Here is a 288358-nt window from a genome sequence, read left to right on the forward strand (position 1 = left end):
ACCGGAGCAAAGTTTGGTGCAAGAGGGGACAGAGTTTTCCGGAGGGGCTGCGGGAATCCAGGTGGACAGCGAGGACGGTTTGCTTTACTTCGGAGCTAGAGAGGCCTGCCTTCCGGAGCCCCAGCTCGCCTGCCACTCGCTCGGCCAGGCCACGGTTGGCCTGCTCCCCCCCAACTCCTTCCTGACCGCCCCCCCCCACCCCCCCCCCCCCCCACCGCCAACCCCGCCTCGTCACTCCCGCAAGGATCATGAATTCGCCGGGTAGCTTTTTCTCTTTGCTCCACCTTAGGGCACCCAGGTTTCCGCCCGGGGGGAACCTTCCTTCCCCGGAGCCTGCCAGTGCCCGGAGCGCAAACTTGGCCCCAACGCTTTGTCCCTCTCCCCGGTGCCCGCGCGCAGTCGCGCGCGTAGGGGCGTAGGGGTCCCCACTGAGCGCTTGACCTCGCCCGGCCGCGCGCCTGCCAGGGCGGCTCCAAGTCCGCGGAGAGAGAGAGCCCGTTTTATCAGCCTCTTTTAAAGGACTTGAAATGAGTTGCTCAGGGGCCATTCCGCGCGGGGGCTGGCTGCCCGCTGGCGTCTCCCGTCCTTGGCTGGGGGGTGCGAACGCGAATTAACTACGGGAAAGCTCGGTGTCAGGTCAGCCCGGCTCCTCACCCTCGGGCCTCTGACTCTGGCCCGAGTCTGGCCTTTAAGACTCACTTCTCTCTCTCATACACACAAACGCACATACTCATCCACCCCCTTATGAAATCTGACTCCTGTTTATCAGGGTCCTGCTCGCCCTTTGCACTTTTACATTTCACTTAATTATTTCAGACTTGATCGTGGGGAGGAACGGAGGCGAAAAAAGAACCAATACCCCAGCCCGCACCAGCTCCCCTCGAAGGGTTAAGTTTTAAACCGCGGTTTCTAGGACGGGTCCGGAAACCCAGAGTTGGGGGTAGGGAGGACGGGAGTAGGGGCTGCTTCTCCCCCTGGGGGGGGGGGGAGTTGCAGATGCTAATAACTGTTCGGTTTCCTCCATCGATTCTTCTAAAGCTTTGCAAAAAAAAAAAAAAAAGAAAGAAAGAAAGAAAAGAAAAAGGAAGGAAAAAAAAAAAAAAAAAGAAAGAAGGAACCAGTAACTCTGTTTCTAAGATTTTAAAGCGATAGGCCAGATGGAGAAGCCGAGATTTATTTGAGGGAAAGCGAGAGGGCGCGGAGCCGACCCAGCGTTTGGAAGACCAGCCTACCTGCCTGGATGTTGGACTGTTGATTCCTCCAATTAATGAAATGCACTTGGTGTTAATCATATGTATCTTATTTTATGGGAGGGGGAGACGCTAGGAGGGTGCATAAAAAAAATCTGAAAAGCCTGGAAACGGTCGGAGAGTGAAAACTATTGTTGGACCGAGTTGGTTCTTACCTCAACAGCGCCACCTTTCGGCAAAGGTCAGTTGAAATTGATCCGTGTCCAGTTTTGTTGATGAAATGAAAAGAAGCTGGTTTCCCTAGGTGGGAGGAGGAAAGAGGGGCGGAAAGTTAGTTTGGCTGCAAGTGGGAGAACCCGACTTTGTCAGGAAAGGGGCTTAAGGCAGTGCTGGCAGGTGCGGGAAACTTTTTTTTTTCCCCACCGTCCCCTTTGACTGTGGAGAAAGAGGCCAGGGGACCCGGGAGACTTATGCAAGAGGATCCCGTGTAACAAACAGGGCCCCAAACCCTTTTTAAAAAGTGCCAGGATGCATTTTCAACAGGCTTTATGGCAATATCAATAGAATTAAAGTTACTTGTAATTCAGTGATAAATGAGATGTCTCTAGTAAGTAAGATTAAGTGCAGTGCTATAAAGTTGTTTATCTGAAAAGTAATTCTCAGAAAACCTGACTTCTGACACTTAGTCATATATTAAGCCAGCTTCTTGAACATTGCACTTCAGAATGCTCTCACCCACCCGACTGCATACTTTACTATTGATAATGAGACCTTAGGTGTCACTCATTGGCTTCATACACCAGATTAGACTTGTGTTCATTTCCCTCATGCTGGCAGCCTTGGGTTTCAGCAAACCCGGGAATCCCTAAGGAGAGACTCGCCAAAAGGCTTGTAGGCAAGTCGTTACCCTAAAAGGCCAGCACTGTTGGTATTTTCCAGAAAAGCACTTTTCCTTTTCATCATTACTGCAGAGAAGATGTTTATAAGAGTAGCTTGGGTTTTATGGGAGTACTTTGTTGGGATGGAATGAGGTATGTCCATAACCAGTTTGGGGAAGAAAGAGTGAAGATTATGTCAATATTTATGCAGCCTCACAGAATCTCTTTGCTTTCCTCTTTCAAACAGTATTTCCCCTAGTAATGAAGTTAAGGGATTACAGCTTATGTATTCAGAGGGAAAATTTACTGCTTAAATTACAGAAACATATTATGTCATTAGCATTGTCTATAGCAATACTTTTCTAAGTCTTTTTAAAGTTATTAGCCACAAATGCCTGAAGTTTATATTTTAATGTAAAATATGAATTTCAGTATACTTAGGAAGAATTAATTCATTTTTTTATTAGAATTTTTGCTTTAACCCTTTTGCATCAGATTTTTGGTAAAAGCTGTGGGATATGATCCCTGCCCCTCATGAAAGTATTTTTGGTCAGGAACACTGAAACTGCTACATTTATAAATAAACAACATTTATAAACAAAGTTCACTAATGACGAAGATCATGAGATATAGATTCATGGCCGTGCACCTAATTGTTGCAATTATGTATCATTTCTAGAAATTAAATGCCCATGTTTGGGCAGCTAAATGTATTATTATCTGCACATTTTATTTTTGTACACTGCTATCAAGCCAGGGTATTTTTCTTTCTCTCATTGCAGAGTCTTTTATAGTCTCCCATTTTCTCTTGGGGGGAAAAAAAAAGATACAAATTATTTTTTAGAAGTGGAGCAGTGGTGCTCCCAGGCTTTTAACTTAATTCTCATTTTTGTCCTTTTTCCTTTATTATTTGGTGATTCACAGGGGTGTCTAAACATTTACAGTCCTCTGTTAGCAGCGTTTCTCTTGTAACAATTGAGCTCTCTCATTTTAATTAGTACTATTCAGGTTTTTGAATCTCTACAATTACAGCAGGCCACATTTCTTTAGATTTCTTTGCTAACATTGTTTGTTTCACTTCTCTCCTAGCCAATATAATCCAAATACAATATGAACTGTCTTTTCTTACTGCTTAATACCCCCATGCTATATATACTCTGGTAATCTCTGTAGAACAATACAGAGTAATTTAGAAACCACGAGTTTGTCATTATTGACCAATTCAAACCAGTAGCATTCAACTTTCTGAAAGCAGTGAATCTTTATAGAGGAATTTGGCGGGAGGGAGGAGGGCATGGGTCAAATCACATAGGCGATTGTGAAACCCTAACATCAAAAACAGTGTTGGTTTCATGTCTGTACATACATAACAACTTTATGCAAAAAAAAAAAAAAAAAATCAAACCCTGTTTACATCCAAATTATAATGATTCAAAATGAAAAATAATACAGTCTTCCTGATTGTGAGTTAGCACCGTTCAGGTGTATCATGTTAGAATGAGACATATATAATCTAAAAAGAACACGATGCATTAAGGGTAGTGTCTGAACTCTCTGTTTATCCAGGAGCTGATTTTACCGTGCAGAACTCACCAGTGTCCACTGAATTTCACTCTGAAACCAACTAAATCGATTTGAGGAAAGAGTTGTTCAGAGGAACTGAATGATAAGGCATGGAGTGTTCTGAGCTGGAGTGTTAGAGAAATCCTTTTAACAGTCTTTAGTGAGCAGGGCAAGTAAATCACAAATCACTGTTAGCAGATTCATGGAAGAAAATTAATCGAATCAGACGAGATAATCTGATAAGGGTAAAATTGCTGAGGAAACAGTCTTGCCTCATATTGGAGAATGTAAGACAACAGTCTGATTACTAGGAGTCGTTATGAATAGGTGAATTATGTGCTAAATAATCATCAGAGTAAATCAGCATTTATTAATTCTTTTCTCTTTAAGCAATTCACAGTTGTAAGTTAAAGCCGCTCTCTCTTTGAAGACACATCTTTTATAATTTTTATTAGAGGTAATTTATTATTTGCATTACCTGTATTTACTTCATAATTGAACATTTTGCATTCAAATTTATGTAATGCATTATGCTTGAGAATATATTTCTGCCTGATTAGCATAAATAGTCACTTACCTCATGAATTACTAACAAAGTTTATCTTAAAATATAGGTTTTTTTATTAAGTGGAACACAAACATATGTATAATAAATTCTGATTTTCCAGTGCAGTTAGAGAATGGCTCACATTTGGTTTCAGGGAAGCCAGGCTTTAAGGGGAGGGGAGTAATCATGAGGAGAGAGCAAAAAATAGACAAATCAGATTTGGAGGTTTCTCTGGGGGGGTACCATGTTGATGGGGGGTTGTGCCTGGTGGGGGGCAGAGGGGAAAGGGCAGAAGAAGGGTCTGGGGTCTTCATACACTGTTCAGATTGCTTACTGGAAAGTGGATTCTGAAAACAAAACCCCTGCAACTCGTCATCTGTGCCTTTGTGAAAGACCATGGTTGCAAGTGTATCTCATTGCCAGCGTTTGGGGTTTGTTTATGTTGTTTGTTTTGTTTATTTGTATCAGGCTCCCAAAGGGCTCTACCTTAGAACACAGTACACATCATTTAGGCAGGTTCTTGTTTGTTTTGCACCAGAGATGTGGGAGAGCCAGATGTTCTCTCTAGTGAGAATTCCTAGGACGGCCTCCCCAGATTTACTCCAGCTCCTGTCCTTTCCTCACCCAACCAAGACACCCAGTGAGGCCTGGTGGACGGGAGGGGATTACTAAACAGCTCTGTGCATACACCAGCATCTGATCGGGATTAATCAACAGCTCTGTACATACACCAGCATTTGAGCGAAAGGACTTCTTTGGCGTTTAGGCACCAGAGAGAGATTCAAAATTAGAGGCCTCTTTCCTATTCTCGCCATTCCAAATCAACAGATTCCCATGCTTGTCTCTTTATCTCTTTTCTTTTTTCCTTCTTTCCTTTTTTTCCAGAACATAGATACCTCCCTTAGCTTTTTTTTCCCCTTTATCTAGGAACCACTTGCAATTCAACATTCCATCGTTATACCCTTTTTGATCCTATTCACAGAGCTACACCACGGAGGGAATTTGTCCCGAAAGCATTCAGCCCTTCGAAGATTTATCATGCTGAAGTCAGAACTGATTTTTTACAAAAAGCAGGAATATAGAAACGGACATGATACTGGGACAGTGTTGGTTCAGGCTATGTCTTCCGTGCAGGAGACGTCAGGGGACAGACTCCGTAGAGTTTCGGTCACTTTCCTTCCTCCCCCTGGGTCTGGGGTGATTCTTAGGTCCCGGTCCAGTGGCATTTAGCAGCCATGTGCCCTGGGAGCTGGAACCTTGAGTCCTAGAAAACACAAAACCAGGCTTAAATGCGTCCATGTTGACCGGAGGACTCTGCTGAGGCAGAGGGTTTCTGAATCTCTGTTTGTGAGTTTGTTTGGCTGGACGGGAGAGGAGAGATCCCTCGTGGCCGGTGTAATATCTCTGTTGTTGGTTACATCGAGGCTTTTGCTGAGCTTTCGCACATGTTGTTCTGTGCACTGAAAACACCAAACCTGCCCAGGAACACCCTCACGGCCTCATCCGTTGTGAAGGTGTTCCTGGGCCGAACAGGCGTTCTCTGTTCTGGAGAACAGAGAATTGGGCGGGACAACCCCTCCCACCCCTAATAAAAATGAAAGTCACATTTATAGATCCTTTTGCCAGTATTCTTATTTAGTTGTTTTATAAACTATTATCCATGTTATTGGTTAAATAGAAACGTTTGAACCAGACCGAAAGGAGAGGACATCAAACAAAGGAACCACTATTCCTCATCTCCACCCTGGCCCCCTAATTATGGTCTCAGGCGTTACCATCTGTGATAATTGGGGTCCGGGTGTATACTCTCTGCAGAGTGGAACTGTAGCAGGCACACCGTTCTTCACCCTAACAATCTCAGAAAGCAGCTTGGGGCACACCCCCGTTCTTTGGGGAGAATCTCAGACAAGGGAGCATGTAGAAGTCTGACCTTAACACTCTCCCTCCAATGTACAATCAATGGGACTCTGCTTTGCGGCACCGGCCTGCAAATGGTCAGCACGCAGGGCTTTTTTCGGCACAGCAGCCCATGAGACCATCAGGGGCCCAGGAGGACATCTGCATTTCTTCTAAAGTCAGAGTTAAAGAAATGAAAATCATCAAGCATGGATTACATCTGTCATTGTACCAACACAGCTATACAATGTAATCAAGTTTCCTTACGGAAGGAGTCCGTGGCAACCGAAGTGAGTAGCACCCACACAAGTCTGCGTGAGGCCCTGATAGCATGTACTTGATTACCTCCAGTGACCGGGTGCTCACTGCTCCCTGTTTCACCTTCCACCCAGTCCGTCTGTCTTCCCACAGTCCTGAGACTTGTCAGGAAAAGCTTTTTGTCTGTCGAGTATAGAGTCATACCCCTTTCTTCTGTACATGAGTCTAGATTTTATACACTTGAAAGGATGTAATGAGCCCTTACACCCCTCGGGGTGTCCCAGGAGTAGAAGACAGCCACTCTGACACTTTTTCCCTGCCATTCATTCCTTTTCACTTCTGGACATGGCCTTTAGCACTTTCACAAATGCCTGAATTTCAAGTGCCCCTGCCTCACGGCTGCCGCCCTGCTCTTAGGGTTCAGATTCCAGAGCTGAACCCAGATCCCCAGGTGTGAGCATCTTACCACATCAGGCACCGCCCTCCACCTCCGGGAGCCGCAGTCTGTCTGCTCTCGTGCACCGAGTAACTTCCCGGGTCTCCCCAGCAGACACAGGACGCCGGTGACTCGCCAAGGCTGGCCCCAGGCCCCTTCTCATTGTGCTCCCCGTCCTCTGTTTTGCGGGCTTGTGTTTTTGAACCTGAGCATGGAAACATAAAATGATTTCCAGTAGGATCCACCTGTCTCCTGTCGAGCCGGGTCCCTGCCTGTCTAAATCTCTCTTTGGATCTAGAATGTGCCATCAACTAGGTTTAGTCTGCTTTCCACCTCTGTGGCAGCTGCCAATGAAACGAGCGTGCTTTTTCTGTGACTTCACCTCTCGGAAACAGGACCCTCCCCTGCAAAATGGGTGCTGGTCAGGGTCAGAGATTGTGCCTGTGAAGTGTCTGCTACCGCGGGAGGACACAGGGCAGCTCCCTAAGTGGCTGGAGCCCTTCCGCGCTTCCAGCTCTCCCTGAGTTGTTGATGACAGTATCACAGGGGACCAAGCCTCGACAGTCCCACTCAGCCCCTCATCATTACACAAAATGACTCACTGGGTTATTCGAGTCCCCTAGTGGACATTCTAAATCAAATGGGCCTAAAACATCACCAAATCAGCAGGGAAATGCAAGTCAAAACTGTGAGGTATTACCCCCCACACCTGTTAGGATAGCTATATCAAAAAGACAAAAGATAACAAGAGCTGGCAAGGATGTGGCAAAAAAGGGAACCCTTGTGCACTGTTGGCAGGAAGTCAATTGGTGCAGCCACTGTGGAAAACAGTATGGAGGTGGCTCAGAAAATTAAAAACAGAACTACCATATGGTCCAGCAACTCCCCTTATGGGTATGTATCCAAGGGAAATGAAGTCAGTATCTCCAAGAGCTATCTGGAGTCCCATGTTTATCACAGCATTACTTATAATAGCCAGGATATGGAAACAGCCTAAGCAACCATCCGTAGGTGAAGGGATAAAGAGAATCTGATGCATGATGTACAAGGGAATATTATGCAGCCTTAAAAAAGAAAGCGATCCTGCCATTTGTGACCATGTGGATGAACCTGGAGGACGCTGTACTAAGTGAAATAAGCCAGACACAGAAAGACAAATACCACATGATCGCATTTATATGTGGAATCTGAAAAGGTCACACTTACAGAATCGAGATTAGAACGGTGGTGATGGGGGAGTCAAGGGTGGAGGAAAATGGGGAGAAGCTGAGCCAAGGGTAGAAAGTGTCGTTACGCAGGATGTGTTCATTTTACAGCATACTGGACATGTCTGATGAATCGCACCTATTGAGCAGCACGCTGGAGGGCGGCTTTACAGCATGTTGGCTGTAGTGACCAGTACTGCGTTGCACACTGTGTGCTGTAATTTGCCAAGAGAGTAGATCTTAAGTGCTCTTAACACACACACACACACACACACACACACACACACACACACACACACACGGAAGACAGCAACTGTGATATAATGGATGTATTAAGTAGCAGGGTTGTGGTGGTTATTTCACAATGTATGTGCATACCAAAACATGACATCGTATACCTGAAACATGCACAATTTATATTTGTCAATTTTGACCCAATAAAGTGGAAACAATGGAACTGGCCTATTTGGTAATTGGGGATGTCGTACACCTACCCTTCTAATCAATTCTAAAAGAACTTTATTTTTATTGTCTAGACACAGCTCTCTGTCGAGGATGGCAGGTAACTGAGATAACTGTTTAAAGTTTCACCTGCTCTGACCTCTGTAAACCTCTGCCCTGTCAAAGTACACAGTAGTTGTCCAAAGCTGGGACCTCAGAGACTGATAAAAAATAGATGTAACCTAGAAAACCTAAGCAGAAGAGCTCTGTGTGTGTATAAAAGACTCTTTGCGGTCTGTTCCTTCCCCCTGGCTGCTTCTCTCGTTTCCACCACCACCTTCCCTGCCATTTCCCAATGCCAGTTTTGAGGCCGCGAAGCTCTGAGGCACTTTCTTGAAGAGTTCAGAGTTTCCAGGGTCCACCTTTGAGCTGCCACTGGGTCCCCCTGGTCTCTATCGAAAGGAGCTCAACATGCAGACTTTTGCAGACTCTGCCCTTTGTGGCTCCCTTTGCTTCTCCTTGCAGAGAAAGCTGAGCGTGAAGGCAGGAGGGAGCTGGTGAGCATTTATGACCGGCTGTCCAGGGTCTGTGTCCTGCTTCAGAGCCTGGGGCCAGCTGTCACAGCGGACCAGGCCGGGGTCATCATCGGGGCCTGGAAGAAGGATGGGGACTCTTGGGTGAGCGTCGCCGTGGGCTCCAGGCTCCACAAAGAGCTGCTGATCTGGGCTGATCATGTAGGTGCTGGCAGGTCGGGGAAGCACGGGTCGGCGTGGAGACAGGGTGCTGATTCACCCTCTGACCTCAGCAAAGCTTTGCTGTCTTCGCCAGCCCATTTCTCTAGCTGAAAATGGTCTGGACTGCATGAAGAGGTTAAAAAAAAACAAACAAAAAAAAACCTGCATTGCACAGAGGTAACATTCTCAGCCCTTTGATGCTGAATACAGGGTAGGTAAGCTCAGACCAGACAACATATAGACAGGGCTGATGTGCTGGGGTGTTGCAAAGCACTGGTGGGTCGTGATGACAAAGTCAGAATATCTTTGGGGTCAAAATGACAGAGCCAGTGCAGTGGGGGCAGAATGCGGGGGCCAAAGCCTCCCACGTCTCCAGGCCAGAGCACGCTGGGGTTGAAGGTCAATGCTATTCACAGCCTTTGCGGGGCAGAGAAGCGAGGGTGAACCGCAGATTTTTGGGGGGCTGAGCCAGGGGGTGCTGCCGTTTGGTGCCAGGCCACCACGAGGCCTGAATCCTGCTCCGTCCCAGGTGTGAGGCCTGGGCAAGTCAGTGGACCCAGTCTCTGGGCCAGAGTCTCCTCCCGGGTCAAAGGTGGGAGGGTTTTCGTCACCAAAGTGAGCATGTGTACCCAGGGCCTGCACACGTCAGCCGGCTGCTACTAAATGTTCAAAAGAACGGACCTGTTAGTACGAGCCGAGGGCTGTGCCGACGTCCTGCGTGCGCCGTTTCCATCCACAGCGCCTCATGCACACGAGGCTCTCGGGAAGTGTCCCCCCTTCTGTCTTCTCTGCTTCCGCCTTCAGGTTGTAGTCACCTTGGGACCTGGCAGAGTTCCTCTCTTTCCCTTTCTCCTGAATCTCAAAAGTCAGCACGCTTTTGCCCACCGGAGCGCCTCCTTCCCCGCGTGCCCTCCGTCCTGTCTCCTGGCTCATCCTGATTCCTTTCCAGGTCTGGGGTGGGCTCGCTGTCCCACCCCTGTGCCCACTGCCTCTGAGTCCTCCTGGTGCCACCTCAGTTCCTCACCTGCCCTGGCAGCACAGTGAAGCCGGGAGCACACCTCTCACCTCTCTATTGTCTCTACCTGTTGCAACGCTCGGCACACAGTAGGTGTTCAAAAAATGTTTATCAAACGAAAGTGGCATCCTAGGTGGTGCTAGTGGTGAAGAAGCCACCTGCCAATGCCGGAGACACAAGAGATGGGGCTTCGGACCCTGGGTCGGGAAGATCCCCTGGAGGAGGGCATGGCAACCCACTCCAGTATTCTTGCCTGGAGAATGCCATGGACAGAGGAGCCTGGTGGGCTACAGTCCATGGGGTTGCACAGAGTCAGACATGACTGAGCACGATCATATATAAATATATATATACACACGGGCACTCTGGCTCCTTGCGTCATTTTCTGAAGTGCTAAGGCACACAGAATGTCCTGCCAAGTGTCCCAGAAAACGTGCCTGTGAGGGGGTGGCTGGCTGCTGTGTTGCAAGGAGGCAGCTCCTACACTCCCCTCTCACGCATCTCACGGGCCCCTCCTCAGTTACCAGAAAGCTTATCTCATGCACTGATGCGCCCGTGTCCTCCTGAGCCAGACCGGGCTGGAGACACGCGGGCCCCGGAAGCGAGGCGGATGCCGGCAGAGCCTGCCGGGACGGGACTCTGGACGAGCACTGAAACGCCCGGGTGCACTGAGGTGTGTCGTCTGGATTCCAGTGCTGGCCGCCGCCATGGGCCTCCTTCCAGCCTTGAGTCACGGCTGCCTCCCCCGGGGCCTCAAGGCACACGGACACTCTTTTGTAATCTTCAAGTGTAAGAAAGCCAGCCTGTCCCGGTTTCCACATGCCCACACGCCGCACTCCTTCCCCCAGCACGGCTCCTGTGCGAGACTGTGCCAAGCTCCGGGGATGGGGGCTGACGTCGGACAGGCATTTAATAAAGCTTAGGCGTCAGTGCAATCGCTGCTGCTCCCAGAAGCCCTCCCTACTCTGCCTTTTACTCACCCTATTTATACACGCACGGGTGTATCCTGACCTCTCATTCAAGGCCTCTGGGGCTTTGGGAGCACACGGTGTGGTGGCTGCTGCTACTTCTTCCCTGTGTCATCTCTGAGTCCTTGACGTGCTCTCTGAGTCTTGGTCTTTGGCGTTCGATGGGGCCTCAACTGCTGGCCCTGTCTGAGTTCTAGTGGAGAAAGTTTGACTGGAACTGACATAAGCAAAAAGCAAACTTATGGGCCCATGGGCCCAAACGGTGCAGGGACAGGGCTGGCTGCAGGCTGGGGCAGGAGCCCCACAATGCCCCTGAGTCCTGCTTCCTCCCACCTGTCCTTCCTGGATTCCCGGCCAGGTCTCCAGGGGGCTCCAGCTCCCATAGGTCCCATGGGGGTCGGTCTGAAGTCCCAGTTGGGCAAATCAAAGCCATGGCTGGGGTCAAATCATTTGACTAGTTATCCACTCACCCTGCTCCAATCTTTATAGCTGCTGCTGCTGCTAAGTTGCTTCAGTCGTGTCCGACTCTGTGCAACCCCATAGACGGCAGCCCACCAGGCTCCCCTGTCCCTGGGATTCTCCAGGCAAGAACACTGGAGTGGGTTGCCATTTCCTTCTCCAATGCATGAAAGTGAAAAGTGAAAGTGATGTCACTCAGTCGTGTCCGACTCTTAGCGACCTCATGGACTGCAGCCTACCAGGCTCCTCCATCCATGGGATTCTCCAGGCAAAAGCACTGGAGTGGGGTGCCATTGCCCTCTCCATCTTTATAGCAAAGAGATGAAATATGTTGATTGACCCTTCTCTGGCGGCTCACACAGTAAAGAACCTGCCTCCAATGTGGGAGATCTGGCTTCGATCCCTGGGTCGGGAAGATCCCCTGGAGGAGAGAACGGCAACCCACTCCAGTATTCTTGCCTGGAGAATCCCATGGACCGAGGAGAGGAGCGTGCTACATGCAGAGAGTTGAACACAACTGAGCAACTAACACTTTCACGTTAGGCTCAGAAAGAGGTGGGCAGGGACACGGGGAATTGCTGAGTGTGAGGGAGGTGCCGTGCTCCATGGCATGGGGCCCGCCACCAAAGGACAACGCGACTGACCGCCAGAATGTGGGAGTTACTCACCCAGGGCTTGCCCTTGGCTTTAACGCCCTGGCTTTTCACAGTAGCCCACGGAGACACATGCTGCTCTTTCTGTTTAGCTCAGAAGGAAGCTAAGGCGTGGAAACATTACGGAGAGTCTCCAAGGTCTCTCAGCTGGTGAGTGGTTCAAGGCGTGGCGGCAAAGTTCACGCTCCGACTGTCTTATTACCTAGTGTGAGGGGGAGACACACAAGAAACAGAGTGGCAAGTAATACATCCTATAATATACTCTGTAACGTAACATGGCATAGCATAATTTAATACAGCATTATATCATACCTCATTGTATATAAAATCACATCATGCATCATGTCATGGAAGGCATTGGGAAGTGGTCCTTTTTTTTTTTTGCCATTGCCTCGTGGCTTGTGAGATCTTAATTCCCCTGACCAGGGATCAAACCTGGGCCCTTGGCAATGAAAGCTTGGAGCCCTAATCACTGGACCACCAGGGATTTCCCAAGGAAGTCGTCCATCCTGAGAACACCTGCCCCCAGCATGGAGCATCAGGGGTCCTGGGTAAGTGCTGACCAGCTGACAGAGTGAGTCACTCTGTGTGAACCGTGACCATCCTTTAGTTGAAGAACCCTGTTTCTGCCATGGCAACAGCATTATTATTATTACATTCATATGTTCGCTTCTGTCATCCGAGATATACAAAGAATCAAAAGAAGAAATTTTGAGGAAAGATCAAATGAACTGAAATTTCTACAGCCCTCTGGCTTCCACTGCTGGTGGGTGTTTATAGATGTCAGGCTGACCCTGTGTCCCTAAGACTGTCTTACTGGACCCTTCCAGTGGATAAGACCCCAGGAGATCTGTTTACTGGCAGGTAGAAAAGGAGTTAAGGGTCAACAGTAAATGATACCGAGCTTTTGTGTTCAACACTTAATCTTTCTCTCTTCTTTAAAAAAAAAAAAATCCTCTCTCACTTTTTAAATTTCTGTTGCTATCCCTGAATTGGGTGTTTGCTAAGCTACCCACTCTAATATTTTTGCCTGGAGAATTCCATGGAGAGGAGCCTGGTAGGATATAGTCCATGGGGCTGCAAACAGTTGGACATGACTGAGCAGCTAACACACACACGTACACGCACGCACACACACACACACACACACGATATGCTGTGGTCTGTTCGTGGGTTGTTTTGGAGTGCTCAGGTGCACAGGCTGAGCTGAAGAGTGAAGATTTTGTTTTAAGGATGAAGTATATCCCTTTTCCTGGCCTTCTCAGAGCATAGGCTTTTCAGGCAAATAGCTTAGCTTGGGCTTCCTCACTTCACCCCTGCCTCTCATCTGGTAGCCTAGTAAACAGTATGTGAGGCATTTCATCCAAGCATCAGAGCAATTATGAAAATACTCCTGAGATTAAGCTCACATCTGCAGCCTAAACTGCAAACATCTCACCTCCCTCCACCGTCCCGGTGTCATCTGATCTCAGTTCCCTCAAGGTGACTAAGAGTCTAGTCATTAATATAACACCCACCCGCTTTATTGGGGCTTACCGTCAGAAAGGTCTGTTTCCAGAAACTGCCTGCTCTGAGGGCAGCTGCAGGGCTGGCCCTGCTTGGCCATTGCACAAGTCCGTGCATTGTCTTTGTACCAGAATCACTTTCCCAACCTGAGTGCCAACGGCAGATTGCGGTCCTTGTTCTACGTGGCGGGGAGGAAAGGCTTGGTTTTAAGTTACATGATGGGGGAATTAGACTTCGAGAAGCTAGCACTCGATCGTCCACACTCCCACCTTTCCAACAATGCTGGGACCATGGGGTAGAAACGTGATGACGGTGAGCCTGACAATGGTGCCACACTACTGCTATCATGAAACACAGAGGAGAGAGAAATGAGCCCCACGGAGAAGCATTCATTCACACCCGGAATATGGGCAATTCCGTAGGACGAGTGCTCCAGTTTCTTCAACAGCCAAATGACCTGTGAGAGGTGGGGAGAAAGGGAGGCTGTTACAGACATTCTTTTAGGGCTAAAAGAGGTGGCTCAAACCCAGAGAGGCAGCAATGACAGGTGGGGGAGTCGGCCAGGGGTCAGGGGTCAGGGGTCACTGTCTACACTGACTGCCTTTCCCAGGTCCTGCATTTACCTGTGCTGAGGTCCCCTTCCGTGGGAGACCTTCTTTGGCTGCTTCTCCCTAATCCAAGTGAGATGGTGTATTTCCACTCAGTGCTCCGATACTGGCATGAGGTCTGTAACTGTGTGTGGAAATTATCCATATCTGTTTGACTTTTTAAAAAATTCAAGGCAACCGCAGATCCACATGCAACTGGAAGAAATCAAATGCAATGTTATTACACGCATAGGTTTATGGGTTTCAGGATGCAGACCATTTTTGTCACCAGGATCCTGTCCCTCCTCGAGTCTTTTGTAATTGCCCTGTGACTCTCTGTTTTCCCTCGTGATTCTGACAGCATCTTGACCCAGGGGGTCTTATGTTTCACCTCTGTTTCCTGGTTCAAGCAAACTCCTCCAACCAGCACCTGACTTCCAGTGCTCCTGCGGGAAAGCTTGTGGAATAGACTCAAATTGGACCACAGTGAGAGAGTAGCAAAGGCAGCATACTTTTCAGAAAGGCTTTGGCCAAGAGGGACAGAACTGTCTCCAGGTACACAGAGCTAGTGACACAGTCTGTGGGCTCTTTTCCTCTAGAGGACGGCGGCGATCTCAGTGGCAACCCCGGCAATCGCCTTGCCTTAAACTATCGTCTTCTCGGTTGATTCAAACAGAAACCTGCACTAAGGGAAGGACAGATCTCTCTGCAAAATGAACACGTGCACACCTGACTTGTTTTTTAGTTCTAATCCTGTCTCTTTTGTGTCATCTTTCCACGAATATGGGGGCTCTGAGGTTAATGCGCTTGAAAATGAGGGACTTGTGGTGATTCTGGCCACGGGGACACCTCCCCTGCTGGGGACAGCTGAGCCAGGAATGGGGAGGTCGTCAGCAAGAGTGCTGGGGTTTTTCTTTAGACTTCCTTGTGAGCCTTGGAAGAAGGCCTGCTTTCCTTCACTGGCCTCCAGCCCACTCTAGGTTTTCATCCTACCAATGGCAGGATTTTCAGAAACCATCTTGAGGAGCGGGGACCCTGAAATTACCCCCAAGGACTTGCTCATATGCCTCAGTGTGGCATGAAGACACAGATGACGCATCTGAGTCCCTGGGTCTTGATGAAGGAAGGAATACCCCAGTATGTAAGGGGACCCTGAGTTTCCCCAAGTCTTGAAAGGGAGTGACCAGTTGACCCTGACTGAAATCATTAAGTGTCAGATCTTTACTCACTGAAAGCTTGTCCCGTGTCAGGCTTTGTGTTACCTGGGTAGTGTGCTCAGTTGCTCAGTCACGTCCGACCCTTTGGGACCCCATGGACTGTGGCCCGCTACGTTTCATTCCATCTGCCTGTTCATTCATCCATCTGTCTGTCCATCCTCCCATTTTTATGCACAAGCTGCAACTCTCTTTCAGTAGCTCCAGGGGACACACGAAAGGCCACTGAAGCAGTAGCTTTTTGAGCTTCTTTGCAGTATCTTCCAGGCACAAGCACACCGTTGCCTCTTAGATACAATAAGAACGTAAGCCCCTCTGAATATACGTAAAACAGCTTATTGGTGACCAAAAGAACTCCTGTTACTTTCCTCCTGTTCTAAGAAAACACCCTGAAGAATCCGACAGAAAAGTAACGCTCTTACTTGGATACGCGCCTCGCAGCTGCCAGCCCTGAGTGTACTTTGTGTTTTGGTTTTCCAGAATTGCAAATCTCACCGAGTATTATTTATTCATTTTCCCCCTCACTGGTATCTATTCACCTCTCTGGGGGAATCTACTTCCTGTGGAGTTCCCTGTGATTACCCCACTCCACTTGAGGAAGAAGAGAATTTCTCCCAAACAGCCTCACCCAGCCTTCCTGAAGCTCCGTCATGATGGGGCACGCCTCACAGACAGAAGTGTACCTCGACTGGCTCATTGTCACTGATGTCCCGCCGTTCCGTGAGAACCGACGGTTTGGGATGGAATGGGATGTTTTCCTGAAGGTTTATAGCTGTGTCTTCTGAGCCCAGTTTAGGGTTCTCTGGCACCACCGGATGAACGCACCCATCGTTCTGCACCTTGCGGATCTTTTCCAGCCATTAGAACTGAAATCCAACTCTCTGGTCACCTAATTTCTCCAAATACAGTGACACAGTCTCATTGCAAGCACCCTTATTGCCAAATCCTTGTCTATAGAGGTCTGGCACCAATTCTGATGTTATGCAACAGGAATTGGGAAGAGAATACACACACTAAACCAATGGAAGGAGAAAAGACACAGGGGAAAAAATAATAAAGCCGGGGCTTGACACTGTGCTCACGTTGTCGTGCGGGCACAGAGAATGGAGACATTCGGTGGGAGTGAGAAAGAACGGCAGGGCCGGGTCAGCCCTGGGCTGTTCTGAAGTTAAAGCCACGGACCCTTATAGAACTTACAGGGTTGGGGGGTCACTACAGAGGACATCCTCGGGGCGGGGCTTTTCCATTGTTCTAAGGGAGTAGGTACTGACACTTTGTCTTAACTCATCTTTCTGCATGAGATGTTCAGGGATCGTTCCTCTCTGTAAAATGTCAGAGCTATATCAGAGGATCACAGGCCTGCATCTTAGAAGTCTATAACCCTGTATGTGGAGCCCATCAAAGCTGCTTCTGTTTCAGAGCAGGTGGGAGGACCCCCACACGGCGCTTGACGCGTGGCTGCTGAAAATTGGTTCCCTTCTTATTTCCAACTTGGGAGGCACTGGGAGGAGTCAGTGTATCTGCTGGAGGTACCACTCCCATTGTAGAAACACTTTATTTCAATCGGTCATCCACCAACCTGGGACCTATCATGACAGCTAAGAACCCTCTGGCCCAGAGCTTTCAGTTTCCCATTCACAGAGCAAGCCCTGCCTGAGCCACAGCGGGGCGGTGGGGCTGGGAGAAGACCATGACCTTCCTGAGCCCTGGTCTATACTCTTTGCAAGAGATGAATGACCCCCTCCTCTTCCTTGTCCCCACTGAGATGGTGACTTAGCTGAGACGGGAGCTCCCCTCTTCCCCGGGAGGCTCCCTTCCAGGTGAGATCTGTGATGAGTCTGACGCTCGTGTTTAGTGTTATTACTGATCATCGGCTTTCTGAGCGAATTCATAGAAATGTGTGACTCGGCTTGTTTTCGCTTCTGAGAACGGAAGGTTGAGTGCCTGTTCCTTGGAGGAAGTTCTGTGGCTGAGAGAGAAAGAAAATCATGTACCAGAGAGACCTCCTCCCCAGCTGCTGTTTGGTTGCACGGCGCTAATGAGCCAGGTTCCAGTTGGCCTGGAGTCTGGGAGTTAACAGGAAAAGTCACTCTGTGGAGGTGAGATGGTCCACGGGTTTCCCTGGTCAGCCTCCTGGGGACTTCTGCACCACGTGGGCTCAGCCTGCTGGTAACAAGGTGATGGTTACCAGCCTGTTGGTTTTCTCAGAGGCGATTGCTGGGCAGCTCCATCTGGGCGCCTGAGCTGGTAACCAGGAAGTTGGGGGGCAGACCACAGCCCCGCTTCTGCCCCTGCCTGTGCCCAGGAGGAAGAAACAGGTCACGGCCCCACTGTCGGTCAACCACAGTGGGCCACCTGCCAGGGTGGGGTGGGCGATGGGGCCTGGGAACAGAGGGCATGCGTGAGGCCACAGCCTGGGCACTGCAGCCTCCCCGGGCGCCGGGTCACCCAGCGGGGCACGGGGCAGCCTCTCGGGGCCGTGCTAGCATCCTGCTCAGACCAGCGTGAGGTGCGCAGCCTCCCACATGGGCAGCTGGCATGACTGTGGGCGAGGGCAGGCACGCAGGGCACCAGGAAGAGGTGGAGGCTGGGGAAACAACAGCCGCCTCCTCTCTGCCTCCCCTGATGGGAAGTCAGGGCGGGGCGGAGGAGGAGGGGGGATCTGGTTGAGGGCAGGGAGCCACCAAACCACTTGGCCTTTGAAAGATGGGACTTGAGGGCTAACCGAAGCCTTGAGAAATCCCAGGAGAGCACCCAGGTCCCTGGGCTCCAGTGCAGACTTCAGATGAGGTTTGAATGGAAGAAAAGAAAATAATGATCCAAGGCCCTTATTTCCCTTCCCCATACCCCCAGCACATGGTTTATAGGGGCCCCCATTAAAGGCCTGCCTGGTGGCTCAGTAGGAAAGAATCCATCGACCATGCAGGAGACTCGGGTTTGATCCCTGGGTCTGGAAGATCCCCTGGAGGAGAGCATGGCAACCCACTCCAGTATTCTTGCCTCAAGAACCCCATGGACAGAGGAACCTGGTGGGCTATGGTCCATGGGGTTGCAAGGAGTCAGACATGACTGAGCGACTAAACAGCAGCAATAACGATAAAGGCCAGCAGCATCTTAATCACGCACTCACCCGGGTCACTCACGTGCAGCACGAACCCACCCAAGCATCAACGGACGCTTCTCGAATCACCCTCTGAATACATCTGTTATGGTTCATCACTGACTATTTATCTCCATACACCCGTCAGCTCTTGGAGGGCAGGGAGGAGGGAATCTCATCTTTATCCCCTTTAGCTCCAAAGGAACATGGCTTATCACATGAATGAAAAGTCGGTCACTCTGGAAATGAGCAATCGCTGTGGATGTTAAGCCAGTCTTACTGGGGTGCTCTCTGGGGCCAGAGGGCATCTCCTTGTCTCAGGGTCCAATGAGGAAAGCCATGTTCTGCACCAGTCTCGAACAGCCCTGGAAGGACAAAAGTGCATTCATTATCTGTCAGCATAATTCAAACCAGATTAAAACGCACCCTTCCTCCCCAAATGACATAACTTGATGCCTAATGTTAATGAATTATGTGTTCCTGGGTGTTGTTTTTTTTTTATTCTATCTTCATTTCTCATCAGCACAAAAGAATGTTCTTTCTCTTTCTGACTTTACCAGAAATGACACTTAACTTGAGCACGAAAAGCTAAGATAAGTTTCTAAGTAAAGGAAGAACCATCATTTTCTCGCTGTACGTTGACGGCGAACTGGGGAAAGCCATCTGCAATCAGAATGTACCACATCCTTCCCATGAAAAACCCGCGGCATTTGTGATGCTCTGTTGTCCCGAGCCTGTTCCCCCAGCATCCCTGGGGTCAAAGGTCAAGTTCTTCCAGCAACCAAGAATGAAGAGGTCACCAAGAAGACGGTTTCCTGATTCATCTAAAAACAGCAAAGGCCCTTCCTCAAAGTGTCCCCCCACCCCAGCTCACACTCCAGTAAGAAGAAAGAGGGAGATGTGGGGGAGAACCGTCAGGAAGGTCCTGGCTATGAACACATGTGAGGAAGAGGCCAGAGCAGCAGCATCAAGTGGGAGACCAGGCGACAGCCTCTGTTGCTGGCTTTCCTGCCCCACACATGTCATCAGGAGCCAAAGTCTGTGGATCCCACCCTGGGTCCACCCCCACCCATCATTGTGCACTGACCACATTAAAAAAAAAAAAAAGCAGCTCTATTGAGATAAAATTCAGATACCATACATTTAAAGTGTAGTGCACAATTCAGGTTTTTTTTTTTCTTTAAATATATATGCACAAAGTTGCACAACCCTTCATCCCTATCTAATTCCAGAGCATTTTCATCACCTCCCCCTAAACCAGTCATCCATCACTTTCCAATTCTCCTTCTTCCCAGTGATCACCAATCCACTTTCTGCCTCTATAGATTTGCCAGTTCTGGACATTTCATATAAACAGAGTCATACAAAAGGGAGTTCTCTGCATCTGACTTCTTTTACTCAGCTTAATGCTTTCAAATTTCATCTGAGTTGTAGCACGCGTGTGTGTCCTTCATTCCTTTTCATGGCCAAGTAATAGTCCATCGGACACCATGCTCTGCTGAGCCATCCACTAGTTGATGAGCGTCTGGGTTGTTTCCACCCTTGGTCATTGTGAATAAAATTGCTGTGAACAGCTGCTGTGTACCAGGTGTTGGGTGGACACATGTTTTCATTTCTCTCTGGTCAGTACCTGGGAGTGGGATTACCGGGTCACACGAGGACATAATGTCTGAGGAACGGCCCCACTGTTCTCTGTCCTCTGCATCTTCTTTTTCTGGGACCACACTGTGGCCTCACGAGTGGTCTCTTTGGTCCCAGTGTCGTCCCCTCCCTCTGGTCAGGTCTCCTGACCCCAGCAGTCGGGAGCAGAGTCTCTCGCCCGACAGACACCTTTAGAGCCTGTACAGGAATCCAGAGGGATGGAGTCCTGTCCATCAGCTGACATTGAAGCATCAGCTGGGGCGTGGCTCTCACTGCTGCAGCAGCTCATTACACTCGGGAAGAAGCAGAGCTTTGGTCCCGAAGGTTCAGAGGTGTCTTCCCTGGTCTTCCTCCCCGCCCCCATTGATTATTCTCCAGTCACTGTGGCCTTCCTTGGTCACCAGCTCTTTCCTGCCTTGAGCCTCTGCAGACACCATTTATTTATTTTTTAAAATTTATTTTTAGTTAGGGGATAATTGCTTTAAAATATTGTGCTGGCTTCTGCCATACCACGTGAATCAGCTGTAAGTATACATACATCCCCTCCTCTTTGAACCTCCCTCCCAGTGACCCCATCCCTGCCCTCTAGGTTGTCACAGAGTGCTGAGATGAGCTCCCTGTGCATAGAGCAACTTCCCACAGCTATTTTACATATGGTAATATGCTACTCTCTCAATTCGTCCCACCCTCCCCTTCCCCCCGCTATGTCCAAAAATCTGTTCTGTGTCTGCGTCTCTATTCCTGCCCTGCAAATATGTTCATCAGTACCTTTTCTAGATTCTGTATTTATGTGTTAATAGATGATACTTGTTTTTCTCTTTTTGACTTACTTCACTCTCACACCATTTATTTTGCTTTCTCTGCTTAGATTAGAACATGCCATTCTTCACAAAGCCAGCCAGACGAATGAGTAAATAAATTGAATTCAGTATATTTAATATATTAACTTGCTCAAGGCCACACAGCTGGTTGATGGCAGACTCCCCACCGGATTCTTGTATCAAAGGCTTTCTCTTGTTTGTTTGTTTTAAACCTCTCCTCCTTCTAGGTGATCACCTAATATATCAACCTGTATTACAGACCTTTCTATTAACCTCTGGATCAAGCCTTCTTGACCTCCGCACTGTGGATATTTGGGGTTGGATAATTCTTGGTGGAGGAGTTTCTGGATTCCTAGCTTCCATGCGCTAGATGCCAGTGGCAACCCCTGCCCCCCAAACCTCCCAGCTGTAACAACCCAAAATACCTCTGGCCATTGCCGAAGCGCTGCAGGGTACAAAGCCGTCCAGTAGAGAACCACTGCCCTATAGTTGTTGTCTTCTTCAGTGAATGTTGGAGCTGAGACTAGTCAAGGGCCTTTCCAACCCCTACTTACCAGATAGAATTCTACCCAATTCCCCTCCTTTTTTAAAAAAACAATTACATACTTATTTGGGGATTTTTAACTGCAGCATGTGAACTCTTAGCTGCGGCATATGGGATCTAGCTCCCTGATCAGGGATCAGACTCGGGCCTCCTGCATCGGGAGCGTGGAATCTCAGCCACCGGACCACTAGGGGAGTCCCAATCCCCTTTAATAAGGCAAGAAATGAGCCCTTCTATGAATTTTAGAAGAAATGTGAACAAGGCTGAAAATCGAGAGAGTCTGCAATTGAGCCACAGTAAATGAGAATCTGATATGCCAGATTCCTCATTCTTCCAGAATTTTGGTCCATTAACACCAGCTTGGTGGGCTCCTAACCCTCCTGGATCAGGCAGGCAAGGTGATCTTGGCCCTTGAGCCATTTCCTCACTGTACTTTTCTGGGCAGTCTGGATCATCCTTTTCAGAGATCAGAACTTCAGAGTCACAGGAAGGGACTGAAGAGATGAACAGAAGGAGACGCCGTGACAAAGGGGTCCATTTCAAGAGCTCATGTTCATGTTCAACAGCCTGTGCCTCCCTGCATCCTCAGTCTGAGGACTGAGTCTGAGAAGCTGAAATGAACACGACTGCTCCAAGCTGGTGACTTTGCAAACCAGGATGCTCCCCGCTCCTGCACTGCTATTCAAACTTGGATGGAACTAGGGGCTCCATTAGTAACCACCGGGAAAATAGGAGTCTTCTTAGCTGGCGATGACCAAATAACAAGAGTCATCTTTTTCCCCCTGGTAGAATCAATAAATTTGCATGATGCATATTAAATGTTTAATTAAAAACCCAATGCAAAAGCATTTTCAGGAAGTTATAAAAGGCCTTTGGAGGAGGTCGGAAGCCAGGGGTTCTTGGAAGGTTATCAAGCGTGCCGCTTCCCATCAGACACCAGGTTTCATCTTTGTTTTGTTTCTCTCTGGAAACAAAGAGAGATGTTGTTTTGCTGAGGACTGCTAACACGACAAAGGGCTGAGACTTCAAGGGTCGAACCACCAAACTCCCTCCAGCCAGAGTCCATCTCCTTGCCTCGCCTGCAGGGGGAAAGGACTTGGGCACTGAGAGCGCAGAGCTCGTGTTGGAGAAACATCAAGATCCCAAGAGCAATTTGAAGCTGAAGGGGAAAGTGCTTAGAGCCAGAATTCTGCTCCTTTGGCTGTAATTGCCAGCAAGATTTCCTGGGGCCTCGGAGCCGAGCAGAGAAGCCGGGCTCAGATGACGCACCCCAGGTACTCTGACACTGCAGGATGAAGCCTTATTTAGTAGCTGTATTAATTGAATCCTCACTTCGCATGGATGGATGGAATTCATATCAGGATGGCCCCTCACTGCTGGAGATGTCCTTTGCTGCTTGTCTCTGCCCTCCAAAATAGGAACTCACTTCATCGCTGATTTTTTTCACCATTTACTCATTCACTCCTGCATTTGTTCACGTGCTCACTTCTTCCATTAAAGCCAATTTGGAACCTTCTGTATGTGTCCTAAAGTCAACCCTGATCTCCTAAACACTAGGCACTGTTCTAAGCGATTTACATGCACCATCATCTCTAACCTCCAGGAGTCTTTTGAAAGCAGAGGGTTTTCTCCAGCCGGAAGCAGGAGGTGAAGTTGGAAAGATGCAGTGCCCAAGAAGGATTTGACCTGCTGTCATTGACCTGAAGATATCAGTGGGGCAGGGGAGGGGCGTGTGAGAAGGAAGGTGGGTGCTCCCCAGCCGCATCGTGGTTCCTCCCTGACAGTCAGGCCTCATTCCCACCGCTACAGAGAAATTCATTCTGCCAACAAGCTGAGCGAGCTTGAAAGCAGATTCTTCCCCAGGGCCTCCAGTGAAGCACTTGGCACCCTGACTCTGGGCTTGGACGAGCCCCTGCACGGCTGAGCCCACTCGGACTCCAGACCAGCGGAACCGTGGGGTCACTGCTGGGCGCCGTCTCCAGCTGAGAAGCCTGCCGTCTTCACTGTGCAGCATTCATGGTTACCGTGGCTGATGGACTCGTTTCAGTCTCACAATGGGCCGCCAAGCTGAATATCGTTGTCTCTTGCTTATAGGTGAAGACACTGGTGTTCAGAGGACTTAAGCCCACACAGATTGTGGTCAGGGCGGGAGGGAGAGATTCAAACCGCATGGTCTGCCGACTACATTTCCGAGGTTTCTCAACCCGTCCATTCAACGGGCCTCACAGAGGTCCATGGTGGGTGGACGAGTGGCCATCCTCTCTGTGTGACCCTCTGGCATTGGCAGTGAGAGATCCCAGGGGTTGGAAGGATGCAGGATGGATGTCCCATATAGCCCCTGGGTGTGAGCAGAAGCAGCCTGGTGGGCTGGAGCCGGATGGCACAGAGGTGGGGGCCTCAGGGAAGAGGGGAGCAGGTGGCAACAGAGGTTCCAGCAAAGGAGAGAAAATGGAGACTGCAGTGAGGCCGGGGTGCAGCAGCCTCTCCCATGGTCAAGAGCATGCACTCCAAAGGCCCAGAGTGGCAGCAGGCTCTGTGACGGGGCACACCCCAGTCCTGGGGAGGGGAACCAGCCCCCCACGCCGACCTCTGACGGCTGTCATTCAAGGCTGTCGCGGTTCCTGCCGGCCACATTCAAGGCTGTCGCGGTCCCTGCCGGCCACAGCCGCTTGGCTGGCTTCCACACTGCTCTATCCTGGGGGTCAGAGGTCACACATCAAAGTGCTTTGTCCTGGCCCGCGTGCTCCGTGGCTCACCTGATGCTTACCTTCCGGGAGCGGGCCAGCTGTGTTCTGGAGAAAGATGAAGCCGAAGCACAAGGAGCAGGGTTCTAAGGCTTGACCTCTTGAGCATCTTTAGAAATCATAGTCATCCTTTCCTTTCCTGATTATGACAGTGTTTTCTGCTCCTTACAGAAACGTTGGAAAGTACAAAAAAGGAGAAAGAATAAAGGGAAAAGAACCACTTATAAGCAGTGATTGCTAATAGGGTTTTCCTCCAAATTATTTTTTTGAGTAATGAACATACAAAATGTATACACAAGTAAGCAGGGGTAAGATGAAAGGGTAGGATTGGCCTGGGCACTGAGTACACTTTGAGAGTATATCTCAATCGGCCACCTAACACTTAATCATGTGATCATGAAAGAATTTATTTCCTTTATCGAGGGTCTTTAAAATACTTTCTAATTTTTTCTGTAATATACACAGAGCTTTGATTTCCACCCTTGTCCATAATTTCTGAATATCTGATCATCTCCATAAGAGAGAGAGAGAGAAAACGGGTTACCAGGCTGTGATGGTTAATTTCGTGTGTCAGCTTGAGTGACCCTAGCTTACCCAGAGGAAACATTATTTCGGGGGGTGTGAGAATGTTTCTGGAGGAGCTTATTAGCATTTGAATGTGTGGACCCAGTAAAGTAGATGCCCTTCCCAGTGTGGGTGGGCATGGGGGGGATCTGTTGAGGGGCTGAGTAGAACAAAAGGCAGAGGAAGGTGGAATTCACCGCCCCGCACACCCAACCTGCTCCTCTTCTGAGCTGGTTTATCTCTCCTCACCTCTCCCTTCGGACTGGGATCTACACAGTCGGTTCCTGGGGTGCTCAGACTGAATGATGCCTCTCGTTTTCCCGGGTCTCCAGCTTGCAGATTTTTGGAGAGACAGATAGGTATCCAATAAGATATACATACCTACTCTATGGGGTCTCTTTCTCTGAAGAACCCTGACTAATATCTAGGCTAACAGGTATACATATTTTGAGGTGTTGATATGACAAAGTATTTTCTACAAAACGTGTATCTGTCTTCCCATGCAGAAATGTAATGTGTCGCTAACATAATGTGTGTCATCATTTTTAAATATCAACATCCATTTGAATGACAGCATTTCCTGGTTCAAGAGGGAGGGGGCATATGTATACCTATGGCTGATTCATGTTGATGTTTGACTGAAAATAAAATTCTGCAAAGCAATTATCCTTTAATTAAAAAATAAAGTAATTAAAAAATAATAAATGCACGCCAAAAGCCTGCCCTGAATCATTTCCTTTGATGACTCCTCCACATACTTGCTGCACACCAATCTACACCAACCCTGTAGCCCAACCAGGAACAGCCCTCAAGTGTCTCCAAATTTAAAAAAATAAATAAACAAAAGGATTAACTGGGCAACTCTCTCTTTATGTATCTACATTGTTTACAAAGATATCCATGTTCACCTAATTACAGAGGACATAATTCAAATGAAGATCAAACGCCAAATAAACATTACTTCAAAATACAGGGCATTTTTTGAGAGCTATGCTTAAATCTCTGTCCGTACACTTTTCCAGTTAACTTTTTGTCCATAAGCTCCTACTCCTGGTTCACAGCTCAAGAACAGCAGGATCACTTAGCTGAATCTCTTTGGCGAACAGAAGGAGAGAACGAAGTTGACTGATTGTATACCTTGCATGCAATACTCTGCACCAGGCTCCACTGTGGATGTGCTTTTTTTTTTTCCTTAGGTCAAATGAGGTACTCTTTTCTACATTTCTGCACACAGGGAAATCAAGGTCAAAGTTCAGATGTTTGCCAAGGCCAGAGACCAGGATTGCCCTGAGGAGAGAAAAGACCTGAACAGAAGCCTGTCTGCTCCCAGGCACTCTGTCCCTTGGCCAACTACCCTAGAGACAGGTCCTGAAGCGGGTCACCGCCCACAGAAGCATCCGCAGCACTCAGGTAAGGTCCTCCCTCCCCTCCGGTTCAGAGCCCCCTCCCCTCCTGCCTTTTCAGGTCGGCTCCCAGATGGACCTCCTGAACCCAGGCACCCACGGCGGCCTTGGCTGTTGGTGAGGGGGCATGGGGGATGTCTCCAAACAGAGACGTCTACCCAGAGGACCTGAGCCCTGGAATAAGCCGGGGGAACAGGGCATCTCTCGGGTGCTGCTCCTCCTTTCCTGCTCCACTCTTTGCGTCCCCAGAGGGGACTGACTGCGTGAGCCCTGCCGTGCAAAAACTCTCCGGGGAGCGACACCTGCCCCAGAGGTCTCGCCTCCCTTCCAGCTGGGCCTACGCACGACCACGAGTGAGTCACAAGTGAAAGATGGAAGCGTCTCCCCCGGCTGCGGGCCCTGGGTCCCCAAACCACATCTCTGTTTTCATATATGTGTTGGGATGATTCAGCGGAAACTTCTGGTCAAACGGATCACCATAGCAACTTTCAGTAGACATCCAGCATGCAAATGAGACGGTGGAAAAGGCCGCTTTCTCCAAAGCCCCAGACCGTCCTCCTCGGAACCTGCCGGGGATTGAATTCTAGACCCTTTGAAGGTTTCACTCAGAGTCTGTGTCAAGGCTGGTCGGCACCTGGCTAGGTCTGCTGATGTCTTCAGATGCTGAGGTGAGAAAAACAAAGTCCCCGCGGTGGTTTCCACGCTCTGAACTGTTCGTCTCACAGGGAAGACGTCTATGGGGGAGCTAGGGGTTCACATTTTCTCTGTGTCATTTATAAGCTTCAGGATCCAGGCCAAACTATGCAAACTCTTTGAGCGTCAGGATTTTCATCTGTAAAATGGGGCTACAGATACTTTATGATGTGTCTGAAATGAGGACTGGAAAACGTTTGCATGTATTAGTCCCTCAATAAGTGGTAGTTACTGTACCGCCCTCTCTGGACCTTATGAAGCTTATTTTCTTTCTTCAGGGCCCATCTTTAATCCAATGCCAGTTACATGAAAACTGTGGTGTTGATCCCTAGGGATGTAAATGTCACGTGGCATCTGCTCTCAAGGGGCTCAAGAGCTGCTAAGAAGAGAGTGAAAGGGGGTCACGGGCATTTGGCAGGGTGGTGGGTCAAACAGGCTTGAATTAATCCTGAACGAACCCTCTCACTTAGAAAACTGCCCTATGCAGATTTCAACGTGAAAAGCCAATGAGGTGTTGGAGAAAGAGAAGTAATTTTATTTTATCAACACATTTTTGACTGTACCAGATAGGGCTATCTTTGGCTACAAGAAACAGAATAATTAATTAATGGGGATTTAGTCTTCTCCTCCGTCCATGGGATTTTCCAGGCAAGAGTACTGGAAAATCCCACGGACGGAGGAGCCTGGTGGGCTGCAGTCCATGGGGTCGCTAAGAGTCAGGCACAACTGAGCGATTTCACTTTCACTTTTCACTTTCCTGCACTGGAGAAGGAAATGGCAACCCACTCCAGTGTTCTTGCCTGGAGAATCCCAGGGATGGGGGAGCCTGGTGGGCTGCCGTCTATGGGGTCACACAGAGTCGGACATGACTGAAGCGACTTAGCAGCAGCAGCAGCAGCAAGCTTCCCTGATGGCCCATCAGTAAAGAATTTGCCTGCCAATGCAGGAGACTCAAGTTTGATCCCTGGGTCAGGAAGATCCCCTGGAGAAGGAAACAGCAACCCACTCCAGTATTCTGGGAGATCCCGTGGACAGGGGAGCCTGGGGGGCTACAGTCCATGGGATCACAAAAGAGTTGGTCACGACTGAGCTGCTAAACAACAATAAAGAAAGGTTAATGTTCTGTCTCACACACACACACACACACACACACACACACACACACACACAAATGCACAAACAATTCTGGAGGTAGTTGATTGATCTCAGTAGTTCAGTGGCTTACAAGTAGTTCTCTCTCTCTCTCTCACACACACACACACACACAAATGCACAAACAATTCTGGAGGTAGCTGATTGATCTCAGTAGTTCAGTGGCTTACAAGTATCAAGGTCAACACCTCACTGTCTCTGCAATTCTCATCTTTCCCTCCTTGCTATCGCCTCCTCTTCCCAAGGTTTGCTGCTGAAGTTCCAGCCATCATGTTTGCATTCCAAGATGGTAAAAACAAAAGGGAAATTGACGGTACCATTGGAATGTTTATTTTACTTTTGAGAAATGAGTCACAAAGCCATTCCTAGCCCTAAGAATACTGAATGAGCAAAGTGACTTTTTTTTTTTTTTTTTGCATAATCAGCTTCTATAGCGGAAACAGATATAATTGAAGGAGCGGAGCCAGTCAACCTATACTACCTGATGTATTCCCTTCAGAGTCATTTATGTTAGGACTATCCATTTAAATATGATTTGTACAGAATTTGTGATATAATTCTAGAATTAGGCAAAGTAATGGCCTCTACTTTTAAGAGTTTAGACATGGGTAGGTACTCTTTGCCTTCCTCTAGGAAGTCCCAGAAGACTGTCTTGCCTTCCTTCAAAAATCACAAGCTGAATAGTCGCTGTGGAGCAGGCATCATTTCCCAAGCTCTTGGGTGCACGTATGGCACGAGGGCAGACCCTGCAGAGGGGCAGCAAACTACACAAAAGCCACCTTCCTGACCCAAGACCTCCCCGCCTAGTTGGGAGGCTGCCGCTACACCAGCCAGATGGGCGCACGTCCACTGGGTTACTGCATGACGACTTTCAAGGTGCTTTCATACAGCCTCCTCAGCCTTAGAGAGCCTGATGAGAGCTAACACTGGGTAGCCGCCTCATCACTTAACCTGATGAAATGTTGCGTCATCCCCCTTGACTGGGGACCCCAGGAGGAAGCATGTTGTAACCCACAGGGTCTGCACTCTGCCCCTTCACGTAGCTCAGCTCTCATTCGGGGGTCCAGAGTTTGTGGGGTGGCTGGGGAAGGCAGTGAGGTCCTGGTGAGGTATGGCAAAGGAGGCCCTGCTCCGGGGGTGGGGGACCTCCGGGCACCTGGGAGAAGCACAGCCATGTGACTCACATCTGACCCACAACTCTGTGTCTCTTGGGTCCTGGCAAGAAGGAGTGGACCTGGGGAACCAAGAGGAGTTTTGAGAAAGGGAATGCTGACAAGGCACAGGAACACAGGGTACAGAGGAGCCTGAAGGCCAAGTGTAGCTTCCTGGGGCTTCCACCCCCAGGGAGCCAGGACCACTTCCTGCTGCCGGGAAATGCAAGGGAAGGGCATGTGATTCCAAGACTCAGAGAAGAAGGGGGAGGAGAGGGAGAAACAGATGGGGACAGACAAGGAGATACAGGCAGAGATGAGAAGGGAGGAGTGGGGGGAAGGGAGAAGGCTGATTGACAGGGCAGCCTGACTCTGACTCTAGCCCTAACCTTCAGTCAAGAACACAAGTGATCCCGAGGGGAGGGAGACAGGCGCACACACACACCCCACCCCCCACCCAGTGTTACTCAGAGGCCTGACCCACATGGAACCCAGCGGGCTTGGGGAGCTCGCCCACATGCTCATCTCTGCCTCCTGGAGCCTAGACGCAAGAAGAGAGAAGCAGAGCATGGACCTGGCGGGGATAGAGCAGGGGTGGGAGAGGAGGTGGAGCTCAACAGGGACACAAAACTGAATCGGGAAAGAAGCTGCTGACACCCCTCCCCTGGCCCCTTGTGTGCCCACAGTGATCTCCACCAGCGAATGTTCCAGAAGCTTCTGCGGACCCCTTGAGGATGGGGCTCCTGTGTAGAATACGGCCCCTTGGCTGCGGTGAGCTCTGCCTTCATACTCGGCGCCTGACTGCCCACCCATCCTCACCATCCGGCCCAGGCATTGAATGTCCTGACGGAAGATGAGAAATAGTCTCAGTCGTGCCTCCTCTTAAACCCCTCCCCGCAGAGTTACCCTCTGCAGATGAACACGCAGAGCCAGTTTTCTCACTGTGCCTTTTTCATTAATAAAGTATATGATCCAGGGACTTGCCTGGTGGCCCAGTGCCTAAGACTCTGCGCTCCCAACGCAGGGGGCCCCGGGTTCGGTTCCTGCTCGGGGAGCCAGATCCCGCGTGCCGAGACTAAGAGGTCACACACCGCAACTAAAGATTCCAAGTGCCACAACCACAGCCCTGCGCAGCCAAATAAATCCAAATAAATAAATATTAGAAAAGACAATGCATGGAAAAGTAACTTACATGATCTAAACCATAGGAATATACGTCTCCTTAAAGGGATTCGGGTGGAACGAACAGTGTGTCAGAGGGAGATGTTTATATGTGTTTCTTTAAATCACTCCATGTCTCAATAATAGTGCATGGAGGAGTGGCATGGTCGGCAGGCGGTCAGTGATATTTAAAACAAAGGGTGAGTGGCAAAAGACAGGGAAAAGCGTGCAAACACATCAATTATAAGTGAATATGTTACGTGCATATTCATTTAACGATGTGTTTGCACTGGGGGCCAATTGATTCAGTCTCAATAGAGGCTACACCCAGTAGCCACATCTGCAGGTTAATGTGTTTGTTTCAAGATAACAGAATGAAAGTGATTCTGGAAGATTCTGGGCCATTCTCCCAAGCTGCTCCTACCCCGAAGACGAGGTGCAGCTTCCTGGCACTTGGGAAAAGAGCTTCTGGGAGTGGCCAGGTGTGTTCTGGTGCCTGAACTGGAGGCCCGGCCTCTTGGAGGATCACCAACAATCCCAACATCAAGTTTCAGGTTTGGCAAGAGGCACATAAAAATGTTCCCAAGGTGCAGAGTTCAAGAAAAAACCGCCTCAGCCACACAGGCGTCAAGGGAGATGGGCTCTGCCTCTCTCAGAAGGGTGGGACGCGGGCTGGGATTCTTTGGGAGCGGGTGTTGCCTCTGGCATGAGATGTGGGCCACCAGATAGCATCTCCCGGGATATTAACATGGCAGCAGAGAGCTCATGGGGTGTTCACTGGGGCCCGACGGAAAGATGGAAACAGATCAAATAATTTTGACGGAGCAGGTTTCAATCCTCCACCCCTCCCTCCTTGTTAGCACCATTCTGAGAGAAACAGAGAGACAGACAGAGACAGACAGAAAAAGACAAAGGCAGAGATGGAGAGAGTGGGAGACAGACAGAGAGAGAGGGGGATGGAGAGAGACCCCAGCGTGCGAGAACAGTCGTTTGTAGGCTGGGACACGCCGGCGGGTGGAGAGGACCTCGGAAGCGAGCACGTTTGCTCATCCCGTGGACGTGTCTTGAGCATCTTCATCTCAGCACCGAGCCCTGTCCTCCCAGAGATTTCCAGGCTGTGGACAGACAGACAAGCAAGTCTGAGCTTAGGACAGGAATAACACGTGTCCTGTGACATGTAAGCTGGAACGCCCCAGGCCCGGCGCCAAGCCGAATCTCAGTCAGGGCACGGGCCCTGGGTGTCAGCAAAGCAGGTCGCCCACCCACCCCCCGACCCCAGCGTTATTTTGCATTGACGGCAAATCAGTTGTTATCATGGGAACAGCTGAACTTTGCTCATTCACTTCCAGTCTGACAGTGCTGCCATTCCTAATTATTTGCAGGGGTCATCTTTCATCTCCTAGTTCTCAGAGTCTCTAAAAGGTTGCATGTGGTCATGTATGGAAACACAGATCCCCCAAACCTGGGGGTTTGGGGGGATATTTCGAAGAGAGGGTGATGCCTGAAAGGAGCTACTTATGCTTTACAACAAAACAGAGACTGAGTGGAAGAAATAGCACACCGAGCAGCCTGGAGGCTGGCATCCTGGCTTCATCCTCCCAGGGTTTCCAAGCCATCTCTTCCCATCCTCCATCCAAGTTTTTGTTGGGATGGGAGGGGACAGCTGGTGGTGGCCCAGAGGGTGTCAACGTTAGACAGCCCTGGACTGCACACGGCACAGAGTCTGGCCTTGACCGAGGGCTCCAGAAATGTTAGGCCTGTCGCTGCCCCTGCAGTTCATTTATTATTAGAGACACTTGTCTCTTGGAGACGCAGACTGTTGATATTCCTGCTGCACAGTCTAGGAGGAGGCCACGTGGGGCAGCCAGGATTCACAGAGCCACACCCATTCATGTACCCGGCAGTCACCAAACACCTGCTTTGTGGAAGGTGCGGAGCCCCAGAGGAGAGGCTGCAGTGGGCCTCATCTGACCTTGAGCCTCCTGCCTGCAGAGTTACCCCCGAGGCAGAACAGGCTGGGGTTACTTCTGACATGGACGGGAAAGCCCTCGGAGAACGAACGTGCACAGGGGCATGGTATTGGAGACCCAGAGCTCACGCAGAGAATGACCCTCGAAGCCATTCAGCTCCCCCAAAACAGAAGCTCCTTCTGCGAAACTCTCCCAAATGAATCTCACGCTGAAGCCAGAGCATCACTTTTTTGCTCTTTGCAAACATCTCCATCAGGAGCCTTCATGCTGTTGCCAATGGTATGTTAGGAAATAGTGAGCTGCCAGAATAGAAAAGAGCCAGGCACTGAGTGTCTACTAGGTGCCAAGTCCTGGCATTTCAGAGGCATGACCTGCTCTTGTCTTCTTAATTCTGGGTAGTTGGTGGAATTACCTCCCCAAATTATGGATGCAAAAATGGATGCCAACAGAGGTTAATTTTCTTCCTGGACATCCCAGAGCAGATGAGGGCTTTGTGAGAACTTCGCTCTGCGTGGCTTTATCCAGACGTTTCCTTCTCCTCCTGCTTACTGCAAAATTGGGCCAGGACAGTTACCCTGGACTTCAGCCAAAGGACCGCTACAAAACCACAGAAGGGAATGGCACCCAAGCTGTCTGCACACACTGACTCCTTTCCGTGGCCTTTCAGCGGAACCTGTGCTGTCCTGGGGAGAATCCCAAGCAGACTCGTGGCCAGAGAGGTCTCAACCTTGGCCCTTGCAGGTCTGGAGTTTGCAGAAAGAACAGGCTGCTTGGGATGAGGGAAGGTGATTACAACAGCGAGGTGGAGGAGGCCAGAAAGCAGCGGAGCCAAGGAAATGTTTGCTAGGGCAAAAGGTGTCTGAGGACTCCTTAGAAGGTTCCAGTGGTCTCAGAGCCGTGGGATACATGCCCGTTACATCATTACCCTATTTCTGGACACCACAGACCCAGCTCGATAGCCTGAGAAGGAAACCAGCCTGTGTTCAGAGTAAATAGTTAACACTTCTGGGCTGGAAGAGATGATTATTCAAAAGTTGGTCCCCACATACAAATGCAAATGACATCCAAAGACACATGAATGCTAATTTCTCCAACGAAGTCTGTAGACAAATGCTAGTCATTAGAAACATTTCCGCGCATTTATATTAGGCCGTCCTCTAAAAGACTTTTCAGACAAATATGTCATCAAGATATTCAAAACCATGTAATCTTATCCAAAGTTTCATCTATCAACAGTACAGTTTTCATCTCTTGCAGCTGTGTGTCAGAACGCTGGGGGAGATTACTCAGCTGATACGGCCGAGCCGGGAGGGGCCAAAGAGAAGTCTTGGGGGTCCGCAGAGCGCCCCGACAGGAAGAGCTGGGTTTTCAGAGTGCGTTAGGTCTCTTGGTGACAGGCAAGATCCAAGGCAGATGAGGAATGACCTCTAACAGGTCAGAGAGGAAGCACTCAGGGGTGTCTCTCTCCACCTTCCTGCCTTCTTCACACACGAGCATTACCGAGATGACAGATTAACTTAGAAGCAGAGTGACTGGGAGCTCAAGATCCTGTCTGCACCACCTTCTTCTGCAAGAGAAAACCTCAGGCCTGAACACTGTTCCCGGGGAGGCACGCGTGAGGGCAGAGGCTTAGGGTAAAGCAACAGGATGGCTCGGCGTTGAGCCGTTTCTCTGAGCCTGTGGGCATGTGTGCACTCCTACCATCGCTCCTCTCCTTCCTCTCTCATCCCCACTTCCCTGCCCTCTTCTTTTTGGGAAGGGTATTTGGTAAAAAGAGTGCCCACAGGGAGGCTTCATGCCATCCCTAGGCCTGCAAAAGTTGCTGTCAGTTGATTGTTTGCTGGGGGACCATTTGTGGTTGGGTGACTGTATTTAGTGTGTGGCTGCTGGTGGTTTTTGGCAGTGATGGAAGGACATTTCTTTGTAATTACACATGTATTAAATGAATCCATTAAATAACTTATTTATCTGTTAATCCACTTATTCATCAGCAGGAATATCCATCCATCCATCCATCCATTTGCTACTCATCGATAACAAAGTCTGAAGAACCCCCCATAGGGTACTACCATTAATCCCAGTTCTGTGGTCAGGGAAACAAGGAGGAGAGAAGTTACAAAATCAGACCAAGATCCCCAAGCTAATAGAGGAAATGCTGAGACAGATTCATGTACTGCCTGGTTCATTCCATTCAGTCCACGGCCAACCATTCTTGACTGCCTGCCTTGTCCCAGATACCAAGTCCAGGTACAACAGGAAGGTAAAGATGTTTCTAATTGGCCCCTGCCCTCAAGGAGCTCACATTCTTAGATGAACACCAGACGCTATGAGCCTGGCATGAGCCGTGTGCCCTGAAATAGTAAGCGGTAAGCTGGTGCAAAAATCCATCAGCTGCAGTGCCAGGGGACACTGCTGGGGGGTGACTGAGGTCATGGGTCTCAACCATCCAGCTTCCATGGGGGTCCTGTCTGAAGGATACCTTGGCGCTGTAAATCCCATGCTAACAGCTGCTGCTTTGAAGGAGGCTCAGGAAAGGACAGGCAGGGGAAGGCCCAGCTGCTCTGTGGATGGCTTGTGATGGCTGCACTGGTCCTCCAGACAACACTTCGTACAGCTGGGGGGTAATCTGCGATGGGTGCTGCCTGCTAACTGAGGGCATGGAGGTTCCTATAAAGAATCACTAAACTGTGCAGAGTATTCTCAGGGGGAGAAACAGTGTGAGCAAGGACACCCAGGCATGAATGGCGAGGGGCTGGTAGAGCAGGGTGGCTACACTGCTGAAGAACAGGTGCCACACCATGGGATGACTCTGGAGGAACCAGGGAGACATCTGAACAGTCAGCACAAGAGCTCATGGTGGGGGATCCCCTGGAGGCCCAGGGGTTAAGACTTTGCCTTCCAGTGCAGGGAGTCGGGGTTTGGGCCCTGGATGGGAGCTGAGATCTCACATGACTCACGGCCAAAAAAACCACCAAACATTAAAAAAAAAAAACAGAAGCAATACAGCAGCAAGTTAACTTTGAAAATGATTCACATTAAAAAAAAAAAATGAACTCATGGAGACTGGTCTCATATGCCAGCTAAAGAGTCTGGACCTTAGGGGAGTCACAAAGTGGACAAGGACGATACATATCCAGGTTTGCGGTTCAGGAAAGAATACTTGGCAGTGAGCTGGCAGGTCTGGAGGCAGGAGCACTGGTTAGTTGGTTCTTGCAGTTGTTTAAAAGGAGACCTATCTTAGACTCAAGGAGTGGGACGTGAGAGCTCACAGCCAACTCTTAAAGTATCTGAAAAGTAGAATGGAAAAGACATATGATCAGTTAGCGTATTCAATGAAGGAGAGAGAAGAGCTAAGCTCAGCTCTCAGGCTTCAAACTTGAAATCTGTGTAAACAGTTATTTTTCAGCCTCACTAGGGACCATGAGAGAAGAAGCCAGCTTTGGGAAGTCTGAGAGGCCAATGGGATACCCCAGTGGAGACAAGGTATCTCAGTGGCAGTTGAAAATCTGGACTTGGAGCTCAGAAGATAAAGTACTGGTTGGCAATGGAAACTGAAAGGCACATAGACAGGATGGGAAACAGGTAGCATATGTGCCACCAACAGCCACTTCTGCACCCAGAGCAGGCATCACCAATCGAGCAGTATTTTTCCCCATTGAGCCTGGCTGCTCGAAGCACTGTGATTCAGGCAGACATGAGCAACAGATTGAAGCTGGGATGGAAATTGAAACATTCTTGATGACTGTCACAGACATGATGACTGAAGCCACGGAGAGGGTGGGAGTGCCCTCGGGTAGAAAGTGAACAGCTAGTGAGACACACTGGTATTAAGCAGTGCTGACTGTGATGGATGATTCAAGTCCCCTTGTCACCACTTACTGGTGGGTGAATGTTGAAGATCTGCCTTAACTCCCTGGGTCATAATTATTGATCCGTACAACATGGTTAACAACAGCACCTCATTGCATTCTGGGTAACATTACCGTCACATAAAGTATTTAGAACAAACAGATACATACATGACGCTCAAACAATTATTAGTGATTATAAGTGTTATTTGGGGGTAATAGGAAGAACAGAGGAACCTATAGAAATCAAGAGGAGTTCCCCAGAGCCTACGCAGCCCAGCAGACATCTTACCACCTCGAGTCACAGGAGATCCGCTGACGTTTGGGAAGAATTCTAAACTTCGCTCATTTCTCAGATTTGCCCTCTGTATTCTGTAAGCACCCTGGTTCCTCCTTCAACTCAAATACACTTTGGGGTTGGAATTGCTGCATCAATAATACTGCCTCCAAATTTTTAACAGTTCCTCTATGTAGATTTTGGAAAAAGAGGTGGATGCTTTGATTTAGCCTAGTGGCCACCAGGTCTAAACTTCCTCTGAATGGACAGACGTTCAGTCACAGCCCAGGAGGAGAGGAAGCAGAGTCCCATTCTCTCCCAGCAAGAGGTCCCTTTCTAGTTTAGGTTGCCACGTGTGTGTTACCTGAGAGAGGCCTTGCGGCCTGTCTAGCAGAGCACGTTAAAAATAAGTACATACATAAAATTTATTTGCCTGCTTTGCTCTGTCCCAATCACTGTCCTCAATCGGAAAGGCAGTTGCGGCCTTTTGGGTATAGTATAGCATATAAAGTGTTTAGCAGAGTGCCCTCAAGTTTATGTAGCAAGCATCATATTCACCTGGGTAAATAAAAGATTACGTTTTCTGAACTGCCTCTCTGCCTGCCCCTGCCAGCCTCTCCTAGTTTTTGCCAAGAGACTAGAACTGCTTTCTATGGGCTTCAGAACCACAGAGTTGGTGTGGGTGTGTCATTTATGCAGTTACTTTGGTGGGGGGCAGAGGAGGTGGTTTTCTCACGTTCTTTTTCTCTATAAATGTGGCGGTAAAGGGTAGTACCCCGATGCAAAGGGTCACACGGTTTCTCGGCGGAACACAGAACTTGCGGCACCCTCCGACCGTGAGAGAGCGATGCTCGCCGAGGCGCTCAGAGGCCAGCTGGTTTCTGGTATGATCTGCAAGCCCGCGACCCGCTGTTGGGCTCGGGATGGCTGATGTTCTCAGAACATGGAGTCAGGGACGTGTTTTGGTCTCTGCTTCTGATTCCCTGCTGGCGCGTTGCGGTGGGGATGTGTGTCTGTCTGTGGGAGGGGGTCTGTATCTGCTTCTGACCTTGAGCATGCATGCGTATGTTTTGGTTCCGAAGGGGAGAGAGCAAAAGCCAGGAGATGAAGGGGGAGAAGTAAGAGAGGGTCAGGGTAAGAGGACCAGAAGTTGCAGTGGTCTCACAGGCGGAAGATGATCCGGATGATTCATCCTGCCATTTGCCCTCTGGCGTCTGTGTCTGGCGTGGTTTGAGGTTCTGGCATCTTATTGTCACTGGCCGGACAGAGAGCCTGGTCTCACAGATGTTACTGCTTAATGGGGGGACACTGATAATAAACCAGTGATGAAATCAGGTAATTTCGGAGAAACTGCCTGATCCAATTGCTGATGGAAATACTGCTGTCCTACTCAGTAGGGCAGACTGTCTCGCCTCTCTCATCTCTGAAGATTCCTCCCCGAGGTCATCTCTGGAACACCTCTGTTTCTCTCTGGGCAGACAGACAGGCTTCTACTTTGACTCAGATCACTCCATCTCGCTTTCAGGTTGTTTCCGTAAATTCCAAGTCAGTGGTTGTCAGCATGGGATGACCTCCCCTGCCCCCCACTCCGCCCCCAGCGCTGGGTACAGCCGGCAATGTCTGGAGCATTTCAGGCTGTGAAATGTCGGGGATGCTACTAGAATCTACAGACGGCCAAGGAAGCTGTTAAGCACCGTACAAAGCACGGAGCAGCCCCTAAAACAAAGCGCCATCAAGTCCCAAAGGCCAGTAGTGCTCTGACTCTGATTTACAAGTTTATTCTCCATCCCCTCCGCAGTGACAAGGTATATTTTGTTCTTTACCCTATCCGAATACTGACATCTTGTAGGTGTTCATGAGTACTTGCTGGCTGGCAGTGCCCATGCACAATAGGTGGTATCAAGGGGTTGCTACGTGAATATCTGATACACTCTATCGCTTAGCAGACACCTGACTTTGAGAAGCCACCTGACTTTTCTAAATGTCAATAGTTCCCCTGACAAAGAATGATCTGACCTAAAAGCCAACAGGGTTAAGGCTGAGAAACACTGACTCTCATGAAGCTGGGGTCTGAGCTGACACCCACAGGGCCGGGGCTTGTGAGCCTGTGCTTAGGCAGGCATGGTGGTGGGATCTGCCTCGAAGCCTGGCACGGCCTCTTGGGGAGGAGACCTCCCCACAACCCCTTGGCTCTTCCCCAGTAAATTTGCCCCCAGCCTAGACAGTGAGCTGGAAACCAGCAGAGCCTTCGCTGGGGGCTGCCAGGATGGGCTTTCTGCAGAATGGCTCGTGAGAATCCAGGGGCTGGGGCCAACATCCTTACCATCCTTACCATGTTGGGCCTCATCCTGGGGAGATGTGTCCCCAGAAAACCTTAGCCGCCCAGCCACTCCCTGCTCAAGAGCATTTGTTAAACAACAGATCTCCTAACCACGCACAGAAGCAGCCTGAAATGTACTCTGCCTGTCAGTTCTGCCCTGAAACCACTTTGCAATAAAGGGAATCCACTTGTGACCCCCCAGCAGAACTGCACGAGGCTCGAACCTGAATGGGCCGATTCCAGTGCTGTCTGAGGCAAGGGTCTGGGGGAAGGAAAAGAGAAATAAAATATCTGGAAAATCGGAGACATTGTTTTAAGACAACGGTTTTTTTAGGGTGTCTGATTTACTATTCAACTGTGCACAGCTGCTGTTCGGAAAACGGGACGCGCGCCAAGACGAGGGCTGGTGGGGAGGGTCGAGTGGGAGCCGGGACAAAGGGATCGATCCGCAGCGGTGTTTGCACACTTCATGTGTTGACTCGACTTCAAAAAAAAACACGCCCGAGCCGCTGACCCCTCCTGAGAAGCTGATGGCTGGCGTTCCTCGAGTTGCCATCTATCTGCTGAACGGTGGCTTCCCACCTACGTAGCTCTTGCCTTCTTTGTCTTCATTAAAGAGACCGAGGAGATCGTCCCTGCCCTCACAGTGCACATTTTTTAAATCAGCGCTTCAGCATCTGTTGCCTCCTTTTTCTTCTGTCTTCATGCTGGCATCGAGAGGCCAAAAGGTTGGTGCGAAAGACTTTTTTTTAATTCAGGTAAAACTGCTATAACCTAAACATAACCACTTTTCAGTGTACAAGCCTGTGGCATTCTGAGCACTCACGACGCTGTGCGGCCATCACCTCTTTCTAGACCCAGAACATTTTCAACCCCCCAAAGAAACCCCGTATCCTCATTTCACTCTCTCCCAAGGCCCCTGGAAACCACAGGCACATTTTCTGACATTATGGATTCACTCATTCTAAATATTTCCTATAAATGGAATCACACAAGATGTGACCTTCTGTGTCTGGCCACGCTGCTGCCCGCGCCCACACTCTTCCTTTTCAGGGCTGAATACTATTCCATTTTACGCATATACCACATGTCACACTTTGTCTGTCCATCCATCCGTCCATGGACATTGGGCTCCTTCCACCTTTTGGCTGGAGTAAATGGTGCTCCAGCAATAGTCACATGTAAGTCTTCATTAGACCTGTTTTCCATTCTTTGTGGGTAATACATCTAGAAATAGAATTTCTGGTCCATATAATGTTTAACTTTTCGAGGAATTGGAAAGATTTTTTAAGGCCCTCATTTCCCAACCATCCTTGGTATCTGATCAGCTAGTAAGTCCTCCACCCAGGAGGAGTCCAGGGCTAAGCCTAACGCACCGCCTGAGACGAACTGGCTCTGCCCGGGAAGGAGAAGGCTGAAGAGGCAGAGGCCCCGGGGGCGCCCCTCTTTTCTAGGTCACCACAATAGTTAACTACCCACTCGACATGACACTGGGTGCTCAGTCCCATGAGAACCCCATGGAGGAGGCATGACCTTATCAGTCTTCTAAAATGAAGAAACAGGGATTCAGAGAGATGAAACCAGTCACCCAAGGATACACAGCCAAGACATAAAGAGCCTTCTTAGGTCTAAAGGCATAAACAAAGCCTAAAGGCCTATTTAGACCATTTCACCAGGCTCAAAAGGCTGCCTAAAGCAAGGCCCTTCCGGAAGAACTGCCCTCAGTTCAAGTGGAAACCCCTTCCCTTTTGTGGGGAGTCTGATCCAAACACTGAACCCAGGCAAAGGGAGGTTTCCTTCAGCCCAGGTGACAAAGGAAATTAGGGACTGGCTTTTTCTGAACGACCATTCGGTGACCTCTGTTACAGGCAATGAACTCTTCTCCAACAGCCACACATTCCTTGCCCCAATCCAGTTTCCTGTCTAGAGTTCTACCCTAAGGGGGAAACAGCTACTTTTATCTTGCCTTCTCATGGGCTATTCATTTTAGAGAGGAATAAAAAGGAGCAGAAAGCACCATGTCTTTCTAAGTACTCACCTTTCCTAGCATGGGCTAAGTTCTTATGATCCACTAACATGAGTCTTCCAATGGCTCTGTGAGTTTGGTGGGGGTGTTGCTTTTCTTGGGATGAGAAGTTGGCATTCAGAAAGGTTGAGACACCTGCACAGAATCTCCAGGCAACAGGTGGAGGAGACAAGATTAAAAGTGAGACTCTTCAGAATCTAAATTCCACGGAAGGCAGGCACTCTGCGAGGTCCACTCCTGATCAATCACCTCCTATCACTGGGTGTCCCAGGCCACTGGGCTGAGGGCTTTCACACACAGCCTCGTTGAAACCGCACAAACTTCTAGTTTAAGGCTTGCCCACGCTCTCACAGCCAATGTCAGCCAAAGACACTTTCATGGGGCTACTTGATGCCAAAGCCCGGTAGAGTCTCCCTTACTGTTCCATGTCCTTGGCCAACACGGCGCTGAGCTCATCCCAGGATCAGGGTCCAGGAGGGACAGCCGCCAAGGACTCCTGCTCGGCTGCAGCATAAACTTCTGACAGCCCCTTCGCACTCTGACTCCAGTCAACCGTTTGCTGTGGAGCGAGTGGCTGGTCCCCACGTCAGAATGGAGCTCTCAGAGAGAGATGGTTTTTGGAACTGCTTGTGGTTAGTGATTTTCCTACGATGAATTAGAAGGGAAACTGTTTTGAAGCGGGGTTTGCCTTGGCAGGAGCAGAGGTGTCTTGTCTCTGGGTTAGGACATGTGGGCCAGCAGGTGTGAAGACGGACGTGCATGTCCTTGCTCAGGCACATGTGTGCAGCCGAGTGGGCACAAGTCACATGGACGTGATCGTCTTATTTGCGAGGGTGGCGGGTCTGTCAGCGTGAACTGCTCTGAGTGCGTAAGTGTACTTCTAGTACACATGTAGCGGGTGGGCTATCAGGAGAAGATGGAGTGGAAGACTCCAGATGGAGGGTCCCCGCTAGGACTGATTCCTGAGGACCTCGGGCTAGAAGAGTCATCTCAGGTTCTCTGCGGGGTAGGGGGGGTGAGGTGAGTCTCCGTGCATCCACAGGGATCTTCTGGCTGGAGGAAGACAACCCTCTCCCGGTTGGCAACCTGGCTCCCCGGGAAGGGTTTCCATCTGGCCTCAGTCACTCCCTGCCTTGTTTGTCTCTTGTGACCTCCAGCCCCTCGTTGTGTGGAGTTCTAGTCTTCCCCCATAGCCCCAGAGTGAAGATCTCCAAGTTCAGGCTGGTAGGGCTTCCCCTCTGGCAGGCAGAGTCCCTGCCTCCACTTCTGGATTCTGACTCAGAAGGTTTGGGTTGGGGTTCAAAAATCTGCCCGTTAACCAGCTCCCAAGTTGGTTCTGATGAGATGTCACGGATGGTGCTGGGGGACTCTATGGCTTGGAGAACACTCAGGGGTTGACCGTTCGACACGTCTAGCTCCAAGAAGATGTTTCCACCAGGCTCTGTGATTTCACTGGGGGAGCATGCTGCCTTGAACCCACAGCATCCTGTCCCGAGACTGATCTGCATTCAACTCGGAATTCAGATTCTGCTTCTGTTTTCCCCTGAGCAACTCCAGACACAGTCTCAAATGATCATTTTGTGAACTCGCACCATTCGATGAGGAGATAAGCAAATGGTCTACCTGCATGCTTCTTCTCTGAAACCAGTTACACAACAAAGAACAAGAAATCATGTGCTTCAGACCAGACTCGGCAAACCCCTCTTTCCTGGAGTCCACAGAGTCTCCTGAATCTAAATACATTTTCAAAGTTAAAGTTCCATCTTGCTAAATGCACAGAGTAGTCTTTCGGAGTGAGGATTTATAATAACAGTGATGGTCTTCTTCCCCACTGGAAGTGACTTTCTCAACTTTCCACATAGAACTGTAATGTCAATTGGAAGGCTCTTCTTCTTCTTTTTTTTTTTTTACTTTTTATCCTTTTAACCTCTCTAAATAGATGAAGGTAGGCTGGCTTGCAAAAACTATTTGGCAATCCATTTCTTCATCCTCATCAACCAAATTCTGATTTCATATGACATTGGAATGCAGCCTACAGACCCTAAAAAAGGTGTGTGTAGGAGGGGGAGGGGAGACTTATTTGACAGTGTTACAAGGAGACAAGCTGGAAGCAAACATTTGACACTCCAGCCCTGGAATGCTGTAAAAATTTAATTAGGTGGATCCATTAGTCATGCCCACATGGAGGTTTCATACGGGACTTACAAAAATGCAGGCTACTGAAGGGAACGTTCAGCCCTTCCTGTAAGTTCCATTTCCCTCATTATTGGGAAATGTGGTCTTGGTGGGACCACCGAACCAGGTTTTATATTTACAAAATATGCTTAGGACAAGATTAACAGTGTGGACTGAGGGGGTTTTCAAACCCAGGTAAGGAATCACTTTTTAGAAAAGAGTTTGGGGCTGAGAAACAATGCTGGAGCCCACTGCCTCTCATGATCCCCTGACATGGATTTTTATGTTTAAAGGTACTTGGAATGATGTGACGTGGTTGACTTTGATGGGACAAGTGTGCATCTATTTTTAAGTTGAAAATACATAGGCAATCTTTCTAGTTCTAAAGGAATAGTTCGTGGCTGAATTCAGAAATCAAACTTTGGGGTTTTAAGTCCTGGGCTACTGACACCTGGATTTGCAAGCAGATGTTTTCAGTTTACAAACGGTATTATTTTGAACTTAAGTCTCTGCTTGGTCACTGTGGTTGAAAACAGTAGATGAAGAAGATACTTTATGCAGTTAATCATATGGTGATATTTTAAAAGACGCTGAAACGTAACTGAATAACGTAACGTTATTCAGTCTGAATCACATGAGATTGCCCACATGACCATGGGCGCTGTTTTTTCAGAACCATGTGATTGAGTCTAAGAGGGTCTAAAGACTCAACTGAAAAGGAAAGGGTTTGGTGTAGTATAATATTATGGTTCTGGGGCCACGGTCCCCTAGAGATTGACTGTGGATTGACTTGTCTTTCTTCATCTGTACACATCCACTTCTTTACTCACGTTATTATGTCAGTCAGTCAGTCAGTCAGTTCAGTTGCTCAGTCGTGTCCGACTCTTTGTGATCCCATGAACCGCAGCACACCAGGCCTCCCTATTATGTCAACAAACATGTATATCTATATATTCTGGATTGAGACATAAAGTTTAATAAGACACAGTCCTTGCCCTAGAGGAGGCCACTGTCTAATGGGAAAGACTGACTTATAAACAAGTAACTACAGTACAGTAATAATAATTCCATTACTCTTCACTGAGTGCCTAAGACCAAAACATTTACATACATTAGTTCATGCATCTTTAAAAGTAACTCAGCAAGACAAGATTTTCACTAAAAAAAAAATAGACAAAGAAACTGAGACCCAGACAAATCTAAGAGCTTTCTAGACACACGGTTGAGATTTGAATCTGGGACAGTCTAAGTCCCTTAAGCCATATTGCCTCAAGAGCCTCTGGTCAGTGTGATGAATGACTCAGGTCAAGGGTTAGAATGAAACAGTGCGCGGAGAACTCTTTAGAGAATTTCGGGGACACACAAATCAGGAAGGACAAGTTTTGGTATTGGGGAGGGGAGGTTCTTACCACATTGTTACTAATATTTTCTGGCCATTGCTACTTTTAAATAAACCTTAGTTTGAAAAAAGAAACTACTCTGTCTCTAAAAGCCCTTTGGTCTGATAACATTTTTATAGTCTTCTGTTTTTTCCTAAACTTGCACATATAAAGATTTCAGGCATCAGCCATGGACCTACCTAATTGCTGGCTGGATTTGGGGACCACTTAGGTATATGTGAGCAGACAAAGTACATGACTTTAGGGAGACTGAACGCCAGCGACGGGAAGTCAGTGGGTACATGAGGTGAGTAAGTGGCACCAAGAAAGAATGCCTGTGAGTGAAGGATGCAGGCATTCAGATGAAATGCACAACCTGTTTGTGTTTTGGACGTTCAGGGATCTGAACAAGATAGACTTTGAGTCTTTCAAGATTTTTTACATCTTTGACCCCAGAGATCAATCACCATCTTGGCTGAAGAGTCCCTGGGAGGGGGAAAGAGAACAGACTATATAACCTCGTTGACGCAGTTTTCACGCTTCTCAATTTCCTGGGAATGTGTGTTTAGGTTTATTCTGTAATCTTCCTCACTCTGATCTCAGTCTGTCACTTAAATTCAGCCGCACGTGGCAAGACTTCTCAAAAAATATTTACTTATGTACTTGGCTGAGTCGGGTCTTAGTTGGGGCATTCGAGATGAACTTCTTTGCAGCACATGGGCTGAGTTGCCCCCTGGATTGCGGGATGTTAGTTTCCCTGCCAGGGATCCCCCCCACCCCACGTGTCCTGCATTGGAAGGCATAGACTCGTAAGCCCTGGACCAGCTGGCAAGTTCTAGGGCAAGACTTCTTAAAGCAGACAGGTCAAAAGGAAAGCCAGATTCCCACTGTGACCCAAACACAGAATTCATGTCTTAAATTGAGCTCCTCATCTATGAAATTCTAAGCAGTGTCTAATAGTAAAGAGACAGTGGACCTTTTCCAAAGACAGTTTTCACCATCCAGGACAAAGTGATCCCCTGGCCTCTATGGTGAACGCCCACCTCAGGGGGATATCGGGTATTTGTGCTTGTCAAACCCTTCCCCTTCCTCTGGGGATCCCATCCCCCAAGCATGTTCTTATGGTTCACACAGGGCTGGTTCCCTTGGGTCCTGCTTCTGGAGATGGCAGCCTTGACCAGATCCACAATGCTGGTATTCTGGAACAAGTGACCCACCACCAGTCCAAGTGCAGAAGCCTCAGATCTAGGACCTTTTAGAGCTATTTGAAAAGAGAAGCTGATTCTACACGAGGCACTTCCCAGCTGGCTCAGTAGGTAAAGAATCCGCCTGCAATGCAGGAGTCTCGGATTCGATCCCTGGGTCGGGGAGATCCCCTGGAGGAAGGAATGGCAACCCGCTCCAGTATTCTTTCGGGGAAAATTCCACAGACAGAGGAGCCTGGCAGGCTACAGTCCACAGGACTGCAATGAGCCCAACAAGACTGAGGGACTGCACACACACACACACACACACACACACACACACACACACCGCCTACAGGGAATGCTCGCTGTAAGGATGACTGAAGTCTGGAGTTTCTGAGGCCATAGTTCTACCTTGGGGGACCCAGGCAAAGAATGAAGGCAGCACAGAAACAAGTTCCCAGGGACACGACTGATACATCTGGATCCCGCCACGCCAGAAGCCAGTGTCACCACTGGCCTTCGCAAAACAGGAGCTAAGCCATGATTCTGGCATGCTCTTAAGTTGGGTTGAATTGAGTCTCCTGTCACTTATGAGCAAGACTCCTGATGCCGTCTCTATTTAGGGTGCCCCAGCAGCAGCAGCAGGCTGCTTCCAGATAACTGAAAACACGTTAGGAAATACTCAAAAAAATATATAAAAACTTAAAATAACGAGTTCATTAGAATGTAAACTAGGAATGTATTAGTGGGATATGAATGTCATTAAAGCCAAAGAGACGGTAATAGAGCAGAGCAGCTGATTAGAATTAGGAGTCATTGACGCCACAGTGATAGACACGATTCACTAGAGCTTGACTGTCCAGGACGGGAGCCCTGAGCCACACACGCCAGCAGCGCGCCTGAGATCGGCTGTTCCGGGGGAAACACGCTGTTCAAGTGCACAGTAAAGATTCTAGACTCAGAAGCCTCAACGCAAACCAAAGTACACAAAGTCTCTCATTAACTGCTTTTATACTGATGACATGTCAAAGCTGAAAATATCTGGGAAACAGGAGGTTAAAAAGTACTATTAAAATTAATCTCACCTGTTTCTTCTTTACTTTTCACTTGTTATATTCTGGCTGCTGGGCGATTTAAAAGGACATCTATGGCTTACATTCTACTGCTAAGGGACCTTGTTGCGTGACAGCTGTAAGTGCTGCAAGGTCCTGCTTCATGGTGAACGGAAAACCCCAGTCCCTGAGCCTCTCACCCTGGTTTTCCTTATCTTTAATGTGCTTGATCCTGGGGGATTAAAAAAAAAAGAATCAAAACCATTATTTGCAGTCCAGCCCCTCAGCTATTTGAAGCAGCTCCAAGATTTTTCCCACAGCTTCTCTCTTCTGGACCGAACGAACGCCCACATCCTTCAACCACTTTTCATATAACCTAACTTCTGCACTTTCCTATGGAACCTTCTAGTTCCCCTTAAAATAAGGTGTTCAGGGTTCTTCCTGGCTCACCTGCTGTCATCCAAGCGCGGACACTCTCTTCTCCTTGTAGGAGACACCAGCTTTCTATTAATCTGGGCCCAGTGTCATTTACATCTTTGGAAACGGAGGCATCTACTCAATGATTCTCAAAGGCTAATCCTCAGGCCAGCAGCGTCAGCACTGCTTGAGAAACTACCCTGAAATGAGAACTCTCTGGCTTCACCCAAGACCTCCTGAGTCACAGACTCTGGGGCTGGGACCCAACAAGTGGTGCTTTAGGGGGCCTTACCGAGATTCTCAGGTGCAAATGAGTGTGAGAAGGGCTCCTCCCCAAGGCCTTCTCACGCCCCTGTCTTTCAGCCAGGTTTCCCCGAATGGTCGGAGGGCTCACCCATCATGCAGCAGTGCACCTTGGACTTCTCGTGACCCTGATTGTGGTGCCTTCTGCAACACAGAAGCTGTCACTTCTCACTGCCTTGTGTCAACTGCACACATAACACTTCTGCTTTCCTCTTAATCCAGAGCTCTGATCTGAACGTTGACTGACACAGACTCCAAATCAGGACCACACTTCCCTGCATGCCTTGGGTCTTGCTGTTGCCTGGACCTCTGAGATGCTCTCAAAGCCCATCTCCCTCGCTCTGCGACTGCTTTTCCTGGCTACTCCACCAGGGCCTGCACCTCCACTGACATGTCATCTCTACCCAGAAAACCAGGTTTAGGGCTCGTCGCCTGAACCCCCGTGCTGACAGCTGTCAGTGTTTGATTGATGATTCCCTTCCTCTGTGAAACACTGGTGCCTGAGTGGGGTGGTTCTGCTCCAGGAGAACATTTGGCGATGTCTAGACACGTCTCTGGGGGGCTTCCCAAGTGGTGCTAGTGGTAAGAACCTGCCTGCCAATGCAGGAGATAAAAGAGACGTGGGTTTGATCCCTGGGTTGGGAAGATCCCCTGGAGGAGGGCATAGCAACCCACTCCCGAACCCCACGGACAGAGAAGCCTGGCAGGCTACAGTCCACAGGGTCCCAGAGGGTTGGATATGACTGATCAACGTGGCACAGCACAGCAGAGCATGCCATCTAGTAGGTCAAAGTCAAGGATGCTGTTAAACATTTCAGAGGCACAGGGCAGACTCCCCCAACAAAGAATGATTTGGCTCCAAATGTCAACAGCACTGAGGTTGACAAACCTGCCCCACTTTGCAAATTCATGTCCCTGGTCACTGGTTTTGTTCCTAGCCCTAACAGAAAGCATAGCCTAAAGGAGATGCTGAGTACATGTTCGTTGAAAGAATAAGGGACATCTCCCTTACTAGGAGGAAACAGAAAAACCAATCAAGATCACCTGTAGGTTTATAACTTCCTGTTTTAGGAAAGAACTTGCCTGGGGAATAATATGGTGGAGGACACGGAAACTGTGTTTAATGAATAAACTAGCTTTATAATTAGCATACCCATGGCTAATTAATACACGAGCTTCTAAGATAGCTACAAAGTACTAAGAATTTTGGGGTTTCTAAGGTGGCCAAGCACCCTTTTACATCTTATTGCCCCACTTATTTGGTGAGTAACATGATGTTTATTAGGGGCTTCCTTGGTGGCTCAGATGGTAAAGTGTCTGCCTGCAATGCCAGAGACCCGGGTTCGATCCCTGGGTTGGGAAGATCCCCTGGAGAAGGAAATGGCAACCCACTCCAGTATTCTTGCCTGGGAAATCCCATGGATGGAGGAACCTGGTGAGCTACAGTCCATGGATAGGGTTGTAAACAGTCAGAGACGACTGAGTGACTTCACTTTCACTTTTCATGATGTTTATTAACTGAGTGAACTCAGGCAACTGAATCTCTCCGGGCATCAGTTTCCTCAAAGCGGGTATACAGATGTTCCCCAAAGCAGGTGTCCAGATGCCGGCACTTGGAGCTCTGTGATGGATGGTGGGGGTGAAGTCAGACGGTGTCTGTAAGGGACTCGGTGCAGTGCACCGCTTGGCCTAGAGTAATTACCCTGCCTCGGGAGTTACTATTTCCTCTTTCAGTTCTTATAGCTATCATGCAGGGCCAGTAGTAAGTCTTCGTGTAATAGATGACGGCTTCGGCTGAATCTCCATCAGGCCAGCTGGCTGAAATTATATCCATTTTTCGTCCATGAAGAGATCTTACTAGTGACCGTGACGGATCCAAAGAGATTTCTCTCATCAACAAAGAAGCCTTTCTGGAAAGCTCCTAAAATACTGAAAAGGGTGTTTTTCAAACAGTCCGGCATGAGGACCCACACTGGCGCACAAAAGCGCAGACGTCCTTCTCAGAGGTTTCCCGTGGAGGGGCTCCTGGAGGAGCACGGGCGCCCGCTTGAAGCGATGGTGTCTGAGCTCTTGCAGGAAGCCAGCACACGCGGACAGGGGAGTCCCACCCTGGGGCAAGGCCCGGGGGCTCAGTGGGGTGCCCTCCCAGGGCGGTATTTCCACCCACGCTCGCCTGGTCGAGCCCACGTGGGCCGCGGGCCTGGTCTGCGGGAAGAAGGGCCCTGGCTGAGCGTCTCCCAGAGCGCGGTCAGGCCTGGGAGCCAGTGAGTCATTCGGCCTTGGCACAGAGTCCCCGGGGCTCCTGGGGGAACAAACAGACTTTGTTGAAAGGAAGCCCTCCGGTGTCGGAGTGGCTCCCAGTCTCCTCTTGCAGGAGGCTGGTAACCGCCCCGGGCCCTCTCCTCCTCTTGGCCTGGAGAAACTATAGTGACCCGGGGGCGGGGTGGCTGTCTGGAGTTCAGGCCTTTCTTGTCAGCCTGGAACAAAGACCCTGACCCCGGCTGGACTGGAAATTTCCTGGGGCCTCATCAGGGGTGCCGGCTTCTGACTCAAATTTTAGCCGACTCGCCGCTGCCTGGGGAAACAAGGGTCAGACTGGACGCCCAGATTCCAGTCATCTCACTTTCTCCACCTGGGGGGTTGTCAGGCTTCTCCCTAATATCAGAAGCTCTCTCACTTTGGGGGCTCACTTTGGTGGCGTTTGTTCTTCTTTGTTGGAGGAATTTCTCTTATGAACACACAGCTTCACGACGCAGTGCTACCAGGAGTGTTATCTTTTCTTGGCGGCTGTTGTGAGAATTTCTTATGGGCAGACACCCGCTCTCAGGAGAGAAGAATATTCGAAAAGGTGGGCTAGGAGATGGTAGGAACTGATTTTTCTGGGCCTGAATGTGAGCAGGCAGATGAAGACAGGGAGGGACTTGTGTGTTACTCCAGAGAGAGCTGGAAGAGGAAGTGAGTGTGGGACTAAAGCTGGTGGGGCCACCGGCCATCTGCTGCCATGATGCCCCCACTTCCTGTGACCACTGCCCTCAGAAGGCTTCTGATGAGGGGATTTATTGGGGAAATCCCTTTTAAACGTGGGCCTCTTGTTCAAGCTGATGAGGGAGGTATTGGAAGCCACGTGCGGGTGCTTGTGAGCTCAGGTGTGCTTGCTTAGTTGCTCAATCATGTCCAACTCTTTGGGACCCCGTGGACTGTAGACTGCCAGGCTCCTCTGTCCATGGGATTTTCCAGGAAAGAGTACTGGAGTGGGTTGCTGTTCCCTCCTCCAGGGGATCTTCCCAACCCAGGGATCGAACCCAGATCTCCTGCTTTGCAGGGAGATTCTTTACTGTGTGAGCCACCAGGGAAGCCAGGAGAAATATAAAGACATGGTTGTTGGGGGAATTCACAGCAAAGGTGAGGGCAACCCTGGATTCTCAGCTATCTGTTGGTTCGGGTTTAGGACTGATTCACGCTAACTTCCTAGATGCGAGGGCTGTGGATAACATCTGAGTTCCATCCCTGAGGTCCCTCTGCGAGCCTGTACGGATGTGGCCACTGCTTTGGGCTTGGGCACTGTGTGCTGATGCTCACTCTGATTGAGGGTACTGGGTGGTCCCCAAGGAGGAGGCCTTGCACTCAGTGCGAGGCATGATCTGGTTCATCAGCTCTCGGAGTGGGGCAAGTGAACTGGGATGGGGGTGGCAGGCCCGGGTGAGTCTTCCACTTGTTAACCCACACAGAGGACGCAGCCCCGTGTTGGCTGCCACCAGGAAACTACAACTTGTCAGAACTTCAGGCGAAGGCACAAGGTTCCAGCTCACTGGGACCCAATTTGCGGAGCAGCACGGGAGTTGGGGGGAGCTGTGTTTGGCCCCGGAGAGACCTGGCAGATGCTGAGCAGGACTCCTCTCTGCAGAGCTCAAGAGCTGGCTGGCTCATCACCCAAACAGGGCCCCGGGGAGTGCAGCTGATGAGGGCGCCCACGGTGCTGGGAGGTGCTGCGCTCTGCCCCCCACCCCCCGGGGGCCTGGCCCCCTGCCAGCTCCGTGTGGAGGGGAGGGCCGGGTGGGGAGTCACACGTGGGGAACTCTTGCAAAAGACCCAGCAGTGCTTTTGGAAGACGTCCCGCTGTCACAAGCTGCAGAGGCTTCAGGGGGCTGGGGTGGCAGCAAGATGGGATCTGGGGTTCGCCCCAGTGTTTTTTTTTCTGCCGCACCCTCACTCCCGGCAGTGGGGGAGAGAGGTGCGTGTAAACCGTGTAATCCGAAACAGGTCTCGGAGCTGCTCTGCCTGCCGGGGCTGGGAGGGTATTCAGAGCCTCCCTCAGGCCAAGCAAGGGCTGCCTGCCTTGGAACCCAGACACATTCCAGAAAGAAATGAAGGGTCTGCGTGTGCACAGTCAAAATGTGTCTGTGTGTTTAAACAGTGCGTGTCTACGTTCAGTATGTGTGTGTATTTGTTTTGAGCGCGTGCTTGTGTGCTCAGTCACTTCAGTCGTGTCTGATTCTTTGCAACCCCATGGAGTGTAGCCCACCAGGCTCCTCTGTCCATGGAATTCTCCAGGCAAGAATACTGGAATGGGTTGCCATTTCCTTCTCCAGGGGATCTTCCCAACCCAAGGACCGAACCTGCATTTCCTGCGGGTCCTGAATTGGCAGGCAGATTCCTCACCACTGAGCCACCTGGGAAGCCTGTTTTGAGCACAGACCTATTTAATAAGTGTGTGGGAGGCCGTGCAAGGCCAGCGTCCTAGGTGAACACACAGTTAGGGAGTGTGCCTTCTTCATGTGCCCGTGTGTGTGGCCAGTGTGTGCATGTGGCCATGCAGGCTGCCACGTGTGTCCTCTGAGTGCATGTGCATTGGGCCGCATGACCTGTGGTGCATTTTGGGGGCCCGTGTCCTGTATGTGCATGGACTGAGAGTGTGCTGGTCCACAAGCCGTGGGCCCCGAATGCATCCACCCTCCCAGTATGTGTGTCGTTTGTGCATCCAGTGAGTGTGTGAAGCGGGTGTGCCTGCATCCTTTGTGTGACCACTGTGTGCGTTTCTAATATGCGTGTCCCCGTGGGTGAGTGGGTGAGAGAGAAAGCACGGGATTGTAGCGGTGAGTGTATGAGTGCCAATCCCAGCCTAGCCACGGCTAGCTCAAGACGTCAGAACGTAGCACGGCACGCAGGGCCTGCCGGCTCACAAGTCCCCCAACCCCACCCCTGTGTCAGCCCCCTCGCCAGCCTGGTACCCCCCTCCCCTCCCCCACCACTCATCACCCGCAGCTCCCTGCACAGGCCAGGAGCTCCGGCCTCTGACCTTGGCCCATGCTGGTCCCTCTCCTGGAACGCCTCTCCCCGCTCCCACCTTTCTGACGTCTCCCCATTGGATCAGATTCCGCCCAAATGTTCACATATCTGTGAAACCTCCTGGAGGTGGCCCTTAGAACCGACCATTTCCTACTCTGTCTCCTGGGAGCGGTGAGAGTCTAGTCAAGGCTATGGTTTTTCCAGTAATCATGTATAGATGTGAGAGTTGGACTATAAAGAAAGCTGAGTGCTGAAGAATTGATGCTTTTGAGCTGTGGTGTTGGAGAAGACTCTTAAGAGTCCCTTGGACTGCAAGAAGGTCCAACCAGTCCATCCTAAAGGAGATCAGTCCTGAATATTCATTGAAAGGACTGATGCTGAAGCTAAAACTCCAATACTCTGGCCACCTGATGTAAGAATTGACTCACTGGAAAAGACCCTGATGCTGGGAAAGATTGAAGGCGGGAGGAGGAGGGGACAACAGAAGATGAGATGGTTGGATGGCATCACTGACTCAATGGGCATGAGTCTGAGTGAATTCTGGGAGCTGGTGATGGACAGGGAGGCCTGGCGTGCTGCAGTTCATGGGGTCGCAAAGAGTCAGACTCGACTGAGCGACTGAACTGCACTGAACTGAACTCTGTATCCCAAACAGGAGTGCAAACACATCCCCCTACCTCTCCTCTAACATTTGAAGTGCTTACTCGCCTCCATGACTGTTTTCCGAGATGGTGACGGCTAGGGCGATGAAGACAGCATTGGCCTCAGCTCTTTCAGCATTTTTACGGCCCAGGCCATTGACTAAACATGGTCTCATCCTCACAGCAGCCCGGTTAGAATGGGGTCTGTATCCTCACTTTAGAGATGGAGGTCTCCAGAGACTCTTAAGTATCAAAGCAAGAAATGAACCCTGGATCTGACTTCAGGGCCCAGGCATTACGTCGTTACGCCATTCCTGGGGTGGGACTCACTCTTCTGATTGATTTTTTTCCAAGAATCATTTGAGTGCTTCCAATACACCAAGTGCTCTAAGCACTCAGAAATACTGCCCCAAATTGTCCTCACAGAGCTTGGATTCTAGTTCTGGTCCAGTGTGTATGCGTGTACATGGGTGTTTGAGTGTGTTTGAGCTATGAGCAGGAAAGTTCCAGAATCCAAGATGTCACACAAGGATGCTACCTGTGAGGTGAGTTGCATAAGCACCAAGCGGAGGGGGTGAGACACAGACCATCAGAACAAGAACAATAGTAGGCAGACAATGGCCCCCAAAGAAGTCCTGCTCCCCAGAATCTGTGCTTGTTAGATTACACAGCAAAGGCCAATTAAAGTTGCGTGTGGAATTAAGGTTGCTAATTAGCTGATGTTAAGATAGGGAGAGTACCCTGGATTATAAGGGTGGGTCCCCCGTAATCACCTGTGTTCTTAAAAGTGCAAGGGAAGGCAAAAGAGGGATGAGGTGAGGTGATGGAAGAAGGACTCGGCACACCACTCCTGGCTGGCACGTGGGGAGCTTCGAGCAGCTGGAAAAGCCAAGACCCAGCTTCTCTCCTAGCGCTTCCAGGAGGAACGCAGCCCTGCCAACACCTTGTCAGTAGCCTAGCAAGACTCTTGACGCAAATTCTGGCCTCCAGAGCTGTTACAGACAAGATGTGAGCTGCTTTGAGCCCCTACGTTCAGGGCGAACTGTTAGGGCAGTCACAGGAAATGGACAGTGGAGCCAAGTTCTCAGGTGGGGAGAAACTGGTTCTTGTGCTTAAATGGGATCTGCATGGCAGCTTAAGGGGCTAAAGGCATGATAAAGGGTAGAGGAGGTTGGCCAAGAGGCACCAATGTGCCAGTTCCAACTGGATACCCTCAAGGTGATGGTCACCACCCAGTGTCTGGCTGATGGTGACAATGGTCAGCGACAGGAGCATTTCACCAAGCCATGCACCCTGTTTAAGGGACGTGCATGGGCTATTACTCCTGCTGCTAACCAGAGTAAAAGGGAGACCTACCGGGGACCAATGCTGCCACCTCCCATGCAACGTGAACTTGACCCCAAACCAAGGCTTCCAGAAGGGCTGTAGGCAGGACTCTGGTGATGGTGAAGCTCAGATCCTGTCCCAAGAGAAGCTCATCCTGACTCCAGATAGACCCACTCTACTTGGACAGCGTCCTCGCTGTCCAAGAGCCATGGCTACTCGGCGTCGGCTGCATCAATAGCGATAAAATGAATAATTACACGTTTCCCATTTATGCTCATTGTTGGGGCCAAGAGGAAGATCCGCAAATAGGGCTGCTACTGAGGAAGCGTGCGAGGGAAAAGTGGACCCAAGCGCAGTGACGACTCGGGGTGGGCTCCGTGACTGCAATTAGCGCCCTGCGTAAACAGCACTCAAGGGCTCTATCCGGGAGCTTGTGGTCCTCCATCTGAAATAGACAACTATTTTACGCAGGGAGGCATGCGCCACACTATTTCCAAGTCAATTTAATAGTCTAGTCTGCAAACAATCCTCTCCCTCCGTGTCCCAGGCGCTCCCCTTCTCTCCCCTTCTTGGCTCTGAGCCGGGTCCCCTCTCCGCAGCTGTGCTCACTTGAATGGTAAATCAAGCACCCTAAAAACCTGGCGGGTGGAAGGCTTTTCAGCACCGCCCGGGCCCTGTTTATCCCAGGGTGGCAGAGTTCGGCTCGTTTCTTCTTTCTCCTGTAGAGACGCCCGGAGTATTATTTGTCCTTTCCTCTGAAGGGCTGATGCTGAAGCTGAAGCTCCAAGACTTTGGCCACCTGATACAAAGAGTCGACTCATTGGAAAAAGACCCTGATGCTGGGAAAGACTGAGGGCAGGAGGAAGAGGGGGTGGCAGAGGATGAGATAGTTGGAAGGCATCACCGACTCAGTGGACCCAAGTTTGAACAAATTCTGGGAGACAGCACAGGACAGGGAGGCCTGGCATACTGCAGTCCATGCAGGTCACCAAGAGTCGGATACAAGTTAGTGACCGAACAACCACCGCCACTTTCTTGTTTTGCATATACAAGGGGTTAAGAGAGTCTTGTACTCTGCAGAGTGAAGGTGTTTTTGCCAGGAGTTAAGAGGCTCCAGGATATCCCTACTCAGACCTTCCTGATTTTTCTCACCCTTGCAAGGGGTCTGCCAGGTATGTTTCTCTCTCTCTCTCGCCAGAGTCCTGGCGGACTCTACCATTTTGTCATCTGACTGGACTCTGGGTAAAGCCATTCTGCTCAGGGCTGAAGAAATTCCAATTACTAGGCTTTAGAAACTGAAATACTTTATACTTTTTTAAGCAACCTATTCTTGCCCCCCTCCTGCTCCCCGTTTTGGCTCTTGGGAAGGAAATGGCCAAAAATGGTCCTGAAGACACGTTAACTAGATTTTAAAAAAAGAACGTTGACTGTAGGAATATGGCAAGGACATGGTTTCCCTGTTCTGTCCCCCACTTCTCTCTGTACTTTGGGGTTATCCACATTTTCTTTATAAAGATTATGAAACTTTGAAAACAAAATCCTGAATTTTGACTGATTGTTAGCAACCCAAAGGATTTTCCTGTAGTGTCATGCCACATAGAGGCTGGTAAAGATGGTACTTGTGACAATTAAACATGTCCCGGAACAGTGTCGAATGTCTCTAGCGTGGGGGATAGGCAGCACATTGTTCTCTTCAACAAGTGCGTTTTTACAGCAATTCTACGTGTTTGAGGTTTCAGCTCAGAGACGCAAAATGTCTTGTCTGAGACCAAGCATGCCTCCAGGGTCTGGGTTCCGCCTCAGGTCTCAGGCCCCTTCCACAGCTCTGCGGCCACCCCACAGATTGTTTCAGAAAATTCCAGGCGGCCTGAGCGGGGACGGGCCATTCTGGGTTGTGTGTGCTGGGCACTGCAGAGGAGAGCCTCTTTCTCAGAGGGTTTCTGGATCTGGCTGCAAAAAAAGAACAACACAGTCTCTGGTTTGAAGAAACACGCAGCTTTCAAAAAAAAAAAAAAAAGTCAGGACACATCTGATTCATCAGGATGACTCATACCTGGGCTCACTTCGCCTCCACTCGGGGCCTGTCCCGGCTTGTGAAGGGCTATGGGACTGCGAGAGAGAAAACTCCCCTCTCCAAGGCCGGGGACGGATCCGCCCGTTTGGGTGCAGGGAAGGCTCGGCGTGGCCATCGAGATAACTTTATTAGGAATGTGGAATCAGGTTGCAGAAAATCCAGGCGTGCGGCCTTTGGAAGGTCCTTAGAAGTTTCCAAACCGGTCCTGGCCAGCTCCCTGAGCCATCCGAGAATAGCTCAGGAACCTGGGAGCAGTGGCCAGCCCCCCGTGGGAGCAGAGGAAGGCATTCAATAGTTGCTGAGCAGGGCCAGGGCTGGAGGGGAGACGTGTCTTCAGGAGGGAACACCTCAAGCTGCCTCTACAGACAATCCCGTCACCACCTTGGTTGCACCAGGCCTCTGGGAAGCCCCAGCACGGCCCTCTAGTATCTGTTGATAGATGACTTTGTAATCGCACTCACGTGGTTTTCCTGAGGACAAGAGGGGGCGGTCTTCTTGCTTCGAGGGGCTCATGTTTCTCAGTGCATAGTGAATCCCCCACCCGGCTCGCTGAGGGATGGGGTTGGCAGAGGAGCGGGTGAATTTCCACCAGCCCCATTAGGGGTCTTTGTGCCCCTTGAGCAGACAGTTGCCCAAATTTCACCCATTAGAGAAAAGAATGGGCTAATTAAGCCTGCCAGCCTAATTCTGCGCTTTCTAATTTTGCCCTTTAAATGCATCATAATTATCAGATGCAAAATACATTTTCAAATGCAGAGCCACTGACGGGTGTATTTTTAAATGTGCAGGGCTAAGACGGGAGTGTGCACAGAGGCAGGCTATATTTTTAACTTGCATGGGGCAGGAGAAGGCCACTGCCTCGCTGGTTCCTGCCGCTGTATTTGGAATGGAAACAGCACTTACTCATGTATCACTGTAATGGGGGCTACTGTATTCCTGTTCCTGGTGATGCTGCTGGCTGACATGCCCCCCGGGACATACTGGGACAAGGGAGAGATGTGGTCACACCCCTGGCACTCCTGGCTTCACACTCATGACGGGGGTACAAGCCTCCTTGGAGTCAGGGCTGGTCTTAGAGTCAGGGTTGGTAGACCCAAATGGGACCTCGCGATGCAGTCCCCTCCTTATCGTGTGGAAGGTTTTCAATAGATTTTCTATGTTATTGACAAGAGCAGGTATCCATGGCTTTTGGTTATGGGAGCTTTGGGGTGGAACTGTTTTTCTTTCCTCCAACTGATCCTCAAAAGCATGATTCTATTCAGAGAGAATGTTGAAAACATTCCGTTATAAATAATTACATACCATATTACATTTAAAAGGTAACTGTATTCTGTTCAGCGGACGCAATCCATCTAACCTGCACACCATAAATCAGTACAGCATGGTGTATTTCAGGGGGTCCAGTGGAAAAACATAACCACAACAGCACATTAGCTTGGAGTTGCTCCATCTTCTTGTATCGGCATCCCCATTTGTGAAGAGCTTCCTCTAAAGATGGGGAAACTGAGGCCCAGGAGGGGAAGGCATGGCATGTGGGGGAGACACATGGTAGAGACAACTGCTTGGGGATCTCCTCCCGCCCCCGTCAGGACAGGGAACACTGCAGGCCCTCCAGGGGGCCTGCTGACCCTTGACGCTGATGGTTCGTTTCTGGGGGGTCTCAGCATCTCACTGGAGAGCCATGGCTGTGAGAACAGCAACTTCCCTGCAGGGTTCTGCAAACAGGGTTCTGGAAGCTACTGGGTCCTGTCTGGCTGTCCTTTCTAATTTAGGCACGAGGAAACAGAGGACATGAATGTCCATGGAAGGGTCATTCATAATCGCCTAAAGGTGGACGCAACCCATACGCCTATATAATGTCCACAAGAAGGAATATTATTCAGCCATGAAGAAAAGAATGAAGTCCTGATGCAAGCTATGATGTGGATGAGTCGTGAAAACATCATGTTAAATGAAGGACGTCACATTTGCAACGACTGCATTTATATCCTGTAAAATGTCCAGAATCAGCAAATTCATGGTGCGGTGGTTTAGTCGCTAAGTCTTTTCTGACTCTTGGGGCCCCGTGGACTATAGGCCACCAGGCTCCTCTGTCCACGGGATTTCCCAGGTAAGAATCCTGCTGTGGGTTACCATTTCCTTCTCCAGGGCAAATTCGCAGAGAGAGAGAAAACAGAGAGAGAGAAAAAAATTCTGGGACTGGGGTGGGGGGAAGGGGAAGTGACTGCTTCCAGGTACGGAACTTCTTCTGAGGGATGATGAAGACTTCCTAAACCAGTCAGTGGTGACAGTTGTACAGCCTTGAGAATATACTAGAAGCCACTGCGTGGCACATTTTAAAAGATTTGCTCATTTTATGAATTGTATCTCTATAAAGAGTATTGGGTCACATTATAAAATTAAAATAAAAGACTGATTATCTCTGTATTTTCCCTCAGAAACAGAAACCGAGTCTGTTTCGATTTAGCGGTTTAGCAGTTTCCGAGGTCCTTTCTGAGCACTGTCCGTGGGCCCGCCGCTGCGATGTCCACTTGAGCTGAGAGCACCCAAGAGCGGAGACGATGGTCTGTTCCGAGAAAGGCAGGGGCCTCGCTGGGATCACTGACACCAGTGCGAGAAAATCAATCGGAGCAGAATGTGTTAACCCCTGGAGCAGATGGCCTGGGTTCAAATCCTGCTTGTGTCTCTTGGAGCTGTGTGATGCCAGGCAGGTTACTTAACCCCTCTGTGCTTGAAAGACCTCAACTGCAAAACGGAGATACTAACAGCACCTACTTTGAGGAATCTTTATGGAGATTAAACAATGAACTATTATTTGCAAATAACTGGAAAGGGGCCTTGCACTTTACTTTTTATTAAAGAAAATAATTTTGAAATTGTTTTAGGTTTCTTTTGCCTATACAATCACTAACCACAAACTTAGCAACATTAAAACAACACAAACTTATTATCCTCCAGATCTAGAGGCCAGAAGTTCAAAATGGGTCTCAGTGGGGCAGGGGTGGGGGGCTAAAATCAAGGTGCTGGCCGGGCTGTGTGGGTTCCAAGGGCACCTGGGGAGAACCCAGTCCTCCTTTATCCGGTTGCTAGAGGCTGCTGCACTTCATGGCTTGCTCCTCTGCCTCCTCTGTCCCGTCTTCTTTGTCCCTCCCCTGGAAGGACCCTGGTGGTTATGACAGCCCCACCTGCATAATCCCTGATAATCTCCCTGCGCAGACCCTTAACATTACCACATCGGCAAAGTCTCTTTTGCTATGTAGGATACCATGCTCCCAAGGACTTGGTATAGAATGTGCCCACCTTTGGGGGGCCTCTGTTCTCACTACCACAGGAATATACTAATTTATGGCATAGACGGTTAGAGCTATGGGCAGTGGGTTGGGGGTTAGGAAACACCGGACACACGGAGATTTCTATTAATTCAGATACACCAGTGGGTCAGGGTCCACCTGGGGCGGAAACCTCAGTCGCTCCCGTCTTCCGCACATGCCTGGTGGGGGCCGGGGAGGCACTGCCCCTCCTGCAGGCCTCCTCTCACCCAGGGTCCTGGCGCTCTGTTCCCCTCACCTGGACACCCTTCCCGCAGGCTTCCGCCGCCCGTGGACGCAAAGGTCACCTTCTCCTCGGGGCTTCCCCTGCCCATCCTCTGCACCTGCCCTCTGCCCCCGTGTCTCCCACTCACCCCTCCGATTTCTCTCCACCTTCCTGTCTAGTGCTCCACGTTTATTCAGTTTACTGTTTCTTCCTCCAGGATGTGGAGGGATTTTGTGGGTGTTGTTCGCAGCACCTAACACACTGCAAAGAGTCAGACCTGACTCAGCGACTGCTCAGCAACAGTCACACTGTAGATGAGGGTCCTCTGCTTCCCGCGCTAGACTGCGAGCTCCTGGAGGGCAGCACCAGGGCTGAGTCCTGTCTCGAGAGCACTCCGCATAGTGGGGCAATTCCCACCCCTCACTCCATCAGCATGCTAGCACCCAGGGCTTCCCACATTCCCAGGTCGAGCAGCTCCCTGGGGTGGGGGTCCCCTCCAGGAGACAGTCTATCCCATGACCCACTTGGATGACAAAGAACCTGGCCCAGCCCTTGCCTCCCCAGGGAGCTCCGCCATCCAGGAAATTCACTGTGTTGACAAATTACTAAATGTGTTTTAAGCTGGATGAAAGACATTAGTAGGTCATACTCGAACATGACATTAAGGTATCTGCAACACAGAGGCATCCAGTTCACACAAAGGGCAGAGACGCCCAGCATCCGGAAAGTGCGCCGTCTCCCCCGTTTACCTAGCCAGCGTCGCAATTTCCCATCTAACGTATTCTGTTCAACACAATCACTCAGCATACGCTTGGAGACAACCAACGAATCCCTGCGTGCGTGCCTGCATGTCGTGTCCGACTCTTTGCAATCCCATGGACTGTAGCCCACCAGGCTCCTCTGTCTATGGGATTCTCCAGGCAAGAATACTGGAGTAGGTTGCCATGCCCTCCTGCAGGGGATCTTCATGACCCAGGGATCGAACCCACATCTCTTACATCTTCTGCATTTTCAGGCGGGTTCTTTACCACCAGAGCCACCTGGGAAGCCCCTAAAGCATCCATGTGAGAACTAACCTAACCAGGGTGACCAGCTTCTCTGTGCCTCTCCCATGGATGCCTTCACACCAGGCGACGGGTGGGGCGGCAGTGAGTTCACCCATCTTCCCTCCCGAAAGCCATCTAAAGAGTGCATTTCAAAGGCTGCCCTAACCTAGGGCATTTTTCTCAGGAGACAGCTTCAAGAGCCCCTGGAAGCAAGCCAGAGAGGAAGAGCCCCGGTGAGGTTCTTTTCATCTTAAATTTATGCAAAAAAATTCATGTCCTCCTAACATTAGAGATTATCTCGGTTTCCTTTCTGCAGCTGATTGAGAGATTGGAAGCGAGCGGAGAAGTCGTGACCCCACCTGCACTCTGCCTCTGAGCCCATTTGTTCCTCTCAAACCTTGGCACCATGACCCCACCATCCCAACCAATGAACCAGCCTGAAGGTCGCCATCTATTCTGTTCCTCACAGGGTCCTGAGAACATCTTCCCACCCTCTTCCCAGACTCCTGATCGTCTCTGCACGAAAATTAACGTCCATTCATCGACAGACATTCTTGGAGCTAAAAGGCAGAGACCGCTCTCCTTCACCCTCTGGAGAATGAGGTACAGAGCTAATCACCTGGGTCCTTCTGCAGACAGTGAGGATATTAACACTTGCGAGGTCTGGGTGAACACCGAGTCTGACTTTTCCAACTGAGGCCAGAGCGAGGAAAGGATTTGCCTACGATGTGCTGGCTGGTTGCTAAAAAGGTGATGTATCTGGAGGGCAGCAGACACACAAGGGTTGGCTCCCTCCACCCAGCTGGGGTTTGTACAGAAACGAGTGGAGCCGGCGTTCTCAGGCACTTCGTCAATGTTATCTCTATCTCTGCGAAAGAGTCTAAGCTGAGTGGTTTCTTGCTTTTCTTTCTTTTTTTTTTTTTAAGTAGTCACTGACCTAGTTAAAGAATCTGATGAAATCTAAAACTCTTCTCTTCATAAAAATACATATGTGCCCCAAAATGACATTCAATTTTAAGGACTCCTTAAGGAGCCCTGGGCTCCAGGCTAAAAAACCCCTGCTTTAAATATTATTCTTTTCCCCACATATTAGAACTTGAGCAAGCTGAGGCTCAGACAAGTTCCGTACCACGTCCAAGCGCATCACAGCAAAGCGACTCAAAACCTTCAATAGCAGACTGAGTGAGTCCCGAAGCTCCAGCTGGTTCCTCCCTCCAGGATACGTGGAGATGAGAAGCCGCAGATTTCAGAAAGCAAACGTTCACTCATTCTTTACCCAATCGGTATGTCCATTTGTTTGTTTTTAAAGCATCTACGGAGTACCTGGTATTGAAATAAGAGATGGCCCCTAAAAGGCTGCAGAGAAGTTTTGCAAGGCTGTTAGCTAGCTCTCCTGTCTCCAAGAGAGAGAACCTTTAGCTGGTGACTCACGGCCACCTTCCATGATTGCCATGTCTGGTAACAGTGGATGGACAGAGGTCCTTGGAGAAGATGCCCTGCTGAGGACGCCCGGGCTGAACAAGGAGCAGTTGAGGAGCAACGTCAGCCAGCTGCCAGAGGCCTTCCGTCTAAGTTGATATGCAGTGTAGCCAGATTCTGCAGCGAGCATCCTGTCCTGGTGTGTTTAAGACTCAGGATTCAGGTTTCGTCTCAGGGTTGTGCTGTGGTTTAGTAAGGCCCCTTCTCTGTCTTCTTCAGGAGGGATGGGTCTGGAGACCACGTACCCTCGTGGACCCTCTCCGCTGTCCTCCCGGGAATCCAAGTGATGCCTGGTTACAGTAAAGGGCAGAGAGCCAGCGGTGGACGTGGAGGGCACCAGCAGGGTCCTGAGTCTGGCGAGTGAGGAGGACCTCCAGCCCGGTGTGCGGGGGCCACACAGGGTAACCGGGGGGCTCACTCCTCACTCCCTCTTCTCCTTGACTCAATGACCTCTGTCTGTAGACGTGTGGATTTCTCCTGAATCTGACCCAAGGATATTTTTCCTGATTCCTGGTTGTTAGTTTCCTCTGCCTGTCCTCAGAACTGTTGAATCTCTTTTAGAGATGCTCCAACCAACTAAGAAGGACAGAGAAACCAGAGTTCCTATATTCAGAGACAATGCAACTCTGGTTTTTCCTATTAATAGCTAGCCTCGCTCCACACTGGCCTTCATGGAGACAGGGCCTCGGAAATCATCCACCTAGGTGAAGGACTGTCAGAAAGGCTGTGAAGGGGCCCAGGGCAGATGGGTAAGCTAGGCTGACCGGAGTTCAGGGCCCAATTAACTGATCATTTAAACCCAGGAGAGTGCAGGGCAGACGTGATTGTCAACATTCCCAGGAAATAGCTCCAACTCTCCTGCCAGGAAGAGTCTTGTGTTCTTGTCCTGCTTCTGCTACGAAGTCTCAGTGACTGTGAGCACATCACTCTCCTTTGGGGCTTTCCATCTACACGAGGGGTGGGACCACATGACTTCCCCAGGCTGCTTTCTGCTCCCCAACTCGAGGCTTTCCTTTGTCTAAGACTTGACAAACAATGCATCCCAAATGATTTTCTGCAGCTGAATTATAAGTTCACACACAGCAACATGCTCTTCAGCGCACTGGTGGCTGTGCTGTGAAGAAAACACGTGCTTGTGTGACCTCGCTACCTCTAACCAGGACGCACAATGTTCCCATCACCACAGAAAGGCCCCTTGCGCCACTTTCCAGTCGATTCTTCACCTCAGAAGCAGCCTCCGGTCTGATTCCCACCACCGTAGCATGGTTCTGCATATTCTAGAATTTCAAGCAAGAAGAACCGTATGTACAGTTTGGGCTTTTGCGTCTGACTTCTTTGGCTCAGTGTATTATTTCCCTGACTCATCCGTGCTTCTGTGTATTTTGCAGTTTATCTTTCTCTCTCTCTTTTTTTTTTTTTGCTGAATAATATTCAATTTCAAATATATCAGTTCGTTTATCCATTTTTCCTATCAGTGGACGTCCCATCATTTTCCAGTCGGCGGCTCTCATGAGTAAAGTCGCTATGAATCTTCTCAGACAAGGTTCTTCGTAGATTCATGCCTTCATTTCTCTTCATTAAATGTCTAGGTGTAGACTTTCTGGGTCATTAGGTAGATGTGTGTTTAGCTTCTTTGAGAAGCTGTTAAACAGTTTTCTGCAGTTTTATTCTGCCTCCAACGACGTGCGGGAGTTCAGGGTGCTTCATGCCCACTCCGCCACTTGACGCTGTCATTCTCTTTCTCCTCGGCCACTCTAGGGAGTACACCGTGGTTCACGGAGATTCTGACGTACTTCTTCATTTCTTATGCTTCCATTTACCCAAAGCAGATGATTATCGAGACCAACTGAAGGAATCAAAGATACTTTAAATGCTTGTTAAATAGCTACATTCTTTTGCAGATGGCTGGTAGGCTGGATCACGCCTCATTTAATGAATCTATTCATTCCAGATCGTTTCATCCCATTTCTTTTCATAAATATGTACCAACTGCCAAATACGCGTAAGCCTCTGGTGCTAGATTCCTATCAGTATGGTGATGAAAAGACCTGGCTTGCAACCTCAAGGGCCTTACAGGGGAGGCAGAACCCAGTCCCCAAACTGTTACATTGTCGCCGTGATGTAACCTGGGGGATTACAAAAGAAGAGCCAAGTGTTCCCAGGATCCTGGATAGCAAACAGTCATTCCCACCACATCCACTGAGAAAGGAGACAGATGTGTTTTTGACAATCTGTATGTAAGGCAGTATCAGATGCAGTAGGAGAGGAAGGCGTGGGGAGGTAAAAACCTTATTCTGCCTGTTTCCCAAATTGGCAGGAGGTGGCCTCTTGGAGACATGGGCACACAGACTCCTTAGTGGAGCCCTGGGGGTCTAAGGACTGCACCAACAAGTGGCCAGCTGGGCAGCCTAAGATGGGCCGTTGGGTCACAGGAGTTGAGTGCAAGGCATGAAGAAAGAGGAGGCTGGGCTTTTTCTCAAGTCTTGACCTAGAAAGCACACTTGGGAGTCTAGGGGATTGATTGATGCCTGGCTCTTCTCTGAGAAAATGCCTCCATCTCCCAGTTTGAGCTCCATCTCCTCTGCGACATCAGTGTTCTCCTAAGTCCTAGGAGAGCGTGGTTCTGGAAACACAGTGAGGGGCCCATCCTGGCTGGGGAGGTGCTGGAGAAGCATCTCTTCCAGTTCTGGCTGCAGTTACCCCAGTGGAAAGACCCCATAGGGTGGGCCTGTCAGAGGCCCCTGTATTTGCCCTCTGGTTTCATGCTGACTGAGCCATCTCCCATTCCTTGTTACAACATCTGACATTTATGGTGTACCTTCTGAATGCAGTATACTAGGAAAACTGCTGGGGATGCAGAGATGAAAGTTGTGACTCCATAAGTTTAAAGTCTGGTCATGGAAAGAGGAGGAAGAACTCAAAGAACGAGCAGTATGAACTGCTGCTGGGTTAGGGCCTGAGCGGGAGGGTGCTCTGGTTAGGAGTTCAGGCCCCCTGTTTTGGAGCTGACCCCCAAGCCAGTTCTCGTTCCAGAGGGTGAGTGGAAAGAGCCCCCTGGACTGAAAAAGTGGAGGGTCCTCAGAGCCTACAAAGAGCAGGGGCTTGAACCATAAATTCCAAAATCCCAAGGAAATCCTGTGCTAAAGAAGTGTTCTCTCCATTCAGGGTAAGCAGGAGTCATCTCTAGTGGTTAGTGTGTCATGGGTTGGGGAGGGTAAGAGAGCCCAAAGGAAACTTCTACACATTGTTATGAATGACAAGGCAGAATCTCAATACCCCAGGTTAAAGGTAACTGATTAAATAAGAGCTTTGTCACAGCTACAGAAGTACAGGAAAAGGCACAGTGTATGCAGGGTTCTGCACCATCCACGGTGCCAGGCACCACTGGGGCTCTTGGAACGTATTCCAAGAGATAGCGGGGAGGCGGGGGATTGCTCTAAATAGTCCAACTCTTGGTACTATCATTATTTTAAACAGCAGAACTCCCTCTTCAGATTTACTACTGGGCATTTTCACTCCTGTGTTTAGCCTTGATTTTCTTGATGACATTTCTTCATCTTGATACCATGGGGCTATGGGAGACAGGCTGATTCACACACAATACTCTCTCTTCTTCATCATCAAATAAAAAGCTGCAAGCCTCCCTGAGATCCTATCCATATCTATCACCATGAATGAGTGTGGCTGATGGCAGGAATTTTGAGGGTGTGCTTGGGGACCAGTGGAAGGCAATCAGAGCAAAAGGCTCACACACTCTGAAAGTGCAAAATATATCTTATGACGGTTTCCCAGATGGCACAGTGGTAAAGAACCCACCTGCCAATGCACGAGACTCCAGTTGGGTCCCTAGGTCAGCAAGATACCCTGGAGTAGGAAATGGCAACCCACTCCAGTATTTTTTCCTGAAAAACCGCATGGAGAGGAGCCTGGTGCGCTAAAGTCCATGGGGTCATGACACAATTGAGCGCGCACACACACACACAGGTATTGTGACCACAAGCTTGCTCTTCTGAATGTGTTAGATGGAAGCTGAAAGCCTGGCTTTGGTTTCCTGCCTACAGCAGCTACCAAACAGGGGCTATGAGCTCATCATCTAGTCTTGCAGCCTCAGTAAGAAACCTCATTCCTCAATTCAGTGAAATCCAAGAAATCATGTCTAAGAATCTAGGGAAGGTCTCATTCTCTTTGCACTTATTACTGCATCCAGAGCAAACACAACAATGCCTGTTCACACTCAAAGGGTCGACTTGTGTGGGGTCCTTGGAAACCCAGAAGTTAACATTGGCAGTTTCTATCAAGGCTGACTCCACTAGAACTGTCAGGAGGGGTTGAAAGATTTACCCAACTTAAATCCTTTCCATGACCTTCTGGTCTACCATTGTTCTCTGACCTACCACGGACCAAAATAAGCATTCTGTTTGTCAAATTCACGGCTAGCCATTGTGCAAGAGTCCTGCTGTACTCAGGAAAGATCTTCAGGAACGATTATGGCAAATCCCCTGTTACTGTTGGTTGTCTCTTGTTTTTGCTCAGAACCTTGCTCAACTCTCAGTCCTGTCTGTCTTTCCTTTTAAGTCTTCTCAGTGTCCTTTTTGAAATAAGGTGAGTGATTCTGGATTTACAAAATGATATATGGGATTGGTATCATTTTTTAACAGAGAGAGAATAATTACGGGATTCGCCTTGTTCCAGAGACTGCAAGATACAAGAGTAGAGGGATCTCACGCTGTCATCATGATGACCTGCCAAATGTTATGTCCACAAGGAAACTGAGATTCAGAGAAGTCACTTCACTTGTCCCAGGCTGCACAAACAGCAAACAGTGGAGATGAAATTTAAAACTTTTCAGAGCTTAACCCCAATCTACTCATTGAATCACTTTTTTTTTTTTTTTAATAAACACCTGTGGGGTTTTGTTTGCTGGCCACAGCTCTGAGTGAGTTTTTCCATGGTGGCAGAAAGTCAGGGACAGTCATAGCACTAATCCAGCAGGAAGGAGAAAGAGCTCCGTGCCTCTTTAGGGGTTGAGAAGACAGATTGATGGGCCAGAAATTAGAAAATACCTGCTCATCAGAGAGGAGACTTTATGACAGAGTTGTAGTAAAATCAGCCTGCAGAGATTTCCTTCTGGTGGGAAAAGTTAATGTTCTTTATCTTAAAAATATAAAATCAATTCCATTACATTACATCACTGAAGGTAGAATTTCTTTTTAGGTGTACCCAGAGATGGTCGTCTGCATCTCTGAAAAGTGAAAAATTCTGCTAAAATCACCAAGCCCTGGCATTCTGGAAGATACTGAGCTTTCCAAATACTCCTATTCACAACATATCTTCTACTGGAAACATGAAGGGTCTCCCTTGAATCCTAGAGTTTGCTCTAGCCAAATCTGAGTCCCTGCAACCCAGCAGAGACTGCTCCCAGTCGTATCCTCTTTAGCCAACAAGAATTGCTGAGAGATTTGTTAATTTCCAGAATCTGGAGTAGCTACATATTAATTGCATTTAATTACCCAAGACTAGAGACGATCAAATATCTTGTAGGTACTTTGAGTTACGTTTAAGTACCTAAATAATGCAAATTTCCCTTCTGGAAAGCTTAACGAGTCCACGGTCCTATCTAATGGGGGCTATTCCTTTGCTGCTGTGAAAAGAAGTTTTCCTATCGGCACTGGAGTGTCAGGTAACCAAATAATCCTTCTTGCCCCAGCAGACAGCTTTTGGCCCTAAGCAATCTGTGAATAATTAAGCAATGAGTCCAGCTGCAAGTTCTAAAGTATTCAACATTTAATACAGGTTAAGTAACATTTCTTCCTCCCATTGGAGAAGGGTGGACCAGACAAACTCATTGTCTAGACCTGGTGCCTCTTTTCTCAAACTCATCTGATGCTTCATATCAATCATATAGTGATTACCTTGCTCACATACCAATGCTTAAGAACTGCTCCCCACTCCCAAATGTAAGTTGGTGCAGCCACTATGGAAAACAGTGTGAAGTTTCCTCAGAAAACTAAAAATGTAACGTCATATGAGCCAACAATCCCATTCCTAGGCATATATATCTGGACGAAACTACAATTCAAAAAGACACACGCACCCCAGTGTTCACTGCAGCACTGTTCACAACAGCAAGACGTGGAAGCAACCTGAGTGTCCACTGAGAGAGGAATGGATAAAGAGGATGTGGGACAGACATACGACGGAACACTACTCAGCCATAAAAAGAACAAAATGATGCCATCTGCAGCCACACGGACACAACTAGAGACCATCACTCTAAGTGAAGGAAGTTAGAGAAAGACAAGTCCCATGCGACATCACTTACTTGTGGAATATAAACTGTGGCAGAAATGAACCTGTTTATGAAGCAGACTCACAAACATAGACAACACATGTGTGGTTGCTAAGGGGGAGGCATGGGGGGCGGGGTGGAGTGGGAGTTTGGGGTTAGCAAAAGCAAACTATTATTCGCAGAGTGGATAAACAAGGTCCTACTGTGTAGCACAGGGAACTAGTGTAATATCCTGGGACAAACCATAATGAAAAATATTTAAAAGAATATGTATATGCTTTATAGGTTTGGTTCTTTAAGCAATTATGTATAAGAGATGAGCTCAAAAATACCCTCCTCAAGTAAGAACTGCCTCTCCCTTGACCAACGAAGGCCACAGGCTCAGGAAAACTTTATGATGGCAAAATCCCCCCATCTGCTGAGACAACAGAGGAGCTGAACAAGTTTGGTTAGAGGGTTTGATCCTGGTTTACTGGAAGACTCCAGGTTCTGTCCTCATTTGCCCAGCATTTGCTGGGGGCCTTGGGTGGCTCCTGGCATAGCCCTAAGGCTCATGCAGTTCCCCTGTAACATAAGAGGACTGGGCCATCTGACGTCTAAGACGCTTGCAGACCTCAGGGTCTATGTATTTGCGACAAAGTACAAAAAAACCTGAAACTGTTCTTAATCATAATGGGAACAGAGCAAACGAGAACCAGCACAAGAGATTGAAGAGGTGGTGAAGAGCCAGCCCTGGTGGTGAAGAGCCAGAGTTCAAGTTCTGCCTCTACTACTTACAGCTTATATAACCACAAGGTACTCCCCTTCTCTTAACTTCCCGTTCTTTTTTTGTAAAAAAATATTCAGTAATACTCCATGACTTGTAGGATGGAGGTCAGCATTAACTCTCATAAATCTGAAGCATTTGGTAGAGTTCTGAGATCATTAGAATGAGCTCTCGATTGCAGACTCCAAATAAAAATGAAAAAAGCATCTGGCACACACCTGTATCTCAGGTGTCTGCTGCCGTGGGCTGTTTTCTTTGGTCTGTCCATCCTCTTCTTGACGGGCTCCTTAACTTTTTCTCCTGTAAGCCTCTCAGATCTCCATCTTCTGTCTGAAAAGCAATGCCAGTATATTTGTTAATTGTTCAAAGTACGGCTATCGAAGATTTTTCTGTAGTCTACAGAACTCAGAGCAGGTCTTTCACTGGACATCAGTGGAGGCATTTGTCTATGCTGTATATGTGCTGACCTCAAACTGGTCTCCCCACAGCTTTTACATATACTCCCCAGGCTATTCTACACACTGTACCCAACTATTGCATCCGTCTAAAGTGCAACTCTCTTTAATAGCTTCCCTGATTTTATTTATTGATAAATCAGAGATTCTTAACACAGTCCTGCTTGTTCCAAACCTTGTCAATTTCACTAGACTCACTCTGTGTCTCTACTTTTCCCAAGGATAAACTTTCTCTTGGAACCTTGAAAACATCATGCTCTTCTGTGTATCAGGACCATTGACACAATACTTCAGTCACCTGAAACTTCAGCTCACTCCATGTAAACTCTTGCACTTCACTGGTAGCCCAGCTCGAAATCTTCTTCCTCCAGGAAGTCCTCCTTATCTTACTTAATTGAAATATAATTGGTTTACAATGTTGTGTTAATTTCAGGTGTACAGCACATTCAGTTATATATATATATATGTATATGTGTGTGTTTCTGTGTGTATATATATGAATGTGTGTGTGCTCCATCACTTCAGTCATGTCCTACTCTCTGCGACCCTATGGACTGTAGCCCTTCAGGGTCTTCTGTCAATGGGATTCTCCAGGCAAGAATACTGGAGTGGGTTGCTTCTCGACCCAGGGATTGAATTCATGCCTCCTGTGTCTCCTGCATTGCACTCAGATTCTTTACCACTGAGCCACCAGGAAGCCCTATTAGATATGGATATATACAGATATATAGATAGATAGATAGATATACAGAGGATGAGATGGTTGGATGACATCACCAACTCAATGGACATGAGTTTGAGCAAGCTCCGGGAATTGGTGATGGACAGGGAGGCCTGGCGTGCTGCAGTCCACGGGGTCATAAAGAGTCGAACACAACTGAGCAACTGAACTGAACTGATACATACACACACACACACACACACACACACATACACACATTCTTCTTCAGATTATTTTCCCTTATAGCTTATTATAAGATATTGAGTACAGTTCCCTGTGCTATACAATAGGCTCTGTTGGTTATCAACTTCACATATCAGTTCAGTTCAGTTGCTACAAAACAGCGACCATCAGTGATGGTCGAACTACAGGATGGTGGAGTAGAAGGACGTGTGCTCATCTTCTGCGAGAACTCCAAAATTACAACTCTCTGCTGAACAACCATCAACAGGAGAATGTTTGCTCCCACCAAAAAAAGATACTCCATATCTAAGGGCAAAGGAGAAGCCCCAGCAAGATGGTGGGAGGGGTGAAATCGCGTTTAGAATCACACCCCACACCTGCCAGAGACACTTGTAGGGATCATACAAAACCTTGTGTGTGCCAGGAGACCCTACAGAGACTGAGCCAGACCTGCCTTTGAGTGTTTGAGTGTCTCCTGTGAACATATGGGTCAGCAGTGGCCTGCTGCAGGGACAGGGGTTCTGGGTGCAGCAGACCTGGGTATGGCATAAGCCCTCTTTGAGGAGGTCGTCATTAACCCCACCATAGAGCCTCCAGAACTTCCCCAGGACTGGGAAACAGACTCCTGGAGGACACCAACAAAACCTCGTGCACCAGGACCCGGGAGAAAGGAGCAGTGGCCCCACAAGAGACTGTCCCAGACTTGCCCGTGAATGTCCAGGAGTCTCTGGCAGAGGTGGGGGTCAGCGGTGGCCTGCTGCAGGGTCAGGGGCGCTGAGTGCGCAGTGCGTCATGGAACCTTCTGAAGGAGGTCGCCATTATCTTCATTACCTCCACCATAGTTTGGTCTCAGGTCAAAGAGCAGGGAGGGAACACAGCCCTGCCCATCAACGGAAAATTGGATTAAAGATTTACTGAGCATGGCCCCGCCCATCAGAACAAGACCCAGGTTCCCCCTCAGTCAGTCTCTCCAATCAGGAACTTTACATATAGTTGTGTGTATATGTTAATTCAAACTCCTAATTTATTCTCCATCTATCCAAGACAAGATGAAGACTTCATAAATGTGCTCATAAGAGGCCTGCACTGTTTAACTCCCTTTTTTAAGAAAGCAGTCATGCACTTCCCCAGCGGTCCAGTGGTAAAGAATCCATCTGTCAGTGCAGGGTACATGGGTTCAATACCTGGTCTGCGAAGATTCCATCTGCCACGAGGCAACTAAGCCCGTGTGTCACAACTACTGAGTCCGTGCTCTCAAACAAGAGAGTCACGGCAATAAGCCCAGCACCACAATGAGAGAAAGCCCACATACAGCAGAGAAGCCCTAGTGCAGCCAAAAATAAATTAATGTTTTAAAAAAGCAATCATTACAAGTGAAATGTATGGTGCAATCTGTAACCTGATGTCTCTCCTTTCCTCCTCCCCATGTAAGTTTCAGGTTCAGACTGGGCATTTCCACAGCTGCATTCACACTGCCCAATCCAGTGCCAGCACACAGTAGGTATTCAGTAACGTTTTGAACAGATGACCAACTATTAGAATGAAGATACACACATACCAAAAGGAGGCCCTGCAGACTGTAGTGCAAGATGCGGAGTTGGCTGCCCATAAATTATTCACAGGGTTAGACATTTGACAGGAACAAAACGATCCTGAGATCCTGAGAGGCTCCAGGATGTACAGTTGTTGAAATGTCACCTTTAAGACGTGGGTATTGATTTACAGTTTGCATTCTTAAGTACAGAGGATTCTGTACAAGCAGGGGGAAAAAAATCCAATTTCTGCATCTCAGTGAAGGAGACGGCTAAGTCACGTTCGGTATCATCTGTCAGAAGGTTGTGGGGTGTGTGTGTGTGTGTGTGCCCATTTAAGAGTTTTACACTGACTGGCTTTCTTGGAGGTAATACGAAAAAAGCTTTAGACGTATTTTTTTTCAGCAGAGATTAGTTTTTCCTGCTTCAATACTTCAACTGAATGGACGCACACAGCAGTGTGCTTGTATTTAGCTTCTTCTGCTCAGCATAATGTTTTGAGAGTTCATCCAGGTTGCAATGTGTTAGTAGTCCTTACCTCTGGAGTATGGCTGTATCACAGTTTATCTGTTTCATGCTGATGAACATCTGGGCTCTCTGCACGGTTATTTACTGATGACGTGTGTGTAAATATTCTCTTGCTGTGTATATATGCTTTCATTTCTTTGGGTTAACATCTAAGAGGGATATTTCTGGGTCGTGGGGTGGGTGTAGGCTTACTTTCATGATATTGCTGGACTGATTTTCAAGGTGATTTGTACCATTTTGCACTCCCACTGGGTCCACATCAACATCTGGCATGGCCAATCTCTTTTATTTTACCATTCTAGTGGGTGTGTAACATTATATCATGGTTTTAATTTGTATTTTCTTGATGACTAATCTTGAACATTTCTTCATGTGCTTCATTTGATATTTTTCTTTGTTACATTCTTATTAGAGTTTTAGATTTTAAATGGTGTCATTTATCTTTTAAATACTGAGTTTCAGCAGTTGTATATATGTGTATATAACTTGAATATGAATCCTAAGGCAGGTGTATGTATTAAAACTATTTTCTCCAAGTCTGAGTCTTGCTTATTTACTTTTTAAAGGAAGTTATCTTTTGAAGCTAATTGCTTAATTAAGTTGAAGTCCATTTTTACCATTGTTTCTCTTATGATTAGTACTTCCTGTGTTCTACGAAACCTTTGCTCACTTAAATGTTGTGAAGATATTCTCCTAGTTTCTTTACAGAAACTTTATAGTTTTAGCTTTTATGTTTAGGCCAGTGAAGCTTTCGCCAATTGATTTTTGTCTATGGTGTAAGATATGAGTCAGAGTTCTTTTTTCTTTTTTTTTTCTTCATCAGATCAGATCAGATCAGTCACTCAGTCGTGTCCGACTCTTTGTGACCCCATGAATTGCAGCACGCCAGGCCTCCCTGTCCATGACCAACTCCTGGAGTTCACTCAGACTCATGTCCATCGAGTCAGTGACGCCATCCAGCCATCTCATCCTCTGTCGTCCCCTTCTCCTCTTGCCCCCAATCCCTCCCAGCATCAGAGTCTTTTCCAATGAGTCAACTCTTCGCATGAGGTGGCCAAAGTACTGGAGTTTCAGCTTTAGCATCATTCCTTTCAAAGAAATCCCAGGGCTGATCTCCTTCAGAATGGACTGGTTGGATCTCCTTGCAGTCCAAGGCACTCTCAAGAGTCTTCTCCAACACCACAGTTCAAAAGCATCAATTCTTTGGTGCTTAGCTTTCTTTATGGTCCAACTCTCACATCCATACATAGCCACAGGAAAAACCACAGCCTTGACTAGACGAACCTTTGTTGGCAAAGTAATGTCTCTGCTTTTCAATATGCTATCTAGGTTGGTCATAACTTTCCTTCGAAGGAGTAAGTGTCTTTTATTTTCATGGCTGCAGTCACCATCTGCAGTGATTTTGGAGCCCAGAAAAATAAAGTCTGACACTATTTCCACTGTTTTCCCATCTATTTCCCATGAAGTGGTGGGACCGGATGCCATGATCTTCGTTTTCTGAATGTTGAGCTTTAAGCCAACTTTTTCACTCTCCACTTTCACTTTCATCAAGAGGCTTTTGATTTCCTCTTCACTTTCTGCCATAAGGGTGGTGTCATCTGCATATTGAGGTTATTGATATTTCTCCCGGCAATCTTGATTCCAGCTTGTGTTTCTTCCAGTCCAGCGTTTCTCATGATGTACTCTGCATATAAGTTAAATAAACAGGGTGACAATATACAGCCTTGACGAACTCCTTTTCCTATTTGGAAGCAGTCTGTTGTTCCATGTCCAGTTCTAACTGTTGCTTCCTGACCTGCATACAAATTTCTCAAGAGGCAGGTCAGGTTTTCTGGTATTCCCATCTCTTTCAGAATTTTCCACAGTTTATTGTGATCCACACAGTCAAAGACTTTGGCATAGTCAATAAAGCAGAAATAGATGTTTTTCTGGAACTCTCTTGCTTTTTCCATGATCCAGCAATTCCATGTTGGCAATTTGATCTCTGGTTCCTCTGCCTTTTCTAAAACCAGCTTGAACATTAGGAAGTTCACGGTTCACATATTGCTGAAGCCTGACTTGGAGAATTTTGAGCATTACTTTACTAGCGTGTGAGATGAGTGCAACTGTGTGGTAGTTTGAGCACTCTTTGGCATTGCCTTTCTTTCTTTCTTTTTTTTTTCTTCATACAGACAAACTTTTTCACCACTGAAATGCATTGCTGAAAACTTGTTGAAAATTGACCATTCCTAATTATTTTACATTTGACTATTTTGTTTAGATTATTTACACCCATTGTATGTGTATGGTAAAAATATCACATAATGATGTGCTACTGTGTATCTCTTTTCAACTTTGTGTTCACTGATGTCAAACCGGTAGCTTGAAATCAGCCACGTTGGGAGTATTTCCACCATGAAAAGAGGCAAACACTACTAATCATGGCTCAATTTACTGTGATTTTGTTTCTCCAGACATATGAAAATGCTGGAAACAATGTTAATAATACAGATTAACCTTCGAATCATGTCTCAAACTGTGACTGTGAATGGTACAAAAATTTGACTGACATTCTTCCCATATTCGAAAGCTACTATTTGAGTCAGCAAGATAGTCACACGTATCATTAAAGAATCAGTAAACTTCTAGCAAACATCCTTCACCTTCATCTTTTCATTAACATACATGAAAATACCAAGCCACATTCTCACCGTGGGAACTCCCCTCACTTTCTTGTTTCAGCAGGAGGTACGCCACGGATAGCCGGGCAAGAATACCAAGAGAAAGGTTTATACACTGCGGGCTGCTGTGTGGACTTGATTATCAAGATGATGTTCAAGGCGCTGGTCAGTTTGGAGAAATATGAGGAAAAAAAAAACTTCCTGGGGGAGGGGGGCCTCTGCTGGCTTTGAAGGAGGAGGCCAGCGGCCAGTGTCCCAGGAGCACAGCCCGCTGAAGGCCCCTCGAGAAGAAGCACACAGCTGCGGAGGCGGTCCTGGAAAGGTCCTCCCTCCAGAGGGAACAGGGCTTGGCAGGGCAAGGCTAACGGCAGGGAGCGAAGCAGAGAGAGCTGGACTGAAGTAATTCTGCGAATTCCAAACTGTGGAGTTTGTACCTGTATCAGAAGGCTGCAGGGAGCCCGCGAAGAGCAAGGGACTCACATGGCTAGAGCTGCATTTTCTGGCAGTCAACCTGGTGGTGTGGGTACGACTGACTGGAGAAGAAAGACTCGAGTTAGGAGAAGCCAGAAGATAATTAGGGTACGGGCAGAAACAGGTGACAGAGGCCCAGACTGAGCCAGCGGCCATCAGAACAGAAAGGAGATGAGTAACGGAAGAAATATCTCCTGGGTAGAAGGAACCGCACTTGGAAGAATAATTCTACTTTAAATGTTTTTATTTTTTAAATTTTATTTAATCAATAATTTTTATTTTTTGTGGCACTTTGAGGGACTTGGGAGGTGTCAGTGAATCGGAAACGTGTAAAATAAGGAGACTGAGGGATAGTGCTATGGAATCTATACATAAATCCTAATTTTTCTTCATCTGCAGGATTTGGGGTGATTGAGAGTGTTTTTCACTCCAGTGATTACTTATATATTTTAGTTAATATATATCTTAACACTTATTTACCACTTCCTTTCTAGGGCGTTGCTATTTAATAAAAGGAATAATATAAAGGCTGTTTTTTTTTTTTTTTTAAAGCAGAAATATTCAAAGAAGGCTCTCTGTTTGCCTTTGAGTACATCTGGCGAGGTGGCTCTAGGCCATGAAGACTTGAGCAAGCCTGGGGTCCTGTCCTGTCACTGAGCTTTCAGGTTTTGTCTTGTTTACTTGGAATACAGGGCAAGTATTATAGAGACCACTTCATCCTCAGGAGCCGTTGGAAACCAGGCAAGCACAGTTCTCAAAAACAGAGGAGATTATTTTAAACATGATCTCTTTTTAGAAAGTATGTATATTAGGATACTCTAGAAGTCTTAGAAGTTTGCTTAGGGGAAAAACCCTAGGGCTCCCCTGATGGCTCAGTGGGTAAAGAATCTGCCTGCAATGCAGGGAGACACAGGAGAAGTGGGTTCGATTCCTGGGTCAGAAGATCTGCTGGAGGAGGGCATGGCAACCTACTCCAATATTCTTGCCTGGAGAATCTCATGGACAAAGGAGCCTGGCGGGCTACAGTCCAAAGGGTTGCAAAGAGTTGGACATGACTGAAAGACTATACATGTTCACAGGCAATAGAAATTACCCCCTGGGGTTGGTGTGATAGTCAAGTGAGAGGACAGGGGTAAAGCATTTAAGAACAGTATCTGCTCTATGAGAGTGAGTAGTAGCTCAGTGATGATGATCATGATGATTCCTGTTTACAATAGCCCCTTAATGCATGATAAAATTTTAATTAGCACCAGTCATACAATAAATGCTCAATAAATTATAACCTTTCTAAGTACATAAGGTGAAAATCTTTCTGCTTCAGCCTTCAGAGATAATCATAATAAACATCACAGTCAATATGTATACATGTATATGTGGATATATAAGCTTATGCTAACAAAGAGGAATGAGACCACACTACACATATTGTTCTGTGACTTCGCTGCTTCACTTAAATTTTAAAAACTGTTTACCATACAAATATGCCCGACTGATTTCTGACAAAGTTGCAGAAGCAGTTCAATGGATGTAAAGACAAGTGGGGGCGGAGCTTTTGTTGAAAAGATAAAAGCCTTTCAACAAACGGGGCTGGAGCCACGGCACATCCAGGGGCAAAGAAAAGAATTCTGACCTCAACTTCAGAACTTATACAAAAATTAACTTCCAGTGGATCAGGGTTGCAGGTGGAAAACTTATAAGTGTAGAACTTTAAAGAAAATAATATGAGAAAATTAGGGTCTAGGTGCATCAAGGAGAGCCAAAGAGATTTGATACCAAAAGTTTGGTCCACAAAACGAACAACTGATACATTGGATCCCAGCAAAATTAAGACCTTTTTGTTTGTGAGAGATCCCACTTAACGGATTAAAAGGAAAGCTATGGCTTGAGAGAAGAGAGTCTGTCACATATCCAACAGAAGATTAGTTTCTAGAATATATAGAACCTTCAAAACTCAATAGTAAAAAAAAAAGCATTCAAATTTAAAAAAATAGATGGAAGTCGTGAATACTGATTTTTCCAGTAGTCATATAAAGAGAGATGTGAGAGTTGGACCATAAGGAAGGCTGAGCACTGAAGAATTGGTGCTTTCAAATGGTGATGCTGGAGAAAACCCTTAAGAGTCCCTTCGACATCAAGGAGATCAAACCAGTCAATTCTAGAGGAAATCAACCCTGAGTATTCAATGGAAGGACTGATGCTAAAGCTGAAGCTCGAATACTTTGGTCACCTGATGCTAAGAGCCAACTCACTGGAGACCCTGATGCTGGGAAAGATTGAGGGCAAGAGGAGAAGGGGACGACAGAGGATGAGATGACACCACTGAATCAATGGACATGAGTTTGAGCAAACTCCAGGAAATGGTGAAAGACAGGGAAACCTGGTATGCTGCAGTCCATGGGGTCACAGAGAGTCAGACACGACTGAACAACAGCGACATGCTGGACATGCCACTGAGGAGGAGATACAGACGGCAGATAAACACGTGAAAAGACGTGCAGCTTTACTAGTCATTGAGTATGCTGAGTCAGTGCAATTTAAAACCACAATGCGATATTGCCACACACCTACCAGAATGGCCAAAGTAACAAATAGTAACACCACCAAATGCTAGTGAGGGTGGAGAGAAATGGAACGCTCAGACACCATCAGCAGGGATGGGAAATGATATAACCACTCAAGATTGGTTTGCCCCCTTCTACACAACTAAATATGCAATTGTCATATGACCCAGTCATTACATTCCTGGATATTTATCCAGAAAAATGAAAATGGATGTTCACACGAAAACCCGCACATGAATATTCAGAGCAACTTTATTCATCATAGCTCCAACCTAGAAGCAACCTAATTCACCTTCAGACAAACCAGATCATCCACACCATGGAATGTTACTCAGCGGTAAAGAATGAAGAATTGATTCATCCACCAGCCTGGATGAATCCAGGTAATTACGCTGAGTGAAAGCTAAGTGAACAAAGCCAGCGCCAAGAGGTCATATACTGTATGATTCCATTTGTACAGCATTCTTTTTCTCTCTCTTTATAAAATTTATTTTTAATTGATAGACAATTGATTTACAATATTGGTTTGATTTCTGCCATACATCAACATGAATTAGGTATACATATGCCCCCTCTCCAGAGCCTCCCTCCCATCTCCCACCCCTTCCCACCCCTCTAGGTTGTCACAGAGCCCCGGGTTGAGTTTCCTGAGTCATACAGCAAATTTCCATTGGCTATCTATTTTACATATGGTGGTATGCATGTTATTCTCTCTATTTGTCTCGCCCTCTCCATCCTCCCCATCTCCTTTGTCCATTAGTCTTATACAGCATTCTTGAAGAGAGGAACATACAGAATCAGAGGGTGGGTGAGTTGCTGCCAAGGGCCAGGCATGAGACAGAGAGGGGAGATTGTGAAAGGGCAGGTCAGGGGGACCTTGTGGTCGTGGCGTTGTTCTGAATCTTGACTGTGGTGTTGGATACAGGACTCCCCTCATGCAACAGGACTGCATAGAACCCATGAGTAAAACTGGGGATGTTTGAGAATCAGCGGACTATAGCAACATCAGTATCCTGGTTGTGAGATTACACTGTAATTTTGCAAGGTGCTATCAATGAGGGAAACAGGGTAACATCTAATGGGCTCTCACTGCATTCCTTCCTGCAACTACCTGATAAGTTACAGTTTTCTCAAAATAAAATGTTTAATTGGGAAAAAAGGGAATATCATAAGCAGTTAGCCAAACAAAACAAAAACGAATGGTTTCGCTAAGGGTCTGACCATTTTGACTGTGTGCCCTTTCTTTTTCTTTTAGGCACTCATTAGTCAATCATGGGAGAAGGCAATGGCACCCCACTCCAGTACTCTTGCCTGGAAAATCCCATGGACAGAGGAGCCTGGTGGGCTGCAGTCTATGGGGTCACTAGGAGTCGGAGACGACTGAGTGACTTCACTTTCACTTTTCACTTTCACGCATTGGAGAAGGAAATGGCAACCCACTCCAGTGTTCTTGCCTGGAGAATCCCAGGGACAGGAGCCTGGTGGGCTGCCATCTCTGGGGTCGCACAGAGTTGGACACGACTGAAGTGACTTAGCAGCAGCAGCAGTCAATCATGAATTGGCCAGACTCTACCTATTATTATAAATGATTCCAACAAGTCCTGTGGGGACATTGCAGCCTGAACGCTGTGGATGGGAATGGTCTTTGAAGAAACTGGGTTAAAGATCTGGAACCAGAGTTGTGCTCTTAACAAGTCCATTGAGTGGGGACCTCATTGCACGTCCCCTGGGAAGGGTAATGAAACATGAAGATGAAGGTGACCAGTACCTTCCTCAGGAAGGCCCCTCTGGGTCATGGACGTCCTTCACCAGGAGAGTCAAGACTGGAGCAGCCCCCCTCTCATTGGGAAATTCAAGCCCATTATCTCTTACTGGGGAGGCAGTAATGACCGTCACGGAAGGAGACCTCAATTTAAGCAAACAGCTGTTTTTCCTTGACAACAGAAGGGTAAACAGGGCTCAAGTTGGTTCTTAGCGAAGTGATCCATGGAAAGATCATTTAAACAGAGTCTCTCATTGAGCACAGCGAGGAAATCATGCAACCTCCCTCCCTAGCCCTGCCCCGGTGATGCCCTGTCAAAGAAACCTGCCTCTCTGGGGGCCTCGCAAAGTCACGGGACTCCATCCTTGGCCGCCCTGGTTTCCAGGCCTGTGGACCAGCCGCCGATCCTGGACCTGGGCTCTCCCTTAGGAGAGCGATTTGGAGCCCCAGAGCCTGTGTGGTTTGTCTGGAGGGAGTCTCTTCGTCCTACCCTTCCCCGATTATCTAGCACTTAACAGGTGACCCTGCAGTCAATGGCACCGTGAAGGGTCTAAGTATTAACATTCTTCAATGTGCTCCTGGCCCTTGCAGGGGAGAGGACTTGTCTACAGCACTGGAGGGCTGTGCAAAGCCTCAGCGCTGTTGACAGTCAGCTGTGATTTTCCATCAGCTGCATCTCATTATCCCTTCAGGGCTCCCTCTGCCTATCCACGGGAAACAATGTGTAATCACTTGCAACTGATTGCAAATCACTCTGCCCGGCTTGTGTGAGCAAGCCTCGGCCCCGCCACGTGGTCCAGACTGCCACGCGGGTCCCTGCACCCTGGGGCCCCTCACTGCCCCCAGAGTGGGGCTCCGGGGCACCTGGAGCACAATGGCCCCTCTTTCTCCCCGGGATGGAGGTGGGGAGGAAGGGGGCTGGATAGATCAGGACACTGGCTAATCACGAACCCCAAGAAATGACAGACTCAGGTTCAGAATGGTTATTTTGTGGATCAGTTTTCAGAGATAGAAAGGCAGCCATGCCTGTTCCCTTCATGGAGAATTAGACAGATTTGAGGATTCTAGAATGAATAACTGGGTGGAAGTATGGGCCACAGTTTCAAAATAGAGGCAGTAGATCATATTTACCATAGAACTCAGACATCTAAGGTGCTCAGATCCAATTCAAGTCCTGATTCTGACAGTTACTACCTGTGTGACATTGGACAAGTCACCTAATCCCTTTCAGTCTCAGTTTCTCATCTGTAAAATGGGAATAATAGCAATACCAAGCTCAGGGTATATACAGGGAAGGTACACAGGGAAGAAGTGTCTGCTTGTAATCTGTTCACCGTGACCATGATCTATATCTTTGCATATTGAGATTTTCTTCTATGATTTAAGATGACATTTTCTATTTTTTATCATAGAATTATGTATACTTTTGTTAGATTTTTCCCCGAAGTATTTATTATTTAGTTGCCATTGTAAATCATACCAATTTAATAATGCATTTGGTAATTATGTTCAATAAGAATTGTACAATTGATTTGTGTGTACTGGACTTGAGTCTAGCAACTTTGGTGAACTCTCTTATTAGTTTCCATACTTTATGTCTGAAATGCTTTTAAACATGAGTGAGTTGAGGGGTGAGGGAGGGAAGGATTGGGAGTTTGGGTTTAGCGGATGCTAACTATTATATTTATATATAGGATGGATAAACGGAAAGGTCCTACTGTGTAGCATAGGGAGCTATTGATATATTCAATATCCTGTGATAAACCATAATGGAAAATAATAATATGAAAAAGTATAACCGAATCACTTTACTGTACAGCAGAAATCAACATTGTAAACCAACTATATTTTAGTAAAACTTATATATATATATTATGAAAGTGGGGTTGGGGAAAGCCAAAATGTCAAACTACTTACATCTAGATGGAAGGACTACCGGTGAGCTCTTTTCTACTTTTCTACTTCTGTATACCCTTCAATACTTAAAATTTTTGTACAATAGGTATCTCCTCCTTAACAACTGAAAATTATTAAATTACAGCAGTACTGATAACAGTCCCCTTTTGACGAACACCTATACTCAGCAACCATATGCTAAGTGCTTCATATACATAAGTTAATTTCATCTTGACAACAACCTAGCATAGAAGGAATTTCTTGTCACATTCCAAACAAGAAAACTGAGGCATAGATCACCCTGTGGAAATCATTACGTACCTACTAAATACTTGAGCTGGGTTTTATGGGACTCTTATTTTCCTAGACGAACTCAGAAGGACATTTTCTTGTGGAAGATTTCGCTTCACTGATCTCAAGCTACAGAGGGTTACATGGGTTAGTTTGTCATTGACATGGCTGTTTGCCCTTCTTGCTAGGCAGAGCCTCAAGGAATTGAGAGAAACAAGCTTTAGAAAGACCCCTGGGGGGATGGGCTCCAGCTCTGGGTGGGGGATGGGGTCTGCAGAGGATGAAGCCAGGCCTGGAAGCCAGCTACCTGGATTCTGATCTTAAAAATGAAAAGCTGTGTAGGCTGAGTGACGCCTTGGGAAGGTCAGACTGCTCTAATTTCCTCAAGGAGCGATGGCTCCTTATTCAGGAGACCAAGAGCCAGGCCCAACGATTTCAATATGAGAAGAAGGAAGCTTATTCCTTGAGGGTGAAGATTTGACCTTTGTCTTTGGTCTTCCCTAAAGGTCAATAATCACAAAGACGACTCGAAAGGTTTAAAGTGATCTAAACCCACCAGTGTGTTACAGAACAGGGGATGGAGACATGGGGTGATTGGAAGTCATTTATGGCCTTTGTAAATCTTTTTCTAGTGGATTAATGATCACTGGAATGTTAAAATACAACTTTTGGTAATTGCATCCAAGTCACGAGCAAGGCCCTCTAACTAGATAAAGCCCTAAGAGTCACCTCTTGAAGAACCTTTTACAACTGCCACCACCACGCTCAAGACCCCACAGTTGCAGCATATGCACCTCTGTCTCTCTCTGCCGGCTTTGTCCTCACCCAGCCCTCTCTGCCCCCCAGCACCCTTCTCTCCTTCCTGCGACTGTGTTATGATTTTGCAGCGAGGACCTCAGCACTTGTGCTTCGATTACAAAAAAAATTACATAACTGTATTGGAGTAAAGATGAATATAATCCTGACAGGATCCAGTATTATATATTTGTATTTATTTTTTTCTTCGATTTTAAAAGAAAGTATAATTAAAATTAATTAAAGGAAATTAAAATTAATTTAATAAAAATTAATGTTTAGAAATATTAAGTGAATGGACTGTGAGTCCTGACATAAGCTGTCCTGGGCCTGATGGCAAAGTCCGCCTTGCTCTTCCCTCCCTCTCTCCATCCATCCTTCGTCCCTTTCTCACTTCCTCCCTTCCTTCCTTATTTCTCTGTCTCTCTCTTTCTATTTTCTCTCCTTTCCTGCCTAGCCTTGGCATACTAAGGAAAATAAGTTTTCAGCTTCTCCTGTATCTTGCTTGCAATCATTTCTGTTTTATGAGGAAACAAAACGTTTCCTTCATTTTCCCTTAAAAAAAAAAACAAAACTGAAATCTAACTGTGAATCTAAATTTTTCCTGGAATCAGACAGGCTCTCCTACCCTTTCATAAGCATTTTACATTGTTGAGGTTTTTCTTCTTTGCAGCTCTACCGAGACACTACAAAAATTTATGATGAGCCTGGAAACATCCTTGAGCAATTATTCCTAACACCGGGTGCATCCAGCTTTCTTTGAGTTGAGGTATTCAGAGCCTCTGCTGGCAGCGTGGATGACATGGGGATACGAGAAATGAGGGCTGCGTGCCCTGTCTTGTCAGGAACACAAGGAACCCTGAGACGCCAGCTACTTCAGGGAGCCCATGAAGGCACCACGGTCTCCCTCTTGCTTCTCCGAGAAGCAGCTAGAATTTTGCAGCTGTTTTCCATTGCTCTTCGAAGAGCGTACATGCGTTCAGAAACAGCCCTTAGGAGTCAAGGGGGGTTCTTCTTCTTTGCTTTTCTTAAACATAACTTTCCCAGTATAGCACTGGACTCAACAGGAGGAAGTCAAAGTTACAAACTCGGCCCAAGGAATGGGGGGAGGCCTGGGGTCTGCTGAATTGCAGGACTGGATCTTTTGAGACTGGTGGGGCGCAGGGGTGGGGCGAGGAGGGTCACAGCTTGGCTGTTCTTGGCCTGGGGTTGGTGATTTATAATCTCAGAAAGTGCTCCAGGTTGGATGGAACAGACCATTTAATACTGTGTCTACACGAGGCCTGCCCCCAGGATGCCTCCTTCCACCGTCACGACGTAGGGACGATGGGCTCCCCGTGGTGGGGCTGCTTCTGAAGCGTGTACAGCCCACATGACCATGGACACAGGTTCCTACAGAACAGGAGCTAGAAATGAACCATGGTCAGAGATGTAAGAGCTTCCGTTATTCACATAACCCAGTGTCACCCTCCATTTCATACAGTTTCACCTCACGAGGGGGACTACGGAAGGAAATCCACACAGTCGTTGGTATAAGTTCCAGTGGATGTGGCCATTGAGTGAATAATCTGCGGAAAATGTGCACCACGTTTCTTGACTCAGTCTCCTGCCTTTGGCCCTTGTAGTAACAGAGACTCTTTATAAAGCCATGACAAGGAGCCAGCCAGTGTGACAAGTCAGGTCTGTGCAGATACTGCCCTGTAGAGACCTGTCAACGGCACTCAGGAGGAGGTATCATTGTCTCCTGTTCACTGCAAAAAAGTGAGTCTTAGAAGAGAAATGCGGGAGGGGGACATCCAGCCATTTTCCAATCTTAAGTCTTTGAGATTACTTGATTTCTAAATGGAACACTTAAGGATGAAAAAACAAAACACATTTCCACTTCCTGGAGGTACCTCAGTAATCATCCTCTCTTTCCCTACATGAGGATCTTCCTTCATAGCACTGCTAAAATGAACGTGTTTCCCCTTCACTAACAGCAAAGTGCCCTGGACTTGGACTTGGGATTTCAGGAGTGGGAAAATTTCTCCTCGCTACCTGCCGGCAGCTGGAAGAAGAGCAAAGGCAGAGGGCAACACTTCTTCCCAGGACAGAGCAAGGCTGCCTGGTTTTGTCCGTTCCAGGGACAAAAAAAAAAAAAAAAAAAAAAACCCTGGAAGGCCCGTCCACCCTGGAAGGTTGGTAACAGTATTATCCACTTAATGAATGGCGATTTGGGGCTTAAAAGGGCTGAGCAACTTCCCCAGGTTCACAGTGGTCAGGAGAAAGGGGGCGGGGTTTGCCAAGAGCCAACTCTGTCCATGTCTGGTCTCTGCGCTTTCCTGTCTGCTTCCTTGTCTGCTACCAGGGACTTGGCGAGGCTCCCCTTCTTCATCCGTGACACAGGGATTGACATCTTCCTTGTGCCCCTGTTGTGCTGTCGTGTGTTTTAAATACAGTATTATACACAATTACACCCGATGCATCACTTGACACACGGCTGGAAAGCAGTACGTGCCAACGGCTATGAAGTCAGAATGTCACATCCAAGGTGCCTGAAGATCTTTTATCTCCAGCACTGCTTCCTGCATCAAATGGGGACTTAAAGAAAACCTGACTACATTTTGATTGGCTGCTTTAAAAAGAGACACGGCCATGATGCACCTTGGCCAAGTGGAGCCAAATCTTGCTGTGTGCGACTCCGATTCAAGTTTAACTGTGTTGGTCCAAAGGAAATGCTGCTTTCTACTGTTGTTCAGTCGCTCAGTCATGTCTGACTCTTTGTGACCCCATGGATGCAGCACGCCAGGCTTCCCTGTCCTTCTCTATCTCCCAGAGTTTGCTCAAACTCATGCCCATTGAGTCAATGATGCCATCCAACCATCTCATCCGCTGTCCTCCCCTTCTCCTCCTGCCTTCAATCTTTCCCAGCATCAGGGTCTTTTCCAATGAGCTGGCTCTTTGCATCAGGTGGCCAAAGTACTGGAGCCTCAGCTTTAGCATCAATCCTTCCAATGAACATTCAGGGTCGATTTCCTTTAGGATTGGCTAGTTTGATCTCACTGCTGTCCAAGGAACTCTCCAGAGTCTTCTCTGTGGAATACAGAACCACAGTTCTATATTCCATGGATCTGATTTCCTTAAACTGACACTTAGGATGACATCGCCATTATGAAAACAGCAATGAGCTATTCCTGGCCTCTCTTCACTGAACACTTTTGATCTGTGCTCACATGGACTTATCTCTCTGTTCCCTACCTCTGGGCAACCTCTAACCCCTGTCCCACTCAGCAATAACTGGGGAGGTTTTAGGGAAAACAAACAAACCAGCAAGATGGTTGCCTGGCCCTAAGTCGAGAACTTTGGAATCGTATTGGTTTAAATAATTCTCGAAAACAACACATTTTTGAGTTCTCTAGGTAATGTACAGCCAAGAATAAGAAACACCATTTGGCCAAACTGAACATTTTCAGCTGTGCAACACTGCCCTTCCTCCTCAGGGCCCTTGCACATGCTGTTCCCTCCTCCTAGAACTCTGTTCCAACCAGGCTTCACTTGACTGGGTCACATTCATCCATCGGGTCTCAGTGGGAAACACCTTCCCCGGCTGTGGTGACAGACCCTAGGGAGGACCCTCCCGATTCCCACTGTCATCAATCCCTTTTTTTTTGAGTGTAGGCAGAACTGGTGGCTTGTCCCTGGCCAACAGAATACATGTCAAAAGTGAAGGGCTTCTGAAGATATAATACGGTCCCAAGTCCGATGACTTTGAAGAACTTACAGCAAGTCCCCTACATACCAATGAGTTCTGTTCCAGGAGTGCGCTTGTAAGTCCAATTAAAAAAAATTTATCTGGCTGCACTGGGTCTTGGTTGTGGCACACAGGCTCTTCAACTTTCAGTGTGGCGTTGCAGGATCTTCAGTTGCGGCATTTGGGATCTAGCTCCCAAACCAAACCAGGTCCCCTGCATGGGGAGCATTAGGTCTTGGCTACTGGAGCATGAGGGAAGTCCCAGTCCAATACATTAAGTCCAACAAAGTCAGCCTTGGTACACAACTGGCGATATACTGCTGCTTTTACACTTGCTTCTGGACATCCTGGGCTTGAAATAAAGATACTGTGCTCTGTACAGGACTGTACAGTAAAGTACACAAAAGCACAGGCACTTGTAGAGGAACAGGCATGTGACAACACATGCCAGACGCATGATCTAAATTACTCATCGGACATTCGAACACATGTTTGCATCTTCGAAAGTTTGCAACTTGAAGGTTCCTATGTAGGGGACTTACTGTATCTGGCTCTCCAGGGCTTGGCTCAATCAGGTAAAAGCCTTTAAGAGAGGGGTGGGGCCACAGGCAGCTCCACTAATTTTTAAGTCTCCTGCCCTAATAGCCACAAGCTAACAAGGGCCAGCGTGGCCTGTATGGCTCCTTTGCTAGCCCTTGGCTGGAGCTGAGCAGGCATCCTGCAGAGGCCTCATGGCCTGGCTCAGGGCCTCAGGAAAGAAGCCTGCCTGCCCGGCCTTGGCCCCTGCCTTCCCAGAGATAGAACTCCACCAGAGTTTCTCAAAGTGTAGTCCGGACCGCCTGCATCCCATGACCCAGGAGACTCTATTAACCTCTAGGCTCCTCCCCCCATGGACCAACTGTTTCAAATCGGTTAGAGTGACATCAGACCAGCCCAGGGCTCAACAAACGTCCTCTCTAAAGGGCCGGATGGTAAACCCTCTAGGCTCCGTGGGCCCCGTGGTTTCTGATGCAGTGGTTGTCTGGCATGTGAGCAGGTGTGGCCAGGTGTGGCCCTGGGCAGTACTTTGCTGACCTCTGGTCCGGACCTTTCAGTCAACCCAAAGAACCTTGTGTAAGTCAATCTCCTTTATTCTCATTTGATGACTGGAGACTCTGGATGAGAGGCTGGGTGACAGGCTGGGAGGTCGGGGTGGGCGGCCAGCTTTGCCCTCATCACACCGCAGGATCGCCAAGTCCCTTCATCATGCGAGGTGGCCTCCCTGTTTTTTACCAGTGGTCCCCTGGCCCCCACCAGCCTCCCTGGCCTGCCTCTTCCCTTTCCCCTGCTGCCTGGCCTAGCCTCCGTGCGGGGAGGAGAGGGCGGAGCGGGCTGGCCTGGCCCAGGCCTCACTTCCCAGCAGCTTTTCTAGCGGCTCTGGGCTTCTCGGCACAGGCTGGCACTCCGAGGGCCAAGAGTGAGTCAGAGGGTGGGTGCCGGGACTTGCTCCGCGCACACCCTCTCTGCGGGTGATGCCCTCCACGGAGCAGGCGGGAGGCCCTGGCAGCACAGGAGGGAGGGGAACCCCCCCACCCCACCCCGAGGTCCCACCCTTGAGCCACCTTGATGGCCGTCAATGGGCAGTTCTGAGCCTCTTCTCCAGCCTCACCTGCCCATCCTGCTCCCGGACAAACATCCAGCAGCCCGGACAAACGCCCCCTGGGACTTCAGGGTCTCTGTTCTCTTTCCCACGCCTTCCCTCTGCCTGGAAATATGTGGGCCTCCTTGTCCATTGGACAGACTCCTGATTATTCCTGGTGTGCCACTCACTGCCCCCGAGAAGCCCTCCCAGATCCTGAGGAGGCTTGCTTCAGTCCTCCTGGGTGCCCAGCCACCCTTGCATACACCTTCTCTTGACTGCCGCTCAGCACGCCCGGCAACGAAGGCTTCCAGGAGGGGGACTGTCTGTTAGGAATCTCTATACCCTTGGCCACGGGGCAAGTCTTTGTCTATACTGGGAGCTTAATCAGTGCGTGTCCAATACGTTTCAGAAAGGTCCATTCCTTTCTGTGCTCGGAAGAGAGTGAAACAGGGCTTTCTATGCCAGGCAGCAAACTGATGGAGACCTTTATCCCCAGGGGGTGAAATAAACAACACCGTGGACTGACTGGGGAAACCGAGGCACGTGACCCCTGAGGAGCTCCCGATGGACTGTGGCTTTTTACAACCAATTTTGCTTTGGGTTCATTTCTATGCCTCCCTTCCCCACTCCTGGTCTCTTTGTGGTGGGCACTGTCCACATTTGGATCTGAAGTCTTCCTGTCATTGCATTTCTTGGTCTTTAGAATTAGGGTCCTGGAGCTTGAGAAAACCTCAGAATCTCTGAGGCAGCTTGGTTAATGCTCAGATTTCACCGAGACGGTGGGGATGGGTGGGATGGGCGGGGCTTGGGTGGGCTCCAGGAGATGGCGTTTCTCACAAGCTCCTGAGGGGAGCTGTGGGTGGTCCTTGGCCTGGGCTAGGGCACCGTGCTCCACGCTGCCCATCTTGGCTAACTGACCTCTTCCAAGACCTTCAGCTGCTGCCTTGGTACAAATCTCTCCCAGCTATATATATATACACACACACATACACACACACACACACACACACACACACACACACACACACTTATTTAACAAGGATATTCTGAGTGCTGACTCTGTGCCAGGTATTGCTCCAGGCCCTGAAAATGAGATGGAGACCCTAAGAATGGTCCTTCCCTCATGAGGGACACATTCAACCTTTCGCCCCAGTCTTCCAAGACAAGAACGTCTAGAATGTCACTCCTCACCCCTCCTCTTCCTGGCACCCCCCCACCCCACCCCCACCGACCTTCCCGCCTCCACCCTGGTGCCAGCATTCTCAGCTCAGTCGCCCAACTCCTGTGTGTCCTGTGCTCTGTCTACTCCGTCTTCGCAGGCATCGAGTCTTGATTCTTCATCCACATTTGTCTCTTCCCGTGTCTCTCGTCACCACAGATAAGATGCTCAGAGGTTCATGCTAGAAATTGCAGAAGACTCTTACTCTGCCACTTTGCTGGTGATCTCAGTGCATTTTAATTCACTGAGATTGATCTTCTAGAGCAGTGTCTCTCAAACTAGAACGTGCATCAGAATGACCTGGGAATCCTGGGAAAATGAGACTCCAGTTCAGCAGTTGTGGGGAACGGCCTGAGACTCTGCCATCTGAGCCACTCCCAGGTGACGCTGTGTGCTGGGCTGTGGCTGCCACTTGGAGAAGCAGGGTCCTAGAGCAGCGTGCTTTCTCTTTGGCACTATCCACTTAAGAATTCTACACTGTCACCCACTAGGTTAAAGCCCTACACTTAGACAGACATTCAGGCCCTGAATCTTTCGGTAGTCTTTGTATTCGTGCTTCATCTCCCACGGCATAAATTACTTCCTCCCTCCCGACCCAGTCCCCATCCTTGTTTATGTGCCTTTCGCACCAAGAATGCCACCATCTCTCTCTTCCTTCTTATAATCCTTACTTATCCAACGCTTACTCCTTGGAAGGAAAGTTATGACCAACCTAGACAGCATATTAAAAAGCAGAGACATTACTTTGTCAACAAAGGTCCATCTAGTCAAGGCTATTGTTTTCCCAGTAGTCATGTATGGATGTGAGAGTTGGACTATAAAGAAAGCTGAGTGCCAAAGAATTGATGCTTTTGAACTGTGGTGTTGGAGAAGACTCTTGAGAGTCCCTTGGACTGTGAGAAGATCAAACCAGTCCATCCTAAAGGAGATCAATCCTGGGTGTTCATTGGAAGGACTGATGTTGAAGCTGAACTCCAATACTTTGGCCACCTGATGCGAAGAGCTGACTCACTTGAAAAGACCCTGATGCTGGGAAAGATTGAGGGCAGGAGGAAAAGGGGAGGATAGAGGATGAGATGGTTGGATGGCATCACCGACTCAATGGACATGGGTTTGGGTGGACCCTGGGAGTTGGTGATGGACAGGGAGGCCTGGCGTGCTGCAGTTCATGCGACCTGCGTGCTGGGTCACAAAGAGTAGGACAAGACTCAGAGACTGAACTGACTGATCCTTCAGGTTAAACTCAAGTTCTGTGTCCTCTGCTTTTCTGCTTCACAGGCCCCAGGCCAGTCTCTGATGTCCCAAGATAAATGCTTTTGACTTTTTGCCTTTGTCTTTATCTCGTGCTTTGTCCTGCGGTGACTTTACAGTTCCTTCCACTAAAAGAGGGGCATGAATTTCCCTGCCCTTGACTTTCTGTTCAGCCATGCATCTTACTTTGCCAATAAAATGACAGGACAACCAGTTTCAAGCCCAGGCCTTACAATATCCCATGCTTTCCTCTCTGCTCTTGTGTGTTTCTGCCATGACCATGAAAGAAAGCTCATGACCGGATGTGCCTACAAATCTCCCAGGAGGAGGAGGACAGACAAGCGGTGCAATCAAGCTGACACTACAGGTGACCCCAGAAGTGTGAGTGAGCCCAGGCATGGTCAGCAGGGCCCCTCCTGCCACTCAGCCTTAATCGGCCCATTCTAGCCAACCCACACTTCCTGTGAGTCAAACGAATGCTTATTTTTGCAACAAAAATTGAGATTTTTGTGGTTATTTATTATGCAATATAGCTAACCAGAGGCAGGTATGTTTTTAAACTGCTATTTTTAAAAAATTGAAGTATAGCTGATTTACAATATAGTGTTAGTTTCAGGTATATAGCACAGTGATTCAGTTTTACATTTATATATAAATAAATACAGGCCTTCCCTGGTGGTCCAGTGGTTGAGAATCTGCCTGCCAATGCAGGGGACACTGGTTCAATCGTGGATCTGGGAAGATCCCGCATGTCACGGGGCAGCAAAGCCCGTGCACCACGACTCCTGAGCTTGCGCTCTAGCGCTGTGCTCTGCAGCTACTGAGCCCAAGTACTGCAGGTACTGAAGCCCACGGGGCCTAGAGCCTGTGCTCTGCAACCAGAGAACCCGCAGTGACGAGAAGCCCACACACCGCAACTAAGTGGAGCCTCCACTCGCCACAGCTAGAGAGAAGCCCGAGCAGCAGCAAAGACCCAGCACAGACAAAACTAAACAGATAAATATCAAACTGGGTATATATACATATTATATATATATGTAAAATATGTATATTGCTTTCCTGCTGGCTCAGATGGTAAAGAATCCGCCTGCAATGTGGGAGACCCAGGTTCAATCCCTGGGTCGGGAAGATCCCCTGGAGGAGGGAACGGCAACCCACTCCAGTATTGTTGCCTGGAGAATCCCACAGACAGAGAAGCCTGGTGGCTATAGTCTGCGGGCTCACAAAGAGTTGGATAAGACTGAGCGACTAATACTTTCACTTTAAATACGTGTATCATACACAGCAAAGAAGCAAAGAAGAGAAATGCTATATATATATATATAGGTTATATATATAGGCTCCCCCCACCCTGGACTTAGCCTGCAAAGCGGGAGGCACAGGAGATGCAGGTTCAGCCCCTGGGTTGGGCAGATCCCCTGGAGGAGGGCATGGCAACCCACATCACTATGTTTGCCTGGAGAATCCCATAGAAAGAGGAGCCTGGAGGGCCTATGGTCCACAGGTTTGCAAAGAGTCAGACACGACTGAAGAGACTTAGCACACGTGTGTGTATATATATATACACATATGTATATTCCTTTCCAGATTCTTCTCTTGCAGGTTATAACGAAACAGTTACCTGTGCTACACAGTCCTCACCGGTAATCTATCTTATATATAGTCGTGTGTGCATGTTGATCCCAATCTCCTACTTTACCCCTCCTCCCCCACTCCCTTTTCCCTTTGGTAACCATAGGCTTGTTTTCTATGTCTGCGTCAAATTACTAATTTTTGAGCAACACTTGTGGGCACCGTTCTAAGGAGTTCACCTACTGTGAGCTCACACACTCCTCTCCTCGTGACAATGCTGTGAGGTGGATACTGACCTTATTCCAATATGACAGAGGAAGAAATCGAGTTGCAGGGTCATTAAGTGAGCTGAGCTGTTTGGGTAGGTGGTTCTCAAACAAATGCTCACTCTGAGGCTTGTCTTCCCAATGACTATCCTGCCCTCTGAGGGATGTTTCTATGTTTGGATCCACAAGAAAATATTTGGATTTGGTTAGGAAAGAGGGGGCTTGGATATTTTCACAGCAGGCAGGAAGAATCACAACATCTTTAAAGACCGCTCCATTTCCACCTTAACCGCCTCAACTGACAATTTTTAGGACCTCCATCCCAAGAAGTCAGTTGTGGTCATGCTGATATCTTTAAAATATTGCTCAAACCAGGGGGATGGGTTTGCTGTTACTGCCTGTCTGCTTCTGAGGACTTGAACCCACACTTGGCTGGGGAGAATCCAAAGGTCCAGGAACTTTGTTTGTGTTCCCTCCCCAGCAGGGCAGCCAGCCAGAACCCGCGTGTTCGTTACCCATTTGTACCTCTGGGTTTGCAATGGCAGTGGAAACCAGGGGGAAGTAACAATGATAGGAATGCTAAGCTGTGCTGGGCTCTTCAGCCAGAGTGAGCTTTCAGGATGCACAGAGGATGGTACAATGCCCGTCAAGTCAAAGCACAAATCCTTCACATGACCCACAGGTGACCCCGATCTCTGTCTTGTTCTCTGTGCTTCTAGCGTCACCACACTTGCCATGGGCTTCCCTGGTGGCTCAGCTGCTAAGGAATCCACCTGCAATGCAGGAGACCTGGGTTTGATCCCTGGGTTGGGAAGATCCCCTGGAGAAGGGAAAGGCTACCCACTCCAGTATGCTGGCCTGGAGAATTCCATGAAATGTACAGTCCATGGGGTCACGAAGAGTCGGACACGACTGAACCACTTTTACTTCACAGTTGCCTTGACTCTCTGAATGTATCACACCTTCTTCACTTCTGAGTCTTTATGCTGTCTCCCTGGTGTTCAAACTGTTTCTTTTCCCTTTGATGGTTAATCTCTATTTATCCTCCAGGTATAGACAAGAGTCTGTTACTCACTGAAGCCCTTCCTAACCTCTGGGCAAGTTCAAGTCCTTCCACAGTGCCCGAGTTCAGCATCGACCCTAGACAGTGAACTTGGGCCCACTACTGTGCCCATACTAGTTAAAATTCTGAACTACTTTTGTAGTTGTTTATGCTTCACTATGGCTCTGAGCCCCCAGTGCCACGCTCTGGCCAACTTGGCCATCTCTGGACCACTGCCCCTGCCCACTCTCTACTTCTACATAATTGAGCAACTCAAGGTTTCTTGCCTGGCGCTGCAGAGGACTTCCAGAGCTGGAATGGGTTTCCAGCAGCTCTGATTAGAATCAGCCAATTCTGATCAGTCTGTCCATCCCATGCTCATACTTTCCCTTATGATTATTTGTCTAATAATTCTGTAGTTTGACAGTGAGTATTTCTCTTCTTTGCTATAGTTGAATTTCATAAAAGCAGGGACAAGTTTTGGAGTGTAGAGAGACTGGCGCCTGGGAGATCCCAAATCCGTACGTGTTAGCTTTTCTTGCCGTTAATCCTCACACCAGCCTGTGGCTGTAAGAGTGATTCTGTGTGTATTAGTCACAAGTCGTGTCCGACTCTTTGCGACCCCATGGACTGTAGCCTGCCAGGCTCCTCTGTCCAGGGAATTCTGCAGGCAAGAATACTGGAGTGGGTTGCCACTTCCTTTTCCAAGAGATCTTCCTGACCCAGGGATCGAGCCTGGGTTTCCTGCATTGTGGGCAGATTCTTTACCACCTGAGCCACCAGGGAAGCTCTAAGAGAGCTCGTGACCCCCGTTCCACTAGCAAAGCTCCGAAAGAAAAATCCGAAGTGCATGCTGACAAGAAGGGAGATGGAGAAAACCCCAGACGCTGAGGCAGGGGGCTGTGTCACCCGAACTAGACGCTGAGGCAGGGGCTGTGTCACCTGAACTCTACCATCTCGGGACAGCCTGGGAGCTGCCAGCTGTCTTGATGGCTCCTCTTTGAAGACGCTGCCGTGAAACGGCTGAGGAAGGGCCGCTGTGGCTGGGTCCCACCAGCCTGCCCCTGTCAACGTAGCAGAAGTTGCTAATGCAGCAGTGTGTGAGGTTCCCCGGCCGGGTCAGGAGCTGAGACTCTCTGGAACCAGCCACGTTATGCTGGGACACAGCTGAGGCTCAGGTCCACACCCATTCTGGTCTCTAGCCAGGTGGTTAGCAGCCCCCAGCGTGCTCCCCAGTGACCCCTGCCTCTTGATAGCTCATGTCCTTGTGCCATTCACTCCCATGAGCGTGGGCTGGACCTACCGGCCGACTCCTAACTAACAGGTTCAGGAGCGGGGATGGATAGATACTACTTTCGAGGTGAGGTTGTGGGACTTCTTTGGTGGTTCAGTGGTTAAGAATCCACCTGCCAATACAGGGGACATGGGTCCAATCCCTGACCACGTGTTGGAGCGCAACTAAGCCCACACACCACAACTCCTGAACCCGGGCCCCAGAGCCTATGTTCCGCAACAAGAGAAGCCACCTCAATGAGGTCTGTGGCCCGCAGCTAGAGAGAGTAGCCCCCTTTCGCTGCAACTAGAGAAAGCCTGTGCACAGCAGTGAAGACCCAGCACAGCATAAATAAATAGTGCATTTTGTAAAAAGACGAGGCTGTGAAGATGATGCGCTTCTGCCTGGCTCACTCTCTCTTACTCTCTGCCTCTCCAGGGGAAGTCGGCTGCCGCTTTCTGCACTGCCCTAGGAACATGCCCACGTGCCAAGAAGTCGGAGTGCCCCCTAGCCAACAGCCAGCAAGGAACTGAGGCCCCAAGTGCAGCAGCCTGCAAGGGCTGAGCGGTGTCAAAGCCATGCAGTTGAACTTGGAAGAGCTCCCTTCATTGGAACTTTCAGACCAAACTACAGGAACATCTGCACTGAGGCCTCAGGAGGCGCTTTAGAGCAAAGGCGCCCAGCGAAGCCACACTTGAGCTCCTAACCCACAGCAACTGCGAGATAACAGGTGTTGACTGTTGTCAACCACCAGATTTGAGGGGGGGAAATTTGTTACCCAGCAATAGAAGATTAATACAGTTAGGTAAGGTGGTATTCCAATCTTTTTTTTTTTTTTTAAACTGCAGGATAAAATTAACCCCTTTGCACAAACACTCAAATCTCTATGCTACAGACTAAGTTTGGACTTGCTTGGGTGTGTGCTCAGCCACTTCAGTCATGTCTGACTCCTTGAGACGCTATGAACTGTAGCCCACCAGGTTCTTCTGTCCATGGGATTCTCCAGGCAAGAAAACTGGAGTGAATTGCCACGCCCTCCTCCAGGGCATCTTCCCCACCCAGGGATCAAACCCGTGTCTCTTACGTCTCCTGCATTGGCAGCTGAATCCTTCACCACTAGCGCCAACTGGGATTTAGCTATTCCCCAATCTACACATAAATATTCAGATTCGCTCCACAGTGAATGGAGTCCAATCACGGGCTGGACTGTGGACTGCGGATTCCTGGAAACGAAGGCATGGTCTCACTCATCTTTGCGCCGCAGGACCTAGCACAAGGCTATTCCACAACAGCAATTCGATAGCTGCGTGCTAAGTTAAATTATCTCATCACTGGTCAGCCACTATGACCCACATCTTACTGGGAGAGGCGACTGGAGTTTAAATCAATCCCAGAAGGTTACTTAAGTGGAGTTGGTCCTTCACTCAAATCTAAGGCTGCCACCCCAGAACTTCGAGAGCGGGTAAACCAGCCCACTACAATCTTGAATGGTCTTGCTTCCCCTCCTCCCTAAAATACCAGCTCAAAAGAAGCAGGTGGCTTAAAAAGTGCTTTTATTAAAGGACTTTATTATTTTTTTTAATCTTTGCCATCCTTTCCTTTCCCCCTTAAGTACAGTGAAAGGGCCTTTACCATATTTTAAATACATTCCTGGGATAAAGTTCCTCAATGATAACATGTTGGAAGTAAGTAACAATTAGGTTATTTTAGTCTCACTAGAAATGTTCATGGAGCAATTGGTGTTGCTCTCTGAGTTAATAAAAAACATTTGCAGCAAAAGCATGAGACTGCAGATAAAGCCACTGGCAAGAAATGGTCTGTTTAAATACCAGAAAACAGCCCCATATCCAAACAGGTGTGCGATAAAACAGTATAAATAAACTGCTCTGTATGCAGTTTAGCCCAAGCAAAATTGTATAAGAAACTTTCCTTCTATTCTGAAAAAAAAGAAAAAAAAATATATGTACGTGTGTGTGTGTGTGTGTGTGTGTGTGTGTATACACACATATATCCAAACCAGACCTCTCCTAGCCTCCTCAGACTATACAGCTGGAAAAACAGTTCTTATACAGAGAGCCAAAAGTAAAAGTTGTTTAAAAAAGTTTTTTTTTTTAATGGCCAGATAAACAAAATCTTGCTAGGGCATGATTATACTTTTGCAAACGTGGCCTTGAGCTAGAATCTTGTGAAAGACTCGCCTCTTTTCAACCTTTAAGAAATACGTCTGCCTCTTTGAATTAGCGACGGTCACTTCATGTGGTGCTGTGATATTTTTGAAGAATGTTTTTGTTGGTGCAGCTTTCTCAACCACGTTGGTGCCTGACTCGGGGCGCTGGGAATCGACAGGCCTGAGAAACCTGTTTGGTTTCCATTAAGGCCTGCTAAGTGCACAGGAAACATGGTTTAGAGCCGAAAGAGGTTACAAAAACTGCCCTTCATTTCATGCCGTTTCCTCCTGGCCAGGAACAAAGGTGGAGCAAGGAATTCGTCCATGCCAGAGCGACTGGAAGTATGTGGGTTACATATTCCCCATGGGGCTGTCTGTGGTGTTTGGGATCCTTTATTCTTTGCCAACCTGTGTCTCCGTGGGGTAGAGGGTGGGGGCAGCTCAAACACTGCAGTCCTGGAGGCCCCAGTGCTTGGCGGGTCTCCGTGTGAGGAGGAAAAGCAGGGGCTCCTCTGCTTACAGGAGTGCAAAATCCCGCCCGGCCCCCAGCCAGCACCCTACTTTAACCATTGTCTCTGCCCGCCTCAAGAAGGTTTTTTCCCCCCGGGGAACACATTTCTCCCCTCAAAACACACGTCCCTCCATCCTCCTCTCTGCCTCTTGGAAAAGCTTCTCCTAGGCATCGTGTGCAGAGGCCAAGGGAGTCGGGGAGGAAACGGTTGTACGGCAATCACGTGGTGTGGCCCTCAAGACTGTGAATTCTGAACTCAGGCCTGCTTCAAATTCTAACCTGTTTTTTTTCTCTAGCCAGGTGATCTTTTTGAGCCTCAATGTCCTCACCTGTAAAACGGGGATAACAGCAGCCTTGCCGAGCCGCCCTCTTGAAGGGCAGAGTGCAGATGTTGGCGGGCCCCTCACGTGCTTTCTTTGTGTGTCTGGGGAACCACACAGGCCGTAGTATTTTCTCATGCTATCTTCCAGACAGACAGAGCTTCCGCCCTGGCTCTCCTAATTCTAGTAACCCTTCCAGGAGGGTCCCAGCCTGGAAATAACCACTTCAGAGCCAGAAATCACTGGTTCATATTTCAGACCCTCTGAACAGACCTCTGACTTGGGCCAGACTGAGTGGTTCTGGACCCAGGTCTGGCTGTGTTCGAGAATGAGACAGAAAGCCAGCATTTCTTTCTGGAACAGAAGATTCTCTAAGAAATGATCAGGGAACAGCTAATCAGGGTAAGTCTTCCTTTCTGCTGCCGCTGAGGGGCTGGTGCAGGGGTGGTGGCCCCCGGGCACACGGGGCCTGCGGTACCTTTCGTGGCGTTTTGTGATGGTCCTCGCTCCTGCTCTTGTGTTTTCGCTTCCCCCCTTGCCCCCCGTGGCAAGTATTATAAATAGGCCTCCTTCTTATCTGATCCTCCTCTAAATGTTTTTCATTTGAAAACCACAGTTAATTTCAGATAATTGTCCGAGATAATCTCAATTTGTGTGTAATATAGGCCTGAGTTCTAAGAAAAACATGACATTTCTGGAGGACCTGGGTTTGGTCCCTCCAACCGAATTCCCACCCTTTATCGGAGACAGGCTGTGCCGCGGGCCTGCGGGCTCCCTTTTCCAGAAGCGGAGAAACGGTCTTCGCCCACAGGGCTCCTCTCGAACTCAAGGGCTTCCTGGGTATGACTGTTTTAAAACTGGAGAAAGGGGCTCAGGGCGGCGAGGCATGAGACCCCAACCCTGCCGCTGGGATCAAGTCTGCGTGTCCTCCACCCTCTGACTCTCGCCTGCCCAGCCCCCCAGATAACTGCAGTTGTAAATGTTGTGCAAAGGCTGCTGTGCAGCTCTGGTAAATAACAGGCTGCTTTTCAGGGCCTGGGCCACCCTTGTCCTGGCCCGAGTTAAGAGGTAAAGAACATTCCAGTTGTGGGTTTGGATGGAAAAAAATATTTTTGAAGTTTTTTCCTGCTAACAAGGTAGGCAGAAGACTCAAATTCCAGTAAACGAAGGTTAAAGACGGGCTGGTTTGCAGAGTACAGTCATCTCCCTCCCTCCTTCATTTTTCCATAAAGTGCCATAAAAAACCATTACACTAACAAACATTTGGGGAAGGGAACAGGCTCCCAGCCAAGAAGCCGCAAACTTCAACGGGGTGGGGGGGAGCTTGGGGGGGTGCGGCGGGGAATCTGAGCCCTGAGGCATGGTTTCCTGAGCAGTCAGGATTCTAGAAGAGATCAGGCATTAACAACACTGCCCAGACCAGCTCTGTGGCCACCCGGACTCCCTCCCGGGGCACGCAGGTCAAGGGAGAGCCACCTCCTCCAGCCCAGTCCTGCTCTTCAACCTGACCTAAGAAGTGCGGGGCGAGCGCTCCTCTGCGACCCAGCCTCCACACCTGAGAAGCAGACACGTCTCTCTGTTTAAAGGACGGAAAGCAGACCCGATGCGATGCAATTCATAATCAAAACCCCAGCTGCGTTTACTTTTTTCAGGACTTAACTGTTGTGAAACATAGAACTATTATGCAAAAATGGATACAGGAGAGCAGAGCTCCCTGGAAAGCTAGGTCAACCATGGAAAAGAAGAAATGGGAAAGGGCTACAGCCCACAAAATACTGACATACTACAAAACCATAATAATAAAATCAGTGTGGTACTGGCTCAAGAACAGAGACCCACGAACAGCGCCTATTATAAATGAGGACTTGAAATATGATTAACACAGTTTATAAATCATCAGCAATGATTATTTAGTAGACGGGATGGAGGAACTGGCCATATGGGGAAAAATAAAATCTGTATCCCTCTATTATACAAAGGTAGAATCCAGATGAATAAGGGATTAAATGAGAGGCAAAGTGATAAGGTTAACAAAGAAAATTGAGAAGAATATTTTTATGACTTAGCGGTTGAGAAAAATTTCTAAACAAGACCTAAACCCTCAAAGTCTAAGGGGGAAAAAAAAAAAAGGATGATTTTGATCATTTAAAAACTGAGGATTTCTTTTTAATAAAGGATAGCAAAGATGATGCTAAAAAAATACAAATATACAAATGACAGCACAATATTCACAATGCCCCGAACGGACTAAGAACCAGCATAGGATGCGTGAAGGAGACTTGTCAGTTAACAGGAAAGGCACCATAACATGCAATACAAATGGGCAAAGGATGTGACGAGCAACTCGCAGAGGCAGAAAGAAATCCCAGTGGCTAGAGCAAGGAGAGGCGTTCCATTCACGAGTCTTCAGAGAAACCAACTCAAACCTAACGAGATCTATCTTTCATCAGATAAGCAAGGAAGAGAAAGCTGGATAATTCCAAGGGTCGCCCAGTGTAATGCCAAGCGAGATGGGGAACTTGGTGAGGCCATCCTAAAGAGAGTTTCCTGAGACTGAGAATCTGTGAGCATTAGCTAGCATCTACAGTTCAACTTTGGGAGTATCTCGAAGAACCCTCACTTGGGTTCATCAGAGAGAACAAAGGGGATGTCCTGGGTACCTGTGGTTCCTGGGCAAGGGAGGCAACTGAGGGATCCACAGTTGAGGAAAGAGGGGTGTATAAGACAGCGGGGTGCATTATGGAGTACTGTATCACCAGCAGTTAGCAAAAATTTGGTGGACTGCCTATTGGCACTAGGTGAAGTCCTTAAAAATGTGGCATTGAGTGAAAAACAAGGAGAGCACAGTCAGGGTTGCTGGGGCTCAGATGGCAATAGAGCACCCCATGCGGCTACTGGCCCAAAGGAAGTATCTGATTCTGTCAACAGGTCGATGGGAAATCAGGAGGCTTAGCCCAGCCCTAACGGGAGAGTAGGGGGTGGTATCTGGAACTATTCCGAATGGAGTCTGTGGACTGTCAGCCACTCAGTTTTCCTTCCCTTGTCCTTTCTCTCCCACTTGGTAGCTGAACTGGGGATTCTGCCCGGAGGAAAACCCTGAACATGAAGCGTTACTAGACTGGCAGGCAGTCTGCCTGTCCTAACGTGAGTGGGGAGACTCCTGGGTCGCCCTAAGCCAGGCGCTAGGTTTGCCAAAGTGATTCTGGCGTGTTCAGTTCTGCGGGTCGCCACTCGTCATCGGCCTCCCTTGCCCTCGCGCGTGCAGTCCGTGTTCCACCATCACAGAGGGACCTGCTGAGCTTCACGGAGCACGTGGAGCCGATTTCAGACGGGCTATGGGGGAACCAACCATGACTGGATGGAATGAGGGCTTATTTCCCCTTCTTCCTCTGACCAGGCATATACTGAATATTTTTAAGCGTGGACCTATGAACGTGCACTATTGATCTGCCAGGGCATGGCAGCTCTAGAAGTGGAGGAGGGCCGTGGACGAGCTCGCCTAACACTCTTGTTCTGGGGAGCCTGGGAGGATAGATTCCATTCTGCAAGCAGGAGGCCGGGGAGTTCGCTCATGGTGCAGGAGACAGCAGGTCATTTACACTGTGTTTGCGATCAGGGGTCACAGAGAGGGGCCAGGAGTTGAATTCCAAGAATGGCACAGAATCCAGCTCTCTGCGAAGGAAATTCAGGGTTTGGACAACTCCCAAAGAGCAATAATTCAACCGGACTAACCCGATGAACTGTTTTTAAATGAGTTTGGAGAAATATAGTCAAACATTGAACAGCTTCCTAGAACTGAAGCGCCTGGGCAAAGGTAACCTTTTATTAGACCTTAGCGGTATGGCCAGGGAACTGGTCAGAGTGTAGGGCTCGGCCACCCCAGGAGGACGGAGAGGAAGACTCCGTCTTATCCTGCCCATTGGGAAGCTGTGGCGTGCAAGGCATATTTTCCACTTCCTGATAATTCCTTCTTAGAAGCTAAAGTATCAGGCAAACAAAGTCAACTCTGTGTATTGAATGCCTCCTCTATGCCTGGGGATCTGGTGGGGTTTCCCCTATCTTATCTCATGTAATCTGCTTGCAAGCCTTCAAGGAAGAAATGATCTTTCTCCATTTTTTCCAGAAGAGTCAGGGAGTCTCTGGGAGGTTAGAGAGATCCTCAAGGTCAGATGGTGTTTACAAAGAAGGTGCAGATTCAAACCCAAATGGCTGATTCCACCCTGGAACTTACCCAGACCTGTATTTTTAAGGGATATCAGGCAGCCTACAGGGCCTGGTGATAACAGGGATGAAGGGATAAACGGTCGCCTCCCCATCCATCTTCAAGCAGGGGTGCTGGAGGAGAAGCTGTGCACTGAAAGGAAGCCGGGCAGAGTGATGATCATAGTCATGACAGTGACCTTCCATGAAGTTCCCATGTGCCAGACACAGAAAATGGTCTGCAGGGGCCACAGTCCTAGGAGCTGGTTAGATGACTATCTCGGTTTTTCCCTTTGGCAAAACTGAGTTTCCAACTTCAACTAAGCATCCAAACTCACATATATAGTACTTCATGGCAGAGATCCTAAATATGTCTGACTTTCAGACCAGCGCTTTAAAAAAAGACAAAACACTACCCGAAGCTGCTTTCCTAGGAAACGGGAGTGAGGGCGGCGGCGGCGGCAGCCGTGGTGGTGCTGTTCTGGCAACTGCAGCAGGATGGTGGTGGGGACGGAGGTGGTAAAGCGCTGGTGGTGGTGCTGCAGCTGAGGTGGTGTTTGTGGCGATAACAGAGCTGGTGATGATTGTAGAGGTGGTGGTAGTTGTGGTGACAACAGCAGTGGCAGTTACGGGGACCCTGCTGGTGGTGATGGAGACAGTGGTCATAGAGGTGGAGATGGTGGTGGAGGTGATGGGGGCGATGGTGGTGGTGGTGGTGGAGGTGATGGTGGTGATGGGGGTGGAGATGGTGGTGGAGGTGATGGTGGTGATGGGGGTGGAGATGGTGGTGGAGGTGATGGGGGTGATGGGGGTGGAGATGGTGGTGGAGGTGATGGGGGCGATGGTGGTGGTGGAGGTGGAGGTGATGGTGGTGATGGGGGCGATGGTGGTGGTGGAGGTGATGGGGGCGATGGTGGTGGAGGTGATGGTGGTGATGGGGGTGATGGTGGTGGTGGAGGTGATGGTGGTGATGGGGGTGATGGTGGAGGTGATACTGGTAGTGGTGATGGTGGTGGTGGTGGTGATGGAGGCGATGGTGGTGGTGGTGGTGATGGGGGCGATGGTGATGGTGGAGGTGATGGTGGTGATGGGGGCGATGGTGGTGGTGGAGGTGATGGTGGTGATGGGGGCGATGGTGGTGGTGGAGGTGATGGTGGTGATGGGGGTGATGGTGATGGTGGAGGTGATGCTGGTAGTGGTGATGGTGGTGGTGGTGGTGATGGGGGCGATGGTGGTGGTGATGGGGGTGATGGAGGTGGTGGGGGCGATGGTGGTGGTGGAGGTGATGCTGGTAGTGGTGATGGTACAGGTGATGGGGGTGATGTGATGATGATGATGGAGGGGGTGGTCACCTTGCCGGTGATGATGATGGTGAAGGGGGACTGGTCCTGATGGCGGCACAGGCTGTGGTGGTGGTGGTCACAGTATTAGTGAGCACGGCGGCTCTAGGTGGTGGTAGATGCGAGGGTGCTGGTGGTTGCTGTCCATACACCCTCCTCTGGAAGCGCTTCTGAGGTCTCCTCTGCAGAGGCTCTGAGAGTGAGAGGCTTCGATTTTCTGTATGTCTGCAAGTGTTACTTAGCTTTTTCTCCACAGGCTGCCCCTGAATTCCTCTGCTTCTATTCGCTTCCATGCTGTGGACAAGGCTGTAGACGTCCAGGACCAGTCAGGGAGAGATGGACCCCGTGACCGCTTCCCTGAAAGTGGCCTTTGACTGCTCTGGAACACATGAGCCCCTGCCTCGCCCCTGGCACCTGAACTAGGTGACTACTTGCCAGGGCCCAACCCAGTCCAAAGGGATTTGGGATTCAGTGTCCCAAAGAGGCACTGATTAGCTGGCAAGCAGGCAGCGATTAGCAGGCCGGGTCACCTGCAGTTCAGTGCCCATTGTTCCCTGCAAAGTCCTGGGATGTTTGCCATGAGGTCGCAGAGTGCGAACATCTGAGGATCCCGGGGCCTGCGGCTCTGCTGTGCTGAGCGGTGATGAGGAAAAAAAAAGACCCTGTTCCGCTGAGCCCACCCCCCAGGAGGCAGTGCCAAGAAGCCCCTCTGTGTATTCACCCATGAAGCCAGCTTGAGAGCCCAGCACTGATGGGGAGAAGAGGCCCCGAGGATACACTGAAGAACCAGAAGCAATGAGCGAACTCTTCTTCACACCTGATGTGGAGAATGCGAGCAGTGAAGCTGGGCAGAACTGGGCCTGGACTGGGATTCTGCTGCGGCCTTGATATGTGACCTTGGACAAGATACTTAACCTCTGAGTGCTGCTTTACCTCGGTTTTTAAGAAGGTCAATAATAACGCTTGTTGATTATGATTGTTTGGGGTTTAAGTGAAAAGAAACAGTGAAGCAGTTACTGTCGCCTCTAGGACAGAGAAAGCATCCAGAAGTGCTATCACCATTACCATACTGTGTAGCAGAAATGTCATCATTTGAAACGCTGTAATCATCCCTTCTTCACAGACCACCATAGGATGGGAGGGATGACTCTTGTAAAGCATTCAACACGGCTGGGCACATAAGGAGGAGCCCCCGACGCGAGACAGAACTAACAACGAGAACTATTGTTACTATTTGCTCAAAGATGGTTGCAAAAGAGTATTTTTGCAGCATGTTTCACCACACTGCAGCATATAATCACGAACACTTAGACGGAGCCTACTTTTGAATTAGAAGGGGATTAATGAAATGATTCACGGTACATTCACCCCATCAAGTCCCATTCGGCCAGGTAATCCCCACACCCTCAGATGACTGGAGGTCTTGCTAAAACGCACATTCTCGTTTACTGGATCTGGGGTGAGGCCCACGAGCCAGCATTTCTAATGAATTCTCAAGTGATTCCAGAACTAGGGTTCGTGGACCATACACACTTTCATAAGAAAGAGATGTATGTGTTTATGTATTTCTATAGCAGTAGAGAAAAAATTCCTAGACTCCATTAAAGAAGAGTCATTTCCAAATGAGGGTGTAGGAGTGCTTTTCTTTCCCCCTTCCCTAAAATGTTCTATTTCCCGCCCCGCCCCCCCCAAATTCAATAATGAACATGTAAAGGAAACGTTAAAAAACACCACACATTTTATCGCAATAGGATAGAAAGCCCCTCCCTTCCCCTAAACCCTGTCTCGCAGCTGGCTCTCCCAGCACACACGCCTTCCTGGTCAGAGGCCTGAGGCCGGACCTTGTCCTACAGCAACACGGTGCCAGGACCACAAGGACATCGCGTCAGTGTCCGTGGGCCCTGTCGGCGTCGGCTCTCCCAGGAACAGGGGACCCAGCTCAGAGCCGGCAGCTGGCCAGGGCTCGGGGCCCAGAGGTGTGCACGCGGCCTGGTGAGAGACGGGCAGCTGTGAGCCCCGAGGATTCTGAAGGTGGTTCAGGGTGCACGTGGAGAGGACTTTCAGCAAACGAGGCAGGGCGGTCTCCAGAGAAGCAAAGAGCTTGAGAAAGTCCACCCCGCTGGCTAGGGTGAGGGAGGCACCCTGGGGACCACCCCCCTCTTCCTTACGAGTCCCCTCAAGACAACAGGGTACATGAGCCCCATGTCTCAGCCTCACCAGACTGTTCTTGTCGCTGAGAGGCTGGTCTGCATGGGCAGAGATGGAGGCACACAGGCAAGTGAAGTGAAATTCACTCAGTTGTGTCCGATTCTTTGCGCCTCCATGGATACAGTCCACGGAATTCTCTAGGGCAGAATACTGGAATGGGTAGCCTTTGCCTTCTCCAGGGGATCTTCCCAACCCAGGGATCAAACTGGGTCAAACTCTGACCTGTCATTTAACAGCTAGATCGCCTTAGACCTGCGCTGAGGCCCCGCATCTCCCGTGAGGAATGGGGTGAGCACTGCTCTGCCCTGGTCTCCTCCGGTCAGGCACCCAGCAGGCCTGCAGACGATGACGCCGATAATGACCACGGGTTTGGTTACTGTCCTCCTCACCTCAAAGCTCCCCTTGTACTTGCCTAGAAGAACCACCAGCCCCCAACCACTGGGAAGTCCCTCGTCCTGGCCCCCACCAGCCCTGCAGTTGGAGGAGCAGATGCGCGCTCGAACTGGGTACCACAAGACGGAGGGACTTGTCACTGAGATGTGGGACCATGTGGGGCCCCAGGGTTGGTCACAGAGGCGGGAACAGGAGCTGAGAAGGGGCCTTACCCCCCAGCTTGAAGGGTAAGGGGAGGGGCAGTACAAGGACCCCGAGAAGGTAGCTGTGTGGAGAGGGGCTGTGTGCCTGATAGGGGCTCCGGTCTTTATTAAGGGAGAAGCCACCTCACCAAGAAAGTGGTGGCCAGCGAATAAAGAGCCGCTCCCTCTCTCACTGCCTGCGGACAGGCTGCTTGTGCTTTTACCAAGACTGGGGTGTCCCCCTGGCTTCCCCTTGGTACCTCCTGGTCGTGTTGGTGGCTTTCTGTGCGCACTGGTGCAGGTGCGAGAGATGGAGGCGACCGTTCCAAAGAGGATTGTTGTTGCTGCTGTTCAGTCGTTTAGGTGTGTCTGACTCTTTGCAACCCCACAGACTGCAGCACACCAGGCTCCTCTGTCTTTCACTATCTCCCAGAGTTTGCTCAAACTCATGTCCATTGAGTCGGTGATGCCATCCAACCATCTCGTCCTCTGTCGTCCCCTTCTCTTCCCGCCTTCAGTCTTTCCCAGACTCAGGGTCTTTCTAATGAGTCAGCTCTTTGCATCCGGTGGCCAAAGTCCTGGAGTTTCAGCTCCAGTCCTACTAATGTATGTGCTGTGGAAGTCACTTCAGTCATGTCCAACCCTGTGTGATCCCACGGACTGTAGCCCACCAGGCTCCTCTGTCCAGGGGATTCTCCAGGCAAGAATACTGGAGTGGGCTGCCATGCCCTCCTTAGGGGATCTTCCTGACCCAGGGATCGAACATGGGTGTCCTGCACTGCAGGTTGATTCTTTACCACTGAGCCACCAGGGAAGCCTTACTAATGAGTATTCAGGGTTGATTTCCTTTAGGATTGACTGGTTTGACCTCCCTGCTGACTAAGGGACTCTCAAGAGTCTTCTCCAGGACCATATTTCAAAAACATCAATTCTTTAGTGCTCAGCCTTTTTTATGGTCCAACTCTCACATTCATACACGACTACTGAAAAAAACCATAGCTTTGAGTCATTTATAGACTCCATCAAATTAGTACTCTAAAGTGCCAACTTGCTTGTAATCACTGACATCAAAATGTGGTCACAACTGTTCATGCCAAAGGGCCAGCCAGGTAATCCAGAACAGGCTCTTATCCATTTTATTTCATGGCTCATGTTTAGAATGAAAACACAGAGTTTGAGAATGCTAGCAGGGAAGGTGGTTTCCCTGGCCCCCAGCTGGGACGTGGCACCTGGCAGGGGCACCTTCAGTCTCAACCTTCAGTCTTGGGGGAGATGGGTATGGCCCCTTCCATTTTATGTGCGAGGATCTGGAGGCTCAGGGGGCTCAGCCACTCACCCAGCTCTACCCACCTCGCAGGTGGCAGGGTGAGGCAGACCTCGGGCTGTGTGTGTATCTCTACATTCAGTCCTGTGGTTAGACTGGGCTAATCTCAGAGCACCGCCGAGTGGTCAACGCTATGATACATATTAGAGATGAGGGATTGTGGGGGTGGTGCTGGAGAAATACAAAGGGAAAGGGGAACAAAACGTGCTTGGCCAGAGACGGCGGTGTAGACACAGGCCACTGGGCTCAAGGACGCGTGGTGGTTGGTTTGGGGCCAGAGAGGAACTGGGAAGCCACGGATGAGGCACCGTCCCTGGGGCTCCAGGTGGGGCCACTCCAGGAGCCTCCACAGCTGGCAGAAAGGTAACCAATCCACGAAGGACTGAGGGGCATGAAGAGAAAGTTCTAGATTGCTGCTCGTTGTCTGACCCTCACTCCTAGTTCTAGGCATGTGCTATTTCCTGCTTTGACTCTGAAGCTGGAGGTCCCTCCCCAGACCCTTTTGTGTCTTCAAAGAATCATGGGAAGAGTCACCCTCAGCTCGTATCCACAAAGCTGGGGCCCTCTCTGCCTCCAGGGCTGGAAAGAGTGTCGTTTGCCAGTGTCAACAGTGAACGTCGTCTTCACTGTGGAAAAGCCAAAGGAAGCTGCTGCCTGTCCCTTCAAGACTAAGTGTTGAGAATTCAGGAGGCTAAGAGATGGAGGCAAGATGGGATAAACGGGCAGATGAGATAAACACTTCGATCCAACACTCAATACAACTTTTGCAGGGCTTGCATTTCCTGAAAATACAAATTAAATTTGCTGATAAAGAAAAAAAAAATCCCCTTCCTGTGGCAAAGTTACTTTTCTATTATTTTGGGGAGGACAAAGTGAGTCATGTGAAATTTCAGGAATATCACACACATGCACACCCACAGCAGGTAAAGCCATAACAAAAGTCCTTTTTGCTTTCCATGTATCTCGAGGACAATGAAGCCATTCAATCAGTGCCCAGAAGGATAATTATCTTTTTGGACACATGACCTCACAGTCCCATTCTATTAAGCACACGAAATCTGAAAATGAGTGGTATTAGTGATTCTATTGAAATGGATACAAATGAAACAAAATAAAGCCAGCTTTAGCTGTGTAATCCCCGAAGGAATAAGTGCTAAGAAGATGGTGGCTTAGGACACTCAGGAAGAAAGTGTACAGGGAAATGACCTGGTGCGTGCTTGCAGGGTTTTACTCACTAGACGCCTGACCTTCTCGGCTTTGGGTCACATGGGCTTTGGTGCAGGTGACTGAGGGTGGGGGTCGACTTGGGTGAGGGTAACAACTGTGATGATCGACGATTCCACGTAAATGACTGGATCCCCAACTGCCCCTCAGTTATTGCTGCTTCTTTTTTTTTAATTAGGATGCTAAAATAGCCATGACTTGGGGCTACTGGAGCCAGTCCACAGAAGGGTTAGTTACAGAAGCTTGTGGCAGTTTCGCCTTCATTCTCGGGGCACTTTCGTCCAGGTTTGTGGGCCCTCCCTTCTCTCCAGACGTGCGTGCAAGCCGCAGCAAGCTGGGGTGTGCTGGACGGTGTGTGACTGCGCTGCTCTCACAAGCTGATCTGCTGAAAGAGACCCGCTGGTGATGGGGAGACTGCGGGCAGCTAGCGTGCCCTCGGTATAAGGCCCACTTCCTGCTTTCTGGAATGCTTTCCTTACAGAGAAGGGGCTGAGCTACCTGCTCTTAATAGGGATCTTAATTTCTGTGTCCTGAACCCCACCAAGTGTGGTCCCAAATTTATTCTTATTACTCCTCCTGGAAGGCCTAGGAGTGGGTGTTCAGGCCCATGGAAGCCTTGGGGAGGGGGATGAAGGTCTCAGGTGGGAATGCTGACCCACTGTCTCCATGGCCCGCCCTTTCACCCCTCTTCTGTCCCCCGCTCCAGCCCCCAGGGAGACCCACAGGAAAAATGCTTCAGAGCAGGAAAAGCAGGAAACCTGGCTGATGGATTAATCAATCAACCAACAAGTACTTATTGAAAGGACCTAATTTTTACTCAACAAATGCTGACAGGAGGGGATGGTGCAGGGACAGTTAATGGAGGACTCTTCAAAGTCAAATAGAGGACTTGCGACGGATAAGCAACTCACCATGGATTCATTCAACAGGCGGTGACTGAACACCCATGCGTGAACTGTGCTGCATTCTGGGAAACGGGGGTAAGGAAGACAGCTTAGACCCACATCCCATGGAGTTTATAGTCTATCAGGGCCGTGGGTCATGCTTTTTTTTTAAAGCATTTAAAATAAAGGTAGTCTGTATTATAATTGGAAAATAGCCCACTTAGGCAGCTTATAGTAGCTACAGAAATGAGGACATTTCTCAGCTGGTAAAGAATCTGTCTGCAATGCAGGAGACGCAGGTTCGATCCCTGGGTTGGGAAGATCCCCTGGAGAAGGAAATGGCAACCCACTCCAGTATTCTTTCTTGGAGAATCCCATGGACAGAGGAGCCTCAGCGGGGAGTTGGGGAGCTACAGTCCAAGGGTTCAGAAAGAGTTGACAGGACTGAGTGGCTAGCGCACACAAAGCTGCTTTAGGTTTTGGAGCCCTGAAAGGATGGAACCAAGCGGCTTTTGGGAATCCGATGATGGTGGTGGCAGACAAGATGGACTGAGGATGAGGACGATGTACTGGGTTGAGTGGCGTGCCCCCCACGTCCATATCTACCTCGAACCTCACGATGTGCTGTGATTGCACCACTATAGCGTCTTTGTAGGTGTAATTAGTTAAAATAAGGTCATATGTTTTAGGGCAGGCCCTACATCCAGTGGCAGGGGTCCTGAGAAGCAGGTCTTGTGAAGACATAGATTTCCAGAAAAAAAAAGGCAAGTGAGCATGGAGGCAGAGACTGGAGTCACGCAGCTAAAAGTCAGGGAACACCAAGGATTACTGGCCGTCACCAGGAGCCAGGAGGGAAGTACGGGACAGATTCCTTCCAGAGCTTTTAGAGGGAGCAGGGCCCTGCTGACAGGCTGACTTCAGACTTCAACTGCCGGAATGATGAGAGAATAAACTCCTGCCCACAGGGAACTCCAAGAGCTCATCGGCTTCAGGATAAGAGGATTGAAACCAAGGGGATACAGGGCAAGACGGAAGGAGGCTGAAAGGGATGCGAACAACGCTGAGGAGAAAAACATGGGCTGTCCCTGTCGAGGGCGGTCAGGGTTTCTTCACTGAGAAGATGACAGCTTCAGTTCAGTTCAGTTGCTCAGTCGTGTCCAACTCTTTGCGACCCCATGAATCGCAGCACACCAGGCCTCCCTGTCCATCACCAACTCCCGGAGTTCACTGAGACTCACATCCGTCGAGTCAGTGATGCCATCCAGCCATCTCATCCTCTGTCGTCCCCTTCTCCTCCTGCCCCCAATCCCTCCCAGCATCAGAGTCTTTTCCAATGAGTCAACTCTTCACATGAGGTGGCCAAAGTACTGGAGTTTCAGCTTTAGCATCATTCCTTCCAAAGAAATCCCAGGGCTGATCTCCTTTAGAATGGACTGGTTGGATCTCCTTGCTGTCCAAGGGACTCTCAAGAGTCTTCTCCAATACCACAGTTCAAAAGCATTAAAAGGAATACATTTGAATCAGTTCTAATGAGGTGGATGGAACTGGAGCCTATTATACAGAGTGAAGTAAGCCAGAAAGAAAAACACCAATACAGTATACTAACACATATATATGGAATTTAGAAAGATGGTAACAATAACCCTGTATACGAGACCGCAAAAGAGACACTGATGTATAGAACAGCCTTTTGGACTCTGTGGGAGAGGGAGAGGGTGGGATGATTTGGGAGAATGGCATTGAAACACGTATAATATCATATATGAAATGAGTCATCAGTCCAGGTTTGATGCACGATACTGGATGCTTGGGGCTGGTGCACTGGGACGACTCAGAGGGATGGTATGGGGAGGGAGGAGGGAGGAGGGTTCAGGATGGGGAACACATGTATACCTGTGGTGGATTCATTTCGATATTTGGCAAAACCAATACAATATTGTAAAGTTTAAAAATAAAATAAAATTTAAAAACAAAAGCATCAATTCTTTAGCGCTCAGCTTTCTTCACAGTCCAACTCTCATATCCATACATGACTACTGGAAAAACCATAGCCTTGACTAGATGGACCTTTGTTGGCAAAGTAATGTCTCTGCTTTTGAATATGCTATCTAGGTTGGTCATAACTTTCCTTCCAAGGAGTAAGCGTCTTTTAAAATTTCATGGCTGCAATCACCATCTGCAGTGATTTTGGAGCCCAGAAAAATAAAGTCTGACACTGTTTCCCCATTTATTTCCCATGAAGTGATGGGACCAGATGCCACGATCATAGTTTGCTAAATGTTGAGCTTTAAGCCAACTTTTTCACTCTCTACTTTCACTTTCATCAAGAGGCTTTTGAGTTCCTCTTCACTTTCTGCCATAAGGGTGGTGTTATCTGCATATCTGAGGTTATTGATATTTCTCCCAGCAATCTTGAGTCCAGCTTGTGCTTCTTCCAGCCCAGCGTTTCTCATGATGTACTCTGCATATAAGTTAAATAAGCAGGGTGACAGTATACAGCCTTGACGTACTCCTTTTCCTATTTGGAACCAGTCTGTTGTTCCATGTCCAGTTCTAACTGTTGCTTCCTGACCTGCATACAGGTTTCTCAAGAGACAGGTCAGGTGGTCTGGTATTCCCATCTCTTTCAGAATTTTCCACAGTTTATTGTGATCCACACAGCCAAAGACTTTGGCATAGTCAATAAAGCAGATGTTTTTCTGGAACTCTCTTGCTTTTTCCATGATCCAGCAGATGTTGGCAATTTGATCTCTGGTTCCTCTGCCTTTTCTAAAACCAGCTTGAACATCTGGAAGTTCACGGTTCACGTATTGCTGAAGCCTGGCTTGGAGAATTTTGAGCATTACTTTACTAGTGTGTGAGATGAGTGCAATTGTGCGGTAATTTGAGCATTCTTTGGCATTGCCTTTCTTTGGGATTGGAATGAAAACTGACCTTTTCCAGTCCTGTGGCCACTGCTAAGTCTTCCAAATTTGCTGCCATATTGAGTGCAGCACTTTCACAGCACCATCTTTCAGGATTTGAAATAGTTCAACTGGAACTATCCACTAGATTTGTTTGTAGTGATGCTTTCTAAGGCCCACTTGACTTCACATTCCAGGATGTCTGGCTCTAGGTGAGTGATCATGATTATCTTGGTCATGAAGCTCTTTTTTGTACAGTTCTTCTGTGTATTCTTGCCACCTTTTCTTAATATCTTCTGCTTCTGTTAGGTCCATACCATTTCTGTCCTTTATCGAGCCCATCTTTGCATGAAATGTTCCCTTGGTATCTCTAATTTTCTTGAAGAGATCTCTAGTCTTTCCCATTCTGTTGTTTTTCTCTATTTCTTTGCATTGATCGCTGAGGAAGGCTTTCTTATCTCTTCTTGCTATTCTCTGGAACTCTGCATTCAGATGCTTATATCTTTCCTTTTCTCCTTTAACAGGGGTTAAAAGAACAGATGAGGGTGGGCCAGCCAGTGAGGGGAGAGGAGGGGGGAGAGGACCAGAACCGCAGAAGTGGAGAGAGATCCGAGCTCCAGAGAAGCAAGATGGAGCTCCTAGGCGTTAAGAGGAGAAAGAGTGATAGGGGAGGAATTAATTCTTTAACTAAAGGTTTAAGTCACTTGGTAGAAAAAAGAAAAAATACTGAAGCAGGTTTCAATACAGAGTGTTGGAGGAAAAGACAGAGGTTGAAGGCAGAGAAGAAGGGACTTTGAAGATACCAGGGACTTGCATTCCCTTAGGTGGGAAGGATGAGAGACGAATCAACCAACATTTACTGAGCACCTTGGACATGGCAGACACTGTAGCCATTTTCAAATACACTTTCTCTGCATCTGAAATCCAGACTCCTATGAAATGTTAGCTTCAGAAAGAAGAAAGAGGTTTTCCTCTAATGATGGGAGGCGGAAGGGCAGACAGATGACTCTTTAAGGAAGCGGGGTGAACAGGGTCTCCCCTCAATCATCAAATATCCACTGGGAATTTCCTTTCTGCTTGACACTCTGCCAAGGGTGTCAGATCCGTTACTTAATGGGAGCCTCACAGCAACTCTAGAATGTTCTATCGTGGTCCTCTTCTTGGAGATAAGGAAACTGAAGCTCTGTGAAACCTTTGCCAAATTATTTCTACATGCAGGCAGTTACTAGTGAAACCAGGATTCAAAATCCGAGTGTGCCTGGACAAACAACTATTTATTTCTCTGCCATAGCGCCTTCATCTGCGCAATTACCTGCAGGGCTATGGTGAAGTTGAGTCATGGGGGTGATCCACAGGGAACGTTCCTGTTCTCACTCTCACTTGCCTTCTTTAGAATGAGGCCATCGGGTCCTCACTAGACCCTCAATCCTCTGCAAGACTTTCCATCACTTTCTGGAGTCACAGACTTCCTGAAGATCCCTCTCCTCCCCAAACCACCCCCCACCCCACCGCCGCCACACACACACACACACACACACACACACACAGAGGTGCCACAAGCATTAGAAACTGAAATCCACCTGCTACCTCGGCCGCAGATGTCTGCTCCTTGCCCCCAGAAAAGAAGCCATGTTTAGGATGCACACTAAATACAGAACACGACCAAAAAGCAAAGGGGTGTCTCCAAAAGGGATAATGCAAACTGAGACAATAGCTTCACAGATCAATAGGAAACCTTTAAAGGCCACTGATGAGCTAGACTGCAGGGACGCTCCTGTTCTGTAAAAGGAAAATAAAATGGATCAATAAGAGACGAAAACTGATATGAAATGGCTGAGATGGACTCCTGCTCCCAGGCATTCTTCACCAACCTGGTTCTTCGGTCAGACTGTTCTTTGCATTCCTCCCCACTGTGATGAGACCCTAAGGCCCTGGCGTCACAGCAATTGAAATTGAAATCCCCTTGAAAGAGGGCAGCAGAAAAGCCACAGTTCGGGCCCGTCCCACCACTCTGGGCACAGGTTCCCACAATGCAGGGAATCTGCCTGAATGCACCAACCTGGGGATAGGAGGAAAACGTGTATGCCTAGACTCAACCCTTCACCCGCACCCTCCAGTCCCCATTTGTGCGGTGTTTCAGCAGCAAGGTACATTCTAAAGGGCTCCCTGGTGCCTTTAAAGGATTCGTCTACTGACTACGTGATCTTGGGCAAAATTTTGTAACCTCTCTTAGCCTCAACTTCCTTTCCTCTAACCTTGTGAGCGTTGCTGTGATGGAACAGGACAAATGATCGTTGTCACCTTCTTCGTCACCACCACTGGTCCAAGGATTAAGTGGGTGGATGTGGCTGAATGCTGCATGTGCCTCTGTCGGGGGAGGGTTGAGAGTCAGATGGACCATTAGCTGGGCGGTCTTGAGCAAGTTGTGAATCTTCTCTGACTTTCATGTAATCCATCGTGGACCCAGGTCAAGAAAAATCTCTGCTGGCTGCTGTGAGGACTGGAGGAGGCAGGTAAAGTGCTCAGCACATGCTGGGCATATACCAAGTGGTCAGTAAGGGTCCTTTCTCTTTGCCCCCTGACTCCATCCATGACTGGTCCCCAGCAGAGAGCCTTAAGCTGAAATCCTAGTGAGTCCAGGTTGGTAATCTGGAGTCCAGCTCAAAAAAAAGACAGGAGGGTTCATCCTGGGGAGAGAGAGAGGTGGAAGCCTTCATGGTCTAGACTGAAGGAGGTCCTGGCAGACTCGGTGCCCTTGGGGAGAAAGCATCCCACCTCCACGCCGCCGATCCTCACATCTCCGGAGCCTACAGCTTCACTCCAAGCTGCTCGGGCGCCTGCACAGATCAAAGGGACATGGAACGTCTCTGCTGGGCCCCTGGCCATCCTTCTCCAGATCTCTGCCCTGGAGCGCTTGGGGCTTTCCTGTTTCCCCACCGGGTGCCCACCACCTCACTTTGCTTCTAGGCCTCTGGGCTCCACTGGTGGTCCAGGACAGGCAGGCGTCCAGGGGGATCAAGACGGCCACTCTCCTGCCGTAGGTGCAGGTTCATTCAACGCTGCTGCCTGAGCCCCTGCTGCATAAAGGGCGCTGTGTCGGGCAGCAAGCACCACGAGATGAACCAAGCAGAGTCCTCACCCCTCAGGCCACCCTGTGCTGGTCCGTAACCACAGACATCTTGAGCTCTGCCCCACACCGAGACCATTTTGCCTTGAAGAGAAATCAGAGAATGTACGATTCTCTCCCATGTTTTTTGAGCAACTCCTTTAACACCGCCTCCTGCGCAACTGACAAGCCTAGAAAGTCACCCTGAGGCCCCCATGCCCTCCCCCTCCTCCCACGCCGCTGGATCCAGTGTCCCCTCCCCCACGCTGCCCTCCTGGCTTCTGCCTCTGCTATGTCCTCTCTCCTGTTACACTTGGGTGCTTCCTCCCCATTTTGTCTCTGCTGCTTGTTGGCTGACTGCTCCCAGTGGAGGGTGGGGACCTGCTCTTTCTCTGTCTCTCTTGCTCTGACTCTGAATAAGTGAATATGTAAGCGTCCTGGTGTCCAACTCTTATGCGCCCCCCCAGAAGGCATTCTAACTTGCCAGACAGACTATTGTCCTGGCTGTGTGTGGCCTACAGTGTGTCTGGGTGAGGCCTACGCAGCTTGTCCCCCCCACCTCCCGGCAAAAAAAAAAGGCGTGACCGGGAAGCCAACCCTTTCCTTTCTGCTATCTCACTGCTCCTTGGAAGAAAAGCCATGACAAACCTAGACAGAGTAAGCAGAGACATCACTTTGCCAGCAAAGGTCCCTCTAGTCAAAGCTATGGTTTTTCCAGTAGTCATGTGTGGATGTGAGAGTTGGACCATAAAGAAGGCTGAGCGCTGAAGAATTGTTGCTTTTGAACTGTGGTGTTGGAGAGACTCTTGGGAGTCCCTTGGACTGCAAGGAGATGAAATAGTGAAACCTGAAGGAAATCAACCCTGAGTATTCACTGGAAGGACTGATGCTGAAGCTGAGGCTCCAATACTTTAGCTATCTGATGTGAAAAACCAACTCACTGGAAAAGCCCCTGATGCTGAGAAAGATTAAGGGGAGGAGGTGAAGGGGGCGACAGAAGATGAGATGGTGGGATGGCATCACCGACTCAATGGACATGAGTTTGAGCAAGCTCCAGGAGATAGTGAAGGACAAGGAGGCCTGGTGTGCTGTAGTCCACGGGGCTGCAAAGAGTCGGACACGACTGAAGTGACTTAGCAGCAGAACAATACAATCTCACTAATAAGGAGTTCTTCCACTATAAGATTTCTTCTGCCATTCTGTTGTTCTTAGCACACACATCACCTGGTTCCTCTGAGTTCTCCTGTATCATTTTGAATTCCATTTTAGCAACGAACTCTATCCTACAAGACCTTCCTTATTGAACATAAAGAAAACCTCTGCAGGTCACTTTCTTTCTTCTCTCTTCCACCTTCCTTGGGAGGAGAGGGACTGACTTTTTTGGTACCTCCACATTTCTCGATGTCATAAAATAAGTGCTCGGGTACACCTCACCCAGGAGTGATTAGCTTCTTTCCAACAGGGAGAAAACTGAGGCTCAGAGAGCGGAAGCCGCGTGTTGTAGCTCACACCACATGACGTGACAGGTCTCTACGACTCCTCGCTATCTGTCATTTGAAATACACACACATGGGTGACACATGTGAACACGTTTGGACCCCTGTTGGTTGGGGCCGTGTGACATTCATTATAGAAAACGTTTATCTGATTATATCTCATTCCTGAGTCCTGCTGCGGGGCTTGGTGCAGGCTTTGGAATGACTGTCTTCTAAGTGATTCTGTGTTCAAAGTTGTGCAGTGCAAAGGATAGAAGTTTGTGCAAATCGGGGGGCAGGGAGAAGAGCGGAATTTCTGAGTTCAAATCCCAGCCCCTTCTGTCCCCATGACCTCAGGCGACGGGTTGAGGTCATCCCCGGAGGGTTGTTATGGGTCTTTCCCCTTTGGATTGCCTCCTCCTGGGGCTCAGGGTGGAGGTCACACGGTCACACGTGGTGATACGGACTCTTGTCTGGCACATGTGCACCCATGAGCTCTTTCTCTGCAGGGGAGCTGGACCTACAACTCGTTAGCTGTGAGACTCTTGGATAAATCTCTTGACATGGCCAAGCTTCATTTTTTCTGGTTAATAAAACAGAGGTAATACTCCCAGTGGTGAAACTTTGCTAGGAGCCTCTGATGAGCTGTTTTCTTGCTAAATGCATGCCCGTTTTTCTTTCCCTTTGCTAGAGACAGCTCACAGGGCTATGTATCAATCCTGGGGGTGGATGGAAGAAACAAGGAGGAGGAAATGAAGAGACACAGACGGGCTGGGGCTGGCTGAGGCTCAGCTTCACGGGGACGATCAGAGACCCTCCTCTCCTCTGTTCCCACCAAGGAGGTCTGGCCTGAACACTCCACTGGAGTCCGTCCCACCCCTTCCCCAGGTGGTCCCCCAAACTTCTTGGGGAGCGGCCCTGCCGACGTGGCTCCCCCAAGGGTGATGGTGGTGACATGCAAGATGATTCATGCCTGCATTGGGCTCTTTCTGAGTCACTGCAGAGCCCAGTGGTGACTGGAAAAAAACACCCCTGATCAATACCACATTTCCAGTTTTCATTAGAGTTTTTAATAGCTCAATGCTCTTTTGGAAGGCAGAATCGGGCATGTGTAAACTTTTTGGAGACAGATATGTTTCAAGGTCACCCTTTGAGCTTGGACTCGAGGACACCCTGGGTCCTCTGGGAGGTTTCTCTCCTTCCAGAAGCTGCGTGTAGTTGCCTCGACATGGGACGGATCCCCCCGTCCTGCCTCGAGGTGGGTCTCCCTGTTCGCCTACGCAGCCAGGCTTTCCCTGACATCTTGAGCTTGGCGCCTGGGTCATTCCCCAAATTCTACTCTTCTCCCCCTCATCACCACTTAGTTCCAACAACAGTGTCACTCAAATATTGACTTTTTATTTATTGTTACGTCTAAAGCCCAAGCCAACTCCTTGGAGAGACCAACTGCCGTGATCGCCAGACCTCTGGGCACCCAGAGTGAGCTGTTCAAGGTGTTAGTTGCTCAGCCATGTCTGACTCTCTGCAGCCCCATGGACTGTAGCCTGCCAGGCTCTTCTGTCCAGGGAATTCTCCGGCAAGCATCTTGGCTTCTGGGTCTGCCCCCCACACCCGGGGCCTCCCTGACAGGCTCATCTAAGGCACTGCTATTCCAATTGCCATCATGGCTAGTTATTTCCCCTTATCTCTTCCCATAAGTTGAGCTGATGAACGACTTATCTGGGTGTTTTAGTATCTTTTCCATGTGACTGAAAGCTCCCTGGGCACTGGGGGACTTGGTCAGCGCTTGTACTCCACACTGTGCCTGGCATCCCACAGGCCCAGGGTAAATGAGTGTTGAGGGAATGAATGAGTGTTGAGCGACACACGGCGGGTCGCTAGGGAGGCTGGGAGGTCTCTGCCGTGTTCCCGTGGGGATTAGGCTGGGTGTGTGCACCCACGTGTGTGTGGGCACGTGAATGGAGGAAGAACCTTCTGGGGCTTGGACTGCTCCCTGCTAGAACCCTTCGGCGGCTCCCGCTGGCCCTGGATGGAGCCCCGATCCGGCTGAGCTTGTGAGGCTCCCAGTGAACTGCCAGCCCCTCCCCCTGCAACCTCCCTCCCACACGGGCTCCGGGCATACCCACTGGCTCGGCCCTTTCTGCTCTGAGTTCCATTTCCCACCTGGGCCCCTGCCATCTATCTCCAGGGAGCCTTTTTGGAACCTGGGTTCCATCTCTGGGTCTGTGATGTGCTTCCTGCACTGCTGCCTAGCACCGGGGCCTCCAAAGCTGGGAAATGCAGAGCCTTCTTTTGGGCAACTGTGCAGTGGATTAGCACATTAATCTTTTAATTCCAACCTTCGTATGCCTGATGACGTGTATAAAATATTAGCATACCGGTGCCCACTGGTTAATGTTAAAGGATGAAATATAAATGTGTACAGGAAGTATGATCAAGAAGTTTATAATAAGGGTGCATAGTCAAAAAAGGTCGGGGACCATGATAACATAACACTCTTCACACATTCCTGTATTTGCTGCTTTTCGAATTATTCATTCATTTGGCTGTGCTGGGTCGTAGTTGCGGCACATGGGATCTTCTCTGAAGCAGGCAAACTTTTATTTGTAGTATGTGGGGTCTAGTTCCCCGGTCAGGGATCAAACCTGGGTCCCCTGCCCTGGGAGTGCAGTCTTAGCCACTGGGCCACCAGGGAAGTCCCTGTATTGGCTGCTTCTTGTCTGTTTCTTCCAAGACCACTTTTAAAGGAACTCATGAGGAACCACACAGAGTAGTGTTTCCCAAAGGTGGTACAGGAGCTGGTTTTACATAGTACATCAAAGAAAGGCGCTGAAAAACACTGACACCTCTTGAGTGCTCATTGCCCTTTTCAATCCTCTTCCATTCTTACTCATTCACATAGGAGAAAGTCTCAGCCAGGGGGTCAGGATGTTTCTAACACCTTTGGGTTAACACTTGCTGGCTACCCTCTTCAGAGAAGGTGATGGCACCCCACTCCAGTACTCTTGCCTGGAAAATCCCATGGACGGAGGAGCCTGGTAGGCTGCAGTCCATGGGGTCGCGAAGAGTCGGACACGACTGAGCAACTTCCCTTTCACTTTTCACTTTCATGCACTGGAGGAGGAAATGGCAACCCACTCCAGTGTTCTTGCCTGGAGAATCCCAGGGACAGGGGAGCCTGGTGGGCTGCCATCTATGGGGTCACACAGAGTTGGACACAACTGAAGCGACTTAGCAGCAGCAGCAGCAGCTGCCCCTTTTAACAGAGTGATCAGGCTGCAGGTTCAAGACCTTGGAGAGGGCCTCGTATGCAGCCAGACACCAACAGTGGGGCTTTATTTTCATTTATCCCTTCTATTTGGGACAAGCCATGTTGGTTTTTCTCTGCTAAGCTTGCAAAATTTATTAAAACAGATTTATCTAAAGAGTAAATAAATTTGTAAAATACTGACTAAGTTGTAATATATGTATAATTGAATATGGCAACTCATTTACATTTGGGAAACACTAGGGTAGGATAATGAATGTCATCTTTGAAATGTGAAGGCGCTGTTAAGATTTCTAGCTCCGGCAATGGCTGAACATGTGGTCACTGTCGAGTTATTGTCTGAAACTGACTGTAAAATGAGGGCCAAAATATTTAGCTCTCAGTGGCTTTTTGAAGTGTTCTTAAAGACATTCCCCAATGCATACACCTGATTGGTTTGTGCAATGAATGGAAGGAGAGAGAGAAGGAAATAAATTTGAATCAATGAAGCCGTGAACCTGGCTCTTCCATGAAAGCTCCGCCCCTCTTCTCTGTGTCAGGCTGGCAGGGTTTCCTTCTCTCTCTCCCTAGGGTCGCATTCAAGACCCAGCTGACATTTACCCAGGAGACTTGGACAAACTCAAGAACCCTCCCAGCCCCTCACCTTTCTCCTTTGAGGTGATGACTGTGAGAGGAGCAGGGAACGTGAGTGAAACCTGGACTTGTTTGTGGCTGCGTTGGAATCCTGTTAGGACTTTGGAGAACATAAGAGTCTCTAAATATAATTCCTGCCTGGGCAGTGGGTGAGCTCCCCATGCAAAGACGTGCCTGAGACCAAAGCAGGTGACCACTGTCGGAAACAGGTCCCGTCTTATCTTCTCTCTAAGAAACAACATGTTCACCATCCTGAAAACAGAGACACTTTGAAGGCATCACGAACCAGGTCTAGAAAGAGCATTTCTGGAATCCACAGGTATTCTCTACAGATCTGACATTAAAGGTCAACATTCAGCCATCCCCTCATGCAACACTCACAAACACAGCTCCTCCATTTACACTGCAAAACGAGAGCTATGTTTTTTAAGAAGTCAAATCACCTACACTTTCTTTTTAGACAACAAACAAATGAACCTTCCCTCTCCATGTCTTCTCCCATTTTTCAGTAGTTTGGCCCAATCTTCTTGACATGATATTTGGGTCAGGAAACGGTAGATGTGGCAGCTCCCAGACTCCTTAAGGTGCAGTCTCACTCCGTCAACACAAGGCAAGACAGCTGCATTCGAGGGAAGAGGCCTCTTCCTCTCGGCAGAAGCAGTGGCACATGTGCACAGGCAGGGGAGGAACTGTTGGGTCCATGTCTGTGTGGACAGTCTCACGCAAGCACACACACGTGCACACACTCCAAGTCACGAGTTGCAGCACTCACTTCTGCTAACACAAGGCTCGAGATGAGCATCAGCTTCTGCTGCGGGACCTCCCTGTGGAGCCTCCACTGGATCCCCAAGAAGGATGCCCTCAGGTCCCTCCGCTGTGCTTTCAGCTTCTTTCCCACCAGAGGGAAATGTGAGAGAAAAGGGCAAGAGGTCAAACAGCAAACAAGCTTCTGTCTGTGGGACCACTCCGGCAGGGAGCTGAAGGGTGTTCCAGATGCTGCACTGTCCTGCGATGACCTGCACTCCGTCCACCCTTTCCTGCCACTCAGCCTTTGCCCAGACCACCCCTCACGCAAGACTGCCCTGCCTTGGACACAATACCATGCCTTTTCTCTCCTCTAATTAGGGGATCAAGGTCCACTCACTTGTTGACCCTCGACATGATTCTCCTGATGAGAACAAGTCAAAGGGTCTTCTTTATTTTGAGACATGCTAGAGCACGGACTGGAGTTGCCTAGATGGGAGGGCAGACCATGAAGGCAGAGGAGACAGACCACGCGAAGTCAGATGTAGAAAAGAGACTGGCTTCATGGCTATCTGGCAGGATTTCTTTTCTAGCTTCACCTGAGTGAGACTTCTGTGGGCTTATGGGGTGAGAGGAGACAAGGAGCCTTATAAGGAAAAAGGATGTAAACACACATCCTCTGTCTGTGGAGGAGAGACGGTGAGAAGGCATTTGAGAATAAGGTAACAGATAGAGGAAATGTTTACATTCGGAGATTTGTGTTTGGTTGAAGTTGCTTTCGGCAAAGAGGGTAAGGCCTACAGTGACTGTAACAGATTTCAGTGCCCTCAGGGATGATTTTCCCTTATTACCATCCCAAGCCTGCTGCATCTGTCAGAATGTAGCCAACCCTCTTTCACTAAACGGAGAGGATTTTCTGTTTAAGTCAATACTTATGTAACTTCATTCATCAAATGAAAACAGAGCCATCATTTTAAAAACACTGCACCCTGAAGAGAATAGTACCTCTATGCTTGCAGAAACCAGTATGAACTCCCCACAACTAGAAGCAGTTATCACGAAGTGAAAAACTTCTCTTCAAAAACAAACTCTGATCAATGAAACCAAAAGTTGTTTCTTTGAAAAGATCAACAAAATTTACATACCTTTAGCTAGACTAATCAAGAAAGAGAGAAGCCTCAAATTACTCAAAATCAGAAACAAAAGCACTACCAACTTTTCAGAAATAAACGGGCTTGTAAGAGAATACTATGAACAGTCATATGCCAATAAATTAGATAACCTAGATGAAATGAACAAATTCCTGGAAACGCACAAACTACCAAGACTCAAGCAGAAAAAGAAAGATTCAGAGTCAGTAATTAAACAAAATAAACTTCCAGCACAGAAAACCCAGGACCACATGGCTTTATTAGTGAAGTCTTCCAAATATTAAAAGAATTAACACCAATCTTTCTCAAACTTTTTCAAAAAGAAAAACAGGGAACACTTTCTAATGCCAAACAAAATCACAAGGGAAAAAAAAAAACAAACTATAGCCAAATTCAGACTTAAACTGAAGAAAGTAGGAAAAACCACTAGACCATTCAGGTATGACCTAAATCAAATCCCTTATGATTATACAGTGGAAGTGAGAAATAGATTTAAGGGCCTAGATCTGATAGATAGAGTGCCTGATGAACTACGGAATGAGGTTTGTGACATTGTACAGGAGACAGGGATCAAGACCATTCCCAGAGAAAAGAAATGCAAAAGAGTAAAATGGCTGTCAGGGGAGGGCTTACAAATAGCTGTGAAAAGAAGAGAAGTGAAAAGCAAAGGAGAAAAGGAAAGATATAAACATCTGAATGCAGAGTTCCAAAGAATAGTAAGAAGAGATAAGAAAGCCTTCTTCAGCGATCAATGCAAAGAAATAGAGGAAAACAACAGAATGGAAAAGACTAGGGATCTCTTCAAGAAAATCAGAGATACCAAAGGAACATTTCATTCAAAGATGAGCTCAATAAAGGACAGAAATGGTATGGACCTAACAGAAGCAGAAGATACTAAGAAGAGATGGCAAGAATACACAGAAGAACTGTACAAAAAAGAGCTTCATGACCCAGATATTCACGATGGTGTGATCACTCACCTAGAGCCAGACATCCTGGAATGTGAAGTCAAGTGGGCCTTAGAAAGCATCACTACGAACAAAGCTAGTGGAGATGATAGAATTCCAGTTGAGCTATTCCAAATCCTGAAAGATGATGCTGTGAAAGTGCTGCACTCAATATGCCAGCAAATTTGGAAGACTTAGCAGTGGCCACAGGACTGGAAAAGGTCAGTTTTCATTCCAATCCCAAAGAAAGGCAATGCCAAAGAATGATCAAACTACCGCACAACTGCACTCATCTTACACACTAGTAAAGTAATGCTCAAAATTCTCAAAGCCAGGCTTCAGCAATATGTGAACCGTGAACTCCCTGATGTTCAAACTGGTTTTAGAAAAGGAAGAAGAACCAGAGATCAAATTACCAACATCCGCTGGATCATCGATAAAGCAAGAGAGTTCCAGAAAAACATCTATTTCTGCTTTATTGACTATGCCAAAGTCTTTGACTGTGTGGATCACAATAAACTGTGGAAAATTCTGAAAGAGATGGGAATACCAGAACACCTGATCTGCCTCTTGAGAAATTTGTATGCAGGTCAGGAAGCAACAGTTAGAACTGGACATGGAACAACAGACTGCTTCCAAATAGGAAAAGGAGTTCGTCAAGGCTGTATATTGTCACCCTGTTTATTTAACTTATATGCAGACTACATTATGAGAAACGCTGGACTGGAAGAAACACAAAGCTGGAATCAAGATTGCCGGGAGAAGTTATCAATAACCTCAGATATGCGGATGACACCACCCTTATGGCAGAAAGTGAAGAGGAACTCAAAAGCCTCTTGATGAAAGTGAAAGTGGAGAGTGAAAAAGTGGGCTTAAAGCTCAACATTCAGAAAACGAAGATCATGGCATCCGGTCCCACCACTTCATGGGAAATAGATGGGGAAACAGTGGAAACAGTGTCAGACTTTATTTTTCTGGGCTCCAAAATCACTACAGATGGTGACTGCAGCCATGAAATTAAAAGACGCTTACTCCTTGGAAGGAAAGTTATGACCAATCTAGGTAGCATATTGAAAAGCAGAGACATTACTTTGCCAACAAAGGTCCATCTAGTCAAGGCTATGGTTTTTCCTGTGGTCATGTATGGATGTGAGAGTTGGACTGTGAAGAAGGTTGAGCGCCGAAGAATTGATGCTTTTGAACTGTGGTGTTGGAGAAGACTCTTGAGAGTGCCTTGGACTGCAAGGAGATCCAACCAGTCCATTCTGAAGGAGATCAGCCCTGGGATTTCTTTGGAAGGAATGATGCTAAAGCTGAAACTGCATTACTTTGGCCACCTCATGTGAAGAGTTGACTCACTAGAAAAGACTCTAATGCTGGGAGGGATTGGGGGCAGGAGGAGAAGGGGACGACAGAGGATGAGATGGCTGGATGGCATCACTGACTCGATGGACGTGAGTCTCAGTGAACTTCGGGAGTTGGTGATGGACAGGGAGGCCTGGCGTGCTGCGATTCATGGGGTCGCAAAGAGTCGGACACGACTGAGCGACTGATCTGATCTGATCTGATCTGATAGTATCTCTTATGAATATAGATGCAAAAATTCTCAACAAAATACTAGTAAACTGAACCTAGCAATATAATTAAAGGATTATACATCGATACCAAGTGGTAGTCATCCAAGGGAGGCAAGGTTGGTCAGAATAAATCAAGGTAATATACCATATTAACAGAATAAAGGGGAGAAAGCCACATGATCATATTAATAAATGCAGAAAGAGAATCTGACAAAACCCATCATCTTCCATGATAAAAACATACAACAAACTAGGGACAGAAATTAACTTCCTCAACCTGATAAGGAGAATATATGAAGAACTTACAGCTAACAAACTCACTCAGTCGTGAAAGACTGGACACTTTCTTTCTTTCTAAGATTAGGAACAAGACAGAAACGTCTATGCTCACCACTTCTATCCAACAATGTACTGGAATACTTAGGAACAGATTTAACCAAGAAAGTGTAAGATGTGCACCCTGAAAACTCTGAAACTTTGCTGAGAGAAATCAAGGAAAACCTAAGTAAACGAAAAATGATACCTATGGTTATCCATGACCATAGATAAAAAGCCTTAATGTTGTTAAAATGGTAATAGCTCCCCAATGAATCCATACAACTCTATCAAAATCATAACTGTCTTTTTTTATTTTTACTTTTCAAAGAAATGGACAACCTGATGCTAAATTTCATAAGGAAATGCAAGGTATGTGAATAGTCAAAATCTTGAAAAACAAAGAAGACATACTCCTGATATCAAAACTTATTGAAAAACAATAAAAATCAAACTGTGTGATACTGGCATCAAGACAGACATACAGATCGATGGAACAGAACTCAGAGTACAAAAATAAACCTATACATCTATGGTCAATTGATTTTCAACAAGGTTACCAAGACCATTGGATGTGAAAGAACAGTCTTCTGCACTAACAGTGCAGTGGCAACTGGATATCCCAGTGCAGAAGAATTAAGTCAGGTCCCCTACCTTATACCATATGTGTATTTCAGTCGCTCAGTTGTGTCCAACTCTGAGACCCTATGGACTGCAGCTCACCAGGATCCTCTGTCCATGGGATTTGCCAGGCAAGAATACTAGAGTGGGTAGCCATTTCCTCCTCCAGGGGATCTTCCCAACCCAGGGATCGGATCGAATCCTCGTCACCTACATTGACAGATGGCTTCTTTACCACTGAGCCACCTGGGAAGCCCTCACTTTATACCATATTCAGCAAGTTAACTCAAAGTAGATCAAAAATCTAAATGTAAGAGCTAAAACTATAAGAGGAAAAAAAAAAGGAATAAATCCCTATGACTTGGATTAGGCTGTGGTTTCTTAAATGTGACACTAAGAGCACAAGCAACAAAAGAAAAAAATAAAAACTAGATAAGCTGTATTTCAACAAAATTTAAAAATCTGTGCTTCAAACGATGCACCTTTGAAACACCACCAAGAAAATGAAAAATGTAAGTCTTATGTACTGAAGGTGTGTGTCCTGAAATTCATATGTTGAAACTCCACCCACTAAATACTGAGGCACTTGGAGGGGGGCCTTTGAGAAGTAATCAGGGTTAGATGCGGCCACTAGGGTGGATCCATCACAAATGGGATTTGTGCCCTCTGCGGGTCTGAAAGGGCAGGGAGGATGCAATGAGAAGGTGGCCGTCTGTGATCGTGAAGCGTGTTCTCACCAGAACCCAACAGGCCAGAACCCTGATCTCACAGCTTCCAGCCAGAGCTACACAATACAAATCTCTGTTGTTTGTAAACCACCCAGTTAGCGGTGCTTTATTACAGCAGCCTGAACCAACTAAGACAATGACCCAGAGAATCACAGTAAGTGTTTGAAAATCATACATCTGACAAAAGTCTAGAATTCAGAATCTATGAAGTAATCTCACAAAGCAATAAAATGACAGATCACCCAATTAGAATATATGCAAAAAGCCGGAGCAGACGTTCATCTAAGGAAAATAAACCAACGGCCGACAAACACGTGAGAAGATGTTCATCATCGCTATTCATTAGGAATTTGTAAATCAAAATCATAATCTGATGATTTCACTTCACACCTACCAGGATGGCCATAATTTAAAAATGAGAAATACAAGTGTTGGTGTAGGCATGGAGATATTGGAAGCCTCGTTCATTGCTGATGGGAATATAATATGGTGTAAACACTGTGAGAAACATTTTGGCAGTTCCTTAAAAGCTGAAACACAGAATTACCCTATGACTCAGAATTTCACTCCTAGGTATATACTGAAAACAGACAGAAGCATATATCCACAGAAAAGCTTGCAGAAAAATGTCCAGAGCAGCATGACTCACACCACCCAACAGGTAGAAACAATCCACATGTCCATCAGCTAAAGAACTGACAGAATAAATATGGAATATACAAACGCTGGAGCATCATTCAGTCATATAAGGGAACAGAACGCTGACACGTGCTCCAACACAGACAAATCCTGAAAGCGTAGTGCAAAGCGAACGAAGTCAAATGCAATTGGCCATATAGCGTATGAGTCGATTTATAGCAGTAAATGCACAGAATGGGCAAATCCATGGAGACATGAGGTACTGCAGTGGTTGCCAGTGGATGGGGGCATGGGGAAAATTGGGATGGAAGTGATTTCTTTTTGGGGTGATGGAAATATTTTAGAATGACTGCAGAACACTACAAATATACCATAAACCACTGGATCATATATTTCAAAAGGCCTAAAATGTATTCTTCTATAAAATTATTTCGAAAACAATAGCAAACTTTGATCTGGGAAGATGAACTGTCAACACGACCCCTCTGCCGTTTTGCTCTGGGTTATTCCTTTTCCTTTCGTCAGCTGCTCCCTATGCCACTTCCCATCACCTGCGTCCCACCAGCCTCTGTTGCTCCCACACTGGCCTCTCCTTTTCCCAGCACACCAGGTGAATCCCACCCTACAGGTCCTTCTGCACTGGCGACTGGGGGCTCCTGCCAAGAACCTCCTGCTCCTGGTCTGGGCATCAGTGGTTTCTTTTCCTTTTGTGGTCACAGTTCAAATGTCCCCCTTAGGAGAGACCTTCCTTGAAAACTAAAATCGATCCCATTGCACCAGGAGGTGCTGGAAGGTTTGAGTTTGCCCCTCTGGGTCCCATCCACCCCTCCCCTTCTTCTGTGCTAAAGAAGGCTGATCTTTACGGGCAACAGTGGGCTCCTGGGACCTCAGGCTACAGGCTGGATCTGGCCACTGGATGTGCTCACAGGCAGTCGAGGGCAGGAGGGGTGTGGGTCATAGTATTGATGCCCCATGCCATCCCTGCTGGGGGTCTCCGGTTCACCCTGAACCTGCCCACACCTACATAAATAGTCCTTTACAGAATTCTCCTTAATTATTCAATTTGTGCTGTCTGTCTTCTGGTATATGTGTGTTGATGTATGTGTGTGTTCTATTATATATGCTCGACAATAATTTTAAATATCTACATTTTTATCACGCTCTCCCTCTAGGAGAGTAAACCTCAAGAGGGGAGACAGCCTGCCTGCCTTTTTCGCAACCATAGCCTGGGTGCCTGAAACTGTGCTGAGCAGAAAATACGTGCCTATGAATATATTTGAATACTTAATATATTGTTGTTACTGTCACTCAGTCACTCAGTCGTGTCCGACTCTTTGTGACCCCATCGACTGCAGCGCGCCAGGCTCCCCTGTCCTTCCCTGTCTCCTGAACTTTGCTCAAACTCATGTCAATGATGCCATCCAACCATCTCACTTTCTGTCACCCCCTTCTCATCATTTGCAATTATTTTATCAAGGGAAACCTACATATTGCTAATGGATCAGGTCCCCTACATTTCTTCAACTGACTTAAGCTCCCAGGCAGCAAGGTTTCTGAGTTCATGCTCATTTTCCTTAACCCCTTTGGCTCTAGAGAGCTGCAACACAGGGTTACAAATGAGTTACTCTCTGGAATGGATTTAGCTGTAAACCCCTTCTGTTACAGGTTAATAAAATCTAGGAAATTACCTCTGAACAGCCAGAAATACATTGTGGGCAAATGAGGAGACAGCTGAGAAATAAGGATTTGAGTTTTCAACGTTTATGTTTGCTTTCACTCCTAATAAATATTTAAGTTAGATTGAATTTAACTTAACTTGATGACTATTTAAGTTTAATAGTCATCTGTTTATAGCAGTACTTTCTGCAAATTTTTAGTTAAGAATCTTTGGCTCTTAACCAAAAGGCATTAAAAAAAAAACCACCTTTCTCCTACCATAAATTTGTAATTCCACATTCACTTATGTAATTGTTGTATGAAATCAATTTCAGTTGTATTTCTTTTGCAGAAGCACAGATGGGAAAGGACTCATTTGCATTTGGAATTTACTTGGTACAGTTGACAGCCAAAATGAGAAATTGTGATAGTCAGAATAACGACCTCCCTTCCCCCCACAAAAAAACGGTCCAGTCCTAATGCCGAGAACATGTGACTCTATTACTTGGCATGGGAAATGGGAATGAAGGTTGCCGATGGAATTAAGACTGCTAATCAGCCGACCCTAAAATAGGTGATCTCGGACGACCTGGATGGGCTCAGTGTAAACGCAAAGGTCCTTCAAGGTGGAAGAGGGAGGTGGAATCAGGGGGTTGTGAGGTGAGGAGGAATCCGCCCACCATTGCTGGCTCTGAAGACGGAGGAAGGGCCACAAGCCAAAGGGCACAGTGACCTCTAGAAGCTAAAAAAGGCAAGGAAATTAGTTTTCTAATTCTCTCCTAGAGCTGCCAAAGGAACACAACTATGCTGATTTTAGCCTAGGGAGATCCATGTCAAACTTCTGAAGTCCAGAAGAGTAAGATAACTAATTCGTGTTGTTTCAAGCCAAGCTGGTGACAGTGTGTTACTGCAACAAGAGAAAGTCAGTGTAGACATAACCGTATTCTCCGTTTTAGAGGGGCAGCCTGTGCCCCTCCTCTAAACTAGGTATTATTATTTTTTGTGGGACATTTCGATCGTGCAAACATGAGTACAGAGTCATTTGGGTAGACTTTTGGCTTTTTTTTTTTTTTTTTACAAGTCTATAATACATTCCAAATATTCCCATCAAAATGGGAGGTGCCCCTAAGTTAAGTTGGGTTAATCTTCCAATTCCCAGCTCTTTTGCAAGAAGCAAAGGAGAAAACAAAAATCTCCAAGCACCCCAAAGCGTACAGCAACAATGCAGACTGTGTGGCCTTTGCTCTTCCCGCCCAGCACAGTGGTGAGCTGCAAGAAAAGGGGTTAATACGCACGAGGAAGGTAAGACCTGAGTTGTGAGGGAAGAGCAGCTCCCTAGAGCAGTGCGTTATTTGCAAAGTACATTTTCCTGCTTCCACGGTGTGCAGGGAACCTGGGCTTCCTGACATGTTGCAGCTAGCTCAGACGCTCCGACAGAGCCAAATGACTCAGTCCCTGGACCACTACCAATGTTTTCGGGATTGAATCCTGCACTTATTTTCTGAGGAACAATGTTGAACTGGTCTCTGTGGCACTGTGTCAACTGACATCACCCTTTAATTGCAGATATGTCACGGCAGACTACCACCAATACCGAGTGAAGGATCCCAGGACGAGTTAAACGGTGCAGTGGAAGCTGTGGTGCGTTTCCCATATTCTTGGCCTGGCAGAAGGTCCAGGCCGTGAAGATGTGCGCTATTCAAGCCTGCTCACTCTGACCTCGAAAATGCTCAAACAGGTTGAACCACATTTATCTACCAAGTACAAAGCAAGGCGGTGTGACAGTCTCTCTGAAGGGCACCTTACTCTGCTCTCATCTATTTTAAGTAACTCCCACGAATCAAATAGTGCTTGAAACACACACAAGCTAGGTTCACACCAAAAGCATTTTTATGTCCCCCTGTGGACGACTAATGTATATGCCATGAATTATGGGACTCAGGATAAGCTACTGCTTAGGGATTGTGAAAGTGAATATCTACGTGGAGGGTGAAATCTTGAGCCCAGTGGCCTTTGAATGTAACATCCTGTGAAGGAGACCGTGCCCATACTTGTTTTCAATACCGGAAGATCAGGAGTGGACACAAAGAGAACTGACCTTTGTATGAGTCCTTTACACACTGTCCATCCAGATGTGACCTCACACATAGTCATCAGCTGGTTTTTAATAAGACACTTGACATAAAGAACAAGAGCTGCCTTTATGAACTTGCAAAGGCCAAAGTCAGTCATCTCTTTCATACCTGTGAGAACTGAGGTTGAGGACTCCCTGGATGAATGGTCCTCGTGAAGTTCTTACAAGGCTCTTTAGTTCCAGGGGAACGAAGCTGATGGACCTGCAGCAGCTTTGATGAAGGTCTGGAGAAGAAAGCAAATGGAAAAATTCACAACGCTATGTGGGCCTTTGCATTTTCCTGGAGAGAGAATATAGTCCTCTGGTGATGGGCACAGGTCTCCCCTTTTTATGCGTGCACGTGTAGAAGACTATGGGGCAGTGGGCATGCATGCTAGGTCACTGCAGTAGAGTCCTCCTCTTCGTTACCCTATGCACTGTAGCCGGCCAGGCTCTTCCAGCCATGGAATTCTCCAGGCAAGAATACTGGAGTCAGTAGCCATGCCCTACTCCAGGGTATCTTTCCAACCCAGGGATCAAACCCAGGTCTCCTGAGTCTCCTGCATTGGCAGGTGGGTTCTTTACCACTAGTGCCAACCTGAAGTGGGTACTCTCCTCAGAGATGAGACACTGATTAAGTACCAAGGATATCACATGCCAGGGAATTCGCCAACCTATGTCCTCAACAGATAAATCAGAGTCCCCTTTTATTATAACAACACTGTGTTCTAAGCAAAGTACTAGACACTTTCCATGTATTATTTCATGACCACTTCTCTGCCATGTTCTCTTTCTAAAGTGTCCACCCAAAGCCCCAGGAATTTGGCCAACACTGCGTTGGATGGCCTGATAGTGTCTATGTCTGCAGGGCTACTATATTAAGGCTAATGTGTATACTGTTTAAGTTAAGGTTGGGTTTGAAAAAGAACCTGGATCATCTGATGCTTGTGTTCGATACTCTGCCACTTGAGATGACTTCAGATTCTTAGGCTAAAATAAGATATCAAGGCTGGCAGAATGATGTCTGCACAGTTCAAATAAATTGATGAAAAGAAACATAAACATAATCCTCCCCAATTCTGCTGTGTTTAGTTTATAAAATCTTACTATCTGCCTTAAGCTTAGGCATTTCCTAGAAGAGTTTTCAAAGTGTGCTCCTTATGGAGCTTACCAGGTCAAGGTCTTTGGCAGGGTGGTGAGGCTTCACAAGTCTAAACTGCTGACAACCCCCAGGGGAACACCCATTCACAGGACAGCTTTAAAACCACTGTTCGGGAGACTACAGTTAATCTCAAGCTCTGATATCTAGGGTCCCTCCCTCTCCCCCTTCTGCCCTCCCTCCCCTCTTTGTTTCTCCGTCTGTCTCTCATTCTGTCCCATGATTTTCAATTCTTTAATGCTTTAGTCTCTTCTTTTCTCCCATATTTTTCTGTCGAAGTTCACTTTTGTCTGAGTGCCAGTGAGAATTGAGAGGACAATTAAATGAAATGTAGGTAGGTGGACAGGTAGATTTAATTACGTGAAGAATAAAATATATTCTTCAGACTTTTTTTTCCATGAAGAGCAAGCTATTTCTTTAGAAAACTTCCTTGGCAAGCTGGAGGGAGAGAAGCCAAGGCCCTCAGGGGCCTCAATTTGAACAGCAAGGCTCTGCAGGGGGCAGAGAGAGGAATGTGTTTATTGCTCCTGAGCAGAGGAGAGGAGATAAGGGAGGATGAGGGGCAGGAGTAAGGGAGCCAGTACGACTGGGGGTGGGGGTCGGGGGCGGTGCTCACAAACGAGTCTGTCCTCTCCCAGCACTTGCACCAAATGTAAATAAATGTTGGTGGAGTCTGAGTCAACATGGTGCTGAATCAACAATGAAGGCTGAATTCTACATTTCGGTGGATGCCTGAGAGAACCAATCTAGGGAGCCGCAGAGAAGCACGAGGCATTGCAGCCCAGATACTCAGACACTTCTGTAAATCTAAGGGAGGGCCTGAGATTGGCAGGCACAAGTCAGGACCTGAGGGTCTGAATCAAGTTTAAAGATCTCTTAAGAAGAGAGTTAACTGGGAGTTATCAGAAGATGGGGACACTTCTGAGAGTTAGAGGGAGCATCTGAAAGATGCAAAGACAGAAGCCATATTCCAGGAAACAACCAAAGAGGCCTCGGGTATCTTGAGTTCACGGGAAAGCGAGTAAATGCCATGGAGCTTGCTCAGAAGGTCCCCCTAAACTATGCTAAGGCAGCTGGGGGACAGAGAAGAAGGGGAAAGAGACGCGACTGCATCTGGAGGAAAAGCTCCAGAAACGTGAGCCTTCACATCTGTGAGAAGATCAATACTGGCGGCCTTAGGTAACAGACGAAGATAGATTCAGTTTTATAGTAGATTCAGATGAATAACCAACACTGGGTTCACAGGAATTTTTTAAAAACGAATAAAGGAAAGAAGCCAGGAAAAAGGATGCGAGGGAGGGAGGAAGCGAAGGAGGAAAGAAGGAAGGAGCGAGGAGTTGGTTTGGAGCCGCCTGTTTTCTGCTGCCTTCCTCAATGACTGAGGGTAGAATTCAAAACGCTGGGACTGAGCCGTGTGTGAGGTCCCCTGGAAGGAGGAACTCCCCTCCCTGCAGACAGAGGTTGAGGCCAGGCAAGGCCAGGCTGTCCTGGGCAGCCCTGGGCCTTTGGCTGTAAGTAAGGTCACGCAGGAGCCTGGTGGGCTGCAATACATGGGGACGCTAGGAGTCGGACACAACTGAGCGACTTCACTTTCACTTTCCCCTTTCATGCACTGGAGAAAGAAATGGCAACCCACTCCAGTGTTCTTGCCTGGAGAATCCCAGGGACAGGGAAGCCTGGTGGGCTGTCATCTCTGGGGTCGCACAGAGTCGGACATGACTGAAGCGACTTAGCAGCAGCAGCAGGGTCATGCAGTTACAACTGATCTTGTTTCATTTTCTTTACAGCAAAAACCAGAGTCGAAACTTCCACAGAACAAAGTGAAAGCGAGCAACAGCCACAATGGTAACAACGTTCTCCCATTGTGGAGAGGAGACTCTGAATGGAGGTGGGGGACAGCACCGTGAATTTGACCCCACAGGCCAGCCTTGTGTGTAGCACTACACAGTCTGCCTGAGGAGAGTGAGCTGAGGTCTGGAGACGCACAAGGGAAAGGAGCTGAAGCCAAGGCGGACGCTGCAGGCTTGGGTATCGCCCTCTGCTGATACACTGAAGAAGAGAGAGGCCAGGCCGGGGCGACACCCGCTCATGTCCCCCCAGCTTAGAGATCTCCTCCAGATTTCTGTTAGTGAAGCTAAGGCAACAGACAACCTCACAATGATGATGACACTATCCAACAACGCTACCATAGCAGTGACTGCCTTCTTTAAAAGCCCCAAAGCCCCAAAAGACAAGTTGGTCTTCATATCTCGAACGATTGCAAAATGCCTCTCCCCCTCCCCTCTGTCATCTTTCTGAGATGACTGTTCCCTCTGAATGAGTCATTCCAATAGGAATGCTAATGCCTTTGACATGTGTCAACATCACCCTGAAGAAAAGCTGTTGGATGGTTTTACTGGCACATGCAGCGCGGGGCACCGATGACGTGCGCTTGCCTCAGCCTGACACTCACACGGCATATTCAAAGCCGATCGCTTGTGGGATCCTGACACTGGTCCAGTGAAGTAGTTCTGCTCACCATGCTCGCCAATTACGTTCCTGCCACCCTTTCTTTTAGCGAAAGGAGGGCCTTTCCTTTCTTGAATCAGAAATTTGTACAGAGACTGTCCTCCACGCAGATACCAGCGGTATGAAAATAAAGCATTTGGAATAACATGCCAAACTGGGAGTACAGGGCGAGACACAATACTGGATGTGAAGATGCAGGGGTTTGCACTCAGATAATCGTGGCTTTCTGATTTTTCAGTTTGCTCTTATGTAACAAGTGCAAAAACGACATAGTGTGGCCTCAGTCAATGTGGGCACTGCTCATATATTAACTTGCTACGAGACCCACTCCCTAGGGACGTTGTCCTCTGGGAACTGGCTTCTGGTTGCCCCAGTCATGGGAGGCACTGGCTGGAGTCTGGTGGCTGGGAGGTGAAGCCCTGCCAGAGGGATTCTTGCCCGCTCTGTGCTGTGCTCGACGTCTCAAGCAAGGCTTGTCCCTCCTTCACCATTCCCGCCCCACCCAAGGAGCCTCCACCACCCAATTTGCCGTCGTACAGCCGGGCTTTTGAGTCTGGATGAGATCTCGTCCTGCCTTTCTTCCTGCAGCCCCAGGGGTGGCAGGAGACCCCAGCTGTCACCCATGCCTGCTTACCTTATGTTGACACCTTCAGACCCTGTAAATCTATGTCCCATAGTAAATTTTTGCTATTGGGCCCCCGGCTCTTGTTTCTGACAGGCTGGAGTGTGACTGGTCCAGAACATTCCACAGGGCCACATGAATGCAGGGTCGGAATGTCAGCGTGCTGTTATCTGATTTGCGTCTTTTCAGTTCGTTTCCTGTTGGCCCGAAGAATGTTCTCAAAATTACGTGGACTCTCAGATGGTGTTCCATTCAAACTTTCAGGGCATGCAGGTTTTATTAACATTGTTGGCATATGATTATCCCTAGGAATGAAAAAATGCCTAAGACCCTGAGGGATTTATAGTCTGGGGTGGGGGGAGTAGTTGAGGAGACATTTTCAGACGATTCTGAACTCGGGTGGGGAGACACTTCTCCAAACCAGAAAGGGCGGCACGTCTTGGTAAAGTAACCACTCCTCTCCCGGGTGGCCCTGGGCGCTCCGTCTGCTGGGGTACTGTGTGTCTTTCACAAGACGGGCTCTGCTTCACTCCCAGTTGACATGGGAGCTTAGCAGGATGCTTGGATTAGGTGTTCCCTTGTTCTGAGACTTGTTACATTCGAGAGAGAATTCAGTCCCAGCCTGGAGGACTTTGCTCCAGGGAAGGTGAGGCCCAGCTTTTCTGGAACTGCGAGACAAGCTGTACCAAGGGAGAAACGGCTCCCAGGTCTCAGTGTGATCGTGCCGTGAGCTCCAACACGTACCCATGGACGGCAGCTTTTGGAGGTGCGGTGAGGTCAAAGCACACCAAGCTCCACGGTCAGCACCTGGGTCTCCCGGGTGCCAACAGAAGCATATCCACAAGGCCACCTAAACACTTGGCCAAGAAAGTTAGCGATGGGCGTACCTCACAAAACATTTAAGTTTGGGCTCATTTCAATTAAGCCTCTCAGAGCCTCAGGTGCCCGTCCAAAGCTTACCTGAGCCTGAACTCTTGGAACCAAGCAAGTTTGCCGAGACCTGCACAAACACGCTTTCCCATGAGAAGTCTGGCAGGAGGAATCCCCTCATCTCCACCCCAGTCTAAAAAGGTCCCAGCTGAGAACTACAAAAAGTACCTCCCAAACATTTCTAAACTCTGAAAAGTCTGGATTTCAGTTTAACCAGCAATGCCCAATATCTGCTCTTTATTGAGGGGTGGGGTGGGGTGGGGTGGGGACGGTGAGAGCTCAAAAAGTATCTTTCTGTCCCAGATGAATATGTCATATAACGTGGAGGCAGAATGTCTCCATGAGGCAGATAACCAGTGAAGGGCACGGTGCAAAATGTGGTTCTTTCTTTCCTATTCTGAGTTGAAAACCGTGGGTTGCATTCAGTTAGATTGGGGGGTGAGTTCAGGCCAGAGTGGGTTGGCTTCCTCTTACTTCCTACCGTCATTAAAAGCCTTTATCTAATATATTTAATGACAGTGATAGTAACAATATAATAACTGACATTAATGGAACTCAGATCAACCCTGTGCTGAGCACTTTATAAGTGATTATCTTATTTTATCCTCATAGCTACTCTATGGGCTGGGTGCTGACTACCTACACTGTAACAGACAAGAGAAACAGGCCATGTGAGGCCACATTACTTGTCTGAATTCACCACTGTTAAGAGGCAGGAACTGAATTTGGGTCTCTCCAGTTATAGAGTATGAACTCCTAAACATTTTGCTGGTTGGCTCTCCCCTCAGATGCTTTATCGCAACCAAGAACAAAGCTATCATCTAAATAAATGAAGCTGGTTCCGCTCATAAGAAAATGGGCATGAAAAAGCTTTGAGAGCAGCGAAGCCTCACAGAAAGGTTAAGAATTAATTACTATAGAGAAAGAAATTCTACGGTGTGGGAGGAATGGCAGAAAAGGGAGAGTGGGGAAGATATTGATCATGAAATGAAAAGAACTGTATCTTGGAAACATATCAATGTAACGATTATGAATATGTAAAATTTAAGCATTCAAGGACTGGAAGGGAGAAATAAGGAGAAGTGAGGGGGGTATTAATTTGTGGGGAGGTGTGAAAATGGGCACAGATCTTTTCTTTCTCTGATTCAGATTTCCATTAGGTCATCTGTGCAAATTAAAAAAGATCCTCGGAATCCTCATCAAGAACCAGGCATTCAGGACTGTTGTGTGGTTAACCACAGCCCTGCACACACAGGCTTGGCATGTCAGGGCTATGTGACTGAACAGCACTTGGAGGGAGTACGTATTCTACATGGCAAATGTCTGTATTCTTTCGCTGAGCCACGCTCTGAGATGTCATCCTTATGACAAGGAAAACCCTGGAAGAGGAGACAGAACACAAACTTCGTGTCTTGACTTTAAAAAGGCTACAGGCTCTTCTGCGTGTTCTTAGAAACATGAGTTGCATGGGATCTCACATTTGAAAGTGCGTGAGAATCACCTGGCGATCCTTTAAGACCGGAGACTCTCAAAGATTCATACCTAGACGTTTGTGACACAGAAGTCCAGTGGGGACAGGGAATCTGTATTGTTAACCCCTGCCCTAGTTTAACAAACCCTTCAGGAGACCTGGGTTGTTGACCCCTGGGTCAGGAAGATCCTCTGGAAATGGCAATGGCAACCACTTCATTATTCTTGTCTGGGAAACTCCATGGACAGTGGAGCCTGGAGAGCTACAGTCTAAGGGGTTACAAAGAGTCAGATATGACTGAGCACGCACTCACACGCACACAGGTGGTTGGGATGTCAGTGGCCTGCAGACCACGACGGGACAGAGGAAGTCACAGCTCAAGTGAGAGGAAAATTAGGCCCTAATTTTCGTAAGTGTGGAAACTGATGTTTGTTGTGTGTTGTTATAACTGAGCTCATTCTTAGAAAACCAGATTTTTTGCATTGGTGGATGATGTGACTTTGGGGGAAGCCATATATGCTTAGCACTATGTGATCTCAAATCATATACACAGAATACCTTTGTAGAGCAGGATTATTTTGCAGATAAGAGAACTACAGATTAGGAAGGTTTAAGTATTTTGAGTGAGGTCATACAGCTAAAAAGTGTGGGGTCAGGATTCTAAAGCAGTATGTACACTGAGGCCTTTCTAGTCTGCCATGAGCCTTCTAAACCTCTATTCAGGTGAAATGCACGATGCACCCACGACTGAAACAACAGTTATCTGGGAGAAAACGTGGACAGTATAAACAGAACGATCACATTCACAGAGCCCATGCACACTGGCCTTCTCGGGGAATGTCAGCCCTGAGGGCTGGTCCCATGGTTCAAGCCGTCTACTCTAGGGTCACTGCAGGCACCTTCCTACTGGTACGTTGTCTCTGACTACTCTTCCCCATCTGGGACTCAACCAGTGGCTGCTACTGACCAACTGCCACGACAGAGCAGAAGCTTAATACCTCCTGTACCCTGGCTTGATTTTATCACAGTCATGAAAATGGGGGCAGGGAGGAGCATACCCTCTGCAATGAAAACTTCCCTTCTGTATATTTTAATAACATTTCATTTTTTATGATTATCAAAAGAGCATATCAATTTTTTCAGTGGATATTTATGGAATTCTAAGGCTGTGTGCCCGGGAGGGAAGGGGGTTTAGATTTCTGAACAAGGCAAAGCTCTGCCCTTGGGAAGCTTGTATTCAAGAGGATGGAGCACCTGTGACATGTAGGAAAGAAACAACTGAGTACATAAGATGTTGGAAAACGTCAGCGTGGAGAAGAACAAAGCAGAGGAAGAAAGGTAAGGAAGGGAGAGTGGTCTGCATGTTAGTTACACGTATTCATACATATTAATGTGTAGGTGAGGAGGGCATGGTAACCCACTCCAGTATCCTTGCCTGGAGAATCGTGGATGGAGGAGCATGGCGGGCAACAGTTTATAGGGTCGCAAAGAGTTGGACATGACTGAGTGACGTAGCACACACGACGTATAGATACTTTTGAAAACTTTGAACACTCTGAAAAGAATATAAAACACCACCCAGAATCCTACTACACAGAGACAACCACTGCTGACAGTTTGGCCCATTTTCTTTCAGACCTCTTTTCTCTACTGAATTGTGATGACATTCTGCCTGCTTTCTTAGTGTAATCTGCACTTTTTTAACCTAACAGGCCACAGTCATTCTCCCACGTCATTACCATGATTTCACCGTTAAAGGTTTGCTGAGTGCCACTGGAGGAAGGCACTAGAATTGACTTAGCTATTTCCTCCATTGTTGGTCATTTAGATGATTTCGTGTTCTTCCCAGTACAAATAACATGCTGACGGTCTTTCTTACCTCTAAGCCGTAGTGTGGATATCTGAGTGTTTTTCCAGAATACATTTATGTATTTTTGAGTCTGTTTTCTGAGATTCTTGATGGGTGTTGCCAAACTGCCCCCCAGAAACAGGGTGTAGCAAAGCTTTCCTAAACTCTCTCAAGAGTTCTGTTTCGGGCACGCACTTAATTTACCACCCACCCCGCCTTGAGGGTCCAGGCCTTCCAGGTCTCAGGAGACAATATGCATGTGCCACTCCCTGGCGTGGCCCCTGAAAGGACCCTTGCCATCTGCTTGGTGAAGGAGAATGCCTCTGACCACATGGGCCAGGACCTGAAGAGGTGACTTTCCTCCCTTCCCCCAACCTTTGCTTGAGTGAGTCTTAATCTATTCTGGGTCTCTTGGGGCCCCCATCCAGGAGGCTGTAATCACAGCACTAACCTGTGTTCACATTTCCCATTATCGAGCAGAAATCCCCCTGTGCATCAACATAGCCTGGCTGCTTCCTAATGGCCCCAGCTCCCAACTTCTAATGGCCCCATCCTCATTTCTCCCAAGAGCCAGCTCTTTTTCTTAATGTTTTAAGATTCCTGGTCCAGACGAAATTTCCCCCATGATGTCCATCTGGCCAAATTGAAGGTGATGCCAGCAGTGAGACAGAGAGACGCGTATGTCTGTGTCAATAGGACAGAGGAACATCCAGGGCTATCCATCTTCCGTCTCCTCCGGTGACGCCCCCTCGCCCCGCCTTGTCTGAGACGTGGGGCTGAGCGACGATGTCCCTGATTGCCAGTGCCGTGCTGCAGGGAAGGGGCGGACGCTGGGACTCTGCTCAGCCTCCCCTCCAGCCCTGACAGCACAAGAAGACGCTGCTTTTCTGTTTGTGGGTCAAACTCCTCCAGAGTGCGGGTCTTCCCCTTTGCAATTTACTGCATCAGAACTGCAGTCTTCAGAGGAGATGTTACCAAGGGCAACAGGGACTCTCTGGACGTTGGTCCTTGCCGGGGTCTGAGCTAGCTGGGCTTCAAAAAGGAGGCCCTTACCCACTCTTGACCTCACTGCTTCCTCAAAACGGATAGAATGCCATGCTGATGTAGAGAGTCATGCTCAGAAGTGATTACCAAGCATGCTGCTAGCACAAACATAATGATTGTTTTAAAAAAGGAAAATACTATAAGCACTGGACTCTGCCAGCATCTCCATTTTTTTTTTTTTTTTTTTCTATTCCTATGAAGCCACCTGGGGATCAAGTTTTGCAATTCCCCCCTTCTTGATCAAGGTGAGAGATTATTCCCATGTGCTTTCCACGACCAATTACCAAGTACACGGTTTCAGGCTAGGCACCCACTTCCGGGAAGACAGAGGCAGGGGAGTAAAGGAAAAATAAAAGTTCTTGCGCGGCAAATTCAAGAACTTATCTCTGAACTTGGATTTAACTGTTAAAAGTGTTAGTCGCTCAGTCGTGTCTGACTCATGTGTGGATCCCCAGACTCCTCTGTCCATGGGATTTCCCAGACAAGAATACTGGAGCGGGTAGCCATTCCCTTCCCCAGGGGATCTTTCCGACCAGGGGATTGAACCCTGGTCTCCCACACTGTAGGCAGATTTTTTGCCATCTGAGCCACCAGGGGAATCCATGTTAACTGTTAACCAGTAATTAAATAATGCAAACAAAGAAGAGTCTTCTTACCAAATCCTTAAAGGATTCCTGGGGAGCAGACTGGAGCCTCTTTGAGCGACAAACAGCCACAGGAGCCTCTCTCTCTCTGTGCTTCTAGCATTCTGCCTCACTCAGGTTTCAGGCAAAAGTCGCTCACTGGCCCAACAACTAGGATGGTGCGTCTCATGGTTCCAGGGATTCTGTTGGTGCCAGAGTCTCAGCAGCGAGCAAACTAGAGAAAGCTCCCTGCTTCATGGAGCTTCCACTCTAGAGGACTGAAGGCAGGTCAGCCACCAGGAAAGAGCGAAACAAGAGAGGAGCTTCAGGGCAGCGCTCTGCTTGCAGGAAATTCACAAAGAAGGCGACTCAGTGCCAGCGGAGGTAGCAGCTGATGGGCAGCCATGTCTCTCCTCCATCCGCTGTTCCATTCGCAGGAGCCAGAGAGAATTTCTTGAAGGGAAATCGGATCTTCAGCATAATAACCCTGGGAATCTGACATTTCACTCCCAGTCCTTTACAGTGTCTTCTTCTGTCTACTAGACCGTACACGTCCTGAAAGCAGGCATCAGGCTGCACCGTTAACTTCCTCCTTGCGGTGTAGCCCACAGCAGGGGCTCAGCAAATGTTTGCTGAACGGATGGAAAGATGGATGGATGAACTAAGAAAGGCTCTATTTGAGGAGGCCACTGTCACTGACGCTTAGGAGAAGCTCCAGCTACTTCATATTCATCAGGGAAGCACCCAACTGGAGAGGTAACAAACAAAGGAAGCTGGCTCCATGACCTTGCACCACCAACCCAGGCACAGAGCCTGGAAAGGTGACCCCAGAGCCTTCCTTCCGTGCTATTAGGTCTAGAAGGGTTCCCACAGGGAGATCACCAAGAAGTATGATTGACTCAATTCTTTAACATCATAATTCCAATTCCTAGAAGGTAAGAGAGGTCTTACAGAATGATGGGAATGTAGCCCCTCCAAGGCTCTTAGACACTTAGATTAGGATCTCTATGACGGTACTCTGGGTTCTGCCTTTATCATCTCCAAGTAAGGCGCTGGTAGTACACGTGATTCTTTCTACTCACCAACTCGGTTCAAACCTTCACTGAGGATCTTTGCTAAGAAGGTCAGCCTTTCTGCTTGGGCCAATCGGAGGTCTTGAGGCAGAGGCACTTTTTGAATCAAAGTTAACCTGGCTTTATCTAAAAGGCTGTGAATCCCTTATTAGAGGAGAGACTGAGGTCCAGGCTGGACATGTCAGTGGTGTTACACAGGTTTCTCCCAGAAAGTAGAGCATACCTCCGAAAACATTTTTAAGTAGAAACACTAGATTGAAGAAGCAATTACCTGTCCTCCTAAGAGCAAAAGTCCTCTTCAGATCTCTTCCAGTTAGTGAAAACAGGTATCAGTGCAGGTCATCCTAAACTGAACTTGCAAAATGCATAGGAGTATCTTATCTGTAGATCAAACACTGGATAAGAATTGAAAAGAAGAAAGAAAGTTGCTCTCAAATGCTGTCCACATCTGACCTTTTGTAAGCCTACGACATAAAACCCTCACTCTCTGAGTTCTCAAAGGGGACTTTCTCCTCTTCTGCATCCATGTCACACACTGGGAGTCAGGACCCAAGGGTTTTCTAGGCCTTTTTTAACTCATCTGCAAAGAGAGGTTGAACAGTTCGATCTCCTAGTGTGGTTGTAAGGGTCCCCAGGGGGTCACACTTAGGAAACACCAGGTTCCCACTCAGCATTTCATAAATCGTGGAGGCATCTGAAGGTGAGTACTTTCAGTTCCGGGGCGCTGGAATTTTAATATTTCTTAATAACACTAACTACACCGGGCCAAGGCAGAGACTGGTAGGACTCCAGTGCTCCTCCTGGTTCCTGGTTAGGGAAGCGGTGAACAACATGTTGATTTTATCACTTTGGTGACCTGTACACCCACCTAGCAAGACCAGGCCTCAGCGTGTAGTCTCAATTTCTCGATTTAGGAGAAAGACCCATATTCTGGGAGAAGCTTATTTTTACGAGTCTCATAAAAAAGTAATTTCCCACCCATGGAGAGTGGACTGGACTGTAAGAGGCCCTGCTAAATGATATAGGGATATCAGACACCACAGAGGACATGTGTCTGTGCTGGTTCTTCTTTCTACCCACCCTCACCCTAGCCTCCACGCTATGTCCATCTATGAAACCTCAGCTCAAACATCACCTCCTCTGTGAAGGCTGCCTTGATTGCTCTAAATGACTAAGTTCTTTTCAACTCTGTGGTCATGTCATGTATGTATGTCTCCCTTGTAACATGATAACAGTGTAACTTCGGGTTTGTGATGGGGTTTGGGTAACACTGTTTTTCTCACTTGACTGCAAACATGGGGGTGGGAGTCCCCAGTGCCCACCACAGGGGCAGAGCACCCTCTAAGGAAATGCTGGTGGAAGGAGAAAAGATCCGCGTGGCTCTTGGCTACAAAGAGCACTGAAAGCGGGCGAGACATAGCACCATGTGGGTCGGTGTCTCACTGCCCTGCAAGGCTTGGGAGGAAGCAGAGGTTGCAACCGGAGGGATTCAGGTTAGCATTCCAGAAGGAAGCAAGCCGCTCGGCAAACATTCTCTCAAATCCTGGGCTGCGGAAAGAGTTACAGTGGGCCACCAGGGCCGAATCAGCCTCTACAAACACAACAATCTGCTCAGCCCCAACCCTGATTTTTATTTTTCCATAGGTTTTACAGAAAAGTTTTCGAAGATAAACTTTACGGTGAAAGATTATGAGCAGGGTTTTGGCGAGGCTTCTTAAGCCAGGGGTATTTAAGGAAGGAGACAGTCCTATCTTTCTGGGACCCAGGGAGTCTCTGGGGCTGGGTGGTGCTGGACCAGCTCTCGGGGGCTGGGTAACACTGGGTAAAGTTCAAACACACCTCCTTTAAGCCATCAGAAGAGAAACACCCCTTGTTGGCTTCTGCTGTGTTAGGGGAAGAGGGGGGCACGGCCGGCGAAGGGAAGAGGGAAGGCTAGTTGGGGCCTTTCTGCTCAGCCTCTTAGGCAACAGCAGACTGAGTACAGACACGCTTCCCCGAGGTGCCAGGCTCAGAACAAGGGCTAGGGTGGTAGGCAGTCTTCTGCCAGGTAGAAATCAGCCTTGCCAGCAGACACTCCTCCACCAGTCAATCCTGCTCCCGGCTGAGGGCCCACTTTCCAGGCAGTTTGCACACACACAAAAACACAGGGCTGAGTGCATTTCTCACCAACATTTTTCTCCTGCATTCTCAATCCTTAAGTTTTGCTGTTGTTTTAAATTCCTAATTCATACGCCATGGCGCCCTTGTCCAGTAGAGAACCTCCTAGCGAGCGGGCCTGGAGAGGAGGGGAAGTCTCCCCGCCAGCCAGGGGTCTGCCAGGGTGTTACTGCGTGACCTTGGCCAGGCACACGGCCTCTCTGCACTCTGTCCTCACCTTTAGTCGGGTTAATTTTGCCTGCTGTGTTGACCACACCAGTGGTGAAGCCGTAAGAAGGAGAACTGGAAGGAAGCCCCTTGAAAACAAAGAGAAAGGAAACTTGGTAAGACAAACACATTTTGTTACCTATGCTGAACTGGAAGGTTCTTCCTAACCCTGGGAACTAGTGACTCCCAGCACGCAGGTGGGTTGATGCAAGCGCAGTCACGTGTCAGAGGAATGCCTTCACAGGCTTGCTCTACCTGGCAGGGGTGGGGCATGCCTAGACTGGGGACCCAGGATCCCCTATACATCAGGGGCTAGCTTAGGGCTGTGCAACAGCTGGAGCCAAGGACACTCTGAGCTTCAAGTCCTGCTTCTGTCTGGCCGCTGGGAGCCAAGGGCTCCGCTGCTGAGTGCCTCAGTTTACCCATCTACACCAAGTTTTAAATCATGGCAACTGCTTAGCAGCAAAAGCACAGAGTCTGCTACAGTGTCTAAGTACGGCAAATGACAGCTATCATTATTTTACTACTGATGTTATTATTAACCCGAAGTATCCGAAGTACCCAGTGCCGTCTACACCTCAATTCTCTTTCCCTATTATCCAGGCAATTTCCCTCCTGAAAAATTTCTAAACTGAGGACCAGCTTTGTGGCAAGGAAACTGTTCAGCAATGCCAAAGTGCTCCTGAACCAGTGTTTGTATGGGGTGCGGGTTGGGGTGGGGAGGACCTTCGGGGTGGGGTGGGGTGGGGTGGGGGGCATTTACCTTTTGGAAGGGACCCAGAGGCCAGTTAGAGATTGGTGGGGGCGGGGGGAGGGGAGGAGGAGGGAGGGCAAGAGAAGCTGCCTGTGCCCTCGCGCAAGTTCGCCGAGTTGATAAAGTTATTAAAACATAAAACTCGCACTGGCTCCGGGAGGGATAAATAAATAAATAAATGCAATAAAACAGCCCGCGCACCCCGCGCCGTTGCCCCGGGCGGTGCAAAGGCAGGAGGGCGAGGGAGCTCGGAGAAGAGGAACGAGTCGGACAGGTGAACCAACCTCCCGGGGCGCGGTGCAAGGAGGCGGCAGCCCCACCCGGGCTCCCCCCCAACTCAGCGCCGGGCCCGTCTCTTGTGGGGGGGGGGGGCGGGGTGGGGGTGGAAAGGCCGGAGGGGTAAAAAGCCAACCCGGGGGAGGGCGGAGCCAGCACGGGCCTCGTGCACCATTGGTCCATCCGCGTAGCAACAGCCGCGTGCCGACCAATGGGAGCCGCGGGCCGCGCTCCAGGAACCTGGTGAGCAGACAGAACCCCGTCCCAGGCAGAAAAACAAACCCAGGGGTTCCTCAGACTTCAGCGCGAACTTTTCCTTCTTTCTCTCCCTCCCTTCCCCCTTTCCCCTTGCAACTCGTCTTCACCTTTAGTCGACGCTTGCCTGAGTACCCCAAACTCGACGCCTTTTCGAAGGTCATCCCTTCCCACTCCCTAGGGAGAAAACCTCATTCGTGGTAAAAAGTGAAGGACCTTGGAAACGGTTGGTCGGGCTTTCAAATCCCACTGGGTCCCCATCACCAGCGGCCCTTGGCAAACTTGAGTTACAATAGCATCGCTTTTAATAGTGTGGTTGTTGTTTGAACAGATCTGCAAGGTCTGTGCCCAAAGGAAGGGCGCTTTGAACATCTTTTGTGTGCCAGGCTTTGTTCTCGCGGTTTTATGTCTTGCTGCTTTTAATGCTCCTTGTAACTCTGGGAAATGAATCGCCCTGTCTCCGTGTGAGAGGTGGGATGTTGAAGTTCAAAATGAACAACGGAAGTGTCCAAGCAGGCACCCTTGGTATGTGGTCTAGCAGGACTCAAACCCAGGCAAAGATCACTCCAGTTCTTTGACATCACACACCTCCAGGAGCATGCATCCGTGTAAGATACCCTAAAGAAAAACGGTACAGGGTGTGGGGAGCTGACCTCGGAGTCCCTGTCTGCTACCAAACCAGGGTGTGACCTGCACAATCGCATGAGGTCTTGGCAATGAGAAGGTCTCATCTCACATTCGGTTTCAGGCTCTGCTGTTGCTATTTCGAAATTCTTAAAGATTTAAAGATCGGCCCGTGTGTTTTCATTTTGTGCTGGGCCTGCAAATTAGGTAACCAGCTATGCCTCCAGGGATAAGAAGCTTCTAGGACAGTTCTGTGAGGACAGCTTATTTCAGCGTCCCAGAGGAAACACACTGGGGGAATTTAGACCTTAAGTAAAGGAGAAGACTTGTAAGTGTCTCCCTCTCTCTCTCTCTCTCTCACACACACACACACACGCACGTGCGCGCACACACACACACATGCTTCTGCACACACCCTGCAGATTAGTCTGTTTTATTACACTGTAACTGTAATTTGAGTCCCCAGTCTATTAAATGGGAGTGTATATATTTATGGCTGTGTTTATGTGTGTGTGCGTGCGCCTGCGTGTGCTTGCTGGGAGAGGGAATAGGGGATTGGGGAATTTACGACACACAGACATAGCCCTGATTATTGACTCTACTCCTTCCCTTTGGAGACATTACAAGGGATTTGAACCAGGTCCTGCTTTTATGAAATACATACTTGGGAGGTTTTGGAGAGGCGGCAAATGCTGGTCTGTGTGAGACAGAGGATGGGGTGGCGCCAGGTTCTCTGGGAGAGACAAGCCTTGAATACACCATCCGCGAGGCCTGGCAGAAAACCCACACAGTCCTGCATCTGGATTTACACCCAAATCCAAGTCCTCTTTCCTGGTGAAAAGAGAGGCCTGGTCTTTATTCTCCCAATTGTGCTGACTTTACTCTCCAAGTTAGGAGATTATGTATGAATCACCAATGGTGTGAAAGTCTGGAATAAACGAGAAGAAAGTATGCATGTGTCCCTGACACTGATTTTGGCAACCAGGATGTAAATTGTGTGCAGTCAGGGTTGTAAGGGCCTCTGAGATGGCTGATAATTTTGGAGACTTGTGTTTGTTTTGTGGTGAAGGAAACTGAGGCCCAGGGAACTAAGTCCAGTCCTGCAGGCTAAAGAGCTGGGCGGTAGAGGTCTAAGTGGGTTAGAGTCCACTTCTCCTGACTTCCATTCCAGGCTTCTTTCTTGCTTTCATTTCTGTGTGAGCAGAAAAATGCCATAAAGCATTACATAATCAGTTCGTGTGGGGAAAGGTTAATTTGATGAACAGCAATATGGGGTCAAAGGGGAGGGTAACTAACATTTATTAGTGCCTGGAACTTGCCCCTGCTTTGCCTACATGGTCTCATTTAACTGAATCTTCAGGACAACATTGAGAGAACATAGGTAATATTATTTTTATGTAACCAATGGGAAAAATGAGTCCCAGACTCATGGTATAACTTGCCGAGGGTTCTACACCTTGTAAATGGATTAGCCTAGATATGAACTCAGTTCTTGTTAATCCCTGAATAGCAGAACGAAATTATTTAGGTCATATGGCTCCATGGCAGTTCGTGTTAATGACAATATAAACTAGAGAAATGAGTCGATACCTGCCAAACTGAATCTGTCTGTTGTGGTCAACATAAACTAACTTTGGGTTATTAGTTACTCTTAATTCAGCTTTGTCTCTATTTTTTGTGGGCTTTCTGGTGATGCTGTGCCCCCATTCACGTTGAAACTACAGATCTACTAAAAATCTCAGTCCAACCAAAATATGTCTAATGATTTTCTTGGTGGGTTTTTCAGGGGGAAAAAAAAGAGCAAATGGATTCACTAATTAAATCATTTGATTCTAGGTGAAACTGGCAAATACAGGCAGCTCTTGTGATGACAAAGACTTCCCCAAGGCTTCTTCTCACCAGTTAATGGAGACTCAGTGGATGCAAAGCTTACAACTATGAAAACAATACCTGTCTGACCTGGTAAACAGATCAATAGAACTGTAGGGCCCCCACAAGATATAGCTGATTCCCAACCCCCGAATCTGTGAAGGTGACTTTATTTGGAAGAGAGTCTTTGAAGATATAAATGAGGACCTCAAGATGAGATGTTCCTGGATTTAAGGTAGGCCCTAACCCCAATGATAGGTGTCCTTATAAAAGGAGAGGATACATAGAATAAAGATGGCAATGTGGAGATGGTCACAGTCTAAGTGTCAATCAGCAGAGGGACGGATAAAGAAGATGTCACACACACACACACACACACACGCGCGCGCGCGCCCGCGCGCTCAGAGGAATACTATTGAGCCATGAAAAAGACACCATGCCATTCACAGCAAATGGATAAACTTAGAGATTATCATGGAGAAGGCGATGGCACCCCACTCCAGTGTTCTTGCCTGGAAAATCCCATGGACAGAGGAGCCTGGTGGGCTGCAGTCCATGGGGTTGCAAGGTGTCGGACATGACTGAGTGACTTCACTTTCACTTTTCACTTTCCTGCATTGGAGAAGGAAATGGCAACCCACTCCAGTGTTCTTGCCTGGAGAATCCCAGGGACGGGGGAGCCTGGTGGGCTGCCTTCTCTGGGGTCGCACAGAGTCAGACACGACTGAAGCGACTCAGCAGCAGCAGCAGCAGAGATTATCATGCTAAGCGAACTAAGTCAGAGGAAAGAAAAATATCATATGATATCACTTATATGTAGAATCTAAGAAAAAAATGATACAAATGAACTTATTTACAAAATAGAAACAAACGTATGGTTACCAGAGGGGAAAGGAAGAGAAGGATAAATTGGGAATTCGTGATTAACAGATATGCACTACTATATATAAAACAGATGAACAACAGGGACCTACTGTATAGCACAAGGAACTACGTTCAATATTATGTAATAACCTATAACGGAAAACAATCAGAGAATATGATTCAAACTAAATCACATTTATATGTGAATTAAACTAAATCATTTTGTTGTATACCTGAAACACTGTAAATCAGCTATACTTCAATTGAAAAAAAAGAGATGGAAGCAGAAATTGGAGTGATGCATCTCCAAACCAAGGAACATCAGGGACTTCGGGCAGCCACCAGAGGCTAGGAGAGAGGCATGGAACCTGAATCCTCCAAAAGCAGCCTGTCCACACCTCAGTTTCAGACTGCTGGTCCCCAGAACTGTGCAAGAGTCAATATCTGTTATTTTAGGCTGACTAGTTTGTAGCATCTGTTATCAAAGATGTAAGAAAGTCATACAAGTAGTAAATTATTTTACCATATTTTAAAAAGGAAAGAAACAGAGCATGAAAACAGCATTAAAAGAATTCCAAACTGAAACTGTCTGCCTAGAAACATATTGGAAGAAATGATTAAAAATGAGATTAGTGTGTCTGCATATCGATAAATAGTTCATGAGGTTTAATCAATCAATACTTATGTATAAAATTCAGAAAGACTGTCTAGATTGGATTAGCTGTTCAGTGATGAACTGAACATTGAAGCGACTTGTTGATCTGGCCTGTGTCCCGTATGTGTCTAAGAAGAAAGGGAGTATTTCCGGAAGTTTAGCATCTTTGCGTAAACAGAGCTTTCCACTTCTGCCTTGGGGATAGAAAGCTGAACACAGTATTACTCCCACCTTAACAATAAGAAAAATCCAGATGAACTAGCTTTTCTTGAACCTGTGAGAGAGTTGAAGTTAGAAGGTCACCAAGTAGCCCAATTTCCAAGTAAAGAAAGGCCTCTCCAAGGGATGGGAGAATTGGGATAGCAGTACAGTTTTCCACATGGCAGGCCAAGGGAAGAATCAACACCAGGAGGTACCTTAACATTTTAAATAAATTGCCAGAGATAGAGCCTAGGCCAGTAGGAGGATAGGAGACCTCTAGGACCCACAGACACACTGGGAGCTGTCACTCACTTGTAGCATTTCCAATTTGGTGTACCAGATGCTCACAAGTAAGGCTGGGAACTAACAGTAGACTAGAGTGAGCCTCCTTGGGTGATGCAGCCCTAGTGGGGAGGACCCACTGCCACTGTGGGGGGTGGGGGGCAGGATGCCTTTCCTCCTGCTGATCAAAATCCTTAAGCTACCTGAGAGGCCCAGCAAACCCTGCGGCATCCAGGGCACAGGTAAAGACTCATTAAGGCCTGCTGCTGCTGCTGCTGCTGAGTCGCTTCAGTCGTGTCCAACTCTGTGCAACCCCATAGACGGCAGCCCACCAGGCTCCCCCGTCCCTGGGATTCTCCAGGCAAGAACACTGGAGTGGGTTGCCATTTCCTTCTCCAATGCGTGAAAGCGAAAAGTGAAAGCAAAGCCGCTCAGTCGTGTCTGACTCGCAGCAACCCCAGGGACTGCAACCTACGAGGCTCCTCTGTCCTTGGGATTTTCCAGGCAGTAGTACTGGAGTGGGTTGCCATTGCCTTCTCCACATTAAGGCCTGGGGAAGAATAAAAGATACAGTCCCTCTATATCTGAGGAGGGCAATTAAAGTGTTCATTACAATCAAGAGCTACTGCTGGGGGAGGGCAGCAAACTGCTGTCCCACGTGACCCATCCCAGGCGGGGGGCAGAGGCTGGCTGCCCTGGAAAAGAGGCACGGAGAGAGCCAGAGAACCCACCTGTGAGGCCCAGGTGTGCAGACCTACCTCAGAAAAGAACTGCAAGTTGACTGTTGTAAGATACTTTCATTGTACATGTAGGGTTAAAATGTTATTTGCAGGTGAACTGCAATAATTTAAAAATACATGTAGTAAACCCTAGAGCAGCTCTGAAAAACAGCTCAAGAAAAAGGTACAAATAATAAGTAAATAGGGAGGATAATCTTTTCAACACGTGCTAACTGGGCAACTATATGCAAAATAAATGAACACTTGTCTACATCCTGAACCATTATAAACTAAATTAGCTAAAAATGTAAAATATTGGAAGAAAAGGTAAGAGAAACAGTGGCATTGGAGAAAGTCCTAGGTTGGGCAAAAATATCTTTGATACAACACAACAAATACAATCCACTTTAAAAAAATTTGTAAACTGGACCTCAGCAAAATGAATGATTTCTGCGCTTTAGAGGACACACTGAAAATGCACCAGCCAAAAGCTGTGAGAAAATATTTGCAAAATAAATGCCTGATGAAGGATTTCTATCAAGAGCCTATAAAACTCCATAATAAGAAAACAACCCGATAAAAGAATGGACAAGATATTTTAAGAGACACTCCACTAAGGAAGATAGAGATGATAAATACTTGAAAAGATGCTTAGCATTATTAGTCATTAGGGAAATCCAAATTAAAACCACAATGAGACATCACTACCTATTAAAGTGGCTGAAATAACTTAAAAAATCAAAGCGGCAACACCAAGAGCTGAAAGGAGTTAAGAACAACTGGAATTCTCATGTAGTGCTCATGGAAATACAAAATGGGACAGTCATATTGGAAAGTAGTTTGACACGTTCTATAAATATAAACATACACTTATATATTAGCCAGTAATTCCATCCCTGGCTGTTTCCCCAAGAGGAATGGAAGTATACTTTCACACAAAAACCTCAACACAAACGTTTATCGTGGATTTATTCATAATGACCAAAACCCAGAAGAAACCAAACTATTCAAATGGCATTTAACTGGTGGATGGGTAAACAAATTATGGTATACCCATACGATGAAATACAACTGGACAATAAAAAAAAAAACCACATCTAATACCTGCAATACTGAGGGTTAGTAAAAAATGCACTGGTAAGTGAAAGAAACCAGTCTCAAAATAAACCAACTGCATGTTTCCAATCATGTGACATGATGGAAAGAAAAAAGCTATGAAACTGTAAGAACAGACAACACATCGGTGAATGTCAGACGCCAAGGGTACAAAGAGGGCATGGGAAACACTTTTGGACTGATGGAAACAGTCCATATTGTGAATATAAAGGTGGCTCTTTATATGACAACTGTCATATTTGTCAAAATTCACATACTGGGACACAAAAGGTTAATTTTGTCATTGATAAATTATAATGCCACAAACCTGACTTCAAAAGAAAAAAAAAAAATGTGCGATTCGGAACGTGGATCCCAAGACAGACACCACTGTTCACTTGGCTCCGGGAAGAATGGTGAATGTGTCCCATCCCAATTATATCTGAATTGCTACGAAAGAAAAACCTACTTAATCCAGAAAACAATAAAGAAGTATATAGAAACATGGGCTTCCCTAGTGGCTCAGTGGTAAAAAATCCACCTGTCTATGCAGGAGACCTGGGTTGGGAAGACCCCCTAGAGAAGGAAATGGCAACCCACTCCAGTGTTCTTGCCTGGGAAATCCCATGGACAGAGAAGCCTAGGGGGCTACAGTCCATGGGGTCGCAAAGAGTTGGACATGGCTTAATGACTAAAAAACAGCAATATAGAAACATGTAGAACATGTACAGAATTAAGGAATAATGAACCTATGGGTAAAACAAGCATCTGGGCCTCATGGGAATCAAAAATCAGGAGCAGAAAGAAAGTTTTCGCCAGGGTCGTCCTCTCTTCCTCTTTTATGGGTTCTTTCTCTCAGTGTGTCTGTTGCCTCCTTCCCCCAGCTTCACATGTAATGGAGAAGGCAACGGCACCCCATTCCAGTACTCTTGCCTGGGAAATTCCATGGACGGAGGAGCCTGGTAGGCTGCAGTCCATGGGGTCACTAAGAGTCGGACATGACTGAGCGACTTCACTTTCACTTTTCACTTTCATGCATTGGAGAAGGAAATGGCAACCCACTCCAGTGTTCTTGCCTGGGGAATCCCAGGGACGGGGGAGCCTGGTGGGCTGCCGTCTAAAAGACACCATGCCATTCACAGCAAATGGATAAACTTAGAGATTATCATGGAGAAGGCGATGGCACCCCACTCCAGTGTTCTTGCCTGGAAAATCCCATGGACAGAGGAGCCTGGTGGGCTGCAGTCCATGGGGTCGCAAGGTGTCAGACATGACTGAGTGACTTCACTTTCACTTTTCACTTTCCTGCATTGGAGAAGGAAATGGCAACCCACTCCAGTGTTCTTGCCTGGAGTATCCCAGGGACGAGGGAGCCTGGTGGGCTGCCGTCTCTGGGGTCACACAGAGTCGGACACGACTGACGAGACTTAGCAGCAGCAGCAGCAGACAGGATTACCCCATCAAAAATGTACTTCATATTTTCTTACAAAGGACACCACCTGCAGCCCAGTGACTCCCCTTTCCACTATCTCAGGTGAGAGAATGTGATTGGTGCAATTGAGTTAGGTGTTTACCACTGGGCCATTCAAGTGTATGCAGGTGGCTTTCAACTGACTGGTCTTAGGAGAAATTGACACAGTTTCAGAAACAGTGCTTGATCTGGTTCTCAAACTATAGAGATAATTCCCAAAAAATCTGTTGATGATGCTGAGAATCACCTGGGGCACTTGCACACAGTCTCCAAGGTCCCAGAGCAGACCTGCTGAATCCTGGACTTGACGGCAGCACTCACACTTGGCAGCTCACAGGAATCACTTGGGGAGCTTTAAAGCCGCTGATGCCTGGATCCTACACTCCGAGTTTCTGATGGAATTGGTCTGGAAGACAGCTTGGTCATCAGCAGTTTTAAAAGCTCCCCTGTTGGATCTAATGTGCAAGTGAGGTGGAGATCCGCAGAAAGGACTTGGGAAGCCGTGCGTAGAGTAAGCATCCCAGGTGATTCTTACAGTCAGAGGACTTTGAAAACACTCCTACAAGTGAGGGATGAGGGAGCAAGCTTAAGAGGAGGTGGTAAGAGGAGACAGTGCTAGCCTAGCAATCACGAAATCCAGTCTCACCTGGCATAATCTGAGCATTTTTCTAGAAGATGGAACGTTGAGTGGTGGAAGAAATAACGGTTGAAGAGAGAAAGAAATAGCCAGAGCCTTGGGACCACTTAGAGTTAATTCTGTCATCCTATATGCAATCGTTCCTTCATCTTCCCATTCCACACTTGCTAGTCATCTATTGTAGACTCAGAAATAATACTAGTAAAGGGACTTGAGACCCCCAGGTGAATAATAATACAGACACATTGGGACCCTATAGTATTTAAAATGGTTTTTGGCAGCTTAAATGAGGGAGGAAAGTCTTGACTGAATTAAAATAAAATAAACAGGCTTGTATATTTGTATCCCAGTCCTTTTCATCAAACTGCTTCTTTCTCAGAGACAGCCTACATATAATGGTAGCAAAATCCGTTGACATCCTGATTTAGAAACACTTAGCTACCCTTGTTGACAATGAGTCCCATGCTATTTTTAGCCTCTTACAAGAATTCAAACAAACAAACAAACAAGCGAAATCTCTACACAATGGGGCAATCTTCCAGAGGGAAAATTATAGCTTTCTGACCACATTTTACGGACAGATTTCTAACTGTTAACCAGTGGCTGCAGGAACACGCAGATTCCAAAGTCACCTCTGGGCAGAGAGAAGCTGCCGGGGTTTGGAGGGCCGCGTTCTGCTGCAGTTCCAGGAAAGAGAGGTGCTTTCCTGCCTTCCCTGGCCCCAGCCCCCTTCTTTCCTCGGAAGGTTCAGGGTTCATCCTCCACGCCTCCCATCACCAAGTCACATTCAACCACAGCATCTCCTGAACGCTGACCCCTTTCTGGTGGGTGCATTCATACTGGGAAGTCATAAAAACTGAGGAGCAGTTTTCCAGATCAAGCTTCTCTTTGCCAGATAATTCCTGAGCTCCTAGTTTTACTTCAGATGCATGCAATTTAATTTTCTCCCTCACCATCATCCAAATCCAGACATTAACAATTTCACAGCCTGCCAAATTGTGTTTTATCAGAAGAGTGTTGCTGGATCAGGGTGGAGCGGACTAGAAAGAAGACAGCGGAGGGAAGCTCCCACTGGGGATGGGGGACCCACACGCTGGGGGTCTTGCAAACTTGCATCTCTTCATCTCTTTACACCTTCCACTGCCCTGTGAGCTGGTATTCTGCCCAACTTTAGAGACGCAGAAATGGAATCTTAGAGTTTTAATCTCCGGCCTTGGGAGAGCCCTGGCTAACAGGAGGTAGCTAATGTAAGGATTCTTTTTACTTGCATTTATAAGAGGATTATTGGGCCTCACTTTTCTGTTTGTGTGATTTGGTGTGGTGGGAGTAGGGTGGGGGGAAGAGGAGGAGAAGACATAATCTAAGCATTTTATTGAGTACAAACCACACCAAAACTCCAGTCCGTCCCCTGACACCTCTGCTGTCTGGAATGGTTCAGGGTGGGGCACATAAAGGACTCTTCTTTGCACAGCAGAGTCTCACGTTGCCTTTTTCATAAGCCCCAGGACAGACTGGGTGCTCAGACCTGGAAGACACTGACCGTCTCCAGCAGACTTGGGCGTTTTTGCATTGCCCTGTTCACGGGGTGTGGAGGGTGGCGGTGCTGTTTGGGGGTGTCCAGTTCAGTAAGCATTGTTCCAGTTCCCAAAGGGACTTCCTGTTTCTACAAAGAAGTTGAAAAAAGTCATTCAGATTCAGAGGGAGAGAGGGTGGACTATTTTTGTTTGTTGGAGGGAGCATTTCTAACCGGGGAGCTAGCTGTATTTCAGTGTGTGTGTGTGTGTGTGTGTGTGTGTGTGTGTACAGGGAGGTGTGAGGACCAAAAAATCCTCCTTACATTCAACAAGCACTAGAAATAATCTCATTTCTTACCTGCCCCCTCCTCTTCCCAGTAAAACGGTCATTCCAGCAGGTTCTTTAAAAGGAAACCATTTTATATTGAGACAGGTTGGGTATGGATGATATATTTTAAAATTTCCACTACAGCATGTTTTCCAAAGTTCCTATCAAGAACACTGATTTATCGATATCAACAGTCGATATTTATTGATATCAATAATCAAGTACACATATACTTGACATTCACTTACATGACATTTATGTGATGGAATGAATTTAGTCTTTTTTTTTAAAGACTAAAGATAAAGCAAGATAAATTATAATCTGCAAAATATTAGTTGAACTTTAGCACCCTGTGACCTTGGAAATGTCCTCATTTCTGTCTTTCACAATCTTTCTTCTCCGTCTCCCCCAAGTATTCCCCATCCCCCAACTGCTGCCCTGACAGGAAGAACCAGCTTGTCCGCTTGCCTTTACCCCAACGCCATAAACTGAAAACAAACTTATGCCCCAGGACAGGGCGCCTGGTCGTTTTCCATTGCTCTCCTCTGATAAGGTCTTATTGGTTTTGGATTCTGTCCCCGAAAACCCCAAGAGCACACTTTCTAGGTATAGAACAAAATAAGTTTTTTTTTTTTTTTTTTTTTAACTCCTCCACTCAGCAGAATCTTGCTGAGTGTGTGGGATACACCGACTCAGTGGTGCAAGATTTGATTGGAAGCAGCTGACTAGCCCCGGCCATCTGGTAAATGCACTCACCAAAGAGGCTGTCCCTTGTGGTTGCTTAAGGAAAACATTTGTAGTCTCTGGGTCACAATTGTTTCTCCTTTGTTCTGCTAAATGCTGAATTGAGGCTTGCTTTTCCCCAGAGGCTGGGGATGAGGCCTCTAAAGAGAGGGCTGCGTGCTCAGGGGAAGGACCCCAGGTCTGTGTGCTGGTGATCTCTTATGTGAGCCCCATGCTTCTAGACCCTTCCTCTCAGTCTTGTGGGGATTTATTAATATATCTCTCCCCTGCCCTTCATCGCTTATCCTCTTATAGATCAAAACTATAAGATCTAGAGATCAAAACGGCAGTGCTACAAAGTAGTGCGGCATCCTCCCTGACTTCTCCACAAGACTGTAAGTTTCCTGAAGGCAGGTGCTAACTCAAAACATAGAACCTGGCAAGAATAGCCATCTGACAAATAGCTTTCCAGCACTTCAGTGCATCAGTGAGTGTGGCCTCTTGCCTTAGTTTCTCCAACCCAGTTCTGGAGTGGAGAGGCATGACTGAAGAACACAGAAAAAAAGCCCATCGTCCCTACACGTATGTCCTGCTTCTATCCCAGCTTTACTTTGGGAACCACAACTATTGAACATGGACCCGAGTAGATGTACTCTGATGAGTACTGAGATGATGTACTCTAAGACGAAAATGATCAAGAAAAAAAAAAAAATCCAAACTCCCACCACTCCTGCCTGGTCTGGACTTACCATGGTGATTTATTTTGATTCCACTAAACTCCCTAGAGAAGGGGCAGAAACTCATTCTTTATCTTCCACTGCTCAAAAGCATGCTGCAGACTTTTTGAAGCCATAGGAAAAGAAAGGCATCTTGAGCAACTGGCTGAAAAAAAAAAAAAAAAAGGAAAAATGCAAATATTGAAGTTTGGGCTGAGAAGACAGAAGAGTGATTATTAGAGAAGCACAAAGTTTTCCCCCCAAAAGTGGGAATTGCTCTCTCTCTTTTTTTTTTTTTGGATGCTCTCAAGGTGGCTTGAGTTGTAAATATGAACTGTTTTTAACTGGCCTCCTGAGTGGCCTTGGAACTCAAGACCAGAACTGGTCAAAGATTTTTATTTCCCCCAACCACAGGGAGGAAAATGAAGGCGGGGTCACTAGCAGCTTAATCAGCAGGCAAAGTCAAGCCTTTTATTCTTTGTATACCACAGTCAACAGAAAGTTATTGCTTAATTAACCCCTCTGAATGAATACCTGATAATTAATAAACCCATGAAGTATACCCTAAGGCTTTAAGTTGAAGAAGGCTCCTCTCTTCAAGTGGAAAAGAGGGGGGAAAAAAAAAACAACATGCTGAACTAATGGGAAAAAATTCCGGTAGAAGGCAAAGCAATTAGGATTAGTGAATTCCATTTCATTTAAAGTTTCAAGATTATAGAAGCCATTTATCTAACAAATTAATAATGGGAGTGACTTGCCTAATATAACAAGTCCTTCTATTTTATTAGTGGAAATCCAAACTGAGTAATTTAGTGATAGACAAGCTTCCATATATATAATTTTTTGTGACGCCTTTTTTTTTTTAATGTCATTGCACAGAGATGGTTGTAGATTTATGGGTCCCTTCTAAATGAGTCCCCTCTCCAGTTTGGAATGATACATTTAATATTATGGCTCGGTAGAAAATCAATATATTTTTAGAGTTTTCTTTCGTTTTAAAGAGCTTTATCATCTCGTTAATTGTGCCACCATAAGAGAAGAGAAGCGTTGATAAGGTGGTTCGTGGTTCACAGGTATTAGGAAATTTGCCTAGACTCTGCAAATGGGAACCACCACGCCTCTGCTGAATGGACCATGAAGAAGCTGGGTGGAAGGGCAGGAGGGAAGGCACTGACTCGGGGCCACAAAACTACATTTTCTCTCTAAATTGAGAGAAAATAGGAGATGTGTTCTGAAAGAGTTTATGACAGTGATATCAGGACAAGAGCCACTGCGCTCAAGGTTCTCATGGAGCCTCTGGGGCTTTGACCAGGACTTGAGAACACTGTCCCTCTGACTCTCTTTTTGTCTGAGGGGGTGCTCATCTACCCATTCGATAGATACTTACTGAGTTCCTGCCATATGCCAGGTATTTAGCTAAGAGTCCTTCCAAAATTTATTAATACAAACAGCTCATACAGATCAGCATCAAAACAGCAAACAACCCAATTAAAAAATGGGCAGAAGACCTAAAGAAACACTTCTCCAAAGAAGACATACAGACGGCCAAGAAGTAAATGAAAAGATGCTCAACATAACTCATTATTAGAGAACTGCAAATCAAAATTACAATGAGATATCACCTCACACCAGTCAGAATGGTCATCATCAAAAAATTCACAAACAATAAATGCCGGGGAGGGTGTGGAGTAAGGGAACCCTCCTGCAGCGTTGTTGGAAATGTAAATTGGTGCAGCCACTATGGAGAACAGTATGGGGTTTCCTTTAAAAATCTAAAAATAGAGCTACCATACAATCCAGCAATCCCACTCTTGGGCATATATCCAGAGGAAAACATGGTACCCCAGTGTTCGTAGCAGCTTTGTTCACAAGAGCCAAAACATGGAAGCAACCTAAATGCCTATAGACAGATGAATGGATAAAGAAGATGTGATAGATATATATATCCAATGGAATATTACTCAGCCATTAAAACAAATGAAATTATGCCATTTGCAGTAACATGGGTAGATCTGGAGATTATCATACCAAATGAAGAAAGTCAGACAGAGGAAGATAAATACGTGATATCACTTATATGCAGAATCTAAAAAAATGATACAAATGAACTCATTTACAAACAGACTCACAGACTTAGAGAGTGAACTGATGGTTAGTTGCCAGGTGTGGAAGGGTAGTGGGGGAGGGGCAGATTGGGAATTGGGGATCGATGTATACACACTACCATATTTAATATAAAATGCCTTTCCATGAAAAAAAGGAGTCTTGCTCTTTGCTCAAACTGATGGGGGAGCTAAACTGATGGAACTGTCTTAACAGTGATGGCCCCAGAGCTCCTGCTCTCATTCATGCCTGAAGAACCATGTGCCTCAGCGTGGTGACAGGCAAAAGCTACTAGCAGGGCGACACGTGGGCTGAAAAAAATCTGAGACTTGAGGAAAGAGAAGAATGGCACCCAAGTCCCAGAACCACGACCCCGTCCAGGTCCGAGCCTCAGTCTCCATCATCTGCTCGTCAGGAACCGGAATGCTTCCTACATAGGCTGGTTACTGTGCTGTAGGTCAGACTTCTCCCATATGGTGAGCAGGCGGGGATGCTAATAACCTTTTCTATTCTGCTGGTATGCAAAGTCTCGGAGGAGTTCCAGAACTTTGAAATAATAATACTGATGATAATATTAACAATAATACTAATGGTCACAGAAACACTGAGAGTAGATACCATGCCAGGCATTCTGCACAGAATTTTCTAAAGTATCCCATAACCTGAGGAGAGCAATATTATCTAACCCATTTAGAGACACAAAAGCGGGTCTTTATCTTTCTGATCCATAGCCTGTAGCCCACCTGGCTCCTCTGTCCATGGAATTCTCCAGGTGAGAATACTGGAGTGGGTAGCTGTTCCCTTCTCCAGGGCATCTTCCCAACCCAGGGATCGAACCCAGGTCTTCTGCACTGCAGGAAGATTCTTTACCATCCGAGCCACCAGAGAATCCCTTCTGATCCATTACTAAAACTATTATTATGAATAGTGAACATATATTGAGTGTTTATAACTATATGTATATATATATATGTATATATATATGCACCGGGAACTTGATATTTGTCATTCTCCTTCATTCATTCAGCAAATATTTACTGAGTGCCAGATATTCATGGTATGGTGGTCTGATCAGTATATAGTGGTCAACAGGAGAGAAAGCCAGTCAGGAGAGAAAACAGAGCAACTGTGAAGTGGATACTGTTGTTACACTTAATCTGTAGGTAAGGAAAACAAGGACTCCGAGACATGACTAGCCCATAGCAGGACTGGATTCAAATCCAGATTCTTCACTTTTAACCTTGCCACTTGTTGCCTCTAAGAACATTTCCTGGGCTCAGGGGACTTGAGACATTGGGGGTGGGGAGGCAGAGATGACCTGTCCAGAGATGTCCATGTGTCATCATGACTACAGGTCACTCCTTACTATCTATCAGATACTGCCTCCCAGCCAGGAGACCCAGGTCTATCTTGAGGGCAAACCCCAGGCTCTAAACCAGCAGCCCTGATTCTTTGGTTTGCCACCAATAGCCACAGTTACAGAAAGCTGCTCATTTTTCTGTGCTTCCCTTATCAGTCAAATGGAGTTAGCCATGTCTATCTTAGAAGGATCCCTCATCTATTTAAAATGAAACCCTCGTGAAAATGTGTTTTTAGGCCAAAAAACACAATATCCATTTAAGACACTACTAATTTGAACAAATGGTGGAAAGAAGTTGAGGTGGAGTTATTAATTTGCTCTCGCTTTTGATTTTGCCCAATGACATCGATGACAAATATTTAAAGGAAAAGTGCCAGTTGAGACAGAAAACAGGGACATGAAACACCCTCAACAGGAAAGTTGAGAGAGATCAGATTGCATCCGATGATCTTTGCCTCTTTCTGTTGGCAGGCTAGCCCCTCTACGGCAAACTTCTCAGTGAGAGCACCTTAGCAGGCACACTCTATTTCTCCCGCAAAATGAGGCTTCCTGTATGCAGTGTTGCTTAAATTTTTACACAGGAATCAGATGCATTTATCTAAACACACATGTGCTCCAAGATCAATTGTATTTGATAATATAATGGGTGCATTTTTCATCTTTAAAATTCCGGCAAGAGTAGTTTTCCTTTGCAGACTGAATTAGCAAAATGGGACCAGATGAAGTCAACCGTCAGTTGTTCAAAAGCAGGTACATATTATAGAGACAGATCATAACCTTGGAGGCTGCTAATGTGGGAAGATAAATTCCTCCTCATAAAACGCGTATTAGTAGCAATCGGCACCAATGCACTTCATTTCTCATACCCTTGTAAATCTTCAGAACTTGAATGAGGTGCTTACTTCCTATTACCTCACTCAGACCAGAAGAGTCGAGATCACCCCCCCACCAAAAAAAAAATCCCTCTTTCTTTTCCAAACCTGCTTTGCTTCCTTCTAAAGAACTGTAGCGTCAACATCAAACAGAACTAGTTAACAGAAGTTTTAAGAATTAAAAAAATTAAAGGCTCAGCCAAGTCTAGACATCCCCAAATAAGTGGATGGTGGGGGGATACAAGACTTTGGTCAAGTTATCCTGGCCACCTTCTTAATGGACAATTTGGATCGCTGCACAGTCAATCCGCTTAATTGCCTCTGTGTTGGCCATTAAAACAAATTGAATGTGCTATGGCCAATTTGGTCATGTCATAAAGAAATGGCCTTATAGGGCCCATGGAGAAGCAGAATTTTAGCCATTATTCGATTATATCTGATCAATGGAGGCAGCCTGTATGGGAAATTCAGGAGCCAGAGAAGATCGTATAGGAGCCCTTGGCCTACGCTGCCGACTGCATTATTAGGATCGGCTGTCAACAGCAATGACATCAGCCAGGTGGTTGACAAAGCATCGCCTTCCTCTGTCCTGGGGAGAGAAAAGTCAGTGCCTCATGACTTTGCCTAAAATCTCCAGTCAGCAAACCAACAGGTCTTCTTCTCTACTTTGAGTCCTGAGTAATTTGAGAAGGAGAAAAAAACAATTCCAAATCTCCACTGGCTTTGACCTCTAATGTTGGTACAAAAATAGACCTCTTGCCGCATTCATGGTGATTAATGCTGGGTAAAGGTAATTTAAGCGGGGCCTCATTTTCTTATTTTTCTAGATCTCATCTCCAGGTACTGTAACTTTCCCTGTCCCTCTGCTTATTCCAGAGGTCTCAGCATCTTCACTTGGGGCCTCTTCGACTGGGAGTGTCATCTGAAGTCACCTTGTTCTTCAGAATCTTTGTGAAGCTAGATGAGAGGAATAACCCCTAGCAAGGGTTTTGCTGGATTATACTCGATACGTTTAAGCCAAGAAGAGATAACTGGGGGAAATAATAATGAACACTTGTTATATGCTAGGTGCTAACCTCAGCATTTTAAATATATTGCTTCATTTAAACTTCAACTGCTCCTGAGAGGTAGGTTCTCAATTCTCCACTGTCTAGGTGAGGCAGCTGATACTTAAGAGTTTAATGACTTATCAAAGTCAAGGTCATCCAGTAGGGTCAGGTTCAGGATGTAACTCCTGGCCCCTCCAACTTCAAGGCTTGCGCTTGTAAATAACCATGTCATCCTAAGTACCACTGGCTGCTCCCTCAGCCTGTGAAGGGCAGTGTTCTCAGCCAGGGGTTCCATGTTAATGGGGAGGTTAGCAATGGGATGGGAACCAAAAAGATATCACCACATGGCACCAGTGGGAAGTGTTTGTCACCACTGTATTGATAGCTGGGCTGGACACCCTGTTGTTGAGTTGCTCCATCATGTCTGACTCTTGGCAACCCCATGGACTGCAGCATCAGGCTTCCCTGTCCTTCGCTATCTCAGGAAGTTTGCCCAAATTCATATCCATTTAGTCAGTGATACCATTGAACCGTCTCATCCTCTGTCACCCACTTCTCCAGCCCTCAGTCTTTCCCAGCATCAGGGTCTTTTCCAATGAGTTGGCTTTTTGCATCTGGTGGCCAAAAATATTGGAGCTTCTGCTTCAGCATCAGTCCTTCCAATGAATATTCAGGACTGATTTCCTTTAGGATTCACTGGTTTGATCTCCTTGCAGTCCAAGGGACTCTCAAGAGTCTTCTCCAGCATCACAATTTGAAAGCATTAATTCTTTGGCACTCAGCCTTCTTTATGGTCCTACTCTCATATCTGTACATGACTATTGGAAAACCCATAGCTTTGACTAGATGAACTTTTGTAAGCAAAGTGATGTTTCTGCTTTTTAATACACTGTCTAGGTTTGCCATAATTTTTCTTCCAAGGAGCAAACATCTTTTAATTTCATGGTTGCCGTCATTATCTGCAATGATTTTGGAACCCAAGAAAATAAAATCTGCCACTCTTTCCACTTTTTCCCCATCAATTTGTCATGAAGTGATGGGACCGGATGCCATGATCTTTGTTTTATGAATGTTGTGTTTCAAGCCAGCTTTTTCACTCTCCTCTTTCATTCTTCTCAAGAGGCTCTTTAGTTTCTCTTCACTTTCTGCCATAAGGGTGGCATCACCTGCATATCTGAAGTTGTTGATATTTCTCCCTGCAATCTTGCTTCCAGCTTGTGGTTCATCCAGCCCAGAATTTCGCATGATGTACTCTGCATAGAAGTTAAATATTCAGGGTCACAATATATAGCCTTGTACTCCTTTCCCAATTTTGGGCCAGTCAGTTGTTCCAAGTCCATTTCTAAATGTTGCTTCTTGACCTGCATACAGGTCTTGACCTGCATACAGTTTTCTCAGGAGACAGCTAAGGTGTTCTGGTAATCCCATCTCTTGAAGAATTTTCCACAGTTTTATTGTGACCCACACAGTCAAAGGCTTCTACTGTAGTCAGTGAAGAAGTAGATACTTTTCTGGAATTCTCTATGGTCCAATGATCTGTGACCCAGTGAATGTCGGCAATTAGATCACTAGTTCCTCTGCCTTTTCTAAATGCAGCTTGTACATCTGGAAGTTCTAAGTTCATGTACTGCCGAAGCCTAGCTTGAAGGATTTTGAGCATTATCTTACTAGCATGTGAAATGAGCACAGTTGTATGGTGGTTTGAACATTTTTGGTATTGCCTTTCTCTGGGACTGGAATGAAAACTGACCTTTTCCAGGCCTGTGGCCATTGCTGAGTTTTCCAAATTTGCTGACATACTGACTGTAGCACTTCAACAGCATCATCTTTTAGGATTTGAAATAGCTCAGCTTGAATTCCATCACCTCCACTAGTTTTGTTCATAGCAATGCTTCCTAAGGCCTGCTTGACTTCACACTCCAGGGTATTTGGCTTTAGGTAAGTGACCATACCATCTTGGTTATCTGGATCATTAAGACATTTTCTGTATAGTTCTTCTGTGTATTCTTGCCACCTCTTCTTAATCTCTTCTGCTTCTGTTAAGTCCTTACCATTTCTGTCCTTTATTGTGCCCATCCTTGCATGAAATAGTCCCTTGATATCCTCCATTTTCTTAAAGAGATCTGTAGTCTTTCCCATTCTAATGTTTTCCTCTATTTCTTTGCATTATTCATTTAAGACGGCTTTCTTATCTCTCCTTGCTATTCTCGGGAACTCGGCATTCAGTTGGGTATATCTTTCCCTTTCTCCCTTGCCTTTCACTTCTCTTCTTTCATCAGCTATTTGTAAAGCCTTCTCAGACAACCATTTTGCCTTCTCGCATTTCTTTTTCTTTAGGATGGTTTTGGTCACCGCCTCCTGTACAAAATTACGAACCCCTGCCCATAGTTCTCTAGGCACTCTGTCCACCAGATCTAATCCCTTGAATCTATTCATCATCTCTGCTGTATAATCATAAGGGATTTGATTTAGGTTATACCTGAATGACATAGTGGTTTTCCCTACTTTCTTCAATTTAAGCCTGAATTTTGCAATAAGGAACTCATGATCTGAGCCACAGTCAGCCCCAGGTCTTGTGTTTGCTGACTCTATAGAGCGTCTCCATTTTCAGTTGCAAAGAATATAATCAATCTGATTTCAGTATTGACCATCTGGTGACGTACATGCGTAGAGTCATCTCTTGTTTTGTTGGGAAAGGGTGTTTACTATGACCAGTGTGTTCTCTTGATAAACTCTGTTAGCCTTTTCCCTGCTTTATTTTCTACTCCAAGGCCAAACTTGCCTGTTACTCCAGATATCTCCTGACTTCCTATGTTTGCATTCACCCCTATGGTGAGAAGGACATCTTTTTTGATGTTAGCTCTACAAGGAACTACATGAGGCTCATATACCTAATGGAAGATGACTTCTTTTAAAGAGCTTATGTTAAACGTTTAATAGAAATTTAGGTTTCTGTCTCCTAATGTTTTGGGATTGATAAACCTTAACTCAGAGATGCTTCTGAGGAGGTGAAGGAAGTCATCAACTCTTTAGCAGATGGGACTCACAACTCATCTATAATTATGTTTTCAAGAAAAAAAATCACAATTTGTAAATGGACAAGAAGACTATTCATTTCATAAACCAAGATGCAGTGGAACTACTTTCAAGAGAAGTTCTGCCAGTGAATTTAAATCACATCAGATTCACCAATAATTAATTACACACAACTTTTCAGCAAAGCCATTACTACACAGCACAAGAGATATCTGTCATATCACCACCTGAAACACATTATGAGGATTTTTTTCTTAGATCAAGGGGTTAAAAGATTGGCAACCTTGATTTCATGCTGTTTCTGGGACCCTTTCCAAGGGGGAGGATGTTGCTAGGGGCTCAGTTGTGTGTGTGTGTGTGTGTGTTGTGCGTTTGGCAATAGGAAAATTCCCGGAAGAATCTGTAAGTTAACAAGGTTCAGAGGAGCATGCTGTTTTGAGAGGAGTTGCTTCCTCTCTAAGCCAATAAGTGGGCAGACCGTGAGCCTGTTCCTTAATGGTCCAGAAAATAAAGGACATTACTCATCTTTGAATCTTTTGAAAAGGTAACACAGTGGGTCAAAATACAGGGTTGGAATCGAGGCACCAGCATCAGAGGCCTATACTCTGTCTCCTACCAATTGGTCCCCTTGTACAAGTTCCTGAACTTCTCTGAGCCTCACTCTCCTCATCTATAAAATGAGGATAACAAGACTCGATGCCATTGGGATTAAATGAGATAAGGTACAGATGTTCAAAATCTTGTAAAAGTTGAACCTGGTGCCTGGCATAAATAGACACTTGATAAAATGACAAAAAAATAGACACTTAATAAACATGGAGATTTAAGCAATCACACTAACTGGTGTAAAGCTTTAAACCCAGGAAGAAATCAGAATTGTAACATGCAGTAAGGACTAAACTATTCGCCACTTTTGCTCAGTTGAGGTTAAGACTTTGAAGCACCCCAAGGATTTTTCATGTGGGCAAAATGATTCTTCACTCCTAAACCCCACCACCCAGAGGCCCCGAGACTGGGGTGGGGGTTTCTTCTTGCTAGGATTTTTCTGGCCAAATGAGATGATGGGGAACATTACCTGAGTGTCTGTGCCGAGATGATGTCATGTCCCTTGAGAGAAGGGCAAAGCGATATATCACAGCTCAGAAGCCCATGGGTTTGGCTCAATGACAGTAGTTCTCCAGCCCCTGAACTGGCTTGACTGGTTCCAGAGGAATAAACTCATCTGAGAGAAGCAGGGCCCAAGAATGTGTCTGGGCATAGCCGTCGGCTCTCAAGCTCCTCTCCTGCTAGATCAGTCACTCAGAACCAGCTCGGGCATCGTGCCTGTCTGTCTGTAAAAACCCACAGCTACCAGAGCCCCAGGAAATTGATCACCCTGCGATTCCAGTGCTGCTGGGAAAGTCTCAAGCCTTCCCCTTCTTGCCAACATGTGGCTTCGGCACCAGAGAGCCTTTCTCCTTAGGGCCCCTGACCTCCCGAGTGTGGCCATAAGGACTGCCAGAAGTCCTTACACGGAGTTGCTCAGTTGCCACCCCTTCCTGTCACCAGGTCTAATCCCACAGAGCCACCAAGCACAGCTTTAATCATCTGCATTCTAAGAAGATGTCTCCAGCTCCTGCCTGTGCTGGGGTCTGGCATCCAACCGCTCAAGATCTCCTTTACGATTCCGTCTCCACTACTGAGGACCTCATCCGTACGCCGGGAGGATGACGCCAGCATCCCCGGATCCCTGCTCTCCAGGGCAGGGACCACAGCTGACCCATCCCTGAAGCCTCAGCACCTGGTAGAATGCGGGCCGTGGAGGGAGTTCCCCAGTTCTTCATTTCCTGTCATGTGTTTCCCATTTATCTCTGGAATTCTTTGAAATGTGTCGGAATTCCTGCACGGAGCGTGTTTCTCTTTATCACTTTAGGTAAAGGATATCCAGCCATTGCGAAGTATGTCCCAACCATTTTAACCCTTGTATTAGCCCCCTGAGGCTGCCATAACCAATTACTGCAAGCTAAGTGGCTCGAAACAACAGCGATGTCTCCTCTCATAGTTCTGGAGGCTAGAAGCCTGAAACCAAGGTGTTGGCCGGGCCCTGCTCTCTCTGAGGGACTCTATGGAGAGTCTGTTCCATGCTTTTCTCTTAGCTTCTACTGTTGCCAGCGGGGCTTTCCTCAAAATCTCTGCCTCCCCTGTCACATGACTTCTTTACGTTGTCTCCTTTCTGTGCGTGGCTGTGTTTCCACGTGGCGTTAGTCTCTGTGTGTGTTTGTCTCCGTGTCTCTTCTTCTTTTCTTATAAGGACACCAGTCACCTGAGATGAAGGGCTCGCTCTACTCCAGTATGACCTTATCTCAATTTGCATCTTATTACACTTTCAAAGACCCTTTTCCAAACAAGATTACGTTCACAGGTACCAGGGGTTAAGGCTTCAGCGTCTCTTTGGGGGATACGGCCAAGCCACAACAGCCTTGTACAAGTTGCTCCCCCGCACTGGGCCTCAGTTCCCGTGTCTTGTAAAATGAGAGTAATTTCACCCACCTCACTGAGGTCTGGTGGGGATTCACTGAGGCAATGCCTGTGCCTTGGGCTGAGCAAGGCTTCACCTATGACTTGTCTTTCTGTTCATCCTTAACCCTCTTCCCAGCTGTTTGTGGCAGAATATAAGGGCAACAAAGAACGTTCTAGCAGGTACGACTCTGTTCCATGGAGGCCGAGTCGAGTCCAACAGCTAGTTCTCACCGAGCCTGTGTCCTCCAGACTGGAGGGCTCTTCTTTGTGGTTAGGTCCTCTGCTTAATTTAGTCTTCTTTGCGTAGAATGCAGGGGCCAGACTTGGTCAAGTGACTCCGATACAAGTTTCGGGTGATTCTAGGACAGCAGACCGAGATATGTGTCTGGCTGGTTACCCCTGTCATGAGTGGTTTATCTTTTCACGGTCCAAACAAATAAATACATTTACAAAAACGCCTAAAAGCTATAGGGAATCGAGTTTCCAAACTGTGTTCTTGTGGCTGACTTTTGAGTCAGAGTTTAGTAATTATGAGAAGAAAACAGCAAGTTGCACTTGGCAATGAAACACAAATTGTACCTTTGGAAAGGTCAAACACTAGTTGTGATTAACCAGACGAGCCACACATTCTCCTGGGCAAAACAATCCTGAGTTTTAAACCTATTTATAGGATCCTGCACCCATTTTTCCGACCCCCTTCCTTGTAGAAGTTCATGGCTGGAATCTGCCGTGAAGTGGGGTTTTCTCTCTCTCTTTTTTTTCCCTTTCAATCTGGGAGATGATTTCCATATCCTGTGGTTTGGCAGTCTGCACTTGAACGATCCTATAGCATTATCAGGGTGCCGACAGCTGGTTTAGAATAAACAAGCGGTGATGCATGGAGCTGGCAAGTCCATATGGTTTGGAAAAGAAAATGAAATAAAATAAAAAACATTTGTTATCATTTTTGGAGTTTCTGAACACAACCAGCTTCAGCACCACTCTAATGCCTTGCATGACTTTCTTTAAAAAATAAATAAATAAATAATAATGAGCAGGAACATTTTGTTTTGCTGGGAAGAGCGGCTTACTGTGTGGATGGGGTGAGAAGCCTGGGTTTCCAGCAGCTGTTGCTCATCTCTGGTTCAGGGTCTCGTGATGGCCCTGATTTGACTCCTGCCTGATGGTTGCAATGGGTGAGCCAATGAAATCTTCTTCTGCTTATCATCCGAGGCTCTGCAGAGTGTGGCACCCACCAAAAACGCCAGCTCTCCAAGCCCCTTGTCCCCTCTGCTCATCCCACTGCCCCAGGAGTCTAAACACGGAGGCCTGAGACAGGGGCACAACCCCTAGAAAGGTAACGTAGGTTCCTTCTCCTGGGAAGGAAAGTCTACAGTCGCGTTTGGTGTCCTGGGCTTATGCACTTACACGCACGAGTGTCGTAGCAGTGTAACACTAACAGCTAATGCTCATGGCAGTCAGTGCTGGCATTTGCAAAGTGCTTTCTTATACAGCATCCATGTACCATTGGGGCGGGGTCTCTGGCACCAAGCTCTGTCCTGATCCCAATTCCTGAAGGAGAAACCTTCTCTCTGCCAGCTCACCTCTTTAGATTTCATATATATATAATGGGAACTGGAATTCCCAATCCAGGGATTTATCTAAGATACCTTTTGATAATTAATCATGCCAATGGAAATCAAACTTGCAATAAGAAACATCTCTTCTCTCAAAGGCATATAAAATATCTTTGCTTTGGGGGAGAGGGCATTAGTTTGTTCTGACCACATTGCTTCTTTCAACTGATTAAAGTTCTGATGGGCAGTTTTACATGCTTTTAAGTCATTTACAAAAATGGAAAATGAATGAAGAATTTTATCATACGTACAGATTTTTAAATGGAAGGCGTGTAAACTCCCTGAGGGCAGAGACCTTGTCTGTCTTTTTCTCTCTGAACCCTCAGTGCCTGGCAGGAACGGCACTCCGTGCTTCTGGGCAGGTCAGCTCATTTCTCTGAGTGGTGTTCACACAGATGAAATGGGGGCTGGATTTCCCACTCCAGAATGCTGACACTTCATAAGGGCTCGATAAACACAGGTTGCATGAATGAGTAGATAGATATGCAATCTGAGGATAGAGAATGAATAATGGTATGGATATTAGGCATCCCGTGTGCTGGCAAATTGATGCCCTGAGAAAAACTGAAGTCTGATTTGTAGCAGTTGCCAGCTTTCCTGGTGGACATATGCCCACCGTGGCCAATTTCACGCTGCCAATAAGGGGTTTTAGCATGCTGAGCTGGGAAGAGATGGGCTTGGTCCGCTCCCATAGTCTGGGGCCCATTCCTCTGGCCTGCGGTGGTGGTGAAACGCTTGGGAAACTGTGCTCCATTTCCTGTTTGTTTTCAGGAAGCTTCCCCCGCTGGGCAGAAAGGTTTGGGGACTTCCAGATTGCTTGGGTTTTCACGACTCTAATTCTGCAGCCGGAGTCAGGCCATTTCCCTTTATTTTGGTGGACGAGCCAGAAGGGTGTAAGCTGCAGGGAGTGAATGCAGATGGGAGGCTTGGTGGGCCCGCTGGCGGACCACTGGTGTGGCCACTGTGCAGAGACAATGCCCTTTGACCCCTGACTGTCCTCACAGCCCTGGGAAACACTCCTTTCCCTTCCCTTGCCATCTGCGGTGATTAACCTAGGCTCTTTTCTGCGGGCCATGCCGGGGGCACCTTTGCAATTCTAGAGATTTTTTCTAAGCTTTACAAAGGTCCCGGATTGTTTTCTTCCCAAGAGTCATTTCCCACCAGTTAGATCTACTATTTCCCACCATCTCTTGCAAAAATTGCTAGGAGTGATATCAGCACATCTTTGTACAGTAGGTGAATATATTTGGAATGCTTATTTCTGAGAGCTGTTGAAGATGACTAAAAATTTTACACCACACCAAAGGACTGACAATAAATTTAAGAGTAGCAAATGGAACCACTGTTCTGTTTCCCTGTTGGTAAATAAATAGTTGCAAAACCTGTACTCCAATACCAGGGCGTCAAATCCACGGTGCCCGGTGATTAACAATGGCAGCATCTTCGTGGAAAGGATACATTTAGAGGAGTCCTGAGGCTCGTACCAGAAGCTGACTCCGAAGGTTTGTTTTAATGGAGCACAAATCAGGGCGAACGACGTGAAAAAAGGTCCGTTTCTCCTCGAAGATGCCACTTGTTTCTACCTCTAGGGAAAAGCCTTCCAAACTCTAGGAAATCTGCAAGGTGAATGGATTCCACTGTGGCCTCAATGCCCATCTGAAGGCCTCAAGGCCCCCAGGAGCCCACCGAGGGCTTGGGAGCTGGTGCGAGGTCAGGACCAGGACTCGTGGCCTGGAGTGCTTTGCAATAGGATGAGGTGTCCCTTGGGGTCTTGTGTTTTGTCATGGGCCACTCAGTGCTGACCACTGTTGGGGCACATTTGGGGGGTTAGTGGAAGGAAAGCACTCTGCGCTTCTGTGGACTGGGAGCCAGTTCTGTAGTCTGGGGGTGGTATCTATGCAACAACGGTAGCCAAGAGGTCACTGTATATTCACCACATGAGAAGAAAAACAAGAAAAATAGTAGATGGAAATGAAGGAGAAAAAGACACAGGAGGAAAAGAAGCAAGTGCGAAGAGAAAGAGAAGACAGTGAGGTGAGAAACTTCGGCTGACCTTGGGACATTTGTTCGCCTATGCCCTTCCCTTGTCTTAGCATGCTGTTCCTCCCTTTCCTTGTCTGGCTAACTCCAACACTACCTCTGGGCCTCTGAGAAATCTTCCAGCCACCCCAAGACTAGGCCAGTTTCCCTATTACATGGTCTGACAAAGTCCCCCTCTCTTTTAGAGGCTATGTCAACAATGCTTATGACTGTAATTACATCCCCCTGTATGTGATTGTTACATGCCTGTCTCCCCTACAGACCAAAAGTTCTGAACTCGTGAGATTCCAAAAGCCTGGGGTCCTCTTTGGCTCTGCACAGGACTTTAAGACACCCCCTGAGAAGCTGGATGACAAATGGGTGGGTGTTGATGGTAACTCTATGCTTTACTGTCTGAGCTGTGCTGGTTTGGCATAGTCCTGTCCACACGTGAGCACCTCAGGCTGACCTTATGAGATATGCAGGAAAAGGGTTTGACCTTGGCCCCACCGCCAGCTTTACAAGGTCGTTTCTCAGGTCCTAAGAGGGTCACTGATTTGCCAAAGAGGGTCACCAATGGATCCCAGGCCAAACCTGGACAGGCAGAGCCACCCAACATCAGGGACCTACCTGCCACCGCCACCGCTTGGGGCCAGGTCTCTGCAGGAGGGGAGGGGAGGGCTGAGAGTTTGGGGAAAGGGCAGTGGAAAGGCAGAAAGAGCAATCCTGACAGCAGAGATTCACTCCCATCTCCTTCGCCTTTCTTCCTGCATTAAGCACGAGCGGCGTCTGAACACGTCAGCGCAAATGGGAACACGATGAGGCATCACTTTTTCCAGGGCTGTGACTAGCTCTGCGGGGGAGCGGGAGGAGCTGTCCCTCTGAGTTAGGCCTTGAAGAGTCCCTCAGATCTCTTGCTGCGGGGGAGCCCTGCCAATCAACTGGGACTTCCACTGAGAGCTGGGTTCCTTCATTCATTCTTTCCATGAGGATTTTTCAAGTGTCTACCACCTGCGGGTGTGGATCTGAGTGACCGGCTGTCCCAGGTTCCCCAAGGTGTGGGACCTGCTGGGTGTGGACTGAGACAGCTGCTCACCCTACTTTGGAGGTGACCGTAGAATGAAGTGTAACTTACTGTCCAGAGTGTCTTTCCCAAGATCCGCCTACGTCAACGTCACCTGGGTATGTCTGCTAAAATGCAAAAGCCCTGGCAGATATAAGTTTGAGAAGAGCTGAGGTCTTAAGCTTAAGAGTTCCTGCTTAAGGGCAGGAACTTAGAAGTCACTCAGACCTGGATTCAAATCCCATTTCTGCCACTGAAGACATATGGGAATTTCCACAAATGATGTAATCGGTGTGGTTTTAGTTTCCTTATTTGTAAAATGGGCCTGACAATAATATCTTCATAGTGCTATTGAATGGATTCAATTTTTAAAATAGGTTGTCTTAAAGACCTGGAATAGAGTTAAATTATCATGATCAAAATTGAGCCAAATCCAGCTCATGATGATTATTTATAGGTAAAGCTTCAATGGAGAACAGCCTCCCCGACTAGTTTGTGTATCAAATCTGGCTGTTTTCAAAGGACAGTGGTGGAGCTGAGCACTTGAAACAGAGACCTCATGGCCCTTAAAGCCTAAAACACTGTGCCACCTGCGAAGCCAGCACTCAAGAGCTGACTCCACCTCTAATTAGTTCTGTGGATGTGGCCAAATTCCACGGCATCATTGAACCTTGGCTTCCTCACCTGCAAAGCAGGGCTGACAACAGCAATCACACCACTCCACTCATCCTCATGAGGATTCTGTGAGATAGTATGTGGAGACAGTTAGCACAAGGACTACCTCATTGTCTCCGTTTATTATTATCAATAATTCTTTTCCCAGCTGAGTGACCAGATCTGATTTCACCCTGTCTTTTGCCCCATCACCCCCTTCCCCCCACAACTCTGACCTCAGGCCCCCCCACTGCAGTGCGTTGGACACTAGCTCCCTGCCTCCTCATCCCCAGGTCCCACCCCAGCCAATTCCTGTCTACTTGGAATCTTAGAATGAAATCTTATTTGGAAATAGGGTATTTGCAGATGTAATTCATGTAGGGGCTTCCCAGGTGGCTCCAGGAGTTGATGATGGACAGCGAAGCCTGGTGTGCTGCAGTCCATGGGGTCACAAAGCGTCAGACAAGACTGAGCGACTGAACTGAACTGAACAGGTGGCACAGCGGTAAAGAACCCACCTGCCAAGCAGGAGCTGTGGGTTGGAGCCTTGGGTTGGGAAGATCCCCTGGAGAAGGGAATGGCAACCCACTCCAGTATTCTTGCCTGGAAAACCCCATGGACGGAGGAGCCTGGTGGGTGAAAGTCCATGGGGTCTCAAAGAGTCAGACGTGACTCAGTGACTTAACAACAACAACAGCATTCATTTAGAGTCTCAAGACGAGCTCACACTTGATGAGGATGGGCCTCCATCCACAGTCTGAACACAGTGGAAAACAGACACACACACGCAGGGGAGGCAGAGACTGGGGTTTATGCTGCCACAAGCCCAAGAAGGCCACTGGCCTTAGAAGCTGGAATAGGTAAGAAGGATTCGCCCCTAGAGCCTTCAGGCAGCATGGCCTGCCCACAGATTTCAGCTCTTGTTTTAAGGCACCACGTTTGGGGTCCTTTGTCAAGGCATCCCAAAGAAACTAACAAACGACTCAAGCTCTGACTCTGTCATCCAGGGCCACGTCCATGCATGCCAGCGCGGATTCTGAGCAGGTGGTAAGCACCCACTTTTCCAGGCTTGTAGGACCAGCTCCCGTGTAACGTGTGAACATGTAAAGGAGAGACCCGCCTATACCTGAGAAACCCGTAGGCCCAGATGGCAGCAAAGTTTTATTGAAAGAAAAAAAAATCTCAACTACAATCGCAAGAGGAAAATGAAGCGACGGAAGCGCAGAGTTGGGTCTACCTCTCCCTGAAGGTACGCGCAGCACTCCGCAGCCGCTCATCAGCACTTGCGGCCGTGTCTGACAAGTTTGTTTTGGCGGCAGTCACCTCCTCTTCTTTCTAATGTGGCTGTGAGGCGCCGAGGAGGCTGCTTCTGGCTTTTCTCTCTCCACCCGGCACCAGGCCCACCCCTGGGCCCACTTTCTTTTCTTGTCTGGGGCTGCCCCCCCAGCTTTCTGTCCTGGGGGTCCTCCCTCCTTGCCTTGGGATAAAATCACTGTGTCATTACTTACAGGGTTTCAGAGCTCATCACTATGGGCAGACTGGAGAATAAAAAAGAAAAATAGCAACTAATTCTAATAGCTAGCAGTTATCGAATGCTTCTAATAGTTTGCAGCTATAGCCTCCTTTTAACCTCACAAAATTCACACAAGCAGATGCTACTGTTATTATTATATTGTCCTCTTTTTAAAAATTAAGATCATGAGGCTGGAAAGTTATGAAAGTTTCCTGAGGCCACACCACTGTTATAAAGGATTTAGACTTTATTCTAATGACCCCAGAGCCCTGGTCAGTAAGCCAGGTCCCGTTTAGGATGTTCTTAGGGTGATGACCTCCTACCTAGAGTTTTGACTTTGTTTCTAAGATATTAACTTGGATGGTATTACAGATTGTGTGTGTCCCTCTAAAATTCATAAGTGAAACCTGGTCCCCATGGTGATAGCATTAGGAGGTAGAGCCTTTGGGGAGAGATTTGGCCAGCTGGGTGGAGACTTCACGAATGGGATTATTGCTTTTATAAAAGAAACCAGAGAGAACCTTCCTACACTGCAGGTGGGAATGTAAATTGGTGCAGCCACTATGAAAAATAGGCTGGAGTTTCCCTAAGAAACTGAAAATAGAAACTACCCTATGATCCAGCAATCCAACTCCTGGTCAGATATCCAGAAAAGATGAAAAATCTAATTCAAAAAGATATATGCACCCCAATGTTGATAGCAGCACTATATGTGTATATATATATATAAAATTCAGCCATAAAAAAGAATGAAATAATGCCATTTGCAGCAATATGGATGGACCTAGAGATGATCATACTAAGTAAAATAAGTCAGAAAGAAATATCAGAATACCGTAGGATATCACTTATATGTGGAATCTAAAAAAATGATACAAATGAACTTATTTACAAAATAGTAATAGACTTACAGACATAGAAAACAAATTTAAGGTTACCAGAGGGGATAGCAGGGGGTGGGGGATAAATTAAAGAGTTTGGGCTCAACAGATACAAACTACTATACAGAAAAGAGATAATAAGGGCCTGCTGCATAGCACAGGGAAATAGAGTCAATGCCTTATAACAACTTATAATGTGAAAGAATGTGAGAAATAATGTACATATGTATAAAATGTATACAACTGAATCACTCTGCTGTACACCTGGAAGTAACACGACCCTGTTGATCAACTACACTTCAGTAGAAAGAAAGAGAGAAAAGGAAGGCAGGAAGGGAGGGAGGGCCAGGCAGACCCCTGAGAGCTCCCTCGCCCCTCCTACCACATAAGGACACAGGGAAAAGAGGGCCGTTTATCAACTAGCACGTGGGTTCCTCACCTGCCAGTAAATACGCTAGTGCTGTAATCCTGGGCTTCCTAAGCCTCCAAAATTGTGAGAAGTAAGTGTCTGTTGTTTAAGCCACCCAGGTGGTGGTATTTTCGCTTTAACTTTCTAAGTGGACTAAGGCAAACGGCCATGACAAAATGTCAAAAACTTCTTGTATTTTTGAGGGTGATTTCCCCAGCCTCTTCTCTCCTCCCCTGGAAGTCTGACCAGTGTGAAATAATTCTTGCCAGCTAGAATCTTTTCAGCAGGACTCTTGCTTGGGAGCTATCTCTGAGCACTTGCGACCTGAGAGGGAATGTTTTTCCTGGGTCTCTGCGACAACAGAAGCTCTTGAGTTGGCTGACTGCTTCCTGGAAGTCATTCCAGGTAATAGGTATTCCCTGAGAAAAAAGCTTCCATGGGCAAAACTTCCAGAAAAACCCTAAGACAGAGGTTTCATGACTGCTGGACTTAAGAACCGTTTGTCTGCTGATACATTTTGGGAACCTCTGAGACGGGGCTCTAATATGCATCCATTGTTTGATGACAGACCCCTCTTTTCATGGAAGGAATGCAGATCTCAACCCCTACGGAGCACACTTTGACGAACACGACCTCTGTTCCTTCCCTAACATGAAACATTTTCTTCTCTGGGACTACATATTTAGTGTCCACTATGTATTTCCTGGGAGTTCATTGTTTTTGAAGCCTGGTCTATGTAAATATCAAAAGACTTACAAGACATGGCAGGCCTTCCCGGTGATGAGATCTGCAACGACTTCATCTTTTCCAGAATCACCCAGATGAGTCCTGAAGTGCAGGCCTTTGGCTGCTGGAAAATAGGAAGCAGAGTCCAGCCTGGCCTTAGCTCGAATTGTATGTGACAGCTCCTGCTCAGTTTCAGTGACGAGAAATGTGTTGAGCTAAAATTATTCTAAGCAGATGTAAATCTGGGTGATGTGACGGCAACACACCCAAGCTTGCGATTTGTTCCACTCCAAGTGTCTCCCGATGCACAGTTGCGGGAACTGCGGCAACCACAGGGATCAATACAAGCGAATTGCCTGTCTTTAACTGCACGTCCACTCACCTGGAGACGTCCTGGTGGTGAACACCCCTGCATCTGCCAGGCACAATGGCTCCTGGTAGCCCCAGATGGGCATCAAGTCCATTGCAAGGGAGGAGTGAGTTCCTCTCGTGCAAATGCCTGTGTGTGTTGGTTTCTTCTGTCCAGTGTCCTGTACTATGATCAAGAGCTTGATTCTGTCCTGTGATTGAAAGACACCCTGCTCCCAAGATCCCAAGGGCGAAGTGAGCATCCACTTGGTGCAAGAGAAGTAGCAGCTCACGGGCAAAGGTGGGATCTCCCCTCTGCAGGACCCTCTTGGGGGGTTTAAGTCTTGTTTAGAAGCTGAATCCTTGTAAGAAGTCTCTCAGAGCATCCACAGGAGATGAAAGCTAATACCTTTCTTTTATGGAATGACAATAAACCCAATGACTGTAGTACACTGAACATGTCTTACACGTGAAGCATGGGAGCCAAGGGTAGCTTCTTTGATTTATCTGCCTCTATCATCAGTCTCCAACCAGTGTGCCCTTGGGATGTGTACATGCGATTTGGTGGAGCCAATATGAAGTTTCACATCTCTTTTTTCTTCTTGGAATCTTCTAGGAATAAAAGTAAGTGTGAGATTTAACCTGAAAAGGCTGAGTTATTCTGACTCCAAGATTCCCTGAGCATTGCTCTTCTTGTGGTCAGCTTCCTTGAAAATAGCAAGGGGCTACCTTCAACTTTCAGTCCTTCCCAAACGGATGTGAAATTTGGACAGTGGGTCGTTGTTATCATTTAGTTGCTAAGTTGTATCTGAATCTTTTGCAACCCCATGGACAGGCTTCTCTGTCCATGGGATTTCCCAGCAAGAATACTAGAGTAGGTTGCCACTTCCTTCTCCAGGGGATCTTCCCAACCCAGGGAGTGAACCTGCGTCTCCTGCTTGGCAGGCGGTCTCTTCACCTCCGAGCCACCAGGGACGCCTGGGTTAGAGACTGAGAGCTGGCAAATAGAACTGGGCTAACTGGCCTGATTCAGACACTGGTCCTTTGAGGAGAGCACTGTGGTCATTCTTGAGGGAATCCTGAGTATAGGGCTTGGTCATGGCCAGCGGAAAGCAGGTTCCATTTGGAAAGTCCAGACAGGCATGAAGGAATTCCATTTCTGGCTCTGTCATTTACAAGCTTGCCCTTCAGGTCGTCATCTTTATAACAGAGATGACTGTATCCAGACAGAGTAGGAGGTCGTAGTGACACACGACACATGAAGTGCTCGGCACACAGTGGGTGCTGCTCCAGAGACACCTTCCATTACAGTGGACAGTGGCAAGACCTGCTGGGCAATTACTGGCCTATCGTTTGTGTCCCAATTGAGTGCACAGTCTTTCTTGTCTCTGAGTGTTGGAGGCCTTGCCAGGAAGGCCTGGCAGCCACCAACTGAATGAGCTCAGGCAGGGACTCGGCCACACTGCGTTCCCGAAGCTGGGCCTGAACCTGTGAGTCACACTCCCTTCTCCATGTGGACACCGCAGCAAATCACTTTTCCCATTGTGAACAACCAGACACGCTCCAGTGTGGTGACGGAAAGTAATTATGAACGTAAATGATCTAACCAGACATGGATTTCACCCAGGTTGAACCTCTGGTTTCCTTTTTTACACAGTCATCACACTGCCCACGGAGGGGAGCCTTGTGGGGAACTCTGGAGCCATCTGCCCGCGGAAGCACAGCCTGGGGTTCAGACTGGGGCATGGCACATCTGGCTTTACTTTGGCCGCTGGTGACACCAGGAACGTCAGGGCCTAAGCAGGCGGTGTTCCAGATCAGGAGCACATGTCTTGCAGGCCGCGGTCCTCCTTTCTTCCAAGTCAAGCTTGGTTTCCATTCTGATGGGACACGACGGCAGTGTCAATACCACTGGGGGCACTCACACCCCCGCCGCGGTGCCTTCCACTCAACACCCAGCACTAGAGGTTACATGTGCCCCGGTCAACGAGGCTCCAATTGTCCTTTTAGTTCTTTTGCAATACCGCCCATGGGGTTCTCCAGGCGGGAACACTGGAGTGGGTTGCCATTTCCTTCTCTGGGCTAAGTCGCTTCAGTGGTGTCTGATGCTTTGCGACCCCATGGGCTACGTAGCCCACCAGGCTCCTCTGTGCATAGGATTCTCCAGGCAAGAATACTGAAGTGGGTTGCTGTGCTCTCCTCCAGGGGATCTTCCCAACCCAGGAATTGAGCCCACGTCTCTTACGCCTCCCGCAGTGACAGGCGGCTCTTTTACCACTAGCAGTGCTTCCTCCAGTGGACCGTGGTTTGTCGGAACTCTTCACCGTGACCCATCTTGGGCGGCCCCGCACGGCATGACTCAGGGAGCCTGGCGTGCTACAATCTGTGGGGTCGTAAAGAGTCATACGCGGCTTAGCGACTGAACAGCATCCGTGACAACACTCACAATGGCCCATCCACGACTTCTCATACCAAGACCAGACACCCTTTACTCTGTGCCACGCTGGCCACTTTCCCATACACTCTCTAACCCTTATGAATACCCTTACGATATTTGTTTCTAGTTGCTAGATAAAGAGACCAAGACTAAGAAGTTTAGGATAACGTGCTCAAGGTCACACGGCTGATCAAGCCACAGCAAAGCCAGAACGCGAATCTGGGCCACACGGTTCCCGAGTTCAAGCTCTAGGGCATCTGTCCTCTGGCCTGAGAGCTCCATGTCACAACCCTCAGAGCAACTGAATAATTAAAGTAATGCCTGGGAAATCTATTCAAAGCCACATATTGATATTTCAAAAGAAATAAGGTGAGCGTACCAATGAATAAAGAAGTCTAGCGATCTTGCTATTGTGAGAGAATCCTGATAGTTGTGGCAAGTAAATATTTTAAGTGAGGAATAATATGCCTACAGCAGAGCGTGAAACCCTAAGTATCTGATTTGATGATGACGGTAACCCACGTGTCCTCAAGTGAGATCAAGATGTAAAGTGTTTCCAGCCCTCCCTCCGGAAGGCTCTCTGACACCCCTTCCTGGTTTAGCCTCCTTCCTCCCCACCTACTATTCATACTTCCATCATGGTTGATTGGTTTTGCTTTTTAACTTTCTACAAATAGATTTATACAGTAGGTACTCTTTTTGCCTGGTTTCCTCAACAGAATATCTGAGATTCTTCCAGACTCCATAGAAATGGGCAGTATTGCTGGAGCAATAGTAAACTGCTCTGTCGTATTCCACTGGATGGAGAAACTGCATCTATTTATCTCCTGACTAAGATGAATAAGTCATCTAGAAACTTTTGTGTGTATGTCTTCTTTGGATATACGGCCCCGGTTTTAGTGGATAATATTCCCAGGGATAGAATTCCTGAATGATAGGGTCAGAGTGTGATTAATTTATAGTAGAAACTGCAAACAGATTTCCAAAATAATTGTACCAATTTATATTCTCACCATCATCGCATGAGGGTTCCTTTCCAATCCTTGCCAATATGTGGTTATGTCCCAACATTTATTCTGTGAGTCCCATGTGCTTTCTCCACATTATAAGATAAAGCCTGTGTCTCTGAAGTGAATCACGTGCCATTTAATGCTTTTTTTTTCCCCCTTGAGAAAAAAGTTACAAAAAAAGGATGCTGGCATTGGCAGGTCTGTCCCTGAGCAGGGGTGAGGCATAGAGATGAGGAGTAAAGAAAACAGACTTTAAAGAAAACCCTTCAAATCAGGAGGGAACGTAGAGTGGAATCATTTTGGAAAGCCTACAACTAAGTTTTATTTCATGCATGCATCATTCTAGGTTTATTACAGTCCCCAAACCATATTTTGTAAAGAGACAAGTTCAATGGCTGGTTCTTTGCCACAGACTTAATGAACTGATGCCTATACCCTAATTTGCCCAAGTCATCAGATGGCAAATGTTTTATTTAGCTTGACACATCAAATATTCACAGAGTTTCTCCGTAGCTTACTTATTTTTTTCCTTCTTTCATTCATTCACCAAACAAACATTTATTGAGCATCCAGGGTATGCCAGGAACTGTGTTCAACCTGGGGACACGGCATGTGTAAACCCAGCACATAGGTGCCGTCCAGAAAGACATGATATTAAATTAGCAAACAGAATACCTCTCACTGTGTTACATGGTGGGGGATGGCGGCATTGTATTATTCATTCATTCAGTAAGCACCTGATGAGTGATTCCTGGGCTTTCACACGGCTTGTTTTCTGTAGGCTGAGTGTGAGAAAGTGGCAAAGACCATTTAGCTGCTTGTGGTTCAGGAGTGGAGAGGACAGAGGCCTACATACTACAGTCAGAGGTGGCTGTAATGAAGGATGAAGAGTTAGAGGGTGAAGATTTTAGACATGGCAGTTCAGCCCCTGTTCCAAGGGACCCCTCAACAGGAACAGCAGGGGAGCTCATGCTGCCCCTGGAATCGCTCCCCGCACTCTCGAACGCTTGTCAAGCCGCAGGATGTGAATCTGAGTTCATGGAAAGGCTTGATGGCGCTGCTGTGCACACCAGGCCATGTGTCAGGGATGGGACCCACCTTTACACAGGTGGCCCTGTTTACCTGATCCTAGACACTGTCATTAATATTTTGTTAATGGAAAAACTAAATCTCAAGTCAGTTTCAACACACACACACGCATTTGAATGTAGAGAACTCAAGCTTTCAACACGGACACTCGATTACGACATCCAGGACCTTTGCACTTTCTAATGTGTGTGGATTTTCATGGTAAGGTCCCTACAGCGGCAGGAGGGTGCCCAGGTGAAATACTCAGGAAACCTTCCCTCATAATGATGATGGTAGTGTGATCACAATGAACCGAACATCACCTACTCGGAGCCAGGAACTGTTCAAAGCCTGACGTCGATGAACTCAGATCCCATTTTGCAGATGAGTTACCAGAAGTTTGGAGAAGTACTTGCGCAAAGTGTCTTACTGGTAACAAGCAGAAGGAAGAGTCAAGCTTAAACAGGCTGACACCAGGCCCCCGCTCCGAAGCCACGAGGCTGTGTGACTGAAGGCTCGTGTGAAGTGGACACATGTTGGTGCACATTCATGCCAAGTGTCTGCGTGCCTCAGAGTGCTGAAATTATTTACCGCGTTCTCAGTGAGACTTGGAAACTCCTGGGCCTCGTTCAGAGTCAGGTATAGTACAAAGCCACATTTCAACTCTGCTCTCCCTTTCGTCCCCCCACCCACCACATTCCAGAATAATGAGGTTGTCTCTCTTTTGTGTGATGTCAGGACTTCCCTGCCGGGCTGTGTCCACTCTGATGAGGCCCCTTTGTCCTGGGAAATCAAATGATTTGGTCTCTTTAGATGCATTGGGCTGGGAGCCCTGGCTCTCACGTGGCCAGTGGACATGACAAGTCAGAGCCAGGAGACCCCGGGTCCAGCCCCAGCTCCATGGCGGGGATGGGGTGGGGGAGGCCTTCTGAGCTACAGGGGTTCTCTGTGAAGCGGGGAATAAATAAATACTTTTCAGAAGTTATTTCAGCCCAGCATGCACAACCCTGGCATTAAATGTGCCCTTTCTTTCAAAGGGATCACTGCTGCCCTTTTTTCTTCCAGCTGATTGTGTTCAACATGGCATCAACCCGCAGAGTGCCACTAACTTCCCACCGAGCTGTTCCTGCAGCAGAGAATGGTCACTCTCAAATATTGAACTTTCTCTGGTTTCATCAGAAGGGACATGAGGTTACTAAGAATAAAAATATGCTTAGAAGGGCTATGAATTTCAGGTGTTAAAACACACCATTTTATTTCTTTCTACTGTTCTTTTTTTTCCCCCCTCACTGATAATTTGAGAACCACCCACTCTGGGATTAGGGATAGACCCTTTTCAAGGCTTTCTGGGCACCTTGTGCTCTAAGTTCTAAGAGGCAATGCACCCCTGGAAGAGAGGGGGTCCCAGTGAAAAGGATGGTCTCTGTGCCTCTTCGCCCTGCCATTTCCTCCCTCCCTCCCTCCCCCACCCCACTTTGCCCTGGCCTGTGAGAAGTGGCTTCTGGTAGCTGCCACAGTGAAAAACAAAATGCAAACCAAACAAATAATCCATTTCCAAGGTTTGCTTACAGAGAGAGGGATCTATTTATGAAACATATATTGCTCAGTTTCAGGGGAAAATCATGTAATCATTGCAAGGGGAAAAGCGTGGAAAGAGCTTTATTTTGCATAAAAATCTCCTTGCTCTATGATTTATGTGGCTGAGACGTTCAGGCTGGGGGAGCTGGGGCCTTAGTGTCTTACTGGAGGAAGGCGAGATTTAAAATGCAGAGAGAATCCTTGGTCACAACAAAATGCCAGCATTTATTAACCTGGGTTTGGGTGGGGATGGAGGTAGGGGTGGGTCGTGGACAAAATATAAAGATAAAAATGTATTTTGCTTTGGGGGGATCTTAGAGAGTAAAGACTAACCCCAGGGTATGGTCTGCATTACCACTTAGAGCAGACAAATCATTTCCTGTAATTAATATTTGAGGACTCAGCTGGGTCCTCTGAACTTCTACATGGGCTGGCATCATTGATTTAATTTACCAGGTACCTAGATGCTGAGAAGGAGGGAGCCTTCCTTTCCCCTCTCTGGTTGAGAATGTTTTATTGCACTCAGCTCGTGTTTATCAACTGCCCTCTGGGCATATCTACCACTTAAAAGGTACTGTCTCCTAGGATCTCCGGGCGGGAAGGAAACTAACAAGTCTTTTGGCTCAAGCGTCGTCTCGGTGCTTGAATTTTTACCACCACATCCTAGAAAGGCAGCTGATAAACTTCTGCTTCAACACTTTGCAAGATGGGGAGATAAAAGCCTCCCGAGCAGCCCCTTCTATTGTCAGATAACTGTGGTTGAGATCTCTTACATTGAGCCGAAAATGAGGTCTCTTTTAACTTTCAGTTTGGTCTTTCTTCTGCTCAAATATTACTCATGAGATTTAACCCCTCTGGGTATCAGGGTGATGAAGTGCGTTTGATTTGGGGGCAGCCTCATCAGAATTCACATCCTAGCTCCATCCTGGATGTAGGGTATTAGGCAAATTATTTCCTCATTTGAAATATGACAATACTAATTAATGACAATCTGTATTGATCAGGGCACGTTTTGCTTGCTGCAGTAACAAACAGCTCCAAAAGTCTCAGGAGCTTTAAGTAACACACTTTCCACTTTGCTCAGGCTCGCTGTGGGTGGGACCAGGGTCTCACCTATCCTGTCTTCACTCAGTGATCCAGCTGATGGGTCTATATTGACATGTGCTTCCACCCAGACTTTTATGTATCATTTGCACGCACTTCTCTGGCCAAGGAATGTGACATGGCTATGCCCAATTTTAAAATTCAATTCAAACATGTCCCTCCATTCAAACATGGAGAGTGGACAGATTTGGTGAACCTGGCAAGCCCCCATGCCCTCCCTGCAGACTTACAGATTTAAGTGCAGCATGTGATGTATGTTTTGCAGAATGCCTGGAACCCGCCGAGTTTCACTCCCCTGTAGTTGGCAAGTCATTGAAGTTACTCTTTGGGTTAGACATCCTCAGATCCTTCTGCTGTTTTTCATATTACATTACCTTAAATCTTTTTACCATCCAGATTTGTATCCCCTAAAAATCCTATCCAAATGTCTCTATGACAGTGAGCCCTACGGGACACAAACACAATATTCTAGCTAAGAACTCAGAAGGAGGACAATCTCCTTCCTTCTTCTGGATAATGCATCCTAAAACGTTACTTTTGTTCACTTTTTGGTAATCACAGCACACTGTTAAATCTGCTGTCAGTTGAACACCCTCGTGTACTTTCCTGGGAAGCTGTTTTTCCCTAAACCCATCCCTGTGTCATTAGCTTTTGAGTCACAGAGGAGTTTCACCTCGTTCCCCATTAAATCAAACAGAATCTGTTGGATCTGGCCCATCCTTCCAACGCACTTGTAATTACTTCAGATCAAGATCTTTCTTGTCTCACGTTCAGACAAACACTATGGAATGAAAGAGGTATAAAAGCACCTGTCCCAACTAGAGATTCCAAGGAATGGCCAAGCCTTGGAAACAATGGGCTCATCATTTTGCAGGACATCTTTTTACTCATTTTTTTAGCGGCTTTATGGAGATGCAATTGATGTGCAATAAGCTGCATACATTTACAGGGCAAAATCTGATATATCAACACTTGTGCACACCTACAAAACCTCTACCAGAATCAAGACAGTATCCATCACCTCCAAAAGTTTCCCTGAGTTCCTTTCTAATCCTTCCTTCTTGCCTAGGAGGCATCTTTCAAGCACTCACTCTAACCCATCTGTATCTGTAAAACTGGCACACTGCTGAGCCCAAATCGGATGATTCGGGCATATTTACTGGAGTCCTGATGGGGTGTCCAGAGCGCTCACGTGCACACTGCTATGCCAGCACACCATCACTCAAGGTCAGTCCTTACACAGAAATCGTCACCCGGTGAGTGAGCCTCACCCATAGCAAAGAAAGGGCCCCACACCCAAAGGTGGCCTGTGGGATAGCCAGGTCAGAAAGCTGTGCCCAGGTAACCCAGCAGTGCCTGGGTGGACCAATTCCGCCCTCCTTGGGGAAAGGTGGGCAGAGTCAGCACGTGGGGAAGTGAGGACATGCGTGGGACCACACCCCCGTCCCCCACACAATCAGGTCGTGTGATGGGTATCGTCTGAGTGCTTGCTATGTAAGGCATTATTCTCAGCATTCAGCAGTGGAAAAATCTAACATAAGCCTGGGAGAATGGTCTATTAATGTAAATCAAGAGTCAGGTGATGCAGAGATGAATCAAGAAGGGAGAAAAGACAAATGGACAAGAAATCTGTGGCACACATACACAATGGAGTATTACTCAGCCCTTAAAAAGAATGCATTTGAATCAGTTCTAATGAGGTGGATGACACTGGAGCCTATTATGCAGAGCGAAATAAGTCAGAAAGAAAAACACCAATACAGTATACTAACGCATATATATGGAATTTAGAAAGATGGTAACGATAACCCTATATGCGAGACAGCAAAAGACACACAGATGTAAAGAACAGTCTTTTGGACTCTGTGGAAGGTGAGGGTGGGATGATTTGACAGAATAGCATTGAAACATGTATATTACCATATGTGAAATAGATCTGCAGTCCAGGTTCCGTGCATGAGACAGGATGGTCGGGGCTGATGCACTGGGATGACCCTGAGGGATGGGATGGGGAGGGAGGTGGGAGACAGGTTCAGGATGGGGGACACATGTACACCCATGGCTGATTCATGTCAATGTATGGCAAAAACCACCACAATATTGTAAAGTAATTAGCTTCCAATTAAAATAAATTTTAAAACAAAGAGGGGAGAAAAGAGTCTCCAAGACCTGTTATTTCAGGGGCAACTTCAGAGGTGCCTTACAAGGTGAACCCTCTCCACTTCACTCCCTGGTACCCTTTCCATGTGCTTTGGTTTGGGCAAAAAGAGTGCTGTCTCACATCCTCTTTTCCATTTGAACTTTGCCTGCCCATGCAGAAAGTGGAGCGAGTGTTCTAGAAATGTGCCTGGAAGATAAACTCTCATCAGTTAGTTACTAACTGCTGTCTGGATGCAGAGGGTATGATCCTGAAATGCGGAGACATCGCTGTTTCTTGTGTATTCGGCGAGGTAACCAACCTCGCCTGCTGTCACCAAGGAACTCCCCTCTCAGAGGGACTGTCTTCTTGGTGAGAGAGTAAAGGGCAAAAGATTCGGAGAAATCCAAATTCTATCGACCCACGCTGCATCAGCCCTGCATAATTCAGCTTGGAGAGCTAATGTATGATGCATGCTATCACCATTAAACTTGTGCTGCAAATAATTCATGCTTGCAACTTTTAAAAGATATATTATTAACATTATCGCCGGCAGAATTGGACTGGCTGAATTCTTGGAGGTGGATGGAAACCATCACTCCAGTGTTCAAGATTCTCTTTAAGTGTTTAAGTGTTTTGGTCTCTGGGAGGGGAGGCAAAACAATAAGGAAAATTTGCTCCTTAACATCCAGTAAGCCTCATTTCTTTCTTTCCAATTTCACTAAAACGTGTTTTGAAAAACCTTTGAGCTGCCGTTCCAAATGGGCAGCAATCCTGTTTACAAATAATTCTTCCATGAGGCCAGCATGGGTTTGAAATCAGAAACAAAGCAACAGCTTCTTCACTGCCTTCCTGGGAACTTTGGGCAAATGGTCTGTGTCAGGCCTGGTCAATTACATAAATTATCAATGATATTTTTGTTGAGTCACCCCAAGCTTCAAAAGATCCACTAACCTCAGAATATGGCATTCATGGAACCCTAGTATTAACTTGATGAATGGGGTGGCATCTTCTGAGATGACGCCGCCTGACATCCTGTAGCTATTGTAAAGTTTAAGTTCATTAGAGCGTTCGGCTCAGCGGTAAGCGCTCTGCCACAGGAAGTACAAGTGGCAGTGATAAATCGACCTTGTAAAGTGATCACAGAGCTACTGAGTGCAGCATCATGTATATTTTCATTTCTCAGAGACCAGTTAAGAAAACGCCCCACTTCACCGGAGGGCTTACAGGTGATCTTGGCTCTGGGGCTGTGGAGTCAAGCTCATCCGGTGAGGGTGGAGTGGGCTCGCTTAGCTGCATGGACACACAGTCACCTTCTCAAAAAGAAAGTCCGAGTTGTTCGCTGTGACCTCAGGTTCCCAGCGGACAGCTGGAGAGGAAAGCCTTTGGCAAGAGCCTTCTGCTCCAGATGCTTTTCTGGAAAAAGAATGTCCGTAAGCAGCTCTTGAAATGTGTCCGTGTGTCCTGGTTTCCTCAAAGGCCCCTGGAAGATCTTCTCTGGGCAAGGCACCCTGGCCCCAACGTTGCTAAGCTGCTGATTCATTTTGAAGTAAAGTATGTACAGTATAAACAAAAGCCAAAGGCCGTCCTTCTGATGCTGCTCATTAAAAACAAAAAAAAAACTATTCAATAAACAACTGCAAGATTTGCTGGTGATGGTAGCTATCCTTTTTAGAAAACAAAAAACCTATTAATTTTGTGTCTTAACAGTGACTATTTCTAGGAGGCTGTGAAAATGCCCTATCCTGTTAGAAACATTTTATTGAGTCCCTACTGTATTTTGGACACAGTGCTGGGGAAACAAAGATGCATAAAATACCATCCCCATTCTTGAGGAAGACTCCCACGGGTTACGGGGGAAGCTAGGGTCATCAACCATCATGGTCCCACCATGAGGGAGCCCACCCAGCTGAGCTGGGAAAAGCACCGCAAGATGGGAGCTCTACAAAGGGCTCTGCAAGTAAGCTGGGGGCCACCAGGTGAGGGAAAATGGAAAGGGGACTGGGGTAGAAACAACAGCAGGTTCAAAGGCGCAAGGGAGAGAATGAGTGTGGCTAGTCCAGCCACCCAGGGAAAAGCTACAACACGGAAGCAGAGGACTCAAAGGGAAGGAAGGCAGGACCTGTCTGCTGAGCCATGGGGAATCCGGGGAGGATTTGTGCAGGAAAACCACGTGATCCTGTGTGTGATTTGAGACTATCATGGTGATGGAGTGAGGAGCGTGCAGCACTAGAGCGGTGGGGTCAAGGGGCCAGGGGAGGCTGCCGTGGGAGGGGAGGGGAGCAGGGGAAAGGGTGCAAGCAGCCAGGGGTGGAGAGAGGCAGAAGGACCGGGGAGGCCCCGCAGCAGGAGACGCCATTCATTCATCCCCGTCAACACGCATCTCTTTGTTCCAGGCCTCCCACCCAGCTTTTGGAGACACAGGACACGTGAGCCATGATCTGTGCGGTTATCCTTCTGTCCGCAGCCCACCCCTTGCTTCTCGGGGGGCCCGCCCTGATTTGCTCAGTTGTGCTGGAGCCTCACTAGGTGTCTACCACACACTGTCACCCAAGCACCTGCCCCATCTCTCCTGCTCTTGGTCACGACCGGGCTGTTACCTTGACGGTCTTCCCTTCCTGCACCTAACACTCATCGGCACACAGGGACTGCTGTGTTTGTCTTGTGGGACTCCGTGTTCACCAACGACATTGTTTAAGCACTGGATTGGACGTCAGTCAAAGGATGCATGAACAAAAGGGCACCCGGAATAACAGAGAACCACAGACAGGCTCAAAGTCAGGGTGGCCCAGCCTCACTAGCGCACTGACGGAAGCGTGGACAGACGCGGTGAGGCGACAACGCCTTTGTGAGTGAGACAGAGCTGCAGCCGAGTCGGGAGTCATTCCCGTGAGGACTCCAACCCTGCAACGGAGTCCTCCTCATCCCGGGCCACTCCTCCTCCATCTGGAGAGGACTAGGCCGCCCCCCCTACACGGAAGCATGAGAAAGGCCGCCCCAGCCCAGGACGCCCGAGGAGCCTCCCAGGAGAATGTGTAAGGCGTCTGGGCTGCCTCCCACCTTGGGCGGTGGACCCGGGAGAAGGTGCCGCTTCCCGGACAGAACTCGGAGGCTGGTAAGGCGGGAGAGGGGGAGGCCGACGAAACGGAAACACATTTGCTGGCAGCCAGAGACCCTGTGACCGGCCCCGGAGGCAGCCTCTGCAGAACATCCAAGGGCATCGTGAGTGTCCAGTATTTCTTTTCTCTTCCCCTCTGTCTCTGGTACGCGGTGAGCCCACAAGAAGAAAAGACGTCTCGTTGGCTCAAGCCAGAAATACTGAACTTAGAATGAGAGACTCTCAAATTGTTAGAACTTAGAGGAAGTTCAAACATATCAAGTCGTTTATCTTCTTAACAGAAGAATTATACGTATGCCCCCCTAATGCCTTATAGGCAAGGAAGGAGGTGCTCTGGGGTCAGTGGATATGCAGCGGATGCAACACAGATCCACTGGCGTTCACCCCTCTTCATCCTTCAGGTTTCAGCTTAGTTAGTTGTTCCTTCTGGAAATCTTCCCTGATTCTCCCAAAGCTGAACAAGGACCATCCTGAAGATCTGATACTGCTGTGCTATATATCATAATTGCCTCTTAGTTTCCACAACCCCCACCATGACCAGCTGTAATATAATCCCCATGAAGATAGCACTGTGTGCTTCCATTCATTTAATAAACACACTGAAATTCACAAGCCATTCAGTGAGTGAGGCTCTACGGACATCGTGCTAGCCCAGGATGACATGATGCTTTCCCTTGAGGAGCTTACACTCTGGAAATTTTACCATGTCCGTAGTGTTATACTTAGCCAAACACTCATAATCAGAGCCCCCTGCATATCTGTTGAATGAATGAATCACACAGCAAGAGAAGGAGCCTGAGACTAATATTGTTATTTATGGCTCCACAAATACATTTTCTAAAGTTGGACCATAGCTGCATAGAGAATAGCCCATACTGATTTTCAAAGTCCAGATAAATAATTCAATCTGTCTCTGCTCAGACAATTTATCAATGGGAAAAGCAGCTTTAAAAACATTTGCTTTGGGGAGATGGGATTAGCCCTTTAAATAGACTGGCAGACTAAGGAGGCTGCTTAGCTTAACACCAATAAAGAAGGTGCAATCTCTGCACTTTTATGGCCTCTACAGGACTGATTGAATAGAACTATCTGCATTTATAAACAGTATCAGCTCAAAATATCACTCTCATATAGCACATACTAATTGAGGTTTGCCTGGTACTCTCCTTCTTTGTTATCAGACCTAAGATAACAATGGACCAATGTCCATAACAATGGCAACAATGGGCCCAGTCCAATATAAGACACTGTCTCAGAGCCTTCGTACGGTTACAATTCTGGCTGGTCACGTGGAAATGGCAGTCTTCTCAGGGTTCTGGGAAGGTATTTCTTTTTATGATAAATGGAAAAGACATAGCTATGGCAGCCACCTTTCTGCCTATCCCCCATCTTCCTGTCTCAAATGAGGGATGTGATTCAGCAGCCACTTTGAGGCCATGAGGCAAAGACCAAGTAAAAAGCAGCGATGGGCCTTGATATCATTTAGTACTAGATCCAGCTTTTACATCCTCAGCAGCCTTGATATTTGGGGTCAGATAACTCTGTTGCAGGGGCTGTACTGTTTGTTGTGAAATGTTGAGCACCATACCTGACTTTTTGCCCACTGGGTGCCAGGTGACAATCAAAAATGTGTCTCCCAGGGACCTAATGTATAGCGCAGGGAACTGTACTCAGTATTTTGTGACAACCTATAAGGGAAAAGCATCTGAAAAAGAACATATATACATTTATATATGTATCATAGAATCGCTTTGCTGTACACCCGAAATTAACACAATATTAGAAATCAATTATACGTCAAAAAAAAAAATTAGTGTCTCCCAATGATCACAACCCATAATGTATCCAGACATTGCAAATGCCCCCTGGAGGTGGAGGGGAGGATTGCAGAATCATCCCTGGTTGAGAACCATTGTATTAGACTAATGCCAGGAACTTGCTACCACTAGCTTTCACTCAAGAGAAGACAACTAAAAGTAAATGCTTATTCAAGTTTCTGGAGTCAGTTGTTCCGTTACTTGCAGACAAAAGCCTTCCTCACTATATATTTGCTGTTGTTCAGTTGCTAAGTCATGGCCAACCCTTTGCAACCCCATGGGCTGCAGCATACCAGGCTCCCCTGACCTTCACTGTCTCCTGGAGCTTGCTCAAACTCATGTCCGCCAAGTCAGTGATGCTATCTAACCATTTCATTTGTATTATATAGCCATCTCATATATATATATATATATAAAATAATCTCATACATATATAATATATATATGTATATTTATGACACATACATATGGCTGGTGTGTGTATACTATTTCATTGTCACCAAGAAAACTTATTGAATAACAGTGGACTCCACTCACTGCATATCTGGTCTACCTCAAGGTGGACCCCAGCTCCACTCGACACCTCCTTAGAACCCTTGTCGTATGCGTATTCTATTATTATCTACATAAAAACTTAGGAGAGTGCCTGATACTTAACACTGTTAGCTCAGAGGCTTCAAAGAGTTAGGGTTAAGAGTACTGAACTTGAAGTTAGACGGCGTGGGTTCAAATTCTGGCTCTTAGAAGCAAGGAGAGTATCTTAGCTTCTCTGAGCCTCATTTACCTTATCTGTAAAATAGGGATAATTATGGTATCCACCTTCAAGTCTGTTAAAAGAATTAATTATGTTGATCTGAGTAGTACAGACATTTTCAGAAGTGAGATGATACAAAGATGTGGACACAGTATAGCTGGATCCCTCACAAGGCATAAATGAAGAAAGAAAGACTGGATTGAAGATTTGGAAGCAGTGAACGGCAAGCTGTATCTGGGCACTCTACCTTCACAGAAGTTTTCTCTATTTCCAGTGAAAGGGATAGTGAAGTCAGAGGAATCGATACCCTTAATATTGTGCTGCTAACATCAAACCACAGGTTTACACTTCTTAGTTTATTTCCAAAATATCTGGGCTCTGTCACACAGCCACAGCCCAGAAAAACTGGTAACTGCCTCTGAAGGTCATCAACTGCATTCTTCAGCCTCCAGAGAGAATATCCTTGGGTAGCACGTGGCCATCCATTATGTGATGAAGACGTTTCTGAAGCGGAGATGCTCAGAGACGCTTGTCAACAATCCCCTCATTGATTTCTGCCCTGTGCTGGGAGCAAGCGCTCCCTTCCATGTAACTCACATTTCTCACGGTGCTCGGAAAGACTACGTTCTCATCAACTGTCCTCTCTGAAAACAAATCACAACCCAAGAGAGTTGAGTGCCTCAAAACCACATTCACAGCGTTAGATAGATTTGGGTCTTCAGGAAACAATTTGTTGTGTCTGTGGAGTTTCTATTCCACTACTCTCCACCCAATGTCTCCATCTTCATTAACGGAGACTGGTACATCCTCTTTCAAAGTATGATACGGCCCACAGTGAAAGATGCCCGTGGGGATAATACAGACCATTGGTCATGTCTCGAAGAAGTGCTCTCTCTTAAGAGAAGCAGAGTCATTTTCCTCATCTTTCTCTTTTGCTGGCTTCACAGGAATCAGAGTGGAATCTCTGATAGGTGAAGTTTGTAATAATTACAACTTGGGTCCTGCTGTGATTTTGTTATGGTGTGAGCGTTAAAAATGGGACTTCAAAATTTGAATTATTGATCAGTATGTTCGCTCAGACAGCCATTCTCCCCCTCCAATGAGCAGTACATCTTAACTGACAAAGACTCACATTTTAAAAAAATATTAACCAACTCTGGAGTTTCTAAGACGGTCATGGGCTTTTTTTCTCAAGCTGTGAGCTGTCTTCTTAAGGCATCCTTCATGGAGCGTAGGTGAAGTCCGACGTTTTAAGAGCCAGCGCAGGAGTGGATGGTGTCCCAGGGAGCAGGCCTTTCTCGGGTGGTCTTCACAGCGCTCCGTGAATGGAGCACGTACATAGGCCTGCTGGGGACGCTGTGAAAGCACAGACCAGGACTCGGCGGTCTGCGGTGGGGCCTGAGACTGCATTTCTAGCAACCCTCTGCAGATGCTGGTTGCTGCTGGGCCACCGTGAACTTTTTGAGGAAGATTCTAGAACCTATGATGTTGTAAATAGACCTAATACAGGCCTGACTTTGCCAGTGTGCTTATTCAGTTCAGTCGCTCAGTCGTGTCTGACTCTTTGTGACCCCATGAACCGCAGCACACCAGGCCTCCCTGTCCATCACCAACTCCCAGAGTCCACCCAAACCCATGTCCATTGAGTTGGTGATGCCATCCAGCCATCTCATCCTCTGTCGTCCCCTTCTCCTCCTGCCTTCAATCTTTCCCAGCATCAGGGTCTTTTCAAATGAGTCAGCCCTTTGCATCAGGTGGCCAAAGTATTAGAGTTTCAGCTTTAGCATCAGTCCTTCCGATGAACACCCAGGACTGATCTTCTTTAGGATGGACTGGTTGGATCTCCTTGCAGTCCAAGGGACTCTCAAGAGTCTTCTCCAACACCACAGTTCAAAAGCATCAATTCTTCGGCACTCAGCTTTCTTTATAGTCCAACTCTCACATCTATACATGACTTACTGGAAAAACCCTAGCCTTGACTAGACGGACCTTTGTTGGCAAAGTAATGTCTCTGCTTTTTAATATGCTGTCTAGGTTGGTCATAACTTTCCTTCCACGGAGTAAGTGTCTTTTAATATCATGGCTGCAGTCACCATCTGCAGTGATTTTGGGGCCCAGAAAAATAAAGCCAGCCACTGTTTCCACTGTTTCCCCATCTATTTGCCATCAAGTGATGGGACCAGATGCCATGATCTTCGTTTTCTGAATGTTGAGCTTTAAGCCAACTATTTCACTCTCCTCTTTCACTTTCTTCCTCCTAAACCCTGCAAACTCTCCATTCCCTGAGAGGCAGGTCAGGACACCAGTACCTTGTGCTAGACTTTCCTCAAGTAGCGTGGTCCAGGGAGAAGGTTATCTCAGGGGAACCTGGCAGTGACAATTGCGTACACGGCTGACTGTTCCAAGAGATAATCCACACCATGACCTCTATGCAGTGAGGCCACAGCAGGCTCCAGGAATTGATGATAAGACAACAGAAGCAGAGGAGAAATGACATGGCCAAACTCAGGAAAGCTGTGGACCAGGAACACAAAATCATCGCAGAAACCAAGACCCTTGAAAGTCACGCTAGGCAGAACTGTTGACAAATCATTAGGGACAGCAAGGCAGACTTGGGACCGTGATGAAAATTAAATTTAACCATGGGCAAGAGTTAAAAGGGATTTGACAGAAAATAATAGCAATGGGATACAGATATAAAAGAGATTTGACATAAGTGGTGTGGGTTAGGTATAAATGATACACCTATACTAGACAATGAGAAGAAGACATATTCAATAATATAACTCAAGAATGTTTCCCTGAAATAAAACAGTATGCGATTTTACAGGTTTAAAGAGTTAGAAGACATTAAAGATATAAAATAAGTAGCACTAGAAAACAAAAGAGATTAAACATAACACAACTGTTATGCTTCAAACAAAGATGCAATAATGTAAACAAGACAGAAAAAAATTTTTTTGAGGATATAATTTAAGAGAGCATAGAGCTCCCTAGGAAAAACTGATAGAAATTAATTTATACTGAGATATATTCTTGCACAATTCTCAAGCTGCAAAAAGACAGTGGAAATTGTATGACAATCCAGTTAAATTATGTATCAAGGGGAAAAAATTAGACTGATTTCAGAACTTATTTGTGATAATTCCATACCAGAAGACAGTGGGGGCAATGTATAAGACGCTCTCAGGGCAAGAAAATGATACCCTAAAATTTCTATCCAGTCAAACTATCATTCAGACACAAAGGCACTAGACAGATCATCTCTATCATGCAAGAATTTGAGAAACAAAGCTCTTTTCCATTGGATTCGAGTGTTTTGTTTTTTTGTTTTTTTTTTTCATTTGGACATTGAGGGCGAAAGAATCTGGCTGTTTCACATGATCTTTAACCTATACATGAGGACTCTCCCTACCCCACAAAGATGGAACTTCTGACAGGAATGGCCACCTGAGTCACGATGGGCAAGGGACCCAAGCACATGAGCAGAAGAGCCGCGGTCAGAGGTGTCCTGTACAGGCCGCATGCCCTGGTATTGCTGCCTCCCTTTCTTGGAGCTGGTTTAACTTAGTCAATTAATTGCTAATCTCTGCTTCCTGCTGTTGAGAATGGCCTCTGGCCATAGTCAGCTGTGGAGTACAAGGCCAGGCTCCAGCCCTCAACCTCCTCCTCCTTTTTACTTCACTTCATCAAAACCCACTTCATCCTACCCCGCACTTTCAGGCTGAACATCCTGAATCCTCCCCCACAGTCCTTCAGAAAATATTTATTTGTGCTGATTGTGGGCCAGGTACTATGCTCAGCACGGAGAAGGAGCTGCCCCTGACATCATAAAGCTTCAGCTCAAGGAGGCGTCAGAGAGGTGAATCAAGTCACCGCATCCTTATTGAATTAATTAATGAAATCATGCTAGGTGAGGTGAATGTGAAGGTCATGGTGTTATGGGCGCACACAGCGGGGTGCCAACCAGGCTCTCTGAAGGACCAGGGAGATTTCCCAGGAGGAAGCGGGAATGCTGCGGAGGCTGGAAGGTTGTGTAAGATGGCTTGGAGTCGGTCTTCCGAACACAGAGACTATTTTCCAGGAACAAAGGTACCAAGCGTGACGCTCTTGAGTTGGGCAAGAGCGGAGCCCACATGAATGACTGAAAGATCAGTGGTCTAAAGTGTCGTGAGCAAGGGTGGGCCGCAGGCTTGAGCAGATGCTGACCTTTGATGTCTTGATGGGGAACTGGCACCAATGACTTGGGCAAATACACGCATTTCTTCACGTCGGGATAGCAAGCCAGGTCTGGGACTCCTCGGAAAAGTTATTGCAACAGCCTTCTGGCTGGCCTGCTTGTTCCATCCTCTCCCAATATTCCAGTCCAAGAAATAATTCTTAACAAATTATGCTGCTGCTCTGAAGGGGTCAGGGGCTCCATGTCACCAAGAGGACAGAGCCTAGAGCCCATCTTTTGGAACTAAGATATCCTGTGACCCCATCAACCTTTGCAGACCCGCTTTCCTTGTCTCTCCAACACTCCACAGTCCACTCCAGCTGATAGATGTGTTTAGCAAGTGTGGTTTTGTTTCGTTCATAACTGCCTTTGCTGAGCTGCCAGAATCTTTCCTTTTCCTCTGAGTTTCAAAAACACTGGCGTGTGTCAAAGAAATAGCATCCAGTGGAAAGATCACGGGCTTTGGTATTGCACAGAAAGGGATTCAAGCTATGTCTCGCAGCTTACTAGCTGGGTAACCTTTGGCAAGACCCTGAGTCTCATCATGCTTCCATTTCCCCATTAGTAAAAGGGGGAAAATAATGATAATTGTTGTAACTGTATACAATAGGTCTACTTGTATGTATTGAAGTATAGTTGATTTACAAGGTTTGAGTGGAGTGATATATATTTCAGATTATTTTCCATTACATTCATGAAATAATTGAATATAATAATGAAATAATTATAACAATGGAATAATATTGTATCCAATATTGTTAAGATATTGAACATAGTTCCTTGTGCTACTAAGTAGGTCTTTGTTATACAGATAACTATATTCAGTTCAGTCACTCAGTCATGTCCAACTCTTTGAGACCCCCATGGTCTCAAAGCAAGCTAGGCCTCCCTGTCCATCACCAACTCCCCCAGCTTGCTCAGACTCATGTCCATTGAGTCGGTGATGCCATCCAACCATCTCATCCTCTGTCGTCCCCTTCTCCTCCTGTCTTCAATCTTTCCCAGCATCAGGGTCTTTTTTAAAGAGTCAATTCTTCACATTGTGTTGCCATCATCAGATAGCCAAAGTATTGGAGTTTCAGCTTCAGCATCAGTCCTTCCAATGAATATTCAGGACTGATTTTCCTTAGGATTGACTAGTTGGATCTCTATGCAGTCCAAGGGACTCTCAAGAGTCTTCTCCAACACCACAGTTCAAAGGCATCAATTCTTCAGTGCTCAGCTTTCTTTATAGTCCAACTCTCACATCCATACATGACCACTGGAAAAACCATAGCTTTGACTAGACGGACCTTTGTTGGCAAAGTAATGTCTCTGCTTTTTAATATGCTGTCTAGGTTGGTCATAACTTTTCTTCCAAGGGGCAAGTATCTTTTAGTTTCATGGTTGCAGTCACCATCTACAGTGATTTTGGAGCCCCCCCAAATAAAGTCTCTCACTGTTGACCATTGTTTCCTCTTCTATTTGCCATGAAGTGATGGGACCAGATTCCATGATCTTAGTTTTTTGAAAGCTGAGTTTCAAGTCAGCTTTTTCACACTCCTCTTTCACTTTCATCAAGATGCTCTTTAGTTCTTCACTTTCTGCCATAAGGGTGATGTCATCTGCATATCTGAGGTTATTGGTATTTTTCCCGGCAATCTTGATTTCAGCTTGTGCTTCATCTAGCCTGGCATTTCACATGATGTACTCTGCATGTAAGTTAAATAAACAATGTGACAACATACAGCCTTAATATACTCCTTTCCCAATTTGGAAGCAGTCTGTACCAGTATACTACTATATTACAGATAATTCCCAATTTGTCCCTGCACCTCTTTCCCCTTTGGTAACTGTAATTTGCTTTCTATATCTGTGAGTCCATTTCTGTAAATAAGTTTATTGTTTTCAGATTCCACATATAAGTGCATCATATGACATTTGTCTTTCTCTGTCTGACTTACTTCACTTAGTATGATAATCTCTAGGTCCATCCATGTGGCTGCAAATGACATTATTTCATTCTTTTTTAATGGCTAAGTAATACTTTTCAAACTACCGTACAATTGCACTCATCTAACACGCTAATAAACTAATGTTCAAAATTCTCCAAGTCAGGCTTCAACAGTGCATGAACTGTGAACTTCCAGATGTTCAAGCTGGATTTAGAAAAGGCAGAGGAGCCAGAGATAAAATTGCCAACATCCGTTGGATCATCAAAAAAGCAAAAGAGTTCCAGAAAAACATCAACTGCTTTATTGACTATGCCAAAGCCTTTGACTGTGTGGATCGCCACAAACTGTGGAAAATTCTGAAAGAGATGGGAATACCACATCACCTGACCTGCCTCTTGAGAAATCTGTATTAGAACTGGACATGGAACAACAGACTGGTTCCGAATAGGAAAAGGAGTACGTCAAGGCTGTATATTGTCACCCTGCTTATTTAACTTATACGCAGAGTACATCATGAGAAACGCTGGGATGGATGAAGCACAAGCGGGAATCAAGATTGCTGGGAGAAATATCAATAACCTCAGATATGCAGATGACACCAACCTAATGGCAGAAAGCGAAGAAGAACTAAAGGGCCTCTTGATGAAAGTGAGAGAGGAGAGTGAAAAGTTGGCTTCAAACCCAACATTTATAAAAACTAAGATCATGGCATCTAGTCCCATCATTTCATGACAAATAGAAGGGGAAACAGTGGAAACAGTGTCAGACTTTATTTTGGGGGGCTCCAAAATCACTGTAGATGGTGACTGAAGCCATGAAATTAAAAGACGCTTACTCCTTGGAAGAAAGGCTATGACCAACCTAGACAGCATATTAAAAAACAGAGACATTACTTTGCCAACAAAGGTCCATCTAGTCAAAGCTAGGGTTTTTCCAGTAGTCATGTATGGATGTGAGAATTGGACTATAAAGAAAGCTGAGCACCGAAGAATTGATGCCTTTGAACTGTGGTATTGGAAAAGACTCTTGAGAGTCCCTTGGACTGCAACGAGGTCCAACCAGTCCATCCTAAAGGAAATCAGTCCTGAATATTCATTGGAAGGACTGATGCTGAAGCTGAAACTCCAATACTTTGGCCACCTTATGTGAAGAACTGACTCACTGGAAAAGATCCTGATGCTGGGAAAGATTGAAGGCAGGAGAAGGGGATGACAGAGGGTGAGATGGATGGCATCACCGACTCAATGGACATGAGTTTGAGTAAACTCTGGGGTTTGGTGGTGGGCAGGGAGGCCTGGCATGCTGCAGTCCTTGAGGTCGCAAAGAGTCGGACATGACTGAGTGACTGAACTGAACATTTCATTGTATCAATGTATATGTACCACATCTATATCCATTCCTCTGTCAATGAACATTTAGGTTGCTTCTGTATCATAGATTTTATGAGAGTTAAATAAGATCGCTGTCTTTCCCTTTCTGTTTCTCTAGACACACACACATACACACATGTGGCATATATTGAATATCTCAGGTCTGCTACTTACAGGAGGTTTAAATCAGAGTAGTTGCTCTTTGCTTCACTATTACTGCTGTGCGTGGCAGCTGTTACTACTTCATTTACTTACTACAACTGATACTCCTGGTATTTTTCAAGTCCTGCTGTCTCTGTTAAATCTTCTGGGGTCATTGTTTCTCAAGAAATTCCCTCCATGTAAAGACCTTATTGTTTAAACTACTCATCTATTGCATAGGGTCATATATTGTTACATATTATCATGTGTTGCTAGTTCCATTTCCTGTATAAGAATGTCAGCAACTCTTGTTTTTAGCTGGGTGTTGTGAGTGTTAAAACAACATTCTAAGCTACAAGCTGAAGATAAACACCAAATGGCAGGTAGGCTCAACCACTCAGTGGACCCTGGAAGCTTTTTCCTTAATTGTTAGTAAGGCAAGCATTTCAAGCCAGGCCTTCCCACCTAATCTCCTATGTGTGTCTCGATTTTGAGGAAGTTGCTAAACCACGATGGGTCTATAGGTTGTCCTGTTCCATGTGTGTAGTAACTGGTGGCCTCTCGCTCACCTCCTCCCTCTCACTTGGGTCCTTGGTTGGATGAGTGGTGGCACCGACATCTCAGAAGACCTTCAATTCAGTGTCATATTGTCCCAGTGCCACGGGAAACTCTTACTTCCCTCTCTCTTTTCACAACTTATTCATTGTTCACCAAGATAAGAACTTTCCAGGCTCATACTGCATGTCTGTCGAACATCTATGACCTCCGCTCATGCCTCCGTCCATTCATTCACAAGTATTGAATGAGTTTTTAAAATACACGCCAGGTCCTGTGCTTTGCACCAAAGCTGTTGCAGAAATAAACAAATCCAAAGCCAGCTCTGCCCTTATGGAGCTTACAGTGTAGTGGAAGACTCTTCCAGAACCTTCACTGATTTCAGGGGCTTCCTTCTCTTCGGTTGAAAAGGCGAATCCACAGCGGCCTCCAGGGTGTGTCTTCCTGTTGACTGAGTGTCTGGTGTCCTGGGCTGGCCTTTGGGTTCCCCCCACTTGTACTCCCTCTCCCATCCTCGAACTCTTCAAGTTCATTTCCTCCAGAACACATTCCCGAGGTCAGGGGATGAGTGGGAGTTGCTCACAACTCTATGCCCACCATCTTGATCAGCACCAAACATACAGTAGATACACGGTACATAACTGTCCAGTGATTACATAACTCTGCCAGTGTAGACGACCTCTGTGTCCAAGAGGAGAGCCCTGGCGCCCTTGACACAGTGTACAGTAGTTTAGGGGTCAACCTAGACCGGGACTCCAGGATGAATCCCACTTCAGCCACTCATGACATAAATAACCTTGGGGAAAGCAAGAGTCTGATCATACTCTCATGGGGATGACGACAGTACTGGGCTCAGGGGGTGGCTGTGAGGATTTAAACAAATGATAAGTCTAGAGTGCCCAGCTAGCACTTGGCATGCTACCCGTCTCACGGCTAACGGCACATGGTGTCTTATAACCATTAACCCTCTTCTCTGGCATGTGTGAGAGGGCATCCAGGCAGGGCTGGGGCGGCACATCCCCACTTTAGGAAAGGATGGCCACTCAGCCTGTGTTCCCTCTCCTCCTCCTGACGCCCTGGGGATGCCTGGAGGAGATGCTCGCCTGTCTGCCTTGTAGGTCACTGAAGTCTGTTTCTCCCCAGACATTTTTGGAGCACGTCTTCCTCAGAGAAGAGAAACTGTTATGCATGTTGTTCTGTTCCGTGAGTGTGTCCCTCTTGGTGAGCCACTCATTCCACACGGATGAGTCACCGATGACTTCAAGAAACCCGGAATATCCCTCATGTGTGACATACAGCTGTGAGGGAGCTTGTGTCAGGGAAAACACACGAGGCAGGCACAGATGGAAGACCCAGACTGAGGCGTGGCCTGGGATCGTGGCAGAGGTCCTGAGGGTTTGCGAGAACTTTCCATGACATGGTCTACTTTCAGACTCCAGAGCAGTTGCTCCTAACTTCCTTTGGGAGGACAGGGGTCTACTATGAACCTTCGTGAAAACCAGATATAACACCTGAGATATCGACCATCTCCATAGCTAACCGATCAGATCTAACTAATCAGAATGGACATGTGCTATAAACAACTGGTATAAAGGTCCTGGTTCGTGCCAACTGAAAACCAGTCCTGTGCTCTGCAAACAATTTTATGGGCTTCATGGACCCCTGCTCCCTCCATGTTGATGTCAAGGTCATGGTTATTTCTAAAGAATAGTCACTCCGTCAGGCCCCAGTGATGCTCTGAGGTTACACCAGTGAATACGCTCTGCAAGCTTACACTGTGGTTAGGCAGACAGACGTGAAACCAGTAATCACATCAGTTCCTGCATAATTAGGATTGTGGTAAGTGCTATGTGGAGCAGGAGAAGGAGCCGCAGCACAAATCACAGAGGGGTCTTACCCGGTTTAGAGACTGTGGGGGTGGGGGCTGGGGAGGAGCACATTATGAAAATTCACTTAAAGGAGCTACACTGATGCCCATCCCAAGAAGATGAGGGGGAGTCAGGCAGGCGAACGTGGGAGCAAAATATCTCTAAGCCACTGCAGGCAGAGGGACCTCGAGGACGCAGAGAAGCTAAGACGATGCTGGCAAGTGTGCAGCCCAGGGAAAGAGACGGTGAGGGTGAAAGGTGGTCTGGAGAAGCCAGGAGAGCTGATCTGCCAAAGCCGAGCGGGCTACATTGAGGGGCACATAGAACTCTCTGGAGATAAAGTCCAGCTAGCGCCTAGGGAAGGTCTGAGCTCACAATCAACTCTTTGTCACTGTTGATATTATGGGCCACATTCAGCTACTGAATCTCTGAACCACCCTACCAAAGATGTGCTAGGAGCTGAGGTCAGAGACCTACCATTCCAGTCCCAGATGATTTGCCCATCCACCCATCACATCCACCCACCCATCCATCCCGGCATTCGTCCACGCATTCACTCATTCATTCATCCACCAAGCAGGTATTCAGTTCCAGGAACAGCACTGGGCTGAGACAACATGGTGGGTAGGACCCTACCCCTGTCCTGCAAGAAGCTTGCAGTCAAATAAGACAACCGCATAGGAAAGGATAACTCGAGGCGCTCCAGGCTGGGATGGAAGTGTTCAGTGTTAAAAGAGCACAAGGAGAGGGGTACCCCGTGGAGAAGGCTTTCTAGAAATGGTCCAGAAGAGGGTGTGGGACAAAAACGTGACAGGTAAGGCAAAGGTCAGGAGGTGACGCAGATGGAGATGCTTGCGAAGAAGTGATTCATTCCAGGGCGGCTGGTGAAAGGAGGGGATGGAGTGAAATGGCAGAGTCGGACCAGAGAGGCAAGGAGGGGTCAGGCCATGGGCTGTCTACAAAGGTCAGTGGATAGCATTAAAGCTCTTGCTTTCATTTGCTCTGACATTTTTGTTTCTTACTTTCGCTTGTATTTGTGGTGTTGGTCGGATGGATGGATGGTTAGTTGATGGGTTGGGTTTTATCAGAGAGGACGTCTGAGAAGCTGTTGTTGTTTAGTCGCCGTTGTGTCTGACTCTTTGTGACCCCATGGGCTGTAGCCCACCAGGCTCCCTTGTCCAGGGAATTATCCCAGCAAGAATACTGGAGTGGGCTGCCATTTCATTCTCCAGGGGATCTTCCAGACCCAGGGATCGAACCTGCGTCTCCTGCACTGGCAGGCAGATTCTTTACCACTGAGCCATCAGGGAAGCCTGTGTGAGGGATACAGATAAATTCTGCACTTGGATGAAGGCAATCTGATAAATACATAAAAACATGTCTTTAGCATCCATATGGACGATGGAATAAAAGACATAACATGGATTGAGTGCCTCCTGTGTGCAAGGCACTTACCCTAAATTGGCTCCTTTTAGCTTCATGCCCCCCCGCTCTGAAGAGAGAAGGTGTTGTCGAGGATCCAGTTGGAAAACTGGAGCCCAGGACTCAGAGTCTCTCGATGAGGGCACGTAGTTCAGGAGGTGTAGGGCACCCTGAGACCCGGGCTGTCTGGCTGCGCTGTCTTTCCATTACGGACACTGCCCCTCCACTTCTCCCCAAACGGATCATTTCCAACTGTGTGGACTAGTCATTTCCAAGACTGACTTAAGACACCCTAAATTATCTCATTATCTCAGGGGAGGTTGGAGAGTGGCCAAATTTTTTCTCAGAGCAAGTTAATCTTAAATACTTTGAGTTAAAAAAAAAGGCTTCCTTGTAAAGTATCTAACATGTATTGAGTGTTTATTACAGACCAAGCAGTGTGCTAAATGCTTTGTCTTCCTCGTTAGATAGGTTCCACTGTGGTCTCTCTTTCATGGAGGGATAGCGGGAGCCTTAGATAAAGGATCTCGACCCGTGTGCTCAGCAAGTGATGGGCTGGGAGGTGAACCCCAGTAAAGTGACCCCAGAAGCTCCACTTTTAATCACAAGACGGCACCACGCTTCCACATAGCCCCACCTACACATCATAGGAGGCCTGCTTCTGCACAAAGGAACTCTTCGAAGGAAGGCGGAGGCTGCTTTCAAGTTGCCCAGTCCACACGGAACCTCAAAAGGTCCGGGAACCCGTGCGCACAGCAGGCTCTGTGTGTCCCAGAAAACAGCCGTGACAAAGAATCTCGAACCACGGCCGTGCCAGGGCTTGATCTTCAGGCCTCAGCTGCAGCTTTCTTGCTTGTCTTCACTGGGGAAAGAACTTCCCTTCCTGTTAAAACAATTTGCCTTTAAGCTTTTCTGCAGAAGAAAACCCAGAAGAAAGCTTTGGGGTTGGCTTCAGTGTGATGTGACTTTTCAGTGAGCGAGAGGGACCCGGTGTCACGCCAAGTGACAGATCCTCCGCCTTGCTTCTTCCTCTTTCTTTCTTCCCTCCCCCTCCCCCGAGCACAGCTTATGTAGAACATCTGGTTTTTAAAGTGTCGCAATTTTTAAACATATTATAATGCTCATGGGATCAGAATATCAACAGCTGTCCGCTGCGGTGAACCGCACGTCTGGAAAACATTCCTTGAAACTGAGTTCTTAAATAAATATAAAGCATCTATAACTCATGATGCCGAACAACACCCATTTGTAAACTGACTATTTAGACCAGATGAGGTGCAAACAATGGCTACCTTGGTCTGACGGTCAAAGTGGGAAGGGAAGCTGAACTTCTCAGCCCTGAGCTTCTCTGGAGATCCTGGGCCTCTGAGCCAAGTCAGGCATCCGGGAATACTCACTAAAATACCTGCTTTTGTCTCCCCTTCTCTCATTTCTGCTGGAGTGTGCTGGTTTTCACATTACCCCCTAACCGTTTTCTTATCTCTGGCCTCTAGCTCGTGGAAGGCCTTTCTCCCCGCTACTTTTTCTTGTATCAAGGTCTCCAGAAAATAAATGATACTTGACTTTAGTCTACAACTACCCTTTTGTCCCTCCTCTTCTGGCTCCAGAAGTCTCCAGGAGAGAACTGTACATCTACATACAAACACAGGCATGCACACGTGTGTGTGTGTGTGTGTGTGTGAGACTTCCCTACATTTATAGAGCTGTGTGTGTGCCAAGTACTATTCTAAGACCTTTGTAAGCATTAGGTGTATAAATCCCCCAAACAACTCATGGTACAAATATTCCTGTTACTCTCAGTTTATAGATGAGCAAAACGGGGCTCATTCATGGTGGCAGGTTAAGTATCATGTGTAATTAAGCTAGGAACCATTTCCCTGCGGTATGATCAGGGTTCCATTTAAGGCATTAGGAGAGGTAGAGTGCCATGCTTTTGGTAAACTAAATCAAGATATGTAATTTTACAAGTACAGGTACCCTTATGGGCTCACTGGGACAAGATCTTTGAAGAGCTCTTGACACAGTTGCTTACTTTTCCCATGGACTCATTTAGATGACACAGAAGGCTCTCAGGTCAGTGTTGGTTAGGAGCAAGATTGTCTCATAAACAGCTAAGAAAAACAAACCAAAAAACCCTGTATAAGTTATCTAGATGTGAGCATGGGTATTTAATTTTGCTTCTTCTTTAATGGCCTATCATTAAAATGGGGCAGGAGAGGGCAAAATCATGATTTTTAAAAAAACTTTCAAATGAACTTCTTAGATATCATCGTAGTTCAGCTAAAATTTAAAAAGTGTGTGTGGGATATGTAGGGGAGGAGTAGGACCCAAAAGTGCACCCTGTTTTACGTGTGAGAAAGGTTTATTTACAGCGCGTACATTATTCCATGTCTTCACAGTGCCCGTGGGTTCTGAACTCTGGAAAGAGATGTGAACGGTTCTTAAACACGCCCTTTCAATCATCAGTTCAGTCGCTCAATCATGTCCGACTCTTCGCGACCCCATGAATCGCAGCATGCCAGGCCTCCCTGTCCATCACCAACTCCCTTTCAATCATATTTATCATTAATTCCGAAAGGTCATGGGTAGAGTAGCCCCTCCCCACCTATCACGTTGGTATCTATACTAGGCTGTGTGCTACATTTGATTTTCTTGACCTAAAACTTTGATGTTGTGGCCTCAATAAATATATTGATCTGACTTGGGCAATGTTTTCCCCCGTGGAGTACAAGGCAACTTGTAAATAAATGGCTCAGAATATCCAAACTGGTCCCACACAGCCCTGTTTAAGGAAACGAGGCGTCTTTTTCAAGCTCATATTTTCACCTTGATGTTAACTCAACTGCAGAAAGGCTCGCACCTCCTCCCCAGTGTAAAGTCAAAATCTACATTTAAATGGAGACATTGCAGGCAGTCCAGTCCAGGAAAGCGAGTAAACACAAACCCTGCTGCGATTTAACTGGAAATGAGCTCTGATAAGTTAAAAGGAAAAAAGAAAGAAGGATAGAAAGAAAGGGGCAAGGAAAAGAAATGGCATGTGAAGTGGTCCTTGAATTTCTGTCTGGAAAAGTGGAAAACCAGGCTAAACAAAAACAAAAGGCCAATGATTTGGAAAACTTCCAATGAACAGAATGTTTTCTACCATACGGGTGTTAAACTGTAATAAGGCCATATTCGAGGTACAAATACGATGGGCTTATCTTTGAATTAAAACAACAACAGAAAGAGCACAAGGGAGATAGGAGGATGCTTTTTTTTTATACTCATATTTCTAACCCTCATAAAATATTAGTAGCTGAATCAGCTATAAAAATTAATGGCTCCAGTTTCTATTGTGTTACTCTCTTCAATTTCATTTTATCACCATTCTTATTTTTTTTTCCTGTCTCTCTTTCAGTTTTTGCCTTGCTATCTTCCTAAATTGTTTGGGGTTCCAGTGTTTATGAGTTTTATAAGCTCGATAAGACATGTAGGGCAGAATTTCCAACAAAAAGAGTAGAACAAAAGCTCATCTGAATCCTTACATTGGATTCTCTCTGGTGCAGGTAGATTGTGGTAACAGATTGTGAAAACGTTATCAAACAGAAAGAGACAACACTCTGGCCTTCATTTCCAAGTTTGTTGCAAACTTACTTTTTCTTTCTTTCCTTCTTCTATTTTTTCCTTTTTAATAGCAAGGACTAAAATTTCCAATTTCCTCAGGCCTCACCTGGCCTTTTAAAATGTTTTCAGGCCACTGCGAACACCAAACTCAATTCTGAATTTGCATTTACATAATATAATTTTTTACCATCAATTAATCGATCGCATTTAAATTCCTAAAAGTATCCAATGAGTAATAACTACCCCCCAGGGTGCTGTAAAAAGTTAATTTCTAAACACAAAGGCCACTTTGACTTTCAAAAAGCTGAGTTGTGTTTCCCGTTTGAGTCAACTCCCCCCGCCAAAAGAAGTCTGTGTTTTTTAATGACCGTCCTGAAGATTTTTACAGAGAGCAATCCTTTTAAACAGTGAAGGAAAATATGAGGGTTTAGAGGCCAGGAAGGTGAATGGAGTGAACTGCCAAGACCTGTCTCTGAAAGATTCTCTGTGTTCTACCAGCTTGCTGTTCAGTCACTAAGTCGTGTCTGACTCTGTGACCCCACGGACTGCAGCGTGCCTGGCTCCTCTGTCCTTCACGATCTCCTGAAATCTGCTCAGATTTATGCCTGCTGGGTCGGTGATGTTATCTAACCACCTCATCCTCTGCTTTCCCACCTGGGTCTATCGTGAATGCTACTGCGGTAGGAGGTGCCCTTCTTGGATCCAGAATGGCCCCCCACCTGCAGTCATAAAATGACAGGCCAGGTGACTCAGATAACTCAGCATCTGGATATTGAAATTATGCTGGCCAATCACACAGTGAATCCGAAGCCAAATGTACGATGGATATTCAATAAATAAATAGAGCAGTAGGACAGTGTTTGGAATGAGAAGACCTGGGTTAGAGACCCTGTTCTACCATCTGCTAGCCGGGTGGCCCTGGGGAAGCCGCCTACCTCTCTCTAGATGATAACACCTATTTTCAGACTTTGTTACCATGAAGTCATTCAGGGATGGATGTGGAGGTGTTTTGTGAAGCCTGGGGAAGATGGAGGCATGGCTGTTGCTAGAATAGATGCAGATGTGTTAGGGAAACATTTTTGGTCCTCTGTTGGGTTTATTTGGACATGGATGAGTCAAGTAGACAAATGCTCCCACATCTATTCATCCTGAATTTAGCCTTGTAGGCATCCAGTTGATTGTTTCAAACTTAGTTGTAAATAAATAGTAAATAAAAACTCAGTTGGGGTTTCCTTGGTGTCTCTAACAGTCAAGAATCTGCCTGTCAAAGAGGAAGACCTGGTTTTGATCCTTAGGTTGGAAAGATCCCCTGGAGAAGGGCGTGGCAACCTACTCCAGTATTCTTGCCTGGAGAATCCCATGGACAGAGGAGCCTGAAGAGCTACAGTCCGTGGGGTCGCCAAGAGCCAGACATGACTGAATGACTAACACACACGCATACACACAATAACTCAATTATGAACTCTGTATACAACTTGGTACTTACAATAACCCAAGTAACCAAGCAATTAGCAAATGGATTAATTGGGGATCTGTCATAGGCTTGGGCATGCCTGTTTCCTGCACTGCTGTCATCCATCTTCCTGAAAACACGGAACTCCTCAAACATAGAGATCAGGCCGTATCCATCCCGTAACAGTCTCCTCTGTGGCCTCCCTGAGAACGTACCACCGGGCCTGGCTACAGTTGGCTCTCAATAAATGTTTGGTGAGTGAATGGACAAACGATGGGAGAAACATAAAACCAGTGAGGTGGAATTTAATTCCACAGCCTGCAAATCAAAATCAGACTGCAAATGGAGGTCATTTTCACAGGGATATATTTCAGCGTCACATGCAGTTAATCAGAACACAGCGATTTTTTTTTCCATAAGCATAAGACGGATTATATAGTTTTTCTTTTCTTTTTTTTCACATGGCCCCTAAATAGCACCCTCTTCAACTAATTTCAAAACCAAATGGGATGCTTGAAGCACCAAATCGAATGCTGATGTGGGCTGGCGTGTGGATAATTCACAAAGGCTGCATCTTCAGAGCCATGACACAGTCAGGCGTGGCCAAAGAGTTAGTGGAATTGATGGGGTGTCCTCAGGGCTGTAAAACTGTCCCTGGCTTTCCAGCAAATTGCTCTAGCCAGGGCGCATTGAACTGGACAGCCCCAAACAAAATTCTTCTCCACACTGGCCCAACCTCAGACTACCACGTAGGTGGCAGAATGTACAGCACAACATTAGTCTATTTAGTGAGTCTATTTGTCAGTTTCATAGCTGTCAGTTGACTCTCACAGTGGTCTCATGCAGATCTGTGTAGGACTTCGGCTTTCCTCTAATTCTTTGGTCCTGAGTCAAATGCAGGAGTAATATTCTCCATGTGGTTGTAGCTTTATCGCATCAAGACAGCCCCAAGTAGTCCCATTTGGAGGGCTTTGGGAGGTACAGTCCAGTGCATATGTTGAGAGCAAGTCTCTGGCCCCAGGTTGCTGGGTAGGAATCTGAGCTCTGTCATCTCCCAGGCATGTGACCTTGGGCCTGTGACCCAGGCATGTGACTTAGCCTCCTATGCATCACTACTGCATCTATGAGATGGAGATGATATTATTAAAAGCACCTATCTCAGAGCATTATATGAGCCGATGTGGAAGAAGTACATGGAACATTCCCTAACACAGAGTAAACACTACATAAGAGTTTGTGCTTAGACTCAGACTACACTGAAAACCACATTTGTATAAAATTATTGAACATAAATTTGCTTTTTGAAAACAAACCCCCAAAATCCTCTCCCACTCAATTGGGAACAACTCAATTGCTCTTAAATCTGAAATTGAGACCTTAATGCTGTTGAATATCTGCTGCAAAGCTGCTTCTCAAAATGACAAAAGCTGCTACTTCCCAGGGGAGCGTGAGCGTGTTTCACAGGACACGCGAAGCCACGAGCAAAACGTGAGTCTTTCTTCCAAGGCACGAACAAACAAAATCTTACTGTGCGTCTCATAGCTAAAATTGTCCTTGACAACGGGAAAATGAATGACAGCAACCAACTTTTGTATATTAATAGAAAATAATTTAATATAAAATAGATCCACTAATGTGGACCTTTTGTGGAATGAAGTGAAAAATGCCATGAATTTTCAGGTCACAGGAGCCCTTCAAGAAATGTCACATTTGGATTTCTGCTTCGGCTTCATCCATCCATGGACCCCGCACCTCAGCCCCACAGATGTCTTGGGAATGGGGACATGAGATGCAAGGAGAGGAACCTGGCAAAGACTGTCTGGATCAGTGCTTCTCAAATCCTACGTGAAGAGCAATTTTTCAAAAGTTTGTATATTTATTTCAGAATTACAGTTATATAAACTACCACAAGAATGAATTATCGAAAAAAGACATGAAGGAACAAGACGTACAAAATGCAAGCCTCATTTTTTAAACTAGTAAGTCAAGCAGATAAAATTACTGTCAAATTGTTGTTCCTAAATACAGACCTTCCAACTCTACATGTATCTGGTCGTGAACTGGTAAGGAACTGTTTGAAGCCCAGGTCATACTTGAACAGCTGCCCCAAGAGACTCAAGGGTAGGATTTTGAGCCTTGCTGACTAAGCAGTGGAGCTCTGTATGGCCATGGAGTTCAACATTCTGATAATTAATTTCATTCTTGTGCAAAGTATCGAATCATGTTGTGTGTTATTTGTGTGTGTTACTCGCTCAGTTGTGTCCAACTCTTTGAGACCCCGTGGACTGTAGATCTCTAGGCTCCTCTGTCCGTGGGATTCTCCAGGCAGGAATTCTGGAATGGGTACATTCCCTTCTCCAGGGGATCTTCCAACCCAGGGATCGAATCCGGGTCTGCTGCATTTCAGGCAGATTCTTTACTGTCGGAGCCACCAGGGAAGCCCACTGAATCATATTAAAGCCTAGCAATGAGCTTCTCTGACTCCTTGTTGGTGGCTCAGGCAGGGTGGGGTTGGGCCCAGGCCCCCGGCAGGATACACTAGGGTTCTAAGCACCCCCAGGATGCCAGCCTCAGTTTCATCAGTTACTGGATCTGAGAGAGATAACTTGCTAACAAATTCCTTGGGAGGTCAGAAGCCATCGGGAAATGAACAAGTGGTTAATTTCATGACGTGGGGAGTTTGTTCCAGTTCAGTGGATTGCAACCTTTCTGAGATTTCATTACAAGCTGAAGCCTTTCCCACTGGAAAAGTCCAGCCACCCAGGCCCACACACACACCTGTGCATAAATGAAGGGATTCAGTGATCTTCTAAAACCCATCCAGTTGTCCCTAAGTACAAACTCCAACTTTAGGGTTAATGTAGACTGATAACTAAATTGAACACTGATAAACAGCCCTGATGGGAGGAATTTCTACTTTCTCTTGATGCTTTTAGTGCTATATTCACCCCTAGATTTCCCCTGCCTCACCTCCTCTCATTCCTTTTATTGCTATATTCACCCTAGACTTTTCCCCTGAAGAAGGCAATGGCACCCAACTCCAGTACTCTTGCCTGGAAAATCCCATGGACGGAGGAGCCTGGTAGGCTGCAGTCCATGGGGTCTCGAAGAGTCGGATACAACTGAGTGACTTCACTTTCACTTTTCACTTTCATGCATTGGAGAAGGAAATGGCAACCCACTCCAGTGTTCTTGCCTGGAGAATCCGAGGGACAGGGGAGCCTGGTGGGCTGCCATCCATTGGGTTGCACAGAGTCGGACACGACTGAAGCGACTTAGCAGCAGCAGCAGCAGACTTTTCTCCTGCCTCACGTCCTCTGGCGTGACTCTCATTCCTGTCCTTGAGGCTTCACGGTGTGAGGGCCTCCGTCTTGTAGGCCTGGAAAGGGCATGATATGATTAGCTCTGTCTGCTTTCTCACTGCTTCTGGAAGCAAACCAGGCCTACCCAGGGCAGCCTCTCCATGGTGGTGCAGCCCATGAGACGGGCAGACAGGTGGGTCCCACCTTCCCTTGTGAGGTAGCGTCTCCTGGAACTGACAACTCTGCCCAAGCTCAGAAGTTGTTTAATGATGGGCTTCAGGTGGGGCTTAGGTAAGAGATGGTATTACTAAGAAGAGCACTCAGAGCTACAATTTCCAAATGCTTGGGAGGTACTTTGAAAGCCAAGAACTATTTCAGAAACACAGTGGTTTTTAGACCTTACCCACCTAGCCAGGATGTTTCAACTCAGGATGCTGAGCTGAACACAGTCAAGGAGTCAGAACATGGATTTGGGTAAGGGATAGTATCATGGACATGGAAGGTTACCCACCTAATGTCTTTCCTAACTGTACCATGATTTTGTTCAGATACAACACAATAAGATAAAAACTTGCACTCATCATGCACCGAGACTGCCAAAGAGCCTGGCATTTATTGATTTATTCAACCTTCATAACCACCCAGTGGAGTGGGCATATTATTATCTGTCAGACAGATCAGGAAACTGAGGGACAGAGAAATCAATAACATGCCCAAAGTCACACAGCTACTAAGTGGCATGGGCACAAATGGAATTAACATCCTAGCTCTGGAGTCCAAGCATGCTATCCAACTTTCACCCCATTCCCAGCTCTAGGGGTGGGTCTCGATGAGCTCAAGCCAATCAGAGCACGGCATTTTCATGTTGTTGTTGTTATTGGTCAGGGCAAACATATGACCTCAGACAGGCCAATCAGATGGAAGAAAGGACTGTAGCCTGCAACTGGAAACAAGGAAGTATGGTGCTACCTGTTGCCCACGCTGGTGATAGCAGAGCAGAAGAAAGGAAAAATTATCCAAGTCCTTGTTGACATCATTGACCACTGAATCAGCTGGTCCTGGAATCTGCCCTACTTCTGGACAATATGTGATATATAAAACAATTCATTTTCCTGTTGCTTAATCCTAAAAGCATTCAAAATTATATAAATGAGTTTTAGAAATCTGTGAGAGTGGGCCTTGACTGAAGGCCAGGAGGAAAACTTTTGGGAGTTACAGAATACCAGATTAGGTTGAGGATGCCCTATCAGAGACTGACTCTTAGGTCTTTAGGAAGAAATTTTCTGTGTGGCAGGTCTCAAGCCCAGGGTCGCTCCTTTTGCTTAGCTTGGCATGCATCTATGCCGGATGTTTATGTGCGCATGCTTAGATATGCACACGTGCATACATCTGATCGTACTCCTAAAAAGGCAAGGGGACAAAGATGTGAGTTGGGGAATTTCCCTCTTGGATTCATTGGGCTTCTGGTAGCAGTTCGAGCGAAGGCTGAGTCACTTATCAAGAATCCTACAACTAGGAGATGTCAGAGCCATTTACACAGGCAGGTATGTGTCTTTCAAGATCCCAATTAGTCACTATGATTTCTTCTGAGATCAGGTTCCCCAGAAGCAGAGCCTGAGATGGGGTTGAAAGACATGACTTGTTGAAGGAGGGAGGGTATGAGGGAACAAGATAGGGCAAGAGAAAGAGCTAAGCAAGGAGGCAGCAGGACTCTGGTTCTAGCTCAACCCTAGCAGAAGCTCTGGAATCAGAATTTCAGCAGAGGCTTGATTCAGCTGGCAGTGGACCGTTACTCCCCAGTAGCCCTGTGTCAATCAGTAGGTCAGTGGGCGGTCCCTGGAGAGGCGGAGGCGGCATAGGGGGGATGGTGTAACCTTGGCAAGAGGGCCTCCAATTGGCGGAGAATGGGGACAACTTTTCAGCCCTTAGACGTCAGCAGGGCAACCGAGGGACAGATGCAACGGCCTATGAGAGCATCTAGAAGGATCGCCATCCAAATCTACAGGGAACCAGATTCAACATCCTGTGATAAACCATAATGGAAAAGAATACGAAGGAAAATGTATTTATATGTATAATCAAGTCACTCTGCTGTATAGCAGTAAGTAACACAACACGGTAGACCAGCAATACTTCAATAAAAAAATAGATTAAAAAAAATCTAATAATGGCTTTTATCTGTATAGGCTAGGCTCTCAGTCTGGATGGCCTTTCCCCCAACTTTTGCACCCACCCACAAAGGCAAACATGTCTCCTCTACGACTCTTTATCTCCTCTTGACCCTCAAGGAAATAGCCTGTATCTTATTTCTCTCAAATCAACATCTCAGAGCTGCACACGCCCGCCGTGTCCCTCTGGCACCCAGCAGACGCCTGGCGCAGAGCAGAGGCTTCAATAAATGTTTGTGGGATGCATGAATGGAGAAATGAATGGATTTCATGAATCCACATGCTGCTAATTTGGAATTTGTGATACTTTGGAGACAGAATATTTATTGAGTAAAAGTTTGGAAAAAATACTCTAACTCGGGCTTTTACTGCTTATGTAGTTCATTACTAAGGAATGCAAGTTTCTAGACCTCCTTCCCCACCCCGTGACTTTCCGCATTTTATAATACGTAGAGTAATTAAAACTCAAGAAACTGCTTTTCCTTTTAAAAAAGACAGCCAACCTCTGCTCTAATTAGACCTCTTGGTTAATTTGGAAGAATTTTCTTCACTCTCGGCCCGCCCTGCCATCTCCCATTCCTTAATCCGAACTAAATTTCACAAAACTTGGTGAATGAGAATTTCCCTTTCGGTTCAGCTTCTGTAGAATGCTTGAGGTTGAAGGGTAGGATACAGATGATTCCAAAGCAAGTTGGTTCTCTCTGCAAAACGCAAGAATAAAAATGATCTTAGAACTTAGGTCTTCCATTGACTATGCAGAAATTTAGAAAAGGGAGCCATGATGCAGTAATTCTGACGCTGCTTAGATTTGAGAACCACGGGTCTGGTAGAGAGGAATCAGGCAGTCCTTGTTTAGAGTCTCACGGGCCATGTGGCAGCCTGTGAATAACCTCCCCAACTCTCTCTCTCTGTAAAATGCAGACCCACTGGTGTTGCTGTGTGAGTTCGTGAGTCTGTATATGTCAAGCTTTCAACACAGCTCTGGGTACAGATTGCTTTCACTGTCATTCCTACATTATGGGTGGAAAAAATAAAAACATGGAGAACAGGGTAAGTCCTAACATCTTCCCTGTGACTGGTGGCTTGGGAGGCCAGAGTCAAGGAGTAAGAAGAGGGGCTGGGCTTAACAGGGAAAGGTGAGGACCCGTGATCCAGGGGAGGGGGAAGGGAGAGGTTCCCGGGCAGTCCTGAGGACCCAGCCAGCCTGCACTGAGCTAACGCTGGGTCCCTCCCAGGGTTGGGGAGTAGGCATGGCGGACACAGGTCTCCAGCTCTCCTGGGAGGGACTTCCACTTTAGCAGACAGGGTAGGAACCCTGTTTGCCAAAGTTAGCATCTCCTTAGAGGATTACAGTGGTGTGGACAGGGTCGGGAGACTCAGGCCATTTCTTTGCAGGGAACACTTCTATAGGTTCTGATGAACAAACATCGAAGCCAGAAGATTTGTATGGGTGGAGGGTCGGGCATCCAACACCTTTGGGCACTGGAGTGGCCAGAGTGACTTTTTAGGAAGATGTTTCTCCTCTCTTCCTGGTGGTACCACGTACTCCTCTCCCTGAGTCCTTAGATCTTAATTTCCAGCCTTTCCCCAAGCCCTTGACTCAGAGAATTCATGCCAAAATATTGCATCTCTGTTGAAATTTGGGACGTCAGAGAAGGAACAGAGAATAATCACGATGATGGCAGTTACAATGGCTCCCGCCCATCGAATGCCACTTCCTGTGTGCCGGGCTGTGCTTTAATGCACTGCATGTTATTTCATTCTTGTCATAACTCCAGGAGGGAAACAGCAATTTTTCTCCCCCATTTTACAGATGAGAAAACAGAGGCTTCAAGAGATTAAACTGTCTGCCCACAGCACAGAGCTGGTGAGTGATTCTTCCAGGCAAGCCCACATTAATACCCCGGGGAAACTGAGTCCAGGAAACCCAGGGCAGGGGCTTTCCTCAAGGCTTCAGAACTGCTAAGAACCAGCATAAGGACCGAAGCCCCTAACATGTGTACTTTCATTTACAGCAAACCACAGTGCAATAACAGTTTTTGTGGCAGATGGTTAAAGCCCCTTCAGGAAAAAAAAAAAAAAAGGTAAAGAAAGAAAAGGAAAAGAAAAAGCTACTGGTAACATTGACTGAAAAGTCCTGGAATTTAAAATTTGTCTTAGCCAATTTGCACAATCGCCGCAGCCGGGTTTATATAGAAAACGTATGGCATACGCTTTGATTGCCACAACGAATAAATCCACAGGGTCCGCCCTCCTCCCCGGCAACAAAAATCCTTTTCTTTCCTGGCTATTTAGTATGCAAGGCAGATTGGAACATTAGCAGTGCAAAAGGGTAAATAATCTGGTAATTGATCTGGGATTTGTGGATTTTTTACCTCAAATTTCTGTTTATGGTGGAAGGTCGTAAGCTATACAAACCTCTATTGATCAGAGTCCTTTGTTTAAACAGAACCTACTGTATTTATTTGTGCTGCTCCTCCAAAGTCAAACAAAAGGGCACCGATGGAGCTAAACCTCGGCGTGGCACCGCGGCCATGTGGCCCATTCACTCGGCATACAGCTGTTTTCAATCTGCACAGTTTGTCTTTCATATCCATGTGGGATGGGGCGGCCTTCGCCTTGCCTGGGAGACAGGCCAGCAAGAGAAGATACGTGCTTAACCCTTCCCAGACAAGTCCCCGCTCCCTCTCCACACGGAGAAGTGATTCTTAGGAAGCGAGATTTTCCCCTAGGGATGCCAGCCCGTCTGTGATCACTGAGGAGTCTGCAGGGAAAGAACCCCTGCCCTCGGCTCCCATCGCTGCCCCCGCGCCTCGACTCCCCGACCCTTGCCAGTTCCTCAAAGCCTTACCAGTTCCTCTGAGAGAGACTCGAGCAGGAACATGGTGTTCTCTGCTGGCTCCGGGTGTTTGGGACTGTTGGGCCTGGAGGAGGGGACACATGAGCTACTCAGGGCAGAGTGGTGGAGCCTGGGCTGGTAGAACGCTGGCAGGTGGTTATGGAGAGGGTCCCTGTCCTACAGTGGGCTTGGCTCTCTCCCACCTCTACTTCCTTAATGCCAAACTTAGCATGAGTTTCCATAACCTTGGCACTGTTGACATTGGGATGGAAAGATTCTTTGCTGGGGGAGGGGTCATCGTGTACATTGTGGGAGGTTTAGCAGCACCCTGGGGCTCTCCCCACCCCGGATGCCAGGAGCAGCCTCCTTCCCCAGCAGTGATGAGCGAAAAGGTCCCCAGCTGGTACCGGGTGTCCTGGGGCAGAGGCCGTCTCCCCTGGTGGGGAAGCCCTGCCTTGAGATATCCCGTGCTAGGTGGTCAATGGCAGGGACTCTGGACCAGGCAGTCGCTGTCAAACTCTTTTTTTTTTTTTTTTGAAATCAACTATGTTCCCGCTTTCTGGTCCTGGTTTTCTCATTAGCGAGGTCCCCATGAAAGGCTCTGAGTTTCAGAGCTGCGCTGTGGACCTGGTGCTCTGTGCTGTGGTCACCCCAGGCCTGGATGGAGGGCTGTGTGATGCCCGCTTGCCCAACAGGTTGCCCGGAGAAACTGGGGGCCCAGGCAGCAGATGAGAAATCCACTCCAGTCGAGCACCGCTGGGTTTTGGATGCTCTTCACCAAGAATGACAACTTCTGAGTTTTGGAGGGAGCCTGCGACTTGGCAAACAGGACCAGAGCGGACTGGCTTTTTCCTTCCACCCCCTCCCCCCACCGCCATCCCTGGCTTCACCGAGATGCAGACATTGGCCTCCCTCTTCAAGGCTGGAGCCGGAGGCAGGCGGCTCTCAAACGCTTGGTAATGAATTGCTCTGAGTAGGTGAGTGTGTTAAATAAATTGAAGCCCTTCACAAAATAGGGTTATTCCCAGTTTGGCTGTTACAGTCTCCTGGCTGTTAAATCTTTGGAAAATAATGTATCAGAATCTGGGTATAACATGAGTGGTTTCATAGCCAGGCTGACTGAGGTTCAAATTCCAGCACAGACTCTTTCTAATTGTCCCATATTCTTGGGCACAGTTGCTCTCCTTTTTAGTGCCTGTCAGTGGATGATGGTGCTGACCTCAAATTTGTGCTCCGAAATAAACAGGGTGCTGGACAGGGGCTACCAGTGTGTGTGCGCGGTATATCCTTGAGGTAACCAAGAAACAGCTGCCAGTATTACTATTATTGTTTGAGTATTATTACCACTGGGGCTTCCTTTGTGGCTCAGATGGTAAAGAATCTGCCTGCAAAGCAGGAGACGCAAGTTCGATCCCTGGATCGGGAAGATTCCCCTGGAGAAGGGAATGGCTTATTATCATTAAAGTTCTTCCCTGGGTGTCTAATTCTTATACACATTCAAAATAACATTAAGTCCCCGGAGAGGAGGGATAAATTAGGAGCTTGGGTTGAACATACACACGCTACTATATATAAGATAGATAACCAACAGCGATACACTGTATGATGCAGGGAACTCTACTCAATATTCTGTGATAACCTATATGAGAAAAGAATCTAAAAAAGAATGAAGAGGTGGCGCAGTGGTAAAGAATCTGCTTCCTAATGTAGGAAACATGGGAGACCCAGATTCGATCCCTGAGTTGGGAAGATCCCCTAGAGAAGGACATGGCAAGCCACTTCAGTATTCTTGACTGGAAAATCCCATGGACAGAAGAGCCTGGTGGGCCATAGTCTATGGGGTCGCGAAGATCAGACAGTACTGAGCAACTGAGCACGTGCGCATTTAACTGAATCACATTGCTGTTTACCTGAAATGAACACAACTTAATGAATCAACTATAGTCGGTTAAGTCTACAATCCAAGCACAAGTGTTTGGAGATATGAATGAGGGTCTTTGTGATACTCAGATCATTTACTTCTCAGTTGGATATTTTGTGTTACAGTTTTAGTTGTTATGTTTGGGGGTGGGGTGGAAATAAAACTACTTCTCCCTCTTTTAAACTCTTTCAGACTTCAACTTCCCAAGATGAGAAGGCATTCCTACATACGGCAAGGACCATCTGTATGAAACGGAGTAGGGTAGCAAACAGAGGCCAGGAGCTTGATGGGCAGGGCAAGCGGTTCCATCTGGGTGCGGCCTGTCTCAGAGACCTTGATAAAAGCACAGTGTCTTGCTGACAATGTGATCTCATCTATATTGTATTCACGTCTCCCCCATCACTGGGAGGCCTGGAGACCTCCTCTGGGCCACACTTTTAGAGTGAACGCGAGCCCAGTGTGGGGTGAAGTTTGAATCTCAGTTCTCTTCCCTCTCCAGCTTGTGTATTCGCCAGAGTGGAAGTGGGAGAGCCTTACATTCTGGGGAGGGTATCTCTTGTCTATGGGGCCTTAAAAACTATCTTAGAGGGCATGAGAACCAGGGCATAATCAGAAACTGAGAGGATCTTACGGAGAAAGGAGAAATAAAACCAGGAACCACAGGCCTTTCTTCTCCCAGCTTTTGCTTCCAGCCTTTTCCTCTACCTTCCTCTTTTCCAGAGTTCTGGGGCCCCCTTCCCGCAACCCACACACCATACTCCTTGTATTTTTCTTGAAGTGCATGTTTATCTACTGTCCCTGAATGAAACGGTTTGCCTCTGAGCTGTTTGCATTAGGAAGCTGTCTCCCAAAATATGCATTTTGAGGAGACACAGAATTATCTATGTATATACATGATGTTGAGTGTAAAATGCCGGTAAAGCAGTGTCTTAAGAACCGTAAAACAATATTGATGAATCTTGCTTCCCAAGGCCCCTCTCTTTCCCTTATCAAGTATCCACATCCTAAATTTTGTTTATAATTCTCTGACTTTTCTTTAAAGTTATACTTCTGTAGATATTCCTCGACTGTCTGTGCGGCTGGTCGGGGGGCAGTGCAGTGCTGGTAAGCTTTGTGAGAAATGCCACTCTGTTCTGTATTATCTTACTTGGTTTTCCTCTCAACTTATGTTTCTGTGATTCATCCAGGCTGTTGCCTGTACCTGTATGTAGTTCATTTATTTTCCCTATTGTCTAGTATTCTGGTCCCTTTATTTATTCTCCTGTTGAAGGTTAAGGGGGTAATTTTCAGTAGAAATATGACTAAACAACATTCTCATATATGTTTCCTGATGCATATAAATGAGAGTTTTTGAACTGGAGAGGGGCTAAGAGTCTGTAGATTTGATCCCATGATAAGCCTTGTAATTATTAAATGATTCTCATTACTCTGCTCCAAAGAGGCCCCCTTGTTTCCTAGGCAGAATTCATTTTCCAAAGGTGAGTTTCCACTTCACAAGTTCATGAAAAATGGCTGTTCAGCCAAGGATCCTCTCTCTCTCATTCTGACATAGTAGGGTAGTTTGAGAAGAAGAAAGCCCTTGGTTTGAAACCTGGCCTGTCCATTTACTAATGACGACTTTGGGCTTGAAAATCCAAAAAGCGTCATTATAAGAGAGATTTTCAGGATTAGGGCGTTCAAAGAAATAGACCTAGAAGCACATTCTGGACTCATCAGTATGAGAGGAAAGGGCAGGAACATAGGTCAACAGCAAGGCATCTCCACGCCTAAACAAAGCATCCCCTCTGCATCCTATAATGACCATCTCAGATTGTCCTGGACTCAAACACACAGTCAGGGGAGGCCATGGAAAGGAGAGAGAGAAGAAATTCTCACTGAGGGGATCTTATGAACTCCTCCAAGAGGAGGTAAATAAGTTCATCTTCTCTTGATTTTTGCTTTTTTTTTTTTTTTTAAGAGATGGGAGAAAGTTTCTTGCCACTCTTGTCCCAAATCTCAATCTACCTCTCCCAGCATGCATGCGTGCATGCGCGCGCGCACACACACACACACACTGTTCTATTATATAATTTTCTATATTATGATGCTTTGAAATCTTGATGAAAACCCTTCTGGCTGGGAAGATTTTGACGTGCAAACTAAAAACTCCAGAGCTCCCTCCTCCATCTGGTCCATACACCCCTGGGGGCAATATTCCTCTGCCCTTATCGGCCCAGCGCCAGGTACCAGGCAACTAGTGACCAGCCCCAAGCTCACTGAATTGTTGCGCTAGCCAGTCCCAGACTGTCCCCTCTGCCCTTTCCTGCCCTGCCCTCGACTCCCCAATAAAGGCCAGGGCCTCAGAGTTCACCCCACTCCCGTCTTCTGCCTCCTGACCACCCTGGTGTCTTTCCCGCGCAGCCCTGTGTGCCGTGCCTCCTGTCTCCAGCACCGGTGGGTATAATGACTGTTGGTTTCCTGAGCTTCTCTGTCTCCTCAAGTGCTCACACCTGACTGACCACCTCAGACAAGGATACAAGACCTCTGTGACTTAGAATTATCATGACTCCTGTCTTCGTGTTACCAGTGAGCAAACGGGGGTTGGGGTGTGCTGCAGGAGCATCCTGGACCTTAACCCCTCTTTTCCTTCATAATGGAATGACCTGTTTTAAAATGCCAGGGAAAGCAACCTGGAAAGCAGGGAAAGCAACCAGGGAAATGCCTTCATAATGGAATACACCTGTTTTAAAATGCCAGGGAAAGCAACCACTCTCCTCCATCCAGAAAGAAATGTGAACTGCCCCCAAGGCAAGAAGAGATGGGCTTGGAGACGGGCTTGTATGCCTGGGGCAGTTCTTTGTTTCAAGGCATGGCTAAGCCTTCCAAAAGGCTTCCCAGGAACGGAGGACCTTGACTTGTTTGCGTCTTGGGTCTCCGCGTTTAGCTTCTCCCTCTGACCCAAAGACCCAGCACCTTCACCTGTCAAAGGGACATTATAGCAAGTAACTATTAAAAAACAACAACAGCCATCATTATGACTAATTACAGCTTTTACACCCGCTTTAGAGATCCAAGATGAAAGACACACTTCAGGAAGGCTGATACGGTGACAGGTGAGCCTTGCAATTAATTAAACAATCTTGCGCACAATCACAGGTGGAGCGTTCTGCAACCGCCACGAGGCTGGAGCGGGGCAGCTCCCAGGCCCCTCCTGGATGATGAGGCTCAAGAACACCTTTCATTGCTCTTCAGTCAACTCATCACACCTAAGGCTCCTGGAGCTCGCCCCTCCCTTGTGAAATGAGGGCAGCATCAGTACACAGCTCACGGGCCTTTAGTCCTCACAAATGCACTGTGAGTTAATTAGCAGGGCTGCTAGAAAGTGTTTTAAAGGACTTGCTTTGAATCCTGGCTCTCATTAGCCCATGGTTCTGAGCAAATGACTTTGTCTCTTCTAGCCTCACTCACCTCATCTATAAAGTGAGATGATAATCGTACCTAACCTTTGTTGGAGGTATCTGGTGATTAAACATGTAAGACATTTAACATGCGGTCCGTTTTCACTGCTTGAAACCTATTGTCAATATATTGCAAGTGACTGGCACCTTCCTGGAACACAGTTAAGGAACTTGTCATGGTTGTCTGATGCAGCCTTTCCTCCAGGCTGGACACAGTCACATTTATCTCTGAAATTAAACAAGCCTCTTTTTTTGTGCAGATGAAACTGGGTAGATGGATGTTCACCAAACTTGAAAGGTGTCTTTAGATCTGGCTTAAAATAAAGGCTAAGTGGTAGATAGGATTCCACATGGGCTGTAGCTAGAGAAACAGGGAAGTATCTTGCAGAGTAGCTGAAACAGATAATAACCTACAGTCCATGTGACTCGCTGATCAGGAAAGTAGTTCAAGACGTATGAAGACCAGGGGGGCAGGGGTAGTGGGACAGAGACTATAAAAGTAAAGATGGATGTCTTCGGGGCAGGTACGGTCTAAAGAAGATGCTGTTTCTTCCTAGGGCAACTTGGTGTGGTGGGGAAAGCAGCCATAGGATTTATTTATTTCGTAATGATTAATGATGACTCAGCAGCTAATTTAAAACAAGATCATAGGGAGGACACTAAATAGCCAGATTCCTCAGTTTGGTTCCTGGGTTACTTATGCTAAGAACTCAGAAAGAATGGTCTCCAGCGGCGCTGACCCAGTGACAATCGTACCCTCCCCTGTATCAAGTGGAAGAAAGTCAGGATGCACAGAGAAACAGCCAGAAGGAGAAGCCCAGTAAATAACATCCCCATTCTTACATGGGGAGCATTCCCAGAGTCCCAGAGCACAGCGGATTCCCTGAAACTCTCATCTGAAGGCTCACACAGCCCCCAAAGGAAGCCCTTTCACTTCATGTGCCCCTTGGCTCTTAGCAGGAAGCGCTGATGCTGGTTTATTCTCCCCACTAGACTGCGGCTCCAGCTGAGGCTCCAGGAGGCTGAGGGCCTCCTGAGCCACACTAGGTGGCTGCCCTGGCCACCGAGGGTGTGTCATATCAAGGGTGGCACAGATGGGCTGACGGGCATGCAGGAACAGTACAGGGACCTGGAAGCAGGGGCCGGGGTGGTGAGTGAGGCAGGAGGGGCCGGGAACGGAGCTCTCAGTTCTCTAGAAAGAGGCAGGGGATGAAATGATCGTTTGCCTTCCCTGATCTCAGGAGCAGCTGCAGTTCTCAGATCCCAGCAGCCCTGCCTTACCAGTAGCCGCTAACCATGCTGTGAGGCAGCCGAGAACGCTCCTAACCTTGCACTCGTGGGGCGCAAGTTTGCAAGGCCAGGGCTCCAACACCTGGACTGCCGGGTGATCCCGCAGGCTACAGAGGAGGCGGCGGCATCAGGGAGGTGGCGAGACCTCCACTCCTATCAGCGGCCGATGGGGGGCCAGGCCTGCGGCCCGAACACGGGGCGGGCGGCAGGGTCACGGACAGCAGCCGCTTCGGCGGTCTTGCTGTGTATCAGCACCAACGCGCTCTGCAGCTCATCGGTCTGTACGTGCAGTTCTCTTTTTTCCACAGCTGTCAAATCACATCGATTTTCAGTCATCTGAACCTGGGTAGGATCAGCAAACCAGTTTCCCCAGGTGAAAAGCTAGTTTATCAAAGGAGTCATTTATCCAATGCTCTGCGATAAGAAAGGAGTTTTGAGTGGCTTTTGGGAAACGCACAACCCATTCCCGAAGGGGGTTGGTAACAATGGTCATAATTACCATTTATGAAGCATCTACTACAACCCTTCACTTCACATCCCTTTTATTCCTCTCCAACCATCTTTTGAGGGAGATAATAGCTCAATTGATGGGTACCTGCTTCTCCTGCCTCCTCTCATTAAACCCTAACTACCCGCTGCTGTGTGTATTATTATCCCAATTATTTAGCAAATGAAACTGAAGCACAAACAATCGCATGTCGCTTGCGCCTCGTCTCATAGGCAATGACAGAGCTGGGCTTCTGACTCAGGGCTGGATGTCACCAACCCACGCTTTCCCACTTGAGCCTCTCAGACTGAGGTTTTCTCCCTTATCACCTCCCATGTTTGCCTTTGGATTCAGACTCATCTGGGAGAGCAGGCACACTGGCTGCTCATTTTGGAAACAGGGATCTTGTAAAGGTACAGAGAGAGAAGGGCGGGGCTTACATCCCCCAGCAGAGTCAGCCAGCACCAAGTTCAGCCCTGCAGCCTGCAGCCGGGGTTCCGGCAGCCTCAGCTTCTGTGCTGATTCGGAGGGAGTCTGCCACGTAGAGACAGAAATACAGGTACTGCTCCTTAGATGGTCATCAACCTTCAATGAAACAATGCCGGCAAGTGGCCAGCACAGACCCTGGGATGGATACACTTGGCCTTCAGTGAATGCATGACCTAGCATCAGCTTAACCAAGAGCTCAATTTACTCTCTCTGCCCATTTCTCATCAAAGAATAAAAATCATGCAACTGTTTGGCTGGGTGGTCCAACTCCAGCTCTCCCAAGCTGGTGACCTTCCTACAATATGTGTGATGGATTGGGAGTCTGAAATAGTTCTCTCCTGGTAAAGATCCCACCTGCCAATGCAGGAGACACAAGAGACTCATGTTCAATCCGTGGGTCAGAAAGATCCCCAGGAGTAGGAAATGGCAACCCACTCCAGTATTCTTGCTTGGAAAATCCCATGGACGGAGGAGCCTGGCGGGCTACAATCCATGGGGTTGCAAAGAGTCAGACACGACTGAGGTGATTTAACACACATACTCCCCATTTCAGCCACTGAACTCAGGTTGGAGCTGCCTGTCAGGGGTAGCCAGATTTAGCCAATAAAAATACAAAAAGCCCAGTTAAATTTGAATGTCAGATAAACAACATGTGCTTTTTTGACTTAAGTTTGTCCCAACGACTTTCCTCCCCTGTGCTCTGGGCACGTATCCCCGTGGTTAGCTGTTCTCGGCAGAGGGGAAGTCCCCAAGAGGCCTGGGCCCTGGATGTATCTGGCAACATCCCCTTGGATCCTTAGAACAGGCCAAGGAGACAGACGTGGCCCGGGAATGGGGTGGGGGGGTGGACACAGTCTTGGCCCCCCTCCCTTCATAAGGACAGATTGGGGAATTGGAGGCTGCAAGGGTTGGCAGAGATGATGAAAACCCTGTTTTCCTGGAGAAAGACTTAACGTGATGGAAAGTGCTGCCACCCTGGGTTTTTCTGGAAGGAGCCGCTCCTAAGTGGGTCTTTTCCCACAGTCTGTCCCGTGGGCCCAGTCGGAGGGAGGTCCCCAGTTTGAAAAGGCCATGACACCAGCTCCCGAGTCCACGCTTGCCCAGCACGTGTCCCTGCCTCTCTTCCCACGTCTCTTGGCCTCTCTCTCCTTTGCCCTCCTTCCTTCTCTGTAGCGTGAGGCCGTGCGTGTTCTCAGTGGGCCGAGTGCGCCTGTGGGCCCGTGGTTGGGGGTGAGTATCCCCCAGGCCGGGAGCTCCCCTGTGGCTGTAAAGTGTCTTTTGCCTTCCTGGCTGCGAGGCTCAGGCGGCCCTGTCCCCCGGGACATGCCCCCCAGCTCTGGGCTGGCACCACCGTGGGGACAGCAGGCCCTCACGCCGGGTGGGGAGCCTTGCCTGGATCCCAGCACACCTCGCCTCCGATGCCCAAGATCTGGCGGTGGATCAGAGAGCTCTGGTTAGAACAACATCTGGCAGCTGGAGGTGGCGCAGCAAAACCGTCCTGGCCCGGGTGCAGCTGGAGCCGGGCCTCCTGGGGCGTGGGGCACATGGCCCTTGCGACTTCAGGCTGCGGCATAGCCTCCACTCTTCATCTGCCCAGGATCATACCCCCAGGTCCCCGTGCCAAGGAGCCTCAGGGAGGGGGGCCTGGGCCCTGGGAGTGGGCAGGTGGCCAGAGGCAAAATGCCAGCTCCCTCGACTGCCATGTCAACACAGCACTTGGGTGTCAGGGTGGGATCTCTGTGCTTCACAGGCAGTACCCCATCTTTTCCTCACCACAGCCCTCTATGGTGGATCCTACTATGATTCCTGTTCTAGAGTCATTTTAATAACTCTGTTTCACACAGCCCTTTAAGCTCTTGATAGTCCCTAACTTCTTGTTAGAGCTCATTTCATCCTCACAGCATCAGTATGAGGCAGGGACTGGTCTGATTCCCATTTGGCAGCTGGGAAAACTGAGGCACAAAGAAATGAGTCATTCGTGGGCCTGGAACTCAGATCCAGGTAATCTGCTTCCAGAGATGAAGACCTTAGAATCATTCTACATAAGGTTCCCCCTCCGTCCCCCACCATTAAGCCAGAGCGAGTTCAGAAAGGTTATTGACTTGCCTAAGGCAACCCACTCCAGTGTTCTTGCCTGGAGAATCCCAGGGATGGGGGAGCCTGGTGGGCTGCCGTCTATGGAGTCACACAGAGTCGGACATGACTGAAGCGACTTAGCAGCAGCAAGGTCGCAGAGCTAAGACACGTTAGAGCAAACTGTGGGACTCAGGTCCGTCTATTCAGAGCCACAGTCCGTGGGGTCGCAAGTTCAGTTCAGTTCAGTTGCTCAGTTGTGTTTGACTCTTTGCGACCCCATGGACTGCAGCATGCCAGACTTCCCTGTCCCTCATCAACTCCTGGACCTTGCTCAAACTCATGTCCATTGAGTCAGTGATGCCATCCAACCATCTCATCATCTATCATCCCTTTCTCCTCCTGCCTTTAATCTTTCCCAGCATCAGGATCTTTTCCAATGAGTCAGTTCTTCGCATCAGGTGGCCAAAGGATTGGAGTTTCAGCTTCAACATCAGTCCTTCCAATGAATATTCAGGACTGATTTCCTTTAGGATGGACTAGTTGGATCTCCTTGCTGCCCAAGGGACTCTCAAGAGTCTTCTCCAATATCACAGTTCAAAAGCATCAATTCTTCAGTGCTCAGCTTTCTTTATAGTCCAACTCTCACATCCATACATGACTACTGGAAAAACCATAGCTTTGACTAGATAGACATTTGTTGGCAAAGTAATGTCTCTGCTTTTTAATACGCTGTCTAGGTTAGAAGTGGACACTACTGAGCGACTAAACCACCACCAGCATACATATTTATACATATATATATATATATATATATATATATATATAGGATAATGAAGTCGCTCAGTCATGTCCGACTCTTTGTGACCCCATGGACTGTAGCCTACCAGGCTCCTCTGTCCATGGGATTTTCCAGGCAACAGTCCTGGAGTGGATTGCCATTTCCTTCTCCAGGGGATCTTCCCAACCCAGGGATCGAACCCGGGTCTCCCGCATTGTAGACAGACACTTTACCGTCTGAGCCACCAGGGAAGTCCTATACACACACACAAATGTAGCACTGTATGTGTATATATACACATAAATATTCTATAGCACTAGTAAACAAAACAAACGAGCTATGTATCATTTATTTGTTTATGCATTTGATTTTGAGGAGAAAGTTCTAAAAACACACATGTACATATCTATGACGATTTCATTAATAGTAAATATATTTAAAACAAACCTATGTCAACACAATCCATGACAGAATTGATAATAGGAGTGTTTTGAGACATGGGAAAATAGCATTGTCCCCAGTAGACTCAATGAGGGAAACTAGCCACGTTTTTAGTTCTAATTTTAGAAGTTCTCAGAGGTTTCCACTCTGATAAAAACAAGGGAGCTCAGGAAACCACGCCCGAGGACCTGCAGCCAAGATGGCGGCTAACAGGCCCATCTGCCCCCGGAGGCTCTTCACCGCCGGTCCACCCCGGCTCTTCCGTGAGTCCACACCTCCAGGCGGGCTTTCGGGCGCGGGTGCAGAGGCGTGGGGAGGAGCTGGGACAGGTCCTCTCACCGCTCAGCTGGCCCGGGAGCCCCGCCAGCACGTGGTGGGGAAGTGTTCACCCGTGCGCTTCATGGGTGGGGCTCATGGGGCTTCCTTGAGTTGCAAGATGCCCTAAACCCCAGCATTTTATCATTCTCCTCCGGAGCTTTTTGGCTTGGAAACCAGTGTGTCGGCCTATGTGGGAGCGGCTGGCCACCCCACAGCTAGATGGTGCGGGGCAGCCTGAGGGCTGCTGCTGGCCTGGAGGCCGGCAGGCCGGCCACGGTCCCAGGATCTGGGAAACTCCTTCTGTGCCCGAGGAGGGGCCGGAGCAGAGTCAGAGCCAGCCTGGACCTCGCTGGGCGTTTGCTTCCTAAGAACCTGCTGATCCGTCAGGACTGATGCGCTTGTGGGAAAGAAGTCTTGGATCGAGGGTGGAGGGGACTCGGTGGGCTGGGGCAGACCAGCCGCAGGGCAAGGGTGGAGGGGAGGCCACCCTCCAGCAACCTCCTTCACCCCCCTTGCCCTGAGCTCTTCTGCCGGCTCGGCGGGGGTCGGCCAGTCACACAGGGCAGCTGCCCCAGACCTGCCCGCCTGGGCCCCACCTTGCCAATCCTCCCCATCTGCTCCCAGGACAGCGGTTGTGCAAAAAAGCCCCACACGTGAGCTGGCATCAGCAAGACGGCCCAGCAGGCTCTGGGCCTGGGACGCCTGGGCCTGGAGCTCTGCTCTCAGGTGTGGAGCTGGGGCCTTGGACTTGCGGGGGGACGGAAAGCGCCGTGTGAGACGAGGCCTCCACAGGAAAGGATGCCGGCTGACGGCACTGACCGCCGTGGTCAGGGCCTGCTGCTTCTGCTGCTGCTAAGTAGCTTCAGTTGTGTCCGACTCTGTGCGACCCCATAGATGGCAGCCCACCAGGCTCCCCCGTCCCTGGGATTCTCCAGGCAAGAACACGGAAGTGGATTGCCGTTTCCTTCTCCAGTGCACAAAAGTGAAAAGTGAAAGTGAAGTCGCTCAGTCGTGTCCGACTCTTAGCCACCCCATGGTCTACAGCCTACCAGGCTCCTCCGTCCATGGGATTTTCCAGGCAAGAGTACTGGAGTGGGGTGCCATTGCCTTCTCCTGGGTGCCAAGAAGAGATGCTTTGTGTCTGTAACCCGAGTATCACTTTACCCGCCTGGGCAGCCCATCATCGCGTGCACACCATGGTCTCTCTGAGGCCAGTCTTGCGTTTTTTTCCCCATCACGTTCCAAAAGAAAATAGTAATGTGACAGCTACAGACATGGAACATGTAGTTAATTTTTTTTTTCTGAGGCTTTACTGGGGAAATGGCAGCGGGGATTCCATCAAGCACCAGAGGATTCTGGGAAATTCTCTTTCACTGCGGTCAGTCCATGTTGGTCCAGCTTCCCTTCCCCCCTCCTCCGTCTGCTCCAAGAATTCCCCCAGCTGACACTCCTGTCTCCTGGTTCTGCGTCCTTCTCAGGGGCCCCTCAAGAGCCCTTCAGCTCTCATGTCTTGCTCTGCAAACCGGAAAGGGATGACTCTTAACAACAGAGAAGTCTAGTTAGCAGGCCAGATTGTAAGCAAGTCCTCGGAGACTTACTTCATCTCACAATATACCCATTTTTTTTTTTACTTTATTAATTAAAAAACATATACTCAAAAAGCAAATGATGACACCCGAGTACCCACTAACCTAATTTGACTGAGGTTAACGCTTTGTCTTCTCTTTCCTTCAGATCTGCCATGCTCCTATCTCTCTCTCCACACCCCCTCTCTCCCTAACAGGAGGCGAAGCCCTACCTCCCATTTCCATTCTCTCCCTCTCTGGAAGCATTCCCGCACATGTCTGCTGAGTGTCATTTGGTCTGATTCCAGAATAGCACCGTGGTTTTGAATGCAGACTTGGAAGCCAGACACCCTGGCTATGACATCCAACTCTGTACCAACTAGCTGGGTAACCTGAGGCAAATTGCTTAACTTTTCTGTGCTTCAGTCAAATAAGGGAGATGATTGTAAATTAATCTTGGGTGCAATCGTCAAATGTTAATAGATTTAAAGTGCCTGGAACAGAGCCTGGAAAAAAGGTAGATGCTTAATCAAGATTAGCTATAATTATGATCCATAAACAATAAATAGAATAGCTTATTCTATTCAGAGGGGTTTCTTGTAAAATTTGCCTAAATTGTGTCATTGCATTATACCTATACACACACAAACATACACATACACTCCTTTTTCAACTTGCTCATCTCATGTACTTCCACTGTGTTCAGAGTTTCCATTTTCATAGAGGTAATGTTTTGATTGATGCTTTTGAACTGTGTTGTTGGAGAAGACTCTTGAGAGTCTCTTGGACTGCAAGGAGATCCAACCAGTCCATTCTAAAGGAGATCAGCCCTGGGTGTTCTTTGGAAGGAAGGATGCTAAAGCTGAAACTCTAGTACTTTGGCCACCTCATGCGAAGAGTTGACGCATTGGTAAAGACTCTGATGCTGGGAGGGATTGGGGGCAGGAGGAAAAGGGGATGACAGAGGATGAGATGGCTGGATGGCATCACTGACTCGATGGATGTGAGTCTGGGTGAACTCAGGGAGATGGTGATGGACAGGGAGGCCTGGCATGCTGCGATTCTTGGGGTCGCAGACAGTTGGACACGACTGAGCGACTGAACTGAACTGAATGCTTTGATTGAAGTTGCTATGGAGTGGTGTATTATTGTTGTTTTAATTTACATTTCCTTGATTACTTGACTTCAAATTTATTTGGAAAAGTAAGAGCCAAAGCAATTTTAAAGATAAGGAAGAATGAAAGGAGACTCACCCTATTATTATGATACTGAACCTTACATAAGTTTAAGCAACAATGTCTGGCAGAGCTTTCATAATCATGGAAATATTCTATACCTACTCTATTCAACATGGCGGCCATTGGCCACATATGGCTACTGAGCACTGGTAATGTGGCTAATGTGACCAAGGAATTGAATTTTACTTAAATTTAAATAGTGATGAGTGACAATGACTACTGTATTGGACAGCACAGATTTGGACCAAGCCATAGGGATGAAGTGAAGAAGGCAATGGCACCCCACTCCAGTACTCTTGCCTGGAAAATCCCATGGATGGAGGAGCCTGGTAGGCTGCAGTCCATGGGGTCGCTAGAGTCGGACACAACTGAACGACTTCACTTTCACTTTTCACTTTCATGCATTGGAGAAGGAAACGGCAACCCACTCCAGCGTTCTTGACTGGAGAATCCCAGGGACGGGGGAGCCTGGTGGGCTACCGTCTATGAGGTCGCACAGAGTCGGACACGACTGAAGCGACTTAGCAGCAGCAGCAGCAGCAGCAGCATAGGGATGAAGTGGCAGAAACCACTGTGTTTGGTGGGCCAGTGGACCTAAGAAACAGAAGAGCGTCTAGAGACAGACACTACTGTTTGGTGAATGACCAAGAAGGGATTATAAGTTAAAGAGGGAAATGATGGGCATGTTTTGTCAAATGTTTGGATTTCCTCTTCTTTGATTTCATTTATCATTTGGCCATTCCTTCAACCCTGCAATGGATTGTACAGCTTTTATTTATTAATATGCCAGAATTATTTGTATATTTATATATAATGTAAAATAATATTTCTCTTAGTAGTGTGGATTTTTTAAATTATCCGTTTGTTGAAATGTCTTAGATTTTTAAGAATTTCATTTAAGGATGTAGCTTTGTACATCTTGTTTAAGAAATCTTTTCCTAGATCTGAAGGAGAAAAAAAAATATATATATATGTATGAATGTATATATATATGTATCAGTTCAGTTCAGTTCAGTTGCTCAGTCATGTCTGACTCTTTGTGACCCCATGGACTGCAGCACGCCAGGCCTCCCTGTCCACCACTAACTCCCAGAGTTTACTCAAACTCATGTCCATTGAGTCAGTGATGCCATCCAACCATCTCATTCTCTGTTGCCCCCTTCTCCTCCTGCCTTCAATCTTGCCCAGCATCAGGGTCTTTTCCAATGAGTCAGTTCTTTGCATCAGGTGGCCAAAGTATTGGAGTTTCAACTTCAGCATCAGTCCTTCCAAAGAATATTCAGGTGTGTGAATATCTGAACCACTGTGCTGTACACAGGAAACTAACAGGATATTGTAAATGAACTACACTTCAATTTTTAAAAATGAAAAAATATCTTTTCCCTGTATATATGAATTTTCTGTATGCAGTTGCAACCTTCTGTGGGTCAATAGCTTTAACTGTGCATTTTATTTTAAACCATTGTTCTATCATGGTTCTTACTGGTTGTTTACTTACCACTCTATTCCTGTTTTTATGTGCAAGGCACAGAAGCCCTGAAACAGTAGAGTAAGACCAATTCAAGCCTCCCCTGCCAAGGCGGCATCTCTCCATAGCCAGGTCACTGAAGCATCTCTGAAAAACAACCAGAATGTGTGAAAATAGAGAGTCACAAAAAACCTTCCGCACCACTGTTTCCTAGTTAACTTACACTAACTACTGATCCCTGATTCCAGTAAGATATTTCTAACAGTAAATGCCACAGCTACATGTCATTATGGGGAAAAAAAAAAAAAAGAGGACTCTGAGCAATCATAGCCCAACTTTGACTCCTAAAAAACAAACAGCTAGGAAAAGGCTATCCTCAGATTTGAGAAAACTTAGCTTTTAGGACTAGGAATACTCTCGGTCTTTTCCAAAATTTTTGGTAAAAAATTGTAGAGATACACTTCTAGCATTTTTTTTTTTAAAGAAATTATTTTCCCACTCTGAGGTCATAAAGTTAGTCTCCTATTTTGTATAGGGCCTGTTAAATTTTGCATTTCAAATTAAGATATTTAAGCCAACTGAAATTCATTATTGAATGGTATGTGAAGCAGAGATCGGAATTAGTCTCCCTCCCCATTTGGATGTCAATATTCCAGTGCCTTTTACTGAGTCATCCATCCTTTCCATTTGATTTAAAATGCTTCCTCAGTACTTTAGTTTTCCCAATAAATTTTAGAATAATTTTCTCAACTTTGGTGATCCCCTCTTGAGATTCTTAAATTCACACTTTATTAAATGTATAGAATAATTTGGGGGAATTACTAGGGTTCCATGTGAATTTTAGACCTCTTTTTCAAAACCATAAAGCCGCCACAGAAAAACTACTAGGCCTAATCAATTCAGTAAAGCTAAATACAAAGTCACCACTGAAAAATCAGTTGTGTTTCTATATGATAATTACAAACTACCTGAGAAGGAAATGGTCAACAATCTCAATTTCCAGAGCATCAGAAAGAATAAAATACTTAGGAATAAACTCAGCTAAGGAAGTGAGGACATATACTGAAAACGACGGAGTATCGAGGAAGGAAATTAAAGCAGACAGACACAAAGGAAATTAAAGCAGACAGACACGAAGGAAAGACGTTCCTTGTTTATGGACCGAAGGACAAGATTGTTACAATGCCCTCACCACCCAAAGTGATCTACAGAGTTCATTCAAGCCCTATCAAAATTCCAAGGGCATTTCCTGCAGAAGGAGACCAAACGATGTTTTGAGAGGAGGAACTCGGGGTTCAGTGTATATGACGACCGATCTGTGGAGAGGCGGCAGAAGTGTGTCGGCTTCAAAGCTCTGCCCGTAAACACTATCTTCTCCTGTTCCCCAGATCTGCTGGACAGAGACCTGCACAACTTCCCAGTCTGGCAGGAGAGTACGTATATAAAACAGAGACAAAATGAAGAAAACCCTGTCATGAACGTCAAAGGGGAAAGAGGTGACTCCCAGATGACTGAAGTCTTCCTGGAGTCGGCAGCTTTGAGCTGAGAGTTGGGAAAAGGAAGCTGAGCGCCTGTCCCATCGCATCTCTTGGTGCCGTGTGCCATGCAAATGTGCTCCAGAGCTCAGGAGCATTGCAGGCCCCAAACTGTCCAGTAACTGTATAAACACCAACTCCTACCAGGCCTGCAGCCCCAAACCCAGAGACACCCAATTTCCAGATGGGAGTTTTGGCAGGGATTCTCACGGCACTCTAGGGAGGCCATGCAAGAGGAGTTTGGCAGCAGAAAGCACAGGTGCATCAGGCTAAGTAAAGTAAGTCAGACAGAGAAGGACAAATCCTGTATGATCTCACTTATAGGTGAAATCCAAAACATATCAAACTCATAGAAACAGTAGAAATGTGGCTGCCTGGCAGGGGCTGGGAGTAGAGGGAAATGGGAATATGTAAGTTAAAGGCCACAAACTTTCACCTATAAGGTGAATAAGTTCTGGGGATCTAACTACAGCAAGGTGACCAAAGTTAACTCTACAGTTTAACCGTAACAGAAATGACAACGAAAAATGTGAGGAGAGGAGCTGTGAACTAACCTGATTGAGGTAAACATTTTGAAATGCATACATGTGTCAAATCATCACCTTGCACACAGTATACCTATGCAATCTTATATGTCAGTTTTATCTCAATAACGCTGGGAAAACCCATGAAGCAAACACGCTATAACGGAGCAGGGAGGAGACTGAATCAAAGACCTTCTTCCAGGGATGTTGACTCTGAAGGTTAAATGCTCCTTGTACCCTAAAATAAAAGTTGTTCATTCCTGTCTGACTCTTTGTGACCCCATGGACTGTATAGTTCTCCAGGCCACAATACTGGAGTGGATAGCCTTTCCCTTCTCCAGAGGATCTTCCTAATCCAGGGATTGAACCCAGGTCTCCGGCATTGCAGGTGGATTCTTTACCAGCTGAGTCACAAGGGAAGCTATACTGGAGTGGGTTGCCATGCCCTCCTCCAGGGGATCTTCCCAACCCCAGGATCGAACCCAGGTCTCCCGAATTGCAGGCAAAGTCTTTACCGTCTGAGCTATCAGGGAAGCCCTGTACCCTAAAAAACACTGTGGAATTGTTGTTGTATTTTGCACCTGCCCATGACTTGGCACTTACTGTTCCCTCTTAGGGAGCTACCAGTGGCCCTTCTTTGGCTGGTGGACCCCTATTAACTGTCCAGTGTTCTCAACCCTCAACTCCTGCAAGAAGCTCTCTCTGACATCCAGAACCCGAGGGGCCTGTCCCCTGTGCTGCCACCACTCTGGGCCATCATCCCACTCTGTCACTCACACTTCGGTGCTTGTGGGCATGTTCTCTTGCAGACCGTGTGCTCTTTAAGCAGACAGGGCTGTGTCTGTCTTATCTCTCTTCTAGGCTTCTGTGACATCATGACTACTCGGTAAGCATGTATTGATGCCCTAGTTGATGGCAAACTCTGATTATAGTACTGCAGCTTCTGCCCTGTGCAGGCTCTGATCCTCAGCTATACCTCAGGGCTCTCTGGACCAGTGGGAAGTTGATTTCTCGTAGCTGAACAATGCTCCCCTTTGCAAGATAGAGACTGCCCAGGCTCTGAGGAAGATCCCAGTAGAGGTGACATCTCTTCTCTTTGAACTTGGCTGTAGATGAGGGGGACTAATGGGCCACTGACCCTTTCAGAGGGAGCTGCATGCAAGCCAACAGGAAACTCAAGACGCCAGCCCTTTACAGGAGCCCCACTGGGCTGTGACGTTGCCCTTCTTTCATCCCATCCGAGGTCTGGGCACACGCTGCTTCTTCTGTCTGGACTGCTTCCCACCTCACACTCCACTAACACATATTTTTAGCCTCTAGACTCTCTCCTTTAAGTTCCCATCACTTCTTGTGGAAGTCTTCCTCATCGTTGTCCTACCCTCTCATGAAACTTTGCCCCTTTCTTTCAATATAAAAAATAAAAGTGTCCCATTTTGTAATTATACATCCATGAATGTAACTGTCTAACAAAAGTCTGCCCTGTCCTCTAGACCATAAACTCCATGAGGGCAGGGACCATTTCTGGTTTTGTTTCAATTTCCTGTACATAGTACAGTATCTTGTGCTTGTGCTTAGTCGCTCAGTCTTGTCCAACTCTTTGCGACCCATGGACTGTAGCCCACCAGGGTCCTCTGTCCATGGGGATTCTCCAGGCAAGAGTACTGGAGTGGGGTGCCATTTCCTTCTCCAGGGGATCTTCCCAGCCCAGGTCTCCAGCATTGCAGGCGGATTCTTTACTGAGTGAGCCATCGGGGAAGCCCAGTACAGTATCTACTAGGTGCTTAAAAGTTATCAGAAATATTGAATATTAATGAACGTCCCTTTGTACTCATTATGTTGGTATAGCATACTATATTATGTATACTCATGTTGGTATAGCATACTATATTATGTATACTCATCATGTTGGTATAGTATACTATATTATGTATACTCATGTTGGTATAGCATACTATATTATGTATACTCATCATGTTGGTATAGCATACTCTATTATGTATACTCATCATGTTGGTATAGCATACTCTATTATGTATACTCATGTTGGTATAGCATACTATATTATGTATACTCATCATGTTGGTATAGTATACTATATTATGTATACTCATGTTGGTATAGCATACTATATTATGTATACTCATCATGTTGGTATAGCATACTCTATTATGTATACTCATGTTGGTATAGCATACTATATTATGTATACTCATCATGTTGGTATAGTATACTATATTATGTATACTCATCATGTTGGTATAGCATACTATATTATGTATACTCATCATGTTGGTATAGCATACTATATTATGTATACTCATCATGTTGGTATAGCATACTATATTATGTATACTCATCATGTTGGTATAGCATACTCTATTATGTATACTCATGTTGGTATAGCATACTATATTATGTATACTCATCATGTTGGTATAGCATACTCTATTATGTATACTCATGTTGGTATAGCATACTATATTATGTATACTCATCATGTTGATATAGCATACTATATTATGTATACTCATCATGTTGGTATAGCATACTCTATTATGTATACTCATGTTGGTATAGCATACTATATTATGTATACTCATCATGTTGGTATAGCATACTATATTATGTATACTCATCATGTTGGTATAGCATACTCTATTATGTATACTCATGTTGGTATAGCATACTATATTATGTATACTCATCATGTTGGTATAGCATACTCTATTATGTATACTCATGTTGGTATAGCATACTATATTATGTATACTCATCATGTTGATATAGCATACTATATTATGTATACTCATCATGTTGGTATAGCATACTCTATTATGTATACTCATGTTGGTATAGCATACTATATTATGTATACTCATCATGTTGGTATAGCATACTATATTATGTATACTCATCATGTTGGTATAGCATACTCTATTATGTATACTCATGTTGGTATAGCATACTATATTATGTATACTCATCATGTTGGTATAGTATACTCTATTATGTATACTCATGTTGGTATAGCATACTATATTATGTATACTCATCATGTTGATATAGCATACTATATTATGTATACTCATCATGTTGGTATAGCATACTCTATTATGTATACTCATGTTGGTATAGCATACTATATTATGTATACTCATCATGTTGGTATAGCATACTCTATTATGTATACTCATGTTGGTATAGCATACTATATTATGTATACTCATCATGTTGGTATAGTATACTATATTATGTATACTCATGTTGGTATATCATACTCTATTATGTATACTCATCATGTTGGTATAGCATACTATATTATGTATACTCATGTTGGTATAGCATACTCTATTATGTATACTCATCATGTTGGTATAGCATACTATATTATGTATACTCATGTTGATATAGCATACTATATTATGTATACTCATCATGTTGGTATAGCATACTATATTATGTATACTCATCATGTTGGTATAGCATACTATATTATGTATACTCATCATGTTGGTATAGCATACTCTATTATGTATACTCATGTTGGTATAGTATACTGTGTTTCTCTCTAGACTTAATAATGACTGAGCCACTGTTGTAGAGGTCTTCCCAGCCTCGACTGGAGGCAGATGATGATGAAGTCGAAGTACACTTCAGTATCTCCTCCTAAACCAGCCTATAAGGCACGTACAGTCAGTCTCCCTAGCTTAAAGTCCCAGCTCACTTCAGACCGCAACTGGGATTATCAAATGTGATCAGCCACCCAAATCCACCAAATATCCTCAACTCATTTCTGAAAGAGAGCCCTGTCTTTCCATGTGACAATCCCAGCCAACTGTCGATCTGCATGTGGGGACCGCTGCCCTCCTCTCTTGGCCCCAGTCTTGGGCACAGAGCCAGGGACACTGAAGAGCACAGGCTCAGGGCTGGAGCACTTGAGCTCCAGGGCTGGTTCTAAGACGTTCTAGTACTAGGACCAAGGCACGGTACTTTGCCGCATCAGGCTACCATCAACTCATGTGTAAAACAGGAATAAGTACCTGCCTCAGAGTTTTGTTATGAGGACGACATGATTTAATGAATGTATCATGCTCATCTCATACAGTAACACGTTCCTGTAATGAGTAGATGCTCATAAACATGCACTAAGTCAAAATAACACATTCCTGTAATGAGTAGATGCTCATAAACATGCACTAAGTCAAAAAAACAATATCACCTGTACTGTTTTAAATGTCATGATTTTAAGTTATGTGACCATAGTTGATTGTATTCATGATCAACAGATGTCCCCTCTCCCCAATCCATCAACCCCTGATCACTTTTCACCCAATAATAGAACGAGATCAGACATGACCATGTTCCAGCTCACGCTGAGGCTATAAGAGGTTCTGGGTGTTTCCACTCACCTTTCTTGAGCTGCTGCCTCCCATGATGGGAAGAACATTCTCCAGGTGTTGCCTCTGCAGCCTGGGTCCTAAAATGGTCAAGGCCAGTTGAGCCACAGCCAACACGCAGACCTGGCAACAAGAAGAACAACAAGCTCTCATATGTGGGGAGCTGTGTGTGATATTGTTGCAGCCAAACACCAGGCAGTGACCCACACTTCACATCATCCATCTCATACAGGTGTGCTTTGAAGGGTGTGATGCTCATTAGACGAGCAGCTCGTGGTGGTGCTTGTAAAATAATCAGCCATGGGATTTAGTCGTTTATCTCTTATGTGGTTGTACTACACTCTTTCCTTTGGTCAACAGTGGTGGATAAATCTTGCCACCTCTCTGCAAATCCTGTGGCTTATCGCCTATGGGGGATGAACATGTGTTGAGCTCAAACTAGTGAGTGTCTTGAGGGTCTTTCTGGAGGAAAATATGAGGAACTTGCCTCTGAATATGAGGCTTGCCTCTGGTGGTATCAAAGGGAAATGTTCAGGATGAGTTAAAAGTTCTACCCTCTAAAAGGCAATTATACAAAGAGAAAAAAGAAAGTCTGAAGCCACCCTTTTAATGCTATAATTTTCCTAGTACTTACATGACCCATTAAAAAGAAAAATGACATTAAAATAATTTTAAAGGTTTTGGCTTAAGCGCACTGGAAGAAAGAAATCCCCTGACTAAGAATCAAGTTCTCATTACTTGGGCTCAGCCTGCATTAAGGATGGACTCCTGCCGAGATGAGATCTGGTGACTGGGCTCCAGCTAAGAACGGCCATGCTGAAATTAATATGGCGCCAACCTGCCCACTGTGGGCCTTACATGGCTCTCTGCCTTGCGTGTCTCTTAAGGGCCCTTCGGGTGGAAATCTGCCAGATTTCTTCCTGCAATCAACCTCTATTTGGGGTTCTTCCCTGCCTGTTTTCCTGATGCTACTTCTGGCCTTTTATGATGTTTTGGTCTTTTTTAAGTAAATGTGTTTACATGGTCTAGCTCAGCCGTTAGCAGCTGATCAACGGATGCAGTAACTTTTGTTTTCTGCCCATATTTTGGTTTTTATTTTGTATTGGGGCATAGCTGATTAACAATGTTGTGATAGTTTCGGGTGAACAGCAAAGGGACTCAGCCATACATGTACACGTCGGATGCAAAAACTTTCTCACCAATCATTGCTCCTTGTGTTGCATTCCCCACCCCGCCCCCACTGGTTTTAATCAAGTTTCACCACTGTTAAGGGGTGAGCATGGGGATCTTTTGGTTGGCCATAATCTGTTAAGCTGATAAAAATATTTAACCCAGTAAGTGACAAGATGTTGAGGAAGAAAACTGGTACTTGAGCTCCTGGGTTTTCAAGTAATCCTGGTTTCCCTTCCATCATGTGACTGTTCTGCCTAGAAGCGGTTGCAGGATTAGGGTACCAGCAAGTTACAGGCCACCTGTCAGGCAGCTGTCAAGTGGTAATGATTTTCAATCACTGCCAAGCAGGTTCTGGGCTTGAGCCAGTGACCTAGGAAAGAAGTCTCCATAGCCCATTACCAAACTATCCCTCGGGGCCTTTGCTTCCCGACTAACACCCTTTCCGATAGAACTCCATTTCTGTCATTCAATCTGTCAACATGCCCACAAATCCCTGAAGGGTGAAATGAATTTGAACCACAGTGTTGGGCAAACGAGCTCAAAAGTGAGTTCTTCAGAAAGAGGAGCCGATATTCCAGACATCGATCCATTGGAAACAATGGCTTTGGTTGCTCCCCCTGCAGCTTGTGTGGGGGTAGGAGTCGGGGAGGAGATAAACCAAAAAGTTGTTATATAGTTTACTGCATGGCAAACCTTAACTTCCAGATTCTAATCTTTCATGTTTTCAAGTAGATGAAGCCTGCATGCTGGTGGCTGAAACTCTTATCGAGATGAAAAACTGAATCCCTCTGGAGCATCCTTCTTCCCTCTGACCAGGTTACCTGCGAGTTCCAGGGTGATTGCATTAGGAAAACACAGTTTCGTAGCATTTCAAACCCTATCTATCTATGTATTTAATATTTTTTTAAAAAAGTTTTCCTTCTGTTAACCGTGAGCCCACAGTGAGTAGCAGAAGCTTCCTGTGGTAGGAAACAGCTTATCTCAAACTTTCTATCCCACCAACATCTACACAGCTCAGACTTGGTTGGAAGCCCACTATGTTTTTTTTTTTTAAACTTTGATAGTGTTTGTTGTGAACCAGCCCAGAAAATAAGTATATTTTATGTGAAGCTACACTGAGCCTATCCTGTTAACTTGAAGGAAGGGAGTGAGGTAGGGAGTGAAGGAAACCCATTCCCCTTGCCAGGAGTCAAAGATAGGGTGTCAGAGCCCCTTTGACCTGCCCCATGTCCAGTGTGAACTTTCTGAGGCCTTATATGCACATAAAATGGACGTTGTAGTTATCTAGGACTACAAGATATCCACATTTTCTTATACAACACATGCCAGCCTTGTCTAGAGGTGAGAGGGAACAGGTAAGGGTTTGGCTTCAGTAAAGCGACCACATTCCAAGTCAGCATTGACAGTTCAGTGTCCAACCATGTGACTCCAGACTTTGGCTCCAATTTGAAAGCACTTAATTTTTCCCTGCTCAACAAATCTAATACATGAGGCTTGCCTTTCCTGGCCACAGAGACTGCTTCTTGTTCCACTACTCTGGAGGATGTGTGATGTCTTCAGGAAGGGTACCCATCTCTGACACCCAAAGATTTATTTATTTATACACATGCATGCATGCTAAGTCACTGCAGTCGTGACTAACTCTTTGCGACCCCATGGACTGTAGCCCGCCAGGCTCCTCTGTCTATGGGATTCTCCAGACAAGAATACTGGAGTGGGTTGCCATGCCCTTTTCCAGGGGATCTTCCTAATCTAGGAACTGAACCCAGGTCTCCCTCCAGCTCCTGCATTGGAGGCAGATCCTTTACACAACGCATCCTATATTCTAAGTTGGACCATCCCAGACATACCCTCCAAACTCAGTGAAACCTATCCAGCCATTTCACAGAGTAGACTTAACAGACACTTAATTTTATTAAAAGAACTGCATAAACCATCCAATGGAATTCTTTTATTCACAGAGCCTGAAAGGAACACAGGTGATTTTTCTAGATATTTTTCTCTTGCCTAAATCTAGGCAGAAGAAACAAAATAATGACCCAGAAAAAGCAAATGAATGAAGTTAATCGGGTTTGTAATTTAAGATGAATGAATTCAGTGGTGTGTGAGTTAGAAATATTTGACACACCAAGACTGACAGCCTCTAATGTTGTGGCTGAGGAAGTGTATCTCAATGACCTCACAGTTTTTGTTCTCAACTAATTATTGCTCTTTGCATGTATAATTACAATCTGGACAATTAGAATGTAGATGCTTTCTTACTAAGTTCCTCTTCTCTAGTTTCGGTACCATAAATAACCGAGGCAACAGTCTAAGCTAAAGTGATGCTTGAAAAATGGTACATTGCCCTGGAGCCTTGATTTTAGTTCACTTCAGGATCTGTGATCCATACCTGGGTTTGTGCAGTAACTCTGCAGCCTAGATGAGTCATGTAGTGTCAACTTAGCTTCTGTCTCCATCAATGGGGAGGAAAAGTAACTTCCTGGGACCATCCTGAGTTTCAATGAGATAAGGTGGACACAGTCACTTTGGAAACTGTATACACACTAGATAGAAGTCGGTTGATGTTTTTATTATCTCAGCCAATCTTTACAATTGCTCTAGAAGGCAGAGGAGGCAGATAAGTATTTCCTTTTCATAGACGAGAAAAGGGGCACTGCCAAGGTTAACACACTGTGGCTGGTAAATGTCAGAGGTCAGACCTGCACCCCAGGTCCTCGAGTTCTGAGATGACTCTTCCTTCCTCAGTGATTTAATTCTAGAGCTTTCCTGAACACTGGAATCAAGCTGGGGGATCTTGTTAAAGACACAGATTCCCATTCTTTCCTCTTTACTTTACTCCCATCCCTGAGATACTAACTTAATGGACCTGAAATTGGTTTTAAAAATCAATTCCTAACAAATACTTCAGATCATTCTGATGCAGGAAGGCCATGAACCACATTTTCAAAACACTCAACTGTTACAGCATGTTGTCTCCCAGCATGAAGTTCAAAAAGGACAATCCTTTGGAATTAAAGAAATTTCCTATTTGCTCATGTGAGGATTTTGGATAATTATTATTAGAGATTAGTTGTTGCTGAGTCACTAAGTTGCGTCTGACTCTTTGCAGCCCTTTGGACTGCAGCACACCAGGCTTCCCTGTCCTCCACCATCTCCTGGAGTTCCCTCAAACTCACGTCCATTGAGTCAGTGATGCCATCCAACCATCTCATCCTCTGTCGTCCCCTTCTCCTGCCATCAGTCCTTCCCCATCACATCAGGGTCTTTTCCAAGTGGTCATCTCTTCACATCAGGTGGCCAAAGTATTGGAGCTTCAGTTTCAGCATCAGTCCTTCCAAAGAATATTTAGGGTTGATTTCCTTTAGGATGGGCTGGTTGGATCTCCTCACTGTCCAAGGGACTCTCAAAAGTCTTCTCCAGCACCACAGTTTGAAATCATCAGTTCTTTGGCTCTCAGCCTTCTTTATGGTACAACTCTCACGTTTGTACATGACTACTGAAAACATCATAGTTTTGACTAGTACAGACCTTTGTCGGCAAAGTGATGTCTCTGCTTTTTAATACACTGCCTAATTTGGTCATTGCTTTTCTTACAAGGAGCAAGTATCTTTTAATTTCAAGGCTGCAGTCCATGTAATAGTTACTATTACTTCCATCCTTAATAGGTAGTAGCTACTATGCTAAATGTTTTACATACATTATCTAAATGGAGCATGATGAAACCCTGGTGCCACCGGATTGTGCAACTCTATGCAGTAAGTACTTTTACCCTCCCTGTTCCACTGTGAAACATCTGATCGCCAAGAGATAAATACATCCCCAACAGCTCACTACATAATAAGTAGCAAAGAAAGGAAATGCACTAGATTTGTTTGCTTCAAATATGAGCAGTTAGCCTTATTATTCTATATTTAAAAAGATAATTGAAGAAGGGAAAAGAGTTCTGTACAAGTTGAATCTCTAATTCTGACAAAAACACAATATGGTTGGAGATAAAGAAAAAGGGGGATGGCTGACTTCAGGTGCCTTCTGTAACCTGGTTTATTCCAGCAGTGGACAATTTGTCATTAGAGGCCTAGCTTGGTGGAAGAAGACTCTGGAGCGGGTAGGGTCTCAGTTACCTATTGCTGAATAACATATTACCTCCAATGCAGGAGTTTGAAATGGCAGACGTTTTCTCTCACATAGTTTCTGCGGATAAGCAATTTGAGAGCAACTTAGCTGGCTTCTTCTAGCTCAGGCTCTCTCAAGAGGCTGCAGGTAAGCTGTGGGCTGAGGCTGCTATCATCTGAAGCTTGGCAAGGGCTGGAGATTCTTCTTTCAAGGCAGCTCACTCCCATTCCTGTTGGCAGGAGGCCTGAGTTTCTCACCACACTCTATGCAGGGCTGCTTGAGAGCCCTCCCAACATGGCAGCTGGCTTCCTCGAGAGAAGGTTACCCAAGAGAGGGATCAAGACAAAAACTGCAATGCCCTTGTATGACCATCATCACTTCTACTTCATCCTATTAATTAAAAGTGAATCACTTACTCCAGGACACACACAAGGGAAAACTAGGCTCTGCTGCTTGAAAGGAAGAGTATCAAAGCATTCGTGAACACATTTTCAAAACTACCAAAGGTGGGATAGACTGAAATAATTTTATGATCTTATTCTTTTCCCTGTGCCAAGTCAGTTGTTCTCTGCTCTTGCTAAATGTGGTGACTTCTGTCTATTCACTCATCCATCTATCCATTGATATCCATCCAAACACGCATAGGACTCTTTCTAAATTCCAGATTCTTGGAGAATACCAAGAGAGTCATCCTCTGTCGTTAGGAACTTGTCATTCATTAGAAGGTAGGGTGGTTAATACAAGCACTCAGTTAAAAATCATTTGAGGCAATCTTCATTAAGTGTTTTACACAAGGGATAGCTTAGATGTTCAGGGGCTGGGGACAAGAAAATTTCTTCTAACTTGAAGAGCAGGATTATTCCTCACAATCTTACCTAAAATATGCTTCCTCGCAAATACTAAAGACTCAAGCTTATATGTAGAAAATCTCAATAGCTCAATAAAAACATGACCTCATTTCCTCTTCTTTTCAGTGTCTACTACTAACTGATTAAATTTTCTCTCTGCCTTTGTGAACCAGAGTCCCTTGGGAGGGCATGTTGACCGAGTTGTGGAACATTTTGGATCCTAAGACAAGAGAAGCCACTGAGATAAGAAGCCCACGCAACTAGAGAGGGGCCTCCTCTTTCCACGACTAGAAAAAGTCCGAGCACAGTTAAGAAGACCCGGGGCAGCCAAAATCGAATGAATGTTAAAAAAGAAGCTAGGCACGTTATCTATTCCTGGACTGGTCAAAATTCATTTTTTGTGCCTGAATATCTATTTCAAAGTTAATTATCAGTGGCGGGGGAAAAGAAAAAGCCTGTATGTTGTCACGTAGCTACAGGGAGGAAACGGGGTGACATGGAAACGACGTGGGTCTTATATTCCTATTCTGCCACATACTAATCCATCCAAATGTTGGAGAAGGTCTTAGTAGTCCAACTCCGTGATGGTCTAAGCTGAGTTCATTCTTAGATCAGACATTTTCTCAGGCTCTGGCGATGTGAGCTCTATCATCAAATGAATCTTAGTTTGGGTTGGGTGGTCACTGGCATGTATCAAATAATTACCTTGAGTAAGTGGATAAATGTAGACACAAGCGCTGAAGGCAAGGAACCAGACGACATGAGTGTACACAGCCCGGCAGTTAACTAGGTATGTTGCAGGGGAGGCAGGCGATGGGGAGGCAGGAGAGAGAGCATCCCAGCAGAGAAGGGCCTATGCTGTCGCCTGGAGCGTGGGGAGGCCTGTCTGCCCACGGTCAGCTTATCTGGGGCACAGGGAGGTGGTGAAAGAGCATCGAACCCTGCTAGAGACAAATGCAGGCCCTGCGCCTGTGGTGGGGCTTGGGCCACGTGCTAAGAGCTGGTTTTCCCTCGGAAAGGTAATTCGAGGTGGTAGACTGGACGCCCAGCACAGAGGGCAGAAGTGCACCCCATCGACGGGAGTGAAGTGTGCAGTCATGGAAGAATGGCCTGTGATACAAGCAGGCACAGCAGGGCTCCTGGCTGGTCATTCTGGGTGACACCGCCAACCTCGCCTGCTTTCCCATGAGGGTGTCCCATGAGGGTGTTCATTTTAGCATCCCTATCTGCTATGTTTCCCACAACCACTTGGAAGAGAACGACTCTGTCCTCACCTGGAGCTTCCCAACTGCTTTAGGTCTCGACTCTCATCTCTAGACTCAGCTGTGCCTCTGAGGGGCTGGCAGTGTTAAAATGATGGGGTGTCTAGGGCTGAAGCATGGGACTTTCTGATGGTCCAGACACGCCATGCAGATATGTCCTTATTTAGAAATTCTCTGCTTGAGTGGCGTCTCAGCTAAGCAACCCTATTAACCTCTGGTAATCTGACCAAAAACCCATTTATTTATACATGGGCTGGTTTTTTTTTTCTGCATACAAATATACGTGTCTGCCCTGTGCACTCTCTGAGCCAAGGTTGAAAGTAAGATTTGGAGCTTGTAACGTTGAATTCTTTCAAAGTGAAATAATAATAGCAATAATAATAAAGCACTGGCCACCCCTCCTCCAACAGCAAGGTTGTCTACACGATTATGAGTGCTTACATTTTGATTTTCCAAGCTTGCTGCAAATGGGCCTGAATCGGACTCGATTTCCCGTCATAATTGCTTTCTGCATGAAGAGGTCTTTTCCAGAACCGTGGGCCGCTGTTTTAATGGGAAGCCTGTCTATTTGTATGTTAATAGTTTCCTCTAGGTTATTGGGCTTGTTGATGGAAAAGCCCAAATCAGATGCTTCTCTATTTTCAAGGTTTACTATTAATCTCTGATTTTTTGTGCCAACACGAAGCCATTTCAGCTTCTTCTGCTCTCAATCCTCTTAATGAAAGCATGAAGGATGACGACACGCCTCCTCTCAGGAAGCGGGGTTGTGCCAGGACACCCTCACCTCGCTGGCTCAGTGGAACCGCAGTGCCCAGGTAGTCCACAGGTGAGTTTCCCAGGTAACCCATCAGTCAGCTCCCGAGAGGCTCAGACCCAAGTCTGCTGCCTTTGCTGAGTAAGGTCGCCTGCCAGGTGAATGATCATTGCAGCAAGACCATGGCCGAGATGAATCCGGGGGAGACAACCAAGATCTTAGTGCCAGGAATGGAACAGGCCAGCCTGAGTCTGGACTCTGCGGGCGAGTGGTCTTGTCATTCACAGCAAGTCCCAACCTCTCTGACCTTCAGCTACCTCCTTGCTAGAAAAAGAAGCAGGAGCCATCATTTTCCTGTATTCCTTATCTCTTATTTAGCCTGAGGTCTGATAACACAGTGTCCAGAAAATGCCAAAAGAGAGGCAAAGAGCAGCCCCCACACGTAACTGCTAAAACTCAGCATTCAGTCTTCCTAATTCACACATCCACTGCTTCAGCCACAAGGGTAGGGGTTTTTTTATCTCTTGATTTTTTGTTGCTTTTCCCAGTTTCCCTGCAACAAAGTTGTATAGACAGTAGGTGCTTAAAAGCAATTACAGACAGAATGACCCCACAGATCAGTCACCACATTTATGAAGCGTCTATTACAGCCCAGCACTTGGGCTGAACACTAGGACCATTGGGATGAAAGTGGTCCCATGGGGTTTTTCTTTTTCCTGAGAGCTCTTGACCTGTGAGGACTGGATAGGTGCAGGTCGGCAGCTGACGGAGACGAAAAGAAATAATTCCAATAACATGCAGTTTCTTAAAAGTATGGCCCAAGAAGCCTCTCATCAGAATCTCTCAATCTGTGTTTAAAAATACAGACCCTCGGCCGCCAGTCTGGATTTATGGAATCCAAATAGGCGGGGGCGGGGGCGGGGGCGGGGGCGGGGGGGGTGGCCCTAGGAATCTCTTTTTTTTTTCCAGGATCTCTGAGAACTCTAATTTGCCTTCCTATTCGACAGGCCCAGCAGACGTGCGGCCGGGAGCTGGGTGTGAACTCCTGCCAGGTGGGGGCAGCTACAGCCAGGGTCAGGGGGGTTCAGGGAAGGCGTCTGAGCGAGGTGACCAGGCGATCGAGTCGTGGGGAATGAGGGCGAGATGGCAGGTGAGGATGGGCTTGCCAGAGGGAAAGGCACAACACCAGAAAGTGCTGGAAAGTTCCAGAAACAGTGAGCAAAGAGACCCGAAAGAGAAAGGGCGCCCAGGGAGGCAGTAGAAGGGACTCAGACCTTATGGAGCATATTTTGCAAAACAGTAACACAACCATTTTTTTTTTTAATTGAGGAATAATTGGCACAGACTATTTTATCAGTTTCAGGTCCACAATATAATAATCAACATTTGTATACATTGCAAATAGGGCTTCCCAGGCGGCACTAGTGGTAAAGAACCTGCCTGCCAAGGCAGGAGATGTAAGAGACGTGGGTTCAGTTCCTCAGTCAGGAAGATCCCCTGGAAGAGGGCATGGCAACCCATACCGGTATTCTTGCCAGGAGACTCTCACGGACAGAGGAACCTGGTGGGCTACAGTTCACGGGGTCGCACAGAGTCAAACACGACTGAAGTGACTTAGCACACATACACTGCAAAAGAATCACTATGATGAATCTAGTTAGTGTCTGTCACCACACATAGTCACCAAAACACCTTTTTTTTTTTTTTCTTAGGATGAGAAATGTTGAGATCTGCTCTCTTAGAAACTTTTAAAATGTGCAATACGGTACTATTCAGATTTCTTTTTAATCAAGAAGAGGCATGTGGATTATTCTAAATACAGTCACAACACTGAATGGACAGAGTTGCAGAGAGATGAAGGGGTGAGTGGCATTTGGCAGACGTCTCCAAGGAGCCTGCAAGGAACCCTTCACAGCACTCGTGAGCCTAAGGGCGTCGAGAGGTAAGTGGGTGTTTAAACTGAAGATGGCCTCTAAATCACGGTGGAAAAAGAAAAAAAGCCCAAGAGGGAGACAAGGGGGAAAAGACTACAAGTTCATGGACAAAATTCTAAAAGCGTTGTTTGCACCTTTGGCTTCTTTTCTTTCCCTATTGCCTCTGAATCTCATTTCTTGTTCAGCTCTCCACATTTCTTTCTGGGTAAAACCCGGGACACGGGATCTCGCATGTTGCGAGTGGGGTGGGGCTGACGGGGCCGGGCTTGGGAGGGGGTGTGAAGGGACAGAGAGACCGGGATTTGCCAGGAACCGCCTTGCAACTTTGCCCGTGCTGTGGAACTCCCCAAATTCTTAGCTCCATCATGTACTAATAATATAAATAGTAGGTGCGGTTAATACTAGGTATCTCCCAGGACTATTTCAACGGTTGATATACAGAATATAAAGAGCTTGGCATGCCCATCCTTGGGGAAGGATGGGTAAATAACGGGAAATGGTAGCAGTGATAAAAGTCATTCTAAAGATATCATTTCTTTACCCCCGGGGAGCTGAGCCTGGAAGCTTTCCAGTCACACTTTCGCTTAGAAGAGTTTTGGCTGAGAAATAACCGGAATTGGGACGGTCCCCCCAGAAGCAGTGGAGGGCAGTCCCTCTGCTCATGAGTCATGGGAAAGGGCAAAGGTTCTTGTGCCCGTAACGGGGCCCAGGCGCGCAGCAGGGTGACCGGCCGGGGCAGGGGGCTTGGCTGGCCGTCCTGGGAAGAGTCAGGGGATCCCTGCTCTGAGTGGGGGAGTGCTTCACCCAACCTAAGCCTGAGTCACGGCATGGGGCGGGGTGTTCCTGGGAAAGCCGAGCCTGTCATGACAAAGCCCCCAGACTCAGAGCTGAGTCACCACCCCCGCAGGTCCTAGGCCCCTCTTCCCTTCCCAGGCCACCATTCCCCCTGCCCTAACCATGCCTGTTTCTGGGAAGGCATGAGGCAATGGTTGGCCCAGACACACTGGGACAACGAGAGCCCCAGGAAGAGTTAAGTGATCCTCCCCAGAGTCTGGCCATTTCTTGGCTCGGAGACCCAATGGCACTCGAGTCTGCTGTGCACATACCTTGATAGGATTGGGACTCGGGATGGACAATGATCCATAGGGTGGCCAGCTTGCTTCTGTAGGCCCGGGACTGTCTCAGTTTTAAACCGAACCATCTTGGGTCCTAGAAAGCCCCTCAGCTCCCAGGAAAGAGGGGACTTGGTCCCTAAAGGGAGAGGGTGCTGGGGAAGACCCCCGTCTGTGCCGCAGAGTTGCTGACTGTGGGCACGTGCTGATGCCTGACACGTACCCAGGTGGGTGCTTGCTGTGCGCCGGGTAATACTATGTGCCCCTAGTTAATCCTCAAAGCAAGCCCCCGAGGCAGGGACTCTGATGATCCCCATTTTACCGATGAGTAGACTGAGTCACAGGAGTGAGCAACTCTATGAAGACTCAGGGGTAGGAGGGCCAGTGTTGTGGTGTGAATCTCAGCAGTGTGGGTCCAGACTGAGCCCAGTCTGAATTTGCTGCCTAGATCAATACACACACACACAGATAGATACAAAAACAGACACACTCATGTACAGACACACTTAGACACATAGACACACTTAGACACACTTAGACACACACACACGCTGGGGTCCCATGCAGCACAGTATTTCAGGAAACCTCATCTCAAAGAAGCCTAGTCCAGCAGTCAAGAAAAACTAAAAAGGAAGAAAACAGGATCTTTCCTTTTGTCTTCTGAAGACCAGAGAGAATCTAATTAATAAGCAATCCTCGGAAGATGCCTTTTCCTTCATCCCTTGCTCCCAGATCCACAGCTGCTCCAGACCCTCCACTTTCTAAGCTTGCAAAACTCTTTCCCTTCTTCTTCTGTTCTTCTCTTTGCCTTTAAAAAAAAAATCCCCTTCTTTCCTGTCTACCCAGCCCTACCCTGGGGTGCCCTGGCCAGCAGCAAGGCAGCCCTTCTCTGCTCCATCCTGGAGCCTCTCGCCAGGGCCCAGGTGGCCTGAGACAGAACCTCCCTCAACAGTGCAGACAGGATTCCCCGATGTGCAAGGTGAGGACCCTCACACACTAAACCATCTGATTCCCCTAAGCCCAGATGCAGGCCCCCGCCCCGCCCAGGGCTTGACCGCCGACTCTCCCCCAGACCCCTGCCAGGACCCCCGGAGCCAGGGTAATCCCCTAAGACCCCATTCCAAACCCGCTTGCTCATGCCTGCCGTCTGACTGTCTGCAGAGCCCTTCAAAGGAGCCCTGCATTCATCTTGTTTACTCAGAGTGGAATTCCAGCTCCCTCCTGGACCAGGGTCCTCCACCCTGAGTGTGCCTTAGAACAAACCACATCTGGGCCTTGGCAACACGCTGCTGTCGAGGTTACGTGTTGCCAGTTCCCTCAGTCTCATGTCCGGGCCCCTGGGTGGCTGTGCTGCAGGGTGACAACTGAGGAGCCTGTGTCACTCAAGCCATGGACTAGGATCCCTGAGACCACAGTGGGGAAATAAAGCCAGTAACACTCACATCTCAACAGAGTGTAGCGCCATACCTATTAGAGGAAATACATAAGACGAGGTTTGGTTCCCGTGGTGTACACGTATTGAATGCCTCCTAGATGACAAACACTATCCCAGGTGCTGGGGCTACAAAGATTTATGACATCGTCTCGGCCCTTGTATACATAAAAGCCCATATGGAGAGGTGGTCATGTGAGCAACGGCGAGGACGGAGCATTAGAAGCAGGTGTGACGGTGGTCACTGTGGATCCCGGATCACAAGAGAGAGATGCTGGAACTCTCCTCTCTTCCGCACCTCCACTTCTGCCTTCCCCTCCCCTTCTCCCCTTTTCTAACTTTTTATCTTGAGAAAACTGTAAATCCAGATGCAGTGGTAAGAACTAAATCAATTGTAGTCGATTCAATTCTTCCATTCTTCTTAACAACAGCAACAAAAAACCCCTGCACACATAAAGAAATAAACCAATCACTTTATCATCAAGTAGCCCCAGTTCAGTTCAGTCGCTCAGCCACATCTGACTCTTTGTGACCCCATGGACCACAGCATGCCAGGCTTCCCTGTCCATCACCAACTCCTGGACCTTGCTCAAACTCATGTCCTTCGAATCGGTGATGCCATCCAACCATCTCATCCTCTGTCGTCCCCTTCTCCTCCCACCTTCAATCTTTCCCAGCATCAGGGTCTTTTCTAATGAGTCAGCTTTTCGCATCAGGTAGCCAAAGTATTGGAATTTCAGCTTCAACATCAGTCCTTTCAATGAATATTCAGGACTAATTTCCTTTAGAATGGACTGATTGGATCTCCTTGCAGTCCAGAGGACTCTCAAGAGTCTTCTCCCACATCACAGTTCAAAGGCATCAATTCTTCGGTGCTCAGCCTTCTTTATGGTCCAACTCTCACATCCATACATGACTACTGGAAAAACCATAGCTTTGACTAGACAGACCTTTGTTGGCAAAGTAATGACTCTGTTTTTTAACATGCTGTCTGGGTTGATCATAGCTTTTCTTCCAAGCAGCAAGTATCTTTTAATTTCATGGCTGCAGTCACCATCTGCATTGATTTTAGAGCCCAAGAAAATAAAGTTTCTCACTGTTTCCATTGTTTCCCTATCTATTTGCCATGAAGTGATGGGACCAAATGCCATGATCTTCATTTTCTGAATGTTGAGATTTAAGCCAGTTTTTTCACTCTCTTCTTTCACTTTCATCAAGATGTTCAAAGTTCCTCTTTGCTTTCTGCCATAAGGGTAGTGTCATCTGCATATCTGAGGTTAGTGATATTTCTCTTGATTCCAGTTTGTGCTTCATCCAGCCTGGAGTTTCACATGATGTACTCTGCATATAAGTTAAATAAACAGGGTGACAGTATACAGCCTTGACGTACTCCTTTCCTGATTTGGAACCAGTCTGTTGTTCCATGTCCAGTTCTAACTGTTGCTTCTTGACCTGCACACAGATTTCTCAGGAGGTAGGTCAGGTGGTCTGGTAATCCCATCTCTTGGAGAATTTTCTATAGTTTGTTGTGATCCACAGTCAAAGACTTTGGCGTAGTCAATAAAACAGAGGTAGATGTTTTTCTGGAATTTTCTTGCTTTTTCTATGATTGGCAACTTGATTTCTGGTTTCCCTGCCTTTTCTAAATCCAGTTTGAACATCTGGAAGTTCTCGGTTCACATACTGTTGAAGACTAGCTTGTAGAATTTTGAGCATTACTTTGCTAGCGTGTGAGATGAGTGTAATTGGGCAGTACTTGGAACATCCTCTGGCATGACTTTTCTTTGGGACTGGAATGAAAACTGACCTTTTCCAGTCCTGTGGCCACTGCTGAGTTTTCCAAATTTGCTGGCATATTGAGTGCAGCACTTTAACAGCATCATCCTTTAGGATTTGAAATAGCTCAGCTGGAATTCCATCACCTCCAAGTAGCCCCAGAACCAATGGCAACTTGGTAACTTCCCTCGGATGGATCTTCATGTTTCTCTGAGCAGAAGTGTCCATGTGCACACACACATATACACATGGACACACATATATAAATATGTTATTTTAAAACATTAAATGATCAAACTCACATTTGGAATTGTTAAATTATTAACTAGCAAAAGATAAACCTCTTATCTCTTTAAGGTAAAAAAAACCCTCTCAACCTTGCTTTAAACAGAGTATTTGAAATATATATTAAGTTATAAGAATTTGCAATGGGGATTTTTTTTTTAATTGAAGGCTAATTACTTTACAATATTATAGTGGTTTTTGCCATACATTGACATGAATCAGCCATGGGTGTACATGTGTTCCCCATCCTGAACCCCCCTCCCACCTCCCTCCCCTGCAATGGGGATTTTTAAAAAATAATTATGTTGAGCAGCTTCCTTGGCTTTGGGAAGAAAGCAGGGAGGATTTCTATCTTCCTTTCTGTTAGATTCCAGCTTGGCCCTCGAACAGTCTTTATTTTATAACCACTCCGGGTCATTCCTCCACCGTCATGCTATCAGAGTCTTGCTTCCCTCAGGATTTTTGAAATAGATTTCAAGGAAGTGGAGGTCAATGCAAAGCCTTAACTCACACACTGATACATTTCACTTCTTGCTGAAGGTTCAGATTCCAAGTAAAGATTCTGTCTTGCAATACAGTTAGTCCCCTTTTCTATCAGGGCGGGGGAGGGGGGGAGATCGAAAAAGACGAAGCCAAACGGAAATGTGAATTGATACACAGAAAGCTCAGGGGTGTTCATAATAATCAGAGTAAGAGTGACTTGTGATAATGCACGATGACTGTGGTTATTTAGTGCCTAGGGGGTGTGAGGCACCCAGCCTAGGTCTTTTAAAAACAGCTTGACAAACAGCAACAACACAAATACAAACGATGTGTCATCACGCTTATTTTTCAGAAGGAAAAGTGAAAAACTCAGAGGGATAATTTAATTGCCTAAAAGTCACACTGTGTAAGAGACAGGACTAGGAAGTCAAATGCGGGTCAGTACAACTCAAAATCCAACCGTGTTTTCACTGGATCACAATACTGTTTTCAGTTGGTTTTTTTAGATAACACATTGCTGAGGACAAAGAGAATGTATGACTTTGCCATCTGAGAAAAAAAAAAAATCTAAGACCTCACATTTATGTTGAAGCCAACTGATAACGAGACTGACTTTGAGACAGAATGGGGACCTTTTGGTAACTTTTGATCCTTACGTGGTAACTATGGATTCTTATCCTTTTTCAGGTGGTCGAAAGCTCCCTGGATTGCGAAATAGAAGTCTTAATTATAGATCCCCTTGGGCTGTGTTGAATGATAAAATGTGGGGACCTTCCTAACAGACAAGAATCCAGCCATCAGGAGAACTGAATTTCCAACCTCTGTTTTCCTCAAAAGAAAATTAACCTTGAAGTTTTCTCTTCCCTTGTTGCCATAGTTTTATTGAATTCGACCAGGACCCTGCCAGGGACCCTGTCACCTGCCTTATCACAATCATTTCTTATAACAACCATTTGAGGTATGTTCTAAGATTATCCCATCTATAGGTGGAAAAAGCGAGGCTCAGCATGGTGAGAAACAGACTGAGTCGTTGGAATAAGCGGCAGCACACATGGGGCTGGAATCCGGAGGAGCAGGCTAAGAAGGTCTTGGAAGACAGTCATGGTGAAAGGTCGAATCTAACATCCACTCTTCTAGACAAAATGCCCCAGACCAGACCTTCTCCATCTTTATCTGGTTGGATGGCTATTAAATGCTTCCTTTCCAGCTTTCTCAAAGAAAGCAAGTGCTGGACTTCATTTTGGGTTCAACCCAAGGATGTATGCAGCGATAGCCCCAAAGATGTAGAATTGATCCTTGCTGTTCAGATTTTGTATTTGTGAATTTGCCTTTTTGCTGAAATTTATGGGTGACTCCAAAATCAATACTTGCAGTGTTTTTGCAGTCATTCATGGGCAGACAGCAGAGAAGCAAAAGAGCCAAGCTGCCTGATGCATGTGATTCCAACTGAGGTCAAACAAGATGACATTGTTGTTTCACTTCTCATACTGTAGACAGCGTCCTTTTTATAGTCTTTGTAGTGCCATGTCTTCCACATTTTTGTGCTTTTTCTTGGTGATTTTTCTGTTTAAATGGGCCCCCAGTTACCCTGCTGAAGCTCTGTGCAGTGTACCTAAGAGCAAGCACGCTGTGACATGTCTTATGGAGAAAACAGAGGCATTAGATAAGCTTCATTCAGGCATGAGATATAGTACTGTTGGGCATGAGTTCATTGTTAATGAATCAACAATAGATATTAAGTAAAGTGCCTTTGTCTTTAACCAGAAACACATCAAAGGAGGTCATGTGTTGATCAGCTGATGAAAATGTTATGACTGGAGGTTGGTAGGAACCTAGCCCTGTGCTTCCCCTAGGAGCAGTGGTTCAGTGTCAGCGAATTCAGTGTTTGTTCTGACCTTACAGAACATTACTATGGAGAGTAATGAGAGCCAACTGTGCATACAAACCCCACTCACTGCTTCAGCATATACACAGACAGGAACAATCTGAAAGCAACATTCTGATAGTAGTGCACTATCAAATCTCAGCTCATCCATACAGTCAGGTTACAGAAGAGCTGAAAATCACCACTGCATAGAGCAAATGGAGGGGACTGGAATACTAACTGTGCAAATCCTGTGGTTCAGAATTTACATCACCAGGGCCTCTCTCAATGTACATCCACGAAACCCAGTTTGGAAGGAAAGCTTCATCCTGGTCATCTTTGTGTAATGTGCTTACGGATGTTACAAAGTGTCTTCTTTATAATTTTTTTAAATTTTATTTTATTTAACTTTACAATATTGTATTGGTTTTGCCATATATCAAAATGAATCTGCCACAGGTATACATGTGTTCCCCATCCTGAACCCTCCTCCCTCCTCCCTCCCCATACCATCCCTCTGGGTCATCCCAGTGCACCAGCCCCAAGCATCCAGTATCGTACATCGAACCTGGACTGGCGACTCGTTTCATATATGATATAATTTTTAATATTTTTAAGTTAACTGTGATTAACTGTATACATTTTTATTTTTATAATCATAAGTGACTTCAAATAGCTTCATCATTTGATATTAACATATTGCTTATATGTGGATCAAAAGCTTCTTGAATACCCACCACCAGTCAGTAGTATTTTTTTCTTAAAATGTTTTTAATTTTCTTATAGTATTTTTATAGTCAAAAATTTGTAATGCAGTCATTTGTTATGTTTTTACTTGATCCAATTATATTTTTAACATTTATATTCAAAATAACATTTTAATATCCACCATGCCCTTGGGATAGGAAATGGCAAGCCACTCTCATATCCTTGCTGGATAGTCTCATGGACAGAGGAGCCCATGGGGCCACAACTGAGCGATTGAGCGTGCGCACATGCCTTATTACTTTATTATTTTTCCAGATAAATATTGTTTTCAGGCATTCAAATTAATATATGTTCAATATTGGAGCAATTGTTCAGGGTTAAAATATTCTTATTCTTTATCCTGCTCTCAGTTGAATGCTTATAATTTTCTACATGGGTGCCCCTTTCCAACTTCCCTTCTATTCACAATTTTATTTGCTTTTCATATCATTGTTAGAGACTAAAAATACAGCAGTGCTAAAAGTAGAATAAACCAGATTCTATTCAATTTCTCTCCATTAAAATAATTGATTGATCTTATTAAAAGGAGAGGGCTTCCCAGGCAGTGGGTGCAGCGGTAAAGAATCTGCCTGAAATGCAGGAGAAGCAAGAGACGCAGGTTTGATCCCTGGGTCAGGAAGATCCCCTGGAGTAGGAAGTGGCAGCCCACTCTGGTATTCTTGCCTGGAGCCTTCCAAGGACAGAGGAGCTGACAGGCTACAGTCCAGAGGGTCGCAAAGAGTCAGACACGACTGAGCGCACAGACACAGATACAGTATATAAATACTATGGAATGCATGAACGTGACCAAGTGAGGAAGGAAAAGGAGGGGCACACTAGGGATTTAGGGTTACTGTACACACACTTCTATGCGTAAAATATATATCACTACTGTAGAGCACAGGAAATTAGATGCAATACCGTGTAATAACCTCTAACGGAAAAGAATCTGCAAAAGAATATACATACATACACATGTATGCACACACACATATATGTATGTGTAACTGAATCACCCTGCTGTACACCTGAAACTAACACATTGTATTACAGTTCCGTGTTTAAAATTAGCTATTGCTGGAGGAGATACACCGATACAGACGTGCAGTGTGTGGATAGAGACGCACGCCCTGTAGGTTGTTAGTTGCTTAGGCAGTCGCCACTGGATGTTGTCGGCACGCTCACGTAGGCACTGGCTGAAATCTGACCACCATCACCTGACGAATGAACGTGGGATCAGACTGCCCTGTGGTGCTAGGCCTGTGGGGCAGCGCTGGCTCCTCAGGGCTCAGCAAGGTCTAGTGTGTGCCTGGGCCTGCTGCGGGGAGCCGCGTGTCTGGGCAGGCCCTGGCGCCCTAGAAAACCCCTCCGTCCCACAGCCGCTCCCTCCAGAGCTGCCCCTGCGCACCCCTCCCGAATACTCCCATTCACTTCTCCTGCCGGAGCCACAGAGCCACTGTGACAAACTCTTGTCAATTTTATTAGCCGAGCGGATGCGATCGATATCGGGAGGTTCTCCCATCATTCTTTCAGTGCCATGAATGGGGCGGGGGTGTCTGTCTCCTATTCCAGAGCCTGTTCCTCCATCCCTTCCCGCCCACCTGTGGGCATCCTGCCGTCCGTCCAGGAGACAGCCAGCCACCCTTCCCGCAAGACCACACGGGCAGCTTTGGGCTAATGTGGTCTTAGCAGTCAGGGATAAACCAGGCTGAATATTTATGACCCTGCCTTTTGGGAAGCGTGTGCTAAGTTTAGGAAGTCCACAAAAAGGAGCGAAAAAAATCAAGAAACATGTTTCTGGGATGTGTATGTGTGTGTGCACGCACACATGTGGAATAGAAAGCCACTTAATTCTGTATATTCAAGTATTTTCCTAGGACTTGGTAAATCTTGATATGGATCAATAATTCATCAACCCCACCAGTATTTATTGAGAACATACCACGCACTGCGATTTAAATGCTGATGATGGTTCAGATGTGAACAAGAAAGATTAACCTTGCCTCTTATGGAGTTTGCCCACTAGGAAGAGGAGGCTAATGATAAGTAAACAGCTGAAGATTTCAAAGGTTTTTAACAACCACAGGGAAAGAAAGAACTAGGATGCAGAGGCTGATGGGAACAAGGGCCTCTATTTTAGGAAGGGACCTCTGAAAATGTAGCATCAGGGGGACACCCAAAGGACATAGCCACAGGAAGTCCCTGAGTCACAGCAGGCTTTTCAGAAGGAGATGGGTTTGTCTCAAGCGTTGCGTGAGAACTTCACTCTAGAAGCCTCTGGAAGTTTGGGTTTTGCAAGAGAATTAGGTTCTAAGCCATGCACTGCATGTGATGAACGGACTTCTCTGCCTCTAGGATGGTTCCGGGTATTGAACGGGCTTCTCTGCATCTGGAGATGTTCCGTGCATGCGTGCTCAGTCGCTAAGTCGTGTCTGACTCTTTGTGACCCCATGGACTGTAGCAGCCCTATGGACTGTAGCTTGCCAGGCTCCTCTGTCCATGGTATTGTCCAGGCCAGAATGCTGGAGTGGGTTGCCGCTTCATCCTCCAGGGAATCTTCCTGACCCAGGGATCAAACCCGTGTCTCTAATGTCTCTGGCACTGGCTGGCGGGTTCATTGCACCGGTAGTGCCAGTGCCACCTGGGAAGCCCCCAGAGATGTTCTGGTTACGTATCATTTGGGGAGAGTTGAGAAAAAAGTCACTTCAATCATTTTCTGTGTTCTGTGTCCAGTTTAAGAGCTCCAGGTGAGAAAGGCTCTGCACTTCAGACATGATGACCAGAAATCCAGGTGATGAGGAGAAAGGAAGCTGAACGTGAGTGGCTGGGCCCAGCCTGGCTTCTTCCACTGTCACTGGGCATCTGACCCCTCCTTGGGAAGGCTTTCAGGTCAAAAGGAGACAACAGACAAAAAGCTGCTTGGTTTAGAGCCTGAGAGCAGGTGGCATAAAAACAAGTGCACTTCGCTTCCCTTCTTTCTTCTTTCCCCCATGATCCACTTAATAAAAAACCCTAATGAGGCACAGCAAGCTAGCGGTGATGGGCCACAAAAACCTTATATTCCCACAGTTTTGGTGGATTTATAACGATCTTTGAGATCCAAAATGGCATTTGAGAACCAGACAAGGAAATACACACACATACATACATACACAACATCCCAGCCCTTTACATAGCACAGCCTGACTTCCAGGAACAAACACGCCCCTTCCTCTGTGCTGATATGAGACCCACAGTCACGCTGGTTCAGCGGGAGGGGGACAGAGTGCAGTTACTGTGGCTGCATGTTTTGTGGTTCAAGCCTTAGTGTTACCCCGAACCTCCCGTCACGAAGGGCACCTCTCCAAGGGTCCACTGATGACCCTCACTTCACCATAAAGTGTCCCAGTGTCCCCAGCTTCCAGCCCTTTGGCAAACGTCTGCTATTTTCCAAGCACACCGTAACGCAGAGTTAAGCATCCTTATGTGAGCACAGGCGACCAGAGACGTTCACACGGGTCAACTCACTTGCAGCTACCTGCTTTGCACTTTCATTACACGGAGCCATAGCTGCCTGACTCCTTGCTCTATCTGTTCATTGACTGGACACTGCAAAGGACTGAGTCTTGTGCTGCTGTCTGGAAATAGCTTATTGCTACTGAATAAACAAATAAAACTGAAGAAACCAACGAACCCAAAGCCACATCTGCACAGCCAAATATGAATTCACAAATGCATCCATCTCCAAGCCATGGGGATTTCTGATTACACTCAGGAGCATGTTCACACACGGGTCACAAGTTTGAGTTCCACACCCGTGCTTACCCTTTGTAACTCTCAAGTTGTTAAAGTCACCCTGCAGCCTCCCTACATCTGTCTTCATGAAGATACTTCTAGATCATTCTGGGCACCTGCCTATTGTTACGTGCTGGTGTCCTGGACCAGATAAAAGACACTGCACTTAGCTCCAGTGTTTTGGCACCTGATATGAAGATCCAACTAATTGGAATAGACTGATGCTGGGAAAGATTGAGGGCAGGAGGAGAAGGGGGCAACAGAGGATAAGATGGTTGGATGGCATCACCGACTCAATGGACGTAAATTTGAGCAAACCCCAGGAGATAGTAAAGGATGGGAAACTCTAGTGTGCTGCAGGTCATGGGGTCACAAAGAGTCAGACGCCACTGAGCAACTGACCCACAACAGCACTTGGAGCCCTTGGCTCTTCAAAGCTCCCTGCTTGCAACCAAGACCAGAAAGTCACGGAATGCAGTGAATGTGCCTAATTCTGAGGTCCCTCTCTCATGAGTCAGCCACTGGGGGAGACTTAATCTATTTAATATACTCTCTCCTCTGGGGTCTGAGAGGGTGTAGAGGCCAGAGCAAAGATGTCAAATCATGTGTGGTCTTTAAATAACCCCTGATGTTTGTCACAAGAGTTGAGCCTGGGGCCTGGACCAGTTCCAGTCGGTAATTGATAATTCCAACTGGTAATTATGTGCTCTGGGTAGTTTCGGTTGGCATTCCGCACATCCTGTCCTCAAATGGTGAGAGGTGTTCCTGGGTTTTGTGCCAGAGGTGGCTCCATTTCAAGCCCCATAAAGTTTCTAAATACCTTTGGAATGCTGCGGGATGAAAGATGCTATCCTCGTTAAACACATGGGCTTCTCGAAAGAAAACCCATTACTCTCGGATAATGACAATTTTTCCTGGTCCTTATGTTCCTTGTTAAAGGAAAATGTCAATTAATAAAGAACACACACATAACCCTTCCCAGGAATTAACTAATTATGTCAACCAACGACCTAGTGGGCCAAACAAATAATCTGCTTGCAAATGATTGGATTCTCTAGAACAGAGACGTTCTAGACTGTTTTGATACTCTTTTTCTGTCTTTTGTTCGTTTCACCGTTTGGTATGCAGTTAACTGCCCTTACACTGAAGTCTGTTCACTTGTTCCCACTAAGGCAGCTTCCCACGAGGTGCAGCAGGAAAGAATCCGTCTGCCAATGCAGGACACGCAGGAGATGCAGTTCAACCCCTGGGACGGGAAGATCCCCTGGAATGGGAAATGGCAACTCACTCCAGTACTCTTGCCTGGAAAACCCCATGGACAGGGGAGCCTGGCGGACTACAGTCCATGGGGTCGCAAAGAGTCAGCTATAACTGAGTGAGGGGGCAGGCGTGCGTGCAAGAAGATGTAGGCTCTTTTTCTTTTGATTTGATTTGATTTTGCTTATTCTTTCCCTGATGGACATTTGGATTGTTTCTATCTTTTGGCTATTGTGAATACTGCTCCGCTATGAACACTTACGTACAAGTTTTTTGTGTACATAAATTTGGATATACACAAATACACACACACACACACACATGTACTACACACCCACCATTAAATGTCATTAAGTGCAATATTCAACATACATCAAACAATGGCCTAAGCCTGCAGAATATTTACAAAATCCAAACTGGTGCTAGGAAGTTAATATTCTCCATTTTAAAATCAGAAGAGCATGACCAAGCTCTGCCTCACCCCTTCCTTCCTTGTCCTCTGGCATGCTGAAGCCCCAGCCTGGCTCACTGAACCTGGTGTGCCGTGGCGAGAGTGGCGGGGGGGAGCCACCCTCGGCACCCAGGTGGGTCTCCGGCCTGTCGATTGCCAACCTCCCAGGATGCCTCCCTCTCCACTGGGCAGGATGCGGCCCAGGGGTCATTCCCAGATCACACATGCTCTTTCTTGAAACGGCGGTGCAACACGGAGGAGGGCTTCAGGACTGATCAATGGCAGCGAGGCTTCTGTCAGGATGTACAGTAATTTGACTCAGCTCAATAAATTGAGCTTCTGGGACAGGAAAAAGCTCCCCCCTCCTCCACTCTTGGATTCTAAAAATGCTGGTAAGAAGAACCTTGAGAGCTTCTGTCTCCTCAGCCCGCCCTGGCTGACTCCCCTGAAAGCACCCCCATCTTGCGATTGCACAGTGGGAGCGATCTCAGGTAGGAACAGAGGGGGAATATTGTGAAGCTCATTGATTTGTAGGCTTCTCGGAGCCTGACGCTCCATCCATGCTCTGAATACTTCTGAGCGTGTGCTTTCCCTCTGCCTGCTAGGGGCCCGGCTATCAGTCAGGACCCTTGCTCCACCCCAGGCAGAGAGAATAACTGAGGGCATCCCTCTAGTGGCTCTGGGTTGGCTCCAAGGACCTGTTCCCTCAGAGAAGAATCTGAGATCACAGCAGGGGGTGGGAGCTAGGCCTCCCCAAACAGGAGAGATGGGAAGGGTAGGATAAAATCAAGGTGGACGTGGGCACTTTGTAAGACCTCAAACACTTGGCACGCACTATTTCAGTTCCTCGTGGCTACCACCCCATCAAGTCAGTTGCATCAACAGCTCCATTTTTAAGAAGGAACTAAGGCTCTGAGATGTGAAGTAAAACAGTCTGAGACTTCAAAAAACAAACAAACAAAAAAAAGATCTAAGAGTTTATGCAAAACAGCCAGAAAAACTCCACTTTGAATCAGTCTCACATATAGTTTTGTTTGGACACAAGACTCTTCAGCCAAAATGAGAAACACTTTGAATCCTCTGAACTAATCTAGCCATCAATTCCTTCCATTTTACAGATGAGGGGCCTGAAACTTAGAGAAACAGAAAGAACTGCCCCAGTTCACACGGCCACCAAGAGGTAGGGAGATAAAAGGGAGTAGCATGTCCACAAGTAATAATTATATTACCGGCTATTATTTACAGAAAGTATAGTATGTATCAGGCAGTGAGCTTCTCATGTATGATCTGACCTAATCCCCACAACACATGAGGTAACGGCACCGCCCTTGTGGGATTAGGGTGAGTATTAACTAAAGTCAGGCTCTTCTTAGTAACTCTCTGGTGTGTTTCTCAATGTGTGCACATCTAAGATCAACCAGGATCATAGAACTTTCTATACGCACACACATGCGTGTCGAATCTTATCTTCACATGGCATTTAGAAATAAACTGCCATCTGGTATACACATTTAACTTGGCACAGAGGGCTGTGTGTGTGTGTGTGTGTGTGTGTGTGTGTAAATGCACAGTTAGTGCATGTAACAAAGCGGTGGCTTCATATTTTTCCTTAAAGAAACTAAACTTGCTTGTAAAACCTTTACTACAGATTAAACGGCTGATAATCAGCCTTTAGCGTGTTATTGACCCTTCCGACATTTGTCTTAGCAGCTTTCTCTCTCTGAAATGGACAGTGTGAACAGACTGTGGGATCCCTTTTTTGGTCCGGTCATGGGAAAATTCTACCCTGTCCAGGGCAGAGGGATGGGGCAGAGTTGGGGTACATGCAGCTCACTGCCTTGTCCCTCTCCGTGTTTCCCCTTCAAATCCCTCCGAAATGTCACTTATTAAATGTGGACAAGTGTCCATACATGGCCACTGCCTCTTCCACAGCTCATGGCTGGCCTTCCATAGCTCAAATCTGAGACTTCAGACTCAGGCCTTTAGACAACCACCACTTTACATCTCACACTGCAAGTCCCGGCTGTCAGAAACCCCTTCCTCAGGGTCTCGCGTCTGCATGTGCTCTTGTCGTGGGACATGATTCCACACCCCTTATACTCCCTTCTGTTGCCTGGATAACTCAGCTGTCAGATCTTTACCTGAGAGTCCCGTCCTCCAGGAAGCACTGTCTGGACTGCCCTGGCTGGGTTCAATATCCCCGAGCCCTTTCTGTTTCTTTTCTGCATATTCCAAATTGTGTAAAGCTTGTGGGTTTAAATTACCTGTTTCCCGAACCAAACTAAAAGATCCCTACAGGCAGGACTCTTGCCAGCGTTGTCCCCAGTGATGGGTAAATGAAGCAGAAGTCTCTAGCATCCAACCCCAAGAAGCATCTTTTATCCTGTCCACGAGACTGCCTGCCTGCAGCAAGCATCCCCAGACATCTCAGTGCACACACTTCTGCCCTTCCCTGACTTGAGATCTGACATCTGACTCAGGGAAGCGGTCTCTGGGTCATTTTGCAGAACCACCTCTAACTACGGTAGGGCTGCCACAGATTTTTGAAGTCTGCGTTCCAGCCCAAGTTCTAAGGATCAGAAGAGCTGCACTGGTGTATGAAATTTGTTTTTATATTTTTCTCTGGCATTTTTCTATGAGCCCAGAGCAGACAGTGTGGCGAATAGGTGCTGACCTGGGGAAAAATAATGATGAGACAACACGGTGTCTGAAAGTCCAACAACCTAGTTATTAATCATTGACTTTCTCACATGGGAAAGGGAACCAGGCTTTAAGGGGAGAGATGCTTATGTTTTGCCCTTTTTTAAACTGGCAAACAGGAAAAATTAACCCCCCACTCTGTATAAAATCAATGGGGAGGGGAATGAAAGTAAAGTAAAATGTGACATGGGTAAGTTCTTCAAATTAATGCCCCCCTGATACTGAATTAGGAGAATATATTGTGTATGTACAGTGTTCAAGCCAGTGTGCACCTGTCCTTGTGGACTGCACAGCCCATATAACAGGCCATTTCCATAAGGTATCATGGGCTGTTTGGAGCTGGTGGAGTAGAGAGTGAGTCTGGGAAGGCTTCTCGGAAGAGCAAGGACAGAGTCAGTGGCGAGGACGAAGGTGCGGAGACCTAAAACATGCAGCTGAGAAAGCCATCTCCATGGGAGTGTCCCCAGGCGTGGGCAGTTCTGTGCGACAGTGACAGCCCATCCTAGCGCCCCAGGGCAAGGCCACGGGGGCCCCCACCCTGCGCTTTGCAGAGTCTCCCAACCCCAAGAACTCACACCTGGCAGAGAGGAGTGTTGGGGCCGCCTTACAGCATCCATCTAGATACTTGCCACTTGGCTCCGGTTGAAAGGAACCGTGCCTGGGTTAATTCTGCCAACGTCAAGGGACTCGGAGGGGGCTGATTACAAAGCCTTGGGCTGGCCTGCAACCAGACTCTAGGCCGGGCGGCTCCGGGTTCACCGTGGCATTCGCTCCAGGGAGGCATGTGCGGTCCTTCATTATCGCCACTGTTAGCATCTTGATCTGAGTTTCTTCTTCTTTGAAGTGGGGACAAGGTTGCTTCATTGTTCCAGTTTGGGTGCCCGGCTGCTGCTTATTAAATGCGAATTAGTACATGATAAAGGCAATTAGAGGGCTCAGCTGGCCTTGGGGGGCAGGGCCGGGTCCCCAGCCCCAGGAGAGTGAGGGCGGGCAGAGCAAGGCTTGAGGGTGTGTGTGTCAGCGGGGCCAGGTGCTGCTTGTTCAGATGGGGCACCTTCTGCCCAGTTTCCACTCATTCTCTGTCTTATTCTGTCTCTTCCCTGAAGGCAGTGACGGAGACGTGGCCCTGGGGCACGTCAGCTCCTGCTGGGGGACTCGGGAGCCCTGGCCAGGAAGTGCATGGCCGCCGCTTTGCTTGTTACACTGACGAGAAGGCCCAGGGGCCGTACGTGTAGCTTCAGCTAGAAAATGACCCCAGTTCTGAGGTCGCTGAGATGGTCTCTGTGTTTCCCTCAAGAGCACAAGAAGCCTTCTGTGCATAAGGCTGCTTCCGCCTCCTTTTCAGATTCCACATACAAGTGAGATCTCGCAGTATTTGCCTTTCTCTGTCTGGCTTGTTTTACTTCACATAATGGCGAACCACTCCAGTATTCTTGCCTGGAGAATCTCCACGGACAGAGGAGCCTGGCGGGCTGTGGTCCACAGAGTCGCAGAGTTGGACACGACTGAAGTGACTTGGCACACATACAGCACAATGTCCTCCAGGTTCATTCATGTTGTTGCAAATGACAAGGTGCACTTCTTTTCATGGCTGAATAATATTCTGTTGTGTGTGTGTGTGTGTGTGTTTAGCATCTGTTGTACAAATTTTCAGTTACAAGGTAAGTTATGGGGCTCTAGCACATACTCTGGCGACTCTAGTTAATAACACGGCATTGTGTATTTGAAAATACTTGAAATTTAAGAACAGATCTTAAATGTTTTACACACACACACACACACACACGGGCAGCTGTGTGTAGATGTGTCTGTGTTAGTTAGTTTGGTCGTGGGGATCATCTGGCAGTGCATGCATCTGTCAAATCCCTAAAGTGTACACCTTATATCTATATATACTTTTTGTCAATTGAACCTCAATAAAACGGGGGGAGAAAAGAAAACTATAAAAAGAAGGCCTCCTTCTTTCCAGGCTCAAGAAGCCACGTGAGGCAAGAGAAGGGGGAGATGAGCCTGTCCCCCTCCTTCCGGTACAGTGAGCTCATGCCTAGAAGGACAAGCCCCTCCTGGCGGCTTCCCCTGCAGCCCTGTCCTTGGCTATCCCAGCTGCAGGGGATTCTGGGAGAGCTAGCATCTCCCAGGGTATGGGGAGCACGTGGTTGCTCTATGATGGAATCAGGGTCCTCTAAGTGAAGACAAAGGAGGGGATGGGTTTGGGGTGAGCAGCTCCCCACATCCATCAAATGGCTGAGTTTGGAGGCATATGGCATTGAGCTAGAAATCCCTTCCCTGCCACTTGCTTGATGATCAGCTTGGGCAGTCCCTAACTTCCCAGCTTCCTTATTTGTGTGAAGTGAAAGTTGCTCAATCTTGTCTGACTCTTTGCAACCCCACGGACTATACAGTCCGTGGAATTCTCCAGGCCAGAATACTGGAGTGGGTAGCCTTTCCCTTCTCCAGGGGATCTTCCCAACCCAGGGATCAAACCCAGGTCTCCTGCTTTGCAGGCATATTCTTAACCAGCTGAGCCACAAGGGAAGCTCAAGAATACTGGACTGGGTAGCCTATCCCTTCTCCAGGGGCTCTTCCCGACCCAGGAATCAAACCGGGGTGTCCTGCATTGCAGGCAGGTTCATTACCAACAGAGCTTATTTGTGTGTGGGAATAATCCCCCTCGCCCTGCCCCTGAGGCGTTTGTGAGCACTAAGTGAAGCACACGTGAAGTCTCCCAGCACAGTCCTCAGGATGGGTTCCATGAAGGAGTGAATTATGATAATTAGCTACAAGGACAACATTCCTCCTTAATCCCCCGGCCCCGGCTCAGCCCCTTGACACGCCATTTGCCATTTTCCTAGAGCCCTCCCAGACAACCAAGAGCAGCACTTCTGTCCCGGCCATCATCAGAGGACTCAGCCTCCCGACTCCTTCCCGCAAGCTGGCCATCCTTCATCCCCATGGACGGCGCATCCGGAAAGCATATGGACACTGTAACCACAGCTCGGTTTGACCTTTAAGCTCTAGGAACATAAAACCTCCTAGCATCTTGTTTTTCATGGTTAGAGTCCACCCGGCCGGCTGCCCCCTCCCCTGGGCTGGCCCAGGGCCAATCTGCTCTCCCGGAACTGGGAAGAACAGAAACTAATGACCCCACATTGATATGTAACTTGCCCTAATATTGACCCCGGCCCTGTGGTCAGTGATTCCCATCGCGGGTAAATGATTGGGCTGTTTTGGATTCGACCTCGTTTGACTTTTCCACTGTCCCCTGGTCGCCTGTTTTTGAACAACCACGGGGATCTCAGTTCATCGGGTGATAAGATTCAGACTCCTGCTCTCCACCTTCAGAGGGTACAGCTGCCAAGTTTGCAGCATTTCTTCTGAATCAGCTAGGAGACTGTGACTGTCCTTCACTCACTACAGATGATAAAGTGGAAGTCCTGTCACTGGAGCTGCAGCTACGTTACACGATCTCAGAAAACAGGGATAACAATTATTATTAATTTATGATGGTGATAATTATGATTAATATTAATTGAGTGCTCACGATGGGCCTGGTGTGATAAGTGTGTGAGACTAGATGCAATCATTCACTCCTCTGTTACTAAATTCCAAAGGTCTGCTGAGCTCTGAATTAGGCACCACCGGAGGTTCCTGCCCTGTGAGGGGGGTTCAGGCCACGACTCAGTCTGGTGCCATCAGGGCTTCGAGGGAAGCATTAAAGTTACCAGGTCTTGACCAAGTGTTTACTCCATGGTAGGTGTCTAGGACACATTACATTTTAAGCCATCCTGACCATTATTACCTTTTCATAGATTCTCTTTGTAATCCCATTTTTTTTTTTTTAAGATGAGATAAGTGAAGTTCATAGTCAGTTAAGTAAGCAGTTCAAGATTACACAGCTGTGAAAATCCAGATCTCGCTGAGTACAGAGCCCAGGCTAACACCAGAGCTGGGCTGCTTGTCCCAGCTCTGCCTCTTGTCAGCTTTGTGACCATGGATGGTTACTTAAGCTCTCTGAACTCGGTTTCCCAAACTGTAAAATGGGTTTATAGTCTTAGCTGCTTCATGGGGTGGTGGTAAAGAGTAAATGAGTTGGCGGGTGCAAAATGCTGGGATCTTCTATGCCCTACCTATCAATCAATCAGTTAGGACAGACCTCAAATGGAGCTGGGGAAAGAACCACTGTGTTGATGTTTGAAGGGTGATTAAGCGTGACCCATGTGGGGACAGGAGCTGTCCCAGGGGCACTGAAGTCTGGAAAGCAGGGAGAGCTGCCGGGATTCACTAACAGTACGGGACAGCTGAAAGGTGACCATGTGCCAGGAAGTGGGTGCAGCCGAGGAGCAGATAGAAGCAGGATTCCAGAAGGTTCTGAAGGGCAGTTGGAGCTTCTTCTAAAAGCATTGGGGAGGCAATAAAGAGTGTGAAGCAAGGAAATGACTCTCTCCCTAAACAAGAAATGACTCTAGACTCCAACTCCAGGACCGCAAGTCCTGCTGTAACCCATGCTGGAGACAAGAATTGCTTTTTGTTGACCAAACATCACTCCTCCTAATCCTTTTCCAGGGCGAACTCGGCAGGTGCACCAGGCCCACGACTCACTGTTTTCCAGCGCTCTCCCTGCTGGCCTTCTGCAGGGGTCAGTCCCCAACCCAGGTGGAGGGCAAGATGGAGGTCCTGGGGAGGTCACTGGTTTTCTCATGACCTTAAAATCTGTGGGCAAGGGCTGCCACCTTCGAGGGCATAGTTCACAGTCAGGGTGCCCTGGTTTTTAAATACCCTGGGCTCTGAGGTCTATGTGATGTGGATCAGGCTGAAGCGTGGAGCTCCTACTTACAAAATGTGGAACCAAGGGTTTAAAAATCCACCTGAGATTACGGGGAACCCGCACTCATCCTTGGAGGACCATTTGCGTTTGAAGGGCTGGGTCACCTGCTGGGTCCACAGGGACCTCGCTGTCGGTTCTGTTCTCAGAAAAGTGCCCCCGAGGTGGAGAAATGGAAACACGGGTCTCTTGATGGGCCCTGGGCCGCCCAAGGAAGACAGCTGGCCTCCACATTTTCCCAGATCCATGTGGGCAGCTACAAAGGAGCTTTTGAGGGTAAACAAATACAGAATTGAGAAAATAAGGAAGGAGCTGGCATCTGAGGAATGCGAATATTTAGAAAATGCTGGGGAGTGAAGACAGAGCAGGCTGTTCTGTTATAGGTTAGACGTCTAATGGCCTGGGACAGGGGAACTGTGAAACAAGGGAAAAAGGAAGGGAAAACAATCTCGGTAGAAACAAGGTTTCGTCAGCGTGGATTGTTTGCCACAGGCAAAAGCGGAGGCTGGAAAGCACAGGACTTTGAGGGACAGCACGGAGGCTGCTCTAGCACTTCATGCTGTGACCAACCTGATATTATGAAACACCACCGTCCGCTGTCCTCACAGTGTCATCGTTGATTTTAATCCTTGTATTCTTCTTCTTATTTTGTGTGTGCTCAGTCGTGTCTGACTCTTTGTGACACCAAGGACTGTAGCCCACCAGGCTCCTCTGTCTGTGGGCTTTCACAGGCAAGAAAACTGGAGTGGGTAACTGTTTCCTCCTCCAGGGGATCTCACTGGCCCAGGGATCGAACCTGTGTCTCCTGCAATGGCAGGCGGATTCTTTACCACTGCCCCGCCTAGGAAGCCCTTATTATTATTACTATTATTATTGCTGTTCGTTGGCCGAGAGATCCAGGGGAGGTTTGCATCCATCAGTTTCTGGAGGGGACTGGTGTGGTAGCACAGAGATGCTGACCAACCACACCAGAAGCAGATTAATAGAGAAAGTCGGGGTCAAAATCCAGGAAGGGCCTGGGTACCATATTCTTGAAGCTTTGCAGAGAACGGCAAAGGGCAAGGACCTAACTGTTTACACACTCAACCTTAAATTTGCAAATGCTTTGATCCTTCCCCGCACACACCCTGGACCCCCTTTCTTGCTTCTTGCCTTCAGCACAGGTGTTCATTCATTTTGTTCATCTGTTCACTTGCTCAATGACCACTGCACATCGGATGAGCACTGAAAGTTACCCTTTTATCCGGGTGGGCCTCCATGAGCCTCACAAGTACTGTCGCATTTACTCATCACTGCAGGGTCTGTACCCTTCGTTACTGCCCCCATTTAAAGATGGTGAAATCAAGCCTCAGACTGTGCATTTGCATCTAATGCCGCTGTAGTAAATTATTGTGAACTTAGTGGTTTGAAGCAACACAAGGGTATTATGTTACATCCAGCGTGGGTCCTCACGGGGCCTAAAATCAAGGTGTCGGCAGGGCACGCCCCTCTCTGGAGGCTCTAGGCAAGAATCCATGTGCTTGATCACTCTGGCTTCCAGAGGCCACCTGAGTTTCTTGACGTTGGCTCCTTCCCTCTTCAAATCCTGCCCCAGAAGGTCCAGTGTTTCTCATATGGCATCATTTTGGTACTGACTCCTTTTCTGCCTCGCCTGCAATTTTAAGGACTTTTGTGATAACACAAGGCCCACCTAGATAATCCAGAATAAACTCATTACTTTAAGGTCAGCTGGTTAGCAACCTTTCTCAACTCAGTCTGCAATCCGAGTCCCCTCTTGCCACTTAAGGTCACATATTCACAGGTTCTAGGGTTTAGGAGGTGGCCGTCTTTGGGGAACCCTGTTCCACCACAGTGTAACTGACTCGGGCATGGTCATGTGGTCTGCGAGTGGCAGGCGTCGTGTGTCAGCCTTGGTGATGTGGCTCAGCCTCTGGTTTTTCTCTCCCCTCCCTTTCTGCATGCCAAGGGCCCAGGGGGGTCTGACATGCTCTCAGCCTCTGACCTCCCGGCTCTCCTGTTCCATGGTGTCTGGAGCAGGGTCTCATTCACTATGGACCAGAAGAATTGGAGGCAGTAAAGGGGAGAAGCTCTGAGCTAGAGGTCGTGCAGGAAGAAATTATCCTAAGAAGAGCCCACCGACTGACCACCTGTGGACCGAGGAGAGGCGGTGAGGAGCTGGGGCTGAAGGCAGACTGGGGCAGTAGTTAGAGATACGAGTAGAGCCCACTGGGGACCTGCCTGCGGCCCGTCCCTCTGCCCCTGCTTTGACTATGTGTTAGCCTCTGAGAAGTCTGTGTACCCGTGTTCTTGTGTTCTAACACTTGGTGTGCACCCACACACACACGTGTGTGTTTGCACTGCCTTGGGCTGTGGGGCATTGCAGACAGACCTACACATCCACATAGAGCCCTGGGTACTTCCAGGCTGGGCCTGCCTAACCCACCACTTGACTGTTGTTAGCTGGGGCATCGCTCCTGGCCCTTCTGGAGGCTCAGCTACGATGCTGGTCAATGGCCACATGGTCACAGGCCAAAGCAGAACAGACGGAATTGGCCTCCAAAGCCGGATCGCACCTTTCCCAAAGCCTGCTCCCAACCAGGCACCCATCACCTATCCGCCCTTTGGGGATTAAAGGACTTGAATCTCTGCCAGGTGTTCACTGCTGGACTTCAACCTCCCTGAGCCTCAGTCTCCACATACGTAGAAATGAGGATAGGAGTAACGTGTCTAAGGAGCCCCTACAGATAGGAGTTGAGATGAACGTGAACGCACGTGGCGGCTGTAAGGCACCTGTGAGGAAGCTGGATTATTACAGCAAGGCACGCCAGTGCAGTGATGGGCTTTGCTGCTTGCCTGTGATAGACCCAGCTAAGCTACAGAGATGGGACTCCAGGAATAAAGGAATTGTTTTTAACAAATCACTCCAGAGATCACTTATTTAAGTGAAATTCATCCCCTTGGGATATCAGACACATATTTGAGCATCATCAAAATGTTCTCACTTAATTTCCATTTTGAACCTCAGCTAGTCATCTGTATTGCTCGGTAAAGGCAAGTCTCTGTCTCTGAAAGTAGACTTCATTTTTTTTTTAAGCCAAAAGACATCCACTGCCAAATCATATTAATAAGGAGGAGATGATGGTTTGGGGCCAATGTCATTTTTTTTTTTTCCTAAATGCCATGAACTGGCCAAGGGAGACATTCCCCAGAAACAGTTTTCAGCTTCTGTGCACAGGTGGTGATTCTAGACGCAGGGAGAACTTCAGCAGGGAAAGGTCCCCTTGGACGTGGCCAGGGGGTCAGATGGCCACTCGGCACAGCAGAGGCTTTGCCACAAAGACTCCTCCCACCACTCAAATCGCCCCTGACACAGAGCTCTCTTTACCTATATCCTGGGCCTAGGAGACAGAGCAGTTCTGGTGTGTAAGGGGGAGGATTAGGAAACTTGCCGCCTGATTTCCGATCCTGCCTCTGACCCTTGCTTGCCAGGTGATCTGGGCAGGTCTCTGAACTTCATGACTTCATTGGATTCATTGACTCAGCCAGTGATGCTCAGCCCAGGGTAGCTGTGCCCTCCTAGGGGACGCCTGACCACCCTGAGGCCATGATTGGTTGTTTCCATTGGCTGGGGTGGGGGCGTGCCACTGTCGTCTAGTAGGTCAAGGCCAGGGATACTGCTGAACACCCTACAACACACAAGACAGCTCTCCAACAAAGAATTATCCGGCCCCAAATGTCCACAGTGTGGACGTTAGAAAACCTTGTACTGAAACAGAAATAATACTAGTAGTACCGATCTCCCAAGTCTGCCATGAGGACTGAATGAGGTAACGCATGAAAAGTGTTTTACCAGGTAGCTTGATGTAAATTGGGATACAGTTGGTATTAGTTGCATTAATGACTGTAAGCGGTTATTTTGACTATAATGTTCAACCTGCTGGTAGACCCACCGCCCTCCTCTGTTCTTTGCACCCTCATGCTGCCCTGAACATCATCATCTTGATATGCATTTTCACAGAGGCCTTTGGAGACAGAAAAGTGGTCATCTAGCAGGTTAGTGAAGGAATGGATCCTCTGTCCTTGAAAATTCTCACTCCCTGTGCTACCACTAGCAAAGTCTTCATCCTGGGATGAAGGCCAGACACCATTATGAATATTACTACCTCAATTAAAACAATTGTGACCATGTATCTGGTGCTTTATCTATATTATTTCAATTTAATATTCCCGATAACTCAGAAATGGTATTACCATCGCCCAGATGGCCGAGGCTCAGAAAAATAGTAAGTAGCTTGGTCAAAATTAAATGGCTAGGAAGAGGCAATAGCCAGATTTAATCCCACATCCGTTTTGACAAATATTGTACACTCTGTGATTCCTGATGTCGAGCAGAGGCTTGGGGAGGAAACTTGTCGTCTGGCCATAGAACCAGTGCCCTGAGCTAAACACCTGCTCCTTTGCTGAAGGACTTCTGTGCGCTTCTCTCCGTTTCCATCATTAAGGAGAGCTGATAGCTGCCTAAGGAAACTTGCTTGTTTGGGGTATGAAAATGGTCATAGAGGGTTAAAACCTCTGAGTATCTGTAATCTGTCTTTCAAATGGTATTAAAAATTCATTTTCTGGAACATTGATAGACCTCTGGGCCCCCTCCCAAGCGACAGGATCTATGCTTTCACAATCCATAATGCAGACTCAATCTTGGAAGGAATGTTCAAATGATAAACACGCTACTTGTGATGTGTGGCTGTTTAATGATGATGCTATCGAGCAGGGAAATTAGACCCATGTCAGATGTGGTTTTGAAGGAGACACCTGCAGGAGGCAGAGCTTTCAATGGGTTTTTCTTTCTGGCAAGAGCGAGCTTCCTATGTACCCCTCTTTCTGAAGTTTCTTAGAAACACATTGGCCTTTTCACTTCCTCTCTGACTCATGTTTCAAAAGCATGTGGATCTATTCCCTTTATGATTCCTCTTGCTAAATGGAGTCATAATTGATTATTCCTTGAATTTAAGCTTTTGTGACGGCTGTTGTGAACTTTTCATTGTGGTTATGATGAAAGTATCGGCAGGGAAGAGGAGAGGCTGGTTTTCTTAGCATCTGATTTCTGGGCATATTCTCTGATTTTCTCGTCTTCTGAAAGGGCAACAGAAATGGGATGGCTTGGCATCAAGAAAAGCGTGGATTGAACAAGTGTCTTAGGTTTCTCCTTGCGTTCACAGAATGCATTCCTAAGTGTCTTAGGTTTCTCCTTGCTCACAAAATGCATTCCTGGGTCTGTGTTGGCACCATTTTTGCAACAGCATTTGCCCACTACGTGTCTCTGTCACATTTTGGTAATTCTCACATTTCAAGCTTTTTCACTATCATTATATTTGTTATGACGATCTGTGATCAGTGATCTTTTGATGCTATTAGTACAGCAAGATTACGATTCACTCACAGAAGGCTTGGATGACGGCTAGCATTTTTTAGCAATAAAGGACTTTTAAGTATGTCCATTGTTTGTTTTAGTCATAAAGGTGCTACACACTACATAGATTACAGTATGTGTAATCATAACTTTTTAAAAGTGTTTAAGTGAATGTATAGTCGACTTACAATATTATGTTAACATGTTTCAGTAGTAAAATAGTGATCTGAAAAAAAAAATAAAATAGTGATCTGATATTTTAATAGACGGTACTTCATACAGTGTTATTTCAAAATATTGGCTATATTTCTTGTTCTATACATTTAAACATAAGTTTTATATGCAATGCGATGGGAAACTCTGACTTCCGTGTGAGTCAACTTGACTGTGGTGGTCTGACAATGAACCTGCTATATCTCTGAGAAGTAGTAAGTACTTCTTCATTACAAAGAATAAGAAAATGTTAGGGAAAAATGATAGAAATATTTGAAACAAAATCCTGTCATCTGTACAAAGTTACTGACTCTTAACAGATTGGATTATCTCCTTCCAGGTCTTTTTCTGCTCATATATTTAAATATTTTTTAAAATCTGTGATTATATTGTATTTTTAATTTGGCTGCATCTTTTCCAAATTAAAAAAAAATTGGCACATAACACTAAACTGGTGACTATTTGGAGCAACTGGAGCTTTCATATGCTGCTTGGAGAAAATAAAATTAGTGTGGTCCTATGCAAAACTGTTTGGTGGTCTCTGCTAAAACTGAATATATAGAGAGCCAAGTAAAGTTGCTCAGTCATGTTCAACTCTTTGTGATTTCCGTGGACTGTAGCTTACCAGGCTCCTCCGTCCATAGAATTTTCCAGGCAAGAGTACTGGAGTGGGTTGCCATTTCCTTTTCCAGGGGATCTTCCCAACCCAGGGGTTGAACCCCCATCTCCCACATTGCAGGCAGATGCTTTACCCTTTGAGCCACCAGGGAAGCCCACGATCCAATGACCCAGCATATAGAGCCAATGACTCAGCAATTCTATTTCTAGGTTCAGACCCAGCGGACCTGTGTGCATATGATCACCAATAGGAGCCCATACAAGAACTATGGCCACACTACACAGAGTGGATAAAACCGGAAACCACCCAGACGCTTACCCACAGTGGAGTGGATAGGTAATTGTAGTATATTAACACAGTGGAAAGGAGATGAGGAAACTGCAACTCTGCATAACATCTGGCATGAGTCTCATGAAACATTCAAGTGGAAGAAGCCAGGGACAAATGAATACACAGAGTATGATTCCATGAACCGAGTTCAAACCAGTCAAAACTGATCTAAAGTGTTAGAAGGGATTACCCTGGAGGAAGCAATGACCGGAATAAGGGCACAAGGCAGGCTTTGAGGTGCCAGGAATGTTTTTTGCATCCAGGTACCAGGTGTATCATATCCCTGATGGACATGAATTTGAGCAAACTCCAGGAGATAGCGAAGGACAGAGAAGCCTGGCGTGCTACAGTCCACGGGGTTGCGAAGAGCCGGACAAGACAGTGACAGAACAACAACGAAACCGGTTGTATGTGTGTGTTCACTGAACTGTACGCTTAGGGTTTATGCTATTATCTGTGTGTCTGCAACACTTCAATAAAACTTAGGTGAAAAGTTTGCCATGACATTTTTGTCAACTCCTTTTGTAAGCTCCAGTTAATAGCTGCAAAATGTTCCATTTATTGGATGGGCCATATTTATCTAGCTATTTTCCCATGAATAGATATTTTTTTCTTCCAATTTTTCCCACCCTTTTCAACAATGTTTTAATGACAATTTCCTTACATGTGCTTGGAAATGTAGATAAAGGCTTATTTCCTCAGGATTGATCCCAGTAAGTGAAATTAAGGGTTTGGAGGCTCTTGATACTATTCCATTGCACAGAAAGGGCCTCTTTGATAGTCATGCTTTTTGCTGGCTTATTTGTTTGCATGAAATAAGCTCATACCGTAAGGGTTCTCAGCAATTTAGACTTTCAAGAGTATTGGCTGAGCATAAACATTTGACTGTACCCCCACCAACTGTAGGCTCTCTCAAGGAAATTTTTCAAGAAAAAAACATTCTAAGTAAGAATTCATGGTTCTCACTTTGAATTCTGTTTCCCCGTGGATGGCTTCCCTAGTAGCTCAGAGGATAAAGTGTCTGCCTGCAATGCAGGTAGACCTGGGTTCGATTCATGTGTCAGGAAGATCCTCTGGAGAAGGCAATGGCAACCCACTCCAGTACCTTTGCCGGGAAAATCCCATGGACGGAGGAGCCCGGTAGGCTACAGTCCATGGGGTCGCAAAGAGTTGGACATGACTGAGTGACTTCACTTTCCTTTTCACTTTTCCCCACGGATGGCTTTTCCAGTCTCAGGCAAGAAAGCGCCTCTTCCTCTGGACCCAGTTTCCTAACTCAAGGAAAAACCAACTGCAGCCTGCTAAGTGCAGAGGGTGCTGAAGAAGTATAGACTCCCATGCAGAACACAGGCAATTTCATGCAAAAAATGGATATTTTGCTCCATTTTGCTGAGCTGAAATCAAGGTGCATGCTGGAGGCCTGACAGGTCCTTAGCTGTAGCAGCACAAACGTGCTGTTACAAGACTTGAAAACTGTTTTGAAAGATTTGCTTAGTTCTCCAAAAAGAATCGTCAGTTCCCAGCTAGCGTGAGGCTGGCTGCTAAGGAGGGGAAGGAACCAAAAAATAAACAATACTATGAATCCAAATACGTATCTACGTTTATGTAGGCGTGTGCACATACATACACATAGATAGCGTTTTCTAGGAAATAAGCAGTTCTGTTTTTTACCTGAGTCCATTTGACATAAATATTATATTAGTTTCCATGTAGTCTTCATGTTAATGCCAGGTGGCTTCCAGAGCACAGAGCCAGATTTACACAGATGCCAAACCACCCCCAAGAGTTACAAGCAATCTGACAGGTTGGGGCTTGAGACCAGAAGTAGCAGAATTGATTTAAGACATTCACTCTCACATTGAGTTCACCATAAGAAGAGCTTTGCAGTCTAATGATCCAGGCTTGGGGACTGAAATCAACGTTCCAGTCATTCTTCTTAAAAGAGGAAGGGAAATAGAAACAAATCTGTGGGATATTAGAGGCAACTAGCTACCACGCTGGGTTTTAGTGAAGAGATACAGACTATTTTCTGACCATCCCTTTGGTTTTTCAGGAGGTGACGGAGGGGATATCTCTGTCCTGTAAGTTTCACTCACTAGAAAATGTGGTTGTGTGACCCAAATCACACAGCAGTTGCCGTAGACTTTCCACCATGATCCCCATGGCAAAGGAGAGTCCATGATTCAAAAAGTTTAAAAAAAAAAAATTTTGGTCATAAATCAGTTTTTACTGTGGTAAAACAGTAGACCAAGTCAAAAGAGCTGGTTCTAAAGACAAAGCTAATGATCTGGCTATTGCCCTGGTGGTCCTGCTACATAAAGACAGAGTTCTGGGGGGCGGGGCGGGGGGGGTGTCAATCGGGGCAGAGGGAGAAAAGCAGAGAATCCTTCCCCATCTGTGAAAATTATACAGCTAACAAAATTGCTCAATTTTCCCTATAAGTCAGATGAAAGATATGTGGTTTATTTCATTGAAAGCAACTGATGAAAAGCAACTGTACAAAAATACGTAGGTAAATATAAGTGCTTTTTTCAGCTGTAATACCTAAAACTAGCAGGAAACATACTATATGTCTATCAATAGAGGAATAAAAAAATAAGTGATGAAACCGCCACATACTAGGATTGCTGTAGCCACACAAAAAAAAGGAGCCCCGCATGTCCTGACATGAGGGCATGTCCATGACACGCTCCTGAGACAGCCGAGTGCAGAACAGTAACGACGGTACCTACGTCTTGACAATCTCTCCTGCTGAACAGGTGGAGACTTTCTCTTTCATTGTACACATTTCTGTGCTATCTTCATTCTTAAAAAGCAAATCCAATGAACAAAGAATGTATAGCTAATTTCCTGGATTGTTGGTAAGGTTTTTTTGTTTTGTTTTGTTTTGGTTTTTTTCCCCTTTGTTTTTCAAAGTAGGGGATTCGGTGAGAAATTAAAAGTGGAGACCGTGTCCAAGAAGCCGTGGTCCTACACCGAGGAGCTGATTCCTCTGTAAAAGCAGGATCCTTCATAGGTTATCTGTGATTCTACCAATACTTGGCCCTCAGTTACAGCTGCGCTCTTCTGTCTCCTAAGTTCTCTCTCCTGTTCCCAGCAGCTTTGCCTGGAAGGCAGGTGTGATTAAGCTCGAGACCATATTGCTGGAAGCAGCAGAACCAGGCCTCCAGTTGCTACTGTCTGACTCTAAACACCTCATGACTAGCAACTGCCCAGAGCTATTCCCTTATGTTCATATCTAAAACGGCGGTCTCAGAACCTCATTCTCTGATTTCTTGGGAGAGTTGGTAGCTGTTCATTTTGTCTTAAGAGCACAGGCTCAGAAATCATACTTCCTGGTTTCAAACTGCTTCCTAGCTATGTGACTTTGGAAAAGTTGCCTGACATCTCTGAACTTCAGTATTTTCAGCTATGAAACAGGGATAACAATTTTGCTTTCCTCTCAGGGTTATTGTGGAGCCGACTGAACTATCATTTGGATGGCAGCAGAGGTGATTTCTTGTATAGCAGGAAAGTAATGGGTGCTAGCTGTAACAATTAACGCTAAACCCATTTTACAAATTTGGTAAATCAGAGGACTCAGTTTCCTCACCTATAAAATGGAGGAAGTAACATCAATTTCTCAGGGTTTCTATGACAGTTAAATGAGATAATGTACGTACAGTACCTGGCAGCAGATAGGAGTTTAATAACTGTCAGCCCTTTTCTGACCTTGTACTTACTGGATGACCCTCACCCGTGGGCTAGGAATGATATTTGTATGAACTGCTTGTTATGAGGACAAGATGCTCATGTTGGCAAAGGGTGACCTGGAGAATTATTTATGAGTCAGACGAACAAAGTAGCAAAGGAAAAGGCCCCATATCCCTACAACCAAACATTCCCATGACCTGAAGTATAAACAGTGGAGCAGGGCATTCAGAGCCTTCTAGAAGCCACTGGGAAACCGTGAAGGAAGACTGAGGGGGGAAGCCAGTCAGCAGTTCCCAGCGTGAAGAAAGCATGTCCAGTGTCAGCGGAAGGAACTTTGCTAATCCCACGCCTGCGTGTTCGGTTGCTCAGTCGTGTCTGACTCTTTGGAACCCATGTAGCCCAATAGGCTCTTCTGTCCATGGCATTTCCCAGACAAGAATACTGGAGCGGGTTGCCATTTCCTCCTCCAGGGGATCTTCCCGACCCAGGGATTGAATCTGCGTCACCTGTGTCTCCTGCACTGCAGGCAGATTCTTCACCCATTGAATACGTAGACCTAGTTTTTTGGTGGGCTATGGTTCAAAGTGGAGAAGGCAATGGCACCCCACTCCAGTACTTGCCTGGAAAATCCCATGGACGGAGGAGCCTGGTAGGCTGCAGTCCATGGGGTCGCTAGAGTCAGACATGACTGAGCGACTTCACTTTCACTTTTCACTTTCATGCATTGGAGAAGGAAATGGCAACCCACTCCAGTGTTCTTGCCTGGAGAATCCCAGGGACGGGAAGCCTGGTGGGCTGCCGTCTACGGGGTCGCACAGAGTCGGACACGACTGAAGCGACATAGCAGCAGCAGCAGCAGCATGGTTCAAAGGGTTGCAAAGAGTCGGACACAGCCGGCTGACTGCATGCACACCAAAAAGCTAGGCAAGTTTATTGTAATGAGCAAGGGTCCTTCAGCCCTAGGAATGGCCTTACTGGGTAACAAGTTCATCAGGGAAAATCAAAAGTCCACAACTCTCTGAAAACTAGAGCTTTCGGCATGGACCGCTCTGTGTGCTCTGTCTTAAGGAAATACAAGATACAATATGTGTGGGAGGATAACATCTCATCCAAATCCTAAGTGAAAATACAACCTAAAGCAACTGCTTCCCGTTTAAACCATATTTGCATTGATGGAATAAGTGATAATTGTGATATGATATTTATAGGATTCTTGATTTCACTGTTCTCTGTTGTTTTGCTTTTTTCCCCTCTTCCATCCTTCTGGAATCTTTTGATCTATCCCGTAAAACCAAATTTCAGGGTCACTACACCTATCCATGCTGCCCTGTATTTTTTCTGACTGCAAAGACAAATGGTTAAGAGTGCAGGGCTGGAGCTGTACTTCCTGGATTCCATTCCCGGCTCTATCATGTACTAGCTGTGTGACCCTGGACAGGTTACCTACCCTCTCGGTGCTTTAGTTTTCTTTTCCATAAAATGGAGCCAATAATAGTAGTGCTTCCCTCCTGGGCTTGAGAGGATCAAATAGAAGAATGTCTGAAATGTGCTTAGCAGGATACGTGAGACACTGCAAATGCTCAACATATGATTATTATTTTATCACTGAAATGATATCACCTCTTGTAAGTAAGCGGGGGTGGGTATCTTACCTAACATACCAACTCTGCAATGAATTTGAGTATTTCTTTGCTGTCTGGTCTTCATGAGACTTTTCTCTTTTCCACCTGTAAAATGGAGATAATAGTACCCTGCAAGAGTTTCCAGAGGATTGGATGAGGTAATGTCTGTGGAATCTCCAGTCTGGGGCAAGTCCTCAGCAAAGGGTCGTGTCATTATTCCTTCTTTCTAAAATACTCAGCATTTTATGCCTAGGTAATAACATCCAATTTAGAAGTGCTTTTACTTTAGTTTGCTTTTTATTTACTTTCATAACTAGTGAATGTAAAAAAAACTTGATTACTTCAATACTGTAAAAAGCATATTGGGTGAGCAAGATAAATTCTCAAGCAAATGTATGTTTTGATACCTTAATTTGTCAGGCATGTCTATAGGTAATTGCAGTTTTTATTAATTAAAAAGTCTGTTTATCTCATTTTACTTATAAGCTCAAATTCATCCCTACTATAACTACTTGAAAGAAAGAAAAGAAACACACAAAGCAGACACACGAGCAAACTTTTAGTGTATACCTATTTTTCATTGCCAAAACTTCAACACCTCAATTGTGCTTTATATGTATTTGCTGTTGTTGTTTAGTCACTAAATCAGGTCTGACTGTGACCCTATGGACTGTAGCCCCCCCAGGCTCCTCCGTCCATGGGATTTCCCAGGCAAGAATACTGGAGTGGGTAGCCATGCCCTCTTCCAGGGGATCTTCCTGACCCAGGGATTGAACCCACGTCTCCTGCACTGCAGGTGAATTCTTTACCACTGAGCCACCAGGGAAGCCCTTTAAATCCATAGGCGCTGAATAAAAGTTTGTTGAATAAATAAAATGACCTGTGAACATCACTTGTATTATGTCAAACTTCTGTCTTCCCATTTTTCTGACCCTTATAGTTCCACACCATTGAGGAATTGTATATTTCCTGCTAACGAGTGATGCGGGCATAGCAGACAAGTGTGTTTTATCTTTGCCAAGAGCCTGGGGCTGACAGTGCAGAATCAGGAGTCTTGGCTCTGCCGTGTGACCTTGGGCAAGTCACTTTTCATCTCTGAACTATGTCTCCTTATCTGAAAAATGAGCGTCTGGATTAAATGACCTCTTTGTACCTCCTCCTTTATCCTCCTGCTGGAGAGCAGGTAGCATTGACATGATGGGGACTCAGAGTCAGCCTTCACTTTGGGATTTGGGGTGCCGGGGACAGTTCAGGCAGACATCTGTGTATTAACGGCCAGTGGTGCAAATGAGGACAGCTTCCCAACCTCAAGTCTCAGTTATCCTCATCTGCAGAACAGGAATAATCAGACTGTCTTCACAGAGTTGTTACAAGGCTGAAAGGAGACACCACACCTCAGGAACCAAGCACAGGGCCTGGGCTAAGCTGAGTGTTGGGTCGACAGCACCCATCATTTTGTAGGTCTCTGCTTCTTTCTTGGCCAGAAGCCTCTGTATTGAAGGTAATAGTCACAGCTCTTTTCTCTAATCATCTCCCGGGCTGATTAAGAGCAACCTCTAGGAGGGACAATGCTGATTAAGCCAATAATATGAATTCGGTGTTTCTGGAACATGCAGGCAGGTCACTCACTGCTCATTGGCCTTCCTCCACGGGCTGCAGAGATATGGCATCTGATACCAGCCTCAAGATCGGTTCCTTCCTCTCTCAAGGCTGGTTTTATTGATCTCCTGACTCTGATGGGGGCAGGGGAGGAAGGAGAAGCGGGGAAATGCTAGCAGAGAGGAGGTTGGGTCCACTGGAGTTCTTCTTCACCCACAGAAGCAGAAGCCCAGAAAAGCTGGTGTAGAATCCAGGCTTCACTGGGGTTCTTGGCGTTTTGTTCCCTCTTTTTCCATCAGACCCCAGCAGGTAGCCATTTTTAATTCTTCATTAATCTTACTTGACCAGAGGTCATGTCTGTTTGCAGGGCAAAGATTAGAGAAGCGGCCTGATAAGTGGCTGATACCACTAGTAATAAATGAGTATGAGCAGCAGGCCTGGCATAATTAAAAATGTATAAGCTCACATTGTATTCCCCCTTAAAAATTTACAGTCATCCTTTGGAATTGTCCTGGAACCAGCATTCAATTTGTTTGAGTCATCTTTGCTGAGATAAGAAAAGGGGAGGAAACGGATGATCCAGTAGAAGATAACCCTCTTCTGGGGAAAATCAAGCCCAGATCGGGGAGTGCAACATGATGCTTCTCCCCGTTGTGTGCTGTGCAGCGGGAGGAGGAAGATGTCAGCGCTCAGCTCCGAACCTACCTCTGCAGCTAGCAGGCGGTGAGTCAGGGGCCTGAGAACTCGAACATCACCGGCCTAGTGCAGGAAGCGGGCAAAACCCACAAAGCACACCGAGGTCAACTTCAAACAGGCAGTTATCAGCGCCCAGGCTGCCGCTGGCAAGGTCAAACCGGGATTTACTCCAGCGTTGACAAAGCTCAGCCTGGTTTGGGACATTTGGTCCATTTGCCTACAAATGGCCCCATTGTGTGCTCTTTGTGGGTCTGGGATGTGCCACACGAGGAGATGAGCTGGGCGTGGCCCTCCTTTCCCCCAACCCGAGGGACAGTTACGATTCCGGCATTGGGGAAGCTTCTATTTCCAGGGGCAGGCAAGGATGTGGGAAAGAAGAACGAAGCGGGCGCCAGGCGCTGTCTTAGCGCTTCTGGAGGCACCACTGTACTCCATCTTTGCAGCAGGGCTGGGGATGGGAATGTTTCCCACTTTACAGATGAGGAGACTGAGGCCTCACGAAGTGACTGCCTTCAGGTCTTGCTCATAGCGGCAGGAGCTCTGCCCTGGCCTCAGCTCAGCCTCCAACTCTCCTTCCTCACAGCTGTCACATGGGGCAGGCTGGCTGGAGATGCTATGAGGTTTGCATCTGAGCGGGCTTCCCTGGTGGCTCAGTTGGGAAAGAAGCTGCCTGCCATGCAGGAGAGACCCGGGTTCGATCCCTGGGTCAGGGAAGATCTCCTGGAGAAGGGAATGGCTACCCGCTCAATCAGGACAACTCTCAAGCGTCCACTCTGAAGGGAGGTCTTCCTTCCCACAGAATTTCCAGAGCTGAGGACAACCTTGGGACAACAGTGGCCTCTGGTCCCACAAGGACTTCCCTTCCAAGAAGTTACCGTGGAAAGAATGCTAAAGGGGCTTCTTCCTGGTGCCGAGAGCCACCGGCACCGAAACGGTTACCAACCATTTTGTTCAACCAGACTATTTACAAGTAGTAACAGGGTATCTGTTTCCTGTCATCTCCATCATATATCTTAAGGCAGAGAGATTGGAAGCCCATTACAGTCTGATATCTAATCAATACGCCCCGTATTCCTACAGCAGGAAGTAAAAGAATAGGCCCTTGGGAACCAGAGTTCAAATTACTCTCCTGTCGATTCCAGATAGCCGCTAATGATAGGCTGCGCCCGGGGTGGGGAGGGGCCGGGGGAGGGGCAGGAAGGGACCTGCGCTTAATGAGAGAGTTAATTCAAGGATCGCACTTGTAGTCACATTTGCCTCATTTTAAAACCACATGCCGTCCCTCAGAAGCTGGAAAGAGGGGCATTTAGTGTCACGTGTTCTCCTCTGGGCTTCAGAAGCATTTGCTTTCCTTGAAGGGGCGCTAAAATAGATTTTGGACATACACATGGATTACCTATCATTTGCCTATGTTTGGGTATCAGATTTTATATGTGGGCCTTTTCCTGTTACACCAAAAGAAGGTTAAAGGGACTTAAACGTGTTCATTTGTTTATTCAACGATTATTTAGAGAAGGTCTGTGTATCGGGTGCCAGTTACTGGAATGAATGCACCTTCAGACAGGTCTCAGGCGGCCCAGACCTCATGGAACACACTCGTTAGCAGGAAGATGTCATTGCGCGGTAGGTGTTTAAGTCAGGTTCGTGTGAGTGAAAAGGGAATTGTGTTGGAGTCACTGAGTTTTCAGTTTGCTTTTTATCCCTTCCACCAACCAGCTTTGTGACCCTTCGAAAGTTGCATAACATAACATAAACTCTTTGGGCTTCAGATCCTCCACTTATAAGTTGGAACTGCTGCTGCTGCTGCTAAGTCACTTTGGTCGTGTCCGACTCTGTGCGACCCCATAGACGGCAGCCCACCAGGCTCCCCGGTCCCTGGGATTCTCCAGGCAAGAACACTGGAGTGGGTTGCCATTTCCTTCTCCAATGCATAAAAGTGAAAAGTGAGGGTGAAGTCCCTCAGTTGTGTCCAACTCTTCGCGACCCCATGGACTGCAGCCTACCAGGATGGAACAAGTAACACTCATCTCTTGGGTCGATGGGAAGAGAGATAAAGAAAGAAACGTGCATGTGCTCATCTCAGCACACAGCCTGTATAGTCGTTCCTCGAGAAAAAGCCTGTTGCCTCTTGTTTTCACGCAGCCGGAGAGCACCTCCGTCCTGGGCGGGCCTGTGTGAGAGCCCAGAAAGGAGCCTGGTTACGAAGCTCTGTCTCTTTCACACCAGCCGGTTCTCCGCCCTGCTCTGTGCAGCCAGGGCTGGCGCTCTCCACCCCTTTGGCCTGCGGCGTTAGGATCTGCCGACAGGGTGGCGCTGGAGGCAGCCCGCAGGGTGATGGCAGAAGGAACCTACCCTCTTGACTTGCTGGCCTCTC

At 47.1% G+C, this 288358-nt stretch overlaps 2 long non-coding RNA genes across 2 annotated transcripts; both read right to left on the reverse strand.

Annotated features, from left to right (window-relative positions):
- Positions 1-30917: 30917 nt before the first annotated feature.
- On the reverse strand, positions 30918-147140 carry LOC101902700 (uncharacterized). The gene is made up of 6 exons (XR_001502288.3): positions 147059-147140; positions 146031-146109; positions 143928-144051; positions 132508-132622; positions 70138-70249; positions 30918-31639 (listed from the first exon to the last, which is right to left on the reverse strand). It is a non-coding gene; the product is annotated as an uncharacterized lncRNA (long non-coding RNA).
- On the reverse strand, positions 106003-106594 carry LOC132342779 (uncharacterized). The gene is made up of 2 exons (XR_009491265.1): positions 106504-106594; positions 106003-106275 (listed from the first exon to the last, which is right to left on the reverse strand). It is a non-coding gene; the product is annotated as an uncharacterized lncRNA (long non-coding RNA).
- Positions 147141-288358: the final 141218 nt, after the last annotated feature.

This window comes from Bos taurus, chromosome 18 (assembly GCF_002263795.3).
Source record: "Bos taurus isolate L1 Dominette 01449 registration number 42190680 breed Hereford chromosome 18, ARS-UCD2.0, whole genome shotgun sequence".
Lineage (NCBI taxonomy): Eukaryota > Metazoa > Chordata > Mammalia > Artiodactyla > Bovidae > Bos > Bos taurus.